This window comes from Phycodurus eques, chromosome 11 (assembly GCF_024500275.1).
Source record: "Phycodurus eques isolate BA_2022a chromosome 11, UOR_Pequ_1.1, whole genome shotgun sequence".
Classification (NCBI taxonomy): domain Eukaryota; kingdom Metazoa; phylum Chordata; class Actinopteri; order Syngnathiformes; family Syngnathidae; genus Phycodurus; species Phycodurus eques.
In genome coordinates, this window is record NC_084535.1 from 15,743,827 (window position 1) to 15,976,430 (window position 232,604).

The window sequence follows — 232,604 nt, forward strand, 5'->3', positions numbered from 1 at the left end:
CGCGCAAGGTCACAGCTGTCAGAAGCATGTCGACACAAATATGACCCCAGCATGCCCAGCAGCACATATCATCATAAAACACACCGAATGCTGCAGCTGATGAGGATTGTTTGAAAATCACACTAATATTTGGCTGAATGCGCTTACTTGCTTTCTTTGGGGTTGATGGCCGCATTTAAACTCATGTCTTCAGACCACTATGCATATGCATCTTACATCCTGCCTCAGTTTGAGTAGCTAAATCCTAAAAATCACAATTCAAGGAGGGTCAGTTTTGTTTGCCATGTAAACGACAAAATCTTTTGGGACTACGGGCTGCGAGCTTAATTGTGTTAACTTTTATGAGCCATTGTATCCATGACTTTTATATTAACAAAGCTGTGTCTTTCCTCTTTGCTGAATGACCATGTAAAGAACATGCCACAAATTTTTCAATTTGTAAAATGCGACAAGTATAGAAATATATATATAAAGTCATTTTCTTTTATACTGTAAATCTTATATGGCTTTACCATGACAGCATGCAGGAAAACATAAGACAAGCCTGACCTTTTTTTCTATTTTCAAACGCAATAATGATAAACAAATTAAAATGATATATACAGTGGAATCTCTCAAAACGTCAACTGAGTCAACGTTTGGGGAAAAATACCCACAGAAGAGGCCCAGTGATGGCAAAGAGGAAATGTCAGGTGAACCAGAAATAAAATTGGGAAAGTGGTAGACTTGTCTCTGCCCTGACTACTAAGCCAATAATACTGTAAATTGATATCAAAATAAAGGAGGAAGATTTGAATGTAAACTGGAAAACGAAGCTGCGTTTAGGCTTAATGTGACAAGAGTCACCGCCTTAGCACAAACATTACGTCACCATGTCTACCACTCGTCATTAAAGGTGAGGGTGACCCATAGGAATTCGAAAATGTTTTGACTCTTGAGCGCATTGATTTAATTTCCAATATTTCCTATGCGAAATATATTCTAATTTCGACCTAAGAGGTTGCACAGTCCATATTTTGGTCAAAACTTAAATATGGACCAAATTTGCTATACTGACATGTATGCTGTAATATCAACAAAGATTTCATCCACAGCTGTTGTAGAATGTATAATAGACCGAAATTTAAATATGACATGGAAAAAAGGCGGCATGGTGTAAAACTGCTTAGCACATCTGCCTCACAGTTCTGAGGACCTGGGTTCAAATCCGCCTCACCTGTGTGGAGTTTGCATGTTCTCGCCGAGCCTGCGTGGGTTTTCTCCGGGCACTCCGGTTTCCTCCCACATCCCAAAAACATGCATGGTAGGTTGATTGAGGACTCTAAATTGCCCGTAGGTGTGAATGTGAGTGCGAATGGTTGTTTGTTTATATGTGCCTTGCAATTGGCTGGGGATAGCCGCCAGTACCCCCGCGACCCTAGTGTAGATAAGTGGTACGGAAGCTGAATGAATGAATGAATGAAAAAAAAACAACATTTTCAATATTCAGATGCTGTTATCTATGTTAATTCTTATTCGGTTGTGAAATGTGCTTTGATCTACAGTGAAAGTACTAGATGTACTAGTATTCAGAGTGAGGCAGATGAGCATAAGGAGAGAGCTAAGACAAGGAAGCAATGTCGTTACAGTGCTATGTGTGTGAATGAAGGTCGTGATGTCTGTGGCCTGAGAGGTTACGGAGCTAAAATGTACCAAGAAAAAACGAGTCTGAGGCTGTTGATTTGCAGTCGGTATGAATCTGTCTCTGACAGGAATATTTTACTGCTACTATTAACGCTATCGCCCCTGCTGCCCACCCCTTCTCTGTCAACCTCCTCTGTGTCTGTATGCGCACAGCAAACATAATTGCGCAGCTTTAAATCACAGATGCCTTGGAAAAGACACTCGCCACCAATAAGGACATTGATCGTGAAGTCTGACAAGGTCGCACAATATACTCTCCAAACATCCTAAGCCATTAATCCTCACCGGCACATTTACTTTGAAATCGGCTGGAAAATCAAGCTCTGGAAGCTTTTGGGTCATCTTTCTCTCTCTTTTGGCGAGAGAGAAAGATGGAGCGAAGGAGGGAGGGAGAGAGAGAGACAGCGAGAGACAGAGCGAGACAGAGACATGAATCTGCAATGATACCTCCCTTGACGAAAACAGCAAATACCCAGAAAAGCGAAATCAATGCAAGTGGGAGAATCCTTCAGGGTTTTGCTTCCCAATTTAGACTAGCCCAGTTTCTTTCAATCTGAATCATTCAGCATATAATGTGCCTGCAATATAAACCCATTTGCCTTCTCATAATCCCCTACCTTACGTCTCATTTATTATTTTTTTAAGTACATTTTCTCAGTACAAAGAGTGATTAATACATTGCAAGTCTTGAATGTTTGTTTTCCTTTCCACACACAGCTGTGAGAAGAGAGAGGGAACATTGGAAGGTACCTCTCTTACCCTTCAAGTTAAAATCTTTGGCCGCAGAAGTGTGTTTGGAGCTGATAAGAGGACCGTTGACTCTCTCAACAAATGGGCTTTCATTCTTTAACCGTGGTCTTTTCTCCACGGTGAGCAAGAGAGAAAAGCAAGATGTCTCTTTGTTGCCTGTTGGTTTAACACATTGTAAGCCCCTCCCAGTGCAGCCTCAACAAATCTGCTACATCATGCTTACAAATTCCTTTCCTGCCAAGATAACGCGTAAAAGAGAAGGTATAGACATGGGGCAAAAATAATGTATGAGATGTATAATGCATAGATTGGTATGTGCTGTATCATCCAGTGATTATCTTAAATGTTAATATCACCACTTATTACTTATTATGGACATTCATATATATATATATATATATATATATATATATATATATATATATATATATATATATATATATGTATATATATATATATATATATATATATATATATATATATATATATATATATACACATACACAATACACACGCACACAAACAATAGTGATTGCGCCGTATGCTTCCCTCTATTCATCTCAGTCTCATAAAAGAGATCATGCAGATTTCATTTTGGGAGTTTGCTGGTTGTCACTCAGCCAGTCATTTACCCTGCTGCTTGATGTCTCTTTATGCTATCAACATCTAATAGTCAAGGATCCCTGTCATCACAGGGGAAATTCAAACTATACAGTCCTGCGCATAGGGGGATAACATGTTGACGTCACAACAGGATTTCTTCCTACTGTGTCTTCTTCATCCTCTACCTGGAGTTACTGGTCTCTGCCAGTCTGTTGTTCATAATGCCCAGGGCACCTACTCCCCCAGAGAAACCGTTATGGCGTGAGCTTCCACAAACCGTCCTGGGATACCCATTGGCCGACTCAGAAAGCTGCTTCTGCATGATGGCCAGTGAAACCTTGTTGGAAGCTGCCAGGTCTTTCATAGAAATCATCTCCCCGGACAGTCTGCGACCCTCAGTGTCACTGTCACACGGTCCATCCTGGCATGGCGGATGGCGAACCTTGGAACCTGGCCGGATGGCATTACGTCTGCCCAGGAAGGTGCTGGCCTTATTGCAACGCTGGCAAAACAAGCAGCTCATCTTCGTCAGCATCCAGTTGAGCACCTGCTTGATTACAATGGAGATGACATTGAAGAGCGAATAGATGCAGCACACCCCTGTTAACATGAAGAGGAAGTTCGCCACCCGGTAAAGGCCTTGGTATTCGTAAGCTGCAGTTTGGCTGCTAACAAAGTCCCCAAAGCCGATGGTACTGAAGGTGACGAAGCAGAAGTACAGTGAATCTAAGTAGGCCCAGCCCTCCACGGGAGTGTACATGGCCGAAGCACAGCAAGAGATAGTGATAGCTGATAAGCCTAGAATCAGCATCACGTGGTAAACGGAGGGTTTCCATCCAGGGAGACAGAAAGCAGAGAAGTCCCGGTGAACCCCCGGTGGGAGAAGGCCGCTGTTTCTGATCCGTCTCTCCCTCACAGCCTTCATGACAACGGCCAGCAGTGTGATTATGCGCTCCAGGAACAGATTAAAGAAGAGGATGGTGGCAGCGCAGCCCAGGAGCCCATAGAAGATCAAAAACACTTTGCCTGCAACCGTCACAGGTGTTGTCATCCCAAAACCTGCAGAGACAGAGGAAATGTTCCACATTAGGATAATTCTGTCTGTGGTTGTAGTCCTGGGAGGTCTTTAGCAGAGTCCAGCCACAACTCAGAATTAGTTTTAAGAGGCTTAAAACTTTCATACCTTTGAGAACAAATATAACAGCAACAGGTAGGTATAAGCACAATGTTGTATATTTCACCATAATAGGACCAGGTTGAAATCCCAATTACAATAATTACTCCTCAGAGAGGTGGGTAGAGTAGACAAATATTGTACTCAAGTATGAGTACTGTTACTTGAAAGTAATATAACTCAAGTAAAAGTAAAAAGGAGGCCACCCAGAAATTACTGAAGAGTAAGAAAGTACTACTTAAGTACTGAGTAAATGGTGAGTAGCTTCTGATTTGTCAGAGCATGAACGTCAAATAAAATACAACTAAAACTAAACTATAACTAAATAAAATTTTAATGTGCAATGTGTGTGTGTGTGTGTGTGTGTGTGTGTGTGGAGTACGCATGTGTTATGGTTACTTATGACCATAAAATAGGGCAAATATGGGCTCATATGCACAGCCAAAACAACAACAAAAACATCTGAAACTTACTGCAAGCTGTTTTCTCAATTTCGAAGTGGGCTGGAATATCCACGTTTGGGCAGACTAGAATTAGACGTCACTAGCGGCTACATTGTATTGGAGCAAACAGCGCCCTATGCATAAGTTGTTGTCGAAACGTTGTTAACATAAATACTCGAGTAAAAGTAAAACGTATGCTGCATTAAAAAATAATCGTCCGTGTGTTGTGTGCCCCTTGGGACAGGGGATTCCTGTGTAATTTAGCGTGAGACATAGGATTATTGTAATGCGGCACCTATGTGGGACATGGGCCTGCCTGCGGAAGGGGAAGTTAGTGTGACGAAGCATGATGACACTATGGTTGTGTACATGTTCCTGTTATCATGCTAAAATGCTTGGCTTTTTGGTATTCCGGCGAGTGCGCAGGTTTTTTAAGCCAATACACTCAGTTTCAAATTTAATTATAATTGTGGTCAATTTGGAAGTTACATTGTACATACTATTTACATTTATCATACAGATTTAGTTCAGCATTTAGTTTCAGACTCCCCCAAGTGTAGATTCATATTCGTGTTAGACTTTACCTGTTTAACAGATGTTTGAGTGCAGAAATGTTCTTTGTAGTCTAAAATCCCAATACATTGCTAATTTGTCTACACGTAAACGGTTGTACACACATTCTAATTTTCAACATCTTAACCGATGTGAGAGACTCCACATATGACGAGGTAAAAATCAGCATGTCTGATCCTGCTCTTATAGTGTGTGGTGTACTCGAGATGCGTAGCGTGTGACATGTGAAGTGGTGCTGTAGGATATCGAGACTGCAAAGAAGAAGAAAGAGTAGATGTAGAAAAAGAAATAGAACAGACAGCTAACTTTGCTTATCCCGTAACTACGTTGCGGTTCCAAACTGTTCTCCCTGTCATTTTTCTTGTGGCCAATGACTTTTGAGACATATTATATTACACAAACACTCAACACAATCAGTTACTCCTGTATTTGTGTCAGGCAACAGCGTGATTCAGGATGTTTCCTAATTGGCTGTTGTTTGTGGGGTTTACCACACATACATTAGGATTTGTGATCGTAATGAAGTGGTTAAACATTTACACTCAGCCCACAGTCACTCTTAACACACTTCATACTGGAAGGAATAACATAAATTACATGCACTTCCACTCCAGTAACCTTACCAACTAGATAGGTGTAAGTTTAATAATAACAAAAAAAGCATCTGCATTTTATACTTAATCTACACACTGACAAAGACACTCACACATACAGTTCACACTCGTATTGAGCCCTACCCACTGAACAGCACACTGTACATTTGTCAACAAATTCACTCATGTTGTGCAATCAACATTTCCTTTATTTCTATCACTTCCGGGCCAAGGTCAAGTGATTTTTCCATGATGGCAATCCTTCATTTGAGTCTCCTGTAGGGCAGTACTTTCTTCCTTTTGGCATCAAGCACCTTTATAACCACCCTTGGCCAATGACATCAATATCGAGACAGTACTTACTTTATGGTACCCAAAATGGCTTTTTCGACCTTATCTTGCTCACTGACAAGCACTCTCGTGAGGGCTGTTGACATGCTGGGTCATTTCGATCAGTACTGATTGACACAGATGGTTTCTAAGATACAACAGGAAATAAAACATCACATAGAACACATGGTTTAAGAGTATGTTTTGCACAAAATGTGTTTTTCTACATGTAGCCTACTGTTTATCCAGTAATTTACATTTGATACAATGTTCTGAAGGTAGAGGGAATCCTGTACAAACCCTCTCGCCTTCATTCCTTTCTTGCACTGTTGTCAAATTGTGCCAAATAAACAAACCAAACCAAACCAAAATCAACAGCTGTGCATCAGTCAGCATTGTGTTAGTGATAAAATAACTAACAGACCACGAGGAAAGGTGGGGGCTAGATATTCGCCGAATTAACTTCTGAGACGAAAACCTTTGCGTTTGATATTTAATTAATTAGCAGCCCAATTCTCTTGTAGTGAAAACTTAGCGTCTTCTTCTAAGTGAGCAGAGACTGTCTTGCGCACCGCATCGTCTCTCATTACCAAGCAAACGACCTAAGAGAGGCAAAGGCACCAGGCATCGATTGAGCGTAGCGTTACAGAGATATTACTCCTGAGCAGAGTGTCAAGACGCATTAGTGACAACAGAACAAGAACAGAACGCAAAGGACAGGCATGCTGCAACCAAAACTGGGCGCTTCAGGATGACTTTATTCACATAGATTCCTGATAAGGTGTGGAAGTCAACAGCACAAACCAACGATGCTTCCGACCTCGGTGACCAACAGCCACAAGGAACTATTTAACTCTGCAGAATCCAATACGAAAAACATCCATCCATCCATCCATCCATTTTCTGAGCCGCTTCTCCCCACTAGGGTTGCAGGAGTGCTGGAGCCTATGCCAGCTATCTTCGGGCAGGAGGCGGGGTACACCCTGAACTGGTTGCCAGCCAATCTCAGGGCACATACAAACAAACAACCTTCCACACTCACATTCACGCCAACAGGCAATTTAGAGTCTTCAATTAACTTACCATGCATGTTTGTGGGAGGAAACCGGAGTGCCCGGAGAAAGCCCACGTAGGCACGGGGAGAACATGCAAACTCCACACAGGCGGGTCCGGGTATTGAACCCCAGTCCTCAGAACTGTGAGGCAGACGCGCTAACCAGTCGTCCACCGTGCCGCCTACGAAAAACATATGTGTGCTAATTCCAACAGAGTGCATAGGAACATATTTATTCATCACCATTAACCATTCTCATCTCCACATGCAAATGATTTTAATAGTTAATGATTCTTGCAAAGGTAATTACACACCAGAATTTCAGGAATGGAGACTGGACCAATTGTACCTATGAATTACCATTTGACAGGTTTAAGAGCAAAAGAAGATGCTGTAATGGTTATCGGGGACACGGAGGTGAAAATGGGATGAAGCGAAATAAAGCACATGACTGAACTATGGTGATTTGGTCATCACATGCATTACATCCACATCATAGCCGCAATTAGAGGCGCAACACAGTTGACAGCAGCTCTCTCTTGCTATAATCAAATGGTATATTGCAGTGAGTCATTAAGTCAAAGCAATACAACAAATCAGTGAGAGGGCCACTAATAGAGGTATTGATGGACTCAATTTATTTTGCCCTGCTTGGACACAATAATCAATCAATCAATTTAAGTTCAAAACAAATACCCTGGGTGAAACACAAATATCGAATTACAGTACGTTTTTAAATATCTGTATAGAATTTTACTATCAGACAATGTTGTACCAGTAAGGAATGCATAATTACGTGAGCATCAGGTGCAAATGGAATAAATCCAAGTGCCCAAATAAAGCTGTTTCATCTGGCAAGTTTGCATCCATTTGCTAACAGGATATACGTATACTCACAAGTACACTTAGTTACACTTGTACAATAAAAGAGTCAAGTGGCTGTAATGGAAGAACCTAGAGTATATCTATACCAGGTGTGCATTTTAATGAAGAGGACTACAAATGGACTGGAAAGGCAGTCCATTGTCATTGTATTTATGACAACTAGCCATAAAGTCTATTTGTGTCCAAATCTGAGCAGAAGAAATGTTCCATATCGAGTGATGTCAAGCAAGGGAATAATCAATAATGTAACTATTTTCTCATATAAATGCATTGAGCTTGCAACTTTAGTGTTTTTATTCGCTCTTTCTTCCATTTATGTTTATTTTCAGAACCAGCAGGGAGCTCTTTAGTCTAAAAATGGCCTTGCAGAACCTGCTGTGTTAACGTTCCATCACCAAATGGCAAAGAAAAAAGCGCAAAACATTAACTGGTGGTGGAGTACTTAGAAGGTAAAAAAACAACAACAGATTTTTCCCTCATGTATAATACCAGAAAGTGGTGTTCATTGCGTCCGCAAGACAAAACAAAAAACATTTTTACATTATGTTTATGAGAAAGTTTCTCAAACACCAAGTTATTTTTGCATTTGGCTTCTGAATGCTAATTTTTGCAGCAAGGGCTATTAACAACATGAAAACATAAATGAGTTTGGGCCTATTCCCAGATGTAAAATGTCCAGAATTTGTTGCCTGATACTGCATTTTACATCCCACATTGCATGTGGTCCTAATGCACATTGAATGAGATGAAAATGTGTCAACCGTATCCAAAATTCTAGCATCACAATGATAGGGGCGTAAGAGAAAGAAAAATAAGGAGGATTCTAATGGTCCATGACTGACAGGGGCCCTTGAAAATAGTGCTTTCAAATTGGAGCATTGAAGTAAGAGGGCCCAAACGTGATATTCCACAAATTCTTGGACGCACCCCTGCACAAAAGAGTAAATGGTCAAAATGTCTTTCAGAATAGTCTGCAGATTTTTCTCCATGCTAATGTAAAGTTGCACATACAAACGACAGAGGACCTTGAAAAAAACATTTGTTAATAAACTTAAAAAAGAAAAGAAAACACGCGACCAAGTTTCAGAGTTGAAGTTTTTTCCAATTCTGTAGGTGGCCGTAATGTGCAGTATAGAGGGGTTGAAAACCACCAAACAACTGAATGAGTGAAATCAAGGGCCCTTTTTTGAGTTTTGATAACATTCCAATGAATGAATGAATAAATGAATGAATGAATAAATGAATAAATGAATAAATGAATAAATGAATATTACTATCACAAAAACCATGCCATGCGCTTGGCTGGAGAGAGTTTAGATTTAAAGTGTAAAGTTTCAATTTATACCGTCAGAATGGTATAGTAAAGTATATATTGAGCAATATGTTAATTATTGTGATTGTATTTGCAATGGTGACAAATACATTTCAGTATGATGCAGTGCAGTCCTACAACAACAAACTACAGTACAACAATCACAAACACGCACTCACTGCTTTATCACGTTGCACTATTTGCATGCTGTTGTTGATTACTACTGGCCACTTATGTGTTTGAGAACTCTCTGCACCATTTGCACAATTGTCACTGTACCAGATACTCACTTTAAATTGCTCTAAATTACGTGAGGGCTCTGCATCATCTGCACAATTGCCACTATATCTGCATCACCATACTAGCAGTAGACTTTCATAGCTCAGTGACTCTCCATATTCTTGTTTTTTTATGTCTTAAATGTATATTTTGTCATAGTGGCTGTTTGTTGTCATACTAGAGTGGCTCCAACTACTGGAGACAAATTACTTGTGTGTCTTGTAAAATACTTGGCCAATAAAGCTGATTCTGATTCTGAACATACCGTTAAATCAATGCCCCAGTGACAGTGTCAATCAGGACTGAACATTATTATCTTTCAAGAAGCATAGTGTTTGAAACAGTTCTTTTCTTGGACCTCATTAGATTGACACCTACAATTGTGGCACCTCAGCGTATTCCTGTGGGATTAAATGACAAATACTTAAGCAATGTTTTAATATATAGACTTTGGTGCTCAAGAACTGATAACATGGTAATCATGAGTGTATTTGGACAGGTTAATAATGCATTGAAAATTTGGTCTCAGATTACTTTTATAAACAACAGAGATAATGTTTGCTAAGAAAAACAAAAATCCTGTATTGATCCTACTAAGTGAAAAATAGCCTTTCGAGAGGAACCAACATTGAGCTGTATGTATGTGTGTATATATATATATATATATATATATATATATATATATATATATATATATATATATATATATATATATATATATATATGTGTATATATGTATATATATATATATATATACAGAAAGTCCTCGATTTACGAACGAGTTACGTTCCTACGCTGGCGACGTGACAGGAATTTCCGCGTAAGTCGGATTTTACGGTTAGTTGAAATTTACGGTGAAATACTTCTGTTACAGGTATTGTCCCACGTGATTGTGACAGCAAGCTCAGTGTGTGTGGGCGTGTGCGTCAGTGTGTGAGTGAGACGGGACTGCGCAGGCGTTGTCCGGCGGGACTGTGAAGGAGGAAGGAGTGCGCGCCGGTGCGATTGTGTACAGTAGCAAGTGTAGTGACAGCGACCGGGGAAGAGTAGCGATTAGCGGAGGACCCGTTGACGTTGAATGTGCAGAGGAGCTAATAAAGCCATTAAAGAAGCAAATCGGTGCTTCGTGCCTTTATTGTTGCCGCCACGCAGCTCAGCTGTGCAACGAGAGAAGGGAGTTAACCCCTGCGTCTCCCGACCACGGTCAAGTGACCGTAGCAGGAAAGGTTAACACTTCGTATAAAGAAACTAAAATACATTAAATTAAAAAAATAAGATGCTATACTTACCATTAGTGCTGAGAGTGTGAAAAACGGAGGGTGAAAAAGGCAAAGATACTCCCGGCGCACAAACACAGACAAGCACTATGCACTAGCTGAGCAGAAACACTATGGCGGACGAGGCACGGGCGTCGTAAAGTCGAAACGTCGTAGGTCGAGTGCGTCGTAACTCGATGACTTCCTGTATATATATCTATATATAGAAAGAGAGAGAGCGAGAGAGAGAGTGAGAGAGAGAGAGAGAGAGAGAGGAGAGAGAAAGAGAGAGAGAGAGAGAGAGTCGAGGAAGCGATGACAGGAGACAGAGCGGCCAAGATTCCTGGCACTGAACTCTATTTAATAAGAACAACATTCACACTACGCATGTGTATTGTTTAATAGGTCACATATAAAGTGACTTTATTTTTTCAATGTAAAAACAGGGGAGTCAATCACAGTCAGTTCCATTGCAAACACACTGTATAATGGGAGAAATGTTTCCGATGTCACAGAAAGTTCTATTTCTGGGTCCTTGGTTATCATCACATTCTTCCTTTTTGCCATCACTTATATGCATCTGTGGTGGCATTACAAAAACACAGGAACACAAGGCAAAACATACTTGTGGAGTGAAATATTTTGGGGCTCACAAGATTTTGTTTTTGAACGCCAAGATTTGTTTGAGTTTTGAGGCCTATTTTCCAAGAAAATTCCGGTTGAAGATTTCACTTTAAATGCTTGAGTACCAACCAACCACTTATCAACTATAAACCATACATACTGGGCCAGGAAAAGTTACAAGTTGTCTGACGAGTTTGTGCGTGTAATTTTATTGTTAGATATTCTACTAAAATCACACAGGCGAATACAAAAATGGGGTGATTCATGATTTAAAAAACACAACTTTTTTTTTTTTTTAAAGGTGCAGCAAATTGCTCATATTCTTCAGCTTTGTTATGCCACGTTTACGCCCCTTTTTGGTACAGAGAATTCTTGGTGCTGCTGAACATCAACATCAGGAATGCACTCAGTCAAAATCAAAATCAAAATCAGACAAACACTAAAGGAATAACCAAAATTGCATAATAACATTCCAGTTCAATTATACAGGTTAATTTTGTGAAGCCCTGCCGTGTAATGAATAGAAAATATCTTAATCAAGGAAAAAGTAACACACCTTTTTTCACCACAGTACTCAGTGCCCCCTTCCTGAAGCAGTTACTAAACTTCACATCTATCTCATGTAGTCCACAGCATTCAGTACATAAAAAATAATGTGCATTTTGTAGGATTAACGATAACTAGCATGCATTCTATTTGCAGTAGCCTAATTTCAAGTAATTAATTAAAGTAATTTTGATTGAAATATGTAGACCCAACTATAAACCTGTCAACTGCAACACAGACAGGTGAAAAAACACACAGCTTTTCATTGTATTGGAATTCACATTTAAATAAATCAAAATGTTTATAAAAGCAGTTGTATCTTTGTGTTATGAAATGATAATGCAAGTGCACTCTGACGATGAAGATATGCGGCTGTCCAGTTACAAATGATGACGTGGATGTGTCCTTTTATGGCACTGAGGAGCCATTTATCCAGATTAATAGCTTCCCTTTGATAGGTTCAATGGCCTTGTTCCTGGCTTTTTCGTGACACTGTAGGTGGCCTCCATGTTTGTAGATGAGCTCACTGACATATAGCTTTCTGTTATTATCCCCCAGAGTAAACACACCTGTCATGATGGAGCCTTTCAAACACTGGCACTCTCAGATCGTACTCAGCAGAAAAGTTGCTGATACAGCATTGCAGTGATGCTACATAGAATGTGAAGAGTTGCAGGAATCTCTTGAACGACATGAAAAATAGGACTGTCAAATCTTGCACATAGACAATGACTGCAAAGTAACTTTAAAACACCTTTAAAATTTATTTTGTGTTGTAACAGTGAAAAATGGCAAGCTGGCTCACTAAGATGATAAGGCAATGCTCAATCACTAGTAATTGATTTTAAGTCTCATCCCTCACTGTGTTTTATTCCCAGTCCGGTAGCCGGAAACTATCCAGTAACAGATTTACTGGCCACAATATTAGATATAGCTGCACAATCTAACCAGAACCAATACAAAAGCTGTATCAAAAATTGTGTCTCTCAATTTTGATTGGCTGCCTCAGGGCTGTTCATTTATTTAACTGTAAATTTGGTGTTATTGTCGTTGTCAGTGGTGAAGAACTGTACTGCACCATACCAAGAGTTTTTTTTTTTTTCAAATATTTTGCCCAGCCATCCATTCATTTTCTATTCTGCTTATTCTGTTCGTGTTCTTGGGGAACTGGAGCCTATCTCAGCTGACATCAGGTTAAAGGAACCTTTTTGCCGTCCTTTATTTGTTATTCAAGTGTTATTCAAATTAACAAACATGCAGGCAAGAGAGAAATTTAAGAGTGCCTGGTAAGCGCTGAGGCGCTGTACTCCTGAGCAGTGTGAGGGTTCGATGCCTCGTTTAAGAGCAACTCAACAGTGCTCAGGAAGCAAACGAGCATATCTCGAATAAACAGCTTCGGTTTTGTATATTTAGTCTTTCTGTCGACAGTTGATTTTGAACCGTCGAATCAAATCCAAGGCCTTAGGAACTGAGCTACCACCACTGTGGTCTTTCACACAGAGACACTGCATCCAGCAATTAGATAATTAGATCCGTGACTACGTCTAATATTGTATATATAGTAGTTAGCACATCTGCCTCACAGTCGAGAGGTCCTGGGTTCAGATCTCAGCTCGAGCCTTTCTTTGTGGAAATTTGCATGTTCCTCAAGTGCTCGCATGGTTATTATCTGTATACGCCGGCTTTCTCCCATAGTCCAAAAATCATGCATGTTACGTTTATTGAACACTTTAAATAGTCTAAAAGTGTAAATGTGAATGGTTGTCTATATATTGCCCGGTCGTTGGCTGGCGACTCTTCTTGGGAGGACCTTGCCGCTCGCCCAAAGTCAGTTGAGACAGCTCCAGTGCCCGAATGACGAAAAGTGCCATAGAAAATGGATAGATGCATGGAAATCTATCATGCGTATCTCTTTGCCTACGCATGTGCTCAAAGGTTTCCAGAAGGAACTGGCGGCAAATACTATACAAACACTTTCCACTGACAATGCTATTATTCAACATACAATAAAAGCAATTATTTTTATTGTAAAAATCATTAAAACATCAAAGGTTCTTCAAGGAGTCCTAATCGACTCGTCTGACGGGATCAAGCAGACTTCTTAATTAAAAAAATTAAAATGCCTTCACTGTGAATCCATTTAGGGTCAAATGCAGAGTGTTAAAGAGTTTAATTAATTTGAATTGTTGTGCTGGATGAATGCTTTAAACTTCTGCTCTTCCAACTGAGCTACACAATGTCAAATTGCAGAGATGCTGTTTGATGCAATCACTCACTTAAAAGATGAATAAATACAGAAATCCCTTATGTTGTTTCTTTTGATGCAAACAATTACAGGCTAAATCGACAGAGCAGCTACACTAATACAGTTGTTTTCCTGAAAGCATTTTCATGTCTAAAATTAAAATGTTAAAACAACTGGCGCAATTGATCTTTGCTCCTCCATAAAAGCAAAAACTAACTACATCATAAAGCAGAATATTGTCGGGAAGCCGCCCCCCCCCCCCCCCCCCCCCCCCCCCCCCCGGCCATTACATTTTAGTGCCGTTTATACGGAACAGTGATCTGGAAAAAAGGAAACTTCCATCTATAACGGACAGTGTAAAAAGCTTTTGATGAGCTATTGTTGTAGATATTCCTATCCATGTCATGATGTTTTAGAATATGATCCACTGCTGTACATAAAACTACTAAAAATAGCCATCTGCGAGGAGAACTCAAGTGAGGCATCAGTTCAAGGCGGCTAAAGGTGACAAGAAAACTGCCCTGCCTAAACTCACACAGATCCTGAGGAAAAGGCTCATCACATTGACGATGGCTGAATGACATCAATGGAAGGGTAATGAAAGGCTATGCAAGCAAGGCGCTTTTATTGGCAACCCTTTCAGCTTTACCAAGAAGCTACTTAGCCCAAAGCGTAGTGGCAACCTTTCCTGTCCTGTAGGAAACCGACCACTTTTTCAGAATCGCAGTCACTGACGCCTCGAGAGACCAAGAACTCGGCCAATGCAAGGCAGTAGTGAGACCTCCAGAACCAGTGACCCTGTTCAACTGTGCTGAGCCCACCCTGACCGAGGTAAAACAAGCAGTTGAAGCTGCAACATCTGGTTTTAGTCCTGGTCCTAGCAGAGTACCTTACAAGGTATACAAGCAGTGTCCACAGCTCCTCAAACACCTCTGGAAGATACTCAAGGTGATCTGTCGAAGAGGGAATGTCGTGTAATTGAGGCACACAGAAGGCATCTGAATTCAGGAAGACAGTTTTGCATCATCTCACTGCTCAGCATGGAGAGCAAGATATTTTTCAGGATCCTTTCCCAATCCCTAGCAGAATTCCTCCTGAATCGACACCTCTGTCCAAAAGGGGACGTTCCAGGAATACCTGCTTGCTCGGAACAACACACTAGCTGGCCGAGACTACCTGTCAAGATACCACATTCCAGTAAAGACCTGTACCCTCATCATGCTTGAGGAAAAAGAGAGGTGTCGACTGATACAGGATGAGATTTGATCAGAAGTGGTGGAAGAACGCAACAGCAAGATGGTTGGCATGTCCAAGCAGGGAGCATGGACCAGGTGGAATCACACACAACAATGAAGCATGACCTGGGCAGACCTGTGGCGAGCTGAACCATTTCCCATTAAGTTCCTCATCCAATCAGTTTATGATGTCCCCCCCCCCCCCCCCCCCCCCAAGCATGGCTATCCTTCACACTTTGAGCTTTTGCAGAAACATCAGAGTCCAAGCTGTGCTGATAGAGGGCCACCATGGAGCACATCCTGAACTGCTGTCCGAAGGCTCAAGGGCAGTATTTTGCAACCTTGATGAAGCCAAGGCACCATTTTACATCAGAAAAATCTCACATCACACCACCAAACATAAATGTCACAATATATACTACTATACATCAATACTAAAATAATGATGAGCTTGTCTCAATATATTCACCAATTTGCTTAGTGTGAACTCTGGGCCCAATTAATTGAACACAAAGCTGAGACACTAGCAGAAAACCGTGAATTATTCTATTTTATGAATGACAAACGGGTGGATACACAGGCTTGTTATACCTTGCCATCTGATGGAAGAACATTTCATTGTTTTACCTGTCACTATATTTCTCTGGCATAGATAAACACAAATATACAGTATTTGTAATTAAAGATAAAGTAATAATTTTCTGATAAGTTAAAAATGAAATTAGTTAATTTACAGCAGCACCATGAATGAGCTCTCATGGAACACTATTGTGCCACGGCACCCTGTTTGGGAATCCCTGCTCTAGGGGACCGGCATTATTGCTGGCAACATGACCAAGTTCTAAGATCTTTGGGCAGATCAGCGATCCAAAACAGCAAGTCTCAAGAAAAGCAATCACTTTTATTAGAGTGGGTGAGAAGCCTGAGCATCAGCCCAGCTCCACAGGAGGAGGGCTTCTCGCCATCACTCCTGACTGCCAGCTCCAAGTTGACCTCAAAAGACAGATCAAGTTCACAGTCAACATCGCAACCACTTCCACCTAGTTACAGTCTTAAAATCGGAGGCAACCAAGCAGGTGGATATGTTGGAACTGACTGTCCAGTGGGAGGACCGGATTGAAGATATGAACAAGCGCAAGTGCATGCATTACACTGGTGTGATTTTGGCCCATTCCTCCACATAGGCAGTATTAAAATCTAGAAGGTTCTGTGGGCTTCTTATATGGACCTTGAGTTTCAGTTCTTTCCATAGATTTTCGATTGGATTCAATTCAGGTGATTGGCTGGGCCATTCCAGCAGCTTTATTTTTTTTTCTTTGAAACCAATTGAGAGTTTCCTTGGCAGTATGTTTGGAATCATTATCCTGCTGAAATGTCCACCCTCGTTTCAGTTTCATCATGTCAAAAAAAAGTTTCATGTCAATAGCCCCTTTGGAAATATATTTAGTGAGAAAAATCGTGACATGTTAAATATTTATTTCAGCCACTCTATTGAGGGTGACAAGAGGAAGCACTTGTGCTCAATGGTCCCAAAATGAGGTACACCTCGAGATCTAATGCTAGAGTTGTATCAAATATAGTAATTATCTGTTTTGACTGACATTTATGTTAATCAAAACTGTCCATTATTGTCTTTTTGTAAAAGCATTTTTTTATGTTTCTCATTTAAAAAAGTGCCAAAGAGTGTATTCTGTCAAGTAATGTTACGTGAGCGCAGATGTTGTGTTAATAAAGAAGTCGACGTGCATCTCAACCGTCCAAATTGTCCTCAAGTATGCAGAGAGTAAATTTGTTTGCTTAGCTGGCAAAAGGTGATGTGTTTAACTGAGCTTTGTTACATGTACTGTATACAATCTATATTGTCAGTGAATAATGAGAAAGATTAATCTTGAACAGCAGAAAAACATTTTAACTTTTTGTCCAAATTAGAATGGATGAGAAACGGGTCAGATGACCGCAGGGTGCAAAGGACGCACAGAGAAGATTGTCTCTTTGCTCTGCTGATTGCAGAAAGCAGAATCAGTGAAACACTCATCATTTCGAAGAGGAGGAAGTTCATAAAAATCTGCTGTGTCCTCTAAACTGTTCTTGGGATCACTTCACTTACATGATTTGAGTCTATGAGTTACAGTATGTAGGTAGGTGGACGCCCTCGCTAGTCAGCACAGATTTATGTCCCGCACTGACGCTGCAGAGGTATGCGCAGATAGGGCTTTATTGTGGAGCGAACGCAAGTATTAATAAGGCCTTTAAGGTGGAGTGTGGGATTTTAATCTAATACATGTGTTGTCAATTTCAACAGATATCTGCCCTCTCGCCTCCCATGTACATTCCTGGTTTTGTAGCTGTGACTCATGGGTCGTCTGACACAGCTCCAACCAATTATCAGCAGAAGCCACATGCTTGTGGACAGTTACCTACCTATTGCTACCTTATTAGAGGAAAGTTGCTGCCTAACAGCGAAAGAAAATTTGAATCTCGGACCTTTCTGTGTGAAATCATAGATGTACTGTAGAAGTAAAATTGTGTTGCAGATGTGAATGTGAGTGTAAATGGTTATTTTTCTCTATATATCACCCCTGTGATTGCAAAGTGATATGTTTTGGGTGTTCCCACCCCATCACCCTAAAGCCTGGTACACACATACGGATTTTTAAAATCTAAAAAAGGTTCTATATTGTAGCTGTGACAGACAGAATCTGGCATTTAATAGTTTGGGTCCTAGTGTGTGGTGTGCTCCAATAATCTCAATCTCAAAATCTCAAGTGCTCACATGCGATCTCTCAAAACCGAAAAAGAGCCACTTCTTGATATGCGGCAATGTTTCCCCAATGTCCATGAAGGTTACCGTAGCCGGGAGCCTTGTAAAATCGCATTGTCCTCAAAAAACGACTTGCTTTGGGAAATTCTTCTTGGTGTCTGGGTAGCCCACTTTTATACAACAAAAAAACCCCACATTGGGTAAAACATGCTTGCTTTTATTTACGGTCTTTTGCTTTTGTTGAGTCAGGGCGCTACTTGATTGGCTATATTCTGTTCCACGTCACAATTCACCGCATCATGCCTCAGGAGAAGTTCACGCTCCCCCACACACATGAAGACTTTTGGTTGTAAATATTGCACATGTTCTGTATTTAAGATTGTCGGCCCAACCTGTTTCGGACCCTTAAGTCGGGATAAATCCTCTCTTAACACACCTCAGACTTCTAGCCAACGTATGATACTCACCGACGTTATCCTTCTGTCTAAATCTATTGCATCTATGTTAGCGCCTGTTAGATGGGCCAGACATACTGTATGTATTAGCTCTAGTTATGCTGCTACAGTTTTGTACTCCTTGCCAATAGAAAAATATTTATTGGTTTTACTTGTTACTGAAATCTATGATGTGTTCATTTGAAATCCTTGTAATCTTTGAAGGTGTACATTAGGTACTGATCCAAATTAGGATTGTTTGTTCTTGGCGGAGCTCCGCACTGCTCCATTGCACTCGCGTTGTATTTTTCCACATATTGCTGATGGTTCACGTTTTTCAAACTTTGAAAATGTTCACATGGCCTTCAAGCACAACTAATGTTTAAGGCCTGCTGTGACCCTTTTATTGGCTTTTCACCGCAGGTCCATGACTATAAGGTGAGTTGGCTTTTGCTGTCATAGTTACTATAATAACTTGCTGACAGAAATGTCACACACAAGCTTCAAAAGTGCACTGTAATCTGCTTTTCTTTTGCTGTCTTTGACTGGTCAAACAAAACCTGACCCACTGTTAGGGATACAAAAAACAGACATTTAGAACTGATTTATTTATTGGATCAAATGGATATCTGAATGGACCTGTTGTATACAGAAAGCTATTAATATTCTGTAATAATGGAAAGCTATTTCAACTTACTCAAACAAAATGACCATATTTGATAATTACAGGTTGTTCCTTTTTTTAAAATAACATTTTTGTTTTTGTTTTAAAGGAAACCCTGGCGACCAGTTCAGAATGTACCCTGCCTCTCGCCCGAAGTCAGCTGGGAAAGGCGCCAGCACACCCACAACCCGAGTGAGGATGAGCGGTTCAGAAAATGGATGGATGGAGACATTCTTGCAAGAACACGTAAAATGATTGTGCTCCCTATTTAATTTGTCTGCCTTGTTTAAACTTCAGTTCAGATAATTCTGCTTTAAAGCATACATTCATTATACTAAACGATGATGACTTCTCCCTTAACTTAGTTCCTGTCCTTCATTGTCTCCTCGATGCCGAAACAATTTTATGCTGAGCTCAGGTCTACACACAATCTAAAGAGACCCCCGGTGTTGTTGCTGTGACTGCAGGTCCTCTGTTGTCCATTTTTAACAGTGACATTTCGTCTGAGTCTGTCAGTTCACAGAGTGGCACGGCACATCTAAAGAAACTAGAGGGCAGAATGATGTGAGCTAATATTATATACTGTGTGTGTGTGTGTGTGTGTATATATATATATATATATATATATATATATATATATATATATATATATATATATATATGTGTGTGTGTGTGTGTGTGAATACTGTACTGAACTATACAGTACTCAACTGTAAAATGTCTTGCACTACTTTAAGGAGTATACAGTATTTGGTTGGATTGTAATGCTGTTCAACATGCATGCACTTATTCGGTTAAAATGAGTGGATTATTTATTTCTGTATGAATTTCAGTGAAAAATCTGAAGTCAAATTCACCTAAGGTCGTACCATTTGAAATTCAAGCAACATTTTCTGGAAAAATACCCCATTGAGAGATGTACAAAACTTCAAGAAAGTCAAGTAAGCCATTTGAATGTAAAACATCGCTGACAATCAGGCTCATATAATCGTGGCTGCCAAAATCGCCATCACGATTAAAATTTTATTAATTGTGCAGCCTTAACTCTAGGTATGTGTTTTGCTTCCTCTGGATTTTTTTTTTATAAAACTTGATTGTGCACTATGAAGACATGAGCATATCACACTTGACCTCAGTCTCCTTCATTTGACCTTTGTTTAGTGAGCATTAAAGGATTTTCCTTTGTTGTTGCTTTTTTTTGCAGCACATAAACTCAACAAGGGGTATTCGGCTAAACTCAACAAGGGGTATTCAGAGAAGGCAAATGTAAAGATACAGGGGGTCTTCGATTGATGGTATTTTGTTCCTATGATGGTGGCTTGCGAGGTAACCCAAATTTGCAGGTAAGTCATAATTACAGTAAATATTTCTATGAAAATCAGTTCTTGGCCATAAATAAAAAAAATATAAAATGAAAAAAACAGTAATTCCAGCATTATTCTAACTCCCCCTACGCAAAGTATAGTTTACTGAGCGCCATTCGTACAGGACCGTCAAAAGGCCACGATCCCCTTTACACCATAAGTTAGTTCAGAAAGCAATAAGATTCTAGCGGTGTCCCCATACTTTTATCGTGCATCACCAGGCGTCGTGACCTGACTTGTTAAGAAAGGTAAGGTGAAAGTGTTTTATATGGGTGTGTTTTACAATATCAACTCTCTTTTGAAAAAAAATGGGTGACAATTTACACAATATGATGTAAATCTCCTTCACATTATGACTTTGTCATTGCCCAAGAGTGTGATTGAATGTTATTGAACTTATTTTTAGACCTCTCTGAAAACATTGGCTGGTCAATTAATTAAGATATGACGATGGACGGGCGGCACGTTGGACGACTGGTTAGAGCGTCTGCCTCACAGTTCTGAGGACCGGGGTCCAAATCCAGGCCCCGCCTGTGTGGAGTTTGCATGTTCTCCCTGTGCCTGCGTGGGTTTTCTCCGGGCACTCCGGTTTCCTCCCACATCCCAAAAACATGCATGGTAGGTTAATTGGCATCTCTAAATTGCCAGTATGTGTGAATATGAGTGCGAATGGTTGTTTGTTTGTATGTTCCCTACGATTGGCTGGCAACCGGTTCAGGGTGTACCCCGTCTCTCGCCCGAAGATAGCTGGGATAGACTCCAGTACCCCCGCGACCCTAGTGAGGAGAAGCGGCTCAGAAAATGGATGGATGGATGGATGACGATGGAAGCAAGTTGACCTTGGATTGGACTATATCTGTTTCCATCATTGGATTGTTTCTGAATCCCAAAAACCCAGAGGTCGACCAGCATCCTGGTACGTAGCTTGAACCAAGTGGTACCACTGTTATTTTATCAGAGATGGATTTTAAGCAAACGGCACAGTAGTCAAGTTGTGAGCATGTCTACTTCACAGTTCTAAATTTCTGGCTTGGAATCTGAGCTCCAGCCTTCCTGTGTGGGATTTGTATGTTCTCCTCGTACTTGCGTGTTTTATCTGGGTCCTCCAGCTTCTTTTCTCATTCTAAAAACATGCTTGTTTGGTTCACTGTCCAGAGGACGAATGAGAATTGTTGTTTGCTAGCGACCGGTCCAGTATGTATTACGCCTATCACCCCAACTCAGCTGGGGTAGGCTCTAGCTAACCCTTGACAATCAAAGAATGAATTGATTTTAGATAAAAAAAGCAGACAGATGGAGGAGCAGATGTACTTGCATGAGGACAATTTAAAGTTATATGGAAATGGTGTCTGGGATTGCAAATTAACCTATCACAAACCACATTATAAAATCACAAACATCAACAGCAATAACCACACAGTTGCTTTATTGTCAACGAGGAAGCACCAAACCATTTAATCATAACAGAACACGAGTCATGATGTGACCTACTAAATTACTTGAATGCCAAAATGCACGTTTCCTCACTTTGAGGACCTCAGAGCACCGTACATCGAACCCATTAAGAGTTTTTTTTTTTTTGCTTTTGGCCCGTGTTATTCAAGCGTGAATTGAGTAATCCAATTCATCGCTTTTAATGAATGTGTATTACATTTCTTATGTGAGCTCTATTGTTGACTCAACTGTGATGTCTCTGCTAAATGAAGGATTATAAATCATATACACATTACATTGGATTTTTATTTTGGCACTATTTCTTAACTTTTACAGTGAAATAGTTGCTCTTTGGCATTATAGTGCAATTATGGCTTCACTCAGAATAGTATGTACTATATCAGATTTTATTTGGCCAGTTATTTTTATTGGTATTATAATTATACTGGGTTAGCACATCTGCCTCACAGTTCTGAGGTTCTTCAAATCCCGGCCCCGCCTGTGTGGAGTTTGCATGTTATCCGCGTACCTGCGTGAGTTTTCTATGGGTACTCCGGTTTCCTCCCACACCCCAAAAACATGAATGGTCGGTTGATTGAAGACTCTAAATTGCCCGGAGGTGTGAATGTGTTTGTTTCTATGTGTCCTGCGATTGGCTGGCGACCAGCTCAGTGTACTCCGCCTATCGCCCGAAGAGAGCTGGGTTAGGCTCCAGCACGCCCGCGACTCTTGTGAGGATAAGCGGTACAGAAAATGGATAGATTGATGATTATACTGTAATATACAGTAAATGATAAGTAGCTTTATTGTACTCTCAAACTATGCCAGAATATCATTTCCTTAAACCGTGTCAAGTTGTTTCAATATCCATCTTTATGAAAGGATCCTCTTAGCGCTTTGTTTGAGGGATGCAATACACGTAATTCTTTGCAGCCCAAGAAACCACAGCAAAGAGTTGAAAGTTACATTTATTTGTCATCGTATGCCACAGTTAAGTAGATATTTCCATTTAGGTATTTGCATGATTTTGCCTTTCAAAGTCAGTACTATAAAAACGCTCCACATCATAATTTACACATCATTATATCAAACGCTATATACTGCGGTTGCGGTATCGTGCGCATGCTGGGTGAACATAAAGTGCACAGTGGGAGCCATTAGCCCGATGAGACCACCTTAATTACTTTATTACAGCATCCACCTGGATTCAGCTGACTGGCATGCTGTGCAACTGGATGGTAGAAAGGCTCCGTCATTATGGTTCAAATCCTAGCCTCGCCTGTGTGGAGTTTGCATTTTCTCCCCGTGCCTGCTTGGGTTTTCTCCGGGTACTCCGGTTTCCTCCCACATCCCAAAAACATGCGTGGTAGGTTGATTGAAGACTCTAAATTGCCCATAGGTGTGACTGTGAGTGCAAATGGGTGTTTGTTTATATGTGCCCTGCAATTGGCTGGCAACAAGTTCCACCTCCCGAAGATAGCTAGAGTAGGCTCCAGCATGCCCGAGACCCTAGTGAGGATAAGCAGTACAGCAAATGGATGGATGGATGGATGCATCGTTATTTAGCATATTTTGGGCCTTCTGATTTGGCTAAATGAAGTGGGAAAATACTTGAAAGACCCCTTAATATGCCGCAGTTACATTCCTAACTACAACCACAAAAGTTGGTGAAAAAGTCTTTGTCACCATTAGATTTGTTGTTTAGCAATGTAATAATGATCATACAGTTGTTAACTACAATGCTACTAAGTAGAGAACCGAAGGCTGAACCACAGATAAAAGTGAAAATAAATTATAGATCTTTGTGTTTCGATTTGTTTGTCCATCTGATTGTTAGTTAGCAGGCTACTTCCTGGTTAATGGAGGATGGAGCACAGAATTACGGTGCCATCCAGGGGGTTGCACAGTTACAATTATACCATCCATCCATTTTCAAAGCCGCTTATCCTGGTTAGGGTCGCTGGGCGCTGGGGTCTATCCCAGCTGACTTCGGGCGAAAGGTGGACTACACCCTGAACTGGTCGCCAGTAAGTCGCAAGGCACATACAGACACAGACAACCATTCGCACTCACATTCACACAGTCAATGAGTGGGAACTGAACCCACGCTGCCCGCACCAAAGTCAGGCCAGTGTACCGCTACACCCTAACCAATCACCAATTATACCATATGGCCATCTTTTCTTACCATACCACCATGGTAAGAAAAAGAAAACAATGCACCCATATCCAGATCATCACCAATATGATTTGAAATACAATAACAATAATCCATCCATTTTCTGAGCCGCTTCTCCTCACTAGGGTCGCGGGCGTGCTGGAGCCTATCCCAGCTGTCATTGGGCAGGAGGCAGGCTACACCCTGAACTGGTTGCCAGCCAATTGCAGGGCACATACAAACAGACAACCATTCGCACTCACATGCATACCTACGGGCACTTTAGAGTCTCCAATTTATGCATGTTTTTGGGATGTGGGAGGAAACCGGAGTGCCCGGAGAAAACCCACGCGGGCACGGGGAGAACATGCAAACTCCACACAGGCGGGTCCGGGGATTGAACCCGGGTCCTCAGAACTGTGAGGCTGACGCTCTAACCAGTCGGCCACCGTGCCGCCATAACAATAATAATAATAATAATAATTATTATTATTATAAATGTAATGTTGGGTCTGTTATGCACCATTCTTCTGCAAAGTTTTGTGGACATTGCTTTTGTATTAATTTGTGTAAACCTACTGTGTTGTATTATGCTTTACCAGTCATAATAACTACAATGAAAAGGGGTCATTATCGAAACAAAGCCAGTGATGACATTTGTTCAGTACTCCGGTTCAATTAATGCCTCTGTGACAGTGTCAATCAAAAGGAAGCATTTTTGATATTCTTGTATGAAATTATGCAGGTGTTAAGTAAGTCTTTCTTTGCTTTTTGAATTGTGCTTCTGTTCTTTGTCTGCACTTGTGACTTCTCTGCGTGGGTGGCTATAACTAGTGTGATGGAGTCTGCAGCGTTAGCAAGCCAGGGGCAAACAAAGGAAGGACAATAATCCAATGTACAAACCTGCCGCTGAATATGATACGGAAAACTACTCTAATTGGCTTTACCCTCTTCATCCCAAGCACACCTGATTCCTACTCTGAGTACTTTTCGACCAAAAAAAAAAGAACATCTCTAGGATGCTACCGAAGCACTAAAATTAGCCAAAATTAGATCTTGAGACCCATACACAGATTTGGAGAGCTGCTCTAATTGGGAGCCATCATCTATCAATCAGTCTCAGGTTATAAATAGCAGATACTGTATAATAATAGAATAATGTTTTTACAGAACACACTTAACAAGCCACTTTAATGAACAGTGAATTGTCTAAGTAATCCAAGGCAGGGCAACACAAATGAGTTGGCTGTAGAATAAACATACCTGTTACTTGAACTTTTATAAGAATAAAAGTCTTTGACTGATTCTCTTAGTTATTTCTCTGCTCTCACATCTCAGATACTGTGTTAAACAAATCCTGCCTTTTCTGACTGAGTATTGTACAAGTAATAGTCAAAGGTTGTCACATTTTCAGCCACACAGACTATGCTACAGCCAGCAGTTGCAATACATGAACAACAAGCAATCTAGCTCCATCGGGCATCCTGCGTGCTACTGATGCATCATTAGTGATTTACCGTGGCCGAATTCATTAGAAACCTGGTCTCCGTTGAATATCGCTCTACATTTGTCAAGAGAGAACCGGGTGAAATTGAAGAAGTATAATTGCTTACATCGAGCTGCTGCCCTGATGTAACTGACAACACGTCTTTATCTTAACTTCTCTGTCAAAGCCAAATCTCACTAGGCCTCGATCGTCATTATTTTTGCAGAATTAGGGGGTGTAATTATTAGTTACTGTTTGGCACCCTGGTGGGCTCCTTAGCTGAGGTTTTTACAGAAAACAAGCAATGTGCTTGCCACGAGGACCAGAGAGAATACCAGTTTTAACTCATCCTAGGGGGAACACCAGATTCACTGCCAATACATTAAATAGTTGTCTCTGCGGAGAATAGTTTCTCATTGGGTGCCATTATTATGTTCTTCATTTCATGGCAATGCAACTAGTATGCTGAATCATTGACTGGAAAGCAATTATGAATCAAAAGAACATCAGGCATGTATTAGTAATTGCAGTTTAGTAAAGCAAATCATCATCTTGTTTTAAGACTGGTCTATTACACTTATTAGATAAAACTCTTTCATTGTAACCAAATGCTTCCTATCTAAATTCAACGTGCCATCAAATAAAAATATAAGCATCTATTATTCCATCACAACTGAGCTGACTAGGTGATAAGATGACACCCAGAGGTGCTCCAGAGTCTTTTCCGGTTTTGCAAGTGTTCATATGCAAAAAAAGTGAGGGGTACACAAAATAATTACTATAATTATCCGAAAATTAACTACATTTGTGAGGTTAATTTGAAACATTTACAATATTTAAGATCCTACTTTAGCATTATGGAAAAATGTTGAGTTTTCTTGAAGTGAGGATCGCAGAGTGACCGATGATTACGACATTTTCACAATAGTTTGTCAATAACGTTTACAATATCACAGTGCAGCGATTATGTGATAGTGGATTAATTGGTAGAAAAGTACCATAAATTTATAATATATTATAATATTATAATATGATATAACCAAATCCAAAAACACACGCTTCTTTCATGATTACCATAATACAATATAGAGTAAGAGATAACATTATGCATCAAAATATGAACAGGGATGTCCCAATCCAACTTTTTCACTTTCGATCCAATATCGATATTGCAGCCTTGAGTTTTGGCCAATACCGATATCGGTCCAATCGGATTTCAGCAGTAATTATACATAATTTACTAATTTTTTAGTGTGGAATGTTAGAAAAGGCTTGATCAAGTGATATTCCTCAAAAAGAGAACAATAATGAGCAACAGTAGTAATTAAGTAGTAGGTAGTAAGTGGTGTAGTAAGTAGTAGGTGTAATTCTTTTGTTATGTCTGTTTAGTTTTACAGTGAACTTCAACTGGAGCGTCAATAAACGACTTTAAACGAGCAACATTCACTCTTACTGCTTGCTACAATGTTAGCAACTTAGCAACCTGTTGTTGTGATCACGTGGGCTCTGCATGACATCCGGGCGCTGCTGGATAGAAGTGCTGGAGTGGGGTACTGTTGTTTCGTTCGCAAACGTTTCGCTCAGAAGAGCAAATCTTTTTAGTGAACGAACTGATCTGAATCAGTTTATGAAATGATTCGTTCTTTTAGCCTGGCCACCGCCCGGCGCCGTGAGACGGGCGAGTCGGCTGGGAGCGGAAACAGAACTGCTGAAGCGTTCTGTCACTCACTTCTGAATCTTCGGCCAATGACCAAGGAGCAGCTAGAGTGCAGGCGGGGGCGGGACTTCATTAAACGTACTGCCATGTGATTTGCGATTCACCAGCGTTGTCACTCACATCGGTGAATGAGCCAGCGTCAAGCAGCGCTGTGCAGGTGGGGGAGGGACTTAAGTGAATTGAGTGATTCGTTCAATGAACTGGTGTACTGGTGTACTGAGGAACTGAAGAACTTCAGAGCGATTCGTTCGTGATCCGTTAGACATGAGTGATTCGTTGGTTGAACTTCTTTGTTTGTGATCTGCTAAGGAGCAATGTACTAGTACAATGAGTGATTTGTTTGTGCAAGGAAGGATGTACTACGCAGTGAACATACTCATGAGTGATTTTAACCGCATGCCCATCATAGCTTGCACTAACAGCCGTTTCTTCTTCATCAGACGGACACCCCTAAATATGAATTCCTTAGCCCACCCCTAGACTTTGTGTTTTAGTTGTCAAACGAAGTGTGGATGGATGACCACAACCATCAATCTATCCATGAATTGTTCCGTTCACCAGTGAATCACAGGGTGAGTGTGAAGAGTGCATTAATACTACCAAACGTTTCAGCGATGCTCATTTCACTGAAAAATATTTGCCCGTATTGTGACAGTTTTTGCAGAAATGGCCTTTCTTCAGCGATTGTGATCTGCGGTATTCCCCCATCTTGGCAAAGAAACTAAGTCCAGCTCGAGTGTAGGCTGACCAAATGTAGGCAAACTTTTATCCTTCACAGCCAGACTGTGTGCCACATGATGCCGAGAATCACTGTGGAACTGAATCCTCTATGACAACAGAGTGGGAGCTGGAAATGCTTGGGAGGATTGTCTAGAGCTGCAGCGGGATGCCACTGTGATAACTAACACCTTGTGTGGGGAGGCCCCATATCCCTTTTTATATCAGCAGCTCATGCCGCACATGAGCCAAAAGGGTGGGGGGTGGTTTGCAGATCAAAGCGAGATGGCAATCCAAACAGAAAACCATGCAAGCGCATGAAACACACTTTGGAGAGAACCTCCGACTCACCCACCCCCCCCCCCCCCCCCCACTGCCAGACAGAGACGGCTGAGTCAGTTTATGGGCATCTGTTTGTCGGGGGGAAGCGTGTGCGACAAATGGAGTACAAAGGATTCTAAGCAGACACACGCAAACAGAAAGACAGCTTCCTTCTCAGTGAGCGGAGTGTATGCACTGCCCTGGAGCTTTCTGTTTGTATTTTATGTAAGAAAAGTAGAAGGTGCATAAGGAGGAGATCAGAGTAAAGTAAATACATCTAATAGGGTTACCTTTTATACTTTTCTCTTCTTGTTTCAAGGGGATCCTTGTGTGTATACTCTAGATCCAGTATAGCGGGCAAGGTCGTTCGGCAACTCTCCTAATCACCTGAGCTCACCTCCTCCATCATTTAACATTATGCTCTGGGTGGGAGAGTGGGCATCAGGTAGTAGCCATCAAACATGCAGGCCATCACCACAGCAGTGGCCTGCGGGATATCCTGGGAGGGACACTTGCTCTTTTCTGACCTATCGCACAAGTAAATGTTACAGGGGGTGGTTAGGGAGGGAATGCAGAAGGGGGCACTCGATGACATTCCAGTTGGTTTGAATGGAAATGTGGCAAAAGACTGCACCCATGGGTGCTGTCCTATTGTATTGGCCTGTCCTATTGCTAGAGATGAGTGTGCTGTTCCAAATGGCAGGCAGAGTCAGATGTCAGGCCCTTGCCAAAGGCCCCTCACAGCCAAAATGTAATACATGATTTGGGGGTAGAAAAAAAAACCAGCAATAGCATGCATGTTATGTTCTGCATGTAAGGCAGTGGAAAGGAGACTATGGGATAGAAGCCCACAGCTGTCAATAACAACATGAATATTGCTGTTGTACTGATATATGGAATATAGTCATTTGTGGCTTGAGTTTTGTGTACGTGTGTGTGCGTGTGCGTGTGTGTGTCCATGACACAGGTTCATTCGACTACAACATGAATGGATAGGAAGGTAGGTAGATAGATAGATAGATAGATAGATAGATAGATAGATAGATAGATAGATAGATAGATAGATAGATAGATAGATAGATAGATAGATAGATAGATAGATAGATAGATTTGTTTTGTTATTCTTATGGTTCTAGTGTGGAGATGGTCTATATATATATATATATATATATATATATATATATATATATTAACACATGCACACAAAGACATCCACTTTTTTTTCTCACTGTCTGACATCAGACTACACTTTTCCTGTTTTAGGTCAGGATTAGGATTACCAAAATTATTTCCATTTGCTAAATACCAGAATAATATATATATATATATATATATATATATATATATATATATATATATATATATATATATATTTATTTTTATTTTTTTAAAGAAAATTTTCATTACTTATTTACAAAGCCAGAAATTTACAGTCAGCAGGATTACTTTGCCATAAAACAATTCGGGGAAACCCAGATGTTGATGACATTTCTTCAGAAGCTTCTGATTGATTCTGATGATTCTGGTTTATTGACATAATTTTAGTTAATTAGAGACACACCCGTGGATTTAATTGAACTAGGGACAACTGAAACCCACTGCTTCTTTGTGTGACATCATGGGGAAAGTCAAAAGAAATCAGGTAGCAGGAAGATAATTGTGAAAAAAGTCTGCTTCACCGTTGGGCGCGATTTCAAGATGCCTGATGGTGCCACATGCATCTGTTCAAACAATTATACACAAGTATATACACCATGAGAATATCCAGCTATCATACCACTCAGGAAGGAGTCCCAGAAATGAATGTGCTTTGGTCCAAAATGTTCAGGTACATATCAACCCAAGAACAAAAGCAAAAGACCTTGTGAAGATAGTGGCTGATAACAGCTTCAGCTCTTGTGGGAAGGCTTTCAACAAGGTTTAGGAGTGGAGTGAGTTTATGGGAATATTTTCCCATTCTTCCAGGATCTTATTTGTGAGGTCACACACTGATGTTGGACAAGAACGCCTGGCTCACTGTCCACTCGAAATCAACCCAAAGGTGTTCTATCGGGTTGAGGGCAGGACTCTGTGAAGGCCAGTCAAGTTCATCCATACCAAATTCTCTCATTCGTGTCTTTATGGACCATGCTTTGTGCACTGGTGCACAGACATGTAGGAAGAGGAAGGGGTAATCCCCAAACTGTTTGACTCTCCAAAATCTCTTGGTATGATGAAGCATTCAGAGTTCCTTTCACTGGGGCTCAGGGGCTAATGTTTTGGACATTTCCAACATTGTGGGAACAGCTTGGAGATGACACCTTCCTGTTCCAACATGATTGCGCATCACTGCACTAATCAAGGTCCATAAAGACTTGGATGAGAGAGTTTGATGTGGATGAAGTTGACTAGCCTGCATAATCCTGACTTCAACCCCATAGAACACTTTTGGGTGAATTACAGTGGAGACTGAGAGCCAGGCCTTCTCGTCCATCATCAGTGTGTGACCTCACAAATGCGCTTCTGGAAAAATTGTCATAAATTCCCAGAAACACACTCCTAAACCTTGTGGAAAGCCTTTCCAGAAGAGTTTTTTTTATTCTTTCCAGAACTCTCACTTCATTTCATTAGTGAAATGAGCATCACTGAAATGTCAATGCACTCTTCACATTATTGCGTTTTCAATAACCCGTAGTTTTTACAGGACCAGGTGATTGGCCTACTGCCCAACCCCAGCACCTGGTTTTCCTATGTGGTCTCCCATCAAAGTACTAGCCAGGACCGACCCTGCTTAGCTTCCGAGATCAGATGAGATCGGGTACTCTCAGGACATTTCCCGGGGTCCAGAAGAGTTTAACACATGGACCGATGTCATATTGAACCCTACGGATTAAGTGGGATGTCAATTAAATTCATATCTTAGTCGAGGCAGGTGAGCGAATACTTTTGGTAATATAGTGTATCTATGTCCTCAGTTGATCTGCAGTATTATGCTCATGCCACAGAGAGGCACTAGGACACATGCCTCTTGCATTTTTGCTTCCTCCTTTGTGTGGCAGTTTGTTCTTTGATTACTGTTGTTGTTGTTGTTGTCCCCCCCCCCCCCCCCCACACACACACACACACACAATAGGCTAATGTGACACAATTCCTTATTAAATATGTCACGGTTTGTTAAGTATACTCATATTCTCCATTGTCCCTGCATCCGAATGCAACGCTAAACTGCAACAACTGAACGTAAACGACTTGATGCTGCAAATAGATTATAAATCATAGATCAAAAAACACCCACCTATCGTTGACACCACAGTTCCAACGAAGTAAAAAGCCCCTGTAAAATCCCATCGTGGTCTGAGACCATCAGCCCGGATCCCAGCGGCGATGGCAGCCTCGTACTCCCGCAGGAAAGAGTTGAGCTCCCCTAGGCTGATGTTGAAGGTGTCGCTGAAGTTGCGGAGCGTCCCGTTCCAGCGGCCGTGGGCCCGCAGCTCGGAGGGCCTCTCGATGGCCGAGAAGACCGCAGCGCCGCACAGCAGGTAGAGGATGATGAGGACTGCGAGCAGCACGAAGCGGCCGTTGTCCTCGTTCAAGTGCATGGAGCGGCAGCCTTGCAGACGCGGGCCAGGCATCATCCAAATTTCAGCACCACTCGCGCGTGGGACAGCAACAAGCTCCACATCGGAGGAGGCATCAAAAGCAGCGGGACGGGAAGGCGCTCACTGCACCGCCGTCACTGCACGTCCCCGGGATGCCTCTCCTTTAAGTACCCCGGCACCCCGTCCCATGGTGGAGTGGGCATCAAAGAGGCTCCGCTTGGGGAAACTCAACACTTTGAACGGACCGAGCGAGGAGCAAGACTTCAAGAGAAAAGACACCGGCGCTGCATAGTGTCATGTTTGATCGCCGCCCGCAATCGTTTCCCAAATCCAAACGAGTAAAAAGAAAAAGAAAAAGAAAACTGAAGCTGAGTATGGAAGAGCTCTCCGCTGCGTGCCTTGCACCAAGAATCTTTCCCACAGTCTCGTGCGTGGGGAGCTGCAGACTGCACACTGGCTCACTGGCGCGCAAATGGCGAGCTTACTCCACGTTACTATCTCTCCACTTGAAGGAGAGTAGACCTAAATTAGTATTTATTATCTTTCACTCGAGAGCTTTGTTGCATGGAGGTCAGAGCACACTTAGCCGCGGGCACACGGGAAAGTGAATCATGTGCCCAATAAGCTGTTTCAAAGTTTTGCAGGAAGCTTGACGCTATTATATGATAGCATTCCCTTTCTCCTGTTCAAAATGGCAAAAATATTTCAAATTTGCATTTATAATACCGCATAATTGTTATTTTTTTCCCCCTGAAAAGTATCAAAACGCTGTGATTTTTCAAAAGCAGGGGCGTGCATGGGGTGGGGCTTTATGTGCCCGGGTACAATACAAGAAACAATATGATCAAGTATGTAGTATGCTTTGTGTGACTGGGGAGAATTTAGGGAGAAAATCACAGGCAATTCAAGTGCAAAGTCTACTTTTGATGTTAAAGGAGTCTCTTTCATAAGGAGAGGACGAGTGCTCAGTCGGGTTGCATATTAGGTGGCTGGATTGATTTAAGTTAATGAATTGGTTTAGAAAAATCAAAACAGATTGTAAAGCAAGAGTGACATACTTGTCTTGGCTGTGCGCCGCCACTTTCTCTATCAATTCAAATAATTGACTTAAAGTACTGATGCTGATGTAGTGAGCCATTTGGTTAGAAATATATTCCATATCAGCAGAACATTTATTTACTCATTTACCTGCTGCATGACTGTTTATGGATTAACGGATACACCAAACATTCACAACACAACATTATTGAAAATAGCATCCCCCTTCATATAAAACGTGAATCTATAAACCCCCAATCCCCACCCTGTCTACCCTCTGTAATTTCTTTTCAGGGTTATGTGGAGGGTCAAACGTGCACCGAGAGGAAGGTCATTCCAGGATTTAATAAATAAACTCAACCCACTCCTTCTAACATTCAGAAGATGAGCGACAACATAAGTGAGAGAAAAATCAATTACATTTTAAAGTTAAATTGTTCCCTGCGATCACTGGCCACTGAAGGGTGTAGCCTGCTTCTCTCCCAAAGTTAGCTGGGATAGGCACCAGCTCACCCTAGTGAGGATAAGCGGCATCAACGATGGATAGAGGTTAAATTGTTTAAAACCAAACTTGTGAAGTATACTTTACATGTACACTTTGACACATTATAAGAAACTTTATTGTAATTGCACAACTAATTGACCATTTTTAAAACTCATCTTATTTGTTGCAGCTGTAGTTGTGTTTTTTTTAAAGTGCTTTATTTAAAAAAGTTGAGTTAAGGGTTGAGTTGATACACAAAATTGGGTAATACTTAAATGTTTTTTTTCAGTTGTTAAGGTTATGAAGATAAGATGTGATACTGAGTGTCCCAAAGTAACTTTTTTTTTGTATTGAAAGAGGCTCCAAGCAGATATCCGTGTTTTGTTTCTAAATACATTAAATATGTTTGAAGTGCTGAAAATATATACAAAGACCTATAAGGTTAGCATTGATGCACTGGAGCTTTCAAACTTATAGTTTACTTTTCTACTAAAACTGTCCCCAAATGCATGTGACAAAAGGAATTAAAATCTAATAATTTTCAAGTGTCTTTTGACAGGGGCTGCCCTTTCCAAAACTCTAAACATTGTCTCTTTTCTACATGATTTTGATGGATCTGGTTATTCGGGTGTTATGTGAAAAAACTATTACTTACGTATTGCTGTTTATTTTTCCAACATATCATAATGTAGTCACACACACCAGAGTGTCCATCAAAGTAACCTGGTATCGAATTAGAATTTTCTTAGCTAAGTAGTTGACTAGTCTCTGCTTCAGGTTTTGATATGTATCAATACTTGTCGAGATGGACCCACTTGCAAGTCGCATCGTTCAGCGAGTGCCGAACACGACAGCTGTTTCAGTGATGTAAACAGCACAAGCACTCGAACCATCATTGCACGCCGTAACCGTCCGATTACAGGAGATACAGAGGACATGTGGGCTAGACAGAGGAGAGGCTCTCCTTCAAAATGCAGCAGCTAGAGCAGCCCCTCCACTGAATAATGATGAGGAGAAAAGGGAGGACACGTAATGCTCTTACACTGAGAAATGAAGCAGCCGAGTGAGTGAGTGAGGGATTTCCTTCCACCCTGCTGGGCGAGAGCAGCCTCGCCGTCATTTAGGACATACGCAAGGTGGAACCGATCCTTTGTCATGCTCGAAACACTCGGGGGAGACAGCAACGTTCATGGGATCTGGAGAGTTCCATGAAGTTCTCCAATGGAAACGTAGGACAAAACGCTTGCTTCGTCACATTAAAATAAATTAGGGTTTATTGATTTAGATCTGCCTTGACACAGCCAATTTAACCAAAACAGTCCTCTGAGTCTTAGGTAGAACCCTACAAGAAGTAATTTGTCACAGAGGTTTGGAAGTCACTTATGTTAAATAGCGGCGAGTAAAAAGGTTAGAAAATCATGTGCATCATTATTTTGCTTCATGTGAATTTTCTAACCTGCAAAAAACATAAAAGTTGCTCTGTAAGTATAAAAACTACGTTAAGAAAAGTGGATCTGGTCCAGTGCACATTTGTTACCCCTTCAAAATGCTTCATGACAATAGCTGCAGTTTTAATGTATTCCGGAGGTAATTTATTCAGCTTATATGGGGAACATCTATCTCACAATTCTCAGGTTTGGGTTAAAATCTTGGCTCCAGCCTCCTCGTGCTTGCGTGCTTGGTTTTTGTCCGTATAATTCTCCCACATTCCATAAACATGCATCAGAACTGTGGGGCACATGTGCTAACCAGTCGTCCACCGTACCGCTGCAAACAAGGTTATTATAGTAAACAACAACGGACGAAAAAACAAACCAGAATTGAAAAAACATTTTCCTCACCAAAATATAATAAAAAATAGAATGTTATTTAAAAAATGTTAACTAACTAAAACGACAGTTTATGTTTTCAAAACTAACTATATTTAAAACGAAAATGTCCTTCATTTTCATCTATGTCAATTCATTTAATACTTTCTGTGTTAGTTTTAAATGTATTTATTTCAGATAAATAAATTGTTACAGAACAGATACAGAAGGAAAGTCGTGCAGTCCTTTGGGAACCGTAGTTCATTTACTGTGTCGCCATCGGGCAGTGCCGTCGTCGTATTGACGGCTCGCCAGACCAAGCGCAAGTTTTGCCGCAAAGCTAACTTTTACATCAAAGCTGTTTTTGTTACTACGTGTTGCTAAGATGCACCGATCTGCATGGCGATCTTCCGTTCCATTCTTCCTTCAATTGAGAAAAAGACCCCGAGATACTGGAACTCCTCCTCTTGGGACAGGATCTCATCTCCGACCTGAAGAGGGCACGCTGTCCATTTTTGGGATGTGGGAGGAAACTGAAGTACCCGGAGAAAAGCCACGCAGGCATGGGAAGAACAAGCAAACTCCACACAGGTGAGGCCGGACTTGAACCCAGGTCCTCAGAACTATGAGGCAGATGTGCTAACCAGTCGATACCGTGCCGCCTTGCTTTGAATCTAATGCAGCTAAATTAAGTTGCAGCTCACGGAAGTTCATCAGCAAAAACTATAACCCATCTATTCATTTTCCGTACCGCTTCTCCTCACTAGGGTCTCGGGCGTGCCGCCTGGGGGAAACCAGATGTCAGTAAATCAAACAAGTTTTTAACATGACAAAAAGGTAATTGATCAAATACATCTTTTGGAATGTGTGAAAAACCTGGGCAGGTAATATGATTTTGGTAAGGAAACCACCCCAGATGGGACTTGAACCCATAATCCCTGGTTAGGGAGACCACTGCCACTGGGGGTTGTTAACCTCTTTTGTCATGAAAGTGTCCGCATCTAATGCTAAAAGTAACGTGAACCAATCTGCCGTAATTGTGATTTGGTACATTTTGAACCAAAGCTACAAATAATTAAGGCACTTTTGATAAATTAGCAAGTGGGTGTCTCTCAAGCATTTTGATTCCCGTTGACTGAAGCAAACAACAGTTTTATCGTACACATTTCCCAATTCTCATGTTTTCTCTTTTCAGATGGCATATCTCTGAGGAAGGACATTTGATCAAAATCCTAATGTTTTGCCTTTTATTTTAAGTCTGTCTTTGGAAAAGTGTAGCCATGTTGAGTACTTTTCTAGCTGTTGACCAAAATGCAAAGGAACAACAGTATTTTGCATAAGAAAAACAGTATTTTTCACAATCACCTCTGTCTCACTTAAAATAAGTGGTGGCACATGCTGCACATTGTACTGTAATAATTTCGCCACAGTGATCACTCATAAGCTTGAAGGCCACCAACACTCAATATACCTATTCTTTCCACTAAACTTTAAATGTAGAGCTTTTAATGGCAAAAGGAAAAAAGGCCAACAATCTAAGAATCCTGTCCTGTTTTGTGGTGTAGTAACACTTAGTTCCTCAAGTAGCAACAGTGATTCATCAGCGTGAAGGAGCTAAGAATGTGTGACTGCATTACTCATGGTTTGTCATCTCTTCCTGGAGCTTCTCACCTATCAGCGAAAATGAAATGAATGTTCCACGTGAGCAAAATTTTGCATTTATATCGATTTACTCACTAATCTATGACTTAATCCAATGTGTATTTTACAGTTTTGTATTAAGTGTGACCACAGTTAGTGAAAACATGGAGGTGGACATTGGACAGTTTGCTGCAGTGTTACATCTTTCAACCACCCACCTTTTCCACAGCTCCCAAGGGTAGCCAGTGGAGCGGAATTATAGAACTAAACATTTCTTAACTTTCCAGGAAGTGAAGAGAGAAGCAGACATAGCGTATACACAATATGTCTAAGGGGAAGTTCAGCATCACTTTCAAAAGTCAGACTGACAAAAGGAGTTGTTGACAATGGATAAGCATAATTTAGAACATTCTCTATTCAACATACATTTAATTATGTTTGTAGTTTGTATATGCGACACAAAGTCACTTTGATGAGGCAGAGCACTCGAGGTACTCTGCAAATTTAAATAAATGCACAGAAAAGAGGGAAAGAAAGCTTAATATGTACCCTGAGATTCTTTTAATTTTGGGAAAAAAGCTGATGGGACAAGTTTACAATCCCCTGGCTGCAGCAGTGGATGCTGTGATTTGCATGAAGCAGCAAAAGTCTCAGTCAAGTAGTTTTAAGTGGCACTTTGCGCAGCCACAACAGTGCAGATCTCCACTGGATCTTTATTTGCCTCCAAATTTAATACTAAGCATCTGTATTATCAACCATTATTGGATGAAGCAGTGGTGTACTGGAAACTGTACTGGGTACACCCACACATCTAGTGGGATCCATTACAAGAGGCATGTAAAAAAATAAATAAATAATAATGCTGAGTTTTGATTGAAACTCTTACAGAGGTCTTAATTTAACTATGTTTATATTTGCACTTGTGGCGGTGTAGAAGTGCATGGCATACTGAAAGCTCTTTCTAATATTTGAGTTACCTTATTTAGCATATGAGCAATATTTCATTGTTAGTTTTCTTATTAATAATATTCCATAGAGTTTTTTAGTCGGTAGATGTAGACCTTTAATAGAGCTCTTATATTGGATCAAATGAGATGGTGCTATTGTATCGAGTTGTGAGTTTTGTTTCCCTCTCACTTCTTTTACACAACGGGGAATCGCCCCCGGGAAAACAAAAATCAATACTGGAACCTATAGATTCTTCATGTTGTGCAAATAGCTCCTATAAGCTTCGACTCGCTTAGCCCACTGAGGTTTTCAGTTGTACAGTGAAGGAAAACTACCTTGCTCCGACGCATTCATCATGCTGACAGACTCCAATAGGTTTCCTCCCTTTTCCTTCCATTGGCTCTATGTCTCTGTGCAAGTTTTCTCATTTAGATTTGCACACGCTGGTATCAGCTATACTCTATTACATGTATAAAACACATAATTCACTGTATTAAAAGGCAGAATTTATAACAGCAAGTCTCAAACTTGGTACTATACGCATACTATATTTTATCAAGAAATAGTATTTTTTTATCTGCTCTGTTTTCTTGCTGTCAATAGAAGATAAAGTTGAAGGAGGTGAATATATATATCTAAGTTGTAAAATATAATAGGATAGAACAGAATAGATTAGAATACTCTATAGCAGTCTTTGTTGCAGATACAATATTGTTGTTTGCAGCATATTATAAAGTACAAGTACAGTATATAAAGTTGTAAAAATTCCATACAATTACAAAACAGCAAACATATTTAGAGCAAGGTGTATGAGTTAGCGCTAATGTCAGAGACCTGCTCTGAGCAAGGGATTTTAAATGCAAAATTCCATGTAAGCAGTGAATAATGGTGCAGTGTATACCTGATAAGAAGAAGAATCACTTTTATTGTCACCAACATGCATGCATGCACACGAAATTTGTTCTCTGCATTTTACCCATCACAGTGAACACATACAAATGTCAGTGGAACAAACTGGAGCAGGTGGCAGCTGAAGCAGCCGGGGAGCATTTGGGGGTATCAGTGTCTTGCTCAAGGACACCACAGCCGTGAGTCCGGAGGATGTTGGTGGATGGTCCAGTCGGGGTCTTGAACCTAGGTCCCCCATAGTGGCAGGTGATGATCTTAATCATTGGGCAATAGCTGTTCCATGTGTAGCCATAGTGTGAAAGTAATGTTCAAACTATACAGTACCTATTTTGAGCAGCAAATGGAAAACTTTTCACAGTAGTGTACATTGTACACTGTACTATGAAATACTGCCGTGTTGTTCAGTGTTACACCGTAGTCATGTTAATGGGTAAAATACAGTATATACTGTATAGTCTGATATGATACAATAATATGACTATAAATATTGAAAAGGCACAGTGGTATGGCTTGGAATGGCTTATCTCTTATAACGTAAATATTAATCTGCAAAAATAGCATGACTATAGAAATAGCAGTATTTACATTTTCATTGCAGATTGTGAGTTTCACGGGAGAATGTTGAAAATGTCGTAAAAGCGGATATTGTCATCTAAATTTGGAAAATGACTGCCAGTCAGCGGCCAGAATGGCTCAGAATCACAAAGTGGATGTTCAGCAGATGTGCAGGGTCCTGAGGAAGTTGAACAGTATGTCGTTGTCATGGCATGGACACTGTGTCTTCATCAGGCGGTTGTGAAAGCTCGCTGCCCGTGGGAGGAAAAAAGGTTTTGACAAAACCGACAGTGGGATCAATTCACTAAGCAATGAGTTGGCATTTTCCACGGATGCTGTGTAACCTGAAAACTCTAAGAGCTCTATTAAGAATTCAGCTTTCACAAAGGTAATAATGTCAGTTGTCTGGTGTTGGAGGCAAGAAGGTGGACGGCTAAATTGCAGAGAAGCAGGGAGGCAAGGCAAGAGTGCAGGAATTTCAAACTTGTATTCAATTAAAAAAAAAAAAAAAAGGCAAACAAGGTGGATGGAATACTCAAAAAACAATTAACAGTTAAACAAACCACGATTCAAAGCAACAAACAAACACTGGGAACACCTCCCCACAAAAGGAAATAAGACATGACCAGGAAACTGACTGAAAACATCAAATGACATATGACAATGAAGCAACAAGGACTGAAAGAAACCAGGGAACTAAATACAAGCAAACCGATAACGAGGAACACGTGGACAAGATATGAGTGGCTGGAGGGAGCTGATAGGTTGACACAAGGTAGAGGGCTGAGGGCTGACGAGAACAGGTGGAGACAATAACCAAATGAGGACACAAGACATGAACAACATGAGACAGAAAAACATGAAACTACACGAAATATAATCTAAAGTAAAACACAGACCACGACAGTAGGTATTAATTTCACAATGTGTTTATTAGTGTAACTGTAGTTTGCAAAGGCGTAGAACTGTATTTTAGACCGACGGTTTCTTTGCCATCTCATGTAGTGTATAAGGTAACCAAAACAGAAACATATCTCAGATTTGGGCTACACCACTGTAAAGTAGCATGATGATGAGGGTGTCCATCAAAATTGATAATTTCCTTTTGCAGCTTTTTTTTTTTTTTTTGGATTGGATGTCATTTGATTGTGCAGGAATATCTGTTGTCATTGTCAGCAAAAACTGTATGGTCAAACTTCGTGCTATATTAGGTTCCAGTGATGAAACTGTAATAGGAACATGTGTATGAAGAGTTTTACAACATTTTTATGTTGATGTAATGTAAATAACAGCAAGAAAACTTCCCATATTAATCTCCAAAAATGCCAACTAACAATAACTTGTATTAGTATTGAATTATACACCTCCAGAGAGTTTGTCATTTAATATTAATTTTAACATAGCACCTTAATTTGCACAACTCCTAGAAGGCCATTTACCGCATAAGCTTTTCTGGGACAAAACAAAACAACTCGTTTGTAAACAGACAGGGGAACAATACAGACAAAAAAAAATATGAAAAAAAATCAGCCACCAGAAAGAAGTATAGTGGGGTCTTGTGATATGAGTTTAATTCGTTTCGTGACCACGCTAGTAACTTAAAACATCGTATATCAAACCTTCTCTCCCTATTGAAATGAACGGAAATAACATTAATCGTTTCAGCCTTCCAAAATAGCAAACACTTGTAATGTGATTTTTAATAAGAAAAATAGCATTCACTAATAGTGTACATAAAAATGGGATCGGACAAGTGCCCCTCTTCCTCTTCAATAGACCCGCTGTCAGTAGAGGGGAGGGGTGGTGATGGTGGTGGTGTGTGGGTGGGTGGGTGGTTGATTCACAATTATCAGCGGTTTTGCTTTTATCCTCCCCCATAAAGAATGACTTTATTACAACTGACATGACAATGAGGGCATAGATAACAACTCTGCACTTCCATTACAAGGCCACATGTGCAGATGTTCTTTCTTTGTTGAAGCCTGTTCAAGGTTGTACTGTAACCAACAGACAGAAAAATAGACAGACAGAAAAACAATAAAGGCATGGAGGTGGTCAGAGTGATGTCTGGCCAACAGACAAGCCTGTATGTTTGGTGGCAGATGCCTTGTCATATCCCCGAACATTGGTGTAAATCTGTTTGGAGATGTGTTCATGTCCTTGTAGAAGCTAATTGGAACTCTCATCCTGGGAAATAAGTACAAGCCTGAGGCCAGCAGCCGTTGTACTACGTTTCTCCCTCCTGTCACACAGTCATTACATATTATGTCTATGTTGTAAAGCTCTGATGACCCAATCTTTACTTATGGTATCTTTACTTATTTAAGACAACAACTCGCATAGGGGAACTTGGTATATTGCGGATCATTAAGTATCATGACACTGTGAACATATCAGCACACTCTTGTTTGCAGACCTGTCACTGACAATTTAAAGACAAATATTGTATCATTCTTCCTGGCCATCCCACACAGAATTCAGCATAATTCAATATTTTCACGACCACAACCATTTACACAGCTGCCCACAGAAAACGAAGTCCCAAAAAAAACTTTCATATTTTGTTTTATAATCTTAAATGTATTTTTTCTTATACTTATTACAAATGATTCTCTCCAAGCCTCATAGATCTTATCAAATGATTCAAAATTATCGAAGCAAAATGGTCAAAAAATGCATAGTACTTTGAAACTGTTATGTGAATTGATTGTGACACCTTCCCTTTAAAATGTTGTTGTGGTATTTTTTCTCAATTTCAGCGGAACCGCTGAAGACAAATACACTTGAAGTACTACAATTTGCAATTCAAACTAAATTTCAGGAATAATATGCCTCTAATGTCTTACAAAACCTCAAAATGCATGTCATTCAATGCCAATTTTTAATATTCTTAAGAATTAAGTTAATTGCTCTTAAACGGGATGTACTTCAATTATTATGTTCTAATATTATTATTATATCAGCAGCATTAAAAAACAACAACATCAATGATACTTTTGTTTATTGTGATAGTTTCTGGGAAAATATATCGTCCTACAAAATGTGTTATTGTGACAGGCCTAGGTGAGTGGGCCATCAGATATAGTGGAAATAGACACATATGATAACATGAAAAGAACAATGGACAACTTCTTCGTGAAGATTATTGAGTTAAGCCCTGATTCGTCCTAAAGTCCTAACTAACGGTTTGACACAGAGCACTTTAAGCAGTGATACTTTTCAGTAAATTACCTTCCAACTGTCTTGTAGAATTGGACCACCTCAAGAACATCACAGGTCCCCTGCTGGACCCCCTGCAGTTTGTCTACCGAGCAAACAGGTCTGCGGATGATGCAGTCAACATGGGACTGCACTTCATCCTAGAACACCTCGACAGTGCAGGGACCTACGCGAGGATCCTGTTCGTGGACTTCAGTTCAGCGTTCACCACCATCATCCCTGAACTCCTTTCCTCCAAGCTTCTCGAGCTCAGCGTCTCACCTGACATCTGCCAGTGGATTTACAGCTTCCTGACGGGCAGGACACAGCAGGTGAGGCTGGGGGAGGCTACCTCATCCACACGCAGCATCAACACTGGGGCGCCCCAAGGTTGTGTCCTCTCTCCGCTGCTCTTCTCTCTCTACGCGAACGACTGCACCTCAACGCACCCGGCTGTCAAACTCCTGAAGTTTGCAGATGACACCACTATCATCGACTTCATCAAGGACGGTGACGAGTCTGCATATCGACAGGAAGTGGAGCGACTGGAACTGTGGAAAGGCCGACACAACCTGGAGCTGAACACGCTCAAGACTGTAGAGATGATCGTGGACTTCAGGCATCCTTCGCCACAGCTGCCCCTCATGCTGTCCACCTGCCTTGTGTCAACTGTCGAGACCTTCAAGTTCCTGGGAATTACAGTCTCTCAGGACCTGAAGTGGACGATCAACATCAACTCCATCCTCAAAAAGGCCCAGCAGAGGATATACTTCCTGCGGCTTCTGAGAAAGCATCGAATCAGTCCTGTGTTCTTCCATCACAGCCTGGTTTGGTGCTGCTACAAAAAAGGACAAACTCCGACTGCAACGGACAATCAAAACTACTGAAAGGATTGCCGGTACCCAAGGAGGACTTGCATGCTCCCAGAACTAAGACAAGAACGTGCAAAATCCTCTCGGACCCTCCGCATCCCGGTCACTGGCTATTCCACCTCCTTTCCTCAGGTAGGCGCTACCGATCAATTCAAACTAGAACTAGCAGACATTCCAACATCTTCTTCCCTCTTGCAATCAACTTCTTAAACACCTAACCTACATTTGCATTGCAACATGCTGGCAATTTTTACAATTTCTTGAGTTTGTTGTCACATTTCTGTTGGGCCAATTATATATTACTTGTGCACTCACTGTAGTAGTCTCGCCACACCGCACTATTTGCATATCTGTTGTTGACCAATACTGGCCATTCATGCCAGAGTAGCATCTGCTCCATTTGCACACTGACTGAGGAGTATCTGCAACATTTACACAATCAACATTGTCCCAGATTATCGTACTACTCGCGTGAAGTCTCAGCGCCCTTTTATGTGTTTTTTGGACATACTTGGCAAATAAAGATGATTCTGATTCTGATCTTCTTTTTTTTGAAGAGTGAACCAGTAAAACTGTGGTGTTGAATGTGATGTAGTCGAAAATTTGCGTGCACCTAACATTTGTACTGGTGCACCCAAGAAAAAAGAACTGGGCGCACCAGTGCAAAACATTAGTCTATGGCCCTGCTCCATGAGGATACTGTATCGTGGTGCAGAATCTAATGCTATGCCCCTGCATGTGACCTCACTCTACTTTCCTTATGGTCAATCCAAGTCCCCATAAAACATTTTCCTGCCCTTCTGAGATCCCCTCTCTTTAATTCGGACACAGATTTTCTCAAATGCTCCCCAGAGCTCAAAAGATGGGAATAACAATTTATGATAGCGGGATGCAACCATCAGAATGTGTGATCTCAGTCTATTTTCCTTATGGTCAATGCCCACACCCAAGAAACTTTATCCTGCCAATCCTACATCCCCTAATCTTCATCTGGACACAAATACTCTCAAATTTTCAGACATGGGCCTTCCATGAAGATGCTGTATGGGGGCCCAGAATCTGGTGCTACGCCCCTGAGTGCATATGTACTATGCTAATGAGTTTGATGGCTGAGAGAGGCGGGGATGAATATGCAGCTTTTATGCACCATGGTTTTCATGCCATCTGGAAATGCCACTGGCTCTGTCCACTGAGGAGGGTGGCAATCCAACTGCTAGAAATGAGTGTATTACTGTGACAAGTGCAGCCTTGTGAGAAATTGATTCCTTCTTTATAAAACATCTTCATTTACCCTTTTCTTACCAAGAAACTGAATGTGGTAGGTTCGCAATGCACATGCACTCATTACCCATCACTCAGAAGCCCAAACAATCACCAGAAAAACTGCATCCTCATATTTTTTCCTTTCTCTTTATAACCCTTTTCTTGCTTTTTTTCCCTTTTTGTTTTGCCATCCAGTGCAATGCACCGAGAAAAGCAAATTGCAGCAGCAAAGTCAGCACAGCCTATAGGTTAGAGGCATCCTTTCTAGCTTCCCGCTGGAATTATAAAGAAAGTCATGCTCCTGATTGATGACACAAAAGGTAGAATCTTAAAAGGTAATTATTTCCTAAGGGAGAAAGAAACTGAATATTGTGTGAATCCCCACTGTGCAAAATTTGCTATTCCATTCCTGGTAAAAGACTTTGATTTATCAGTTCACCATCATATGCTCCTGATTAGTTTTCATGAGCACTTGAGACTGGCAAGTTATCAAGATCAGCAACCATGTGAAGTATTACCTCATAGTGAATGTTGTTTCTTCCCATACTTACTTTCTCTCCAGAGGGAGATCTGCCTGTGAACATTCATTTGAGTTGTCATCAGATGGCGTTAAAGGAACATTAAAGTGTCCCAGTGGCACATGAAGCATGCTCAACAGGACAGCACCCTGAAGCCCAAACAGTGGAAGTCATTATGGGATATAAGACATATAGTTGTGTTACTGCAAAATGTCTCAGTAAAAAAAATTAAATTTTAAAACATCCATTCATGGAAATTTAAAAACTGAATCATACAGTGTAATTGTTGCCTCCTCATACTTTTAACACTATGGGTGTGTTAGAAAAAAGATTTTAATATCAGTACAAACTGTTAAGTCTGACCTGGTTTTCTGTTTCACTTCAGGAAAGTTCACATTTCAATTCAGTTAACAGTTCTGATTATGCTTCTTTCTCCCCCTCATCTCTTCACCTCTATCTCACAGTGGGCATCACATTTTTAGAAAACATGTTTACATGGTCTTCGAGACCAGATGCTATTTAGTGCTATAGTTTCAGGACCCGTCTTGTACACCTTAGCTTTTCTACTGTGACTATTGCAAAATATGCAATCTGCTTCTCTTCCAAACTTCATGGCTTCATGGTGTTGTAAAGGAGCTTTGTTGTTGGTAACATCTGTGATGTCCCAAAATGACAAATTAAAAATGGTTGCAGACACAGTGGAATTGAGCTTGTGTTTTTTGCTGGATAACAATGTTTTTGTGTTTATTTTACAAAACAACAATGGGAGCCAGAACAGTTGTTACACAAATTCTGCTTTGCAATGATAATCGTGCCCAATTTCTTTTATTGTGACAGTGGTTTACAGTGGCATTAAACTGTACTGGATCACACTGAGAGCTGTCTTTGTGTCTATGCTTTGAATCTATCCATCCATCCATCCTCTTTCCTTACCACTTTGCCTCACTAGGGTCGCGCGCATGCTGGATCCGATCCCAGCTATCTACGGACAGGAGGCACGGTACACCCTGAACTGGTTGCCAGCCAATCGCAGGGCACATATAAACAAATAACCATTCATATTCACACCTCCGGGCAATTTAGAGTCTTAAATTAACCTACCACACATGTTTTTGGGATGTGGAAAACGGAGTACCCGGAGAAAACCCACGCAGGCACAGGATAACATACAGGCGAGGCCAGATTTGAACCTGGGTCCTCAGAACTGTAAGCCAGCTGTGCTAACCAGTTGACCATGGTGCCGCCTTGCTCTGAATCTAATGCAGCTAAATTAAGTTGCAACTCACAGACGTTCATCAGCAAAAACTATAACCCATCCATCCATTTTCTGTACTGCTTCTCCTCACTAGGGTCGGGGGCGTGCTGGATCCTATCCCAGCTGATTTCAGGTGAGAGCAGAGTACACCCTGAACTGGTCACCAGCCAATCTCAGCCACACAACAAAAAACAATGTTCAGATAATATACCTCTTTGACAGTAACTATCACAACATTATTACATTTGTAAGGCCAGAATATTTAATTTGGCTATTGGTATTGGATAGCATATACATTTTTGTCATGGTCTGTTTTTGAATCTATTTTTATTTGTCAGCTGTGGACATACACTGTAATGGTCTAGCTTTGTACAACCCCAATTCCAATGAAGTTGGGACTTTGTGTTAAACATAAATAAAAACAGAATACAATAATTTGCAAATCATGTTCAACCGATATTTAATTGAATACACTACAAAGACAAGATATTTAATGTTCAAACTGATCAACTTTATTGTTTTTACCCAATAATCATTTGTTTAGAATTTTATGGCTGGGAGTGGTGGCAAAAAAGACTGAGAAAGTAGAGGAATCCTCATCAAACACTTGTTTGGAACATCCCACAGGTGAACAGGCTAATTGGGAATAGGTGGGTTCCATGATTGGGTATAAAAGGAGCTTCCCTGAATTGCTCAAGTCATTCACAAGCAAAGATGGGGCGAGGTTCACCTCTTTGTGAACAAGTGAGTGAGAAAATAGTCAAACAGTTTAAGGGCAATGTTCCTCAACGTACAATTGCAAGGAATTTAAGGATTTCATCATCTACGGTCCATAATATCATCAAAAGGTTCAGAGAATCTGTAGAGATCACTGCATGTAAGCGGCAAGACTGAAAACCAACATCGAATGCCCGTGACCTTCGATCCCTCAGACGCCACTGCATCAAAAACTGACATCAATGTGTAAAGGATATCACCATGTGGGCTCAGGAACACTTCAGAAAACCAATGTCAGTAAACACAGTTCGGCGCTACATCCGTAAGTGCAACTTGAAACTCTACTATGCAAAGCAAAAGCCATTTATCAACAACACCCAGAAACGCCATCGGCTTCTCTGGGCCCGAGCTCATCTAAGATGGACTGATACAAAGTGGAAAAGTGTTCTGTGGTCCGACAAGTCCACATTTCAAATTGTTTTGGGAAATTGTGGCGGTTGTGTCTTCCGGGCCAAAGAGGAAAAGAACCATCCGGACTGTTATGGACGCAAAGTTCAAAAGCCAGCATGTGTGATGGTATGGGGCTGTGTTAGTGCCAATGGCATGGGTAACTTAGACATCTGTGAAGGCACCATTAATGCTGAAAGGTACAATATGGTAAAATATGATGCCGTCCAAGCAAAGTCTTTTTCATGGACGCCCCTGCTTATTTCAGCAAGACGATACCAAACCACATTCTGCACATGTTCCAACAGCGTGGCTTCATAATAAAAGAGTACGGGTACTCGACTGGCCTGCCTGCACTCCAGACCTGTCTCCCATTGAAAATGTGTGGCGCATTATGAAGCGTAAAATACGACAACGGAGACCCCGGACTGTTGAACAGCCGAAGCTGTAGATCAAGCACGAACGGGAAAGAAGTCCACCTACAAAGCTTCAACAATTAGTGTCCTCAGTTCCCAAGCGTTTATTGAATGTTGTTGAAAGAAAAGGTGATGTAACACAGTGGTAAACATGACCCTGTCCCAGTTTTTTTGGAACGTGTTGCAGCCATAAAATTCTAAGTTAATGATTATTTGCTAAAAACAATAAAGTTTAGCAGTTTGAACATTAAATATCTTGTCTTTGTACTGTATTCAATGAAATATAGGCTGAACATGATTTGCAAATCATTGGATTCTGTTTTTATTTATGTATAACACAACGTCCCCACTTCATTGGAATTGGGGTTGTAGTTAAAATAACAAATACAAAATCATATGCTCATTATAAAGAAAACTAGAAATAGTCCTTGGATTTAGATTAGCTGGCTAAATGATTCATCCAGCGGAAAGACTTGGCATCACCCTGGTAACATTTGGCCTCCATCAGTGATTTCCACTTGGCAAAGGCCACATGAACGTTTATGCTACCTATCATAATTAGTATCTGTCCCCATTTTTTTCGACTTCCTTGGCAATGAGGAGCTAATAAGCAGCCTTGTTTTTACAAGTCGGAGAATAACGTCCTTTGGTTGTCACTACATACTGTCGATTTTTAAAAATACTGTACACACAAATAAGTTGTTTTTTCTCACATCCAGCAGGTATGACACATTCAACCTGCCTTTTCTAGAGGTCATGATTTACATGAGGTCATCCATTTATCCATTCTATAGTTCTTTCTATTATCCTCATTAGGGTTGCCGGTGAACTGGAGCCTGTCCCAGCTAACTTTGGGTGACAGGCAGGGTGCACCCAGACTGGTCGCTTGCCAATCACAGAGCACATATAGACAAAACAAACAAACAAACAAACAAAATACATTAATAAAAATACAACAACAAAAAACATTCTTAAGCCCGGATTCTAATGCCCGTCCTCAGAAGTATGAGGCAGATGTGATAACCAAAAGGTCACAGTGCTGCCTTTCATGAGGTCATAATTTATGACAATGAACCCCAAAAGATGGTCCAAAAGGCACTATCTTTATTTGTACTAAATATTGTTGAAGCCCATAGCAATATTGTGCATAAAACAATCAATCACTCTGTGTATGTTGGGCATGCTAAATGTCATTTTACCCAACACCCTGTACATAACACAGTTCCTTAAATTTCTTGAAGAAAAAATAAATAAATAAATGCTATAGCGTATTAGCCAAGCATGATACCGCCATCTAGTGGACAGCACCCCCCACCCCTCAACAACCAAGTTGCAATATGTTTATTGTTGTAATTAAGAGCAAAACATTATTTTTTTTTAAAGGCAGAATTGTTGATACAGCTCTTGTATTGGATCTCATCCGGATGTTGTTTTCATGCTAGAAACTAACATATGGGACGAATGAACAATTGATGAAACCCTCAGCGTTGGCCTGGATCACAGTAAACAGAAGGCGTTGATGACCGATGATGACGCCATATGAGATATTAAAGAGTTGTTAGTGTATCAGCCCTTGATCACGAAAATAACTTCCAAAACAGTTGGTGTGTAAACCTGAGCAACAGATGTTTGCAATTTATTCCAACCACAAAGAAAAGCATAACACTGCCACATTTGGAAAAAAAAGGAGTTGTTTGTATTTTAACTGCTTGATTGTGTTTTAAGTACACAGATGTTTTGAAATTATATATTTATATATCGATCTCAGCTCAGGCGTTCCTCTGTGAATCAGTTTGCATGTTCTCTCCGAGCTTGCTTGGGTTTTCTCCAGCTACTCCAGATTCCTCCCACATTTTAAAAAAAACATGCATATTAGGCTAATTGAAAACTCTAAATTGTCCATGGAGGCATGATGTGAGTGTGAATGTTGTTTTTCTATAGGTGCCCTGCGATTGACTGGCGTCGCTGGGATAGGCTCTAGCATCGTGACCCTAATAAGGACAACAGGCATAAATGGATGGATATAAAATTTTATATGATAATCAACATTATATCTTGATAAAACCCTCCAACTGCTTATCATTCGGCAAAAGTAGAAAACAAAAGTCATACATCAGACATGAAGCAGATGCATTTTGTATACTTGAGCATGGCACATTAACTGCAGCATGGTGCAGGAGAGCTCATTCACTCAGCCATTAACCACCCATTGTTCATACCCACTGTGCCAAGCTCTCATACATCAAAGTCTTATGTATAGGCACAATATAAGAGTTAAAGGCTTAATGTAATTCCTATAGGGGCCCAAAAATGACTTGCAGTGTCATGTTTTTTCAACACAAAGAAGTCAGACAGTTTCCAGAGGGACATGTTCAAATAAAATCATTTTCTTTGGCACTAACATCTTGGGCCGATTTATTAATATCCAAGGACATGATGACTCAGATGAAGAGGAAAAGTACAAACGTTGTTAAATCTCCGCCCAGGGCGTTTTCTTTTCTTTTTTTTCTTTTCTTCCAGTTTTGCTGGGTGGCGCTGTGGCTCACAAGACAGCCGGGACTTGTCCTTTAAATCTCTGACGTAGCAGTTTTCCTCCACGTTGGCCGCGCATGCGCAGAATGCCTTGTCACCTGCGCGAACAGGGAAGTCAAACAAGAAGCACTGGATGTGACATCAAAACACTTCTCCGAACAATATTCGTCCTTTGCTCGTCAACCTTTTTTTTTTTTTTTTTTTTAGCAACCACGACGAGACAAGATGTTCAAAAAACTCAAGCAGAAGATAAACGAGGAGCAGTCGCCGCAGAGAAACGCGCAGACTCCCCAACAGGGCCAGGTTAGTTGTTGTGCCGTTGGGAGCTAACTAGCGAGGCTAACATCTGTTCACTGTGTGGACTTCTGGCCTTTGCTAGCTATCGAAGGGCAACGTGTTCGTGGCAGAGGGATTTTTATTTTGGTTATCTCCCTTACTAAGCTCCTTAAGACGTAAATGTTTCATCACAAGCAGTATTTTTAGATCCCCTGCTGCTCGTAAGCGTTAGCAGCATGCTAACAACTCTCAAGCTGACTTAGAAGCAGCTCTGAAAGTTATTTTCTAGTTTGGATTGCACCAGGAAAAACCTGTAACTGTTCAGTTTTGCTGTTTTTAAGTTCCTGGCAGTGACTGACGATCGAGAGGATACGGGGCTGGGGCTTATGCGTACATGGGCGTGACTGTGCTGCTGTCAGTGAGCATCAAGTGGATTTCAGATAGCAGCTTTATTTGGCACATTCAAATCCAGTCGGTGCACGACAAATGTCTGCACAAAAGTATGCAATAAGACAAGCGCAAAAACCTCAGTGCATAATATTGACAGTATCAAGGGCGTTGGCAGATGATAATATAAAGTGATATGTAAACACAGCTGCAGAGCTTCTGTTCGTCGGTAGGAAACAGATTTCTTCCAATTGGTTGAACTGTTCATATGTTTCTTAAATTGGTTTGAAAAAGAACAAATCAATTAATTGATTATTAAGTGCAAAGCTGAAGAGACGGAACAACCTGTTTTTTTTCTTTCATTGTTATTATTTTTTAATACCAGATGGGCTCCGGAGAACGTCGGAGCAGCGAAACCCACCCATTTTACCATGACGGTGTTCCCTCTCCCGGTGACAGAGAGGTGAGCATGATGATGATATCTGATAGATGGAGAAAGCTATTTATAATATCTCTCCCGTTTTCTGTGTAAGATCCAATCTGTGTAATGCTCCAATCCCCCTTAATGACAACCCCCCCAGCTAATAAATGTAACCCGGCGCCTCTGCAGTGCTTAAACCTTTCACTGATGCAGCCATTGAATCGTTTCACGACTTATCCTCAATCATTGAAATAGCTCCACAGTATGTTGCTCAGTTAATAGCTTTTCATTATTTTATGTATCACAGCTCTTCATTATTTTAACCTTGATGACAATATTCATAATGACTTCCCGCTGCTGCAGAGCAGGATTTATAGTAATCAAAAGCCAAATGCTTAATAGAGACTCTTATGTTTGACTTTATAAAATGAGACCAATCATAAAAAATATTATTTAACAAAGCTTGCTAATATCAGTGGATGTGCAACATTTTTTTCCATTTGTACCATAACCACCCAGAAGGTTTCTGAATTGGCAGCAGTGGAAAGGATGGTTAAATGATGCAGAACAGACCACCTTTTAGTGTATATTTTTATATTAATAATTAATGCAACCTCAAGTGATTTCTTTCCCTGTTGAGTTGTTGTATTTTCTTTTCTTCCTAGCAGTCTCAGTTTGAGGATACAGACAAGACTGAGGTAGATGATGGTAGAATGTTGCAGCTTCCAGCTAATAAGACCTTTACCTGCAGAACGTTTGCATTAGTCCTGTTTTCATAATAGGTAATCTACACCAAACATTAGATAAGTGACAGTCCCCCTAATAATGATCCGATTCTATTTTCATATATCCTGGGGAAGACAACTGTAGTTTAGGTCCTCCAGCCATCCATTTTAAAGTGTCTCATAATGGCAGCTTCATTTTCACCTTGCAAATCTCAAAGTTTGACTTCTTTGTGAGTGTGTTTTCATCTTTATCTCTGAAGGAAGAATTGGTTGATTCTTGTACTTTTCCTAGAATAATTGCCTATTTGCAGCTCAAGTATGACAACGATCAATATTGTCTTTCTTGCGGCACGGTAGACAACTGGTTAGAGGGTCTGCCTCACAGTTCTGCGGACCGGGGTTCAAATCCCGGCCCCGCCTGTGTGGAGTTTGCATGTTCTCCCCGTGCCTGTGTGGGTTTTCTCCGGGCACTCCGGTTTCCTCCCGCATCCGAAAAACATGCATGGTAGGTTAATTGAAGACTCTAAATTGCTCGTAGGTGTGAATGTGTGCGCGAATGGTTGTTTGTTTATATGCGATTGGCTGGCAACCAGTTCAGGGTGTACCCCGCCTCCTGCCCGTAGATAGCTGGGATAGGCTCCAACACTCCCGCAACCCTTGTGAGGATAAGCGGCTCAGAAAATGGATGGATGGAATATTGTCTTTTCTGCTCAGACTTCAAATGTTTTACTCTAGGCCAAATTAAATAAGGAATTTAAGCAGCTGATTTTTATCCATCTTGAAGACCACACACTTGGATGTTAAACTGTTACTCGTGGCATTAACATTTACAAGTTCATATTCCTGCTTCTGTTTTGTTTTTCTTGCTCTTTCATTCTTGCTTACCATCCCCTCCAAAAGTATTTGAACGGCGATGTCAATTGCTTTGTTTTTTGTTTTTTCTATACTGAAGACATTTGAGTTTCAGATAAAAAAAAAATTAATATGAGACAAAAGTTCAGCATTCTAGCTTTCACTTCATGGTATATACATCTAGATGTGTTAAACAACTCAGGACAGAGCACCTTTTGTTTGAAGCCACCCACTTTTCAAGTGAGCAAAAGTATTGGAACAGACTATTAAATTAACTTAAACATTTTATATTTGGTGACATAACCCTTACTTGCAATAACTGCATCAAGCCTTTTTTACCCCTGACGAAGTCCTTTGTTGTGTTGGCAGTGTGTTTTGGGTCTTTGCCTTGTTGCACGATGAAGCTTGATGATGCATTTTCTGTAAACTGCCAGAGAAAATTGTTTTGTAGACTTCAGAATTCATTCTCCTGCTACCATCATGAGTTACATAATCAATAAAGACGAGTGAACCCGTTCCAGAAGCATCCATGCAAGCCATGACATTACCTCCACCATGCTTCACAGATGAGCTTGTGTGTTTTGGATCATAAGCAGATCCTTTCTTTCTCCATACTTTGGCCTTTCCATCACTTTGGTAGAGGTTAACCTTGGTCTCATCAGTCCAGAAAACCTTGTGTACTTCTTTGCAAAATCCAATCTGCCCTTCTGATTCTTTTTTCTTATGAGTGGTTTGCATCTTGTGGTATTGCCTCTATATTTCTTCTCTTCTTCGAACAGTGGATTGTGATACCTTCACCTCTGCCCTGTGGAGGTTGGCAAACCATTTTGTCTGGCAATTTAAAGGAAAAATGCATCCAAACTAATCATCATGCAACAAGACAATGACTCAAAACACACTGCTAACACAACAAAGGACTTCATCAAGGGTAAAAAGGGGATGGTCTTAGACTGGCCAAGTCCATCACCTGACCTTAACCCAATAGAGCATGTATTTTACCTCGTGAAGAGGAGACTGAAGGGAGAAACCCCCAGAAACAAACAAGAAATGAAAGAGGCTGCACTGAAGTCCTGGAAAGGCATTTCAAATGAAGAATGCAACAGTCTGGTGAAGTCAGTTGGTCGCAGGCTTGATGCAGTTCTTGAAAGTAAGGGTTATGCAACCAAATATTAAATGTTATTCACTTTGTTAATTTAATCATCTGTTCCAATACTTTTGCTCATTTGAAAAGTGAGTGGCTTCAAACAAAAGGTGCTCTGTCCTGAGTTGTTCAACACATCTAGATGTAAATATTATGAAATAAAAGCTGGAATTCTGAACGTTTGTCTCATATTCATCTTTTGATCTGAAACCCAAATGTCTTCAGTATACAACAAAAACAAAGGAATTCACCTTGGCGTTCCAATACTTTTGGAGGGGAATGTATATGGTGGAGCTTCTATGGTCGAACACTGTCCTTTACAAAATGCTGGATGGCTTCCAATTAGTTTCTTTCAAAACAGTTTTTCTCAGAGAAATAAACAAAACAGAAAAAAAATCGGTTCCAGTATCAAACTGTGACCATAACTATCAGTGTAAAATTAACCATACCATAGGCAAGTTCTAAGTGACAATGGGGGGTGGGGGTGGGGGTTAAGCCTTAAAGGTCCCATGCCATCCGATTTTTAAAATTATTTTTGGTAAATTTTGATCTCCTTTTATCGGGTTTGCAATATACACTATATTGGCAAACGTATTCACTCACCTGCCTTGACTCACATGATTTTAAGTGATAACCCATTCTTAAGCCACATGTGAACGAATACTTTTGACAATATCGTGTTAATTTAGGTTGGAAATGCCCTTTTTCAGCTATTCAAGTTGGTCTTCTCTGCCTGGCTGTTGAAACAGCTGGATTTCTCATTAATATGCGACATGTAAAAGCTGTGCTCTGATTGGATCTTCCCTAATTTAAATAGGGAAAATAGCTTGGCTCTGATTGGTCCATATCACGGCGTCTGCTATCGTCTAGAAGACACCTTGGGGCGGCCATACATTGATAGTGATCTCGCATCCTTCGATGAAGCCTCGCGTCCCTCACAAGATGTTTGATCGCGGGGTTATTTATACATACTGAACGCGCATTTGCTTCATTTGCGCCACATTGATATGCTCCTCCCACCTCGGTCCTTTTCAGCAGGTTGAAGGTGTGCTGCGAGCGGGCACAGCCAGCACGACAAAGTCACCCTGGCTGGTTCCTTTTGATATTTCCCCCCCCCCCATTTCTACTCTCCATTCCAGCCCCTCTGCCTCGCAACCCTCGCAGTCAGAGACGAGCCACCACAGCAGCCAGCGGGACGCCCGTCCCTGTTACTATCATTGTGAAGCACAATTCACCATGCGTTGGATTGTTGGCCCACTAATAAGAGATGTGACGTGAAAGGGGACCTGGATGAAAATAAAAAGGGGGGGGGGGATATTTTGAGGTTATGCTTGTCACAACATTGGAATTGAACTTGCCGTGATGATCATCACTGGTGACAATGAATGCAAGCTTCCCTGTTTCATATGAGTGGGTGGGTACCAACCACGAAGTGGGCAAGTTCTTGAATAACGAGTTAACTTTTAACGTCACAAATACATGAAAATCTGTTCTGGTCATTTCCCAAGCCTTATGTGTTTATCATCTTTGGCATTCCATCGACAAACCGCGTAGATGGCAAATTTAAACCATGTCATAGACTAATTTTGACCTATATTATGCATAAAACAGGATTGGATGGGTTCTGATGTCACGGGACCTTTAAAAAGAATAAAATGGTCTTAATTTTATTAAAAACAAATGTATATAAAAAAAAAAAATTATAAAAAAATTATTATAAAAAAAATACATTTTTCAAGAATGCTTAGCACATTTGCCTTTGTTACAGTCACACAAGTTTAAAAGTAAATTTCTGTAAAATGTAAACTGAATAAGAAAAGCAATTTTCTCAGGCTATTCCATCATTTGAAATAAAGAAAGGCAAAGAAGAATTAAATCCCACGCTTGATAATTGCTCAACTGACATCTCATGAGGTTCACTGATGCGCAATATGCTGACATTTCACATGATGGCTGTTTACGCTAAGGCTTGGGTGCGCAAACGATGCAGTCCACTCAGTTCTTTAATCTAGCCCACCAAGCATTTACATGATCAAGAGTCCTGCAGTATTTGTATTATGTAATTTAGCTATTTTTTTCTGAAAACGTGTTAATCTGTATTTATAAATTTATTTTTTATCATTAAATAAAGGGTTAATTGATTTATTATAAACAATTAATGGAAATAAATTTGGAAAATAAATTAGTTATTTATTTTTCAAAACCTTGGATAATTAATTATGATTACAAAATTAAGGTATTATTCCAATTGAGCCCTGGCCCTTCTATCTGTTTTAAAAATCTAATTTGAGCAAGAATGCTTCTGCACCCCTCCTGTAAAGACAAAAAAAAGTCAAATTATTAATTGCACAACTTCAGAGGCATTCGACTGTCGAGGTTTCGCTGTAGCTGTAACCAAATTCCCACTCTCTATCGCTGTCTTTCTCTCACACTCCGCTCAGCGCTGTTCCACTCTCATGGTGTTGTTTTCTCTCATTGCTCTCTGTGTTCCTCTCCTCCCCCCCACCTTTCGGCCCATAACCGCACTGACGGAGTCAGGTGCTGGCCGGGATGATAGCAGAGCCCGCTTTTCTCTCTGAGTATACTATCTTTGCTCTGGACCATTCAAAACGACCCAAAACGGCCCAGGTAGCCAGTGTGGTGAGTTTGTCCTCACGTCCTGCCTCTTCTTCCTCCGCATCGCTCCTCCTCCTCCTCCTCCTGCTCTGGTCCTTCCTCCTGATTCTGTCCCTGTTGGGGAAACTGGTACTGGGTTACCGGCCCATTTAGGGAGGTCTTGTTCCTTGCTGTTCTTTTACCCGTTTCCTTTTGGATTTAGCAACAAGAAGGCATCTCCTGTTAATGCTACCTCTGCATCTGATGAAAGTTATGGTTTATATTGTGGTATAGAAGCCTGTCTGCTTTCTGTTTTATGCCCTTCTGTTACTACCTGTCACAAAATGTGCCCTTTGTCTTTTACACTTTGTTGCCTGCCTTCTTTAGACCCCATTACAGCATCCTCTTTGGTTGCCTGATAGACCTTGACCCCTTCTCATTGCAACTCTGTTTATTGAGAATGGAGAGTTTATATATCATGAGCTTTGCTGTCTGGCTTTTTAAGCAGTAAAATTCTTATTTTCTGTCCATTTTGAAAGTAAATTTTTAGAAGTTAATAAATACAGCAGAGCTTTCTAAATTTTGTTTGTTATTGTTGTTTTACTTTGCTGGAGGTGTTTGTAATATTTTGCCCCTCTCGAGTGGCTAAACAGGCCAACCAAAATAATAAGTCATTACTTAAATTACAAAGTATTTGTGTCTCTAGAAGGTCATTCTGTTGAAATTATGTTCAGACACTGCGGCATTCATAACATTTGTAAGCTATTTGCTTTGTAAACTATTTTCGGATTCTAAATATCCAATTAATTTAAAGTTGCTTACCCATTGTCAGGTGTGAATGACTATTTGGAAACTTAACTATTGTTTATGCTACAAACAGCAACCACAATCAGTTACCTGGCCCTGTGTGAAAAAGTAATTATCCCCCTTGTTAAATCGTGAATTAATTGTCGCTAATCACAATTTTTGGTTAATTTTCACTGATCACACCAAGCCTGATTACCTCCAGACCTGTTCAATCAAGAAATCACTGAAACATAATCTGTCCTGACAAAATCCAGTCGGACAAAAGATCCTTAAAAAGCTTCAACAAAATGACACAGTCGAGAAATAAAATAATTGACATCTATCTGTGTGGAAAGGGTTACAAAACACATTTTCAAAGCTTTAGGATTCCAATGAACCATAGGGAGAGACATTATCCTCACATGGAGAAAACATAGAACGGTGGCGAACCTTCCAAGGAGTGACCAGCCTACTAAGATTAACCCAAGAGAACAGCAGTGACTCATCCAGGAGGCCACATAGGAACACAGGACAGCTTCTTAAGAGCTGCAGGCCTTCCTTGCCTCAGTTTAGGCCAGTGTTCTTGACACAACAATAAGGAAGAGACTGGGCAAAATTGGGATCCATGGCACCATTCCAAAACAAAAACCACTACTGACCAAAAGGAACACAAAGGCTCGTCTTACTTTTGCAAAAAAAACAACAACAAAAAACCTGAATGATTCCCAAGACTTTTGAGAGAATATTATATGGACTGACGAGATGAAAGTTGAGCTTCTTTCAAGGTGTGTGTCTCATTACGTCTGGCGTAAATGTAGCACAGCATTTCAGAAAAAGAACATCATACCAACAGTCAAACATGGTGGTGGTAGTGTCATAGTCTTGGGTTTCTTTGCTCCGTCAAGACCTGGACAACTTGCTGTGATTAATGGAACCATGAATTCTGGTCTTTATCAAAAAATCTTGAAGGAGAATGTTCAGCCACCAGTTTGTGACCTCAGGCTGAAGCACACTTGGGTTATGCAGCTGGATAATTATCCAAAATACACCAGCAAGTCAACTTCTGAATAGCTTAAAAAAAAAACAATGAAGGTTTTGGAGTGGCCTGGTCAAAGTCCAGACTTGAATCCAATTGAAATGCAGTGGCATAACCTTGAAATTGCCATCCATGCTCAGAAACCCTTAACTTTTGCTGAATTCAAACAATTCTGCAAGGCAGAGTGTGCCATAATATCTCCACAGATATGTGAAAGACTAATTTCCAGTTATAGGAAACCCTTGATTTCAGTTGCTGCTAAGCATGGCCCAACCAGTTATCAGGTTTAGTGGGCCATTATTTTTGCACACAGGGCTAGGTAACTTTGGATCGTTTTTTCCCCTTAAAAAATTAACTCACCATTTATAAAAAAAAAAAAAAAAAAAAAAAAAAAAGGATTTTAAGTTCACCTGGGTTTTATTCGTCTTATTTATAAAAATATAAGAATTTGAGAAGGGGGGCCAATACTTTTCACGGCACTATATACAAAACCCAATTGCAATGAAGTTGGGATGTTGTGTAAAACGTAAATACAAATAGAATACAATCGTTTGCAAATTCTTTTCAACTTATATTCAGTTGAATACACTACAAGATATTTAATGTTTAAACTTTGTTTTTTTTGGTGCAAATATTCACTCATTTTGAATTTGATGCCTGCAACACATTCCCAAAAAGTTGGGACAGAGGCATGTTTACAGTTGTGTTCAATCGCCTTTCCTTTTAACAACAATCAGTAAGCATTTGGGAACTGAGGACACTAATTGTTGATTTGTCGGTGGAGGTCTCATTCTTTCTCATTCTTTGTTTGATGTACAACTTTAGATGCTCAACAGTCTGGGGTCTCCATTGTCATATATTGCACTTCATAATGTGCCAAACATTTTTTAATGGGAGACAGGTCTGGACTGCTGGCTGGCCAGTCTAGTACTCAAAACTATTTTACCACAAAGCCACACGTTTGTAACACGTGGAAAATGTGGCTTGGCATTGTCTTGCTGAAATAAGCAGGGGCATCCCTGAAAAGTATGTTCCTTGGCAGGCAGCATACAGGTATGTTGCTCCAAAACTTGTATGTACCTTTCAGCATTAATGTTGCCTTCACAGGTTTGCAATTTACCTATGCCATGGTCACTAACACACCTCCATACCATCACAGATGTTGGCTTTTGAACTTTGCACTGATAATTGAGATTATCCTTTTCGTCTTTTGCCCAAAGTCAAAGATTTCCAAAAACAATTTGAAATGTAGTCTCGTCAGACTGAGTTAGAGCCCAGAGAAACCTGTGGTGTTTCTGGGCTTTATTGATATATGGCTTTGCTTCGCATGGTAGATTTTTAACTTGCATTTGTAGATGCAGCGATGGACTGTGTTAATTAACAATGGCTGAAGTGTTCCTGGCAATTTCCTTTACACAATGATGCCGGTTTTTAATGCAGTGCTGTCTGAGGAATCGAAGGTCACGGGCGTTCACCGTTGTTTTTTGGCTGTGCCGCTTACCTGCAGAGATTTCACCAGATTGTTTGAAGCCTTTGAAGAGCTCATGGACCATAGATGATGAAATTCCTAAATTCCTTGCAATTGTACGCTCCTAAATGTTGAGACATAATTGTGGCAAGGCACAGATCTGGCCAAGGTTACAAAAAAAATTATGCTGCACTTAAGGTTCCTAAGAGCACAATGGAAGACATTTGGGACGACCAGAACCCTCCCTCGAGCTGGCCGTCCCGCCACACTGAGGAATCGGGGGAGAAGAGCCTTGGTGACGGAGGTAAAGAAGAACCCAAAGATCTCTGTGGCTGAGCTCCAGAGATGCAGTCGGGAGATGGGAGAAAGTTGTAGAAAGTTAACCATCACTGCAGCCCTCCACCAGTCGGGGCTTTATGGCAGAGTGGCCCGATGGAAGCCTCTCCTCAGTGCAAGACACAGGAAAGCCCGCATGGAGTTTGCTAAAAAAACACCTGAAGGACTCCAAGATTGTGATAAATAAGATTCTCTGGTCTGATGAGACAAGATAGAACTTTTTGGCCTTAATTCTAACTGGTATGTGTGGAGAAAACCAGGCACTGCTCTTCACCTGTCCAATACAGTCCCAACAGTGACAGTGAATGGTGGTGGCAGCATCATGTTCTGGGGGTGTTTTTCAGCTGCAGAGACAGGACGACTGGTTACAATCGAAGGAACGGTGAATGCGGCCAAGTACAGGGATATCCTGGACGATAACCTTCTCCAGAGTGCTCAGGACCTCAGACTGGGCCTTAGGTTCACCTTCCAACAAGACAATGACCCTAAGCACACAGGTAAAATAACGGCGTGGCTTCAGAACAACTCCATACCTGTTCTTGAATGGCCCGGCCAGAGCCCTGACTTAAACCCAATTGAGCATCTCGGGAGAGACCTGAAAATGGCTGTCCACCAACGTTCACCATCCAACCTGACAGAACTGCGCAGGATCTGCAAGAAGGAATTGCAGAGGATTCCCAAATCCAGGTGATACACTTGTTGCATCATTCCCAAAAAGACTCATGGCTGTATTAGCCCAAAAGGGTGCTTCTACTAAATACTGAGCAAAGAGTCTGAATACTTACAGCTGTGATATTTCAGTTTTTCTTTTTTAAAAATCTGCAAAAATGTCAACAATTCAGTTTTTTTCTGTCCATACGGGGTGCTGTGTGTACATTAATGAGGGGGAAAAAAGGAACTTAAATGATTTCAGCAAATGGCTGCAATATAACAAAGAGTGAAAAATTTAAGGGGGTCTGAATATTTTCCGTGTCCACTGTATAAATACACTCAGGCTCTGTTCCAAAAAATTGCACTTCTACAAATATTAAAATTTGGCACAGAGGTATAAACAGCTATTAATGCCTTAACAGGCAATATACTGCCAATCAAGTTTTCAGTTGGTTAAGAAAAAGTACCAGGTAGCAGCATTAATGACAACACAAGTACGGTAGATCAATCAATCAATCAAAACAATCAAAACTGCTGAAAGGATTGTCGGTAACCCCCTACCCACCATTGAGGACTTGCACGCTGCCAGAACTAAGACAAGGGCGTGCAAAATCCTCTCGGACCGTCTGCACCCCGGTCACCAGCTCTTCCAGCTCCTTCCCTCAGGTAGGCGCTACCGATCAACGCTAACTAGAACTAGTAGACATTCCAACAGCTTCTTCCCTCTTGCGATCAACTTCTTAAACACCTAACCTATAATTCCATTACAACAAGCTGGCAATTTTTTGACTTGAGTTCGTTGTCACATTTCTGTGGGGCCAATTATTTATTACTTGTGCACTCACTGTAGTTGTCTCGCCATGCTGCACTATTTGCATATACTGGCCACTCATGCCAGAGTAGCATCTGCTCCATTTGCACACTGATTGAGGAGTATCTGTAACATTTGCACAACCGACATTGTCCCAGATGATCGCACTACTTGTCACTTTAAACCGCATACACTCCTTGAAGTCTCAGCGCCCTTTGCACAATGGTCATTGCACCGGACTATTGCAATATTAGTCGTTCGAACTGCTCTAAGTGCTAGAGGACTCTGCATCTTTTTGCACAATTGTTTTTTGTCAATGTCTTTATGTCCCCAAAGTGTTCTGTAAATTGACTGTTTGTTGTACTAGAGCGGCTCCAACTACCGGAGACAAATTCCTTGTGTGTTTTGGACATACTTGGCAAATAAAGATGATTCTGATTCTGATTCTGATTCTGATCAAAGCAACCTGTTTTGAATCAAGATGTGTACTGCTTTTTAAAAGTCTGCAGCCTTTCTTTAAATGAGGCATGCGGCATGCTGAATGCTGCTTTGTCAACATGTTCAGTAGCTACATCGCTTTACAATAGTAATGCTATACTGTATGTAATGTGAGCATATGTGCACCATATTCACGTTTGTATTTGCATTGATGGGCAAAGGGCTCCACAATTGCAAGCTGACAGGAAACGAGATGTCTGACTGTGTTTTTTATTCCAGCTGAAGCAATTCGGTCGGACGGTTGTGTTTAAAATAGGTTTTGTCACTTTGAGGTTTTAAGTTGTGTTCTCTTTGTTGCGACTTCAAACAAATTCGACATACCGGCTCCTTGGCAATAGCGCGATGCCCGTTTTCATCTGGCTTGAATCAAAAATGTTCCCACATCGTCACGGCGGCATTGTTAGGCTTTGGAACTAATTCCATTAACTTTGCAGCTACCGGCTCGCTGTCAAAGTTACTGAGCGCCCGGATTGTCAAATGCACGCAGACACGCACACGGCCAATCAGACGGAAGGTCCTCACTCTTCAGTATCTCTGATTGGTTTAGAGACCATGATAAAACCCATCGGGTCTGCTTTCAAGCTTTTTTTTTTTTTTTTTTTTTTGCTGCACCATTCAGTAATTTGGGCACATATGTGACCAAATTAGTCGTACTCCAGAGTCCTGTCTCGTCCCCAAAAAAACTTCAACATCAATATCATCATCATCAAAACATCATACATCAACATCATCGTACTTTAACATCAACATCATCGTACTTTAGGCGTCCCTGGAAATTTTTGTGCGTCTGAGATGCGGGACGCACATCAAACGAGATCCCTGGGACTATTTGTTCACGAAGTGGTGTGAACAACTGAGCCTTTCAAGGATGCTCCTTCTATCCCCAGTCATGACACTCACCTGTTTTCAATTAACCTGTTCACCAGTGTAACGTTTTAACTTATTTTTTGACCATTCCTCAAATTTCCCAGTCTTTTGTTGTCCCTGTCCCAGCTTTTTTGGAACGTGTTGCAGGCATCAAATTCAAAATGAAAGAATATTTGGGGAAAAAACAATAACCTTCATCAATTTGAACATTTAAATATGTTGTTGTATTCAATTGAATTTATGTTGAAAATAATTTTAAAATCATTGTATTCTCTTTTGTTTTACACAACCTCACAACTTCATTGGAATTTGGGTTTTTATATGTTTATGATTTAGTTTTTTATTGGGAGAATGGTTTTGCTTGCATTGTGGGTAAGTGGGAATTTTATTAGGAAGGCTATTGTAGCAGTGGTGTTCAGTGTTTGGCAGGTAATGATAAAGCTATTCCATACAGAGATCCTGCAAAATTGACACATCAAAGCCATAAAATCCTCCTGTGCCATTCATACAGGACAGTGAAGTGGAATATTTCCACAACTGTGTGCTCTTTTTACACAGCGAGACAGAGAAAGGTGCAAAAATGCCGACTTTTCCAGGTGGTGTTAAAGGGGCTAAAGGTTGCAATGGTCGTGGCAATGCTGTGACTTGTTTCTTCATCCATCCATATCTATCGTGTTCCATCGCCGTCTTATCAAAATGTTTTCATTAGCACCACTCAAACTCTGCAACTGTGTGTGTATTTTTTTTTCATTACCTGATCAAAATGTTCTGGATTATGAATACCAATAGGTTTGAATTCCAAAACATAGAGAGGGCCACTCAGATGGAGACTGTAGATGTTGACACGTTAGAACACACACAGTGAAGTAGTGAGTGCAGCTATACATTTTGAATAAATTAAGTTTCTTTGTTCAGTTTATTATTGTAAAAATAGTAAAACTTGTGTTTCAAATTAAATTCACAAAATTCACAACTTCCTGTTAGCAAATAATGTATTCAAGTTAAAAACCTTTGCACATCGCCAGAAAATTGCTGTTCTTGCAGACCTCTGTATCTAGCACAAACATATCTACTGCACCAAATATGTGAAATAGGATTCTAAAATGTGTCCTGAGGCAAGGAAAGCTTGGAGCTGGACAAGTGAGGAGAGATTAGTTTCCTTTGCTAAATCTGCTTCTAACCAGTTGACTAAACCAGCTTAGCTGCTTAATGTTTAACTTGGCCCAGTTATTATCTTGTGCTCTGTTAATACAATTTCGCTCAACACTACTAAGCATCATTAATTCAAAGGCTGACTCTCCGACTTGAATGTAACGTGTCTGTCTGTTCTTACCTCGTGGCTGTTCAGTTGAGTTTTAACCTTTTTGTTTTGTAGAGATGCCTTCGTTTTGTATCTTTAAACTCCTCAATTCCCCCTGCCCGAGTTGCATGAGGGTGCCCAATGCCCCTGCATTGCTCCTAGCAATACTAATATTGCTCCTTCCAGAGTAATCAGGGAGTCATGCGGGATGTGGATGACTAACTGACCCAGGACACCAGTTCACCCGATATACGCTTACCCACCCTCGTTCTAATACACTTTATCTCTGCAGAGTGCATCTAAAGGGCCAACAAGGTCTTCCAGAGGAGGTATCAATGGGGATGAAAGTGTCTCTCCTCATGTGCGTTAACACACTCTTGCCTATCTTAATATACATATTTCCTTTGAATACAGTTGCTTGTGTCTTCTTGACTTTAAAAATATTTGTCATTTGGACCAACTGTCCTCCAGAGAGAAGAACCACAGTCCTTTGCCCAAAAACTACAGCTAAAGGTTCCCTCAATGGAGTCCATAATTCGGGGTGGTGCCAGTCGGGCTGAACATCTCTTCCGCTCTCCCTCTAAAGAAAGCTTGGTCCAGAGCTCATCGCATGAGTCCTTGACACATTTAGGGGAAAACGAAGTCGCTGGTGCCCCTACATACGACCCACCTTCAGATATTGAGAGCGAGGCTGAGGAGGCATCAGGGAATGCTGAGTCTCTCCCCAAAGAGCAGCTGCTGCACCGTTTGGTCAGACTGGAGGCAAGTCTGGGGAAGTATCGTGGGAAATACTCAGAGGTGAGGCACCTTAAGGTAATTCCATTGTCAACCAGTTGACTGGTTTATTTTTTAACTCCATTATTTACCCTGCAGCTCGTTACTGCATATCGTACAGTGCAACGAGATAAAGATAAAACACAGGTAACATCTTGTAAAATCTGTTATGTTTTTCCTTGAGTAAACCTATTATATATACACGTCTGTTTTCCTTGCCCAAGGCTATCCTCAGCCAGTGTCAAGATAAATCTCTGCGCAGAATTGGAGAACTACGAGAGGTTAGGCTGTATTAAAACATTGTCCATATGAGCAATAGGTTTTTGTGTTTTACATTTGGTTGTTTTGTGATAAGTTTTGTCTGGTTCTGTGAAGTTAAACCATAGAATGATTTTTAGGAGTTACAAATGGACCAGCAGGCAAAGAAACACCTTCAGGAGGAGTTTGATGCAGCACTGGAGGAGAAAGACCAGATGATTACTGTCCTGCAAACTCAGGTAACTGCCTAACCATGTGGGTTGTTGGTCTATTAAAAGGGTAAGGGCAGGGGCACAATTAGTTGTTAAATGTCCGTCTGATGTCAAAGTAGGTCTTCATTTCCTTGTTTTGTATTTTGTTATTGGTAGTTAGGGATGTCCCAATCCAACTTTTTCATTTCCGATCCGATACCGATATTGCAGCCTTGAGTTTTGGCCAATACCGATTATCGGTCCGATCCGATTTCAGCAATAATCATACATAATTATTTTGTAGTATGGAGTGTTAGAAAAGGCTTGGTCAAGTAGTAATCAGCAACAGTAGGTATGAGAAAAACTGACCCTTTTTATTATTAACCAATGGGTTATATAAAGTAACTGCTTGACCTCTGAGGGGCAGTGTGGTGCACGCAATGAGATAACACACTTGCAGTGACAAAGAAAATAGAAGTCACAATCGAATGTTGTTATTGCAACTCGTTTTTCACAGTTTGAAGAATATATGCCAGAGTATTGTGTGACTTGTGTGATTTATTATGACTGTTTGAATGTGTTTATACAGCGTTTGTGTACCAATATTCATTATTTTGATAAATATAAGTGCAGTGAGTTCGATGCTAATTTTTGTTAGCCCGTCAGTTGTGTTTTTTATTCATTGTGTGTTAGCTTTGAGCCAGCGATTTTTGTGAACAAAAATGAAGGAAGAAACTAAATCTGTGATTTATTTGAACAGTCAATAGGTGTAATTCTTTCGTTAAGTCTGTTTAGTTGTACAATGAACTTCAACTGGAGTGTCACTAAATGATTTTAAGCAAGCAATATTCACTCTTACCTACTACTAAGTTGGCACCCTAGCAACTTGTTGTGATCATGTGGGCTCTGCATGCCATCTAGACACTGCTTTATCGAAGTGCTGGAGTGGCGCATGGAATGGACTGCTTGCTGTTAGTAAATACCTGGAGTCACTCTCTTTAAAAACCAAAGACCAAGTCCGAAACCTCGGTGTTCTGATAGCTTCCAACCTGACTTTCAACAGTCATATCAAATCAATTACTAAAACAGCCTTCTACCATCTGTAGAACATATCCAGAGTGAAGGATTGCATGTGTCAAGCAGACCAGGAGAAGCTCATCCATGCTTTTACCTCAAGTATACTTGACTATTGTAAAGGTCTTCTGACTGGACTCTCTAAAAAGAGCATTAAACAGCTGCAGCTCATTCAGAATGCTGCAGCTCGGGTTCTGACCAGAACAAAGAAGTCAGAGCATATTACTCCAATTCTAAAGTCTTTACACTGGCTTCCAGTCAGCTTGAGAATAGATTTTAAAGTTCTCCTACTGGTCTATAAATCACTAAATGGTTTAGGTCCTGAATACATGAAATAAATGCTAATGGTATATAAACACAGTAGGGCTCTGAGATCGACAGACTCAGGTCAAATAGTGGAGCACAGAGTCCAAAGCAAACATGGTGAAGCCTCATTTAGCTATTATGCTGCACACAAATGGAATAAGTTGCCAACAGAAGTGACGTCAGCCACATGTGTGCAAGTTTTTAAGTCCAGGTTAAAAACTCTTCTTTTTTCTCCATGCTTTTTAGAGCATTTCCACTTTTAAATGATACTTGTTGCACTGTACGCTGTTTTAATTGTATTTAATTTTTTTCTCTTTTTTTAAAAAATGTTTATAAGCTGTTTTTTTTCTTTCTTTTGAAATGTTAGATTTATTTAAGATGAAATTGCCCATATCTTTGAATGTGAGTGTGAATGGTTGTTTATCTGTGCTCTGGGCTGTGTGATTGACTGGCAACCAGTCCAGGGTGTATCGCGACTCTCACCCCAAATTCATATAGGCACCACCTCTTCCGCGACCCTAATGAGGACACGTGATAGAGAAAACGGGTGGATGGTTGGCATGATAACTGATTGTTGTGATCAACAAATTAATCCTCCATCCACCTTCCGAACTGCTTATCCTCACTAAGGTCGCAGGCATGGTGGAGCCTATCCTAGCTATCTTTGGTCGAGAGGCAGAGTACACCCTGAACTGGTTGCCAGCCAATCGCAGAGCGCATATAAAGAAGCAACCATTCACACTCACATGCATACCTACGAGCAATTTAGTCTTCAATTAACCTAGCATGGATTGTTTTGGGATGTGGGGGGAAACCAGAGTACCCGGAGAAAACCCACCCAGGCACAGGGAGAACATGGAAACTCCACACAGGGGAGGCCAGATCTGAACCGGATCCTAAGAACTGTGAGGCAGATGTGCTAACCAGTCCTCCACCCTCAACAAATTAATATTTTAAACCATCCATCCAGAGATAGCATTGGGCCAACTTAATTTATTAAAACAAGTAAAACTTTTAGTAACAAATTAATGAGTCTCTTTGAAACAGGTTGCTCTGCTAAGGAAACGAGTTCAAGGAGTCGCTGAGGGTGAGCTGCCCATTTCTTCAAATGCAGCACAGACCGAATCCACAAGCCCTTCAAAGGACCATGAAGTGGAGCCTGAAATACCTGAGGGTGTGCATTCCTTTTATCTTTGTGAAATAAATGAACAGTATTCAGTTTGTGTTTAAATATAAACCTTTTAATTGGGGCATTCTATTTTTTGACAGAAGAGGGGGTCAGTGATCCAGCTAAACTAATGGAGGCTTTGCAGAAGAGAGTGAAGAGGCAAGAAAACTTACTGCACAAGTGCAAAGAAATGATACGTATACACAAGGAGCGCAGCGCCCACATTAGTAGTGAGAACGAAACTCTGCAAGAGCAGCTGCAGGAGAGACTGCAAGAACTGGAAAAGATGAAGGTGGTTTACTTGTTTTCGCTTTTCATGAAATGCAGACACGTGTACAGTGTTGTGAAAAAGTATCTCAAATTCTTAGATTTCAGACAAATATAACCCAAGTGAACTTAAAATGCTGTTTTTAAATGGTGATTTAATTTATGTGTGTCCCAATGATCCTAGGAGCTAAGTTGTCTAGGGGTTTATGCCCCTGACACGGTCACCCATAGCAAACAGGTCCTAGGTGAGGGACCAGACAAAGCACAGCTCCAACGACCCCTATGATGATTGAAAACAGGAAAATGTTGCCCGGACACAGGTCAACGGGGCAAGGGTGGGGGGGGTGGGTCCCGACTGTTGTTTGTGCCTATGCACCAAACAGCAGTTCACCTGGTGGTGAGTTGGCTCCGATGGTGGGGGAAGATGCTGGTCCGACCTGGCAGGCCCAAACTTATTGTAACGAACCCGTTGGTGGACACCAACGGTGAGGGATGCCGTCAAGCTGAAGAAGGAGTCCTATCGAGCCTTTTTGACCGAAAGAACAAGATCCCCGGATACAAGCGGCCGAAATGAGTTTCCTCCGCAGGGTGTCCGAGCTCTCCCTTAGAGAGAGAGAGAGTGAGAAGCTCGGTCATCCGCGAGGCACTCGAGTAGAGCCGCTGTGCCGCCACATTGAGAGGAGCCAGATGAGGTGGCTAGGGCATCTGATTAGGATGCCTCCTGGACGCCTCCCTGGTGAGATGTTCCGGGCATGTCCCTCCGGGAGGAGACGCCGGGGAGAGACTATGTGGAGTCTCCCAGCTGGCCCGGGAGTCAGTATGTGGAGTCATAGTCTCTCCAGCTGGAGAGACTATGTCTCCCAGCTGGCCCGGGAACGCCTCGGGATCCCCCGGAAGAACTGGATGAAGTGGCTAGGAAGAGGGAAGTCTGGGCTTCCCTGCTAAAGCTACTGCTCCCGTGAGACGACCTTGGATAAGCGGAAGAAAATTGATTAATGGATGGATTTCATTTATTAAGGAAAAAAATTTAAATATTCAAAGTTACCTTGCCCTGTGTGAAAAAGTAATAGCCCTAAACCTAATAACGGGTTGGGCCATCCTCAGCAGCAACAACTGAAATAAGCGTTTTCTGTAAATGGCAATGAGGCTTTCACATCTCTGTGGAGATATTTTGCAACACTCTTCCTTGCAGAATTGTTTGAATTCAGCAAAAATGAATGGTTTTCGAGCATGAACGGGCTTTTCAAGGCATGCCACTGCATTTCAATTGGATTCCAGTCTGGATTTTGACCAGACCACTCCAAAGCCTTCATTTTGTTTTTTTTTGTAAACCATTCAGAAGTTGACTTGCTGGTGTATTTTGGATCGTTATCCTGCTGCAGAACCCAAGTGCACTTCAGCTTGAGGTCACAAACTGATGGCTGAGCATTCTCCTTCAGGATTTTCTGTTAAAAAGCAGAATTCCTGGTTCCATCAATCACAGCAAGTTGTCCAGGTCCTGAAGGAGCTAAGAAGCCCAAGACCATCACATTACCACCACTATGTCCAACTGTTGGCATGATTTTCTTCTTCTGAAATGCTGTGCTACATTTACATCTGATGTAACGAGAGACACACCTTCCAAAAAGCTCAATTTTCGTCTAGTCAGTCCATATAATATTCTCCCAAAGGTCTCGGGAATCATTCAGATGTTTTTTTGCAAAAGTAAGACAATGAGCCTTTATGTTCTTTTTGGTCAGCAGTGGTTTTCGACTTGGAACTCTGCCATGATGGCATCCATGGCAGAGTTGGCCAGTCTCTTCCTTATTGTTGTGTCAGGAACACTGACCTTAACTGAGGCAAGGGAGGCCTGCAGTTCTTTAGAAGTTGTCCTGAGTTCCTTTGTGGCCTCCTGGATGAGTCATTGCTGTTTTCTTGGGGAAATCTTTGTGAGGATATTGGCTCTCCCTATGGTTCGCTGGAATCCTAAAGCTTTAGAAATGGCTTTTGTAACCCTTTGCAGATTGATAGATGTCAATGACTTTATTTCTGGACTGTTCTGGAATTTCTTTGGATTGTCTCATTTTGTTGCAGCATTTTCAGATCTGTTGTCCGACTTGATTTTGTCCGGACAGATTCTGTTAAGTGATTTCTTGATTGAACAGGTCTGGAGGTAATCAGGCTTAGTTATGATCAATGAAAATGAACCAAATATTGTGATTGGCCACAATTAATTCATGATTTAACAAGGAGGTAATTACTTTTTTACACAGGTTACGTTGAATATTTTTTTTCCTTAATAAATGAAATCACCATTAAAAAACAGCATTTGAAGTTCACTTGGGTTACATTTGTCTGATATTTGTTTGATGATCTTAAACAAGTGGGGTAAATATGCAAAAATATAAGAATTTGAGAAGGGGGCTAATACTTTTTCATGACACTTGTATACATGTACTGTATTCCCATTACCTTTAGTGTATAAAATCAAGCACCTCCTATCCACTCTGGCTTTGCAAACATTTTTGAAAGAATGGGTCACTCTGAATAGCTCATATAGCACATGTCAGAGTTACAATTTAGTTTGTGAAATTTGTTCATTAGCATCCAAAAATATTTCCCCACAAAATATATCTTTCAAGTTTAAGTAAAGCCAATCAATCCAGTAATTTATGGTTTCTTGAAAAGGGATCTCCGAGGTGGGTGCCATTATCTCATTGACACAGTGTGTGTATTGCTGTGTTGCTCAGTCTGAACATCTCTGGGTTCAGCTCCAAGAAGTTTGCTAATGGAATGTTACTGTGACATGTCTGCATCATTGTTTTTCTAAATTTCACAACATTTAGCTTCAGTGGAATGACAGGATTGCTTGGCATTTCTCGGATGTTTCCCAGTGTCTCAAAACAAACAGCAGATGATCTTGCAAGAACTGTGACAAAGGGCAGTTTGACTGCATCATTATAGTATTTTAAAAAAAGATTTCTATCAGTACTCTGCACTATTAGTTTAGGTCTCAATGCTCATAAGCTTGAAGTTAGTATCAGTCCTGTCTGCATCTATATAGTAGCCACTGGTTATGCAGCAGTGGTAGAAATACATTGCTTCTACAAGCCACTACCACTAAACTGGACTGTAATTTGGGTCACCTTGTTGGGTTTAACTGGTCTTTAACAGCAGTTTGGCTTGTGTAATAGGCGTTGTGGATGGTGGAGCAATGTGAGACATATCAGAACAAGATTTATAGTCCAAAGATCAAACGTGAGTGTGAATAATTTGGGTAGCTTTGACAATTAGACTATTTGTTTTTGTACATGATTTGTTTGTAGGAGCTGCACACAACGGAGAAGTCTAAGCTGATCAATCAGTTGCGTGATGTCAAGAACCAAAATGAACAGCTGGAGCAGGACAAGGTGGGTGTGAGGTTATTTTATTCTTAAAGGTGCCATATTTTACCAAACTAACTTTTTCTAGTATTTGAGATTGAATATTGGCTCTATGGTGCCTCAATAAATGTGAAATATTAACTAACATTGTCCACACATTCCTGAGTTCCAGACATTTTTCTGCCAAGAGGTCTGAAATCAGGTCATTCAAATTTCTCGCGCTTATGCACGTCACTAGCGAAGATCTCCGCCTACGTCTCTGCTCCCAAGCCAGCGGTGTCAACAAAACAAAGACGTGGGCTCTTCAGGTAGTGAGGGTTGGGTCTTCTACACGGTCGCAATCAATCAGAGAAAAGGGGGTGGTATTAGCCAAATATAGACAAAGCGGATACAATACTAGGTCAAATAGAAGTAGCTGTCAGAGTGGCCTTTTTGGGATACCAAGGTGTTTTATTTCAAATGAAATTGACACTTTTATACTAAGTCCATGTTAGAGAGTCACTCTATGGGGGTCTAAATGGCCAAAATATGGGACCTTTAAAGATTTAAGTTTAATCTCCAAAGTCCAATACTGTTTATTTAATTCCTGTTTTCTTTCATATATTTTTCCAAACACTAAATTTGAGACAACTCTCTTCAAAGCATTACTGATGTCAATTAAATTTAGGGTATGGTGATTGCTGAGACAAAGCGGCAGATGCATGAGACTCTGGAAATGAAAGAAGAGGAGATTGCACAGCTCCGGTCCAGGCTCCAGCTGGCTCATACCCAGAATGAAGAGCTACAGGACCAGAAGGAAAAGGCTGAGAAATCAGGTGAGACAAATTAGTTCCTGTGATTGCAAACTGTTGGACTGCACTAATAATCTATTCATGTATTTATTATTCATGCATTTATTGTAGCATTTGAAGAGCTTGAAAGGGCATTGGGTTCAGCACATAGAGCTGAGGAAGCAAGAAAGCAGCTGCAGATTCAGATGGAGGAGCAAATGAGTGAAGCGGAAAGAGTCAATGAAGAAGAGAGGAAGAGTTTGCAGCAGGAGCTCACACGGGTCAAACTGGAGGTTGTCACAATCATGAAGGTCAGAGCATGATATCTGCACAATATTGTTCTATACAGTTCCATCCACCCTTCCAATTTCACCTGACTGCACCTCCCTCCACATTTTGATAAAAGCAATTGTAAAAAATGTGAACAGGCTCTATTTTTCTTAACATTAGAAATCATCTGAAGAAAGGGTGGCCAACATGCAACAATCTCATAGTGAAGCCCTGGCTGCCAAAGAAGAGGAGATAAGTGGCAGAATAAGGAAAGCTGTGGTAGGTGCCAATGTTTGTCATTTGCGCAAAATAAATTCCAATGATTCCCAATAGCATGTCAACATGCCATTGGATTGCTGCTTTGGTTTTCAGGAGCAGTATAAAGAGGAGTTTGTTCAGCTAATCAAGGAAAAAGAGCAGCAGGCATCTCTGGCTCTGGAGGATGCAGAGTTACAGAAGACAGCTCTTATTGCAGAGGGCGAGAATAGCGTTAAAGAGATGCTTAAAGAGCTGGAAGTAGCAAAAACTGTGAGTTCTGTTTTTTTGATAGCCCATTTTAAATATTGTGACATGTTAACACTGACCCTTTTAAGCGGGACAAGGCTCAAGTACTCTATATGGATTAAAGCACAGAGGCTCAACTTTTGATTCAGATTAAAATTCTTTGGCCCTCTGTATGTTGCACATATATTGAGGACTGACAATAAAATGCTACCATGCCACGCTACCATAACATACATTTTGGTCGTTCTATGCTTCCAATTTTACAGGAACGCCAGCACCAACATGACTGTTCCCAAGGGTTCGAAGTGACGTCCATTTCAGTATGGTTAGATGATTTAGGGTGGAGGAACTTGACGGGCCCACAAAGAGCCCTAACCTCAACCAGACATGCCCTCTTCTATCTGACTATTAAATGTTTTTTTGTGATGAATGTAAAACAATTGTACAGAGATACTACAGAACCTAGCCCAAAGCCTTTCCAGAAGACTGGAATGTGTAGAGTGTAACAGTGAGATGCCCTAATACATTTGTCCACATAGTGCACATATAGCAGCAGATGCATCTTTAGAGATGCAATAGATGAGACTCACACCAGTCTTTTTTTTGTTCTTCCTCATAAGCCTTTGAGGTATAATAAACACAACATGTTGCAAAGCACAGTGATGTCAGCACAATTATGTGTATATTCAGTGTTGTGATTGATTACCTATAATTGTATTGCATTTAATGAAACGCCCATATGCTTTCAGAGAATAATGGAGTTAGAAAGTTCCCTGGTGAAGATGTCCCAAGAGGAATCAGTCCCGTCCCATGAACAGTCAAGTCTGTTGGACCACCTGAAGAATAACCACAAAGAGCAAATGTTGGCATTACAGAAAGAGCACCAGGCACAGCTGGAAAAGCACAAGGACACCCTATCCCAGCAGCACAGTACTGCTCTGGAAGAGCTCAAGGAAAAACACAGGGTTGAATCGGAGACACTTCTGAAAGAGAGAGACCTGCAAATTCATATGCACACAGAGGAGATGAATCAGAAATTGGATGCAAAGCAAGCTGAGCATCAAGCACTTGAAGCTGAACTTTCCGAAGTTTTGAAGAGTAAACAGCTTTTGGAACAGAAGTTGGTTGAAGTAAAAGATGCACATTGTTTAGCTCTGCAGGATCAGGTGGCAAAACACAGTGCAGAGATTGAAAATGTTAAGCAAGAGCATGAACAGTCTCTTGGAGGAATGGAGAAAATTCTGAAGGAGGAACTTAATGCTTTGAAAATAATTTTGAGGGAAAAGGAAAATGAAATTAAAGACCTCATTCAAGGAGAAAAAATGCTAAAAGAAAAATCACATTCCGCTCTAGAAGAGCTTGACGTCAGAGCAAAGCAACTGGAGGATTTGAAGCAATCTTTATCACATCTCCAGCTGGAAAATTCCAACTTAAAAGAAGGTAAAGAAGCATCAAATAAAATCTCGAACGATCTTGCTCAGTCTAAGAACAACTTGACAGATTTGCAGCATCTGCTTGAAGTAGCAAAAAATGACTGTCAACACAAAGAGTTATTACTCCAAGAATTACAGCAGCAATTACAGCAGAGGCAAAAGCAACTCTCTGAGCAGGAGAAGTCACACAGTGAAGAGCTTAACACTAAAAAGGAAGCGCAAACACATCTTCAGAAACAGTTGGAGGATGAAAAAGCTGCTTGTGAGAAGAAGCTGTACAACACTATAACTGAGATGGAAGCTAAAATTAAAACACAGGAAACAAAGATGGAAAAGTTCAAACAGAAGGCCAAAGAAATGCAAGATCACTTTAAGAAAAAGATCCAGCAGAAAGAAGAATCCATGAAAATTGCACTTGTAAAGAAAGATGCAGAGCTTCAACAAAAAGAGCAGCAAATTCAAGAGAAAATTTTAGAGATGGCTGAAAAAAATTCCCAAGGCTTGAGTAATACAATGTTAGAGCTGCAGGCTAACCATTTGGGGGAAGTGGAGAAACTACGTGATATCCACAGACATGAAATCTTGGAGCTGGAACGCCATTGGCAGGAGAAGTTAGGACAGCAGGAGGAGGAATTAATGGAAAAACACTCGCACATATTGCAGGAAAAGATACAGGAACTGCAAGAATGTTCTTTGAAACTTAACAGGAGCAAAGAAGCTAGTGATCAAGTACTTAATGCAATGAAAGACCTAAAGGAGGAGCTTACAATTAAAGAAACAACTGTGCAAAAGCTGAAAGAAGAACTTCAAGAAGCAGGGGTTAAGCTTGAAGGTTTGTCAACAAGTGACACTTTGCTGAGAGAGCAAATGGAGTTAGTGGAGAGGAACCTCAGCCACGCTATGAATGAGCGAGACTCTCTGCAGGACAAGCTCAACATGACAGAGGAAGAAAGCAGAGAGAAATTAAAAACTTTGTCAGACAAGTTGGAGGACATGGATGAGCAGCTTCAAGCTGTTGAAGGTTCCAGACGAAAGGAATGCGAGGACTTGCAGAATAAATCTGAGGAAGCTGCCATTCAGAGAAAGGCTTTGGAAGCACAGTTCCATCAGCAAGTCAGTATGATCAGCAACCAAATGCAGCATTACTGTAAGGACGTCCAGTGCAAAATGGTGGACGGAGCCTCTGAACTTTGTCAGAAAGTTGACTTTAGAGTCTCTGATTTAAAAGAGAGAATTCTGTGTAGCCAGAAAAATATTTTGCACCTTAAAAATGTTGTCTCTAGAAAAGTAGATAGACTTTGCACTTTAGAGGAGAATCTCTGCCAGAAGAGCGAGGAGAATAACAATCTATGCATTTCATTAGAACAGTTGACTGCTCAGGTAAATGCTCACATGGAGCAAATCAAAGCCTTAACAAATGAAAATGAGAACAATTCTCTTTCTATCAGTGAAAAGGCTCTTAAGATTGAGGAGCTAAATGAATTAAACAGAGTTATATCAATACATTTGAAAGAAAATGAGTTGCAAGTGAATAACTTGGAAAGCATCATCAGTGACTTGAAACATCAACTAGAAGGTAAGGAAGAAGCCATATTTAAGCTGAAGCAGCAGTACGAAGAGGAGAGACAAAAGGCTTTAATTCAAACGGACGAAACCATTCAGAGTTCACAGCAGGAGCGAGATTCACTCTCTAAGCAGGTAAATGCCCTCAAAGCCAGTCTTTCTGAGAATGACAACATTGTAGCGTCTCTGAAGACGAGGCTCGAAGAGCTGGAGCGCGTTGTCTCAGAGAAGAATGAATCTTTGCAAAGGCTGACGGTGAGTTTTGACAATCAGTCCATCAGCAAGTCTGAGCTGGACCAAGTTTTGAGTGAGAAGGAACAGAAGGTGAGCGGGCTAACTGCAGAACTTGAATGCTCAAACCATCGGCTCTGCAAGCTACAGGAGCAGTTGGCCTTAAAGATGAAAGAGTGCGAACAACTCGCATGTGACCTCAAACAGCAGCACAGCATCAGGGAGAATGAGATGGTTGAAAAGCTGCAGCAGAACAGCCACTTGGAGCAAGAGATGGAGGAAAAACTGCACCACCTCGAGGAGGATAACCTAAAGTGCAAAAGCCAACTTCAGACTCAGGAAGATGAATTTGAAAGGCTGAAAGAAGAGATTATGAAAAGAAAAGAGGAGTGTGTGAGGGAAACCGAGGAGAGGTTGACAGCAGAAAGCACTCGGAAAGTTTCAGAGCTAAAGAAGAAAGCAGAGCAGAAAATTGCTCAAATTAAGAAGCAGCTAACTTCACAGCTTGATGAAAAAGATGACATTATCAAGATGCTTGAGGCTAGCTATGAGGAGCTCAAGAAAAATGAGGCCTCCGGTAAAGAATGCATTGACACATTAGAGGAGAAAAACAAATCTCTCGAGGAGGTTCTTGTCAAGCTCAAAGAAGAGCAGGCAAGCCAACTGGAACAGACTCAGGCTGATGAGAGGCGGATGATGCAGAAGTCTTTAGACGAACTGAAGAGCATGCATGAAGAGAAGCTGTCTACACTTCAGCGAGATTCATTACACCAAGCAGAGCTCAAACAAGCAGAAGCACTTGAAATTGAATCTAAGCTTAAAGAGGTAGAGAAGCAGAATGAAGCGTTCCTTGAAGAAGTTATGACTCTGAAAGAAGAAATTAGAAAGAAGATTGTTCAGTGTGATCAACATCAAGTTGCCTTAATGCAGGCCCAAATCTCATTTGAACCTGACAAGAAGATGGAGTGTAGTAGTTTTCAACAAACAAAGAGCATGTTGGAAAATGAGATGAAAAATCACTCTCCCGAACTGGATGAGGATTCTCTTGATTCTCTTAAGAGCAAACTAAATCAGATGAAGAATGAGAAGGAGAAAATCCACAAAGATTTTACCAGGTTACAAAAAGACATCAGACTAATGAGGAAAGAGCATGATCAGGAACTTGAATATGCAAAGAAACAGTTATTGGAGGAGAGTGAAAACAAACTCAAGTAAGTTATGGCTTCAAAATGTCTGTGTGCATTGTCAAACATTTTGTTTTGTGTATATGCATTCACCTTCCATAACATTGTTTTTTTTACACAGTTTATATTGGATCTCAATAGGTTGTGCAGGTGTTCCATGAGTATATACATTATGTACTCTCGCTGTTCCTTTTTGATCCAACAGATTGGAATTAGAAGACATCGAAATGAAGCACAACTCAGCAATCAAGCAGTTAATGAGGGAGTTCCACACACAAATGGCCGTAAAAGAGAAGGAGATAGACACAGCAGTGAAAGAAATCATTGGTAGGATAATTTTCTTTAATTGCGTTTTACTTTTTTCTTACGACATGTCTTAACTACAGAACTAATAGAAGAACTTAATTTTATTGACAACTCTCTGAAACGGGGCTCAAACTTGCACTTAAATGTGAATAGAGCAGTTCTTTAATTAAATAATGTATGCACCAAACATGACTGGTGCCGTCTGAAAGAATCATGCATTGTTAGTTAATTGTCTAAACTATATTTGCAGTTTTTTGTTGATGTTGATTTCTCCTCCGCTGCTAAATAGTGTTGCATAGGGGCTTTAGAGGATGAATGTGGTTGTGACGTGCTGACTCTCCTTTACACATTGCAGGGAAGGCTCAGATTGTGGAGGCAGAGCTTCTCAGTAGTAATCGAGAGGAAACCTTCCACCTGAAGAAGGTGATTGCCCAGAGGGAAGATGAATTGAACAGAACTGTTGAGAAATATGAGCAGGTCATACAGGTACTGAACCAAATTATTCAGTCAGCCCCTGTGTCCATCAATCACAGCCATCATGTAGAAGCTATCCAAGAATGTCTTTCTAATCAGATTTGTACCCCGTGTAAACTCTTGGTTCACCCCCATCGCGTTCCAAATGTGTTCATTTGAACTGATTTTATGCCAGGCGATATTCATGATCAGACTGTCTTAGAGGGTGGAGTTTTGAAATAAGGCAGTGACATGACCAACATTCTTGACTTATGATGCGCTATTGATATATAGGAAATGACGCAGCCATTGTTGTTTTCTTCAGAGTCGAGAGGAGGAGATGGGGACTCGAGTGTGGCAGGTCCAGAAAGAACTGGAGGAACTCCAAGCTAGGAGCCGCAGCACTACTGAGGTACTAAATGTTTGTGACATACTGCAGCTCTTCCGGGGTTGTAAAACATGCAAACAAAAGGCCATTTAAGTGCTGCGCGTCTGTCTTCAAAACTCTCAAAATGCATTTACTGTATGCTAAAAGTTACCAAATAGTTATGATACATTTTCCTTCAAGTTCAGGGACAATTTGCTCTCATAATTCAGTCCGACCAGTTGAGTGGCTGCTCTCCAAAGTGTACCAGAAGATGTGGAGTTAATTTTAATTGCTCAGGAATGTTCTTTTTGGAAAGCAAGAGATTGCGAGGTCGAGGCCAGCCTCTGTCCCTGCTCTTAATTATTATTTTGTGAGGTGACTCAAGGCCTCATTCAGCAACACTATCATGCAAGAAAATGCACACTGGAAAGCAGCCAGGTAGAACAAAAGCACCCCAGGGAGATGGTTGACCCAGGTGATGTTATAATGTGAGCCAAGTGCTGATTCCTCTATCTTTACCACACATGCTAAAATACACAAGATTTATTCTCTCTATGGCATATTTCCCCAGTGAAGTAATAGCTTTTATAGATGCATTGCATGGTTTTTTGCTCAGGGAGGCCTTCCTCTGCAAAGGGCCTCAAAAACCATTCGTCATCTAAAGAGTTGACTTTACAACGATTTGATCGGCCTGATTGGTATCGGCCGATAATTAGCATTTTATGCTGATCGCCTTTGTCATAATTCGCCGATCCGAGCCAATGAATGACGTCATTGATCCACGTCCCCGTTGTGTACAGTACATTCGAATCCAAAAGCTAGTTTATTTTTAGCCTTGACACGTGGCTTTTGACATGATACTGTAAATATCTGACAACCAATAAAGTTTAAAAAAAAACAAAAAAACGTCGGCAGTGTGGGAGACAACACGTCTGAGACAGACAACACGTAATGCCCGGATCAGACTACAAGACAAATTTGGTCTTTCACGATTGCACTGTCAGACTACTGCAATAAAATCTTGTATTCCGATACCACCGCATCCCGTTTTTTTACGATCACCGGGCTTCATCTTGTCAACTCAAACGCGACCGGATACACTCGTTACCATGGTGACGACAACAATAATGGATCGCGCCGTGTTTATAAGAACAAAATGGGGAAAAACATGTTGGTGGTCACCGTTGCTCGGGAGAGGACGTTCGTTTAAGGCTTGCTTGAGGAATGTTCACATTCCTTGAACGCTGGCAACTAGATCTATTCCACACATCCACCATCCACACACACATGTAATTGTGAATATTACTCCGTGGCGGACTAATATGTGAGCGCATTGACCTGAGGTTCCGCCAGTGCACTCGGGACATGTTTTGGATAAGTCACAGGAGTTGACGAGACCAGAAAAAACACTTCCGCCGCTTCTGCTGTTAAGAAGTAACGGTACTTTTACTCCGTTACAATGATCTAAATGTCGCACGCTACTTTTATTTATTTATTATTGCTTACTAATGAACTATTTCGTGCATGAGACTACAACTTAGACTTCCGCATCGGGCCCTGTTTGCACCAATCCAGTTTAAGCGGTATTGACGTTTAAGTCGAGCTCACCAATCAAACGGCACAAGAAAGTCACATGATCTCACAAATCATCTATTGGGCTTTCCGGGCATAGGTATTAACAACAGATAAGCCAGCCCGTCTGATTGTCGTACCTACGTGGCCACCATTTTGTGAAGGTCGTTGTTACCATGAAGGCAACGGCGAGCTACCCGTTTACATTTTGACAAACAAAAACAACAGCGTTCATGTATTGTAGTATTTGTCTGGCACTGTGCCCAAACATGGATATATCAGCTCACTTATAACTTTAGAAGTGAAGTGCATACACACACAGCAATATCAGAATTTGCACATTCACATTTTATTTTGTAATTTTTTTATTGATGTTTATGCTGTGGTTAAAAATAAATAAATCTGAAGGTACTATTTACTCAGTACTTTAATAATTATGTCACTGTGTAATTTTTACTCTTATCTAAATTTTCGGAGGACAACTTTTTACTTATTGTCACATTATTGTCAAGTAACAGTACCATTACTTGAGTACAATATTTGGCTACTCTACCCACCTCTGGAATCATGTTTAAGCAACATTTTTGCTCAACAGATCAGCCCGTTTCGTATTTGTTGCACTGGTCTTTTGTATTTTCCTGTTGCGGTGCTGCGGGTCGTGGCCCAACATCGGCGACGAGTTGATCCGCTAGTACATTTTGTATTAATTAGGAAACGCGTGTCCCTAGAGCCAGCTTATGCAGCCAGGAATCGGATCGCCAAGGCCCTGCCTTCGGCCACCGCCCGGCTCACACTGCACCTGACCCCTATGGCCCCTACCACAGGTGGTGGGCGAATGGTAAGGGGGACCCACGTTACCCTTTCGGGCTGTGCCCGGCCACGCGCCCCCCACGTGCCCCATGGGTGCAGGCGACCAGACGCTTGCCTTCGAGCCCCACCTCCATGCCTGGCTCCAGAAGGGGGCCCCGGTGACCCGCGTCCGGGCAAGGGAAACCTACATCCATTTGTTTTCTTCATCATAGGGGTCTTTTAGCAGTGTTTTGTCTGGTCCCTCACCTAGGACCTGGGTGTCCCTACCAGGAACGTGAAGCTCCAGACAACTTAGCTCCTATGATCGGACAGCTTCGAGGAACTTCTGGTGCCCCATCCGGCGTCTCAGGAGGGGGTAGCAGTGCACCATCAACACTGTGTATCGTGGGGATGGGGCGCTGTTAACTTCAACTAGGTGAAGAGAGTACTTCGAATACCTTCTTAATTCCACCGACACGCCTTCTCATGAGGAAGCAGAGCTGGGGTCTCTGAGGCGGAATCTCCTATCTCTGGGGTTGAGGTCACCGAAGTGGTTAAAAAGCTCCTTCGTGGCAAGGCCCCAGGGGTGGATGAGATTTGCCCAGAGTTCCTAAAGGCTCTGGATCTTGTGAGGCTGTCCTGACACCCCTCTGCAACATCGCGTAGACATCGGGGACAGTGCCTCTGGATTGGCAAACTGGGGTGGTGGTCCATCTTTTTAAGAAGTGGGACCGGAGGGTGAGTTCCAACTACAGGGGGATTACACTCCTCAGCCTCCCCGGTAAAGTCTATTCAGGGGTGCTGGAGAGGAGGGTCCATTGGGAAGTCGAATCTCAGGTTCAGGAGGAGCAGTGTGGTTTTCGTCCTCGCTGTAAAACAGTGGACCAGCTCTACACCCTCAGCAGGGTCCTCGAGGGTGCATGGGAGTTCGCCCAACCAGTCTATATGTGTTTTGTGGACTTAGAGAAGGTGTTCGACCGTGTCCCTTGGGGAGTCCTGTGGGGGTTGCTTCGGGAGTATGGGGTACCGAACCCCCTGATATGGGCTGTTCGGTGCCAGAGTTTGGTCCGCATTGCTGGCAGTAAGTTGGACTCGTTTCCGGTGAGAGTTGGACTCCGCCAAAGCTGCCCTTTGTCACCAATTCTGTTCATTACTTTTATGGACAGAATTTCTAGGCGCAGCCAAGGTGTAGAGGGGGTCTGGTTTGATGGTCTCAGTATTGCATCTCTGGTTTTTGCAGATGATGTGGTTCTGTTGGCTTCAAGCTGTGATCTCCAACTCTCACTGGAGCGGTTCGCAGCCGAGTGTGAAGCGACTAGGATGAAAATCAGCACCTCCAAATCTGAGACCATGGTTCCCAGTCGGAAAAGGGTGGCGTGCTCTCTCTTCAGGTCGGGGATAAGATCCTGCCCCAAGTGGAGAAGTTCAGGTATCAAAAGTTCAGGTGCCAAAAGGTATGGAATGGGAGATCGACAGGCAGATGGGTGCAACGTCTGCAGTGATGCGGACTTTATATCGGTCCGTTGTGGTGAAGAAGGAGCTAAGCCGAAGGGCGAAGCTCTCAATTTACCGGTCGATCTATGTTCCTACCCTCACCTATGGTCGGTCACAAGCTGTGGTCCGTGACGGAAAGAACAAGATCCCGGATACAAGCGGCCAAAATGAGTTTCCTCCGCAGGGTGTCCGGGCTCTCCCTTAGAGAGAGGGTGAGAAGCTCGGTCATCCGGGAGGGGCTCAGAGTAGAGCCGCTGCTCCTCCGCATTGACAGGAGCCAGATGAGGTGGCTTGGGCATTTGATTAGGATGCCTCCTGGACGCCTCCCCGGTTAGGTGTTCCGGGCACATACCACCGGGAGGAGACCCCGGGGATGTCCGAGGACACGCTGGAAAGACTGTATTATCCCGGCTGGCCTGGGAACGCCTCTGGATCCCCCCGGAAGAGCTGGATGAAGTGGCTGGGGAGAGGGAAGTCTGGGCGTCCCTGCTAAAGCTGCTGGCCCTGTGACCCGACCTCGGATAAGCGGTAGAAAATGGATGGTTAGCACATCTGCCTCACAGTTCTGAGGACCGGGGTTCAAATCCCGTCCCCGCCTGTGTGGAGTTTGTATGTTCTCCCCGTGCCTGCTTGGGTTTTCTCCGGGTACTCCGGTTTCCTCCCACATCCCAAAAACATGCATGGTAGGTTAATTGAAAACTCTAAATTGCCCATAGGTGTGAATGTGAGTGTGAATGGTTGTTTGTTTGTATGTGCCCTGCGATTGGCTGGCAACCAGTTCAGGGTGTACCCCGCCTCTCGCCCGAAGATAACTGGGATAGGCTCCAGCACGCCCACGACCCTAGTGAGGTTAAGCGGAACGGAAGATGAATGAATGAATGATGCATTTGGGATTAGCCTTTGAAGTTGGTAATAGTGAAAAATAAAGTGAAACCAGCAATGATTTGTTAATTCCTTTCCAGAATGAGAGTACTTAAAGAGGGTGATGCCATTCATGTGGCACAGGCATCAGGTGCAGGTCGAGATGGGCTGGGCTCAAGTTGGAGGCCAGAACAAAAAAGCAAAGAAATGAGGCAAATTTAAAGCGGTGTCAAGTTTTTCTGCGTGAAGAAAATATATATTTTTTTGCCATATTATACTCTTCAGTTTTCCAGATTGCTTAATTTATGTTAAAATAAAAAAAAACATTCTCTGCGGTGGTCCAGGGGATCCTCCCAGACCCCACTTACAATGTTTTTTTTTTTTTGTTTTTTTTTTGGTCACCTTTTTCATGCCTTTGGTGTTTGCATGTCTGAAATATATCTTAAAATCAACTTCAGTGTTATCACATACATATTCTATTCCATTTGAACAAGCTCAATATTTGCTTTCTTTTGTCTTTGACACAGATGAGCCCTGAGGAACTACAGGTTAGTGTGTGTGTGTGTGTGTGTGTGTGTGTGTGTGTGTGTGTGTGTGTGTGTGTGTGTGTGTGTGTGTGTGTGCGCGCGCGCAAGCTTGAGTGTTTCACGGTGTTAACTAACTTTTTAGACCTCAATTACTATTTTACTTATTGCGCAAAAATAAGGAATATCATTATGCCATTCATTGGACACACATTGTAAATGGCAGCTCTATTTGCATCATCAATAAATGATCTTGGTGGTTCCTAATATCTTTTTTTCTTATTTTAACTGTTAACAGATATATTTTTTCCAATTTCCAACTTCATTGGATTTGATGCTAATTGATATTATTTCCAGTTTTATATGCATCTGAAATATATTGAACTTCTTAACTCAAGTCATTTTAGCAATCTCATTTGTTGTTTTCTTAGCTTAATGCAGCCCCCTAATTGGACCCTTCTGCATTATTTAATATTATCACACGTTGACAGGATTTTTGTCTTGACATGTTTGCTAAGAAAGTGAGAAGCCGCTCACTATATTAGTTAGGGTTAAATAGTTTGTTTCCAGGTAGTAGGAGTATTTTGGCCTTGTAGTGGTTTCCATTGATGAATAAGCATGATTGTAAGAACACACAGTATTGTTTCCTGTTCCAATGTTTCCTTGTTGGTCTCACTGCTTCCCTCCTCTCATTCCTCTGCTATGCAGGCGCAGCTTGCTGAGAAGACAACATTGCTGAGTGAAGCTCGACTGAAGGAGCAAGGCTTTGTTGAGAGGGTGACTATCTGGTCTAGAGTGTGCGCTTTTAGCAGGGACAAGTGAACGGCAAATCTCGTGTAGTGTGTTCCCATGCTTTAGTGGCTTCCAGCAAGCGCTACTGCTCTCCAACTTAATTACTGCACATCTGTTTACATTTGCTGTAAGACCTATAAACAATCAGAGCAACGCCTCCCACAGTTTTGCTCCCATACGTCATCTTTCTCGCAAACATCCCGAGGGATGGTCTACAAAGTGCTTCTCATCTGTGCCACATATCAATTAAACTAATGGAGAGACTTAACCTGCTGGGGTCAAATGACTTTTATGATGATTTCTATGCATGTTTGTAGATTCACTCGCTTGAGGACAAGATTAAATGCTTCCACCGGAACACAGTCATAACTCATCTGGGGAGCACATACAAAGGTAACACTGTGAATCGCTTAGTTCTGCTTCTGGAGTTTCTTTCCCCCTTTTTTTGCTCAGTAACACAAAGCTTTCGAAATTGAACTGCAGCACCTAGGCGAGAGCATATGCATATAAGCTTATCTGTTACTGGCCATGTCTCCTCACGCAGCAGCGGGGACAGGATGTGAAGAGGCAGTATGTGGGGGTGTTGTGGCATATGGCCGTGTGTTCTGGCATAGGTATGCTTTAGAGAACAATATGGCTATGTGTGATTGAGGCCTCAGATGAGCTCTGTGGTTTCATCTAGGCTTTGGTCAAGGTTAACGTTAGGTATTAGGATTTTACATAAAAAGATCTGTGGCTTAACCCTCTGGTATTGTAAATCAGTGCCACATCTTCATGTATACAGTATTATAAACCTATCATGGGCTAAAGTGAATTATCCTCCCCTTTTAAACTATTTCTGTTTCTGTAATAAAGTGAAGCCGCTGTTAGAAGGTGAAATGTGGAGGGGCTGTCTGTGAAGCAGCTATACTCAGATATAATGACTTTTGCAGGTTGGGATTGTAAATTATTATACACAGCACTGTGACTCCATTCTGCCAACCGTTATTTCCTCGACACATATTTTATCTTCTCTGTGTTACCTTTTTGATCACATTATTATTCTCTCACAAGACAATTTTTTTAGGTACACAAATGTAATTTAATGGCATTTTTATTGTATCTATAGTCCTTCCACTACCACAGCTGTTATGAATGCATTTTTGTCTTACATTCAATATAAAGTGCTTAATGTGTAATGTAATATTTTATCTAATGTGTGACAGTAATGCATGTTACTTAACGATGGAATTCTTTCCATATTGAGATCTGCACCAAAACATAATGGTTTCATTACTGACCCATTCAAGAATTTTTTTTTTGCATTAGGTAAGGAGTCTGGAACTTTTACACCATTGAAATTTACATCAGCTTATTGACATATGTGTAATTGGTACCACTCCGACAATGACCTTATTGTGCAGGTCATCCTAATGTTATGGTCATTGTGTCTGAATGCGCCACCAAGTCAGCTGTGTTTTCGGATTGGTTGATAACAAAGTATCGTCTGTCTGGGGCATTATGGGGTCAAAAGGACAAAGGCAATATGGAATTTATTGGTCAGCCATGACTTCATGCCAGCAGATCAAAGACTTGTTTGTTTTATGTTTTCAGTAACATTACTACCAGGTACCATCGTTTAGTTTTTCTTCAATAGATTCTGGAACAGTGAATAGTTGCAGATGGAATTTTCATCATATGTGGAGTTGAATATTGCCAGGCTTAACATGTCCATTCTGCCATAGTGAAATATCGGTTGATATAAAAACTCAGAGACGATCTAAATATATTTGTGAAACAGTGCAGTCAGCTTACTAACTGAATCATGTTGCTACGTGAAGTCCACCTTGTGCTCATTAAATGATGACGTTAGTCAAGGATGTCCGCCCTGTTATCGTCCACCTTGCCAGCAAGCTTACATATTTTACTGCTTACATGTACATTGTTTGTTTGCAGTGACTTGATTAAAAAAAAAGTGTGGGAGCTTGACCAATGCTTTTCTAAGATCATATCTACTTGATACCATAAATATGAAGTCTCAGCTTTTTTCTGGTAAAATGGGGGAGTCCCAAAGGCACATTATGGTGATATTGGCTCCTAAAAAGGCACCATTAGTTACGCAAAGCACACAAGCCTTTATCCAACTCTCTGTCCGTGTCTCCATAAATTTCCTGTGCCGGTGGATGTCTTACATACTTGTAGTTTCACTGAGTCTTGCTATCCAGTTTTTCTTCTTTTTGTTTTCTTTGAGGAGTACTATTTTAGGGGGGTCTACTGAAAGCATTGAACATGTTTCATCAACAGGGCACCTGCAATAGACAAATCCAATGTGGATAAAAACTTTGATAACCACTATTGGCTTAATGGGAACAAATCTCACCAACATATTTCTTCAATTGCTTTTGTAGTATTTTTTTCCCCCTGCCCCTAATTGTAAAAGAGCCTTTGTGGACACCCTGCATGTTACCGTCTCTGTTATTATTTCAGACGGGCACAGAGAAGCGAGTGGCAACTGAAATGTGCTAATGGTTAAATAGTAGTAAAATCTGTGTATGCCAGTAGTAAGTGTTAGCAGCCCTCGCCAACAACGGGCATTCATTGATTTTGAAAGTGTAATGTTATATACCTTTAGGCAAAGAATTAAAATACTCATTCAGCTTCTTCACGCTGAGCCTGGACTCACGAGCCTGCACTTTTATTTAGTGTTTAATTTGCAGCCATGCCACTGTGCAAAGTGGCCCTATTAATTTGCTAGTACCGGGAGGAAGGGGGAGCTCTTAACAAGCTAAATTTGTAACAGTTTGGGGCATGTCATTGGATTATTAGTCTTAGTCACGTACTGTATTATTATTCATTTGACTTTCGCTTGACAGATGCTGCACTGAACAAACCCGAGCCCCTCTCAGAAGCCACTGAGATGGAGTACCTGAAGAAAGTGCTGTTTGAGTACATGATGGGGCGAGAAACAAAAGTACAATTTTCTTTTTTCTTACATAATTGTGCACAAACAATGCAAATTAATGCCTTTTTTTCATCTCTGGAAATTGTTGTTGGCACTGAGTTATTTCCTTTTTTTCTTATTGCTGAAGTATGGTTTGTTATATTTTATTAATCTATTAAAATATTTCAAATAAACCAAAGCGTTCACAACTGTGGAAGCTATAAAATGTGGAGGTTTAAAAAAAAAAAAAAAAAAAAAAAAGAATGAATGCAAACCCCCTCTTCTGGTTCCAGTATTTTTTTATTTATTGCAGTAAGGAAAATTCACATCATGGCGAAAACGGGTAATTCAGCTATTAAACATAAACTTAAGATATTTGTCCTTTTACAGGTTTTTTTATTGACTCAAGCACAAACAAATACATATATATATATTATTATAAAGCAAACAGTTTAAATATTGTCATACATGAGCCAAAACATTAGAAGACCAATCAGTCTGTCTTTACAAATCCATACACAACAGAAAACTAATAGACATAATATATAATACCAAAAACTGAGCATTTGTATCATTGTAAAGAGACAGCTGCTGTACCTTACATAGTGGCCAGTGACTGTAAGTGTTGACCAATCTGTCCTGTTTAGCTAGTTTTGGCTTAATGGGAACATTACCCAATGACACAAGGGTGCCCGATGATGGCCTTCTGCAGCATAGAATATGTGTCCACTTCTAATTGACATTGATCTCTCTCATTACCAGTGCTGTTGATAAGGTCCTAAAGTCAGCGGGATTTTCGCAGCAGCTTCCTGAGAGTCCATCTTAACAGCAGCATGGGAGCGTTCCTTGTGCGCGGGATGTCCTGCAGGCAGACTGCGAGCGCATATGTGTGGCATGACGCACACATTTAAAGACACGCTAGTCCTGTTTATTGTTAGCGGAGCCCTTGGGTTTCTCTGTGTAGCAGCCGTGTTCCTGATTATCCCCGTGTTTATGGTTTAGTGCATGCACCCTGGCAGATAGGCCTGGTGTTGATTATGCACATAAGGTTTTTTCTCTTATTTAATGCACATTTTTTTTCTCTTATGTAATCATCTCTGAAATTTCTTTTTTTTGTTTTTTGATTGGATGAGTGCATCACGTGTGCATTTTAATAATGTGCGTGTGATCTCAAACTACTATTCTACGCTTGATATAAAACAGTTTGATTTGCTGATGACGTCAAACTAAAAATCAATTAAGTTTCAACTTTTATTTTTCTGTTTTGATGTCACTCACAGACGATGGCCAAAGTGATAACGTCCATGCTCAAGTTTCCTCCAGACGAGGCTCAAAAAGTTTTGGACAAAGAGGAGTCCAAAGCAACGGTAGGGCTGTTCTTTTATTTTATGTACTTTATGACCGGTAATCCGTCTAATTTACATAAAATACAAAAGTCAGCTAGAATGGCAATCAGTAGTGCACAGACTTTCGGCAAGTCAGACTAAAATGTATACTACGTCTTACACGTTTGTATACTTCACCTTGTTGTTGTATATCTGACGGTGGTGGGAAGTACAAATACTTTACTATATTTCACATGTGTACTTTACTCCCTAAAAACATGTGTATACTTTCTACTCCTTGTTAAAATAGGCTTGTTACTTTTTTTCCAACCTCTGTGGGTGAAGACACTGTAAAAAACATGTAAATAGAGAGAGTTAAAGTAAACCACGGTTAGATCTTGATTTATTGTGGTCTTGGAGTCCTATTAGGTGGGAAAAAAACAGGGACAACAGCGAAATTGGGGTTGTTGAACCAAGGAGCATTAGCGACGGTGATGCAACAGATTCAGTGTAGCAAAATATTCCAAATCCCTGGCCTTATTTGAGAGAATTTTGATATTTTCAGCTACAACAATGATTCGTGGGGAATGTGTTGTCTTGTACCAGCCTAAGAATAAAAACCACAAGCTTCTGACATCAAACATTCTCTAATCTCTCTCTAGTCTAATCTGATAGAACACACAGGAGTAATGTGTATTTTTCCAATTATCATTAGCTCATTGAGATTTTTTTTGTTTTTTTGTTACTCAGTTCACAACTTTACCCAAGCTACGAGAAAACGTAACAAAGATAACAAAGCAGAACCAACGCAAGCTAGCGCTTAAACAAGATGTGACCCGTAACTTGGTTTTGTTTGTGTGCTTACTCTTTAGCTTACTTTAATTACATATATACACTTAATACTTGAAGCACAGTCTGAGTATCTGATGTGAATTGTGAATGCCCATACATGGCTGTCGACATAGAGTATAGTAGATTTCAAGTGCTTTGTTACAGAATACGATACAAACACTTTACAGACGATTTATGTTTGTCTCTCTGCAGCACTGGTTGAGCGTCTGATGCTTTGCGATGAAAATCATGCAGCCGCTGCTGAAGGGGAAGACTGCCAAGGATTTGATCAAACCCTTCTCTGCATTATCTATTTGTGTATGTATGCGTGTATGAATGGCTACTTGGATTTTATTGTGCTCTGTATAGTTTGCAGTGCGTGTGTAACACTACAAGTATGAGGGAATTCAGACACAGATCTTCCATAAATCTGCATTTTGGTTGAGATTAATTTATGTTTTCGAAGGTATACTTTTTATTCTCTAATGTGTCTATACTGATCGGTGTGCAATAAATGGTACTCTTATCACATATCAAGGCCGACGGTCAGTTGATTTTTAGGTTTTCTTGTTGTGTTGTTGTCTGGTTCACGTCTTCTGCAAACCTGTAAATGCCCTTAAACTCTGGCCTCACTGCACATTTAAATTAGCCGTCTGTTGACCCTTGCCCCCCACCCCCCATCCCCAAGCTTTATTTTCCAACTCTGACCCCAGAAGACACTGTAATTTGTATTAAAAATGGAAACTGTACTAGAGGGCTCTATAGTTATATCTTGCTATACATTTTCTGTATAACAAATTAAATCATATTTACAAAATATCTTTAATGCCTGGCTCGTTTCTTTTGTTTGGCACTTTTGGAGCAAACTCACGAGAAGCGCCATGTTTTCATGCTGTTAAAAAGGTTGCAGATCATCGTTTTCCATCTTAATAGACCTGAAGAAAAACATTTTGGTCATCATTGAGAGAATTTGGCGCTTATTCTCAGCTGCCTTCAATATACGTACAACATACGTACTCGCAACAGATTTACAGCACAATATAAATATACCCATTATACCCAAAGCTTTTATAACAAGTATGCACTGAAAATAATTAGACCCCAAACACCTGTATATAATGCAGGCCTGATTTGACTTTCATGAAACAGAAATGCATGTTTTCCCATGCTTTTTTTTGCGCATTTACGCATTCCACAATATTCCGAACGTAAGTTATAATTGTGGTTTAGGTAAAAACAATTAAATAAATCAATTGTAGAAATGCATCTATTGTAGTGTCGTTATTGGTCTGTTACATCTGGTACTAATGTTCTGCTACATGTAATAGGAGTTAAGGCATGGGTGGGTAAAAGCTACACCGGAGTCAATAAAACTCGAACGTTTTTTTTCCTCAATTGAAACTTCAATTAGTGAATCTATTAAATTATTACACCTTCAGTGTATCACCGTTAGAGGGAGGCAGTGTGTTCTCATTGCAGTGCCAAAAAATGTCGCCCCTCCAAAGCTCACGTGTGAGGCGATATGCTTCTGTGCTCGACAAAGTCCAACTTCCTCGCGTTCTTCTTTCACAGTAAAATCTCCGACCGCGACGAGCTCCTATCGTCCTTTTCACCAAACTCTTTTGCGTTTACTTTGTTGAAGACTTTCACTACTTCCTGTTCCGCCTCTGCTACTGCACGTGAGTTTGATGTTGGCTGACCGCATTAAACTGTGCGTCTTGCTGCCAGAATGCAGCAACTTGATCAGATGGACTGATAATGGAGAGAAGCTGACGCACCGTTATTCTGTCGCCCGTTGACGTTCCTCAGCGAAGCTTTTCCTAATGCCATTACATTTTACATGCTACGATAGAGCGCTCTACATTATTTGGGGAACTTTTTGACCGGCGTACAACAGGCTTATCCTTCTTGTTTCCCCCCCTCATTTGGACACTTTTACTGCGTAATTACGCACGAGATGCAAAAAGGAATGGCTCCTCGTCGAAGACAAAAAGCGGGAGTACAAACTATTTTACACGTGTGTCTCTCTATTTCTGTGGTTTTTTCATACAATATAGACTTGGAACATCCGTTGGTGTTCCGTGGACCTAATTCAAGTTTTTTTGGCTACTCTGTGCTGGAGCATTATCATGACAACACGCGCTGGTAAGTCCCAGTTGATGCCAATGCTGCTGTGACATTAAATTCAATACACCGCCAATGTGAAGACACTTGATTCAAGTGGAAGGGATGATGAACGAAACATAGATTGTAATGGCAGTGTAATGACCACTCCTCATCCTCTTTCCTCTCTTGATGTGTTCAGGGTCATAGTAGGGGCGCCCAGGGCCGACTCTATCTACAGTAGTTCTGTGCAAGCTCCTGGTGCTCTGTTCAAGTGCAGAGTCCACAGCAACCCGGAGCGCCGCTGCACAGAGATGGACTTGGGAAGAGGTCAGTAGAGCTTGCAGCATCCACACCGCAGCCATGTGTTCAGTTGAGACAACAAGCTCCCACACAAGAAAAGTGCTAGACACACAGTCTCAGCTTCCAAAACCTACATAAACTCTCCAAAACATCTGTTTTGTTTTATCAGACTAATACGGCCTTTTACTCGTCTTTTGTTTTTGGTACATAACCTGCAACATTCACATGAGACAAGCGGCTTCTGTGGGCAGAGGTTTTCCCGCTAGTTTCTTGGATAAATATGATTTATTCCCCGGCTAATATTTTCAATGTGTACAAGCCAAAATAGCTGAGCTTCCACAACACACCACCCACTGTGCACCCTCATGCTCTGTTCTTGTGGTGAAGAACACCGGGGTGCGTGCGTGGCTTTGATATAATCAGTGTGCCACCAAAAACACATGCTGAGTTATAGAAAGTATCTTCTTGATCATTTCAGACACCAAAGTGTTGAAAATTGACTAACCTACATCCTGAAGTGTAACATTACTCTAACCAAATTTTCAATATCCTGTATTTAAGAGAAAACATGTTGGACAGACAGTAGAACATTGCAACGATGTAGCTCTGTCACTAATTCTGATTTCCATAAACATCCTGTAAGCTATTTTACAACAAACCTTATATAAACACACATGCCATCATGCTTGAAAAATATCGACTGTCATGCATTCATCTTATCACTACACAATCAAATCTACAAAGTCCAGCAGAAGCCATTCCTGTGATACGGGTTGACTTTCAAGTTGTTCTAATTTCAAAACAATTGTACCCCTCGAAAACCATTGAATTCAGTTAATTTGCTCGATGCTTAAACTGCTGCCATCATAAAAGCTTAAGTAATGCTACAGGAGCTCTTTTAAGTAACATTTTCACATTCTAAACTGTCATATAAATGTAAAGAGAAGTTCGCCACTGCATAAAAAAACTAAAAGTCAAACCTTTTTGAAACTTTCTTTGAAGATGCTTGCAAGACATATGAAGAGTAAAAATGTGTCATTTTTTTGTTGTTGAGCTTCTCTGGTATTGGTAGTCAGTATAAGGCATTTTGCTTATCTTGATGCCATTCACTGTATCTTAGCATCTGTTTGTTAAAATTAGCTTGCGAATGTGATATTTAATTAATTGTATTGCTCATATTATACTGAGCAGCCAGACCCTTTCATATATATATATATATATATATATATATATATATATATATATATATATAGACCATCGTACATTTGTTAATCACTGTTAGCCTTCTGTATGATCACATAAAAAAGAGAGAAAAAAGCAAACCACACTCACGGAGTTGAATGCTTTTGACGATTTACTGCTGTCTTGTGTGACGTTAGACATCACAATAGTTTGGAATCCTGAGTTTTGAGGCCTATTTGTCTTTAAATCTTTGTTTGAACTCCAAATTGTACCATTTTTGGAGGATTTGCCGTGGGAAATTCCACTGTACATGTAGAGTATGCTCTTGGCTTATGGCTGTGCAGCTACCTAGCGACCACATTTAAACAAACAACGTTCCTGTTTATAAAGCGTCAGGATATTGTTTGCCAAACTGACAGGACAGGACCCAGAAGTATGACAATAGCCGACGAGTTTTTTTTCTGTTAGGGATCCTTTGTCCTGTTGTTGTGACGTCTGCCAACTGCTCTCATTGTCCCATCAGGAAGCAAGCCCCGAGAGTCTTGTGGGAAGACGTGCCAAGGGGACAGAGACGATGAGTGGATGGGAGTAAGCCTGGCCCGTCAGAACACAGCCGACGGCAGAGTACTGGTGAGTTGATTAACGAGAACTGGCTTGATTACAACGACATCATTGTTTCAAAAAATAGTCCCAGTATGTGGTTTAACATCACTTCTTGGTATTTTCTCTTTAAGACAACAGTTGCCTTCTGTAAGTTTCTTATGAGATGCCTGGGGCAGTTTCATGTCATTTCAGTTTTATTTTACAGCACCGTTATTCCCAGGGACTTTTTATCATATGTTTTAGCATCCTGTTCCTTAGGCACTGAAGAAACCAAACAACACTTTGACGTGGGAAAAAAAGAGAATTTAGGTTGAGTCAGTACTTGGTTTCCAAACAGAAGGTGGCAGAAAGTACTGCCTAAAAATTGTGGAAATCGGTACTGTGTGTTGGAGAGTTCACTTTTGAGGGGCTCGTGAACAAATCGCTGTGCAGAGTCCCTACCACAAGTCCCCCAGTCTGATGTCCCTCAATTTGTGTCATGGCCGTTGCATGCTAAATGTACATTGGCATTTTCCCCCCTAATGTTTATGGTGGAGTCTTAGAAGGAGAGTGTTATTTAACATAACAGTCTTTATTTATTCTTTCTTCTTTTGGAGAGAAAAAGCCAAAGAAAAAAATAAAACACTATGCCCTCCGAGGTAATCCTATGATGCTCCCTGAGCTCGTCTTGTGCGATGCATTGACATCTTGCATTGTATGACCTCAGTGGCATTCAGCATTAGAGTCTACTGTATTTCTTCTCAACAACATCAAGCCTTTCTAATACACTCACCGAAATACATGAAACTTCTAAATTTCAGTCATTGAGTTTATTATGAGATTTTATCATTACAATTTTACTTGCGTAACTTTTAATTTGCATTAGCACAGTGTTATGTACATCTGCCTCATACTCGTGGTTCAAATCTCCATTGGAAAATCTCTGCGTGGAATATAAATACACACATTATACATGAAAAAAGTGTTTGCCCCCTCCCTGATTTCTTTCTTTTTTTTTTTTTTTTTTTAATAAATATTTGTCGCTTAAATGTTTCCCATCATCAAACACATTTTAATATTAGTCAAAGACAACACAAGTAAAGACAAAATGCAGTTTTTAAATGAAGTCCAAACCTAAATGGCCCTGTGTGAAAAAAAAAAAAGTTTGTTTCAGCTTGAGGTCACGAACAGATGGCCGGACATTCTCTTTCAGGATTTTTTTAGTAGACAGCAAAATTCATGGTTCCATTTGTCACAGCAAGTCTTCCAGGTCCTGAAGGAGTAAAAAGAGCCCCTGACCATCACACTAAAACCACCATATTTTACTGTTGCTATGATGTTCTTTTTCTGAAATGCGATGTTATTTTTACGGCAAATGTAATCGGACACACACCTTCTAAAAAGTTCAAACAGTTCACACAGGGCCATGTAGGTTTGGATTTTTTCCCCTCCCTAAATAATAAAAACCTTCATTTAAAAACTGCATTTTGTGTTTACTTGTGTTGTCTTTGACTAATATTTCAATTTATTTGATGATGGAAAACATTTAAGTGAGACAAACGTGCAAAATAATAGGAAATCAGGAAGGGGGCAAACACTTTTTCACACCACTGGATTTGCTTCATTATTTTTCTACACTCGTTGGCTGGGACAAATTACGCAGTTCAGTTACTAAATGAGCCACTGAGAACTAAAGTGGGCTCACGACCTTTTTTGTCATTTTGCAGGAGAGTGATTTAAACTGTTGTAAAGCGTTTTCAAATCGGACAGTGTGTGGTCTTGTCTAATGTGCACAGGGAGGTCATCCCATAGTTTGGGACCAGAAATAGAAAAAGCTCTTTTCCCTCTGAGCTTCTGCTTATCTGGAAGATCTGAATATAAATCTGAGAGATTTATACCTTGGTGATTTATATGAGAAGGTTACTTCTTCTGGATCCATGTTTTTACTGAAATTATGGTTTTCCTAGAGATTTTAGTTTATTTCAGACATAATCAACTACCGTATTTTCACGACCATAAGGCGCACCGCATTAAAAGGCGGAGTCTCAGTTACGGGGTCTATTTCTGTATTTAACACATACATAAGGCGCACCGTATTATTGTGCGCAGGCATGGTAAAACATACGCTAGCTTAAAACATACGGTAGCATGCATGCACGCTAAAACAATATTTTTAAAAAGGCAGCGAGAGCAAAACTGAGTTCTGTTGTACTTTATTGAAGTATTTAACAATGTACTCATGTTATTTTTTTTTATGAATCCTCATTCATAAATCCATCAAAGTCCTCATCTTCTGTATCCGAAATGAACAGCTGGGCAAGTTTTCAATCAAACACGCCAGGTTCCCTCTCGTACTCGTCGGAGTCAGTCTCGTTGCCGTGCGGCTCCTCAGAAATGATGCCGGCTTTTACGAAAGCTCGAACAACAGTGCAAGCAGACACGTTAGCCCAAGCATCCACAATCCATTCACAAATTGTGGCGTAACTCGCCCGGCGCTGCCTTCTCCCGGATGTTCTTTGCTCATTAATCCATTTCTCGAGTTGGTCTTCCAACTCGAGCCACCTCGCCTCGTTTCCGCGGAAACTCAGCTTCGTCTTCTTGACTTGGCGAAGCTCGTTTTCCTGCTTCCTCCACTTGCGAACCATGGATTCGTTTATCTTGAATTCTCTCGCAGCTGCTCGATTCCCATGTTCCTCCGCGTAATTGATAGCTTGCAGTTTAAACTGTGCTTCGTAAGCGTGTCTCTTCGTAGGTACCATTTTCGGGGGTCCTTAGCCAAACCAATGCACATACCGGAACTATATACCTACTGGGGGCGTGTCTTTAGCCTCCTCTGTCATGCGCACCCTTCCCCCTTTAACGTCCGCATGCTGTCCTCAGTCACGTCCGCCTTTCCTCGAAAAAAGCAGCGTGTCAGCAGGAAATGTCAGTTAAGCGGAGCGCTCATTAAAGTCACACAACAACAGTTACAGATTTTGGAACTTGGTGCACACACACATAAAGCGCGCCGCATTATAAGGCGCCCCGTCCATTTTGGCGAGAATTTAAGACTTTTAAGTGCGCCTTATGGTCGTGCAAATACGGTACTTACTTTCTGAGTCTTCCATCCATTTCTGAAACTCACTTTTTTGGTTGTTTTTGCAGAAAGCAAAGCTTGGCTTCATGGATGCAGCTCTCTTGAAAATGGGAGTCGGTCTAGTTGTAGCACTGATGAATCAGGAAACGTCCTGAGTGCAATAATGTACTGCAACTATATATCAGAATTGGAATGAAACCTTGATTTGGAGAAATGTGTTATCTGAAACATATGCATTTCCTCTAAATATTTCTACACTTAACTAAAGCTAAACTAAAGCTTAAAAAGCCTCATCAGCTTGCATGTACAGTTTGTGTCTTACCAGTTGTATAACTACTAAACATTGTGAGGTTTAAATATTCAAAGTAGTTGAGAGAGGACTGTCAAAAGAAAAAATAATTTAGCATCTACAACAGGTATGTTCACATGATAGATTAGCAGGTTTGTCTAGGATTCAACCCCTCTGAGTTGGATCTTTATTAATCTCGAGGCACCTCTTACAATGGGTTTGCAAGTCAGTCATGCAAGTTTCAAAATCATTGTGAGCGACTCAGATTTACTGTAAATACTCATTGGCTTGAACACCCTTCCGGCTGACTTCCAGCTCAGGGAGGAAAAATTGGAGGAATCTTTCTCTCTCAGAGGATGTCCACGTCCTTCTTCGGCCTGTTCAACCTGTATGAATATATTTTTGTATACACACTGGTGGAATCTGTTGGAATGACTTTGCATCAAGCTATTACCCCTGGCTCCAGTGTCAGGAATGTGAGTGAGAAGTTACACAACCTTTGGCTGCGACGTATTGCGGCTGTCTCGATAGGTATATGATAAAAGAGAGGTGTTGACTTTCCATAGCCCATGTGTTGCTAAACTGCTGTAAAGCCCTTTTTAACATTTGTTTTTCCTCGTCATCTGAATGAGCTCATATTACAACGCATCAGGGGAGAACCGGCTGCTTGGCAGATGTTTCTTCCAAGCCTCTCACTGAACAAGAACATGACAATAGCTGTGGCGCCACTTAAGATTCTTTCTTTCAGGTCATTCTATTGCCACTTAAGTTTATGATGGAGTAGTTACAGGCGAGGTGAATTCAGTCTGAATATGAGTGCAAATGGTTATTTCCCTGTATGTGTAAAGTGATTTACTGGGGAACAGTCAGGATTTACCTGACTTAATCCACCTCTTAAAGGTGCCATATTTTACCATCCCAACTTTTTCTAGCATTTGGGATGTAATATTTGCTCTATGGTGCCTCGGTAAACAGCCATTCATCCATCCATCCATTTTCTGTTCCGCTTACCCTCACTAGGGTCCGCTTATCCTCACGAGGGTCGCGGGCGTGCTGGAGCCTATCCCAGCTATCTTCGGGCGAGAGGCGGGATACACCCTGAACTGGTCGCCAGCCAATCGCAGGTCTCTCAGCAAACGTGAAATATCAATTAAAATCGTCCACGCATTCCTGAATTCCATACGTTTTTCTGCCGAGAGGCCTGAAATCAGGTCATTGGAATTTCTCGAGCTTATCTATGTCACTAGCGAATATCTCTGCCTTCCCTTTCCGCTCCCGAGCCAGTGCTGTCAACATAACAAACAAGTGTGCGCTCACAATTGGGTCTTCTACACGGAGGCAACCAATCAGAGGAAAGGGGGCGGTTTTAGCCAAATATGGACAAAGCAGATACAAAATTGGGTCAAACAGAAGTAGCTATCAGAGGGGCCTTTTCTGGACACTGAATACTTGTGAACCCGGGTCCTCAGAACAGTAAGGCAGACGTCTTACCGGTGCCGCGAGACTAGAATAAATCAATACAATTTCATGGACCATATATTACAATGTAGATGGTAAACGTAGGTCCGTGCTTCTGATGGTGTTCAGGCCAGCAGAAAAGGCCTCGCTGGACCTGACTTTCTGCCATTGGCACTAACATGAGTGGTGTCCTGGCGGGTCCACCAGTATTATAGACCATTAAAGATGACCCAGGGTCATCATAGCAGTGAACGAGACACTATTCTCCCGATTACAAGCCAGTGTACCATACAAATGATTTCAATGTTATTTTAAGGTCAAATTTTTGTTGCTTTAGGCTTTTGTATTCCTTAAATTAGATACAATTCCTCCTCACTGCATGTTGCATGCTGTGAGGGCTGCATCTGAGCTATGCACCCTGCAGAGTGGAACTTCCGCCTCCATTGAAGATGGTTCCACATCCTCCGAGACCCACTGACTCCAGCCCAGCGCGAGAGTGTCTTGAGCAAATACAATGCGGTCGAGGTCAATCTGCTTTCTGTACCCAGATTAAAAAAGTAAAAGTTGTATTTTATTTCCCGCAGGCCTGCGCCCATCGCTGGAAAAACGTCTACTATGACTCGGAACATATCCTCCCGCATGGATACTGCTCCATCATCCCATCAAATCTCCAGGGCAGGACGCAGCCGCTCATCCCATGTTATGAAGGTATCGTGGACCACATGACATGTTATAATTTCAGATGTTGTCTCTTTTACATGGCAGAGGCAGCCCACCTCGTTTTATTTAAAACAACAATTCTTCTCATCTTGCAACATGGAAGCGAGCCCATAACATTGCACCATTATTTTACTCATTAAAAGTAAAAGGCATAGCGTTAAATAAAGTGGACCCTCCAAATGCAAACACGAGTCTTCCAAGTTGTTCCAATTTAAAAACAGTGTTTACTGCATTAATTCTCCCCAGGTCAAACCGTTGCCATGACCTACACACACAAATGCTCCCCTAAATTAATCCCCTAAACTTAGCCTCACACGAACCAGCCAATATTTTACAATATGCATAAACATATATATTGATATATAATTATACATAGTGTACAGAACATCAAGACACAAGATAGAGCATTGTTGGAATGTCAGTCCTAAGTAAATATTTTAACATAATTGATTTATTCTTTCAAACGTTATTATTAATATGTGCAGTTGCAATGCCTTGATTTTAGTGAGGTTAGTACAGAGCCATTGAATGCAATTGTACTAATAATTCCTTAAATTAAAAGGTCTTAAATAATACAGTATGAGATGCTCAATATGAAATAATCACTAAAACTTAACGTATTATAACGTGAATATGTGAGGCCAGTGCAGGTTCTGACAGGGCCGCCGTAACTTGGCTCATGGTGGTCTGATAGGCTTAATGTTGGACCTTGAGCACCGTGATTTTATTGATCACCACAAACACACACACGTTACAACATGTTACATCAAATTAGAATAGTAAAGTCCAGCAGGCCATATCAAATGTTGGGGCTATGACAGGAAAAGCTAGGGAGTTGGTTAACATGATAATTAGAAGAAAGTTAGAAGTGTTGTGTGTCCTGGAGAGCAGGTGCAAAGGCAGTAAGGCTCGTAGAAGCTTAGGGGCAGTGTTCAAATTATGTTACTAATGGGAAGAGAAATTGAGTAGGGGTTATTTTAAAGGAAGAATTAACAAAGAATGTCTTAGAGGTGAAAAGCGTGTCAGATCGAGTGATGAGTCTGAAACTTGAAATTAAGGGTGTTATGTACAATGTAATTAGTGGCTATGCCCCATGTATGTTAGACTCGTACAGGACATGCACGAGGGCAGCAGAACAGTGGTGAGGTGTGCTGTAGACTTTAAATACTTGGGGTCAACAGTCCAGAGCAATGGTGAGTGTGGTAAGGAAGTGAAGAAATGAGTCCAACGGGTGGAGGAAGGTAGCAAGTGTGTTATGTGACAGAAGAGTCTCTGCTAGGATGAAGGGCACATTTTAAAAGACAGTGGGGAGGCCAGCCGTGATGTACGGATTAGAAACAGTTACCCTGAAAAGACAACAGGAAGTAGAGCTGGAAGTGGCAGAAATGAAGATGTTCAGGTTCTCTCTAGGAGTGACCAGGTTGGATAAAATTGAAATTAGGTCATCAGAGGGACAGCCAAGGTTAGATGTTTTGTAGACAAAGTTAGGGAAAGCAGACTTCGATGGTTTGGCTACATCCAGATGTGCCATTTGTAAAGCTGCTCACGCCAAAAATAACATCAAAATTTGGTCACATTTAGCTTCAAAACATGTTTAAAAAATTGGTGTGAATTTTCCAGAGTTACTTTTCAGCACATTTAAAACAATATTTGTCAACTTATAGTTGAATCCAAATATTAAATGGCACACCGAAATCTCAAATTTAAATGTTAAATATATATTTAAATATAAATCTTCAATCAAAATGTCAAATATATATGTAAATGTTAAATATATAGAAAATATTTATATGTAAATTTAAACAATTGTTATATATATATATATATATATATATATATATATATAATGTTAAAATCTATGTCTAAATATAAATCTTAAATTTATATATAATTATTAAAACTAAATGTTAAAATATATTTAAATGTTAAATTCTAAATCTACAGGTTTTCCGTCGAACTAAATATTAGGTAATATACAAGTCTACACTGCCAAGAAATGAAAATACCAAAATAAAAGCTGTGTGTTTTTAGTGTCAAATAACAACATAAAATATATATATATATAAAAAACACATCTTACACGTGGAAAATAGAGAATTGGAAATATATTATCACTCCCTGAAATAACAAAAGTTATGGAAACTTTATTTGACGAGTACTTTGAGTGTTTAGTGTCAGTTTTATGAAGAAGTGTCGCATGGAAGTCGCGGGGCGGGAGCCTGGGAAGCAAGGGGAAGAAAAGAGAACCAGCCAGAGACTGGTGCTTCCCACTGGCCTGCCCGCCTCAGAGTGCTTACTCGCCGTCCGCAAGAAAGCGGACGTCTGCCCTGCAGGTGGATTTGGAAAAGCGGGATGAGGGCAGAAAAAAAGACCTGTTGCTGCTGCTGTGGTTCTTTTATTCGGGCATTTCAGCAGGAAGTGCCCCACCCTTCCCTCCTTCCCTCCCTCCTTGATTTATACTTAAATTTACATTTATGATATATATATATATATATATATATATATATATATATACACACACACACACACACACACACACACACACACACACACACACACACACATATATATATATATATATATATATATATATATATTTTTTTTTTTTTTTAACATTTAAATATACAGTGGGTACGGAAAGTATTCAGACTCCCTTAAAAGTTTCACTCTTTGTTATATTGCAGCAATTTGCTAAAATCATTTAAGTTGATTTTTTCCCCTCATTAATGTACACACAGCACCCCATATTGACAGGAAAAAAACTTAATTGTTGAAACTTTGGGAGATTTATTAAAAAAGAAAAACTGAAATATTACACAGCCATAAGTATTCAGACCCTTTGCTGTGACACTCGGGTGCTGTCCATTTCTTTGATCATCCTTAAGATGGTTCTATACCTTCATTGGAGTCTAGCTATGTTTGATTATACTGATTGGTCTTGATTAGAAAAGCCACACACCTGTCTATATAAGACATTACAGCTCACAGTGTGTGTCAGAGCAAATGAGAATCATAAGGTCCAAGGAACTGCCTGAAGAGCTTAGAGACAGAATTGTGGCAAGGCACAGGTCTGCCCAAGGTTACAAAAAAAATTCTGCTCCACTTAAGGTTCCTAAGAGCACAGTGGCCTCCATAATCCTTAAATGGAAGACATTTGGGACGACCAGAACCCTTCCGAGAGCTGGCGGCCCAGCCAAACTGAGCAATCGGGGGAGAAGAGCCTTGGTGAGAGAGCTAAAGAAGAACCCAAAGATCACTGTGGCTGAGCTCCCAAGATGCAGTCGGGAGATGGGAGAATGTTCTACAAAGTCAACCATCACTGCAGCCCTCCACCAGTCGGGGCTTTACGGCAGAGTGGCCCGACGGAAGCCTCTCCTCAGTGCAAGACACATGAAAGCCCGCATGGAGTTTGCTAAAAAACATCTGAAGGACCCCAAGATGGTGAGAAATAAGATTCTCTGGTCTGATGAGACCAAGATAGAACCTTTTGGCCATAATTATTCTAATCTAATACAGTCCCAACAGTAAAGCATGGTGGTGACAGCATCGTGCTGTGGGGGTGTTTTTCAGCTGCAGGGACAGGGAGACTGGTTGCAATCGAAGAAAAGATGAATACGGCCAAGTACAGGGATATCCTGGACAAAACCTTCTCCAGAGTGCTCAGGACCTCAGACTGGGCCGAAGGTTCACCTTCCAACAAGACAATGACTCGAAGCACACAGCTAAAACAACAAAGGAGTGGCTTCAGAACAACTCCGTGACTGTTCTTGAATGGCCCAGCCACAGCCCTGACTTAAACCCAATTGAGCATCTCTGGAGGGACCTTAAAATTGCTGTCTACCAATGTTCACCATCCAACCTGACAGAACTGGAGAGGATCTGCAAGGAGGAATGGCAGAGGATCCAGGTGTGAAAAACTTGTTGCATCATTCCCAAAAAGACTCCTGGCTGCATTAGCTCAAAAGGGTGCTTCTACTAAATACTGAACAAAGGGTCTGAATACTTATGGCTGTGTGCAGATGTTGTTTCCATGTAGACTTACATGGAAAAAGATGACACGCTGTGGTGACCCCAAATGGGACAAGCCGAAAGGAAAAGAAGTAGTCGTAGTAGACATTGTGTGTTTATTCAACTCACTTATTTTATTATTGTTCACTAACTGTTGGTTTATATATTTAAGCACAGTAAGTGAGTTTTGTGTTCTGATTTATGACCTGCCTCATTGTCGCAAAATTGTGGAATCTAGTGCGTAATGCATGTCATTGCTCTTTGAAGTAAAGAATATCATCATGAAAGCCACAATGCCTCATCATCGTCGTCTGCCCAAAACATGGCAAAGTGACTAGTGGGAGAGGCAATGTGACTAGCCACTGCTGAAATCCACCAGCGTGCACTAGTGGCCGGTGTTTACGTAAACCCTGATAAGGACCCAAGGGCATTTAGATTGTGTTTTTTTCTTAAACCCTCAATCGTGTTGGGGACCAGCTTGTTTACTACCTGTGAGTGTGCGATAACATTTTTGTCATGTGATCTGCGTGCATTGAGCTGTCACAGAGCCACACGTCTCCTTTTGAGCCTCTGAAAATAGGTAGAGTGAAGTGTGATCTCCCTTCTGCAAGTCCAACAAAAGTACACTTTGATTTGATCCATGCCCGCTATTCCAAAAAGATAGAATGCATTTGTACTGCCAGTGTCGTTTACTGAGTCTCACGTCCTTCCTTAACTTACGATTTGCAGCAGTGGCAAAGCAAGACTTGTGATTTGTGATATATTCAACTTACTGTGCACTTTCGGCTGATCCATGTTGAGCTTTTTTTGTAACCTGAGAGCGTCCCCCTCAAAGTGAGTGGTCTGGTTGGATGTTGCACGTCTCCTTTCTGCCTACGCTCTGCTCCCCCAGATTCCTCTTGGATGTGACTAGCTCCTTGACTAGCTCCATATGGAATGACGAGAGAGAAAACTCCAGTAAATGTTGGATCACGCACACAGTGAAATAATTTGTGGTTTGTTTTTTGTGTCCAGATTATAAACAGAAGTATGGGGAAGAGCACGGCTCCTGCCAAGCTGGGATAGCGGGAGTTTTTAGAGAGGTCAGTAACAGTACTTGTTCATCTTCTTAATCTCCCTAACACATACAATGGACAAATGATGTGTATTTAATGTTTTCATAGTGTATACTTAAAATGACTCCTTGCCTAATTGCTCTCCTCAAAGCGTTCTATTTGAACACTGCGAAAGTCAATTTTTGCTCCTTGACTCTGTGGGATCTTGAGAATATATTTCGTGTTTGCTGACTAGGTCTTTTAAGATGTGAAATGAAATGTGGAAATCGAACTTGTAAGATAATAACACATTCATGTTGCCTGATCACTGCCAACTTACAGTATCCAGTTTCCATTGGCTGCAGCAGCCTCTATTCACCTATGGGGTACTTCCAGGAGATAAAACGATGAAGAAAACACACGTTTCCCTTTTTTCAATATAGCGGGGTTGCAATACTGACCGATGACATCATCCACTGTCGCACAATAGCTTTTTGTACAGCACTCCATCCTTAAACAGCCGCAGTGAAGCCCAAGTGAGCAGAACTGATGAGGTCAAACTGCTTCTATCTGTGAAATGTACTGTCGTGTGCATATAAGGTATACATTAAAATGTGACCAACAGAGGCATTAAGTTTTCTATACATTGACAATATAATTCTTTCCTGGTGCTTAGAAGCAGTCAGTCTCGAATTGCAATCACATTCAATTTAGGCAGAGGCGATCATTGACGTCTTCGTTTGAAATAAATGTTACTCCCATAGATGATAAAATGTGATGTTTTAAATCATCTCAATTACTGTACATACTTGTTACTGGTTGAAGCGCGGTACTTACAATTCTTAACAGTCATACACGTGTAAAAATAAGCTCACCAGTTAACTATTAAGATGCTATGGTGAAAACGTATTGCATTGTATGTCATTTAAAAAAATAAAATGGTCAAACAAGTGTAAAAAGAAGCTAACCACTAAAATGTAAACAACAATAATACACTCTGCCTTAGCATTGCTAATTGGCAAAGCATTTTCCCCAAAACTGACGAGATCCAACAAAAAATTCGGAATGGCTGATTCAGTTCCATAGAACACAATATACAGATTAATCAGTGTACATGCAGCATATAGATCGAAATATTTACTGTAGAATATTACACGGATTTCAATAGAAACAGAAATAGATAGATTTTGGATGTAGATGTTGGTATGCCTGAGCCAGTTGTTCTGAAGATGGGTCAAAATTGTTAATATTAACTTCATATTAATATTAAGTGTTATTATTAGTGTTCAATATTAACACATTTATAAGAAAAGCGTGTTTTTCCAATGAGAAATCTGGAAGCAGTAAAAACACAGCTGCCAGTGGAAAGCTGCTTGAGCATTTTTTCGATATCCCTGATATCCAGCTCAAGGTCCGTATACTAGTATGCTGTTTGTCTTCACTTGTAAGACAATTCAGCGCATTAGTAGAACGACTGTGTCTTAAGAGTAAAGGTTTTTCCATTACTGTATGTCATTTCTGCATACTAGTATGACAACCTCGGCATACTAGTAGGACAACTACATGTTACTACATGAGGCAAAACTACTAGTGGGTATTTTGGTGCTACTAGTAAAGTTCAGGAGGCTACTAGTGTGTGACACATGCCTACTAATTGGACGAATAGAATAATAGAAGTGTTATAAATGCAGCACAGTAGTTGACTAGTAAGGTTTTATTGCGTACTCGTAAGCCAAAAGTGGCAGGAATAATGGGAAAAAACAGTTACTAGTATGTTCGATTAGTGCGCCCTATTCTTTCTACTAGTGTGCTGAATTGTCTTACTTATGAGGTCAAAGAGTGTACTAGTACATGGACCTTTAAGCTGTATATCAACTAAACGCTCAAACGGCTTTCCATAGCTATCAAACGTTTTGGCCACAACTGTACAATTTTTGTTTTTATTTTAAATGACTATAGAAAGTGTGGTTTTAAATTATAAAAGCGACATCATCAAACACTTCTATCAACAAAGGATCACTGTTGAGCTGTTAAGGCATTTGAATGACACTCCACCCCCCACCAACAAGCCTTCACTCCTGAAAGAATGTATGGAATTCTTTGAAAAGATGTCCAACTGTTAAATGTTAACCTTGTCTGCACCAAGATCCAGAGGCTCACCGGTCGCCAGATGTTTGGCATCTGTGAATGATTGCTATGACTGTGTGTACCTGTGACTGGGCTACCATAACCTGGTGTCGTTGGTGACACAATAGAGCAGGATGTTTTTTTTTTCTTGTACCTTGTTGAAAGTTTGCGTGGAGCCTAATTGGATAAAAGAAGAGAGACTGTAGAAGCATTTGAAATAAATCATGTGGCCTCTCTTAATTGTCATTTGCCGGTCCCTGCTAGAATGGCATCAAACTGTTACAGCGCAAAGCCGTGACTAAAGAAGTCATCCTTACAGCTGTCAATTTTGCGCGGGCTCCGCATTCCTAGTCACGCTTCTTGGCCTCTGACTGGGTGGTTTTGCAGCAGATAGCGTACAACCGGCTGTGGCCTTCGGTTAACCAAAATTCCACCCTGCAGGACTTTTCAACTTTCGCTGTGCAGATGAGGTAATTCACAGCCACAAACAGAAGTATCTGAATGAACGTGGTGGGGGTTCATTTTCAGGAGCTGGTGGTGATGGGTGCCCCTGGGTCGTACTACTGGACCGGGACAATTAAGGTTTACAACCTGACGTCTGACACCTTCTACAGTCCAAACAAAGATGATGTTGACTCCCACAGATACAGCTACCTTGGTGAGAGGCTGTTAATAAGAATTAGTGTGAATGTAAAAGCCCAACAAACCGAAGACAGCTGACTCTACCTGTGTCTGCAGGCTATGCTGTGACTGCAGGACACTTCTCCTCTCCTAATGTGATTGACATAGCTGCGGGGGCCCCTCAGCACAACGGCAGTGGGAAGGTAGTGACCTCATCTTTCTGCTTTATTTTCAAGCAGGTGCTGTTTGCAACACTGATCATGTTTTTTTTTATTTTATTTTTGCTCAGGTTTACATTTTCAAAATTGATGGTATATCTTTGGTGAAGAGTTTTCAAGCATCAGGGAAAATGGTATGACTTTAAATGTGGTTTAAATGCACTCACTGGTGTTTTAAATTACGATGCAGAGTCTGCCTTAAGGGACTATGATGCTGTTTAGACAATCTAATACTGCTATGTTTAGATCTAAGTGAACGATAACCATTCACCAAATAACTATTCAGGCAAAATTTGGGGATGAATCATTTTGGGCTCAACTGACGTGACATTTTTAAGAAGTCTTTACCTGTATAGTTTTTTTTTTATACATGTTGAGCTATTCCTTTGATATTGATGCACCTTTACAAGGCAACATATTGTACCATCAGTCAGACTGTCTGCATATGTCAATGATGAAATAGAAAAGAAATGTCTGTGATCTGACCCAATGCTCTGTGGCTCGGCTTGGTTCCAGATGGGCTCTTACTTTGGCTCCTCATTGTGTGCAGTTGATCTGAATAAGGACGGCCTGTCAGACCTGCTGGTGGGGGCACCCATGCACAGCCAGCTACGGGATGAGGGCCGCGTATCTGTGTACCTCAGCAAAGGCAATGTAAGTGGGGATCTCGTGGGTCAGCACAGTTATAGCATGTACAGTATGAGCTTCAGATTATGAAACATTATAAACAAGTCAAAAGAAATTGGTTCCACATTAGCGGGACTCTTTCTCAGTATTCACATGCAATTTCTGAAGCTATTCATTTCTAGTTATACTGCTGTTATGCGTGCAGTATTTTTCTATCACCGCATACAAGTTATTTTGTTTCGGAGCTCTGCATGATTCCATCATGAGCTTCCGTTCAACATCATGAGTCTGTGTGTCTTTATTCCTCATCACTTGCCTGCTTTTGTTGTTTCAGGGGGTGATGGAGGAGCAGATTTTTTTGACCGGGGACAATGCTTACAACGCACACTTTGGAGAGTGCATTTCCTCGATTGGAGACATCGATGACGATGGCTATCAAGGTCAGTGTAAAGTAATAGCATCACGCTCCACTTACTCCGTGGCTTTAGGGCCACCATAGGGCAGCACGGCTCAGGTGGTATAGTGGCCATGAAGTAATTGGTACTTGGTACAAAGTCCTATTTCTGACTGTGCAGTTAACTATGCTCATTGGACAATAGCAATGTATGCTCAAGATAATTAAGTTATTTTGTAAACAATTATTGCATTCACAAATAGTGCAGCTGGAAAGTACACAGCCCTATCAACGAAAAGTAATCACTTTACAGTGACTAGTCATTTTTTTCTAGTCTCTTGAGTCAGAAGTAAAATATTAAGTGATCTTGTGTGTACTTATATGTGCAATCAAGGAAGTAATTTCATTAACTTTAAATAACTACCATTGTTGGTCACGCTCATGGCACATGTAGCGTTTTTGAAAGAGTAGCAACCGGTAAGAGGTCAGAAAGTTAATAAAATTGTCCTGTTTTGTTGACTTAAAGGCAATGGCAGGCCATAAATGCAGCTCAAACTGTCATTCTGACATTCCATTAAGATGTACAAATTGTGTATTATCTTGGCTCTTACCTGGCTTTGCTCCCCGGGTTCGACCTGGCACCCTTCTCACGCAACACCATTTTCCTGTTTTGTCCGTCTCTCGGCCTGCAGCCTGGCACAGTGTTAGTGTGTGTGTGAGGGGGAGGGGGAAATGAACGCTAGCAGTTATAAATTATGTTAGAACCTATCATCATTATAAGCCTCATAAATAGAAAAGAAAGAGCCAGACTGACTGATTGACAGGGTTACCATTTAATTTCAAGGAACATCTGTAAAAATTAGATTTTTTTTTAAATAAATGCCTTGTCTAGTCATAATGAGTTAATTATTGTGTTAGCTACTTAAACGCGCCATCCCCTTTTATGATTTCTGCTTTGGTGCATTTCGCTGCATTGACGCTTATGTGGCTTTTTCTGTGGAAATGAGATACAGTATGGTAATGTTCTTTCACTGCTCTTGCCGAAGCTTTATAGTTTTGTTTCCACTCTCTCAGAGGTCGCACAACGTTTTACAGCCACTAACAACACTTAATTGTCTATTAGGAGTCTATAGCTATCTGCTTGTGGGTCTAGTGTGTACTGTCCAGCAGAAAGTAAACACACACTAAAGCCTCCATGCTTCCCAAACACAGCCTGCCGTTGTTGCACTGCATTGGCATATGTTTCCCTGCAGACGTAGCCATAGGAGCACCGAAAGAGGACGACTATGGAGGAGCTGTTTATATCTATCACGGAGATGCCACGGGAATCATCAGCAAATATTCCATGGTAAGACATTGCCATTAATGTGCACAAATGCATGTATAATGTAGGCTGCATACTCGAATTTTAGATAAAAAACATATGGTCACCAACCATGCACGTGTGTCGAATAACAACTCGAGGTAATAAAGAATTGAGAGGAGGATGCGGTCTTGGGAATTAATGCAAGTCCTCCAAAGCTTTTAACTGAGCTATGACTATTTTGACCCACAATGTGTTTCCATGCTGAAAATGACGAGCGTAATGTCCAATTTTAGACCATAATGCTTTAATTGTGACTCTGCTGAATGGTTACAACAATATCTTCACACACAGATGAGAGTGGTGTAATGTATTACAGTAATCATATTCCATCTGTGGATTAGACTGACATTTTTCATTTTGGTGACAGGAACGTGATGATTTCCTGTTTTGGGGGCTAGCATCCTGACCACGATTAGCTTAGCCTAGTGTTATACTAAAAGCGTAGGCTCGTGATATTGCTTTTGTAAGCATCTGCATTGCACGGAAGGCCTGCTCATTAGGACACATTTGTATTTGTAATTTTCTTTGGACAAGTAACACACTGGAGTGATAGGGTTTGGGATTGTCAAGATGTAGCGAACTGGCATGAAAGGTCAAATTTGTTTCATTGCTAATAGGCCAGACCATGGAAAACTAAAAATCTGATTTAAATGATATTTTAAGAGGATCGTGCAATATGAATAAGCAATAGATGGATGCAGCTGTGATGATCATGTGCGAGTGTTAGCTATCATTAACTGCAACAGTTACATTAGCTATTTTGCCTGTGTCTTGCAAGAATATGAAGCTTTATGTTGAGATTACAGTCAGGAACTAAAATATATTCATGTATTATATTGTGTATGTGTGTGTTCTAAGATATGTGTTTAGCTTTCTTCTCAAAAACATGTTTACAATAATAGTGGAGCTGAATTTGTGAAAGGCAACGTTGGGACCCTCCAGTCCATATTTTGACATGCTTTGAAAATTACTCTTTATTAATAACTGCTCTTTGACTTGACCTCAAGTTCTTTTAAATCTGTTACTGTGGAAAAACAAACACAAAGCAAAGTGGAAGTCACTCAGTGTTCATGTTAGCTTTAACTGTGTGTTTTAATGGGTGCTATCTTGTGTTACAGAAAATAACTGGGCGCAGTGTCAATCCTGGTCTCCAGATGTTTGGACAGGCAATATCTGGCAGTGTGGACATGGACGGCAATGGATACACAGGTAGGGTCATATCAGTTGGGATTGAGGTTTGATAGATTTTCCCAACCACATCATAAAATTGAAATGAAAACCTCAACAAGCAAAGAAAAAGAACATTAAATATTTGTCTTTTCAAAGTCACAAGTTTTGACTCTCATTCTCCTGCAAGCGCCTCACTATAGACTCGTGACAGATGCATTTTGTTGACAGCATTCCTCATACATCATTCAATTTGAACCAGAATGGCTCAATGACTCTTCGTTTATCAGTTGGAGGTGTCGCAAATGATGGCATATGTAAATGTCGTATGTTGCTATGATCAATCTTTGTGGCGTGTTCTTGTTGCAGATGTCACAATTGGAGCGTTCATGACGGATAGTGTGGTGCTACTGAGGTGAGGAACTGTTACACTTGAGTTTGTCATAGTCAAATGTGGCAATGTCTTTCTTTGACTTCCACTTATTGATGATCCATGTGGTGCAAGGTCCCGGCCTGTCATTACAGTGGACGTCTCCATCTTCTTGCCTGTGTCCATCAACATTTCTGTACCTCATTGCCACGAGGGCCAGCACATGAATTGCTTCAATATCACGGTCTGCATGCACTTCCATGGAAGACAACTTCCTGGACAAATAGGTGAGGATGAGAGAACACATCAGTAGGTTTCACGCACAGAGTCCATCTCCATCATATTTCCACAAGTGCCTTAACATTTAAAGAAAACTAACTAACTAACTCAGCTACTTGAAACACTTTAGAGTTGTGGCAGCTTGAGATCAACATTTTTGCACCCTGCCCCCTCTCAATTCAGCATGTAATGTGAAAATAATGTTGAAAGCCAAATATCCCATTGGCGTTTACTGGTGCTGTTGCTCAAATAAAATTCTTGCTTCTTGAACTTTTGCTGGTAATTTAAACAGAAGGAACATTTTAAACAAGGATCATGTTGAGCAATTCTGCCTGGACAGGAAGAGAGTCTGTGTGTTTAGCCTTTGCTGAGCGCGTATGGTGGCGTAGAGCGCTGAGGTACTGTCCTGTTTCAGTGTTTGGGTGTGGTCTCTCCCAGCTCCCACCCCAGGGGAGTAAGAGCCGTGTTGCATAATGACTGCGTCCTAGCTTGCCGGAATAAAGCTTTTCTGTTTGGCCTTCTGGCAAAGCGCATGGAAAGTGCTGCGCCATGTGTATGGTGACGTCCACAATGAAAGTGAGCTAATGGCTCTGCCTCGACGAGATGGAGGAAACAGAGGGGTTCGGTCCTACCTGGGTGTGTTTGCCACCCCTCCCAGTGTTTTACCAGTGTAACACCCTGTGAAGCAATTACTATAGACTGAGGCTGATTCATTCACGGTACTGGAATTTGAATGAGAAGAGGCGTGTATATAGTTTTCTCAGAAACACCAGTAACACTTGACTTTACGCTTATGATTCTTCTTCAAAGTACAGTAGTTGTTCATTTTCTCCATCACTAAAGGGGTGGAACCAACAGGGGTGTAATAAAACATACAGTACACTGCTTGACCAGCTGGAGGATTGGTTTCCTTTTTACAATGTTTTTCATCATCTTCTCACCTTAAGCTCCATTATTACACAAAGTTCTGCTTAAGTCATCTCAGAATCAAAATAACTCCTTTTATAAGCCACGTAGGATTTAGCTCCAGTCTGTGGAGATGAGTAACGATCTCAAATCACCACTACTCCGGCAAGGACTGTTGGTTCTTATTGCTCCGCTTTGTCATTGAGCTAACTTAATTAACTAATTTCCACAAAACATTCTGGAGGGTTGGGCCATGGACCAAGGACGACTCCATCAAATTTGGATAAATTCTTTGGTGAATGTTATTTCACATTTGTTCATCTTTACCAGCAAATTTTCAGAATTGTCCTAAATACTATAATTGCAAAGGCAGATAACATCTGCATTACTCGAATCCTCACATAATTGTATTCCCTTTTCCCTTTAATGGTCTATGTGCCACCAAGCTATCTTTCTTTTTATTTTCAGAGTGTAATCCATCTCTGCTTTACACTGTGGTCAAATTGGTAGATCTTCAACTAATATCTGAATTCTATTCACATTTGATCATCTAATTGGGATCTGAGGATATCTGATTCTGGTAGGTTTTTAGGGCCAAATGGGAGAAAAATGGAATTGGGTACCTTGAAGTGTAAATGCAGCCTTAATGGCAGATTTCAAGTGCAGTATGTACAGAAGGAATCTTTAGTCAGATTTTTCAGCCATCGCAGGGCCCTAGAGATCTGGGCTCTACCGATTGCCATTAAGTTTCCCAAATGGCATTCAAAAGTAAACTAAACCATTCAAAGTGTTGCCCATTGGCTTTAATTTACACTGTACATGTGATCCGGTTTAGAGCTGCTCTACAACCTGACGGCTGACGTGGATAAGAGACAAAAGAGCCTGCCTTCACGGGTCTACTTCATTCAAAGCGGCTCTCAGATCAGTCAGAAGAGCCAGCAGCTCAGCCTGGACGTCAACAAGAACGAGTGCCAGCGCTACACTGCCTATGTCAAAGTAAGTTTGGACATGTCTGGTGTTCACGTTGGCTTGTTTTCTTTGCTGCTAACTCCCTCAAATAGTCGCTCAGTTTGTTTCCCACGACGGAAACACTCATCATGCAATGTGACATTGAAACTGTTTCCCTCAGAAGTTTGTTTTTATCTTTATCTGTTTATTTGAGAGGTCAAGTGCACACTTTTCCAGTTAAAATGTTTACACTGTTTAATACAAACAAGAAAAACCCACAATCAAGTAAGCAACATCACAAAATGTGGAGGCTATGAGAATATCGGCAGCCTCTCCACCACCAGTTGCTGAGGTTAATGTTACAGTCATGCGCTTGATGGCTGGTGAAATCATGCTGTCATAGGGCTGTGTTTTCCTAGCTTCAAGTGTTTCAGAAAGAGACAGAAACAAAGTCCCCTTTGTCATCACAGTCCTTCTATTGTGTTCCGCTGTGATTAAACTTTGCAGCCACAGGGAGGGTCCACGTCCTGAGGGCACTGGCCATGCTACACTTCCTTAAACACGGAAGCCCATATTGCATGCTTGTAAATTTCATGACCATTGAGAGAGTGCACACCCGGCACTTTCTCAGTGGGAGGCTTGGCGACCTACCTCTCCTCGGTGACCTACGCTCACAGTAATGAGCATCACATGATGGAGCAAACAGCTCCTTCATCAACCTTTATATACCTTATTTAAATCCATGTTATCGTCAACTCTCTCTTGTTTTATTAAAAAGTGTATTAAAGGGTCAAATTGTGATAACATTGGAAGTTGGACAGCTATAATATCAATATTTTTTTAAAAAGAAGAAAAAAAAGTGGCACCTGGCTATGGTTTTCTGTGGGCAACCACATCAAAAGGAAAAGCAGATATGATTCATATGTACGTAACATATGATTCAAGGTGATCACAAAAAGGGTGTGTGTTCCGCTGAAGGTGAAAATCTTCATTGAGGCCTGGATGGGGAGTCACCTTCAACGAGTGAATCCAAAATGTATCACAATATTGATATGTTGTTCTTTTATTATTATTATTATTATTATTTACTAGGATTACGATATATTGATATGTCGAATAGTAAAAGTGAAAAAGCCAACTACAGTATGTGCATCTTGTGTAGACTCGGCTCTCCCAGCTGACATTTGACATTCCACAACATCTCCAACTGGCAAGCACACCCATTGTGTGTAATGTGAAAATTAGAAAATCTCTGAAAACTTATTGATTTGTCACATGTCACTGAGGCTCAAGGATAGAAGAGATAGTTGGCTGAAATATAATGTGGTGAAGTGTACAATTTGAAATGACACAGTCTTACCTATAGGTCATCCTGCACGGACAATGCCACTTTGGGTGGTGTCTAATCCAGTGTGTGTTGGCGGTATCGGAAATTACAGCACTAGCACAGGCTCAATGTCTTAGAGAAAGGTGAAGGGAAGCACACATCATTACCTGCCATGACTCTTTACTCTTTTCCAGCATGTGTTTGTCCTAAACGTTAAAGAATCCGTATTATCAGAGCGGATCGAGTTGCCCTTTCAAGGAGTCTTCCTGACCAGTGGCATCATTTATCTTTCTCACGTTTTCCCACATCCACCAGCCAGTCCTTCCATTCCCCAGAAGAGGTATGCTAATGGAAAGCATCTGGGTTCCCAGTTGCATCTTTATGGGTAGGTTGTAAGCCTCGGTCGGGAGTCATATTGTATACACTACAGTAGAAGCAAAGAATAGGGGTGAGTGCCTCCGTAGGGTGTAAGACACGTGTTTTTCATGTCAGCTTCACGTCGAAGTTGATTTATTGAGCCATGATGTGTGAGAGTTGCTGGGCATTGACTTTGAGCTATCAAAAGTAAAAAACACATAATTGCAGCTCCTCAGATTGTCTGTCAGCCCTATTTGTTGACCGAATAGATTGGTTTTAAACGCTATTTAAGCGAAACATAATAATACACTTTTTAAGTTGAATTTGTTTTGGAAATTGCACAGGACTGGAACAGACATGCTCAATTTCTACCGTCTGAGTTCGACTGAAAGTCTAGACCGGCAGCTCAGAAAATCACCAAACTTTGAGAAAACATATAACATAACAGCAGGTATGCAGAGGCTTATACTTCAGCACATATTCAGTATTACCTCCTGAAATTATGCAAGTCTTTCATGTTGACCATTTTCAACATGTTTTCGTTGGCATAGACTTGCAGCATACCAGCCGTCCAGATGGTCCATGTTTGGTTATTTTTGACTAAATAAACCGCACACTTGCTTTTGCCCCTGTTGGAGAAAAAAATAGTTTTGCACAATTATGAGTAATTAGGATTTAAATGACCAGAGGTGCTGTGTGCCTATGAGCTATGGCAAACCAAATTCTACAGTGTGATTTGGAATAATTGATATCCTTTTATGGTGTAGTGAGGTTTCAGTGTATTGTGCCATTATAAACACTTCTTGAAGGTTCAGGATATACATTTTTAATTAAAGATACCTGACTTTTTAGGTGACAACATACTGAAGTCCAACATGTTCTTGTAGGAACATTTAGTAGGAAACCCCATGGAAAGCTAAACACTATATTTGTTCAAACTGGACTATTTTCCACTGAAACAGCTTTGTTATGCTTAGTTCCGCGTGCATGCACAAAATGTAAATAACAAAAGCCTTCAATTCCAATAACACCTTGGAAACAAATATGATTCCTAATATAAACTGAAAAAAATGTAATTGATTGTAGAATTATTTGCAGGAATTGGCTAGTAGCTGATCAGAGGTATTTCTGTGCGAGCTGGATGAATGGCACTATCACCACAATGATGTGTTGGTTGTTCAGTGGTTCACATAGCTGTCTTTAATACAGCTGGCGTGGAATCGATTCCAACTCTATGCGCTCTTCACAATTGCAGAATGTTCAATGGAACAACAGGTGCAGTGTTGCATTACTTTGTGATAAACAGGCTGTCTCACTATAGCATTGTTATTATTCACTATGTCTATGCATAGAGGCTACATGGTTTGCATTGCTTTGATTCAGTTGAGTCATAGCTCGTCCTAGTAAACAAACCCTTTTAACTAATCCCTTTTAAAGGTGCTCTGCACTTCTCCTGATCTTTGCCTCTGGTCATATGTCATGCTTATGACTTATTTACGTCTTTTGCAAAATGTCCATCGTCATACGTGTCTTTTCTTCCCCATCAGGCCGTCATCGGGCTCGTGCATGTGTGCCTTGAACTCACAGAAAGAGCATTTGTGGGCATTGGCTGGTGTTTTGTAGCTCAGTTGAAGCATCTCTGTCTCCAAGGAGGAGCTAAAATAGGCCCCTAAAGCCATGCCTCTAACAGTTGTCCGTTTAATTTAGCTTGTAAAGTGTCCTGCTTGCTACATCCCAAACATGTGCACTATACTCTGGCCTATATTCCACTGCCCCACTCACATTTGCTTGGCAACAACACAGTAGTTAGAAGAACATCGTCTTTCGCTGCTGGTCACGGGGAGGATACCTCACCACTTCTCATTTTATTTCATAATCAGCTTTTGAGCAGCTGTTTTCAGGGGAAAAAAGCACTGAAAGACATTTCTGCTCAGCACCACTCAACCTACAATTAGCCAGTAACATCTATTATAAATTACCTAACGAAAAAAGTAAAGGTACATGTAGCAGCTAAAGATCTATATTCAGGATCTAGTTATGGCAAAACAGCTAAATGGGAATTGGCTTTGAACTCGCATTGACCAAGAGAGTTATGTTTCTTAACATTGTTTAAATAACTTTTTCATTTAATCAGAATCAGAATCAGAATCATCTTTATTTGCCAAGTATGTCCAAAACACACAAGGAATTTGTCTCCGGTAGTTGGAGCCGCTCTAGTACAACAGACAGTCAATTTACAGAACACTTTGGAGACATAAAGACATTGACAAAAAACAATTGTGCAAAAAGATGCAGAGTCCTCTAGCACTTAGAGCAGTTCGAATGACTAATATTGCGATAGTCCGGTGCAATGACCATTGTGCAAATTGCGCTGAGACTTCAAGGAGTGTATGGGGTTTAAAGTGACGAGTAGTGCGATCATCTGGGACAATGATGGTTGTGCAAATGTTACAGATACTCCTCAATCAGTGTGCAAATGGAGCAGATGCTACTCTGGCATGAGTGGTGCTCCTACGTTCTTTAAAAACGTTTTTTGTTTGTTTAATCTCCCCACCCCCACCGTCCAAAAGGTGAATGCAGCTTTGATTCATTTTGTAAACAGACTAATGTCTCTCATTTCATTCTCCAAACCAGTAGGCAGCATCATATACTGTAATGTGGTATGAGGTAGTTACTCTTTCTAATGATCTGTGGTCTCCACTACATTTTTTTTCCACAAGCAGGAACATGCTAATTTTCTTCTCCCCCAATCCACTAGTAGATCATATTGCAACAGTCACGTGACAGTGCTGATAAATGAGTTGTCTCCGTAAGGTGACTGCTCTGGTTTACTTCCCCATCATGTCCGGCATCTATGGTATGTGACGCACTGGGACTCCCGTATCGTTCAATTTTCCGCACTGCTGATGAATGAGGGCCTTTGGGAACAGGCGAATGATAAACTCCATTAATAAGGACCTAGCCACTTCTTATTCTCATCGCCTTGACTTATTCTTACTTTGTGATTAACAATGCTACATCACAAAAAAAAGACAGGCCATCATTAGTAAATGATCTCTCAGGTTGAACACAAATCTGCCTCTCATATGTTATGACTTTTAAACCATTTTCACAAAGGAAAAAGTAAATAATCAATTACCGCGTCAAACTGTTGCCATAATATTAATTAATATTAACTGTAAAAGTTATTTACTGTTAATAGTAGAATGTAACCTAACGTACGTATGATGACGCTGGAGTTGTTGGCCCTTAGTTTACTTAATTTGTGTATATTTGTCTTTATTTTTATGATTCGTCTTCACTTAAAACTTATTGACACTGGTCTTGGGAATAGCTGTTATAGAAAAGTCGCAAAAATCAAAAGCAATCTCTAGCGGTTTGAACTTCTGTATTCTGAATTGTTTGAGTTTAGGGGTCTCCTTCCACTGTATGTGCTTTTAGGGCTTGGTCTTTGTTTAACAAAAGCCCAGTCCAGAAGGCATTTTTTTTTAAAAAAATGTTTTTTATATATAAAGTCCAAAGTAATAATTGAATCAGTGTCACTAACCTAAAGATTTACCAGCTACCTGACTGTATGTGGTTATATGTGTTTCTTTTGTTTCTGTTTCTTTCTTGGCCCTTTTTTGTAGTGTGCATTTTTCGTTCAAATCAATCAAATATATTGATGCTTTGAAATCCTCTAATCCACTCCTTTGAGCAAGTTAAAACAAATGTTCCATGTCATTGGCACCTGGCAGCTCTCTCTTGACAGACAAACAGGAAACCCTAGTGAGAGAAAAGCAAACCAGACGTTTCTGTAACAACCTCCCAAAGAGTCCCCCTTGCGGATAAAGTCCCAGAGACGGCATTGTGTGGCACGTGGAAGCCCAGAGTCGGGGCCGCTGTCACACTGCCTGCTTTGTTTGCTGCTTTACAGACAAAGTACAGACTCGCCCAAAACGTGCAGTTCCCTTGATGCCGCCCCCTTGGTTTCATTTACCAAGAGAGCTGATACAGTTAATGTACATAGCGGGAAGGTAATCATATCCAGCTTTCTTTTGTCACACACGGCTGCACGTCAAGCATCATGTCTAAAGAATATAATTGAAATGTGCTGTAACAATATCTAGAGTGGAAAACGTCAATGGCTAATAGTGCTTTGTCCTGAAATGTCTGCTGTTTATATCACAAGGTAGTAAAGATGAATTATTCCAGTTAAATTTAGCCCGGACGAATATTTTCGTCAGGATTTCCCTACATGGTCGTGCCAGAGCGAAAGTGAGACAGTACTTCTTCAGCCTTGTTTTGGGAGTACACAGCCAGCACATTCTCTTACAGTAAAACAAGTAAAACATTTGAAGTTCTCATAAATGTGCAATCAAGTGATTAGTAGTAAGGTGTTGTTTCTACCATGGATCATTATATCAACTCTGTTCTTGCCATCGTAAATCTATCGTTATGTCTGACTGAGCAGAAGTTGCGCTGATTGGATGATTTGTTGACTTTGGCAGCTCAGCACACTGGGCAAAATGGTTCTACAAGATTTTGGCAGTGTCCTTACCACACGATGCCACCACAAGGTATCATTATGGGTGGCCAGGTCTGACCACAATGATGGGAATTCTCTAGCCATGTTTCCCCAGCCTTCACTGTAGAGGAAACACAATTGAGGAAAGGGAGCACAGTGTTGTTATCGTGTAGAGGGGGAAGACAAAAAGCTGCCATTACTTCATCACTTGGCGTCTCCAGGGCACTTCCCTGAGAGACATGGCCGTGACCGTGTTGTCATTTCCCACTTGTCTTTGTTAATGGTTGTTATATTAGATGTCAACATCATCCTCTGCTTCCTGCATTAATAGCCAACGTCTTCAGCAAAGCGAACATAAAAATGTATACGCTAGATATCTGTTTATATCCAACAGAGAGAGCTCTTGAAGGATGAATTTAGCACAATTGGGTTTGTGTGTTGCAGCTTTATCGGGGTTGGGCCCATAAATACTGTAATGTCTCCAATGACAACTGTATAGCAGAAGTGGCCAAAGGCGTTTGCATCGAGTGACGAAATCAGCTGCAGGAAGCATCTGGAGCCTTCTTCCATCACCAGGATGGAACCGTCTCAAACACAAACGCTGCACTTTTTAAGCCGCCCCTCCCTGCTGATTTATCTTGCATTTGAGAGCTGTTAGCTTTTAGATTAGCGCTTCAAAGCAATTTTCAAATACATTTAACAATTGCAACTGTGTCAGTTGAACAGTATTATGGAACCATCCACATCCGGGCAGCTTTAACTGGTTGCGCGAGTGTGGAGATAATTAGAGTCCTGTTTATGGGTGAAAGTTAATCACCATGTTGGAGGAAGTTAATTTCTCAGTCTTCAGAGGGCTCCTTTTGTAAACAACAACAGAATTTTGCCTCACTGAGTGAATTATTTTACAATGAAAGTGCCTGCTTGCATGCAAATGAAAATGTTTATTTGGATAAAATTGTTTAGTTTCCTTTTTTATTAGCTCTATGAGATACTTGCTGCAGTGGCGACCTGACTCTGTTTGATTACCCGTCGTTAAGAACACACATTGCTTCCTTAAAAGGATCCCATCTGGACTCTGCTTTTTTTTTTTTTTTTTTTTTTTTTTTTAAGTTCAATATGAGGTTTTGTTTAGTTTCTTGCACATGACTCCGCACTCATCAGCCAGGTTACTGTAAAAACAACTGAAGGGTTAAAGGTAGTAAACTGATGATGATAATGATGATTACAATGAAGAAGGGTAAGTTGGGTTAAGAATTTAGGGAATTTAGAAGCAGTAAACGTAAACCTTTTGACCAGCCCACCTCTTGGTTCTGCCGCTGTGCTGCTTCATCATTTTCAGAATTAAATCCCGTGATCCTGAATGTTCAATCATAAGGGTGTCCACACATGCACTTGGCACCAGGACACCCTAGGTCGCAGTTCGATGATCGACTTTGTGGTCGTGTCATCGGACTTGCGGCTGCATGTCTCGGACACTCGGGTGAAGAGAGGGCCGGGGCTATTAACTGATCACCTCCTGGTGGTGAGTTGGCTCCGATGGTGGGGGAAGATGCCGGTCCGACGTGGCAGGCCCAAACGTATTGTGAGGCTCTGCTGGGAACGTCTGGTGGAATCCCCTGTCAGAAGGAGTTTCAACTCCCACCTCCGACAGAACTTTGCTCATGTTCCGGGGGAGGCCGGGGACATCGATTCCGAGTGGACCTTTTTCCACGCCTCCATTGCTGAGGCGGCCGACTGGAGCTGTGGCCGTAAGGTGGTTGGTGCTTGTTGTGGCGGCAATCCCCGAACCCGTTGGTGGACACCAACAGTGAGGGATGCCATCAAGCTGAAGAAGGAGTCCTTTCGGGCCTTTTTGGCCTGTGGGACTCCAGAGGCAGCTGATGGATACCGGCTGGCCAAGCGGAATACAGCTTTGGTGGTCGCTGAAGCAAAACCTCTGGCATGGGAGGAGTTTGGTGAGGCCATGGAGAAAGACTTCCGGAAGGCTTCGAGGAAATTCTGGTCCACCATCTGTCGTCTCAGGAGGGGGAAGCAGTGCACCATCAACAATGTGTATAGTGGGGATGGGGCGCTGCTGACCTCAACTCGGGACGTTGTGAGCCGGTGGGGAGAATATTTCGAAGACCTTCTCTATTCCACCGACACGCCTTCCCATGAGAAAGCAGAGTCTGGGTTCTCTGAGGCGGGCTCTCCTATCTCTGGGGTTGCGGTCACCGAGGTCGTTAAAAAACTCCTCGGTGGAAAGGCCCCGGGGGTGGATGAGATTCGCCCGGAGTTCCTCAAGGGTCTGGATGTTGTGTGGCTGTCCTGGTTAACACGCCTCTGCAACATCACGTGGACATCGAGGACAGTGCCTCTGGATTGGCAGACTGGGGTGGTGGTCCCCCTTTTTAAAAAGGGGGACCGGAGGGTGTGTTCCAACTTCAGGGGGATCACACTCCTCAGCCTCCCTGGTAAGGTCTATTCAGGGGTGCTGGAGAGGAGGGTCCGTCGGGAAGTTGAATCTCATATTCAGGAGGAGCAGTGTGGTTTTCGTCCTGGCCGTGGAACAGTGGACCAGCTCTACACCCTTGGCAGGGTCCTCGAGGGTGCATGGGAATTCGCCCAACCAGTCTACATGTGTTTTGTGGACTTGGAGAAGGCGTTCGACCTTGTCCCTCGGGGGGTCCTGTGAGGGGTACTTCGGGAGTATGGGGTACCGGAACCCCCTGATACGGGCTGTTCGGTCCCTGTACGACGGGAGTCAGAGTTTGGTCCGCATATCCGGCAGTAAGTCGGACTCGTTTCCGGTGAGGGTTGGAGTCCGCCAAGGCTGCCCTTTGTCACCGATTCTGTTCATAACTTTTATGGACAGAATTTCTAGACGCAGCTGAGGCGTAGAGGGGGTCCGGTTTGGTGGCCTCAGTATTGCAACTCTGCTTTTTGCAGATGATGTGGTTCTGTTGTCTTCATCAAGCCATGACCTCCAACTCTCACTGGAGCAGTTTGCAGCTGAGTGTGAAGCGGCTGGGATGAGAATCAGCACCTCCAAATCTGAGACCATGGTCCTCAGTTGGAAAGGGTGGCGTGCCCTCTCCAGGTCGGGGATGAGATCCTGCCCCAAGTGGAGGAGTTCAAGTATCTTGTTCACGAGTGAGGGAAGAATGGAACGGGAGATCGACAGGCGGATCGGTGCAGCGTCTGCAGTGACTTTGTATCGATCCGTTGTGGTAAAGAAGGAGTTAAGCTGAAAGGCGAAGCTCTCAATTTACCAGTCGATCTACATTCCTACCCTCACCTATGGTCACGAGCTGTGGGACGTGACCGAAACAACAAGATCCCGGATAGAAGTGGCCGAAATGAGTTTCCTCCGCAGGGTGTCCGGGCTCTACATTAGAGATAGGGTGAGAAGCTCTGTCATCCGGGAGGATCTCAGAGTAGAGCCGCTGCTCCTCCACATCGAGAGGAGCCAGATGAGGTGGCTGGGGCATCTGATTCGGATGCCTCCCGGATGCCTCCCTGGTGAGGTGTTCTGGGCATGTACCACCGGGAGGAGACCCCGGGGACAACCCCGGACACGCTGGAGAGACTACATCCTTCGGCTAGCCTGGGAACGCCTCGGGATCCCCCCGGAAGAGCTGGATGAAGTGGCTGGGGAGAGGGAAGTCTGGGCGTTCCTGCTAAAGCTACTGCCCCCGCGACCTGTCCTCGGATAAGCAGTAGAAAATGGATGGATGGATGGATGATCCTGAAAATAGAACAGAAGCAAATGCCTGATAAGAAATAAAACAATGTGGGACGGTTGAGTGAGTGAGAAAGCTGTGTGCTCGCCTTTCACATTCAGATACTACAGAACACAACTGTGGTAAGCACTGGCATCGAATCAAGTAGCTGTTGATAGAATGTAGTAAAAATAAAAGCGCTGATGATTTTGGTATGTTTGAGCATTAAGCCTATTCCATCTGCCTATTTCCAGCAGGAACACGAGGCACCTATCTCTCCTCTTTTATGAAACCCAGCTGTGGTTTTCACTATCCAAGGGTCAAATGTTGAATGACTTCTTCTTGATGCATATGAGGCTATAAAAGTTGAACGTAATTTTTGTTTACGTGAGTGATCTCTTAAGAAGATGTACATGTAATACATTTTCCAAAGGGTAGATGTATATCTCCTTATCTATACCCCGGGGGACTCTGTTGGCTCAGCTTTGCCAAAACATTGTATGCAAAAAGGTGTGTTTCAGTGGTTGCTTGGAAGGTGAAACACTGACATTAAATTGCAAATTGCAAGTACTTTTGTAAATGTAATAATAATGTAATAATGTACATGCCTGGTATTTCACTTGTGGGTCAGCTTCTTGCATGACAGTGCAGATGGTCTTTGTTTCCTGTCTGTTAAGTGATGGTTGTCTGCTGTGCTAGCTAGGAGGAAATATGTGTTTGCTCGCGGGATGTATTTCAACACAGCCATACAGTATCTACCAGAGCTCTATTTCGCAAAAAGGTTCATTTTTAATTTGCGTTTTCATGGAAAATGGCAGCCAAATAAAGTGCTAAAATTGTTTTGTTCCGTCTAAAATGAACAAAAGCGCAGCTGAACTTTTTTTCTTTTATGTGGTTAGTGCCAAGGAAGCACATATCCACATATCAAACCTTATTTACATGAGACACTAATTATTTAGATCACTGTGATTTAACTGCACAAACATTTCAACTCAAAAAAAGACCATTCCGAGAGAATATACCTCCGCTAAGACTTAAACATTTGTCACAGCGATGACTGTGAACTGTCGTAATTTGCGGTTGATACTGTTCCACTACAGTAGTATGAGGCGGTAATTTGCAAACTTGCAACTGCTAAAAGAAGAAGACAGGTCCGTCATATTCAAGGAAATAGAGTTTCTGTTGTAACAATTAACTATAATAACAAAACTAAACAGGAGGAAGATTAAGGCCAATTCATACTTTTCACATTGCGAGTCTGCAGACCTCTTTGAACTGAACGCGGACCACAGTTGCACACGCAGTTCTATTCATACTACATTTCGAGGTTCACGTCAGTTCGCGGTCCACGCATGCGCGTTGGTTCACGCATCCTCGCTGTACACATGCACATGAATAATCCAAATGATGGGCTGCAAAAGGCGAAAAGAAACCAACCGCTCGTGTTTGTTGTAATGTTTGGGAGAGTTCATGTCAGGAGTTTGGAGCCATCTGTCTATCTTTATATTCCTATAAATTTGAATTTTAAATATGGTGATAACGGCTGATCTCTTCACACAAGCGTGAGGGGAAGCGGGTGCCGTTGTTGCTGTTGTTCGTAGCGCTGTGGGGTGCGTGGTCAGTGCACTTCATATGCGTCCAGTCCATGCAGTCACAAAAATTGGGCTGCGGGCGGTCGACCATGGAGGGATCCACGTGGACCCTCGGACAAAGGGGCGGATGACGATATTTATGGATGTCACATTGACCAGGTATGAATTGGTCTTTATGACTATCGCCCACTTATTCACTCACTTACTGTCCTTTCATCTCTTCAAAAGAAGCTAAAAATTCAGCCTCCAACAAATACCCTGACAAACACAGCCTCATTTGCCCCCGAGGTCGCTCAACAACCATCTTTTACAATTGAATGGAAAATTGACGAGGGAGATTCCACCCTCTGACCACTGTTCGTGGGCAGAGGCCTCTCTGCAAGATATCTTAACGACTTTCGTTTTGCATCCCAAAACAGTAATACCATTTGGGGTTTGGGGCTTCCCTGTAACTTGGAGGATAAAAACACCCAGGCTAGTGCTGTTCTACCTAGCCTTGTGCACGAATTGAGGAAACCTGCTAGGATGAGAAGCGAAGCGTCTTCTTTAAGACGACCAGAACAGTCCAGTTGCAATCGATTCAATGGCCTGAGAATATAGTAACGAATGTTCTTGGTAATTGTTGCATGAGCTTGCAAACAAATGCAATCAAAACCAACCACTGTGGTTTGTTTTGCCTTATCAAATTCAGAACTGACCCACGGTAATAAAGCTTGTACTCTCAAAATAAATTGCCTTGATTAGTTGATTTAATAATACATTGCAGAAGCTCCAACTACTAACAAATTGACTTTTGCAAAAAGGACAATGTGCATTAACCTCTTCCATGCTCTGTTTGTTTGGATTGTGTTAGGTTGACTGTGTTGTGATGGACAGCAGGTTGTGGAGGTTATCAGGTCAATGCCTGAAGCTGGACAAACATCTCTGCCTACTTCAGCCGCTAACATCAGACAGACCGAATGTTTGATCGCGTGTTGGATGTTTGTTGAAGTTTTTCACAGCATACATCTGGTGTGAGCTGTACTTTCAAGCTTTCAAAGTCCAAGTGCATGTTATGCTGGCTTTTAAGCTTTTTTTTTTGTAATCAGACTTGCAATTACAAACGAAGTTGTGCGGTTTTGCAGACATGATTCTTACCCTTGAACCTTGCAAGATGTCATGTGAAAAATAGTCTGCATTGTGTTAACAGCTTTTTTGTAGATTAGTGTCACTTTATAAAGTGCTTTTAAAAAGGAAATGCACTGACCAGACAAAATCTTCACACAGAGGAAGTGGGAAGCTGATGTGGTCACAAACTCATACCTATGTTCTGTACATGTAAAATTGGAGCAATAAAGTGACAAACAATAAGCGGAAAAAGGTCATAAACTGCTTACATTAAACATGTACCCACCCAGTCGCTCTGTCCTTGACTCTGACAGAACAGATCAACTGTTGCATGCAGGTGGCTGCTATTTACTTTGAATGTCAATTCATACATACTGTATTAATGAAACAGATCAGCATGAACGTCTGACTTTACTTGCAGGAGATCGATTCTACTCAATGCCCCATTCAGAATTGCCTTGTGATTAACTAGTGACCAGTGCAGGGTGTAGTCTGGCCATTGTCTTAAGTTAGCCCTTGCTCTGACCCTGAACAGGATGGTGTAGATGGATATCGGACATGTTTATGGAGTGTGTTGGTGCAAGACTCGCCACTTTAGAAAGTGCGTCATTCTAGTGTGACACTTGTATTGCTGTAAAATAGTTAACTTTGATCATACATTAGTGCATGGCTGTTCGATCCATCCCTTTTCCGTACCGCTTTATCCTCACTAGGGTCGTAGGGTTGCTGGAGCCTGTCCCAGCTATCTTCGGGCGAGAGGCGGGGTACACCCCAAACTGGTTGCCAGCAAATCGCAGGGCACATATAAACAAACAACCATTCGAACTCACATTCACACCTACGGGCAATTTAGAGTCTTCAATTAACCTACCATGCATGTTTTTTGGGCTGTGGGAGGAAACCGGAGTACCCGGAGAAAACCCACGCAGGCACGTGGAGAACATGCAAACTCCACACAGGTTGAACCCGAGTCCTCAGAACTGTGAGGCAGATGTGCTAACCAGTCGTCCACCGTGCCGTCTGCTCGACTGTTTTCTACTGAATTCGCATAAGAACAACTTGGCCAGTTAGAAACACAGAGCTTCATACGATGAGAATCATTTTCCTAAGACTACTTCCCATTCTTACTTCACTCCAGTCCATATTTCTCACGTCTTCAAACAGGATTGTGGTTCTTGTGGGACACACCACTTCTCTTCACATTTCTGGACATTGTGCCATTGTACAGTATAAGATGGAAGCATTCTTGCAAGTAATACATGTGTCATCATACACACGTCTCACGCTAACGTTCGACAGGCTGGATTCATTCATCACTTAACTCAAAAGGTTTTTCCATTCGGGCTAAGATTCCCTGGCATTCAGCCCTCCAATGAAAGGGCCTCAAGCTGCAAGTCATCCAAACGTCTATTGACCTAATAAGGAGTAGTGTGTGTGTTTCCCTTGCAAGTTAATAAAGACTTCCCATGAACAGACTCCAACCATATGCTTTTGAGGGTTTGGCTGAGAGAGAGGAGCTCTTGTGCATTTCAGGCAAGCATGAGGCGTTTAAAGATCAGAGCCTCTTGCAGCCTGACGTCACTCCCCCCATAGACTCACTGCGGTGGCGCTACACTATTAACCAAAGGGATACCGGGTTATGGGGATCGGGGGGAACGCTTGGTTTGTCACCATTATGTTGATCAGATTAACATGTATCAGAACCTCTAGAGAAATACGAAGGCAGTGTTTTGCAATGATCTTATAAGCCTTATTCAGTGAACTCTTTTGAGTGTAAACATAGATTATGTTTATGCATGGATGTAGAGGGAGCACATACCAAATGCGTTGGCTCTGAGTGTGAACATAAACAATGAGCGTTGGCTTAAATTTTGTTCCATAGTGAGATGGTGTTGTCGATAAAACTTTGTGCACAAGCTGTTTTCTTTCATAACACATCGGATGGCAGGCATCCTGTGATTTCACGACATGAATACATATATGGAAAGGAAGAGTACTAAAAAGAAAAACACAACTGTAGTAACATGTGCATTTGTCATGTTATATTTGACAATTTACAGTTTCCAAAGGATAGTGTGAAAGAAAATACTTCCCGCTGGGCTGCAGTGTGACTGGAAGCATTAATACGTCATTGGTGAGATGGTGACAGGGGATTACAGTCATCATGCAATAATTTTGCCTTTTTAATGATCTTTTTTTTTTTTTTTTTAATCTCTGTGGCCTGTTTTGGCCTGTTAAAGCCAGGTGTCGATTTTTTTTTTTAGAAACCCCTGGTGATAATATCCACACAGAGACTACACCAGGCGAGAAAATAGTTAAATGCATAACCTTTTTTTATTTTATTACAACAGTGAATCAAACTGGATAACATGTCATGATGTCAAGATAAAAGCTGTATAAAAACATAAAATACAAGGTTAACTTTAGACTAAACTCTATTAAAGAAACAAGTGATATACTATTTGAAACTTTGAATTTCTGATTAACCTAATCGTCAAAATCAGTAAGAATAATGACAGACCAATTAAAATTCGTCTTTAAATAAACAACACAACAATGTAGGGAAGAATGAATGTTAAATTAAGGTTCTTAAAATTCCTCCACATTTGGAGTAATTTATCACCTTTTTATTTTGTTGTGGTACTCCCTTGAGCAAATGTCAAAAAGTCACCAGTATTGTGTCACTGCTTCTGCTCAACAAGCAATTCTTCCTCAAGCAATGGCAGTATCTTGCTTCCTCTCTGTCATGTTTGCATGCTGCTGTGACAGCCAGGGTGTAAATGGTCATCCTATCGACTGAGGTCAAGTACCATGTCAAAGGAGATGTCAGACGATCCAGCAACAAAATACTCCCTGAAAAATTCCGACGCACTACACTTCCTGTGCTAAGATGTTTGAAAATATGTCACATATAATTGTGTCACTACTGAACCCACAGTAACAGACATTATTAGTAACTGAAGCTCATTTAATTCCCTTGGGAAAAAATTCCCAAATGCAGTACAATAATCATGTGGAGAGTATTGCTGTGACTTAACATTTAATGGGCAGCAGTAGCTCATCTGTAAAGACTTCGGCTTTGGAACTGGAGAGTCATAGTTAGCGTCCCAAAGAATGAAATGACAACTAATTGCTGAAGTGATGCTGGTCTGCTTCTTAACTACTGCTGAGGTGCCCTTGAGCAAGGCACTAAACCCTCCAGCGAGTTCAGGAGGTGTAGCATTGTTATTAACTCTTACATCTCTTCTTGTGTGCCTTCATGTGTAAGATCTAGTTCTCTGTGTGGTACATAACAAAATAAAATATATTCATTGAATTTCCCCTGGAGGCATTATAATCACCATGATGATAACAATAATAATAATAATTTTCAAAAACTACCGTAATAAGTCATGTCAGATCAAGAAGAGTAGCCTTTCAGTCTGTTTTTTTTTACATAAAAGTGACTTGTTTTGTTCCCTGTACGTAAATATATTTCATTAATGTCATTTTAAAAGAAGCACATTCCCAGAAATGTTGTCATGTGACCCTTATGGAAGCCTTTGATGCAAGAACCCCCTCTCACAAGCTTTCCCATTGTCAACTGTTTAGTGTCAAACAGTTGTTCAGTTTATTTCCCTAAACTTAACACTATGCGGGTTGCCTTTTCAGTTGGTGCTCAGGAATCTTTGTGCGTGATGTATTAGGGGGGTGTTGGCGTCAGAGGTGTGGTGGCAATTGGGAGCACTGATCAAGGGATAAGTGAAATACAGAAGACCAGTAGAGTATTAATGAAGAGCCTCCAGCACATATGATGTAAGCTTCCTGTGAGCACTGCAAGTTAACAGTCAGCCAGCTTGTGTTTCTTATGTCAAAAGTTCTCTTTTTGCAAAATAGTGGATGTTCTGTTAAACAGAGATGTGTAAATCCCTACAGAGCACAGGCGTTTCATGAAACGATTATGCCTATTTAGTGGTACAACAAAAGTCACTCTTTCAGCATGCAATTTTGCAAAAACACAAGTCATTATGCCCCATTCCCCCCTAAACCCTCAGTTCTCATGTGGCTTGTGAAAACGTGAGCTAAGCAGTGGGACTTTAGGGGCTACAGACCAGAGCAATGAACACCCGGGGGTTTCAGTTCACACAGGGGCCAGTGGACAGGGGCCATTTAAAGCATGCCGGTTTAATGGCTACTGAGGTGGAGACTTTTGCCGGCAAGTCCACCGCCACTTCTCATGTGCTGACTCCAACACTGGTCATGTTACCATCCTCCATCTGAGCAGCAGCACAGCCCGAACAACAACCTCTGTGTGTCCAATGGGGCATGAATCTCAGTCCATTGATGGATAGGAGTCTGACCTCTGTCTCTGACCAGCTGCTTTATTGTTATTGATCAGTACTACTGTGTTAGCGGGCACTGGATAAGTGACATAAAATTAATCGACTTTTGGTCTTTGACTGTCCATCCAAGTAACCAAATGGGACCAAAGCAAATACTGGCAGAAGACAAAAAAAGGCAAAATCCCCTAAGAAAGGTCAGAGCCAGGATTGAAATACATAACCTTAACCTAATCAACATCAGAGACAACCATGCAAGTTGTTACTTGTATACGTATAAATGTAAGTTAACCAGTGTATAATAACACTAAATAAACCAAAATAATTCTCACTTTGATGTAGACACATCAAACAGAGGGAGAGGGTAACTTGCTGAAGGCAGTCGACCTCATGAATCTCACTTTTTATTGTTTTTTTTACAATCTTAACTGCCATTGTTAGTTGCTGTACGGTAAAACTTCACAAATCAGAATCAGAATCAGCAAATCATGCACCGGTACTCACCTTTAACTTTTTGTGGACACAGAGGGAGATTACTGCATGTGCATGGAAGGTCTCTTCACATTTGCACATTTGCTGTGTATATTCCATTCCATTTTTTTCCATTTATTGTGCTTTTGTGTTTCCGTGTTACTTTTAAAGGGTAGTTTCACTAAATTGTATGACGATAGAAGCATTTGACTTTGGAGTTTTCCCTGTACATACAGTACCGTATCATAATAATCAAGTATCGAATTATTTTATGCAGCCTCTTTTTTTTGCACTAGCAACTCAGTGTTGTCGGCAACCAAATAATAAAGTGATATCTCCAAGGCCAGCTCTTTATCTGCGTGCTACACTGCTTCCCAAGCCAGACCCAAATCTTCTGGTTCTGTCTGTTCATGTCCTGCTCTAATGAGCGCTGTTTCCTGCTATTACGCTCTCACTGGTGATGAGCTGGGTGGGTTCACCACTCGTGATGCTCAGTGTGTTCAAAGCCCAGACTGGCTGTGTGCCTGTCTGAGTAAAGGGGATGGGTGGGTGGTCAATGGAAAATGTTGTGAAAGTGGTCAAAAGTGAGTATGTGATGCCCGGAAACAAGGAGTGTTTTCATTGTGGATTTTGGCTCACTGTCGTTAGATTACTGATGAAGCTGTGGGTGGTTATACTGTTGACTTTGAGACAGTGTGACCTGACCTACTCTTTATATATAACGGACAAAGGAGATGAAAAAGTGTTTTTTCCGTATCATTCTGTCATCTAATGAAGATGTCAGAGTTGATCAAATGGAGCGCTATTTTCTTTCTCTCAGCATGTTTCCAAAGCCGATGCCAAATCAAACTGTTCTCCCGTGGTCTTTGATTAAGCTGCTGGATACACAAGGATAGTTCTCCGAGGCACCAGCCATCAGGTTAAAAAAATGTTGCAGGTGTTCGGATTACTCAGAACTTCATCATCTGTGGCCCCTGCTTGCATTACTTTCAGTAAATGAAGTGTCTTGATGAGTTGTGTAAATCAGACAATACAATCAGTTGAGATGATTTTGTTTTGCAAGAATTCAATGCAAGCATTGATATGGATTATAATCCAGATTGCATTTTATTCTACTGCAATCAGTCTGTCTGTCAGCAAAATGTTTCATTGCATCTCCTTGTTGTTGGATCATAATGTGTTGTAATTGTATGTTTTTATATAACTTTTTTTTTTATAAATTCTGAATTTTTGGGGAATACCTTTAACAGTAAACAACACAATTACTCCTTACTCTGCCTTATAATGTATAGGCACACGTGTCTTACGGTTTGGGCAGAAGTACACAGCAACTGCCATTGATGCTTTTTGTTGTTGTTGTTGTTTTTTACAGAAGGATGTGAAAGAGGTGTTCACAGCCATCACGTTTGAGGTGTCGTACAGCCTTGGGAAGCATGTACTAAGTGGAGACCAGGAGCGAGACCTGCCTGCCCTCACCCCAGTGCTACGCTGGAGGAAAGGAAAAAAGATTGCAGTGAGGAATGAGGTATAAGACACTGAAGAACGTAGGCATTCTGAGTCAGTTGTGGGGTGTCCTATCTGATTTACAGTCACGCTAGTGAATTCTCCTTGTAGCTGAAGCAAATTATTATGGTTTCAACTTTAAACTGAATTACAAAACAGTTCAAACGTCAAACCTAAACTAATTTAACATCCATTCTAATTTCATAAAGGTGTCAGCAGGTAGCTCATCATTGTCCTATTTTTTTCAGTAAGTAAACTGTGTACTCATTATATGGCCCATATGTTTTACATTTTAATGTATAGTTGTTTTAAAAAAAGTTTTGAGTGTGTGAAATGGATTAGTGCACTACTTGACTGCAACCAGTAGAGGCATTGTTGCTTCAGCCTCTAAGGAACATCGTGACGCCAGCTCAGGGAAGTAGCGCTAAATCGACGCAGACCTCCACTCTTGCACCTCCTCCGGGCAGCAAAAATCTGGTCAATACAAGAATGGCATCGGAACAGGTGTTCACAACATTCAGACAGATATGCAACTCGGTCAAAATTAATTTAATTTCTCCGGTAGTTGATCTGGAAAAGTGACAAAGGAAACCCATCCTTCAATTGGGCATATGAGTGTAGCGTAAATACATTGAGTTTGTCATCATAAAATTGAATTCCACTCTATAAATTGTAAATCATAGAAGGAATTAAGGAAGGAGTACAAATTAAAATCCCAATGATGTGGTCTTTACCAGTTTATTATTTTCCTTGTTAGATTTCCTTGAGTGGAATCCAAGAGAGAGATTCATTTATTTTCACTGTCACCACCTCTAACCTGGCCCACATGTTTCCAAGATGGGCTGCACTTCTTGCAAAACGGAGGGATTTAAATCTTTCGACAACCACAAATTCCATTTATCTTAAATTCATCAAAAACATCTAGCACAGACTTCTGATCTGCTTGGCTTGAAGCTTCCCTGTATGGATTAGCCTGACCATAGAAAGAGTGATGAAAAGGTTTAAGATATGCAGTAAATAACGTGACCTTCCTATTGATGACAATCCAACATCAACACAACACTGCCCCCTAGACTGAGTAGAAAGTCATTGTGAACTTGTATTTCTTCCTCAGACTTGGTTTGAGAAGAACTGCCTGTCAGACGACTGTGCTGCGGACCTGCGGCTCCATGGAAAGCTGTTGCTTTCTGGGTAAAAACAAAGTTACTACCTCATTGTTCAGACTCAGTCTATGTTTTGGACCTTTTCACAGTGAGAAGACATCAGCCCTGTGGGTGTGGGGCCATGACGCATGCTTGGAGGATATCCATATTTTTTTCCATGCACAGGGAGTGCCCTCTCTTTTTATGGATTATTTCTCTTTGAACACTCACTGTAAGGTCTTTTTGTTAGATTTTTGTTGTTGAGTATATTCTACTGCAGTTTAATGAAACAATGCTGCATTAATAGCATACTCTTGTAGATGATTCTGCCTGTCTTCGATCTCATGCTAACTTCTCTTCAGATGTTCTTTTTTTTTGGTCATTTATATTATTTATGGAGCTGTGGAAATTGTATTCCAATGCTCAGACAGATGTTTTCTTACTTTCATCCTCCCTCGTTAACATAAGTGGAAACCACCTGTTGGCATGCAAGAAAAAAAGATTTGACACCTCTGCAAACGTCTTAGTGTTGTGTGACATAGTTCAAGCAACGTGTGTATTATATTTGGTGGTCCAAAACCTGGCATTGTATTAACTCTATTATAATACGACTAACTCTCAATGGACACAACATTAGGTACACATGTACAGTTTAATGATATCCAATACAACAAGTTCATCAAAAATTCCTTAGAATTGCCTAAGACTGCCTCTCAAAGAGTTTGTTTATTGTAACGGTGTCATTTTTCCATCATACTGAGCGGTGTTTCCAATATTTCTCAATTACGCAAAATAAGAAAAATGACACTGTACACTAACCACAATAAATTAATGTTGAATTATACATAAAACTATTATACCCCTCTGACAGTGCAAATCAGAACTCTTGTACACTCTCACTCTTGTATTGGCTGTCAGTATAGTGCAGGTATACCTAAAACTGTGGCTTTTGAAGAGTAAAGATCCTTTCACAAATCTTCTCCTGTGACATCGCTCAGAGTGGTTTCAGGCAATAGTTTATTCGCTGAGATATATTGTTTACTTATTGTTGCAATCAGGGCACATAGCAAGCCCCATTTGGCCCTGGGAGGAGTAAGGAACGTCTCGTTGAACTTGACCATCTCTAACGCTGGCGACGACGCCTACGACACCAACGTCAATCTCAACTTCTCCCGAGAGGTTTTCTATATCAACTTCTGGCAGAAGGTCAGTTCCTCGCCTGGCACTTGTCTGTATCAGTCATATATTGTATGATGTTTCCCCTTATTCCATTTTCCTCAAAGGTAAAAATCAATACAACAGAGGCAGGTTAAGCAGGAGCAGACAAAAGACAGACCTAATGTATGGCAGATGGCTTTACATGTAGAAGATCCCCCATGTGGGGGCACATGCTTCAAACATCTTTAAAACTCAATGCAATATACTGTATCATTGTGTAATATTGATTAGAGCTATTACTCTTTCATCATGATATCACATTTACAACAAAATTCAACCCACTGCCCATCTCCTATAATGCCTGGGAGAGAGATTTTCTTAAATGCAAATAGATTTCACAATGGAAACGTCTGCCTCTGCACACGTCAGTTGGAAGAGGAGCCAAGCAGGTCTACTCCCAGCTCAGAGATGCCCCATCAGTTCGCTTTGTAGATGCTACGCAGGACCACATCCGGTCGGCAGGCTCACATCAGATTCAAGTGATGGATGAAAGCTCACATCCAATGGTGCAAAAATAACAATCAAGATTAAATTAAATTGAAATACAACCTGAAGTAAGGGAGAGTTTAATTAGAAAAGCAGATTTGGAGTGCCCTAGTTAATTTGATGTCGCCTGTTGACGTCATTTAACGGGTTGCCAGCACTCACAGAGCCTCATTTGGTGCAGGAACCTGATAGTCCGGGTGAACTGTTGCACAGAGGAAATAGGAAGCCAACTTCAGTGACAATCAATCCATTCACCAGATTTAATGCTCTTAGAGACATTTCTAATTACTACCGGAGAAGACCAAAGTGATTATATTTGCTCTATTTTCAAAGCTAAGGCCAACTTTCAGTCCTCCCCAGAGGCAATTTCCTCCAGTAAACCCAGCATGAACTTTCCTGCCCCTCAGATTTAAGAGTGAGGGGTCTTAGCTGGCTGTTGTTCTTGCAAAGAAAGCTGTCAGAAAGCTGTGGAAGCCAATTGCTTGGACAACGCTGCCGGGACTCCTGTAGGGCTGCAGCAGCTTCAGTATTTCTTTTTTTATAAATTCTTATCAGCTGATTATATACAATAAGAAGATTTGGTTTATTGCACCAATAACTCAACGTATTTTTAATCCCTCATCTACTTTTTTTTTAATGATTACAGGCTTCCATCGTTCACCGTCTATGGTGGATAGGTACGTGACGTGACGTCAACTGGAAGAGATGCATTTAAGATTTAAAACTGCCTAGGGAAATGTAGCTTCTGTCGACGCGACCACGTTATGTGATCGCGACAGTAGCTTCTCTACTGAAAAGAGATTGAAAACAGCGGTGTAACAACCACGCGACTGAGAAATGTAGTTTAACTAGTCACACCGATTCCTTCTAACGTTTCTACTGCCCAAAACTGGTATATACGTACTTAGAACACGTTTAGACACCTCTGAATTGCTGTGAAGGAGCAAAATATATAATAACTATATCATTAATTGCTTGCAACCCTCTCCAGGTTCTCTGACTTTCTCCCACATTCTAAAAACAAGCATGTTTGGTTCATTGAGGAATTGTCAAAATTGCCCACAGGTGTGAATGATTGTGAATAGTTGTTTGTATGGCATATGCCCTGTGAATGGCTGGCGACCAGTCCAGGGTGTACCCTGCCTTTCCCCCAGTCACTGGGATAGGCTGTAGCTCACTGTGTCACTCATGAGGATGAGCAACATTCCATAAAAATGGATGGGTGAAATAATAATTACATTATTGCCTTTTTCTACTCTTAAATTGAAATAAAAATAAAATCATTATTAATAATTATATTTATGAGTTAACAGAACACAGTCCTGTCTCAACGACTGATACCAGTATATTTGTCTGATTAAGAAACACAAGACTCACTCAATTTGGAGGTGCATTTTTTGTTGTGCAGCGTTTTAAAAGCGGCATGTGCTCTTTCATTCAAATATTTCTGCAACTTCTGAATCTGACCTAGTTTTTAAAACAAAAAAATAATATGGCTCAAAAATAAAAATAAAACTGACTCCATGCTGGGAACATGAAACGAGTTTAGAAATACAAGAAGCAAGTAAAGCCAAATGTGTACACATACTGAGGCTGAGGCAATGCCCAAAAAGTTAGCAATGTTACCTTTCTATTGTCATCCTGATGTGCTTCCTCCATTAAGAAGGTTGGGATGACATGTCATTAGTGCAGTAAATAACACTAAACAGTTCCAATGACACTTAATGGGCCTGACATTTGTGAGAATTCCTGTCTGTGCATGTGTATGTTTTCATGTGAGACCAGAGAAAGTAAGCCACAGAACGTGGAGAAGTGCTAAACTAACAGACGCTTGTCGTTGTTCTCCCCATGGAGGCACCCCACGCCATATGTCTGTGCTCTGCTCTTGCTCAAGGCTGGCCAGGTGGGTGATGAGTAAATAGGCTGCCTTCCCCAGCGCATTGCATGCGCAGCCCCACGGGAGAGGCGGTGTTTGCACAGAGGAATACAGGAAATAGAGGAAATTCCATTACTGCCAGTTGTGCTCGGGTCCCCCACCCCCCATGAAGACAAAAGTAGTGCTAGTTTAATTAAGTTGAGTTAATGACGAGGAGGTACACTGCCACGCCTTGCTGAATCAGCAGAACCAAAGCAAGATCACACAAATATGTCACCAGTGTCTGTCCTTGCAGCTCATTGCCTTATCATTTTTGGACGTGTGTGCTACAGGCTTGTTAAAAGTTGGCAGTAACCCGTGTATTCACACATTCTCCAAGGCTGACCCCCTGCAGTATGCTCTGGGAGGGCCATTCTTTTTCAGTTGTGTCTCTCTCCCACAATACAGGTTCAGGCAAAATCCTCCCACCGAACCTTTTTTCTAAAAGAATCCTTACTGCTCGCAGGGTCAGGGCCTGAATGTTTACACAGTGCAGCCGGTGGAGCTCCATGTTGTTTAGACAAGCTTCCAAACACACACAGTCTGGAGCTTGGCCAATTTACCCACCCACCAAGATTATATTGTATGTGTGAGCGCGTGCGCGCCATCACTGCTTTGTACATTCTTTGTACACTATAGCGCTTGTATAAAATAAAACAATCCATAAGACTATACACCCACCAGCCACAACATTATGATCACTTGTTCTACATCTCCAATCTCTCAATCAAAACTGAGCATATTATTTTGTAAAGATAAGATATTTCACACAGCTTTTGTGTTGAATATCATTATGCTGTGGAAGAGGTCATACTGTTGTGGTTAGTTGGTAGAGACGGGGGGACTTGAGTCAATTGACTTGACTCTAGTCGACCAGTTTAATGACTTGCGAATGCCTTGCCAAATACTTAAAAGAGCTGACTTTAGACTTAATTGTCAAGAGACTTGACTTGACTTTGACTTGAACTACATGACTTGACAAGTCATCTCGTTTAGAGTAGGAAATCTGCATTTTAAGAAAGACAGTTAATGTGGCTTTTTTTTTTTCACGCCAACCTGGCAACACAGTCTGCATTGTTGTGTACTTGTCAGTGTGAAGTAGCCACCTGCATGAACAATGATGGAAAAAGCTCCAAAGATAATACAATTTGGATTCAATGATTATGTTGTCGATGAATTTTGCAAAAAGAGGATGGCAACATACATGGCTTGCAAGTCACGCATTAAAGACACAACAACAAAGACTTCCAACTTCATCCGCCATTACAAATATCACAACAGGTAGGCTAATTCAACAGTTTAGCTAGCTGGTCAAACATTATGTTCCATAGACTGGTTCGGGATTAAAAATAAAAATGTGATCGTGAACGTTTTAGTACAGCTAAGTAACCTAACTAGGTGTTTGGAACAGTTTATGATAATTATCCGAACCTTTTCGTTTTGGTTCATAGGCACATTGTAGGTCTGCTGTATAGATTCACTTTGCATTACGATCACGGCGATAAACGTTGATGAAAGTGTGTTCCACTATGAGTAAGTGCAGTGCAAATTGTGAGTAGCTACGTGTGAATATGATTTTCGTACTACTAAACTTTATTGAAGTCCATCCATCCATTCATTTTCCGTACCGCTAATTCTCACTAGGGTCGCCACCATTAAAATGTCATCTGTTGTGTCGGTTCTATGATGAAGCTGTCTGCACTGTTTTTAAAACTGAGATCACAGCATATGAAACATAACCTTGAATCTAATGACAATTGTCCAGAGTCAGTGCTTCGAAATGAGATGTAGGTGCAATGAGCAGGTGTCCCAACACTATTGTCTTTATAGTGTACACATGCTGCCACCGGCAAACTTGTCATCAGAAGTGATTGTTCTTTGGATTAAAGTCTTGTCTTTGCAGTGGCTTCCTTTTTACAATTCCCATGTCACCTACTCCGTCTCCATTCCGTCTGGCTTGCCTCCTTACTCCGTCTATCTCTCTTTTTGCAGGAAGAGAAGGGTATTTCCTGTGAACTTGTTGACTTGGACTTCCTCCGATGCAGTGTGGGATTTCCCTTCATGAGAGCACAGACTAAGGTAGCTCTAAGCAAGCTGTGATGAAGTTCTCAGTGTCAGTGTTGAAGTTATCAGTGTCGGTCAGAGGTGGGTAGAGGAGCCAAATATTGTACTCAAGTAAGAGTACTGTTACTTTAGAATAATATGAAAGTAATATAAAAGTAAAAAGTAGTCATCCAAATATTTACTTAAGACTAAGAAGTACACAATGAAAAAAACTACTCAAGTAAAGAGTAACTTGTAACTTCTAATTTAAAAAAAAAATATATATATATATATATATATATGGGGGAGTCGACACACACCGGCCACCTTTTCCATTTTTAAATGCCCAAAAACCAACAACACATGCATTGGGCCCTTCAGAAACATTTGCTTTATTAATTTAAATGACTTCATGAAGAAGCTGTTTGCTGACCAGACTTAGTGATTGTGTGTGCGACACCATAGGATAGGGCTCATGTTGCTATATCCACTGCCAAAACAACAATAGAAACACCTGCAACTTACCACAAGGTGTTTTGTCAAGTTAGAAGTGGGCTGAAATGTCCAAGTTTGGGCAGTCACAATTTAAGAGCTGCATGACAAAGCTGTTGTTTTTTGGAGTCTGTATAGTATACACACTTGCGCGGTTGTTGTTTTTCTTCCCCAAAATGAATCATTTTGATTGGCTCGCAGAGGCTGCGTGCGCGGTCATGTGACTGCCTTGTGCCGTCTGATTGGTGAATTGGAGTCAAATGACATTAGTGCTCACGTTTGATTGGCGCAACGGGCATCCTATGTGGAAATCGAAGGTGGAGTCTAAAAATAGACGCGCACACACAAGTATGGATAAATAAAAGTAATGAACGGCATGTCGATCATTGTAGTGGAGTAAAAGTATCGATCCTTCATCACATAAAATACTCAAGTAAAAGTAGAAAGTACGTTGCATTTAAAGTACTCTGACAAGTACAGTTTATCGAAAATGTTACTTGAGTAAATGTAACGGAGTAACTGTAGTTACTACCCACTTCTGGTGTCAGTCATTTTAATGGTCTACCACTGTATTTTCTATGCTTGTCTTCTTCAGTATCATTTTGCAGTCCTTTTTGACACAAGTCAGATATCTGGCGAAAATGAAACATTGCAGTTCTTGGTGCAAGCAAAGAGGTATGTTCTTCTCAGACATTTCATTTGGTACACCTACACAATCAACCTAATATAAGAGCTATATAAGAATTGTTGCCATTTCAAAGCTAAAAATGATCAGTGTTGAGAGGTATTTATTTAACAATATCTTTATGATAATCATTGCAAAGTATCACACTGAAAATAATTTTTGATATAATCCCTTATTTAGCTCCATGAGAGGGTCAAACTAATAGAAACGCCTTTTAGTATGACACAGTGCAGTTCTAAACTACACCTTAGATAGAAATGCCCTCCAAATTACACATTGTTAGATTGTGTGTGATTGTATCTAATGTTGTGGCCTGTATGCATGTTAGAATGTTTTTTAAAATTATTTAACTGAATAACTCGTTTTTTTGTTGTTGTAGCGCCAATCCGGAGCACAAACTCTCCGACAATGTTGTGGATCTGTCCATCCCGCTGATTCATGAGACTGACACAACAATTACTGGGTAAGAACTATAAAACACACACATACTAATACCGTAAACGTGCGCGGATTGGACATGTGGCTTGAGTGCCTGCTTGCTGGCTCTCAGGAAATGAGGGAGTACTGTTGTCACACATCAACATGAAAGGCCTTATCTGAGAATGTTTTATCACCGTGCGAATGGGAGAGAGATGTAAAACAGCTCAAATCCACCAGAACTTTGACATCTGATAAGGCTGCTGTCTGTAACGCGAAGGGAGGCGTCAGAGCGCATCTGGCTCCTATCTCAACTAGTACAGTATACAGGGATGCTCATATAGAGCTAATACCGCTATAAATCACAAGAAAAAAAAATGTAAACATTACTTCTCCTGTGTTCTACAGTGTGGTGACACCGAGCTCCTTTGTGTATGGAAACTCCATCGACGCCTCACGCTTCGTCCACCTCGAAGACATGGAGTGCAACTTCCAGCCTCTCAATGTCACTTTCCAGGTAACACCAGCACAGTGTACACACGCAGTCGTCTGTATTTAGTTAGTCTTCATGCCTTTTCTTCTCTATCTGTTCCAGGTGATAAATAACGGGCCCAGCCGGCTGCCAGGCTCCACTGTTGATATCAGGATACCCAACCGGCTGGCTGGCAATGGAGCTGATATGTTCCACATTGTTGAGACACAGGTGGATGGCGACAGTGATTGAATTTCCAGACCAAACCATTGTTTGTTTATTCACCTATAGGCAGCCACATCTTTAGTTCATTCATCCAGCTCATTGTCTGTCTGACTTCTTCTGGTGCTGCAGCTGGGTGTGAGGCGAAAAGTCAAACTGTTAATGTTGCTACTGAAGTTAGCCAATCATTTGGTTTCACAACATTTTGCATTTAGATAAAGGAACACAATATTCCCAGATGGTTTGGATATTTTCTTAACCCTTACATTGGCCCTTTCATTGAGGTAGATCATGGGGAGCTCAAGCTGTTAATTGTATTTACTATGAATGTGTGGGCGGGGTGACTATATCCCACCCTCCTTGAGCCCATCTGGAATCACTTTTAAGGGATCAGACAGCTTGCACGGAATGGGAAAGGGACACCTGTGGGGCAGGCTACTGCGCTATAGAATCCCTAGCCTGGGACCACATATCAAAATGCCCTGAAATAGTCACCTGAAGGACACCAGACAGTTGCGCACTTGTATTTTATAGCCATATATTCTTGAATTTTATGTCTTCATTCATTTGTTTTGATTACGACATCCACTTCCTTGGCTCCTGCCACGTGTTCCTAGTTTTCTGTGCAAAATCCCTCAATCTTGCCCATTTGACGTGTGAATACAGTTTTCCGGGGGGGAGAATCGAGCAGGTTTAGGGCCGGTGAATCATCACAGCAGCAATGGCAGGAAGAAGCCAGCGCATGAGAAAGCCCTGTAGTAAAGTGTGCGGTCAGGCGAACTGGGTGGCACCAGAGCGCACAGGATGTTTGAAAAACGGCTCATTCATATATGGCTAATTTTCAGTATCCGCTTACAACACACAGTACATTTATTGTGGTGGGGTTTTACCTAATTTAGATATTATTTGAAAGTTGGATTGCGTAAAGCCTTGAGTGTCTGCTAAATTTATTATTAAGTCCCCTTGAGTTTTCTTGATAAATCATTGAATTGTAGCTGTATGACCCCTGATAATGGGAGCATTTCACCTCCACAGAGCTTCAGGTCAGACTGAAGAGGGGGGAAAATGGGAAGTATTCCCTTGAGGGGGGCTGAGCTGTAAACCAGCTACCTCTAAATCACTCCATATGAGAAACCTTGTGTTTGGGAAAGCTTCCTACCTTCTCCATGGAAACTCATTTATGGGGTCAGATCATTTTAGGTCACAGAAACCTTTGTTGAGTAATTTTTGCACCTATATCATTCATTCTAACTTGTTACTCTCTAAAATGACGTCAATTTGATGTTCTGATGCTCAATAAGGAAACTTTATCCCCATTAATGTATTTTTCCAGGTGGCTGACAACCGAGGAAACTGTACCCCACATAGGAACCCGACACCTTGCACGATCCCCCAGGACCGAGAGAGCATCTTCCACACTATATTTGCCTTTTTCACTAAAACAGGCCGCAAAGTCTTGGTAACTATGCACCATGCTCACGTATTCCTGACAGTCAACTGGTTTGTTTCTTCTTCTGTATGTTCAACATGTTTCCTCTGCTATCTGTATAAGGACTGTGACCGGCCGGGAAGAGCTTGTATGACAATCTCCTGCAGTCTGGGGCCGCAGCTAAAAGAAGAAGCTTTGAATATAGATATAAAAATTTTACTCAACACTGAAATTCTGAAGAGGGTAAGAGATGTTTGACCACCTGAATAGACAGTCGCTTGCAAGTTTTTGTGACCTTCACCATTGACAAAATGCCATTTTGGATTTTCTTCAGGATACTTCCTCTGTGATTCAATTTGTGACACGTGGCCATGTGCAAGTAAATGACAGGACAGTTGAGGTGCCCAAAGGCCTGCCAGAAGACATCTCTGTGAGTGCATATTTAACAATATAACACACCAATCACTTAGGTCTTCTACAAAGACGTAAATAAAACACTCCAAATGGTTATACAGTATAGCAGTTTTGTTAACTTAAAAAGGCTCCTAGATGTAAGATTTTCAGTGTACACATGCACAGTAAAATGAGATCCAAAAGATGATTTCTGTAGATTTGAATAATAAATGAATAACACTGCCAAAGTAGTAGGTTCTGTGTAAAAGGCAACTCAGGATATTTTTGGGTGTGCAGTTGTACATCACTGAAATCGACAACCCGAAATAATAAACAATTGTTCAATGAACACCCCTCTGACAATTTTAATCAAAATTGTCATTATTATATTAGGCAACATTTTCATTTAATGAGATGTTTTTTCTGCATAGCCTGCAAAAGAGGCTGCTGTGACAATGTGTTTGTTTGAACTTCTAATAAGAAGTGTTCACAGTGAGGTTTGTGGCTTTGTACCTCTCTTAAAACCTTCCCGAGAATAAAAATCACTTCATGTTTTGGGAAATGTTTTGAGTGAACTGTCCTTTTAACTAGTGACCAGTCCAGATTGCACCCAGCTCACCTGTGACCCCAATGAGGATGAGCGCTATAGAAAATGAATGGCTGGATAGACCTTTTGAATTGTAATTTTCTAGTCAAAATTAAGAGTTAAAGGGGAGCCTGCTTTATGAGATTTTTTTTTTTTCTTTTTCTGCTGATAAAATCATCCAAATCTGCATCATAATGTGAGCTTTCTGTCAGCCGGTAATGTGTTGAGCCCTGCGGGGAACAGCTGAGGCCCTTGGGTATGCGGTGGCACTTCTACTGTGCCCCCGAGCTGCCTACAAGGGCAGACGCTTGCTGACTGACTGAACGGCTCAGAGGATCAGTCATGATGATTAAATTGAGCACCTAGGATCCTCTAGGTAGCATCTCTCAAATGATTACGTTAGTGACCAAAGAGCAGGCTTTTCTGACCCTTTGCTCCAGACATGCCAACCACCCCCATCCACCACCATTAAGTAGTAAACACACACGCTCCAAAGTCTGATTTGTGGTCCCATTCTGCATTACTTGCAGCTGACCAACAAGCTGGGTTTCTAATTACTCAGCCCATGTAAACACACCAACATAAATCCATGATGTATGAACTTTTCATTCAACCTCACTATTCCCACAATGAGCAGATTGCATGTTGCAAGAAGAGCAATAACCAGGCTATGCTCACCAGTTGCTGAATTCTAGCACTATGAGTGGGGCCAAGGTGTTAATGTGGGGAAGCTATCCAACAGGGAGATTATCTTCATTTTGTGTTCTCTCGCCATCTGACGCCGCATTTGACTTTCAAAGACCAGGCGGCACTTCATAGCCAGGCAGCTGCTCTATGACGTCGGGCCTCTTGTGTAATTGTAGAGTGTCCGTTCATGTCTGGCAAAATTGACGTATTTTGCATTTGTCCAAGATCATTTTTGCATCGATAAATAAATACATCTCGTGATTTTCCATTTGATGCCTACATGCCAACAGAAACACTGGCTGAGAGCTGCGTTAGAAGAATGCTTATTTTTCACTCACACTAATGTAGTGTAAATACATTAAAGCAATCAAAGTAATTATGTTGCTATGTTTTAGCACAGAAATATCAAATTACTTCATTCCCAAAGCAAAAATGCTCATTTCATTGTGGTGGAAACTAAAGTAATCTTGAGAAAATCTAACAAAAATCCAAGCATTGGTAAGTGGTAAATACTGCAAATGCTAATAGAAGCTTTTGTAGTGAAGCGTTGCAGTTTGCATTTATTTAAGAAAACTGGACTTGCTGACAAAGATGGATGATCCAGGAGGTCAATGTAGTGGAAAGTAGCCTAAATCTATGAGCTGTAAAGAAAAAAATGGTTCTGATATATGGAGACTCCATATTTAAAAAGGGAGTGGATGATTTAGAGATATGCTGACCTAATAAGATGAACATTCACTGCCCCTTAACATGTATGAGCATTATAGATGAAATGCAGATAATATGAAGTTACATATTGGAAAACGGTGACCAAAAAACATCTTAATTTAACCCCCAAAAAATGTTATGCAATAGAGCAGCATTTCTAAAATGTTTTTCAGCTCAAGACCTGAATTAGAAATATTGTTCCTCCCCAGGACCCAAAGAATTAATCACTCAAACAATTGAGTGATTAATTCCGTACTATGTAACGCAATGCAATATTTTGAATGCATTTTCATGTGAATTAGCTCTGATGTCATATCACTGGTGTTTGAGAAATCTGAAATGAAATTAATTTCCGAGTATTTCACTGAATATGCATCCATCCATCCATTTTCTGAGCCGCTTCTCCTCACTGGGGTCGCGGGCGTGCTGGAGCCTATCCCAGCTGTCATCGGGCAGGAGGCGAGGTACACCCTGAACTGGTTGCCAGCCAATCGCAGGGCACATAGGAACAAACAACCATTTGCACTCACAGTCATGCCTACAGGCAATTTAGAGTCTCCAATTCATGCATGTTTTTGGGATGTGGGAGGAAACCGGAGTTCCCGGAGAAAACTCACGCAGGCACGGGGAGAACATGCAAACTCCACACAGGCGGGGCCGGGGATTGAACCCGGGTCCTCAGAACTGTGAGGCTGACGCTCTAACCAGTCGGCCACCGTGCCGCCTCACTGAATATCCTAAATGTTATTTAAACGTTGCATCATTGACACACATGACTTTATACAGTACGTACCGTATACATGTCTGTTACAGCTGACCTTCGAGGCATTGCACAGTCAGGAGCCCCGAGGCTATGTGGTGGGCTGGATCATCGCCATCAGTCTGCTGGTGGGGATCCTCATCTTTTTGCTCCTAGCTGTGCTGCTATGGAAGGTAAAACTACTCCTGACTGTACGTTTCGTCAAAGACTGTTATGTGTGTGTGTGTGTTTTGTCACTGGAGTTGTAATTCTAAGTAAGTGAAATCTCAGCCTTGAAAAAAGAAGCCATGAAGCTATGAATGGGTGGGATGGGTGTGGTTCGCATGTCTGCCTCACAGTCAAAGGTTTGTGTTTGAATCTCTGCTTGGGCCTTTCTCCGTGGAGTATGCATGTTCTAGCCATGTTTGCGTAGGTTTTATTTTTGTGTGTGTGTAACTCTGGGTTCCGGAGGTATGAATGTGTGAATGGTTGTTTGTCTCTATGCGCCCTGCAATTGACTGGGGATCAGTTCAGTTCATAGCTCCAGCTCACCCGCGACTCTGAACAAGGATATAAGCGGTACAGAAAATTAATTGATAGAATCTCTCGTGCTCTATAAATTATATGCACTAGTTTATGATATAAAACGGACCAATATACCTAAACTGGATGGAGAAAAAAATCAAACTTGTATTTTCTGCTATAGCACAGCAGAATTTAGTTTATTTATAGCATCATATTATAATTATTGTCATAAGCTAAATTAATGATTTTGAGTTGGTATTTGGTTGGTATTGATTATAAACCGTGTCCACTGCAAACTACAGTAAAACCCCTTAAATCACGCCTGAATTTTACCATCTGCTTTTAGAACCACTTATTACAAAGCTTCAAAAGGTCATCTTGTCTATTTAATGCAATGTATTGCATTACTGCATTGTAATGCTCCTTAAGGCTTATTAAGTCAAATATTTTGCTAATGTATTTTGTTAATACGTACTGTATATGTACTGAGAACACTGTCCAAGGTTAACAATTGTTATTTTTGACAGATGGGCTTCTTCCGTCGGCGGTACCGCGAGATCATCGAGGCCGAGCGGAACAGGAAGGACAGCGACGATAGTTGGGATTGGATGGAAAAGAACCACTGAGACTCACGGTGGTGGCGGTGGGGGTCCCTGTGGAGCGAAAGACCTTTAGGAATTGGTTCAGGACGAATACAATGGCACGGGGCTCCTTTATAGCCTTGCCACCCTGGTGGCACCAGGCCCATCAAGCCTTCCATATGTGGAAGAAGAAGAATATTCTCCATATTTTCTGGAGACTTGATATGTTTCAAGGGTGGGGGTCCGGGAACTTGCGAGGTGACAGCAGTGGCCTGCCAGAGGACGAAGAATTATAATAACTTCCAGCTGCCGGCGTGGAGCTGCCGCTGTAAGGTCCGAATGTGGATACTGGTGGGCAACAAAAACCTCAGGGCTGTGTTACATAGCAACTTTATTTTTATACACTTTAAGCCATATTGTGCAAAAAGTGGTCTTGGAGAGGCGTTAGGGCCATTCTAAACATACTGTCTCTAGTATGTTTTCCTAAAAGCACTGATGTCTGATACGCCTGAACGCCTCAGTTACAGAAATCCTGCCCAGAACAGATTGGACATGTTCCGTATTTTGAGAATGGACAATTCTATCTTCTCATTGATCTTCCTTGAACGCTAATGTTGTCTTTGAGACACACACACGCACACACGCACACACACACACACACACACACACAGTTTTAAACACTGTAGCCTCTGCTGCTGTTGTAGAGTTGGCCCACAAGTGCAGTGAATGTGCTGGCAGAGGTCATTAGCAATATTAACACATTATGGGTCATGCTTTCTTATCATCTATATCAGTGTTTGCCAACATTTATTGAGCCAAGGCACATATTTTACATATACATACAAATATACATCACCAATGAAAAAAAGTCACAGAAATTGGATATGCAGGTTAATTGCCCTCTAGTGGAAGTGCTTGTAATTGCTCTGCCTGTCTCTATATGTCACTGTCATAGATAGGTGAACAAAGATACATTATTTGTAGTAAATACATTTTTTTCCAGACCAATTAAGTGAAAATTGATTATTTTCCTGGAATTGGCTGGCAACCGGTTCAAGGTGTACCCCGCCTCTCGGACCGAGATAGCTGGGATAGACTTCAGCACGCCCGCAACCCTAGTGAGGATAAGCGGTACGGAAAATGGATGGATTATTTCCCGCAGCATATTGGATCTCTCACGGCACACTGGTTGGGAATCACTGATCTATATTAAATGTGAATGTTGAGTCATAAATCTTCCTGCCAGAATCTTGAGATGTGTGGCTTTACTTACGATTCCTTTACTTGTAGTATGCCTATTCAGTTTATAATTTCCAAGGGAAAAAACTTCCTGAAATGGCATCAGTGTTGATGACCAAGTATCTCACGTTTATTTTCTGTGATGTTTCAAAGGAAGGACTACTTTTAAAGTGATATGTGCTAATTATTCTCAAAATCATTGCTCAATATGTAAATTACTGACCCCGAAAATTTGTAAATAACCTCACCTAACACAACATTAGGTACACCTTTACATTCTCATTTCAGCTACTGCAGTGGAACCTCCAAAGTGGAACACAATGTGTTCCATGATACTGGTTGTTCTAATTTTAAAACAAAGAAACAAAAATAAAATAAAGTAAATTAATTCTCTCCATGCTCAAACTAGCATCATTATAAAATCTCAATTTACTGTACAGGCGATGTTTTAATTGGGGATGTTCATGAATATTAACTCTTGAGTACTCACTGATACCGAGTACCACTAGTACTTTTGATACATAAACCTTCAATTAACACAATGAAAGATTATTGTGACCAAAGACCTTTCTTTCGTTCTGACACACAGGATGATTCGCTGATTGGTCAAACCGCCGCAGTGTAGCACCAACTACTGGTGAGGAGGACGTATACTCAATGTCAGATTTTTTTTTTTTTTTACCTAAGTATTGGTGGCTGGTATCGGCAGCTTTCATGAGTACCCGATACATTGAAATAAGGCTGGTATCAGCCCGAGACTGATCGGTACTCACCCGTCCCTTGTTTTAACACACATTTTAACATTCTTGACTGTCATAAAAGTGTAACAAGAAGTTAACCACAAATAAATAAATACAAATGAAATAGTAAAGCTACTCACCTATTGAAGACGCCTGACAGATGGAACGGAGTTGGAACGGGAAGGTGCTGGTCATAGAGCAATACTGTCTGCAATACTATAAGCATTGCTGGAATTAATAAATATGTTAATCAGTGCATTATTGTCTGCTACCTTGTGTATGTAAATAATATTTATGGAATAAAATTGCACATACAGTAGTAATTAGCCACCAAACCCTTTGGCTCTATTTCTGGTCTATGGCTATTATTACACTTTTCCTCTTTTACGATCAGTGTGTGGTGACATTATAAAAAACACAAATAAAAAGCAAAACACTTTTCTATTTATTAAAATTCTCATTAATTTGAAGTGTTGTGAGATTTGCAAGATCTGCAATTTTTCACAAATTCCAAATTGTGTTGACTTTTGAGGCATTCAACTTTGAGGGTTCCGCTGTATTAAAAATTCTTGCCTAATACTTGTTAAAAAAAAAAAAAAAAAAAAACGTTCCACAGTGATATACTAAGAGGTGTTTCTAATATTATGGATACTTAATTTAGTTAAATACGGGCCAAAACATCAACAAACAGCCTGATTAAGCGCAAATTGAACCACAATTTATAAACACAGTTCATTTTGTAAAGGCAGCATTTTTTTTTTGGGATGGATAAAATTAAACTGGTGTGCCTAATGTTGTGTCCTGCACATTCTAATGTCTCATGTTCTAAATTCTCAATATTTTTGACTGGATGTGATTTACAGTATGTGCGAGCTGATCCTGAATTGACGACAGCTGAGCGTATTAAGTTTCACTATGATGTTATAGATTACTACTATATACTTCTAGTACAGTGTAGTCTGGAGTAGGAAACTTGAGCTGCATGCATGGGCCTCTCCAGCCAGATGCAAGAGTGTGATTGGACCCCCTCAACGGGTCTGTAGTGTGAGTCATGCAATAATAATAGACGCAACTAGGCTACACTCCAATCATTACACATAAACAAGCTTTTCGGGGCTCATTGTAAGCCAATGGCCACGTCATGGTAATTGCAGAATACAGTGAAAGGAAATGTATGTACATTGTTGCCCAAAATAGAACATTTTAAAGATTTCTTTCATTTTAAGAGCTCCAAAGCAAACCTGAAGTTGTTACTTTTTTTCCCCCCGAATCAATTATGCTATTTTTCATGTTAATCACTCCGTTTTTAAAACCAAATCAGTCTAATTTGAATTAAATGATTTAGGGAAATGAAAGTTTATTATTAAGCTGTAACTCAGACTTTCTCCAACTGCTGTGTTGAGGCTCACTATTGTTTTTGTTTTTTTTGTTTTTTGTAACTTCCTGTTGTGTTGTATTGATTGGACTTTTCTAGGCTACCAATGAATTCCACTGGCATGACTGCATATACTGTGTACAACTTCCCATCTTCAGTCCACTTCATTGATCGTTTAAACCTGAATGCAGATACAAGCGACACTTGACGTTTTATTGGGGGCTCAATTTGAACTGTGATGGAAATGGAGAGTTTTAGTGGTTTGCTATCACCGTTAGTCACCATTTTGGTGGGGTTGATCTGAATATACTACTGTCACTGAATATCGTTTCCATTATAGAATGTTTTTTTTAATGGTGTTAAAGTTGTATATTTATCGAATGATAAATCATTTTAGAGTGAAAAAGCTTGGTGCTGAATGTTGTTTATAATGAAGTTGATTGGTGTTTGGCGTCCCCTACTGGTTGTTGTACTCCAAACAACCGCGTTGGTCACTTGGAAAAAGAACCACTGTGGACCATATAATTTCATATTTTCTGAAAAACTAACTGAGGCTTATTTAAAGAGGAAGTTCCAAACATTTTTTTTTTCATTAACAGAAAATAGTCTTTGTTGAATTGCTTACTTTTTAAGTTAGGGATTAAAACAACAATATTAAATTGATGAAAAATATAATATGAAATATTAAAATTATAAAGTGACTTAAATATATACAGTATTTTTTAAAGTAATAAAATGTAAAAAGTAAAGATGTATGTGATAGGCTTTTTTATTATACTACTAAATTGTATATTTAAAAAAAAAATGGATCAAAAGAAAAAAAACATCCAGCCAGCTTTGTAAATGAACTTGAAGATCACAAATAGTGTATAAATTTTTGGTACCCCTAAAAAACGAATTGTATCAAAAAAATATTATTTTGCTCAAGAAGCTCACTTTTCAATGAAAATTATAATTCTAAAAATATTTTGCGTGTCTGTTTGGTAATGTGACACCCGTTGCTTAGAAACACTGTCATCGAGCACATGCTGCACTAGGCTCCGCTGAATTATTGACAAACTGCAAAGAACATTCCTCTTTGGTTGGACCAGCCCGAGGCACTCTGTAGGCTATGTCTTCATTACTGGACCGCGGCCTAATGAGGACAGCGGTGGCGGACCAGGTGGTCGCCCCATTTGCATGTCACCTGTGTCACCTGGTGCTGCTGTGTGACAGCGAGGAAGATCCCGAACACTTCAACAAGCTTGAAGAGGCAGCTCGGTCTGTGGCTAAAGCTACTAGCAACATGGCGGCAGTGGCCTCCAGGTGTGCATGTACATTATTTACAGTTGAGGGTTGTTCCTAATATTTTGGGTGCATTAATAGGCTTCCAGAGAAGGACAATGTTTCCGAAACAGCTCTCAGTGTGATTCAGCGCAGTCCAAGACCAATACAATAATATTGTTAAATTACTACTTGTTACACTGTCACTCAATACCTAAGCATTGTTAACTTTGCGTCCATCACAAACTTTATGGAGCCAAGGCACATACACTATTTGACATCTCAATCTCATGGCACACCACACAAGAAAAATCACAAAAAGTGCATAGTGTATGCTGAAATAATGATGATCTTGTTTAAATTTATTCATGTAGCATGTACCACTACACTACCAGTGTGTTGGGAATCACTGGTGGACAGTGTATATTATTACCAATCACCTTAAAATTAACACCTACTTGTCTATTTCCAGGCAAGTCAGTGACACCGATGATGATGTGCTACGTAAGGAGATGGTCTGCCTACTCGAGCCTATCACAGTGTCAGGCTAATGTGCTGCTGGCGGCCCAGAAGCTCAGCATCCACGCTGGCTTGACGGCGCACAAAGATGAACTTCTCACTGCTGCACAAACCGTTTTCCTGGGAGTAGTCAAAGTAAGAATGAATTTACCAAAGTGTAAAGTACACTCATATAGAAATTCTACCTTTACAAAGACAATAATAGGAGTTATAATAGTAGTAAGAACGCAGTGGTATCGAACTGCATCGCTGGGAAGACTCAAACAAAACAAAATTAAAAAACGCATGGGAAAATGTGTTCTGGTCCATTAAAACCAAGGTCGAACTTTGTGGCCATAATTCCAAAAGGTTTGTTTGGTGCAACCATAACACTACTCATCACCATAAGAATACCACACATAGTGAAGCAAAGCGGTGGCAGCATCATGCTTTGCGCCTATTTTTCTGCGGCTGGAACTGAGACCTCAGACAAAGTGGCAGGAATTCTGAACAGTTTGCAAATAGCAGCAGGTGTTGGGTAGGTGGGGGGATTGGGCGTGGGGGCGGTGGTCCGGCGCCCGTGCCCCTCCTTGCGGGACTGGTCGGGGCGCTTTGATTGGGCTGGGGACTGCCTTGGGTCCTGGGGAGTGGGTGGCATCCCCGAGGTTGGGTCCCCCACTGGCCCACCCATCCTCAATGTGCCGGCTCAGCAACTCCGTACACCAGTTGACTAACATGCATGTGATATGATGTTCATACACCAATAAGTTCAATAGACACGCTATAGGCTTTAATTGCTTGTGCTGGCCCCACTAAGAACAACACAGCTTATATTAAAATATCAACTCACAGGTTCTTATAGGTGTTTAGACACTAAAAAGAATCCCACCGGACCACTCATCAGTAGCACTGCCTTGCTCATTTCCCACATCCTGTCATGCCCTTTTCTGTCCTCTCTCATCTTGTTCTCTTGGCAAGTTATTTCATGTCCTCACCGGGTGCCCATACCCTTCCCCCAGCCCCTTCATCCTCAAATAAGAACATGATTTGACTGTTGTAGTGTTACTTATGGTCAAATATCTAGATTGTCTAACTATTCTTCTACTGTGGTTTGCATCTCTACTCCCCTTGTCCACTCTGTCCCTCTGTCTATCCCCTAAAATCCTTTTCTGTCCGGCTGCATTATCAATACACATCAGAATAATTAAAGCATTTAAAAATATGCAGAGGGAGTCTTTCAAACTTCCCCGTTGCACAGCAAAACTGTTCCGGCACAAAGGCATACAGATCCACCATTCTGCAAGGCCATACAGCTGAACAGAACAGGTTAAAAAGAAAAGAAAAATAGATTCAAACTATGCATCCATCCATTTTCTAAACTACATATCCTGCCCAGGGTCACAGGGAGCTGGAGCCTGAAAGCCCTCTCACACTGCATTTCGCGAAGCACAACGTGCCATCAGCCAACCCATTCACTGTGTATATGGTACTGTGGCGCAATGCTACCAAGGATATTTGCGGCGTGCGGGGCTGGCACATGCTGCAGAGACTTTCTTGAGCATCTATTTTTCTTAGTGACTTATTTTGCTTTTCCTCCCTCAGGTTCTGTTAGTGCATGACAACTCTATGGTGAGAGAAGTCCTTGCAGCTGCTGCTCAAGTGCCCGAGCATCTCTCTGAGCTTGCCTCAGAGAGATGCTTGCCTCCTGCTCAGACATCCGGTCCCTGCTCAAAAGTCTTTTCAGGTGTTCTCCGATGCCTTGCTTCTCCTCAGCCGCCTTGCTTCTTCCACAGAGAATGATCTCAGCTTTCTTCAGTCACCACTGAAAGAGTTCATATCCTACGTGAATAGAACGATCCAAGTTGCCAACTTTTTCTCTGCCGCAGCCGATAATGAAAAGAGCCTGGAGAACGTGGAGAACTCCAGAGCGTGTCCTACCAGAGTCCAAGCCCGGATTGCTCCTCTGTCTCTGGAGTTGGCTGACAACTCCATGCAAATGCTTCAAAAGCTTCATGAAATGTTTCCCAAATGGGAAGAAGGGATGAGACAGCTTCAGGATGCACTCAGCGACGTGATGGACATCAGGGAGTTTACGGGTTTAGCCATTAAAGAGATAACGAATGACCGCACTGGTTGTGATGCCGTATACAGACACCAAAGCTACGAGCTCTTTAGTGAACACACGACCAACCTAATGTGTCACATGAAGCTGGTGACGCACTCCCTCAGGAGGCACTTGGACTGCAGCGAGGACCCCATCTACAGGAACGGCCTCCTGGTCCTGCTGAAACAAGCCCACCTTTGTCAAAGCGAAATGGACCAATCGGTCAGTGACATGCTTTTAGGTCGTACACTGAATGTGGAGCACTATTCAACCTTTTCCGACAACGCTTCTGCTACTATTCACCATTTTAAAGTCCTCAAGGAAGGGACTTGATGGCCACCAGCACCCACATTTACTCAGTCCTCTGCAGCAAGGTGCCCATCAGCCTGAATTCTCAGAAGGTAAGTCCAGTGACCTGAATGAGGATCGTGGGCTAAGAAGTTTGGATTCCTCGGTTCTGGAGATGATTGAGACAGACACAAAACGTGCGGAGGAGGAGTTAGATGGAGAATGTGTGGAATTGGAGCTGTCTCCTAAATATGATGATGATTTAGAAATAAACAATGTCTTAAAGGGGCCTAAAATGATCCAGATGCCTTTTGAATTTGAACTTTTACCCCTCCTACGAGAAGTTGTGACTGTGACTAAAGAAAAATATGTTGCAGTCCTCAGTCGGTTGTGCACTGGTGTTCTGGAGCTATCAAACTGCTACTCCCAAGCAACGAGGCAAGCTTTAGCAATTGTGCGTGATGTCGACTGTAAGACTTTGGAATGCTTTCGGGCTGAACAGGCGTCACTGGCTCCTCTGCTGCTCCAGACAGCTCAAGAGATGGCCATGAGCTCCTTACTGTACACGGAGAACGTCTACAGACTATGTATACAGTTTTCTGACCTCATCAACAACATTCGCAAGGTTCTACTGCCAGGAAGCGAACCCTGGTTTCACGTCATTTGCGCCGAGCTGCGGCGAGCTCAGTTGACTGAGGCAGATTTGAAACACCAGCTTGGTGAAATGATGAACTGCTGTGCTGACACTGTGCAACTTCTCACGTCATCACATGTGACACCTCAAAGTGACACTCAGGAGACGCTGACTCTTTTGCACAACAAACTGGACAAAGCCCAGAACAACACAAGATATCTGATAGAGTTTAGGGCCTCATCTGATGGTCAGATAGATCAGCTCGAGGGGCTGTGCATCCTTTGGGGTCTATCCATTCAGATTTTGTTCAATTCTCCGGACAGAATTTTGGGAACGTCAGGCACCGTGGGTTAAAACTCTCCTCAAAAGCAACTTTCCACTTTATCTGAGAGCTCTCAGAGAATCCAGGAGGCTGCGAGGCTCACTAGTCTAACTTGTAAAAGTGCTTTTAAATCAAAAGAGTTGACGGCTTACCAGGGGGAGCTGAAGACTCTGACTGAGCGCTACCTTCAAGCTGCAGAGGAACTCGGTGTAACGCCTAGTATCATGCACCTCGCAAAGCCAGAGCTCCTTCAAAGGAACCTTATAATTAAAATGAAAGAGCTCTCTGGGCTTTTGAGCAAAGCAAATACAAATTATGACACTCCACTCCACAGTATGGTCAACATTGCTCATTTGGCAGCAGCGCAAACTGAGGAGAACAAATCAGAAGAAGCACAGCAAAGACTTGAACATTCCGCCAGTTTATTTTTTTAAAATGTAAACGATGCCACCAAAAAAGCTGAGGAGAGCTTCAACTACATGCGGGATCTCCGTGAACGCGCCGACCTGCGCTCCATCAACACCCATCTGTCTTTTCTGATGTCTGATATAATCAGCCAGGTACGTCTCATGGCACAGACCTGCTCGATTAGTGACACATTCAACCTGGAGGTGAAGATTCAGTGCTGGTCAGCCAAAGCTCACTATGTGGTTGAGGAGATTAGTAAGCAAGATAGGATCCACCAGGAGGTAAAGGAGAACATCAGAGCAGGTCTTCAGGACACGACAACAGACGGGTGTATCCGGAATGTCTACACGACATGCAATGAAAAGAGATATAAAGATACAAATAATGTTTCTTGGCAGGCACACGAAGATGCTGCAGAATCAAAGATGTCAGCGCAGATTAAACATGGATCCACAAGGACAGCGAAGGATGTAAGTATTTAGTTTTCAGGTTAAATTTGATCTAAACTGTAAATTACCTAGCAGCACGGTGGACGACTCGTTAGCACATCTGCCTCACAGTTCTGAGGACCGGGGTTCAAATCCTGGCCCCGTGTGTCTGGAGTTTGCGAGTTCTCCCCGTGCCTGCGTGGGTTTTCTCCAGGCACTCTGGTTTCCTCCCACATCCCAAAAACATGCACGGTGGGTTGATTGAAGACTCTAAATTGCCCGTAGGTGTGAATGTGTGCGCGAGTGGTTGTTTGTTTCTATGTGCCCTGCGATTAGCTGGCGACCAGTTCAGGGTGTACCCCGTCTCTCGCCCGAAGATAGCTGGGATAGACTCCAGTATCCCCGCGACCCTAGTGAGGAGGAGCGGCTCGGATAATGGACGGACGGATGGATGGATGTAAATTACCTCAGAAAAGATTGTATTAGTGTTGCACTGTAGCCTAGTGGTTAGCACATCTGCCTCCGACAGTTCTGAGGTTTGAGATTCGAATCTCCGCTCTGGCCTTCTGTGTGACGTTTGCATAGTCTCCCTGTGTCGGCATTGATTTTCTCCGGGTACTCCAGCTTCCACCCGCAGTCTAAAAACGTGCAATGATTGATTGTCTGGCTGCTTGGCTGTCTCAGTGTACTTTGGCTCCCTCCTGCATTAAAAAAAAAAGGTTAGGTTCATTGAAGACTAAATTATCCAAAGGTGCATGTGAGTGAACGGTTATGTGTCTATATACCTATAGCCTATGCCCTGCATTTGGCTAGCAACCAGTCTAGGGCGTACCCCTGTCAGGGATAGGCTCCAGCTCACCCGCTACCATAATGAGGAGAGGCACTATAGAAAATGAGTGAATGGAAGTGTGTACAGAGGGTCCCGCTAAACGTGGGGGATAGGGATCAAGCCCCACCGCATTTAGGGACTCTGACATAGAGCAACACTTTTCTGAATCAGTGGTTAGAAGCTAAGTTCTAAAGTCCCATCCATCCATTTTCTACCGCTTATCCAAGGTCAGGTCGCGGGGGCAGTAGCTTTAGCAGGGACGTCCAGACTTCCCTCTCCCCAGCCACTTCATCCAGCTCTTCCGGGGGTATCCCGAGGCGTTCCCAGGCCAGCCGTAAGATGTAGTCTCTCCAGCGTGTCCTGGGTCATCCCCGGGGTCTCCTTCCGGTGGGACGTACCCAGAACACCTCACCCGGGAGGCATCCGGATCAGATGCCCAAGCCATCTCATCTGGCTCCTCTCGATGTGCAGGAGCAGCGACTCTACTCTGAGATCCTCCCGGATGAACGAGCTTCTCGCCCTATCTCTAAGGGAGAACCCGGACATCCTGCGGAGGAAACTCATTTTGGCTGATTGTATCCGGGATCTTGTTCTTCTGGTCTCGACCCACAGCTCGTGACAATAGGAGAGGGTAGGAACGTAGATTGAAATAAATTGAGAGCTTCGTCTTTCGGCTTGGCTCCTTCTTTACCACAACGGACCGATACAAAGTCCGCATCTCTGCAGACGCTGCACCGATCCGCCTGTGGATCTCCCGTTCCATTCTTCCCATTCAAGTATCTTGGGGTCTTGTTCTAAAGTCCCAGTTTTCTCAAATGCAGCATACATCTCTGGGAATGCCTTGCTTTTTTGCTTCTCTTCTTTGAACATGCAGGAATAAGTCCAATATTTCTGAATGGATAGTTTTAGACAGTATAGCACAGTGGGTATAAAAAGACTACACCTCCCAGTTCCAATGCCAGGATTTTGTGATACAAAAAAAAAGAAATATCCATCCATCCATCCATCCATTTTCTGAGCCGCTTCTCCTCACTCGGGTCGCGGGTGTGCTGGAGCCTATCCCAGCTATCATCGGGCAGGAGGCGGGGTACACCCTGAACTGGTTGCCAGCCAATCGCAGGGCACATACAAACAAACAACCATTCGCACTCACATTCATTCATTTGTTGTTGTTGATGGAAATGTTAAGATACCCAGAAATTTGTATTCTGTAGGCCTGTTATACCTATTTCATATTTTTCCCATGTCAGGTCAGGGGCTCTGTTCAAGATTCATATCCACATCATTTCTCTGCAGGTTGTTTCTGGTTCCAATGAAGCATCTTCACTGACCACCGGCTCCTTTTTTCTGAAGCAAGAAACTGCAAGCTGGGATCCCAAAGACAACAAGATAGTCTAGGAGACCAGGAAGATGGCAGACACACTGTACAACATGACCCAGTACCTGAGGAACAGAGGCCCATTACTGGTAAGCACCACTAGACTGGGTAAGTTTATTAATTTTGCTTTTAACTATCCATCCATTTATGTACCGCTTATCCTCACTCATGTGTGTTAAATAATCTTTAAGCTTTACTGTGCTTTTCATTAGAACAAAGAGGCGTTTGTGTGTGCAGCCAAAGATGTCATGTCAAAATGCCAGTCGGTGACCAACTTTATTCAAGTCATAGCCAACCACTGCCTGGATGCACAGTGCGCACTGGAACTGTCCCTCATAGTGGAGCAGATTCTCACCATCACAAACCAGCTCAGCATCCTTTCCAGGTCAGAATAAGTGAACACAGGTTGAAAAAAACTTAAGAGGAAAAAAGTGGAACGAGATAATCTTCTGTACTGTAGTGTCAGTTCTGTAACACTTGGCTGTAAAGCATCGGATGAGATCCTGGTGAAGAACACACAGAATCTACTCCACACAGTCCTGAAAGGTGTCCATGCCGCAGAGACTGCCTGCATCACAGTAAATAGGACAGACCTGCATTTATGTAATATGAAATTACATTAAAGGCCTATTAAAGATGTATCATTTCTGTCTTTCAGGGTTTAAAGCAGCCTGAGCCAAACTCGGATGGAGCCGAAGCGACCGCCTTGTGTTTCCAGTGGAAGAGGAACTTGGAGATCCATAGAGCCCAGCAAACCTCCAACCCAAAAACAGATGAGCTGGGCCTGAGGAAGATTTCATTGCACTCCGTCGCACCGAGTCTTGCTTCACCAGTATAAGATGGCTCCAACTTGATGCTTCAAAGGAAAGGTCACAATAGAGTTGTACCAGAATTTCTATCTTGAGGGGAAGTTTCAGAGAGGGAAATCATGTTTACTATTATTAATTGTGGTTGTAGTTTTGAGTCCTGTAGAAATACATAGCTTCATAGTAACAAGGTGTCATTACACTGTCCCTCTTGTGTAGCTATATAACCAACATATTAACTGAAAGAGACTTGCACATGCATGTACTGACGAACATTTTATGTTGCAGGGTAGTGGTTCACATATCCAACTGTCAAGCAGCTGGAGTGAAATCAACTCCCACTCAATCCTATTTTGTCTGTTGTGGTGTAAACATTTAATTCATATTAAGATACAGTATGTACAGTGCACTGTATTTAAAAGCTGATCAAATGTGCACAGAAAACAAAGGTCATCCAGAAATACAAATACAATGAACATGTTATTTCAATGGTTGTCAAAACAATACAAAAAAATTCCAATATGGCTTAAGTTTCAAATATGAACTCATTTTGACGCAACGCGTCTGATATAAAAACATGTAAAACAACTGTTAATTACAAATGCATCTAAATACATTTATCAGTTTAATTTAATAAGGCAAACTCACAGATTCATTAGAAATAGGAAAATATCCTCAAGAAGGCCAATTCCTATGTAATTTCTATATTAAAAATAATTTAGTTTGTTTCTTAAGTAATATTCCAATTTCTTGAAGGTTAATTTTGGGTTTTAGCTGGAAGCTATAATCATCACAATTATAAACCTTTTGGATCTGAACTACAGAACAATATTCTAATTTATTGAGATACACCTATTATGTGTAGTGGTAATTACAAGCTTGTTACTAGAAAATATTTTATGAAATGTTTAATGGGCATTAAAACCTGAACACGTAGACCATATTAACAGAACAATCAGTTTTAACACATTTAAAGACAGTAAATGTAGTAAAAGGACCATCTCACTTTGCAAGTATAACTATACTGTCGGGAAATACAACCCCAATTCCAATGAAGTTGGGACATTGTGTTAAACATAAATAAAAACAGAATACAATGATTTGCAAATCATGTTCAACTTGTATTTAATTGAACACACTACAAAGACAAGCTATTTCATGTTCAAACTGATCAATGTTATTGCTTTTAGCAAATAATCATTAACTTAGAATTTTATGCTGCAACACGTTCCAAAAAAGCTGGGACAGGTGGCAAAAAAGACTGAGAAAGTTGAGGAATGCTCATCAAACACCTGTTTGGAACATCCCACAGGTGAACAGGCTAATTGGGAATAGGTGGGTTCCATGATTGGGTATAAAAGGAGCTTCCCTGAATTGCTCAAGTCATTCACAAGCAGAGATGGGGCGAGGTTAACCTCTTTGCGAACAAGTGTGTGAGAAAATAGTCGAACAGTATAAGGACAATGTTCCTCAACGTACAGTTGCAAGGAATTTAGGGATTTCATCATCTACGGTCTATAATATCATCAAAAGGTTCAGAGAATCTGTAGAAATCACTGCATGTAAGCTGGCAAGGCCGAAAAACAACATCGAATGCCCGTGACCTTCGATCCCTCAGGCGGCACTGCATCAAAAACCGACATCAATGTGTAAAGGATATCACCACATGGGCTCAGGAACACTTTAGAAAACCAATGTCAGTAAATACAGTTCAACGCTACATCCGTAAGTGCAACTTGAAACTACTATGCAAAGCAGAAGCCATTTATCAACAACACCCAGAAACGCCGTCGGCTTCTCTGGGCCCGAGCTCATCTATGATGGACTGATGCAAAGTGGAAAAGTGTTCTGTGGTCCGACGAGTCCACATTTCAAATTGTTTTGGGAAATTGTGGACGTTGTGTCCTCCGGGCCAAAGAGGAAAAGAACCATCCGGACTGTTATGGACGCAAAGTTCAAAAGCCAGCATCTGTAATGGTATGGGGCTGTGTTAGTGCCAATGGCTTGGGTAACTTACACATCTGTGAAGGCACCATTAATGTTGAAAGGTACAAACAGGTTTTGGAGAAACATGTGCTGCTATCCAACCAATGTCTTTTTCATAGACGCCCCTGCTTATTTTAGCAAGACAATGCCAAACCACATTCTGCACGTGTTACAACAGCGTGGCTTCGTAGTAAAAGAGTGCCGGTACTAGACTGGCTTGCCTGCAGTCCAGACCTGTCTCCCATTGAAAATGTGTGCCGCATTATGAAGCGTAAAATACGACAACGGAGACCTCGGACTGTTGAACAGCTGAAGCTGTACATCAAGCAAGAATGGGAAAGAATTCCACCTACAAAGCTTCAACAATTAGTGTCCTCAGTTCCCAAATGTTTATTGAATGTTGTTAAAAGAAAAGGTGATGTAACACAGTGGTAAACATGACCCTTGTCCCAACTTCTTTGGGACGTGTTGCAGCCATGAAATTCCAAGTTAATGATTATATGCTAAAAGCATTAAAGTTGATCAATTTGAACATTAAATATCTTGTCTTTGTAGTGTGTTCAATTAAATACAGGTTGAACATGATTTGCAAATTGTATTCTGTTTTTATTTATTTTTAACACAACGTCCCAACTTCATTGGAATTGGGGTTGTAGAAAGACAAAAGGGATAAGAATTGTTGGAATTTATGTTTCTATCAGCTCATATCTTTCTGACAAATCCACAATCAATCAACTAAACTTAAATAACCACAGATGCTAACATCCTCACATCTATACCATTTTAGTGAGTATAAAGTGAATGTACATAAATAAATAGATTTAAAGCTAAATAGTGATTGGCATGTGCCACCAATATAAAAATTCAATGCAGTTTACTGGGAGAAAGGAGAAGCTGTGGGGTCAAAGGTCTTGAAGACATCTTTGAGCGTCCTGTCTTCAAGCTCCTCCTCGTTCGTCTGCATAGGTTCCTCCACCGGAACTTCTTTCTGTTCTTCCGCATCCTCTTGTACCCCTGCAGAAACTAGTCCTGCCAGTTTGGCCTGTCTGGCGTCAGCATACTGCGGTCTGATCAAGCCTGCCAGAGCCTGGACAGGCAGATTATGCACTGCGTGGGGGGTGAGGATCGGGTCCTGAGGAAGTGGGGATGAACTATCGTGTGCGGTCTGATAGTGATCAGAGGCACCATCTGTGTGTTTTGTCTCCTCCAAAGAGACACGACGTTGACTTGGTGAGGTGGGTAGTGTTGGAGGAGTGTCTTTCTTCACTGGATGTTTGAGAATGCCCACTTTTTTATGTGGGTCTACCTGATCCTTCTGAATTGGCTCGGTCTGATTATGGGGATCATACAGACTGATGCCTCCCAGGATTGTCGTGGGGCTTTCCAGGATCCCCCCAGAAGACGCCAGCCGAGGGGCATAGGGTGGCAGCCTCTCGGAAAGGGAGGCGCTAGTGCTGGTCTTTTGCAACCTGGGTTCCGCAACTCTTGTCTCTGCACAGGCTTCCTTCTGACCAAGCATCTTGGAGTCCAGACTTACTGTACGCTTGAGTCTGGGGTCTAAATTCTTTTGCTGACGTGGATCAACAGGTCTCTCTGTTGAGGATCCAGACGGCAGACGAGTGAGGCGCTCCTTTAAACGAGCAGCCGCCAATCTGGGGTCAGTCGGTGGAGGGCTGGAGGTGGGGGGGTGCTCCGGCACACTTGTTCTGTTCATCTGAGCCTCAGCGATTAGAGGTGGCAGGGGTAAATTGATGGAGTGTTCCTGTTTGGGTATTAGAGATGGGATCAGATCTTCAGGAGCCCAGACCACTGTTTGGGCGAAGGCCGGCCGTTGAAGCAGAATGTCCACCCGAATATGGCTGAACTGCTTTAGCTGGCAGCGGGGGTCCTGCAGCACCACACCCGGACTGGCCTCCAACGGAATGAGGGCCGCTCTCTCTCTCAGTTCCCTCTCCCTTTCATCATCCTCATCTCCAGTGGGCTTTTTTAGGCCAGTTGACTGGTTCTGCTGACGGTCCGAGCTGGACTCCATAGGTCTCGGTTTCCTAGGGTCTCTGGAGAGTCGTGGATCCAAACCTGCATCAGACACCTTGTTCATATCAGGAGGTCTCTGCCGAGGGTCTGCCTTCACACGTGGGTCACTTGGGTGAGTTCTGTCCTTGACAAGTCGAGGGTCGCCCAGGGGTGCTGCAGGGGCTAGTGTTGGGGTCTTGGATTGCTGCATCTCATGATGCCTCTTCAGAGATTTTAGAATGGAAGCAACACTACTCCCACCGTCTTCGTCGCTGGAATACCAGTTTGTTGTTTCATCTGAAGGAAAAAAATAAAACGAGTCGTACCGATCTCTGTGCTTTTTAAGGACCATCTTTTGGATCAGAACAGACACTTGCCTCTGTTAGTATTCTTGTCACCTTGACTATGTGCCCTCTGTGGATTGCTCTCATGTGGCTTTGACTCTGGTTGGTGCTGAGTCAGGTGTAGAATGATGGCTTTCTGCACCGCTGAAGGTAAAGACTGCAACTGGACATCTGGACCTATCTGCTGCTGTAGGTTCTGTACCTGGTTCATCCCAGGTTCCACTAACACAGAACAAAAAGATCCATTGTACTTGAAGTAACTCTAAATTAATACTGGTGGTAACGTGACACAAACCTTGATGGCCCACTGGCTGGTTCTGGAGTAAGTTGCTGAGGAGCTCGAGTGGGTTCTGGCCCAACGATGGAAAAGGGAAGAGGCTCTGCAGCATCTGTAGTTCTGGTACTGCGGGGAATGGAGGCCTCTGCATATTCATCTGACGGTTTATATTTCCGTGAAACACTGGCGGCTGACCAGGTGGAATTGGCTGCTGCATTGGATATCCATGTGGCAGCTGCTGTCCAGGAGGGCTCTGGTCACTTGTGGGTGGTCCTGTTGGGTAACCCACGGTACCTGGTGACCCTAACGAAGGCACTGTGGTAGCATCAGAGCCTGAAGACACCAAAGCTCCACTTGGTGTTTCCTCTGGTCTGCCACTGAACTGGTCAGTGCCTTCATTGGGATCCTGGTAGTTGGACTCACTGGTAATGAGATAAAATGGACAATTAATTTGAGGCTGATTGAAAAAACACCTACCTATGATTTGCCTTACTTTAACCCAATCTTCTGTGCCAGGTTGACTGTAGGTTGAACCTTAATTTCGAAGAGGGAGGGGATCTTCCCTCCCTGAGAAGATTCATCTGTCGGGCTGCTCTGACCTGGCGTGGGGAGCAAGCCCACACCTGGAGGCGGCTTTGGAAGTGGAGCAATGCCCTGTTTTCTCAGGTCCTCCAGCTCCAATTCATCCTCACGGGCAATCTCCTCCTCTGTATTAATGATCTTAGCATGTGTCCAAGAGAAGAAACTCTTAATTAGTTTTGGATTTTTATGAGTTGTGATTTTGTTATGTTTTAAATATATCTCACCTTATCGAGCAACTCTTTCGTCACATCAGTCAGTGCATCATGGGAAAATTTGCAGTTCTCCCCTTGATAGCATTTGGCTCCAGTGTGAAAGAACTTGCATGGATATTCACGTTCAGTCACAAATTAAGGAGCCTCACCACTGAATCGGCAGGTTGCTTTTACAAGGTCATGCATGATTGTCACTGAAGGATATGGTGCATGTAAATGCAATGGTCTCCTTTGCTGCAGTATCCCTGGAGGTAGAACTTACAAAGCTCCTTCTTCTTATCTGGGATGACCAGCTCGTGCTCAAACTTACACTGCTCCCCCTACAGGAAGAGATGATGACTTACCTTTTCAGTGTTGTGTATTTCTTTAAAACCGGACTATTAAATTGAACGCCAGCATACAGGAAGTCCTCGATTTACGAACGAGTTCCGTTCCTACGCTGGCAACATAACCCAAATTTCCGCGTAAGTCGGATTTCACCGTTAAAGTCGAAATGTATGTCGAAATACTTCTGTGGGTATTGTCCCACGTGATTGTGACAGCAAGCTCAGTGTGTGTGGGCGTCGATGTGTGACTGAGATGGACGGGACTGTGCAGGCGTCGTCCGGCGGGACTGTGAAGGAGGAAGGAGTGCGCGCAGGTGCGACTGTGTACAGTGGCAAGTGTAGTGACGGCGACTGGGGAAGAGTAGCGATTAGCGGAGGACCTGTTGACGTTGAATTTGCAGAGGAGCTAATAAAGCCATTAAAGCAGCAAATTGGTGCTTCGTGCCTTTATTCTTGCCGCCACCCAGCTCAGCTGTGCAACGAGAGAGGGGAGTTAACCCCGAGGAGGACAACCTCGGCCCTGGAGAAGGCGTCTCCCGACCACGGTCAGGTGACCATAGCAGGATAGGTTAACACTTCGTATAAAGAAACTAAAATACATTAAAATAAAAAAATAAGATGCTGTACTTACCATTACTGGTGAGAGTGTGAAAAAAGGAGGGCGAAAAAGGCAAAGATACTCCCGGCGCACAAACACAGACAAGCACTAGGCACTAGCTAAGGAGAAACACTATGATGCTGGGGACAAAATGGCGGACGAGGCACGGGCGTCGTAAAGTCGAAACATCTTCGTTCGAGTACGTCGTAACTCGAGGACTTCCTGTATTCAGTTTGGCATGTTCAGACTATTTTGGGGAACCTATCCTCCACTAGTATACTATGAGGAGTGTCACTTAGACATAAGTAGTGCTTTCCCAGAATTTATTGGCAATTACAAACCTAATAAGGGGGCTCACAGATTTTTGGCATTTGCGGCAAGGCTCAGTCCATATCCTTACGAGTAGCGGGGGTTCACTGTACATAATGACACTCAGTAGAGAAGACTCACTGCCTGAATTGTGACCTCTGCTAAGCTCAAAAGCACAATCTGTATTTTTTTGATCGTTGATGTTTGTTGGCAAGTAAAATGATGCAAAAACTGCACCACAAATTTCCATGACACTTTTGAGGAAGAAATGTCGTGACCAAGAAACCATTAGCTTTAGGTGAAGATTTACAAACAATTAATTTTCACTGTCCGCCATTACAGTCTACTTGCATTGGGGCCAAGTGGCAGAGTGCCTCAGTTTATTCAGCAGATAATGCACATAGAGAGCTGGAGTGGAACAAATGGACATCTTGAGGAATGTTTAGCCATAGCAATCCATCCATCCATTTTCTTTATGGCTTGTACTCATTATTCACACATGTTAAACTGTCAAATGAGAGGGAATACAACTCTGGACCTCCTGCATGCCAAATGCCAATGTGAAAGTATCTTTTCTTGTATATTTTAATTCGAAAATCATCCATCCATCCATTTTCTATACCGCTTATCCTCACTAGGGTTCCGGGCGTGCTGGAGCCTATCCCAGCTATCGTCGGGCGAGAGGCGGGATACACCCTGAATTAATCGCCAGCCAATCGCAGAGCACATAGAAAACAAACAACCATTCACATTCACACCTATGGGCAATTTAGAGTCTTCAATTAACCTACTATGCATGTTTTTGGGATGTGGGAGGAAACCGGAGTACCTGGCGAAAACCCACACAGGCACAGGGAGAACATGCAAACTCCACACAGGCAGGGTCGGGATTTGAACCCCGATCCTCAGAACTGTCAGACAGATGTGCTAACCAGTCGTTCACCGTGCTGCCATTAGAAAATAATATTTTATTCCATTATAATAATAATTCTCATTATTTCATTTTTTCTGTTATGTTCACACTTTGTTACAGCTACAGTTGTTATAACAGTGCTCTATATATAAAGTCACTTTGAAATTAGGAATCCCATTGAAATATGCTCAAAAAGGGTACTTAAGTTACAACTTGTATTTGCACCAAATTGCAGTTCTTGGTTGGCCCATGTCTCATCCTTTTACAAAGTTTGTCAGAAAACAGCTAACGAAGCAAACAGAGAAATGGCAATGAAAAGTCCTTTTTGGAGTTAATTAAAACGTGCTTTTTAGAAGTAGTTTACCTTGATGCATCGACCCTCCAGGAAGTACTTGCAAATGTATTTTCCATTGTGTTCTACTGTGTGTTGACTGATGAATTCTTTGCTCATAATCAGGCGCTTCTTCTGAAAACCAGAATTTTTTACTTCCTGTCAAATAAAAGGGAACATGTTAGCCCTCCACAACAATTTGTTGCAGATAAAAGATTTCACGATCATACAGGAGCAATGTCTTCCATGTCCTGGTCACCCCCTCTGCCTCGCCCGCCGCGTCCCATCCAGGGTTTCCCCCCCTTCATTTTCTTGTTCTTGAGCATCACTCGTCCTCTTCCAGGTCCACTCCCTCTGCCTCTTCCTCTCTGCCCAACTGCAGAGAAAAAAATCTGTTTTTTATTGCCAAATTTTTGCCTTTGGGATAAAATATTATTTCATAAGTGGTCTCTCACATTGTTGTTTCATACCCCTCGTGTTTCCCCTCTTCCCCATATGCTCCTTCGCATAGCGGCCTTTTCCCATGCCGGATGTTGTATCTTTAGACTGGAGGTACTCGGACTCATTGTCATAATGATCCTCCTCGTCTTCATAGTCATAGTTGTCATCGCTGTATTTGTCAAAATTGCTGCTTTTGCGAGGCGGGGACTTGTGCAAGTTGCCACGCGACCCTTTCTGGTCTCTTCCATGCTGGAAAATCTAAAGGGACAAGTGACAATCATACCCCGTCTGCATGAATATAAGGGAGGGTGTACAGTCTAAGCTCACCTGAGGGTTCTGGAGGTCACAATCGCGTCCAGATCCATGACTCTGCCGGTTTTTAGGTTTCTCTGGACGGTCGTAGTCGGAGCCATAGCTGTCAGAGGTGGAACTGCTCGAAGATGAGTGATGCTAAACAAAGCGACAAAAACAGCCAATTAAAAATAACAGAACCAATCAAACTCAAATTGTAAGGTCAAGCAGTGACTTACTTTCTGTCTTTCCCGTCTCCTCCTTTTCGACCTTCTCTTCTCTCTGGTCTTTTTGTAGCGTTTCCGTGAGTACCTGTGAGACTTTTCTTCTTTTTCTTTTGTTTTGTCGCGTTCCTTCTCCTTTTGCTTTTCTTTGTCATCAGTCACCTCTGAAGCCTCTTTGTTTTCCTCCTCTATCCCGATTCCCTCATCGTCAATTTCTCCATCTTCCAACTCGCCATCCTCTCTGAAACATTTCATTTAAATCATTAAAATTCATAGGTGAGTGCCATGGTCGCTTATGTCTGAATAAATCAAAATCTGTTGTTTTTAAACATTTGCAGCATTTCAGCTTCTTAATTTCAGTTTCATCAAGCCTTTTCCATATTTAAATCAGTAAATATTTATAGATATTTGATTCATCATTTTAATCACCCTTAAAGTGGTTCCAAGCAACAATCGTATTCATTTAATTTTTTTTAAATTTTCCCGACAGTCGATATGGATCATTTTAGCCTATAAGGAAAAATACAAATACATTTCGCAAAAAATTCACAAAATTTCGATAGCATGCTGTTTTTTTATAGCAGTTTTTATTTACAAATGCTGGAAAAGCCAAGCTAATGTATATGCCAAATCAACATCCATCCCTCTCCTTTTCTATAGTGCTCATCTTCCTTAAGGTCATGTCAGCCAATCACAGGGCACATATAGACGAACAACCCTTCATACTCACATTCACTCATATGTACAATTTTGAGTCTTCAATGATGCTATCATGTTTTTGGAATGTGGGAGGAAGCAACACTACACAGAGAAACCCACGCAAGCACAGGTGGAACATCTACACAGGAAGGCCAGAGCAGAGATTCTTACACCGTGCTGCCTGTGCGTGATTATTTTACTACGGGTGGAATGGTTACAAGGAGGGGATGGTTGGTCACGCCTTATAACAAGTCAGCATACCATCAAATAAATGTGAAATCGAAGTTACAATATTGCTGCTTTAATGCCAACATTGTTTGCATATTTGGCATAGTTTTTGTTGAGAACCACCAGAGCGAGCCAAATTTGATTTTAAATAATTAAGGCTTTTCCTTTTGTCCAGAATAAAACTGAATATATAATATATTTCTGATTAGTTGTTTAAATATAGCACTTTTTGTCAGTTAAAAACAATGATTGTGCTTGTGTAATAATTAAATAAATTAGACGTTAAATGGATCTACCATTTCATTCAACATAACTACATTCTTTACCCTATCAGGAAACTTAACATCCAGTCTCAAGCTGTTTGAGTATTTATTTGATACCCTTGATGTACTAGTACTCTCTTTGAACTCACTAGAATGACAATTCAGTACACTTGTAGAACAACTAGGGTGCACTAGAAGAACATCATCTACTGCATGACATTTCTACACACTGACTGAAAAACCTTGGCAATGTACAACCCCAATTCCAATGAAGTTGGGACGTTGTGTTAAACATAAATAAAAACAGAATACAATGATCTGCAAATCATGTTCAACCTGTATTTAATTGAACACACTACAAAGACAAGATATTTAATGTTCAAACTGATAAACTTTATTGCTTTTAGGAAATAATCATTAATTTAGAATTTTATGGCTGTAACACGTTCCAAAAAAGTTGGGACAGGGTCATGTTTACCATTGTGTTACATCACCTTTTCTTTTAACAACATTCAATAAACGTTTGGGAGCTGAGGAAGCTTTGTATGTGGAATTCTTTCCCATTCTTGCTTGATGTACAGCTTCAGCTGTTCAACAGTCCGGGGTCGCCGTTGTCGTATTTTATGCTTCATAATGCGACACACATTTTCAATGGGACACGGGTCTGGATTGCAGGCAGGCCAGTCCAGTACCTGCACTCTTTGACTACGAAGCCACGCTGATGTAACACGTGCAGAATGTGTTTTGGCATTGTCTTGCTGAAATAAGCAGGGGCGTCCGTGAAAAAGACGTTGCTTGGATGGCAGCATATGTTTATCCAAAACCTGTATGTACCTTTCAGCATTAGTGGGGCCTTCACAGATGTGTAAGTTAGCCATGCCATTGGCACTAACACACCCCCATACTTCACAGATACTGGCTTTTGAACTTTGCCTCCATAACAGTCCGGATGGTTCTTTTCCTCTTTGGCCCGGAGGACACGACGTCCACAATTTCCAAAAACAATTTTAAATGTGGACTCGTCGGACCACAGAACACTTTTTCACTTTTCATCAGTCCATCTTAGATGAGCTCGGGCCCAGAGAAACCGGCGGCGTTTCTGGGTGTTGTTGATAAATGGCTTTTGCTTTGCATAGTAGAGTTTCAAGTTGCACTTGCGAATGTAGCGCCGAAACTGCATTTACTGACATTGGTTTACTGAAGTGTTCCTGAGCCCACGTGGTGATATCCTTTACAAATTGATGTCGGTTTTTGATGCAGTGCCGCCTGAGGGATCGAAGGTCACGGGCATTCAATGTTGCTTTTCGGCCTTGCCGCTTACATGCAGTGATTTCTCCAGATTCTCTGAACCTTTTGATGATATTATGGAGCGTAGATGATGAAATCCCTAAATTCCTTGCAATTGTACATTGAGGAACATTGTCCTTAAACTGTTCGACTATTTTCTCATGCACTTGTTCACAAAGAGGTGAACCTCGCCTCATAGTTGCTTGTGAATGACTGAGCAATTCAGGGAAGCTCCTTTTATATCCAATCATGCTCCTTTTATATCCAATCATGCCACCCACCTGTTGCCAATTAGCCTGTTCACCTGTTGGATGATTCAAACAGGTGTTTGATGAGCATTCCTCAACTTTCTCAGTCTTTTTTGTCACCTGTCCCAGCTTTTTTGGAACGTGTTACAGCCATAAAATTCTAAGTTAATAATTATTTGCTAAAAACAATGAATTTTATCAGTTTAACATTAAATATCTTGTCTTTGTAGTGTGTTAAATTAAATATAGGTTGAACATGATTTGCAAATCATTCTATTCTCTTTTTATTAATGTTTAACACAACGTCCCAACTTCATTGGAATTGGGGTTGTAGTAGGACATTAATAGTGAAGCAAAAGTTTGCACTAGTTGAAATTGGCACGCTACTAATACGACTAAGTGCTAGATGTTAACTAGTAGAATTGTATAATTTCAGTGGTGGTACTTACAGCTAAGTAGCACCCAGTTGTCAACTAGTGTTCTAAAAAGCCAGTTTGAGTAGCAATGTGACAAGTGGCTGCCATTGTTGTTAAATTTAAATGGTTTTTTTTGTTGTTTTTTTTTTTTTTTTTTAAAACATGGATTGAGAACTTCAACCGAATCTAAAATCCTCCATAACAAAATCAGGAAAAAAACAACTGATTGATAAAGTACAGACCTATTCTACTGCCCACACTGCTGTTCTCACCAATAATATTCAATTTGCGGTAGTTCAGTCACCTATTTAGGGCATGTGACGCCGTTTGAAATGTCACGGTCATTTTGATGCGTCGAGATCTTGGAATTTCGGCCCGTTTGAGCAATTGGTGGATATTTTTAACAGAAACTTGACAGCCAATTGGATAAGGGGTTCCCAAAGTAGCAGATAAAACTAAACGGTCAAAGAAATTATGTTTTACTGTGTTTTTCTCTGATTTGAAGGCGTTTTGCAATCATATATTACACAAAAACATTCCCCAAAAAGGCCTTTTTTCCTTCTGACACAAAAAAATCAATTTCTCCAGAACCCATCATCTGATTTTCAGAATTCTTGCTGCGTTGTACTCTGGTTGAAGTGGCCGTTCCAACCAGACTCCACACTTCGACAGACTGTTATTTTTTGGCAAATCTTGTCACTTTGCTCGATATCCTTGAAACCCAGCTTCAGACTCATGTACTAGTTGTATAATATTTGTCCTTAGGACAACTACACAGTATTAGTAAGGTAAATCTTGGAGTGGGCATTTTAGTACTACGAGTTGGGTCCAGGGGGCTACGAGTGTGTGACACATGCCTGCTAGTAGTATTACGAGTGCAGAACAGTAGTTTACGAGAAAGTTTATCGTAGTAGTAGGCCAAACGTGCCACTCAGTGGAAGAACCATTAATAGTAGTAAGTTGTTCTACTAGTGTGGTGAAATGTCTTACTAGTGAGAAGAAAAAGCATACTAGTACATGGACCGTGGGCTGGATATCAACGACATTAAATAGGTGATCTAATGGCTTTTCATACGCATGGCCATCATCATCATCATCATCTCAACTCTGAGTGAACTGTCTCCTGCAGTACCGCTTAGCGGCCAGCAGAGTAAGGCACGTTCCAAAGATGGGCGTGTCGTTACGTCATAGGTCCCTGCAAATGGCAACAATGCAGCCATGGCTTCATCCCACCAACACTACACAAATTCTGATGATGATGTCTGCCATCGCATAGAAATGACCATGAATGAGTCGTTTCAACAGACAAGAAGGCAGAAAAGCTAGAGGCTATACTTCAATGCACCGAAAAGGCATGCAAGGATCGTCAAGGGCCAGGAAATGTAAAACTGCCAAATGTATGATGAGAAGGGTGAAGGGGAGGAGAAAACAAGCATGTTGAGGCACAGCACTGAAACGCACAAATGATTGTGTTAAGAATTACATTAAGATTGTTACTCGACCTTTCGTCCCCTGCCAGCTCAGAGTCTGTCATGTTTTTGTCAAAAACGGGGGCTGGGGGACTGGAAACAAGGCTCACAGAGGCCATTGGAATCAAATCTGCTTCACTTCTCTGTCCAGTACAACAGTGAATTAACTCAAGCAGTTAATGAGACGTTGTGTTGTGGCAGATGCTGGAAGATGTTCAGACTGCAGGAAAAAAATAAACTCACGGTGTTTCATGTCTCGACAGAGACAGTGTACAGACACTCTCCTCTTTCATACCAATGACGTTTTAACTCTGTGAGCACAGCTCGATACCCCGCTTTGCTAATGTCCCGTCGGTTGACAGCTGCCATGGTGAAAGAAGAGAGGAGACGGAGGGAGAAACAATCTGTGTTGTAACCATGTTCGTTGATTTCAGCATCTTCACAGGATTTCTCAACAGCGATATCATCTCAAAATGGCTACTCTGCCCCGCCGCACATATTCCCAAATAGGGTATTCCTCCGCACGTTTATAGCCTAGCGCGGATCTAGTTTAACTGGAGCCGTTTGTGATTGGTCAGATTTCGCCAACGTCATTACAACGGCGCTTGCCATTGGTTCATATTGCTGTCAGTTATTACCCCGTCACATTTCCAAGTGTCTGCGACGCTACAGTTGACTTGCAATTATAGGATTCGTTTATGGAAAAAGTATGTATTTCCGTCAGTTCATTCTACAAATGACGCTTGCTTTTAATTTTCTTTTTTAATTCACATTCACGAAAGTGTGGAACGCGCTCTACATTTAGATGGGTTCGTTTTCAGGTGCTCGTGCTTTTCACTATTCGACCACTAAGTGTCGCTGTTACCCTCCAAACAGCATGAAAAGAATATACAGAAGTCATTTGAAATTTCAAAACCACAGGCAAAAATAAGAATTCATTAGAAACTAATAAAACACTTTTTGTTAGTTTAATTCTTTTTTGAAAAATAATTATTGGGCCAGCAGGGGGTAACACTGTATACCAACTAATTTGTTGGGCTATAATAACATATAATTCGCCATTTCACACCCAAAACAAACAAACTTAACGTTACATTTCCAAAATATATATTATTTACGGACCACTTATAGCGTTATTAACTGATCACAGGAAGCTATTTCCCTGCTGTAAGAATGCTAGAAAGTGGCGATTGTAGCCTACATTGGTGGGAGGGGTTCTTGCAGCAGGAGCCGACGTGTAAAACCCAGAGACCAAACTTTCCTGGAGCACCGAGCCATCTGAGACACCTGATGAGCATCCCACTACAAACATTCCGAACCCACCTGAAGGACACTTGTTAAAATTATTATTAACTTAATTGTGAGGTGGGACAGGGTTTTGCTAAAAGAGGGGGGGGGGGGGGGGGGGAACTGCTTACTGGAGATATGGGGCTGTCTTTTTGGTGCAGGTGTTTGCTTTTACTGTGTTTGACAGCTGTTCATGGCCGCGCCGCAGTTCAGGTAAGAATATGTTCATTATTATGTTTATTAGATGTCTGAAATAATGTTTAGAAGTATTGGTTTAGAGCATCTTTTCTCACGTTTTTGTGTGACAGTTCATTTCTATTCAAGAAACCATCCTAGTGACAGAGGCGAGGAGAAACAAAATTAGTCTTTGCTGCAGCATCTGGAAGGAAAATTGGGAGTCCTTGTGTGTTGTCAGCTGGAGGAATTTCCCCTTAGCCTTGGACATGTAGAAAAGCTCTAGCAATGCACACGTCAAAACTATTTGCATTTTGAGTTTTAATGTCTTGAAGCTAGTTGCAGTTGTAGCAATCCCCCCTCCTTACAAATAGCAGTACAGGAATTCAAGGTATGCCGCCCCTGAGAAATTGCTCCAATGAGCATGTGATTAATAAACCTTGCAGGAAGGATTAAATGCAACTCTGTACTGACTTGGCATCAACATTTGCTCAAGTAACTGATTGTGCCATCCATTCAACTTTGATTTTGGTCATTCAGGTTCATCCAATAACCTTTGACTGTCCTGCTGCCATGCAAAATATACAAAGGAACAGCATTTGGACTCATGTCCTCCAGACATCTGCCAGACAGATTTTGTCTTGCTGTGTTTGGGTTGCACTTAGAAAAGTAATAGGTTGGAGTTGTATATTTTCTATCTGAAAGTAGTGGATCATGTTGAGCACAAGACATTTTAGTGTCAATTACAAACATAATGCACATTTCCTCCAATAACATGGAGCCCCCAAACCCCACCCCCAACCCAACACCACCACCGCCAATATCATCGCTTGTTCTACAGACCTGCTTGGATAAACATCAAGTGGTTGGGGTGCTGCGACAGATGGAGAAGTTTCTAAAAGGCCAGGAGCTTCGATTCACCGAGGGCTTCCGGATCATGAAGTCAAAACTAGCAACGCTTCAGAATTCGGTCTCCAAGTTGCCTCAAGCGGACCAGTCAGCTGGTGAGTGATAAATGGTCACATAATCATCAAATCATCTATGATTGTAGTTGACAAAGGTGTAGACCTGTACTGTAGAATACTTATATTTTGGTTACCTTATCTACATGAAAAATGCAAAATATGAACAAATATAGGGGTACCACAATGCATTAAGGGTCCCTGTTAAACGTTCATAAACATAATGGAAAACATTGACCTGAGTTGTGTGCATCCAAGCCACAAAAAACTTTGCAAATATTTTGCCAAGAGTGTCTTGCCTTATCTGTGCAACTCCACATGAGAAAAGAGGGTGGGAGCTACAATTGCAGTAATGTCAGACTTATGTGATACATCGCAATCATATCAGAGCTTCTAATTGTACAGGTCCACTTTGGTGACCTCAGTATTACGTCTCTGCTTTTGCAGATGATGTGGTTCTGTTGGCTTCATCAAGTTGCAATATTCAACTCTCGCTGGAGCGGTTCACAGCGGAGTGTGAAGCAGTTGTGATGAGCCTCAGTACCTCCAAATATGAGGCCATGGTTCTCAGGCGGAAAAGGGTGGAGTCCCCTCTACAGGTCGAGGAAGAGCTCCTGCCCCATGTGGAGGTGTTTAAGTATCTTGGGGTCTTGTTCATGAGTGAGGGAAGAATGGAGCGGGATATGGACAGGTGGACTGGTGCAGCGTGCAACTCTGTATTGGTCTGTCCTGGAGAACAAGCTGAGCTGAATACCCAGACCCAGACTATGTCTCTCAGCTGGTTTGGGAACGTCAGGGCTTCTCTGCTTATTTTGCTGCCCCTGTGAGCCGATCTCAGATAAACAGAAGAAAATGGATGGATGGATTTTATTGCAGACCGCCGAGCTTCAGCTCGATGACCCTCAGGGGTCCGGGGACCCCAGTTTAAGAAACATTATCAGTGTTTGTTGTGTATAAATAAATACAAATGTAGCTATTAACTTGTTTATCAACAATTTGTAAATGCTTTATCAGGGATCCTTATAACAAAGTGGCTATTCGGTTCGCGTAATCGGATTGTAAATAGTGTAGTAATGCTGTATTATTTTATGAAAAAGTGCCTAATTATACAGAATACACACAATATACTGTGTACATTATTCATTCATCAATCTTTAAACTATGCCTGCTATTGTGGGATTATTTTCACCCAAGAAATTCAAGGTAATCTGTCACTATGGTGACCATTCAAAAGAGGAAGTAGAATTGTGGGATAATTGTGTTATTTGGCTGGTTTGTTAGTGAAAGTACAATCCAAAACTCTCTCTCTTTAACAGAATGCCAAAATATAAAAAGGCAAATAGGTGAATTAAGATGTTTGGATTCAGTCATTCTCGATTTAAAAAAAGCTTCACGCCTTCCATTGTTTATGTGCACACATCTTTCTCATGTGGCGTGATTCCGTCATAAAGTTTATCCTGTTCATCTGGAAAACATTGAACTGCAAAATTGGTCTCAACCCACAAAAGAACAGAACTCTGTTGTTATTAAACACTTTCTCACAATCTTCGTAGGTTGAGGAAGCATAAATGTTTCATAAAAGTCAAACTTGGAGTCCATTTATAATGTTATGTAATGTTAATACTGTATATTACGCAGGCAATCAACTTTCCAGTCTCCTGCTAATGGTGCGTTTTGGATTGCCTAGTGACACGTGTACAGTATATCCCCAGGCAGAGAATGCCAGAGGATGTTAGGAGGCTGGTGTTCTCCACGTGTCATCAGTCTTCTTCTCCCCGCAGCCCCTGCTACTTGCCGGCCCCTGGAAGAACCAGATCACGGGACCAAGTTTGGATCTAAACACCTGGCCGGACATGAGGTGCATTTCGCTTGCTCGCAGGGCTACCACCTTGTGGGATCGGCCACACGTGTGTGCCAGGACAATGGCACCTGGACCGGAGTGGACGGCGTCTGTAAAGGTGAGCCCGACCTGCACTAAACATGCTTCTGCTACTATAGCTACAGGTATGTGAGTCAAGTGGGAGCTGGCTCAAGTGATGCCCAAGGAGACTGGAATGCAATTCCAAATATTGCAAGTCCCGTTCAGTTCCAATTCCAGTCCAAATTCAATTCAGTCAATTAATTTAATTTATCTATCCATCCATTTTCTTCATTTGACAATGCTTGGACCATTTGACAGTCTGATAGAAGGCCTAGTTAAATGTGGCATTCAATGTCTGAGAACACTACAAACCACCTGTATTTCATTCTGCTGTGCGATGGATGCCCCAGCCAGCTTTGTACTTCTCCTGAACATCAGTAGCCTATGTTGGGTGACTGTAAGAGACACTCTCCTCCCACTAGTTCTCCTCCTTTCACTATCTTTTTTGACAGCAGTGTCCTGTTAGATGAGTATGCTAAGTATGCTTTTCATAGCACCATCAGCCGACAGTCACAGCATATTTCATCCTCAAAAATCCCACATTTTGGAACAGATTTATTTACACTCACGCCTAGGGCAACATGAGAAGGCACAACTCTGCAACAGTATTATCTCTGTTTGTGTTTTTTTTTTATACCTGGCATCAGCATTCTAATTTTAGCCATGCTTAACAAACAATATTGACACAGAGTGGAAAAAAACCTTAGTTTAAAAATATCCAGCATAGTGAAGTGGGCTGTTTAATGTTGAGGCAATATGGAGGCCCCTGACAAGCCAAACAAAATATTAAATGAGATGGTTGTCATCCACTATACAGTGACTTCATTGCTCAGTTTTGAACACTCTCAGAATTCGCAGGGCTGCTGACAGTGATACAGTATACAGTATCTTGTTTTGCTACTGGCCCGTTAAACTTTAGGCAGGAAGATTTTCATCCAAGATTGCCCATCAAAATTGAGTTTTTTTCAGCTCGCCAGGTATGTTTATCACCTTTTTGATTTTTAACTGATTGTACATTCCAAAATAAAACTTGCGGGTGAGACGGTGGGCGGGCTGCGACACTGTGAGAGTGTTTACAGTCGACTTCAGTTGCCACCAATCAACAAGGCGCCATTCTCTGTTTAGAAGAGGGCGATGCGTAATCGTAGCAATCCATGTGTGCGTGGAGCATTGGCACTTCTCTAGCCATGGTGTGGTAAACAGACGGTGTGCACGATTACCCTTATTAAATACAGAATTAGCTGGTGATCACGGCTGGCAACTTAAATATGTCCACGGAGCTCAGTATCAGTCTGCTTGCGCCCCGGTCATTCATTTATCTATCTTCCATACTGCTTATCCTCACGAGTGTCGCAGGCGTGCTGGAGCCAATCCCAGGTATCTTCGGGCGAGAGGCAGGGTACACCCTGAACTGGTCGCCAGTTAATCCCACAGCACATATAAACAAACAATCATTCGCACTCACATCTACGGGCAATTTAGAGTCTTCAATTAACCCACCATGCATGTTTTTGGCATGTGGGAGGAAACCGGAGTATCCGGAGAAAACCCACGCAGGCACGGGGAGAACATGTAAACTCCACACAGGTGAGGGCGGATTTGAACCCGGGTCCTCAGAACTGTGAGGCAGATGTGATAACCAGTCGCCCATTCTCGCGCCGCGGCCAGGTCAAATTCAACAAAATTACGTTAGACCAGCGGTCTACCTTGCACCAGGACTGATACATCAGAGCAGGCGTAAATTTAGATTGACTTTCTGGCATCAACTGGTCACTCCGCCAAGTGGATCTCCAAGGACACTCCCTAGCTCTGCAGGGATGCCCAGCTTGGCGCAGACTTGTCTGCCAAATTGGCAAACATGAGCAGTGAGCCTTGCTCTTGCATGAAAATCAGGACACTCCAGCATTTTTGCCCTGCCGTAGATGCGCTCTCTACGAAAATAGAGCCTTTAGTGTTATAGTAACACTCTGATGTAGCATTTGCGGCTAACGTCACAGTATACATTATACAGAGTGAGGGGTGTGGCTTTGGTCAGTGACTTGGTGTGGGGTGGAGGGGGTTTGTGAAGCAAGGGTAGATTCAACTCTTGCTAACAGATTTAAAACTGCAAGCTCCCTGTTTAAGCGTGAAAAAAATCTTGGATTCACAGCATTTACTGTTATTTCACTGCTTGTATTTAAATTCTTATTTTTTAATTGTACAAAGTGCTATTTTTTATTTTGTGCAGGTCTCCACACTGCAAAGATAATATATCATGATGTACATAAAATTAATTATGAAAAACGTATTGCTGGTGATGCTACATAAAGGGTACGATACAAATAAGTCCACATAGAAACAGACTGCCCACAAATATGCTTGATGAGGATATTTGTAATTTGGTTCTTTGTAGTTCATGTCTGTATCTGTATGCATGTACCTATGTGTATTTATTCCCCCTTGATACAAACTTATTGTTATTGAGTAATTTTATTGTCTGCGGTGCTCTAGCAGATGTAGTTTGTGCACATTTAAGGGGAAAGAATCATGTGTAAGGAGAATTCACTACTATGGACGAGTCCATTTGCAGACAGTGATGTGGATATACAATGTTATTGTCAATGCCCAAAGAACTTTCACTTTTAGAGTAACAGTGTAACAACTTCGTCAATATTTCCATATCAAACGTTCACATTTGCTGTTTTCAAGATTTTATTTTGGAATCTTGGACTCACCACTAGTAGTTATGGAATTTAAAGACTTTGTTTTCTTTTTGTTGCTGGACCATAGCTGTCCATCCAATTTTTTTTTTACATTCTATTTCCAGATGACTTACAATCACACCATACTTTACTTTTTACTTTTCGGTTCAGGTGCCCATATTCAAAACCCATAGTATTTAGAACTGATGTACTGTATATTTGTATTTAAAATATTGCAAGTGGAGTCACTAATGGTGTAATGGTTCACGTTGTGACTTCAGTGCAGGCAGCGTGGGTTCAGTTCTCACTCTGTGAAGGTATGAATGTGAGTATAAAGTCTTTATACTGTATGTACTCTTTAATTGACGGGTGACCAGTCCAGGGTGTAGTGCCCCTTTCGCTCGAAGTCAGCTGGGATAGGCTCCAGCAACCCACGACCCTGAACAGGATAAGTAAGCAGTATTGAGAATGGATGGATGGATTGATGTGTCGTTTTTTTTTAAATATTACAACATGACTCACTGTAATTTTCCCTGTTGGGACATTGTTGGTTATCCATCAAGATAGAAAAATACTTTATATTTGTGTTATCTTCTGTCTCTGGTGGCTTCAGACATCGGTGAATGTGCAAGTAACCCCTGTCAAAATGGAGGTACCTGTGTGGAAGGTATTAATCAGTACAAATGCACCTGCTCACAGAGCTGGAGTGGCTCCCGCTGCCAGCACCACACTCAGACCGGTAGGTTGCACTCAATAAATCACACAACTCTTTCTTCGCTTAGCATAAGCCAATGCATATTGTTTTCTTAAATGCAGCTCCTCCTGAGTGGAGCGTAATGAATGACCCTGCATTCAGCCGAAAACCTCGCTGTGCCCAAGTGAACCGGGCCCAACACTGCAGCTGTGATGCGGGCTTTCACATGAGTGGCACCTCTGACAACAGCATCTGCCAGGGTGAGTGACTGTTGACTGTAATGTGTTACTTCATTACTGTCACGACTGTGTTGATAAGACAAGGCCAGCAAAGCAATTATGTCCCAGCTTGAAATTTTTAGCAATTCATTTCCTTTGCTGATCTGAAACTGCACAAGAAAACATCCACTAAATACCTGAATCTTCCACTAGTAATCAGCGGAGGGCAGTCTGTAACAAACAAAATAATCCTCTCGAGAGGTCACGAGCTGATTAGCATCAATGTAGGTCACAGTTCAGGTGCTTTTAGGATGTCATTAAGAGACAAGCATTCACAGTAGCATTGACAAGAATGTTGTTGTAAACAATGCTAAAGGATTTAACAGTGCATTGTAGCATCAACATATTCGCACTTAGTGAAATTCTCGTGGGCGAGACAGTGGACGACTGGTTAGCACATCTGCCTCAGAGTTCTGAGGACGCAGGTTCAAATCCGGCATCGCCTGTGTGGAGTTTGCATGTTGCAGGACGCCCACCACCCTCGTGAGGATACGCGGTATGGGAAATGAATGAATGAATGAACTTCTTGTTCATTGCTCTGAAGTAATCCCTGTGCTGCCCGTAGTCTCTGTGGGGGCATACAGTATTGGCATATTATCTGGGAGTTGCTATGATATGATGTGGCATATTAACAGGAATTGGTGTCCCTTATTTTAGTTCCTAGTCACTGATGGTGTAGTGGTATACTCGCCTGACTTTGGTGTGGGCAGCGTGAGTTCAGTTCCCACTCAGTGACGGTGTGAATGTGAGTGCGAATGGTTGTCCGTGTCTATATGTGCCCTGCGACTGACTGGCGACCGGTTCAGGGTGTAGTCCGCCTTGCGCCCAAAGTAAGATGGGATAGGCTACAGCACCCCGCGACCCTAACCAGGATAAGCGGTGTTGAAAATGGATGGATTTTAGGTCCTATGATTCTGAACGAGGAGGAGGAACAAGTAGTGGTTAGCATGTTTGCCTCCCAGTCCGATCCATCCCACATTCTACAGAACAGGTTAAGTTAGGTTAAAAGAAGACTAAATTGTCCATAGATAAGTTCTAGCTCACCCATGGTCCAAATGAGAAGAAGTGCTCTATAAAATGGCTGGATAGACAGTAATAGAGAACAATTTTATAGTATTTGAACAGCTGAAACAAATGGTAAACAGGATTGAATTGGCTGTATACAGTTGTATGTTTACAGTATGTATTAGGGGTGGGACGATGCAGCTAACCCATGATAGCCTGCAGTCCATACTCTGGTTTTTGGGCCATGGTTCGGTACTTTTTTTGGTACATGTTTTGTGCATACCAAGAACAACTTTTTTTTTCACTCTCAAAATTATGTCTTTGATTTTGCTTGCCATCAAAAACTGCATTTTGTAGTGTAGTCAATAATATAACTTATTTAAAAACAATTTCAAATGATAAACTCTTATTCCTTGCCTAACTTAATACATGTGGCAATACAGCAGTATAAAATATGTATCACAAATTTAAACATACACAATTGTAAACAAAAACTACTTACTCTGCAGGCACGACCACTTGACCCAAGCTTAATGACTTGCATAGTCATAGCGGTTGAGAATTAAAATTAAAGATGAAATACGTACCACAAACAGCGCACAACATAACGTAGGTCGAGCGTTTTCGTTACGTGACCAAATCACACATCTTCATTCACAGAAAAGGGCTGCAAATCTTTAGCATTAAATTCTCCTACTGCACGGGTTATTTTCTTGTGTTTATCTTAATTGGCATGATATGGCTGCTCAAAAGAATTCTATAGTCACTTTCTGTTTTGCTGGTGTTTTGTTACCTTTTCGAGTCGCTCAACTGTCGTGTGTGTACACCAAGCGTTATGCCAGAATACGAACACAGGAGAAGCTTGGTCATATTACTCGTGTTTCCTTAAAAAGTATGGGACATGTTTCAAACAATGTTTTCAGACAGTAAAATTTCTGTTTACAGTGTTTATTCCCTTGTTACTGTATTCAACGGTCAAACCGAAATTAATCCACACAGGAGATTCACATTTTCGTCTCAAATCCTGTGCTCTGTGGTTTTACGTTTTTTTTTTAATTTTACTACGTCCGTGACCTGGACTTGGTCACAAGGTGAACACGTCAACGCAAAGTGAAGTGCAAAACCGAAAGCCACGCGCCATAATGTTGTATTGTCCTGTGCAGAGCATACCATATGGTATGCGCTTTTATCAGATACCGACCCATCCCCAGTATGTATATGGTTAAAGCACTTAAAACAGGATTGTGATAAGTGTAGCATGTTGCACATGCATTCAGTGATACCAGTAATGATGTTTTATTTGGAACATCCTAGCACTTACTAATTATCCAATCAGAATGCTCATACGTCATCCTTTATGGAGCCAAGGCGCATATTTTACAATTAAAAAAATCTCACGGCACACCAACAAACAAAAATGTCACAAAATGTGTATACATTAATTACTGTATGTACTTCCTGCCATCTAATAGAAGAGCATTTATTTGTTCTGTCTGTCACTATGCCTCCCTGGCATAAATAGATGAACAAATATACATTATTCCTTGTAAATAAATATTTTTTGGAGCAATTAAGTAACATTTTATAATTTCCCACAGCACACCTGAAGAGCGCTCACAGCACACTAATGTGCCCAGCACACTGGTTGAGAATCACTGCTCTATACTGCTCACATGCTATGATATGCTGTCCCGTATTTACATGCCTTATTCCTCAGCTGCATTTGGCATTTAAGATTGATTACAGCAATCTGTTACATTATCGCATAATGTAAAGGTATTTGGGAGATCATAGCCCTTCATCACTATTTCAACAAAATACAATTTCTACACATAATACCCAGGCAACCCAGGTTGTCAGAAACAGTCTCATTTTATGTTTGTTCCAGAATGTGATTTTAACATGGCGAATTTCCTCCATCCTAAATATTATATTCCTGTGGTCCTGTGTACAGCAGCCCTGCATGCTCCTGTGATGCCTGCCTTTTCCTGTTTTTCACAGATGTCAACGAGTGTGAAGTCTACCGTCTGGACCAGGGAGGGACGTTATGCATCCATGAATGTGTCAACGTCCCAGGCTCATACCACTGCTCCTGCCCCAGTGGCTACAAGTTGCTCCCAGATGGGCGGAGCTGCGAGGGTGAGTGACAGGAGGGTACAGGAGACAAAGGCGCATTCACAAGGCCTTACCAGCTGCAGATATGACTTGTCTGTTAGACCTATGGGGGTTACCTGTGATTTACAACAGTGCAAAGCTTCCAAACTCTTAGATTCTCCTCGTGACCAATTCTTTTGAGCAAAAGGTTTGGCTTTGGAATGAATGACCTCACCATTTCCCAGCAGAAAGGATCTGTAGGACATGAAGCATTTATGTGAGACTGAACCAAAAAACCAAATAAACAACTGGAGCTCAGCACCGACGCTAAGACTGCGGACGGTCTGGCTGCTGGCCCCTCACTCTACTTACATGCCTCTTCTGTTTTGTCTTCCAGATGTGGACGAATGTTTAAACCAGCAGCACAACTGTAGCCGAGGAACAACATGTATCAACACCGGGGGAGGCTTTCAGTGCGTCAACCCAGACTGTCCCCGTTCCCATGGCAATATCACCTACGTCAAAACATCTCCCCTGTACGAGTACTGTTTTAACTTTTTTGCTACTGTTTTATCATCTTTCATGTTACGGCAGCATTCAATGGGCCTTTCATGTAAGGAGAATGGGTTCCTCAGGGACGTTTTGACTAAAAAAGGCTTCAATTTTGTTAGTTTTGGTCAACATAACCTTTACTAGAAATCACAAAACCTGGGCGCTGGGATGGAGCTGGGGTGTGCAATGCGTGCCTGGATACATCTGTTAATCTTGAAATTAATAATAGGCTGCTGAGATGCTGTATGTGTTTTGCATTTGCATGTGCTACTTTTAAACTCAACATGACAGTTTGTACCATCTGAAAGCTAAGCAAATCACTGGAATGCAAACAGCCCCAATTAAAAATGAAAACACCTTCTTTTTTTTTTACCCCCCCACCCTTTCGTCAGTTTAGGGATAAATGTTAATCAGAATATTACAAACGCTATGGAATGAACACTTTGTAACCAGTACAAACTTCAACAACAATGTATAAACATTTTGTTCAATCAACACTACAAGCATTGAACAGTATCATTTTGGTACAGGCAGAAAATGTGATAAACTTCTAGAAAGGGATATCATTAGCTTGTGCAAGTGTACTGAATGTTGTGACTGGTGAGTGTATTTCATCATTACTAACCTTGGAGTGCAGCTCAAAGGAGGAGGACGAGATGATTGTGCAAGCACACACACAGAAGCCACATGAGAAGCCCAAAACTACAAAAATGAGATTTGTGGTTAAAGCTGTAAAAGAGTGAAGCAAACCATATGTGACAAGAGCATGCATGCTCAGCAGAACTGCATTGCCAAACATTATTTTCTCTTTAATGCTCTCCAATTGCTAAGAAACATTACGTCTCAGTCAAGCCAAGCTGCCTGGTCTGAAGGACTGAAACATAGCACTGTGTGCTCTTACTTAAGCAGCAGTGTGGTTGAACGCTGATGCCAGCGGAGGAGATGACTGAAACTTTTGGCAGACACTAACACGGACTACGAAAAGCATGGCTTAGCACTGTAGCTTAGCCCAATCAGATACTACATTCCAAAACATATGGCCTCACCAGTATCAGAAAGGTATTGATTCAAACATATCTTATAATTATAATTATATCATTGTATTATAATTGTAGTTTGCAGTTTTGTACAGCTGCATTGCATAGAAATGTCTCAGTAAGATGCAGGTTTTTGAGACAGCTCTCATAATGGAGCTCATCAGATGCAGCTGTACCGAATGAAGCGTCCAGGGAGCGTATAATTTAGGTTGGATGTCATTGTTGATTCTTCATAACCGCATGTTCATTTTCCACACATTCCAAGTGATACTGACTGAAGGAAAATATCCTCTTAAAAGGAAATTGCAGATGACACACATTTCCCATAATTTGTTATATTTTGTTCTATTCTGCAAATATTTATAACCACAATATAATAAAAAATGCAGATCTTCATATGTGTGAAACACAAAGAAATGTGAATTCTGCTGTCTTAAAAACACAACCCCCCCCCCCCAAAAAAAATCCTGAATAGTGATGTAATGGAACTGATTTCTGATCTTGATCTTATTTTATGAATATTAGTTTATCAGTTTATACTTGTTCCACTCGCAGATTTAAAAAAACAACTTAAAACAAGACATTCTGTCACTAAAATAAGTACAGTATGAGTTTTCATGAAAAATGAGGTTAAGTTCAGTAGGTAAGATTTTGCGTTTTTGCAGTGTTAGGACACTGAAAGAAAAGTTTGTATACATTAATACACCTTTACACTTTTATATTAAAAGTGTGCTGAAAAATTATACTAAGAAATTTTTCATAGCTTATGAAAGTCTTTGGCTTTCATGATCTTGTAAATAAATGCTGCATGTACTGTACGCATCGCCTCTCCTTAAGGCTTAAAATGTACTCTCCCACATGATTATATTGTGTATGAAACATTCATAAAGTACATAATTGTACCTTGAAGGGAACAGTGGCTTTTCACTGAGGTGATAACCGAGGCTTATGTTCCATGTAAAGGGCCTTCACATATGAAACACCACCACACATGGACTGGAAATCAAACAGCGTTTATCTTCCCTGTGCCTCTAACTTGATGTGTTTCTGTCTTGTGCAGTCAGTGTGAGAGGAATCCCTGCCCCATGGAAAGCCGCTCCTGCCACTTTGCGCCAAAGACCGTCTCTTTCCACTACCTCTCCCTCCCCTCCAACATTCAGACGCCTGCCACTCTTTTCCGTATGGCCACCGCGGGGGCTCCTGGGCGCTCAGGGCCCGATAGCCTGCGCTTTGGCATCGTGGGAGGAAACTCACGGGGTATTTTTGTCATGCAGCGCTCAGACAGACAAACCGGCGAGCTGATACTGGTCCAGCAGCTGCGCGGGCCACAGGAGATCAACGTGGAAGTGGACATGTCGGAATACGCCGACCGCACCTTTCAAGCAAAGCATGTGGCCAGAGTCCACGTTCTGGTGTCACCTTATAACTTCTGAAGAAGTTGAGGAGGAGTAACTGATAGTACTGATCATCGTCATCCCATTTCAGCCGGTCACAGGCCAGAGTGTGCTTCGGTTATAGATTTTAGAGTGAAAGTAAAATGAGTGCAAATATACAATTCATATTACAAATCACAGTACAAATATGACAGCACTATATGTCACTCAGTGGAGCACAGACCTCCACAAGGGCCAAATAACCCTAAATTGAATCAACATCAAATTGTACACCATCAAAGATCCCCATTGTCTTGCCTATTCTGCTCTCTCAAGACGGACGGAAAATTGAAGAACATGTCCTGAATTGGAATGCATCAAATGTAGCGATAGGGTTACAAAGAACCCTCAATTTTCCAGTTCATTTCTAAAAACTTTCTGAACACTTTCCATGGAAAGATAGATTATTAAAAATATTCAGTTGGACGAGAACAACACTTTCCATGGCACTCAATGTGAATTATTGGGTATTAACTGGAAAATTGGGGAATTAACACATGCATGAATATGTATTTGATGAACATTTTGTTCAATCATAAGCAGACATACAGTACATGCAGACTAATAACTACATCAATTATTTTGATTTCTACACAGTAGTTCATCAGTACAGTAGTTTTTTTTTTTTTCAAATTCCCAAATTTGGACTTTATTACCATTAATACCTATTTAATTTCAATGGAAAATATCCAATTTCCTCATCAGAGAACATGACTGTTGAGAATAACTGTTGTGTTACTCCACAAAACCACCACAGTAGCCCTGCCCCCCTGTTCTAACACGTGGGTACCTTATTATATGTTGGATATATTATTGCTGGTTTTTGCATCTTTTATCTTCCATCATATACTGTATATAAGCACACTATTCATTCGTACTAAGGTTATTTTGCTCTTTTAAAGAGTGAATGATCTACAGTAGTGGGACTTTTCATATACTCACACTTCATACATGTATTTTGAGGATAATAACAACTGCACAATCTGAAATATTGTCTCTACATAAATGAAATAAACTCGTGTAACATCTCAGCTTTTGTTAGTTACCTCACTTGATGCTACACAGTGTACCAGCGCTTCTTTTCAAGAGTTAGGCAGTAAAACCAAAGCACAGGGGATTAATAAATCCTGGATAGTGATAAAATCTTCTCAGAATGAATGACAAGGGATGTTTCAACACACTTTCAAAGCAGTTTGGATCTCATCAGAGATACGGAAACTATAAAATATGTAAAAACACATCTCACTTTTTTTTTTAAATAAGACACTAATGTTCAACACGTGTGTCTTCTTACTTCCCTCTGTCCTCTCCCATCTCTAACCAGGGCTTTACATTTGCACTCAAATCAAATCGTACAGTATATTTTTCGAAAGGGGATCGGGGGTGACCATCAAAAATACACAGCACAGAACATCGCAACGTGCCTTATTTATCATATTGGAAGTGCATTTCAGGAAAAATATGTTCTGTGCAAAATCACACGAAAGATCAGCATTTGACCTGGTGTCAAGTATAATGTCACAGGAGAACTCAGAGCGTGTTTTGCTCTTTGTTTGGTTATTTTACACTAATTATTCCAAAAGATGGGCTGCTGTCTTGGATGCTGTCATGCGAGACATCAGCAAATCTTGCTCGACATTGGCGTATACCTCAGAAGAGTAAAAGTAAGTTCAGCAAGCATAGCATTAACTGTGGGCTCCAAAAGATCAAACGATCTCAACAAGGGGTGTCAAGAGAAGGAGAGAATCAGGACAACAGAAATACACACGGGGAGTTAGTGAGCATTTAAGACTGCAACATAACCATACAATTCACCTCTTGTTGAAGTAAATGCAGTGAAAGTTGTATTGTTATTACGTCTTTCAATGGTTAACTTCTTTTGATACTTGTGTGACAAATTATGAGAATATTTGAAAACGATGCACAACATGCATTTACGACATAAAGTAGCTTCGTAGTTTGTCATTAAAGCTGAGCTTTTTTGTCGTGTGACTGAATGGGTATATATCACTACATGTAGGAAGTCCACACACCCCTGAATCTTTTCAAGAGGGGAGGTAAAAACAAACAACTGAGATAGTATGGTTGCAGATGTGTACACATCCTCTTATAACAGGGAATGTGGCTGTTTTCAGAATTAACCAATCACATTCAACTCATGCTACACACCTGCTACCATTTTTAAGATGCCTCTAATTAAAAAGAAATAAAGTTCAGATGTTCTAGTAAGTTTTTCCTGACATTTTGAAGTCATATACACCATGGTCCACAGAGAGCTTCCACGGCATCAGAGGCCTCTCGTTGTTGAAAAGTAAGGAGAAGGGGATTCACATAAAATCTACCACAGTGAATACAATCAAAATCAGGTGGAGAGAATTTGGCACAAGAGTGACATTAGTAAGAACTGGACATCCCTCCAAAATGGATGACCAGACAAGAACAAAACTGGTCAGGGAGGCTGCAAAGAGGTCACCAGCAAAATTGAAGGAGCTGCAGGAATTTGCGAAAAGTACAGGCTATTTAGTACATGCGACAACAATCTCCCGTCTTCTTCATACAGTACATGAAATGTGGAAATCAAGGTTGAATTTTTTTATCCATAATTCAAAAGGTGTTTTTGGAGAAACCACAAGACAGCTGATTACCAAAAGAAGACCATACCTCTACTGTGACGCATGGTGGTGGCAGCATCATCAGCTTTGGGGTGTTTTTCTTCAGCTGGAACTGGGGCCTTATTCAACATGGAGGAAATTATGAACAGTTCCAAATACAGTGTCAATGTTCGCACAAAACGTTCAGGCTTTTGCTAGAAACCGAAAACTGTCAGGAAAAGCCTATCAGAAAAGCCAAACTTTATTTGGAGTTAATCAGAGGCACTTTAAACGATGGCAGGCTTGTGCTGACTCCCATTTAATAAATTGGAATGTGATTGGTTAATTCTGAACACAGCCACAACCTGTGTGCAGCCGCATTATCACAGCTATGTTTACTTCTTCCCCTATTGAAAATATACATATTTTTTGTTGAGTTGTACAGGTTATAGGTCACATTATTGGTGCAGAAGGTTGTTAAATGATTGACCTTGATCTATAGTTTTTTTTATTCCACAAAAGCTGGCATTTGAACAGGGGCGTGTAGACATTTTATACGCACTGTATATGCCCTGAGCTGTGAGAGGCTCTAGCTCACTGGCGACTCATTACAGAAAATGGATGGCTATATTGACAAATCTTTACACTTGTATGACCATTTAGAAAGGTAAAATCTAACTTAAAACCTAACCTGTGCAGTTTGTAAAGGATATATCATAGCAACCGTTTGACGCTCAAACAGATTATTTCCATTTAGAGGGAGCTCTGGGAAAAATTCTATCCAAATTGGAGGTTGATCAGCATCCCATAACGAATTGTGTTCAACCTCATAGGTTCTACTCTACTCGCATTTGTGTGTTTGTTTTCAAGGCTTGTCCTCAGGCACGTTGCATCAATTCCGAGAAGGAAGGATGTTGCCAGAGACAACTGGAGAATGACAGGCTTCCTAATACAAGCCATGAGTGAGTGAGTGAGTGAGTGTGAGTGTGAGAGAGAGACCGAGAGAGAGAGAGAGAGAAAAGAGAGAGAGAGAGAGAGAGAGAGAGAGAGAGAGAGAGAGAGAGAGAACAACGAAGGCCTTGAGGCAAAGCCAGGTTCCAGTGTGTTTTGGCCTGTGGGTTCCAAACCCGTGGTGGTTTGAGTGCTTGCAGCAGGCCAAACACACATGGGAGGACGATAAGTAACAAGCTACTAAAGTCCAAATTGATGTGGTTAACACATTTGAGGAGCACTGCAACTCACTGACCTTTTTCTCACGTTAAAATATGTTAATTACCCAATTAAATATGTATACTTTTGAAAAGCCAAGTCTTATTTTTGTTGACAAGTGTTTCAACAGACGGAATCTTGGCAAGTTTTTTATTTCAGTCCGTAAATCACAAACACGACGAAAGATGTGAACACATCCATCAACATGCTGATGTTAATATTGTGTTAATATTGTGTTGTGTTACAGGCTGGTCACAGTGGCCTAAGGATGGTTTGTCATCTCTCATTGATTTGTCACGCAAAAGGCCCAGTGCTCAGATGTCACTCTTGTAAAACTGTTCAAATCATTACTTTAAATTAGCTCACCTTTAAGAATCATGTTAAGGAACTCCACCACAAGGTTTTCTAATTTTACTGCAGTGCATTATGCAGGAAAAAGAAGACAGCTCCTGTGTGTACCATCTGTGATGCTGATGCGGCATAAATTATATGAGCCGTGGACTATACTGATACTATACTGTAGACAATATATTATTTTCTTGTCCCATGACTTGGCAATGTACAGATACAGCATAGTGAAATGCATTCGAAGACTACAATATTAAGTACAGTGCACCTGTACACTGTATAATTTGATCCAATGCAAGAGTTGTCAAAGAAATATTGCTTTTATAAAGATGAAAATATTCAGTTTTGATTACTAGAGGTATTCATCCCCTACTTGAGCCGTCACCTTATCGTGCTGGTGGGGTTTGTGTATCCCAGTGATCCGAGGAGCTAAGTTGTCTGGGGCTGTACAAACCCCTGGTAGGGTCACCCAGGGCAAACAGGTCCAAGGTGAGGGACCAGACAAAGCACGGCTCCAAAAACCCCTATGACAAACAAAATTAATGGACATAGGTTTCCATTGCCTGGACCCGGGGCGCCCCTCTGGAGCCAGGCCTGGAGGTGGGGCTCGAAGGCGAGCGCTTGGTGGCCGGGCCTGCACCCATGGGGCCCGGCCGGGCACAGCCCAAAAGGGTAATTTGGGTCCCCCTTTCCATGGGCTCACCACCTGTGGGAGGGGCCATAGGGGTCGGGTGCAGTGTGAGCTGGGCGGTGGCCGAAGGCGGGGACCTTGGCGATCCGATCCCCGGCTACAGAAGCTGGGTCTAGGGACATGGAATGTCACCTCTCTGGCAGGGAGGAGCCTGAGCTGGTGTGCGACGTCGAGAAGAGCGCTCCCGCTGGGGACTCCATTGTTCTGCTGGGGACTTCAATGCTCACCTGGGCAATGACAGTGAGACCTAGAAGGGGGTGATTGGGAGGAACAGCCCCCCGATCAGAACCAGATTGGTGTTCTCTTATTGGACTTCTGTGCTCACCACGGATTGTCCATAACGAACACCATGTTCAAGCATAAGGGTGTCCACACGTGCACTTGGCACACTAGGTCGCAGTTCGCATGATCGACTGATCGATTTTGTGGTCGTGTTATCGGACTTGCGGCCGCATGTCTTGGCGTCTCGGGTGAAGACAGGAGCAGAGCTGTCAACCACTTGGTGGTGAGTTGGCTCCAATGGTGGAGGAAGATACTGGTCCGACGTGGCAGGCCCAAACATATTGTGAGGTTCTGCTGGGAACGTCTGGCAGAAGGAGTTTCAATTCCCACCTCCGGCAGAACTTCACCAACGTCTCAGGGGAGGTGGAGGACACTGAGTCCGAGTGGACCATGTTACGCTCCTCCATCGTCGAGGCGGCCGACTGGAGCTGTGGCCGTAAGGTAGTCAGTGCCTGTCGTGGTGCCAATACCCGAACCCGTTGGTGGACACCAGCAGTGTGGGATGCCATCAAGCTGAAGAAGGAGTCCTATTGGGCCTTTTTGGCCTGTGGGATTCCTTGAGGCAACTGGTGGGTACCGGCTGGATAAGCGGAATACAGCTTTGGTGGTCGCTGTGGCAAAAACTCAGACTTGGGAGGAGTTCGGTGAGGTCATGGAGAACGACTTTCAGACGGCTTCGAGGAAATTCTGGTCCACCATCCGGCGTCTCAGGAGGGGGAAGCACTGCACCATCAACGCTGTGTATAGTGCGGATGGGGCGCTGCTGACCTCGACTCGGGACGTTGTGAGTCGGTGGGGAGAATACTTCGAAGACCTCAATTCCACCGACACGCCTTCCCATGAGGAAGCAGAGTCTGGGGTCTCTGAGGCGGGCTCTCCTATCTCTGGGGTTGAGGTCACCAAGGTGGCTGAGATTTGCCCGGAGTTCCTAAAGGCTCTGGATGTAGTGGGGCTGTCCTGGTGGACACGCCTCTGCAACATTGCATGTACATCGGGGACAGTGCCTCTGGCTTGGCAGAGTGGGGTGGTGGTCCCCTTTTTTAGAAAAGGGGGCCTAAGGGTGTGTTCCAACTACATGGGGAATCACACTCCTCAGCCTCCCTGGTAAGGTCTATTCAGGGGTGCTGGAGAGGAGGGTCCGTCGGGAAGTTGAATCTCAGATTCAGCAGGAGCAGTGTGGTTTTCGTCCTGGCCATGGAACAGTGGACCAGCTCTACACCCTCAGTAGGGTCCTAGAGGGTGAATGGGAGTTCGCCCAACCAGTCTACGTGTCTTGTGGACTTGGAGAAGGCGTTCGACCGTGTCCCTTGGGGAGTCCTGTGTGGGGTGGTTCGGGAGTATGGGGTGCTGAACTCCCTGTACGTTCAGTGTCAGAGTTTGGTCCGCATTGCCAGCAGTAAGTCGGACTTGTTTCTGTTGAGGGTTGGACTCCTCCAAGGCTGCACTTTGTCACTGATTCTGTTCATAACATTTATGGACAGAATTTCTAGGCGCAGCCGAGGCGTAGAAAGGGGTCCTGTTTGGTGGCCTCATTATTGCATCTTTGCTTTTTGCAGATGATGTGGTTCTGTTGGCTTCATCAAGCCATGATCTCCAACTCTCACTGGAGCAGTTCGCAGCAGAGTGTGAAGCGGCTGGAATGAGAATCAGCACCTCCAAATCTGAGACCATGGTCCTCAGTCGGAAAAGGGTGGCGTGCTCTCTCCAGGTCAGGGATGAGATCCTGCCCCAAGTGAAGGAGTTCAGGTATCTTGGGGTCTTGTTCACGAGTGAGGGAAGAATGGAACGGGAGATCGACAGGCAGAGCGGTGCAGCGTCTGCAGTGAAGCGGACTTTGTCTCGGTCCGTTGTGATGTAGAAGGAGCCAAGCCAAAAGGCGAAGCTTTCAATTTGAAAGCTTGTGACCAAAAGAACAAGATCCCGGATAGCGGCCGAAATGAGTTTTCTCCGCAGGGTGTCCGGGCTCTCCCTTAGAAATAAGGTGAGAAGCTTGGTCATCCGGGAGTGGCTCAGAGTAGAGCCGCTGCTCCTCCACATTGAGAGGAGCCAGATGAGGTGGCTCGGGCATCTGTTTAGGATGCCTCCTGGACGCCTCCCTGGTGAGGTGTTCCAGCACGTCCCACCGGGAGGAGACCCCGGGGACGACCCAGGCCACACTGGAGAGACTACGTATCTCTGCTTGCCTGGGAACACCTCGGGATCCCCTCAGAAGAGCAGGAGGAAGTGGCTGGGGAAAGGGAAGTCTGAGCTTCGCTGCTAAAGCTACTGCCCCCGCGACCCGAGCTCGGATAAACAGAAGAAAATGGATGGATGGAGGTATTCATCATTTGTTTTATTTTCATCTTCTTATATTATTATTACATTTTGACCCTCTCATGTCACTCTTTTTAAATACATCTTTGAACTGCAGATGTCTGTAGGTACAGGTGTGCCTAATGTTTTTGCCGGTGAGTATACTAGTGTTTGGGTTTGAATATATACAGTATTACATATGCATCTTACAAAAATAGAGAAAGAAAGCAGAAAACACATTGAACTCATAATAACATTATCAACATCAGATCAATATTATGCTTTTCGAATCAGACGAAATTTCAAAGTAACTTCACATTGCTCCACAATTGTTCATGTGTTTTAAATAGCCAATAGTATCATTTATGTAGTCATATGCCAAATAAATTAGATTGAAGTGGCAAGGACTTTTACGGCCCAACTCTTTTCACTATGATCTTCTTTCAAACCCTTCTTCTGTGTTTCATTAACATTTGTCATAATATTGCAGCATTTGTATCTGATTTCTTTTTGAAGCCACTTTAGACAGACATTATGGGATGATGCAACCACTGTAAAATAATTCCTTTTATTGCAGTAAAAACAGACCAAATTATAGTCCAGGAAACCAACATACTCCTGTATATCTTATTTGAACACTTCCCAACATGGAAAACTCAAGTATAGCCACTTATAACTCAGGCATAATTATGGCAAAGAACAAATCAGGCATCTGTACAAATATTCAAGGTGCAGGTGTCTGTAAATCAATCAAACCAATCAACCAATCAAATGACTGCTGGCCATCATAAACACATTCTCTGTTTCTGACAACCCCTGAAAAGGAAACTATTGTGAACATTGACATTACAATATTATAATCCTCTGGAGGTGATCAGCTTGTGCTTTTGCTAACCAATGAAAGCATCACACACAACATGACAACAGTGCTCTTATACTCCAAACTACAATGACAGCACCACCCAGCAGACATTTAAAAAAAAAAAAACAGGAACAAATAAACGAGAATGTTAAGGTGTTTGTGTAAATAAGCACAGAACGCAAACTTGGTCAAGAAAAAAGCAAATTGGCGTTTGCCCAATACAGCTCTGAAGAAGACAGTGTGAACAGAGAAATGGCGAACACAACTTTTAAGTACACTTTCATCATAAATAAATAAGAATGAAGCTACAAAATTCCTTAGACATACAGTATATTGCTCCAAAGACACACAAGTCCACCCGCTCCTTTAATTAACTACTGAACCCGCTTGTGGTTTAATTGTACAAATGATGTAGATTTTCAGTCTTCCCAATCACACACTAACTGACACATCAACACTGAGACTATTGGAATATCAGGCCTCATACAAGAATGACACGTAGGCACAGTTTTGATGGTGAAAGTGCATAGACGCAAAATGTTCTCTTCCAATGTTGTCATCTCAACATCATGTCTCACCAGTACATGAAACATGCATGTTTGCTAAATCCCACTTTAAATCAATGAGATAAAAGTTTAATTCCTGTTGTCTATCTAACTATCCCTATCTTCATAAATAATCTCATTTGAAACACCTCAAAAACACATTGTGTGTCTTTGAGTATGTTCATGCATGAGGCCCTCTGTTCTTACTTGTAGAAAAACACCTGTAAAGTAGACATAACGCAAATAAATACAGCACATAATATAAAATCAATTCATCTCTTTGGAAAGAAAGGCTCAAACTGATTCTGTCAGGGCAAAGATGAACCAGTTGTTGAGAGGGGAAAAAACAGTTTAGATGGTGGAAGGTCATTAGTAGAGCTCCACCATTACCTGCCACCAGTAATAAGATGCAACTGTGCACAGAAGACAACTGCAGAGTCGCGAGTAGGCCCCTCATCCTCCACTGACAGCTTTGAAGGTTTCCCCTCACTCCAGCTTGGACATCTCATACTTGGTCGTCATGCTTTCCTGCACAGTAACAGAAGTAGTGTAAACTGTAGGCAACATTTTATGTTTTAACTCTGGAATTAATTCCTGACATAACATATAGCATAAGAGCATACCTCATCAGAGTCAAGCAAAACAGGAAGGGCTCTGAAAAGTCAAAAAGACACAGTTGGAATCTCACTCAACTCATCAAATCTCATTGATTCAAACCATGTTGCTAAACTGAATACATATCAATGCTAAATGACTTACACATCAGTGAGAGAGCTTGGAATGTTTTCCTCAACCCACTTCAAGTCCTCTTCCTGGATGGAGACAAAAAGAGAGTTAACACTGCCGACTGTAGGACAACACTTATAACTGCAGATCTCTTGTGGCACTATTGCAGGATTCCCCTGACTTTTCCCCCTCAAGACCCAAATCAGAAATTTGCTTTCTCCCCAGGAGCCAAACGTACTATATTACACCATACATTGCCATACTATCACCCTATACTGTACATTAACATTATGATACATTTACTAAAACACTAAAGTCCTTCAACTTGATTGTGTGCGTGCTAGATGATCAATAGCATTTTATTTTTGGGAAACCCTTTTAAAATCGTTGCATTTACATTACTGACCGGGTTTGTTTCTGGAGATGTCACTGCACTATTTGCCTCATTTTTGGTGCCTCTCAGTTTAATGCCATCAGCTGCATTGAGGAAGAAGATGTTAAAACAGGAGAACAAACTGTGCATAACATGATCAAAGCAAGCTCAATGACATTAGCGCACCAATGTTTGCAGAGGCAATAAATTCCTCGATTTCCTCATCATCTGAGTCATCAATGAGAGGTGTGAAAGCGTACCTGTTGGCATTGACATTTGATGAGAAAAAAAATAAAGCGGGGGAAACTGGGCACAGAGTGGTATTGTATAAGAATTTGCCTTTGATTGTTTGCAGACGGTCTCCATAGGAACATTATGACAAGTAGAATGAGAGAGAACAAAAACCTCCAGAAAGCATCTTCCACCCACAGCTCAACCCAATCCTGAGCACAAATTAGGTCCCGGTTAAAATGTAGCTACCATATTATTAAAGACAGCCAGTATAGATATGCCGAGCATACTCACCGACTGGCAATCTGCTAGACGAAATTTCTTTGCTGTCCAACCCATGAAAATGATGGAAGCTGATGTACAGATCATGGATGAAAAACAAGTAATTGTAACATATGGACATCTGATGACAAGTGTTGTGTATTTTACTCACCAATGACTGCAAATATGAGTGTGTTTGTGAAGTGCCTGTAGAGGGATAACTTGACTGGGTTTTTTCTCAGCTTCAGAGTCTTGATGGTTTGAGCCAGGCTGACAAAAATGTAACTGGCAGTCAAGGCAAACACACAACTCAACTAAAATGAACCTCAATGCTTTGTATTAAATAAACATGATCATAGAGTGGACAATTTCAAATGTTTTAGATAATGACATGGAAATAGTGTGTATTCTGGTGGTTTATGCTTTTAAGTCCTTGGAATGAGGTGTAACTAGGGCTGTATCATTATGGCCAAAATAATAATCGTGATTATTTTGATCAATATGGTAATCACAATTATTCCTCGTTACGGAAATGTTTTTATTTTTATTGCACTACTTTTCAACAAACAATATGGAACAGTTTTCAGTGCAAAATGAATCTTTAATAAATAAGAATAAATGATAGATAATAACAATAAATAAATGTACCCCCAAAAAGTATACTTTTACCAAGGGCTACCTGAATGAATATGCTATTACAAAGTGCAATCACAAATTGCAACTTAATGGAATCAAATACTGTTAACGCATAACAACGCAATGCAATAACAGTAGGCTGTAAGCACCGACTTTTCATTTGCAAATCCCTGTCAATATAATGAATTGTCAAGGACACGACAATTGTGATTTCCCTCTCTATGTACTTCTCCCGTTATTTTAACTGCGGTCAGGCCAGTCGAAAAGAAGAAAAAAAAAGAAAGTAAAGAAGGCAGGTGCTACAACGATTGTTAATAGTGTCTTACCGTGACACACCGCCTCTACGCCAACTTCAAAATAAATGTTTCATATATTACTACATTGGACATCAGTGCCATTTTAAGCTTTTATGTTAAAGCTGGCCACGGATCGCGGTGCATTCGCGGCCTAGTGGCTGGCTGACTAGGCTGTGGGTACTACTGCAAATTTTCATATGCAGCAGTTCCCGCCTTTTAAATGTTTTAAAAAAAAAAAAAAAAAAAAAAAAAAAAACATTTAACGTGGCAGCCAAAATAGCGATCACGATTAAAATTAAATTGTGCAGCCCTAGGTGTCGGTGTAACCTTACCAAAATTACTGTACAATTCAACCTCATGAACACACCGGTATATAAGTAAAAAAATAAAATTACCCTTTTTTAATACATAAGCGGGATACATTTAAATACAATTACGAGAGAATTTAACTGCCAACCTGATAATGGGAAATTAACACAAGTGGGAACCGCATAGGCAGCACGGTGAGCGACTGGTTAGCACATCTGCCTCACAGATCTGAGGACCCGGGTTCAAATCCCGACCCCGCATGTGTGGAGTTTGCATGTTCTCCCTGTGCCTGCGTGGGTTTTCTCCGGGCACTCCGGTTTCCTCCTACATCCCAAAAACATGCATGATAAGTTGATTGCATGTGAGTGCGAATGGTTGTTTCTACATTGTGATTGAAAGTAACTCCCTATTTTAAAATACTTATCATTTATTCATATGTTGTAATATTTTTCTCAATTTTTTTGTATATGTTCCATAATGAAAGGAGCAAGTCTATTCTACCCAACCAACGACTTTGGAAGAACTTGAAGGGCGAATACAAGAAGTTATGTCTTCCATCCCACAAGAGTTCCTTGTGAAATCAGTTAATGTGGTTCCCAGGCGGTTTGAGAAGCTGGTGGCTAATGCTGGCACCCATATCGAATTTTAAATAAAAACTCCATGCAATACACTTTCTTCTCATGTTAATTTCTTGTAAGAATTATAGTTCAGAAATAAATTACAAGTACTTAAAAATAGGGAGTTACTTTTCAATCACCCTGTCTGTATGTGCCCTACGATTGGCTGGCGACCGGTTCAGGGAGTCCCCAGCCTCCTGCCCGAAGATAGCTGGGATGGGCTCCAGCAGCCCGCGACCCTAGTGAGGATAAGCGGTAAAGAAAATGGATGGCATGGATGGGAACCGCATAAAGAACCACAAGGGAAACAACTGTTAGTGCCACATTGCGTTTTCAACATGATGAAGGTGTGCTCTTGATCTTAGTAGCGATCCGAATGCTTCAATGTGTACAGCTTCGATTTTAAAACATGACCAATAAGGACTTCAACACAGAGGTCATTGAAAAATTCATGAACAGTAAACATGATTTTGGTGAGTGCAAGAGAAGTTAAGAATAGATGAGAACTTGACATTCCTAGGGTCATTTATAGAGAGCAGCGATACAGAAAAGGAGGTGGATATATCCTGGTTTGAACAGGCAGTGCTTGGGAATGACATTGGCTCATTAGAACTGTAAAACTGCACTCTTCTCTTCTCTATCGCCATGTTTTAAGAAAGCTACATTGGGATGTTTGTATTTTATGAAGTTATCTCTTGGTCCATGAATCTAAAGCCCTCTGGGAACAGTCTGGTGGACGTGGTTTTTAAGTTATGTTATTTTACATCCTCAATCATAAGACATTGTCATTAAAATGGGAAGTCCTTGAGGAGGTATTTTACACTGTATAACTAGATTGTATTTCTTTTATTCATGTTAACTGTTCTGCTTTTATTAACCTTGACTTTGAAATAAACAATACAATTCAATTACCATGTCACTGTTTTTTTTCCCCATTTTCCTCGGTATGATGCAGTACAGTTCTATAACCCCGATAATAAACATAAATGAATACCTCTCTTTGAACATTTGTATGGGCTGGTGTGCCTAATGTTGTGGTCAATGAGGGTAGTGGCATGCAGAATGATTTTAAAGGTTTGAGAAGAATGCATGCGAATCAACTTAGATCAAGAGATGTCATTAGTGGCAACAAGGCAGAAAAAGTGATTTAATTAGAATCCAAGAAAGCGCACTCTGTTTTGTAATATTTGCTGTGATGTCTTATTCAGACATTGCGCATCCACCACTCTTGGTCTAAGCACTCCTAAAGAAAGAGAGCCACAGAAGGAAAGGTATATGTGCATGGAAGGATATCCACCAGCATAGAGAGGAGTCAAGCAGAGCCAGGGGAATGTTGGCCAGCAGGGCCAAGTCAGAGTCTTTTGCCTGGAAAGGACAGGACATGGAGGACACAAGGAGGTGGAATAAATGGAACCGTTCACACAAGTGCATAACGGGAAACAGGTAACCCAACCCATGAGGCCATAGCAATGACAGATTAGCAGAGATGAGTTGACTTTTGAGAATAAAAAACTGAAAGGATATGAACCAGATGATGAATGAGTCTAAAACAGCCAAAACAATTGCTGTAATGAGAGCTGGGCCATTGTCTCGACCCTTAAATGCATTAGCACAAAAACAAACATTTAGATTCTTATTTTAACACTGAACATAAGTACACGACAAACCACAGTGCTGCTCTAGTTCTTACTAGGCTTTGTATGTACAGTATCAAGTCAGAACTCTTAACTTTTACCTGAGGTGGTGGTTGTCATGCACATTGATTAAAAGAACAACTATTTTACATTACAGGGGGCGAAGTCTTACCCCAGTTATCCTCAGTACACCTTCAATTGCAGCAAAGACTAAGTAGAGAACTCCGAGACCAACCACTCTGTGCATTACTGTCCCCAATCGAGGCCTGTGAGGAAGGAGACGCATAGTAAAGTATTCATAATAAATCAGCACCTGTTCACATCGAAATCAGTAGCAATGTTTACACTGTACAGATATGGTGACATACTTTACAATGCCATAGCCTAGGCTGACAATGATGACAAGCAATCGGGCTATAGTTCTCTTGAGGGCCGAGACCAGCTCAGCAAAAATCAGCAGGCATGGAGCTGAAAAACCCAAAGAGCAGGACCATTACCAACAATGTTGGGAAAAGTTTACCTTTTAATAAAGAATGTCAGTGGACACTCACAAGCAGAGCCTACAGCATTGGTGTTTTCATATTCAGCGCAGAAGACCGCCTTCTCCACCATACCTAGGAATATAACGCCGGCAATCCAAAACTGGATTCTCAGTATGTCTTTCCAGTAGCAGGCAGCCCAAGTGAACCACAACAGAGCGAACAGGATGTAGACCACGCACATAACCATGTAAAACTGTGAACAAATCATAGCCATTTTACCACATTAGCAAGACACCAAATGGTAGAAAATGTTTTAAAAGCAACAGACAGATCATAATTCCAAAACGTTGTCTACTCACAATCATGAGAGGGTATTCTGTGATGGAAATGTAGCCATGCCTGCCTTTCATCACCACATTCACTGGAAAGAGAAACTTATTTTTTAATGCAGCTGATATCAGCATTATGTGAGAAAAATGACCTTATGATGACAGATTTTCACTGGTGTGGTGGTGTGTTTCAATTTAATGAATATTACAAATGTTTCCAACAGACACATTAAATCATTTGTTTTCATTTTTATGCATGTGGAACACCACGAAAAATCCCATAATGGCAGTACGATTCATGTAAAGCATTTTTTTTTATACACTCAGTGGCATTACCTTTTCAGCTGCTACATTTGTTTTGAGTTTTGGATTCTTTATTAATAAACCTCTTAAGGTACTTGACTATTTAATGTAAAAAAAAATAATATTAAAAAATCCTCACTAGTTAAATTCCAGTTAACATCTTGTTTACTGGGCACAATTTTCACCACGAGTAGGTAAGGTCCATCAGTCCATGTGGAGGCTATGACATTGTCTTTGACCGTTGTACCGCTGCTTGTCACTGTGTCACTGTCGTACTCTTCAGTAATCCACCCGATGTCACTTTCATCCTGCCGCATTGCAAAGATAAAACACTGATTACAACAAACTGAAACTGCTATTAAACACGTATGGCAGACTTCCCGATTTGACTGACCAACACTTGTCCCTCAACATGTGGACTGACAGGTCGGGGTTCCGCCTTGGCTTTCTGCAGGAAGCAGAGGTGACATGATAAATAAGACCAGGTGACTATGTGACCAACTGTGCTGAGGAAGAGTATGCTAATGATACAAAAACCTACTTTAAATGTTGGAAAGGAGCGCAGTTCACTGTTACACATTATAGGCTTGTGTTTATGCTCGATGTACTCTCCTTGTACAAGGGGATTCGGATCAAGGCTCTGCCCACGACTCAGCGGTGTTCGCTCATACATTTCCTACAGAGAACAAGAACAATTAATTTCATCAAGCAATGTCAAACTCAGGATTTAAATACATTCATACATCCATCCATCAATTTTCTGAGCCGCTTCTTCTCACTAGGGTCGCGGGCGTGCTGGGGCCTATCCCAGCTATCATCGGCCAGGAGGCGGGGTACACCCTGAACTGGTTGCCAGCCAATCGCAGGACACATACAAAAACCATTCGCACTCACATTCACACCTACAGCCAATTTAGAGTTTTCAATCAACCTACCATGCATGTTTTTGGGATGTGGGAGGCAACCGGAGTGCCCGGAGAAAACCCATGCATACTTACTTCAATGTTATTGAAATCATTGTGGCAGGGGTAGTATTTCAAATACCACTGGATGGTGAATGTCACATCCTCAGGACAGCCAAATGACACAACTGAAAGTTAAACAAACAAGCGAGGGTAAACATAAAATGAGTATGCATTACCTGTGAAATCTTCAGACTGCCATTTTTCATGTCTTACCTTTCATTTCAATGTTAGTGTCTTTGAACATGGATTTTCTTAACAGTAGCGGTCTTGAGGTCTGCTGAAGAGCAATTGTTTTATGCATAAGACTACAGCTATTATTACTATTGTTCAAGTAATTACACTTACAATAATCACAGAATGCTGGGGATATTGGACTTCCAGCTGAAATTTCAGGATGCAAAAAAACCTTTACAGATGATCATTTGGACGTCTAAACTTTGAACGCATGTCAAACTGATCAGTGTTGCAGTAGGCTACATTTTGAGGAGTTAATTTGAGCCACTAATATGCCTTATTTTTCCTGGTTCAATTAAAATTATGCTGTTCACATTTTGACATCATGAGACCAAGATGACACCTAACAATTGATCAACAGTACCAAGACGTTGTCAGAGAGAAGAGGTCCCTGAGCTTAGTGTGTTACAATATGTCATCCGCAGGTTGCAACAGAGAGAGACTGAAAGAGTCATAGAAAGGCATGTGGACGTCTTTGGAAAAGCATTGGTCAAACATCTGTTGTGAATTTTGCCGTTCAGCTCATTGTTAGAGAACAACAAGTTGTGCAATAAGCAATGAAACACTGAACAACACAACAAAGGAAATTTACCTGTAGAGGTTAGCGTGCATTTTAGGTTCATCCTGAAATTTCACCCAAATGCTACATGGTTTGTCTAGTTGTTATATGATATGTGGTCGACAGTTCGCCCTTCCAGGCTCATAAATACAGTATAGTGCAACTAGAGACTTCAAGGCACAACTGAAACATCTCTGCATTATAATTATTGAGCTTCATTTGAAAGGACTAAATGAAAAACCTTTATTTAAAACAGAAAATAAAAACATATAGCGATCAAGGTATCTTTTTCAAGGGTGATCTGGCCAAGAAGGCAGAGCACAATTCATGTCATAACAATAACAATAGAATCAATTTTATATACTGAAACATGTGCCAGCTGGAACTGAATTTGAATCATTTATATTTGAATTTCTACACTTGAATAATTGCATTAAAAAAGTGAATTTGAAAAACATAATTTGAATTTGTATTGTTTAATTTGAAACATCCATCCATCCATTTTCTGAGTCGCTTCTCCTCACTAGGGTCGCGGGCGTGCTGGAGCCTATCCCAGCTATCATCGGGCAGGAGGAGGGGTACACCCTGAACTGGTTGCCAACCAATTGCAAGGCACATACAAACAAACATTCGCACTCACATTTCATTAAAAAAACAATTATTTTATATATATATATATATATATATATATATAAAAGATTGTTTGTATATAAGTTTGTATATAAGATTATTTATATATTTATATATAAGATATATATTTATATATAAGATTGCTTATATATAAAAGATTGTTTGTCTCCAGCACGTCCCACCGGGGTCTCCTCCCGGTGGGACGTGCCCGGAACACCTCACCAGGGAGAGGCGTCCGGGAGGCATCCAAATCAGATGCCCCAGCCACCTCATCTGGCTCCTCTCGATGTGAAGGAGCAGCAGCTCTCCTCTGAGATCCTCCCGGATGACCGAGCTTCTCACCCAATCTCTAAGACACGCCCGGACACGCTGCGGAGGAAACTCATTTGGAAGTGAAGTACAATAAACTTGAAAGTAAATTAAATATTTTTTTTTATCCGCAATAAAAATCAAATTAGATATTTTCACATTGAGTTTGATAATTTCAGATTCAGTTTGACAAATTCAATTTCATATTAGCTGTAACAGACATCCGGGGACTGTAAGGAATGGCAATCGATCGGCGAGACACAGATCTGGTCTTCAATTTTTTTTAATCACGTGACATAGGGACTCTTCGGAAAGACAAATCTTCTAACCAGCTACAGTATTTTAACCTTTATACCACCTTTCCTTAGCCTTTGTGGAATGCAGCATACGGTGAGAAAGAGAGAAAAAATGTGCTTCCTTTCGAACATAGTAAAGGACATATCACAGGGACGTGACTAAGTAGTCTTTCCGTTTTTTTCCTAACGTAACGTCATCCAGGCATTGATCTCCATGCATTTGCATTTACTGACATTTAGGGGTAGAAAAAGCACACAACACATCTCGATACAGACAGCAATGTTTCAAATGAATTGACGGGGTTTATGTGAATGAATTGTACTTATGCCTCCCTTGTCCATTTTCTTTTGGACATTCGCAGATAAGCAGCTTGGATTTGCAGAAAAAAATATAATAATAATAATAATAATAATAATAATAATAATAGTTTGGGCGGCACGGTGGCCGACTGGTTAGAGCGTCAGCCTCACAGTTCTGAGGACCCGGGTTCAATCCCCGGCCCCGCCTGTGTGGAGTTTGCATGTTCTCCCCGTGCCTGTGTGGGTTTTCTCCGGGCACTCCGGTTTCCTCCCACATCCCAAAAACATGCATGAATTGGAGACTCTAAATTGCCCGTAGGTGTGAATGTGAGTGCGAATGGTTGTTTGTTTCGATGTGCCCTGCGATTGGCTGGCAACCAGTTCAGGGTGTACCCCGCCTCCTGCCCGATGACAGCTGGGATAGGCTCCAGCACGCCCGCGACCCTAGTGAGGAGAAGCGGCTCAGAAAATGGATGGATGGATAGTTTGGTCTCTGGTTCCGGCGGCCGACTGGTTAGAGCGTCTGCCTCACAGTTCTGAGGACCGGGGTTCAATCCCCGGTGCCGCCTGTGTGGACTTTGCATGTTCTCCCGTGCTTGGATTCATTAAGTATTCATAGGAAAAGCATGATATAACACATCAGGTTTACAGTATATTAAAAAATATATATTTATAATGGGAACCAATCTTGGCATAGAATTGGATAATAGTGTATAGTCAATGTTTATTTTCTATTTCTAATAACTTGGATATTGTTTTTTAAGTTTTAATTGTTCAAAACTGTGTGGCCAAATTTCAGCTCTCTAACCTTTGACTGTAACAGTTTTGTCCTTGGTGGAAAACATCAAAGTCCTAAAAATGTCCAAAAGAAAATGGACAATGGATGCATAAGGGCTGGACTTCAATTCATTCATGTACAGTGGGTATGGAAAGTATTCAGACCCCCTTAAATGTTGCACTCTTTGTTATATTGCAGTCATTTGCTAAAATAATTTAAGTACATACAGCACCCCATATTGACAGAAAAAACAGAATTGTTGAAATTTTTGCAGATTTATTTAAAAAGAAATTTATTAATATATATCACACAGCCATAAGTATTCAGACCCTTTGCTCAGTATTTAGTTGAAGCACCCTTTTTGAGCTAATACAGCCATGAGTCTTTTTGGGAATGATGCAACAAGTTTTTCACACCTGGATTTGGGGATCATCTGCCATTCCTCCTTGCATATCCTCTCCAGTTCTGTCAGGTTGGCGGGTGAACATTGGTAGACAGCCATTTTCAGGTCCCTCCAAAGATGCTCAATTGGGTTTTAGTCAGGGCTCTGGCTGGGCCATTCAAGAACAGTCACGGAGTTGTTCTGAAACCACTCCTTTGTTATTTTACCTGTCTGCTTAGGGTCATTGTCTTGTTGGAAGAAGAACCTTCGGCCCAGTCTGAGGTCCTGAGCACTCTAGAGAATGTTTTCGTCCAGGATATCCCTGTACTTGGCAGCTTTCATCTTTCCTTCTATTACAACCAGTCGTCCTGTCCCTGGAGTTGAAAAACACCCCCACAGCATGATGCTGTCACCACCATGCTTCCCTGTTGTGATTGTATTGGACAGGTGATGAGCAGTGCCTGGTTTTCTCCACACATACCGCTTAGAATTAGGGACAAAATTTCTATACTGGTCTCATCAGACAAGAGTTAAATATATGAGTGTCACAGCAAAGGGTCTGAATACTTATGGCAGTGTGATATTTCAGTTTTTCTTTTTTAATAAATCAGCAAAGAATTCAACGATTATGTTTTTTTTCCTGGCAATATGGGGTGCTGTGTGTACATTAATGAGGAAAAATGAACTTAAATTATTCTAACAAATGGCTGCAATATAACAAATAGTGTAAAATTTAAGGGGGTCTGAATACTTTCAGTACCCACTGCAAACCCTCTAAATTCATTTGAAACATTGCTGTCTGTATCGGGATGTGGTGTGTGCTGTTTTACCCCTAGGTGTCAGTAAAACCGAAGGCATGGGTGCGGAAAGACAACTTCGTCATGTCCCTGTGATATGTCCTTTACTATGTTCGAAAGGAAGCACATTTTTATCGTATGATGCATTCCGCTTAGGAAAGGTGGTATGAAGGTTCTTCGTACATTCACTTTCAAGTTTGTTTGACTTCAGTTCCAAAGTAATAACTTCAATTTAAAATTATACTATTCAGATTCAGTTTTTAAATGCAATGTTTCGAATTAAACAATAAAAATTCAAAGTGTTTTTCAAATTGAGTTTTTAAGAGCAATTATTCACGTGTAGAAATTCAAATATTAATGACTAAAATTCAGTTCCTGCTGGCACGTATTTCAGCCCATACAATATGTACATAAAGAACTTATTATACATAAATGTAAGCATAACGCATAAAACAGTATAAAAAGGCTTCTTTCACATTTCCATGGTGATACAACGCCCAAGGAAATCGATAAAGTAAACATGAAAGCAGACAAATCAATTAAAGTTTCTTCCATTGGTTCAAACAAACCAAAATACCCTGACATACCAATCTGGAGTAAGGTAGCTAGCCAGCGGCGAAAACAACAGCATTTGTCTTTCACGACATAAACAAAATAATGTCCAAATGTTTAAGTTATTTTGTTATGACGTACATCTGTGTATACTTGTGGAAGGTTAAACGACGGACACAATCCTTAAAATGACAGCACGCTAGCATCACACGGCTAACACAGCTAGCCGTGTCATTATTGAGCCACTAACTTCAGATTTTTTTACTTACACTTAAAGCAGTAATTTTCCATAATCCCGTCTCTGGAGCAGCAGCGGCTGTTTCTATAGTAATGAATAAGAGCAAATAAAGAAATATCCAGGTATAGAAACTCTCCGTGGTCAAATATCTCCACGTTCTCATTGGAACAGCTGCCATGTTGTCTAAACGCGTGAAAATTGCCTTTACGAGGTGTCCTGAACGCACCACATGAGAGAGCCTCTGTGTGTGTTAATGCTACGTTCCATTTACCTCGGAAGCTTCACCAAGACTGTGTATGTTCGTCTTTTACAGCTGTATCCAATAACACTGGAGAACACAATTTTTGTTGAGTTTGGTCTGACAGCTGTTTTTAACAAATTTCTGGGTGTGGAATCCAAAACTGATCTCAGTTTTTCTCTATCACGACAGGTTTTTGAAGTATAGATCCACGTTTTCTTAAAAAAAAAATGTGAAAAATACTGTACCTAACAGATATGTGCTTGCTTTATAAAACTTTTCAAATATTGACATACAATGAAATATGAAAGCAACAGGCATGACTGCAATTTTTATTTAACACGATTATGTTTTACAAAGGATATAGCACAAATCCTCTTAATTCATACTATGATAGCTTCCTGTTTGCAGATGTTGATAGTACTACTATTGGGAGCTTCGCACACCTCTCACCGCACTGTCCCAATTGTGACTACACAAACAAGTTGTCACACACACACACAAGACCAAGAATAGAGAACCTGACCGTGCCTGCGTGGGTTTTCCCCGGATACTCCGGTTTCCTCCCACATACCAAAAACATGCATGGTAGGTTGATTGAAGACTCGAAATTGCCCTTTGGTGTGACTGTGAGTGCAAATGGTTGTTTGTTTATATGTTTCTCTGCGATTGGCTGGCGACCAGTTCAAGGTGTACCCGAAGATAGCTGGGATAGGCTCCAGCTCGCCCGCAACCCTAGTGAGGATAAGCGGTACGGAAAAGGAATGAATGATACTCAGTGACATCATCATCATTAGATCATTTGGGCCAATTGTATGGTAGACCAATATAATGAGTAATGTATCAATGCCAAAATATTTTAAATATTCAGTGGATATAAAACGTATACACACACCTATTTAAATGACAGGTTTATGTGATAAAATTAGACCAAGATGAACAATTTCAAAACTTATTTCACGATGAATGTAACTATAACCTGTACATCGCAATTGAAAAATAACTCTTTTTGAGATGGAAAGTAAAAATAAACTGAAATAACAGGTGCTCAAGTGTGTACACCCTCTGATAACTGAAAATGTGGCTGTTGAGAATTAACCAATCACATTCAAACCCATGTTAAATGGGAGTCAGTTTACACCTGTCACCATTTAAAGTGCTTCCGATTAACCCCAAATACAGTTAGACTCGTTTTACGGCTGAAGACGTCATCCACAGAGATCTTCCACAGCATCAGAGTGATCTCATTGTCCAAAGACATCAGTCAGGAGAAGGGTACAAAATAATTTCCAATGCATTAAATATACCATGGGAAACAATGAAGACAGTCAACATCAAGTGGAGAAAATATCAGAATCAGAATCATCTTTATTTGCCAAGTATGTCCAAAAAACACACAAGGAATTTGTCTCAAATATGTCTCAAATATTGGCACAAATATGATACAACACCAGTGATATTACCAAAAACTGGACATCCCTCCAAAATTGATGAAATGACAAGATGAACATTGTTCATGGAGTCTGCCAGAAACAGTCAAAGAGCTGCAGAAATTTCTGGCAAGTACTAGCTATTTAGTACATGTGACAACAATCTCCCATCTTCATATGTCATAGCTGGGGTGGCAAGACGCCAGAAGGCACTCCTTGTCTGGCTACATTTTGCATAAACACACTTGAAATCTCCCAAACGCATGTGGGAATATGTCTAATGGTGCGATAGAACCAACATTAAACCTTTTAGCCAAAAAAGGTATATTTGGCACAAGCATAACACCTCTCATCATCAAAATAACACCACACCTACAGTGAAGCATGGTGGTGGCAGCATAATTTTTATACCATTCAGCGTTATCACAAACCCTTCAGGCTTTTATTAGAAAAGCAAAAGAAATTCCAGATAAAACCTACTGGAATATCTAAACTTTATTTGGGGTAAATCAGAGGAACTTTAAATGATGGCAGGTGCATGCTGACTCCCATTTAGATTAGGTTTGAATGTGATTGGTTAGTTCTGAACACAGCCACATCCCCAGTTAAGTATATAAAGTTGTGCACACTTGTACAACCAAATTATATCAGCTGTTCATATTTACTCCCCGACTCTTTTTTTTCCAACTGAGTTGTAGAGGTTGTAGGTCATATTAATGGTGGAAAAAGTTTCAAAATGTTTTGTCTTGGTCTAATTTTTTTTTTACACCACAAAAACCTGGCATTTGAGCAGGTGTGTGTAGACTTTCAATCCACTGTATGAGTCTATTAATAAAACTTGAATTACATTTATGCATATTATCAGTACAAAGATCCTGGTCCTATTACTATAGTAAAATATTTTGAACCACTACGAAGACCATAATGAGTACAAAGGTCAGAGGAAAATTATTCCTGAAAGAGACAACAATTATTTATTCTTTCAGTATACAATATGCATTTATATAGGTTATTTACATTACAATATTCACACCAACAGCAAAAAAAATTAAATACTAAAGTAAACCATTTCACAGTCTAGTGAATAATAAGCTTATGTGCAAACATGTTTTTGTGTTGACATCAACATTGACATATACTGTGAGCTGATCAAACCATCATTTGCTATGAAACTAAATAACAATACAGGTGCTCCCAGTGCAACAGGGCAACATGTTTAGTACTCAACCACTGCTTGATATTTTATGCAACATAATATATTTAAACTTCTTGGTACCAAACTTTACAGCAGGTGGGAAGGATGACTGGAGTTGTGATCTGTCCATGTACCCTCAGGAACCATGTTGCCATTTGAGCGACTTGAAGATTCACTTGACAAAAGAGGAGTGTCCATTGTTGCAGATCTCAGTGAAGTATCTGGGGAGATAACCACCACGTAACGACCATCGTCATCCTCATCCTCCATGCTCCCGTGAATGTCCACAGTTACTACAGAGTTTTCTGCTTCCTGGCGGCTGCAGGAAGGAGAGTAGCTGAACACCGGATGTTCTGTGGCCTCTCCATCAGGGCTCTCATCCTGGAAGCTGGTGTTAATGTAGATGATATCCTCTTTGCTAAAAGACTCTGGAAACCTTTCAGTGATTTTTTCCAGCATTTCTCGCAGTTGGAAAAAAAGGGGTCTGTCCAGAGGATCTGCCCTCCAACAGCTATACATGATCTCATACCTAGTCACAATGACAGGTGACAGATAGAAAACAACAGAAACACATGTGGTTTCAAATCAAAATTTGTGAATTGAGCAGAAAAACACTCACAGGTCATCCAAACAGTCTGTTGGCTGCTTCAGCCTGTGTCCTTCAAGGAGGTAGTCATAAATTTCATGATTCTGAATGCCGGGATATGGCGTCATTCCTCGTGTCGCGATCTCCCACATGGTTACACCGAATGCCCACTGCAGGATGAAACGGAATGTTCAAGTCAGATTTCATCTATATACGCACAATACCAATGGCAAGTGTTTACAGAGAGTCCCTAAAACATTGAGACACTTGGTCATCACATCCTCAGGAAGAATAAGAAAATATGTAATTGGTCCCCACGTTACGTCTTAATTTCTCTCCATTATGGCTCACAGTCTCTTTTCTAGTTAACCCCACAGGTGTTGGATGGGGTTGTCTACTTCTTCAACACCAAACTGATCCAAGCATGTCCTTATGGACCTTGTCTTTGTACACAGGAATGATGGAAAAGAAAAGGAACTTCCAAAAATTGTTCCCACAAAGTTTAAACTAGAATTGTCTAAAATGAAGAAATAAAATTCAGTGGTGACCAAAGGGGTCGAGTCAAGCACTTTTTATTTTTTTATTTTTTTTTATTTATTTTTTTTTTAACAAAGATTTAGTGTTGATTCAGAATTCGAACAGAATTTCTTGTGATTTAGTGAACATTTTGTGGTGTGCACCAACCCATAGTGTAACTTAAGTTCCCAAGTGACCATTAAATTATTTTAAAAGCTTTTTAAATGATACACTTTTTATCATTTAAAAAAACATTTTACTTCCAAAGATGGTTGCATCAACTTCTAACAGGATGAAAAAGAGGGTTACAAATAGAGTAGAGAGAGAGGGTTAATGACTTGGTAATGATACTCTGCAGTCTCTAAGGGTAGGAATTGTTTTGAACAGCTTATTAACTGGGGTGCTTACCACATCACTTTTGACAGTAAATACTCTGTCTGCCAGACTCTCAACTGCTATCCATTTGACAGGCATTTTGGCAATTCTGCCCTGCCTGTAATAATCTCCACTGTAGATCTTCTTGGATAAGCCAAAGTCGGCGACACATACTGTCATGTCATCTCGCAGCCTGGGGGGGCACAAAAGTACAACATACTGTATGTAATGATAAATAAGTAAATACAGAGGTGGGTAGAGCCAAATATTGTACTCAAGTAAAAGTAAAATGGAGCCCCACAAATATTTACTTGAGTAAGACTAAGAAAATACTCTAACCTACTCAAGAGTAACTCGTGAGTAACGTCTGAGTTTAAAAAAGAAAGAAAGTGCATGAACATAAAATAAAATTGAAAAAAACAATAATATATGGGGCAGCACGTTGGGCGACTGTTTATCACATCTGCCTCCCAGTTCTGAGGACCCGGATTCAAATCCAGCCTTGCCTGTGTGGCGTTTGCATGTTCGCCTCGTGCCTGCGTGAGTTTTCTCCGGGTACTCTGATTTCCTCCCACATCTCAAAAACATGCATGGTAGGTTCATTGAGAACTCTAAATTGCCCGTAGGTGTGAATGTGAGTGCGGCTGGTTGTTTGTCTATATGTGCCCTGCGATTGGCTGGCGACCAGTTCATGGTGTACCCCGCCTTTCGCCTAAAGATAGCTGGGATAGGCTCCAGCTTGCCCGCGACCCTAGTGAGGATAAGCAGTACGGAAAATTAATGAATGAATAATATATGGGAATGCACACACACCTGCTGCTATTTCAATTTTAAACTACCCAAAAAACAAGAACATTATTTGATTTATTCACTTACATGACTTCATGAATATGGGGAGAGATGTCTCAAAATTATTTGTTTTTCAAACATAGCCGCGATTCACACATTCTTCAAATCCACAAATGTATCCGCGATTCACACGTGTTTTGCAAATCAAATGTGTGTGTGTGTGCTTGAGAGAGATCTGCAATTCACCGCAAGGTGTTTTTAGAAGTGGGCTGAAATATCCAAGTTTGGGCAGTCACAGTTTAAGAGCTGCACGATAAAGGTGTTGTTTTTCAGATTCTGTAAGGTAAACACTCGCGCGGCTGTTATTCTTTCTTCTTCTTCCCGAGAATGAGTCACTTTGATCGGCCCACGAAGGTTTTGTGTGCTGTCATGTGACAGCCTTGTCCCACCTGATTGGTAAATTGGTGTCAAATGACACTAGTGATCACATTGGATTGGCTGCAGCGGCGCCCTATGTGGAAGTATCAATTCTTCTTCACATAAATACTCAAGTAAAAGTAAAAAGTATGGTTTATTCAAACTACTCTCAAGTACAATTTCTCCAAAATGTTACTTGAGTAAATGTAACTGAGTAAATGTCGCGCGTTGTTACCCACCTCATGAGTAAATACAGTATTACACATTCTACAAGTGCCACAGCCAAAACAATAACTCACATGCAGTTGCGAGCAGCCAGGTCGCGATGCAGAAAGTTCCGACCGCTGAGATACTCCATACCAGAGGCAATGTCCACCATGAACTTCAAGAGAGTCTGTGTTGGTAAGAACTATGGAATAATAAGTAGGATGGCAGATTTAATATGGTGAGAAGGGCTCACATTATCCAGTATTCCACTGTTAGTCAGATTCCTTACTACTGGATTCTCTTCGAGGCGTGAGCGCAGCAGGAATGTGTGTAGATCTCCGTATTTCATAAAGGGCAGGATGACCATCGGCTTGGGAAAGTGTACGGCCCCCATTTCCAGGCACACGCCTATAGGGGGCGATGATTTCACACACAAGAACACAATAATCAAAATAGTAATGTTTCTTTTTACAATATAAAAAATATGTAATTTGTAAGTCCTCACCAAGCAGCCTGATGACATTAGGATGGTAGAAATCTTTCATGCAGGCCGCCTCATTCAGGAACTCCTCTATTTCTCTCTGGGAAAAGCTATCCACTGTTTCAAAAACACTAAATAATTACCAATTAATATAAATTGTTACAACATGGCTGTAGAAAAAAAAGACTTGCATTTCATTGTTTTCACTGCAACTTTTTCTGAAGTCCCATCTGGTTGTTTTAAATGCCCCTCCACCACTGAGCCAAATTCACCTGGTAGGAAAAAAAAGAATACTGTTAATAGTCTATAATAAAACATTTTGTTGTGGTGGTTTTTCTCTCTCTTTTTTCATTTACCTTCTCCAAGAACCTTTCCTATGGACAGCAGGTTCCTCATGACCATCACATCCTGCAGTTTGGCGTGGAGTTCATCGCTGACGCCAAGGTTTACAACTGCAGACGAAAGTTATGTATGTTTCGATGGTTGTTTGTGGCAAATTTAAATATCAAAAGTCAATGGAATCACTTAAATATGATTTAATATGCTAAAATGCACATAAAAAAATATTTATTTATCCATGTGTTGTACATATATATATATATATATATATATATATATATATATATATATATATATATAAAATATAGCGGTGCACAAATATTTATTTTCTAAAATTATACTGTATTTGTGAACATACGTGTTATTCCAACAGCAGACCGGTTGTAGGATCTCTGAGGTTTGTACTGCACGATTGGCTGTTGCTTTTGTCCACTTCCCAACAACGTCCTGCAGGGGGAAACAATAAAGGAAAAGACTGAGTAACAAATCATCATTCCCCACACTTATTTACGTCATTATGTTGTTGTAGCGCTAGAAACACAGCATGAGATTCAGTACAATAGACAGTCAACACAAGGAATCTCTGAGCTGTTTCCGGGGGTCCGCTGCTGTTTTCCTGAATGTGTGTGGTGACACAATCCTATCTGCATCCTGAGAGGCAAGACTGAGTCACTTACTTTTTGAATGCACAGCTACTTGGTGTGAACCTTTGCAAACCAGCAGCTGCACAGTTACATTCGATTCAGGTGCAAAGAGTAGTGATTAAGAGGAAGCAAAGACAGTTTATGATCAGAAAGAGTCACGTCTCCTGAAGCTCACGATTGTAAAATGATGACTCAGCGCACCTTATGAACTACTGAGCAGCTTCACATGACAAGATGGGAAAGAAAAGCAGAGCCATTTAAAAACAATAAGGTAATCAAATTTACGTTTTTGATTAGACTGACTGAGTGTCAAAATTTCATACACATACCCAAGCCAAGAGTCAGATGTTCTGTTGTGTATACAGATAGCCACCCAGAGGACAAGCATCAAAAGACAGACACCACACACCACACCCAGAACAACACTGACAGAATCTGGAATCTTGGTGCCAGGGCTTGAGGATGGTGATGGACCAGATTCTGGGACAGATAATTAAAAATAATAATAATAATATTAATTTCAAATTCCAGTTTAAAGTTATATAATACATCAATCACTCAAGTCATATTTTAGGGAGGGAACTGTTAAAAGCACTGCATGAAAATACAGTGGAACCTCTGAAGCCAAACAGAATCCATTCAGGGACAATGGTCGGCCTCTCATTTGTTCATATTTAGAATCAGATTTTCAAAGGAAATAATGGCAATTTAATGTCATTGATGGTGTAGCGGTACACTTGCCTGACTTTGGTGCAGGCAGCGTGGGTTCAGTTCCCACGGTGTGACGGTGTGAATGTGAACGCAAATGGTTGTCTCTGTCACTATGTGCCCTGCGACTGACTGGCGACCAGTTCGGGTTGTAGTCCGATTTTCACCCGAAGTCAGGATAGGCTCCAGCGCCCCGCGACCCAGGATAAGCGGTGTTGAAAATGGATCGATGGATGGATAATGGCAATTTAATTTATCAGTTCCAGGGTCAAACTGATGCCATCATATAACATTTAATAACTGCACAGGCAGCAAGTAGCATTTTAACATACATAACATAACATAACATTACATAACATAACATGTCATACAAGTTTACAAAGAAGTTCATCGCTGTAATCCATCCAACCATTTTCTTCACCGCTTATCCACACTAGGGTCGCAGGCTTGCTGGAGCCTACCCCGGCGTTGAGGCGGGGTAAACCCTGAAGCGGTCCCCAGTCAGTCGCCGGGCACAGAGAGACACGGACAACCATTCGCGCTCACATTCACACCATCGCTGCGGTCACCGTGCTGCCGCTGTATAATAAAACTAAACCTGAATATAAAAAGATTCACCATTTGATGACACGACCTACATGTAGCGTACAACAACCAAGGAGAGACCAAGAGAGTGAAGACTTCATACATAAAAATGTTTAAACATCATTAAGTGTCATAAAAGAGTATAAACTGACAACAACTTACTGTCCTCTGGCACAAACAGCCAGACACGTGGGCTGACCATGCCGCTCCCAGCACGTGTGCATGCAGCCACCTCCACACTGTATGTGGTGTTGAAATCGTGCACTGCTACAAAGGCTGTGTTGGTGTAACGGTGGATCTAAACAACACAATGAGATAAATAATGGTGCCTTAAATCACATCATTATAATTTGTTCAGCACTTATCTTTTACAGGTTAATGTGAAGAGATAAGAAGCGGAAAAAATAAGGTCACAGGTTTAATGGTTCAATAAGGCAAGTGGCAAATATAAAAGTGGAACATTTAATGTGACATCTCAAAGCCGTACTGCTGTAATGCCTTACACCTTCCCTTTTTTTTCTCTCTATACATTATGTTTTTTTAACAAGCAAAAACTGCAACCATACAATCTCTCTTGAGGAAGAGCCTCACTTTAAGGAAGAAAGCTCCCTGCCCAAAAAATTCCCCAAAACAGTGTGCGCTGGCTACAAGTAATAATACCCAAAAAAAAGGAAACGTTTTTGACCTGCTGCAATGGGGGTGACCATGTGACATATGGTCTTATATTTCACAACAGTGCATTGTGGTAGCATCTCCGGTTCCTCTATGCTCCCAATATGCTGACTGTCCGACAGGCCATGCAGAACCCATGATTCACACTATCTGTCATATGCGTGGCACCAAGCTGAGCATGTGCTTACGACACTAACAAAGTGTGGTATACATTTATGCACACTCATTTCCAGTCAGTGTTGATATTGAAAAACATTTGTATGTACTGTTGTGACGTCAGCAGCAACGCATAACACAAGGGAGATTGAAGCCTACAATATACATCCTGTTGTATTCATATTCAATTGAACCTGAGATGACTCACAGCTACATTAGAAATGAAGAAAAACACACTGGTTTCCTTAACTTCCACACAGATAGGAAAACCAGGAAATATACCATTGTCTTAGAAATCACTACTGCAACATTTGCATTTACAGACAAACATTGTGGAAAAACATTATCATTTTTATAAACAGGTAATAACAGTTTAATAACTGTTAGAGAGTATATAAAATTGCTTGCATTTTTTTCTCCCCTCTTTACTTAGCTTTTTGATGGCAGAGCTAAATTCGCTGACCTATTGTCTTCATATTAGTCATTATTTTGCCATTTTGTTAGTATGAGAAAGTAACTTTTACAGCTATGTAAGATTGGGATATTTGGTGAAAATGCTAAATTTGGCTAATCATTTGGTGCTGGAGACACCCATAAATGTAGAAACTGTTTTATGGATGGACGTTTCTTGCATACACAAATACATACATAATGTGTAAAATATGTGTAATTAGTAGGAATGAGATTTGACTACATGCAGTAGAATATGGGGAAAGATAATGGTCAATTAATGTACCTCAACTTACCATATGTCTTCAAAACTCAAACAGACTCAGTTGCTTACCTTATTCACTTGCGTCCCATGTCGGACAATAATGTCATAGCCTTGCAGGATACCGTTGATCTTATCATCCGGCGGAGGCTTCCACCTGATTACCAGCCATGTTTCATTCAGGTGCACAGTGACATTTCGAGGATAAACTGATGGCACTGGGAATATTGGATAAAAGAGGGATAGTACTATTACAGTATTGCACTGCATCAAAAACTGACAATATGTAAAGGATATCACCATGTGGGCTCAGGAACACTTCAGAAAATCAATGTCAGTAAATGCAGTTCGGCGCTACATCCGTAAGTGCAACTGGAAACTCTATTATGCAAAGCAAAAGCCATTTATCAACAACACCCAGAAACGCCGCCGGCTTCTCTGGGCCCGAGCTCATCTAAGATGGACTGATGCAAAGTGGAAAAGTGTTCTGTGGTCCGACGAATTAGTTTTTGCAAATTGTGGACGTCGTGTCCTCCGGGCCAAAGAGGAAAAGAACTGTTATGGACGCAAAGTTCAAAAGCCAGAATCTGTGATGGTATGACGCTGTGTTAGTGCCAATGACATGGGTAAATTACACATCTGTGAAGGCACCATGAATGCTGAAAGGTACATACGGGTTTTGGAGAAAACCTGGACTGTTGAACAGCTGAAGCTGTACATCAAGCAAGAATGGGAAAGAATTCCACATACATAGCTTCAACAATTAGTGTCCTCAGTTCCCAAACGATTATTGAATGTTGTTAAAAGAAAAGGTGATGTAACACAGTGGTAAACATGATCCCTGTCCCAACATTTTTGGAACGTGTTGCAGCCATAAAATTCTGAGTTATTGGTTATTTGCTAAAAACAATAAAGGTTATCAGTTTGAACATTAAATATCTTGTCTTTGTAGTGTATTCAATCAAATATAGGTTGAACATGATTTGCAAATCATTGTATTCTGTTTTTATTTATGTTTAACACAACATTCCAACTTCATTGGAATTGGAGTTGTAACATGACAGCATAATACTGTACCTTTTATGGGGAAAAAGACAATTATATAAAGAATGTCCTGTTTAAACTTTGATAACAGTTTGGTATGTGGTCCTTTCCGGGCTAAATATTCCCCACTGTGGCCCTTGCAGGGAAACTCGACCCTGTTGGAACCCTTTCAGTGAGACCGCTCCTATTTCCTCAATGTCTCCATAGGAAAACAAGAGGAACTTGCCAAAGGGAAACCAGGTAGTATGTTCCAGTCCCCACATGCAGTGGAGACAGTGATTAAATTTAACATACTTTAGGAGAAATGATATTAGCATAAGTACTCATTATTGGCTGCTGTCAACATAATCGAGTCAACGTAAATGGCTGAGTCGAAGAATGTGTGGTCCAAATTGAAAACTTGCTTCATATGAATAGTATTATCAGGTATCTTTTGCTGTGGATCGAAGCAATACAAATAAAATGATACAGTATCGAACACTATGGATGCCATGTTCCTTAAAACAATGGCCGACGACGCAGATAACATTCACCCTGGACTGAAATTATATTTCCTTGTAAATAGATGGATGGTTCCTTAAATAGTCACACACCTCCCTCTGTTGTGTTGCTCTGGATCCAAGGGGAGACCGGTGAAGCCCCCACCTCATTGCTACAGGAAACGCTCATGTTGTAAGATGTAATGGCTTGCAGCCCAGGGACTTCACACTGGAACGGCGGCACCGTTACGTTGATGAACCTGGTTATTGTCACCTCTCCTATCCTGCGGCTCACTTCTTTCAACTTGGATGGCACAGAGAACATGCAATGATCTGTTTGAAGGTAATTAAAACATCTACGAGCAGATGTGACACTCACCCTAATGTGGCACTTGACCAACTGAGAGAAGCCGTCATGTCCGGGCACCCAGCTCACCATCAACTTACTGGACTCTCTCGCAATTACAGTCATGTTCGACACAGTACTGGGAAGCACTACAAAACACAAATCTATTTTCAACATTGGCAAAAGCATAATACAGCTCAAGATTAAAACACACACGCACAATAGAGCTCAAAATTAACACACACACACCTTCCAATTAGAAACTAAAAGTGTTTTAAAGTGGAGAAATGTCACCAAAACGAGACTGTGACAGTGGTTGTACACGCATCATACATAACATCGTTTTACTAAGCTGAAGTCTCATTTTTCTCTGATTAGCGGACGCCCTGCGAGATATGTTGGTAAGAGTATATAATGAGAGTTTGATATTTAAGTTTTTGTGTAACTTCTGAGGCATATTTATTTTTCAGAACAGTTCCAGAAAATGTCGGTTTAACTTGCAATTTTATGACTTAAGAGGCATTTCAGGAGGTTCCACTGTGTATAACATAGCATACAGTACAGTAAAAGCACTGAACCACTGAATGCCATGTGGACATCATGTGATTGGGGAATTAATATCATTAGCATTCGCACACCATATGTTTACCTTTAATGTTGATGTTTGCCTCTCTGGATGTACTGACCCCCTTCAAATTGTAAGCTTCGCAGCTGAACTGAGTATACTTGTTGACACCTGCAGCAGACACATTAGAAAGGATGGGTTATGGTCAGTGTCAAAGTCAGTATGCACTGATTATTTGGGGGAAATATAAATGCCAAATAAAGACAACTATTATCTGTTTCAGAGGACAAAAGGTGTGAAATAATACATTAGAGGAGAGTTCCTTCTTCATTATACTCCAAGGTTAAAAAAAACTTTTCTGCTGTGTTATCCTGGCTTTTTATCTCAAACTTTGCTCCGTTAGCAAAGGACTGGAACACGTGTCCCTTTTGTGCTCCGTTTCGGAAGCCAAGCTAGCCACAACACAGCCGGAGACAAATTGACCTTCTGTGGAGAACCAGTGTAAGCAATGCCATACTTTTTACACAAACACTAACTGCACCACATTTCTGCTTTTAACTTTAAATGACAATGATTCTCAAAGTCTGATGTGCAATTAACTGAGGAGTTACACAATTCAGCAAAGCTTTGGGGAGTAAAGTGCAAATACCTTAGGGAATTTCTAGTCTAGTTGTAAAAATGCCATGACTGCATGCGTCACTCTTAAAGTACGCAGCCAACAGATGTTGGGAGCAAAGTGGGAAGTGAGCAGGTTCGACTCGAGAACACTATGTGAACAAGTCATTCTTGTTAAATGAGAAAAGACAAAAAGGGAAACTTCATTCATGACTGATTTTCAGGGAAGGGAGTCTGACACAAAGATCTCTGCTTTATATATAACACACATAAGATTCCTAAAATTAGGCTCTTTACGAAACTATTTTCATCATGCAAATAGTTGTTTAAAGTTTCTGATTTATTAAATGATAATTGTATGATGCTGCAGCATTAGTTTAATGAACTGCTGCTCTGCCCGACACAGGAAACCAGTTCCTCCTCTTGATTTGTACATACTGTATGGGTAGATAGTTGTCAAAAAGAAATGGCTGAAAAAAATATATATTTTGAAGTAAAAGGAAATAAAGATCATGCATATGTATTCTGGTTTTACAGTAAATTAACTAAAACAGCAATAGTAGGTTGGTGATAGCGATGGAAACGACCAATTCGGAGTAACAAGTGGTTGGCTGGGAGTAAGAAAAGAAGTCTTAGCTCTAGCAACCTATAATTATGACGTTTTTGGAAGCTGCCTGAAACATTACGTTTCCATTTATAAAGTAAAGTACTGACAAATAGAGAGAGACGTTATTTTCCTACTGTGTACCACCCCGTTTCAGTGAACCCAACTTCATCTTGCTTCATGTGAGGTAAACTGCAAGATCAATTTACGATGCATTATGTTGCCATTACGTAGACTCTCTTGTTGATTAAAATTGCAAACTCGGCCATACATTTTAAGTCATTCAATAGGACAAATAGAACGTCTCATTAGAAAATTCGTGTCCATCACTACAGTATAGCTCAGTTCAGTGAGCATCAAAGGTTTGACTGAGTGAGCATCTGTTTTGGTTTAGTTTTTTTTATTTCTTTTTGTGGCTTTTTGCAGCCTTTACTCCAAAAGAAGGACTAAATACGTATAGGGTTTTAAGAGAATAAGATGATAAGAAGAGATGATAAGAGAAGAATATACTGTACTAAGGTATATTGAACATTACATACACTGATACATATTCAAAGATGTAAATAACTCCAGTGTCAGTGAGACCGACCTTGGTGGTACAAATCTCTTTGTATCAGCACAGTGGAGATGCTAAGGCAGCGGAGATAAAGCAGAATAGAAACGACTAATGGACCAATCCAGTCAGAGTACACAAAAGCTCGTGAAAGTGGCCAGCTGCAATATGTGTCATCACAAAATGTTTTACCATTATTGTTTTTTTTTTACAATTACTGTATGTAACCATTGATGTTAAGAAATGCTGTAAGATGTGTGTGGTGAAGCTGTGACTTTTATTACTCCCTCCTATTTTAATCTTTGTGTTTAAATCTTGCAATTGACTTTCTTTGCTTACATTTTTATGGCCATTTAGAAAGTGAAATGTTAATGTCGGAAATGATTCAAAAATTATTTGAATCATTTCCGATGAGAAAAATACATTATAGCTTTAAATTCAAAACAAATAGGTCAGCCATCATCCCAAAACAGATTGTGTATGTTCTTTATGGCCGATTTATGACATTTGACATGAATATTTATAGAAGCCTTCGGAGGAAATAGTAGCACTTATTGCATAAGACAAGTGCAATGTGTGCAATGAAAGTATTGAGCTGTGGTAGCCTGTAGCCCCTAGCCCCTCCCTCCCCGACGAGTAGGCTGTCCTGTGAATGAAGTCTTTGTCTCCGGAGCCAAGCCCTGGACAGAATGCCTGTATAACCCCCACTTCAGCCCCATCCTGCCTCGGCCCTCGCACACACTGGACCAAAGCACAAATCTGAACCTTTAACCCATTCCACTACTGGCTATGTCACCCCACAGTGGGAGCGTTTAGTCTGAAGGACACACTGAGCCTAGAGGCTATCCTTATCATAGCAAATGTTTTTTCAGCAACGAGGCACCATTTAATACAATATGAAACTCATGTTCCCAAATAGGTGCTTTTTAAACTAAAAATATTAAAATCAATTTGGGTTTTGCCATGTCAGTATGTCCACCTCAGAATTGTTGAAAGCCTTTGGTTTTCCATTTTCTCAAGCCAAATAGCCTGAATAAAATAAAGGAAATAAGGGCCAAAATAAGAGCCCTCTAACAGATAATTTGTTGGGTCTAGAAAATAACTAACCTTGCAAAAATGGCTGCTGTTAAATGCTCAGGGACACTAATGATAGCCTCAATAACACCAACAGGGGTGGTAAGAATCTCTTTGTATAAGCACAGCAGAGATGCTGAGGTAGCAGAATAGAAACCACCAACAGGCCAATGCAACCTAAGTAAACGCAAGCTCACTTTGTCTCCACAAGTAGTACATTTCTGCTGATGATTGCTTCATTCATTAGACCACGAAATTATACTGGTTTAATAATACTGTTGAGTTTCTACAGTGAGCTACTTTTGCAATGTTGCATTGGTCCAAGACTCATAGCAAAGCAAAGCAAATTTATTTATATAGCAATGTGCTTTACCTGATTAAACGCATTTAAAAACAAAGAAAAACACAGCTGATAAACATTTAAAACAAAGAGAAAAAAATAAAATAAAAGTACAAATAAAACAGCATACAGTGCAAGAAATATTTAAAAGTGGAAGTGCTCCAAAAAGCATGAGGAAAAAAAAGAATGGTTTCTAACCTGGACTTAAAAACATTCACACTTGGGGCTGACGTCACTTCTGTTGGCAAGTTATTCCATTTGTGTGCAGCATAATGGCTAAATGCTGCTTCACCATGTTTGCTTTGGACTCTGTGCTCCACTATTTGACCTGAGTCTGTCAATCTCAGAGCCCTACTGGGTTTATATTGCTTTAGCATTTCTTTCATGTATTCAGGATTTAAACCATTTTGTGATTTATAGACCAGTAGAAGAACTTTAAAATCTATTCTAAAGCTGACTGGCAGCCAGTGTAAAGACTTTAGAATTGGAGTAATATGCTCTGACCTCTTTGTTCTGGTCAGAACCCGAGCTTCAGCCTTCTGAATGAGCTGCAGCTGTTTCATGCTCTTTTTGGAGAGTCCAGTCAGAAGACCATTAAAAGAGCAGAGTCTACTTTAGATAAAAGCATGGATGAGCTTCTCCTAGTCTGCTTGGCACATGCAAGCCTTCACTCTGGATATGTTCTTGAGATGGTAGAAGGCACTTTTAGTAATTGATTTGATATGACTGTTGAAAGTCAGGTCAGAATCTATCAGTACACCAAGGTTTCAGACTTGGTCTTTGGTTTTTAAAGAGAGTGACTCCAGGTATATACTAACAGCAATCCTCTTCTTTATTGCCAAAACCAATTATCTCAGTTGAGTTGTGGTTTGTAAAGTTTGCAAAAGTAATGTTGTGAATTTCAAAATAAGAGCAAGTAAATAAAAAAAGTATTACATGTTCAAATAAAGTGCTTAATGTCATTATAATTATTTGAAAAAAATACTTTATGTTTTGATCATATGGGTAGAAGCAAAATCATGCATTGTAAAAATGCATGATACAAAGGTAGAAGGGTTTTCCAGATTTTTTAGGTCAACTTTGGGGGGGCGCATTATACATGGGTGCGCATTATACACGAGAAATTACGGTATTTGCTGCAAATCAGCTAGCTCAGACTTCACAATACCTTTGGGGGGGGGAAAAATCAGACGGTATTGAGTGAAGACAGCTCGATGGTTTCAGCTGCTGAACCATTTTCTCTACAGTTTTTTGGTCAACTGTATCAAATTCTGACATGGTAATAGAGTTTTTCCTGGGTGGTTTCAGATGTAGTATCATACAATACAGTATCATACAGTAATCTTTACTCAAAAGGCTTTATATTGTATCTCCAATTTCTTCTAAACACAGACTAATTAACAGACAGCCTCTTTGGAGTGTGTATTTGGTGTTAAACCTCACAATATATATCTGAAGCCAAAGTGCCTGAGCCTCAAGGACACAGTGTATATTCTGAAGAATACAGTGATACAAATAAATAGCAGCGATAAATAAGAATCAACACAAACTTGAGCGTATAGCCACACAACCAATTAAATAAAAGTACAATACTCAATAATATCCATCCATCCATTTTCTGAGCCACTTCTCCTCACTAGGGTTGCGGGCGCATTGGAGCCTATCCCAGCTATCATCGGGTAGGAGGCGGGGTACACCCTGAACTGGTTGCCAGCCAATCGCAGGGAACATATAAACAAACAACTATTCGCACTCACATTCACACCTATGGACAATTTAGAGTCGTCAATCAACCTACCATGCATGTCTTTGGGATGTAGGAGGAAACCGGAGTGCCCGGAGAAAACCCACGCAGGCACGGGGAGAACATGCAAACTCCACACAGGCGTGGCCGGGGATTGAACACCAGACCTCAGAACTGTGAGGCAGACGCTCTAACCAGTCGTCCAACGTACCGCCTCATTAATAATATGTTGTACAAAAACTACAATGTTTTTAAGTAAAACACTTGCACCTGGAGAAACTACTTCATCACTAATATTTCTTTAAAATAATATAGTATAAAGTTTAAGTTTTCTATGTGCAGAAATAATGACAACAAAATATTTGGTTTGATGTTTAAAAACTGTTTTGCTTTGCATTGTATTTTTTTTTTTTTGCCATTATTACCTTCAAATGGCAACAAAATTAAGATTTTGGCTCACCTTCCACATTGTAATTGCTGGGGGATTTATAGTAGGCACCATCAGGTATTCCATCACGCAACCAGCGAATGTTAACGGGGTCTGGAGGTCCTACCGCCTCACATGATAGAGTAAAAGGAGTGTCCTTTGTTATGTTTCTATCCTCAGGTTGCTGGATAAATGTCGGAAGACCTACAAAGAAAATTCATGATTGTGATAAATGAGGATCTCTAAACAAGTCCCAATGCCTTTGGAATTACCTTCTACTCTGATGCTGATAGGCTGAGACTCCACCATCATGTTGCCGATGCTGAGCCTGCAGCGGTACTCGCCAGCATCAGCCCTCTGCACCTGGGTAATCCTGTAACAGATTTTAAGACGTTACTTTCATAAAACTGTTTCATGAAAAAACTGTGATGCCAAAGAAACAACAGCGGATCCTGGAAATTTAAGCAGTTAAATTCAACCTAAAATTTTAAGTAAAATGTAGTCCAAAAGCCATACAAATATCCAGAAAGAAATCCAGATCCTAAACAAGGTCTTCCCTCACTCCCTCACTTCCTAGTCTGGATTTTACAGTGTTGCCTTTTTTATGTGTATACCCTTTCACAATAGTATCAGTGATGATAAGTCAAAGAGGAAAACAACAATGACAACAATAGAACACTTATACCTAAAGTCAAGCCAGCCTTCTTTTTGAAAAACAAGACAGCTCCCACTTTGATTTACAGTATGGTTAAAATCACAGCAAAAGCAATATAAAAGCAAAAGCAAGTATTCTTGAATCGTCATTTTAAAGAAAGTTATTTTCATGACTTCACTTTGTACTTTCATAACATTTCACTATCCTTATATGCTACTTAAAACGATATATATATAGTGTAGAGTTTTGTTTTTAAGACAAAACTTTTCTTTTTTAACCATTTTTGCAAACTATTCCAAACAAATTTAGGTTGAGCAGTTTCCTGAAATGGACTTTGTTTGAGTTCAGGGGGTCCGTTCTATCACGACACCACACAAAAAGCAAATATGGCCCAAATAGCCAGTGAGTAGAATAACGATGTTATCAGAGTAATCTGATGGGATGTCAGTCAATAATACAATTAAGTGATTCCTCAGTCTTCTTTGCTGTTCTGTCCATGATCTAATCTTTGAGCATGCAGAGAAAAATACAATAGTTCTGAAGAAAAGTGTTTGGAATAAAATATACACCTCCCATTCCAAACTAGCTGTCTTATTTTTTTTGGTCTTTCCTTTCATTTAAGAGAGTAAATCATTAAAGCAGAAGAAGGCCAAAAAGAAATCCTGGGCCACATACCTGACAGTGGAGAGGAGCGTCGTTGCTCTGTCCGTGATGGTCTGCAGTTCATTGATCAGCATCTGCATGTTAGTAGCCAGGTCCTGGCCGTTCTTCATCCACAATATGGTAGGCTCCAGTTGGGTATCAGGAATATCAATGGAGCAGCTGAACTTGGCCTCATGTCCTTCTGATAACTGGATGGACTCTGTGGTCTTGAAATGGAGCTGTCTGAGCTCATCCGGACTGAGGTACACCTTTGAAGCATGGCTCTGCACAACCAGGGGCTCAGAGGTCCTGACAGGCCATTGGAGAGGCTTGCTGGCTTCCTGGGCTATTTACACAGTCACATTAGGTTTTAGATTTTAATTAAACTGGCTATGACTGTATTGTTTCATATATATTTGTCTAAAAACAATCACTCTCTCACTACTCTGGCATTTAACAAATAGCAATAATTTTGGTCTTCCTAATTGACCTAACACAGGAAAAGTTTAGTCTGATTTCATGTCAGACAGTCTAGAAAAAAAGCCGCCTTTTTATACAGCAGGCGTGTGTATGTATGTATGTGTGTGTATATATATATATATATATATATATATATATATGTGTGTGTGTGTGTGTGTGTACGTATATATATATATATATATATATATGTATGTATATATATATATATATATATATATATATATATATATATATATATATATATATATATATATGTGTGTGTATATATATATATATATATATATAGTGTGTGTGTGTGTATGTATATATATGTGTGTGTGTGTATGTATATATATATATATATATATATATATATATATATATATAGAGAGAGAGAGAGAGAGAGAGAGAGAGAGAAAATATAGACATACAAGGGTTAGAAAAATCAATGAAATAAAAACACTAAATAGGGTTAAAATAAAATAGAAAACCATATTTACATATCAAAAGGCTGTTGAGTTATACTATTTGTTTGATTCAAACACTGGAAAGTAAGAGATACTCTTGATAAAGAGTCCAAGATCCAAAATTATAGTTTGAACAAACAAATGTACCGACACCAATTCCCATCAGTTTACCTGGAGCAATAATTCCATAAATATATATATATTTTATGAATCACGTAAAAAAAACAAAAAACTGAATACTTAGAAAGAAATTACCCGGTAAGTGTGCAATCTTGCTTTTAAGCAACTTGAATAAGACAAGTTTAAAATGATCATCAGTACACTACACTAACACATAAAGCTATAATAATATTTGTTATAATTAAGTTCAACAAAAAAAAACCGCAATATTTCACTTTAAGTATTTAATCAATATGTTTACGTTCATCCTCACGAGTCAGTCAAAATGAAAACTAATTTTCCAATTTTGTTTCACTTTCACACATAAATTTTTTTTTAAAAACGCAGATTTTACGACAATAGGGAGATGTAGCACAGAAAAACAAACAAACATTAAAGTAGGTTTTGCTCGTCAGGTCCTTAAAGTGCTCCACGGATTGGCACTTGCAAAGGTTTTTAAATTTGTCCCTGATGCATTCCTGTCACGTCCAAACACTCTTGGATCGAGTAAAATCTGCTTGTGTGGAGGCGTGAAAAAAATAAAAGACCTCAAGTAGACAAACACATTACCGCTGATGGAATTCCACACAGTCAGTGCCATGGTTGCAGTGGAGAGTATAGATCCAAACCAGCCTGATGGAGTCAACTTCTTTGCCATTTTTCCTCTATAAGTTCTGCGTCCAAGCGGGCGAAAAACTACAAATTGAATAATTATACCAAAGTAGACTCGACTGTACGACGACTGACCTACATCACACGAGTAGAGCTTTGACGCAGTTAGTTGCGGAGACTTGTTGATACAAAATCACGTTTGCCTCTGGGAAGAAAAAGTTTACTCTAGGCGACGTCATAAGCGGGATACCATGGAGGCGGGACAGATCAAATGGGAGGAACGCATCGAAATACTGAAGAAAAACACCAAAACGCCCATTCGTATTTTAAATATATAGAAGCCAATTTCCATCGAAATAGGCAATTTGCGTAATAATAATAATATTAATAAAACATCTTTGAAAAAAAATTTCCTCTTGCTTTTCGAGACAAAATTAGGCCTGCGCATGTTACATTAAGTCTGTACGGATTTGAAATTAATCATCAAGCTTAATTTCTTAATATTTGTTCCTATTTTTTTTTTACTATAAAAACAGCTCTTTTTTAACAAACACATTGAGAGGGGAAAAAAACAAAATGTCCTCATGCGCAACTCTGTCACCGTGTGGTCAATTTTAGCTACTGCTGTATTAACTCTAAATTTAATTAGATAGATAATAATAATTATAATAATAATAATAGGGTTACATTTCCTTGCATTTGTGGCAGATGCCTCGAAGTACAATTACAGCATGAAATATTTTGATTTTTTTAATCAACTTTTCAAAATCCAAATTAGTCTCAAAGTGACTGATTTATATATATATATATATATATATATATATATATATATATATATATATATATATATATATATATTATATATATATATATACACAATGTATATAGTACATATCTGACGGTGCATATACATAATTTATCTAAGTATTCAGACCCCCTTAAAATTTTCACTTTTTTTTATATTGCAGCCATTTGCTAAAAAGTATTTTTTTCACACATTAATGTATACACAGCACCCCATATTGACAGAAAAAAACTGAATTGTTGACATTTTTGCAGATTTATTGAAAAAGAAAAACTGAAATATCACACAGCCATAAGTATTCAGACCCTTTGCTCAGTATTTAGTCAAAGCACCTTTCGAGCTAATACAGCCATGATTTTTGGGAATGATGCAACAAGTTTTTCACACCTGGCTTTGGGGATCATCTGCCATTCCTCCTTGCAGATCCTCTCCAGTTCTGTCAGGTTGGATGGTGAACGTTGGTGGACAGCCATTTTCAGGTCTTTCTAGAGAAGCTCAATTGGGTTTAAGTCAGCGCTCTGGCTGGGCCAGTCAAAAACAGTCACGGAGTTGTTCTGAAACCACTCCTTCGGTATTTTAGCTGTGTGCTTCGGGTCATTGTCTTTTTTTAAGGTGAACCTGCGGCCCTTCTGAGGTTCTGAGTACTCTGGAGAAGGTTTTCATTCAGGATATCCCTGTACTTCGCCACATTCATCGTTTCTTCGATTGCAACCAGTCGTATTGTCCCTACAGCTGAAAAACACACCCACACCCACACATACCACTTAGAATTAAGGCAAACAATTTCTATCTTGGTCTCGTCAGACCAGAGAATCCTATTTCTCACCATTTTGGACTCCTTCAGGTGTTTTTTTTTTTTTTTAGCAAACTCCAGGTGGGCTTTCATGTGTCTTGCACTGAGGAGAGGCTTCCATGGGGCCACTCTGCCATAAAGTCCCGACTGGTGGAGGGCTGCAGTGATGGTTGACTTTCTAGAACCTTCTCCCATCTCCCGACTGCATCTCTGGAGCTCAGCCACAGTGATCTTTGGGTTCTTCTTTAGCTCTCTCACCAAGGCTCTTCTCCCCCAATTGCTCAGTTTGGCCAGAGGGCCAGCTCTGGGAAGGGTTCTGGTCATCCCAAACGTCTTCCATTTCAGAATTATGGAGGCCACTGTGCTCTTAGGAACCTTAAGTGCAGCAGAAATGTTTTTGTAACCTTGACTAAATCTGTGCCTTGCCAGAATTTTGTCTCTGAGCTCTTCAGGCAGTTCCTTTGACCTCATGATTCTCATTTGCTCTGACATGCACTGTGAGCTGTAAGGTCTTATATACACAGGTCTGTAGCTTTCCTAATCAAGTCCAATCAGTATAACCAAACACAGTTGGACTCCAATGAAGGTGTAGAACCATTTTAAGGATGATCAGAAGAAATGGACAGCACCCGACTTAAATATATGAGTGTCACAGCAAAGGGTCTGAATAATTATGGCTGTGCGATATTTCAGTTTTTATTTTTTAATAAATCAGCAAAAGTTTCAACAATTACGTTTTTTTTCCTGTCAATATGGGGTGCTGTGTGTACATTAATGAGGAAAAACATGAACTTAAATGATTTTAACAAATGGCTGCAATATAACAAAGAGTGAAAATTTTAAGGGGGTCTGAAAACTTTCCGTATCCACTGTATGTACGTACGTACGTACGTACGTACGTATGTACGTATGTACGTATGTACGTATGTACGTATGTATGTATGTATGTATGTATGAACGAACTCAAGTGTTTTCACAATAAATAGTTCTGTTGCCAAGAAAACCTCAGCAATACTATTTTAAATGTAGATACATGAATCACATTCAGTTCCTTCATGTTGGATTTTGTCAAAAAATTAATTTTGCATATCAGTAAATGTGCATGCAATGTGAAATGAGAATAAAGATTCTAATTCTAATTAGTTTTTTTAAATTTGTTTTTTAATAATTACTCGACGGTCATGAAATGCCAGTGCATTTTAAATTGTGCCGCCACCTTTGTACATTAGGGGGAGACAAAATAAAGGCTAACACAAGCAGAAAGTG

The 232,604-nt window shown here is 41.1% G+C and overlaps 8 protein-coding genes and 1 pseudogene across 17 annotated transcripts; 4 read left to right on the forward strand and 5 right to left on the reverse strand.

Annotated features, from left to right (window-relative positions):
* Positions 1–2,941: 2,941 nt before the first annotated feature.
* On the reverse strand, positions 2,942–32,255 carry kcnk12 (potassium channel, subfamily K, member 12). Its single transcript, XM_061690525.1, has 2 exons — positions 31,916–32,255; positions 2,942–4,095 (listed from the first exon to the last, which is right to left on the reverse strand). Exons 1-2 carry the CDS (start codon positions 32,253–32,255, stop codon positions 3,218–3,220), a joined length of 1,218 nt encoding a protein of 405 aa, XP_061546509.1. The 3' UTR covers positions 2,942–3,217.
* LOC133410226 (5S ribosomal RNA) lies at positions 31,348–31,464 on the reverse strand (annotated as a pseudogene).
* An 18,657-nt stretch (positions 32,256–50,912) lies between the features above and the next one.
* Positions 50,913–91,341, forward strand: golga4 (golgin A4). 6 transcript variants are annotated; one of them, XM_061691016.1, is made up of 26 exons: positions 50,913–51,123; positions 51,869–51,946; positions 52,570–52,602; positions 57,161–57,262; positions 65,263–65,331; positions 65,442–65,768; positions 65,844–65,891; positions 65,969–66,025; positions 66,143–66,241; positions 68,621–68,747; positions 68,843–69,033; positions 72,314–72,397; positions 73,038–73,185; positions 73,273–73,451; positions 73,591–73,689; positions 73,783–73,938; positions 74,664–78,352; positions 78,531–78,652; positions 78,987–79,117; positions 79,410–79,496; positions 84,695–84,715; positions 85,400–85,468; positions 85,801–85,876; positions 88,336–88,433; positions 89,684–89,770; positions 90,773–91,341. In XM_061691016.1, exons 1-26 carry the CDS (start codon positions 51,046–51,048, stop codon positions 90,788–90,790), a joined length of 6,273 nt encoding a protein of 2,090 aa, XP_061547000.1. In that variant the 5' UTR covers positions 50,913–51,045; the 3' UTR covers positions 90,791–91,341. The 6 variants fall into 6 exon arrangements, with proteins under 6 accessions (XP_061547000.1, XP_061547001.1, XP_061547003.1 ...); XM_061691017.1 differs by having other exon boundaries at positions 68,846–69,033; XM_061691019.1 differs by lacking the exon at positions 57,161–57,262.
* An 897-nt stretch (positions 91,342–92,238) lies between these two features.
* itga9 (integrin, alpha 9) lies at positions 92,239–151,707 on the forward strand. Its single transcript, XM_061690683.1, has 28 exons — positions 92,239–92,704; positions 92,865–92,992; positions 94,671–94,777; positions 100,137–100,260; positions 105,295–105,362; positions 107,970–108,099; positions 108,180–108,265; positions 108,352–108,414; positions 108,797–108,934; positions 109,242–109,347; positions 110,555–110,649; positions 111,786–111,876; positions 112,204–112,249; positions 112,340–112,491; positions 114,225–114,385; positions 133,091–133,243; positions 134,336–134,412; positions 135,422–135,569; positions 139,975–140,061; positions 141,113–141,192; positions 141,582–141,665; positions 142,028–142,136; positions 142,215–142,322; positions 143,647–143,772; positions 143,866–143,985; positions 144,077–144,172; positions 146,930–147,049; positions 147,908–151,707. The coding sequence occupies exons 1-28, from the start codon at positions 92,517–92,519 to the stop codon at positions 148,004–148,006; spliced, it is 3,090 nt and encodes a 1,029-aa protein (XP_061546667.1). The 5' UTR covers positions 92,239–92,516; the 3' UTR covers positions 148,007–151,707.
* A 4,999-nt stretch (positions 151,708–156,706) lies between these two features.
* LOC133409764 (catenin alpha-1) lies at positions 156,707–161,386 on the forward strand. 3 transcript variants are annotated; one of them, XR_009769457.1, is made up of 6 exons: positions 156,707–156,984; positions 157,231–157,302; positions 159,386–159,575; positions 159,680–159,852; positions 159,928–160,045; positions 160,126–161,386. XR_009769457.1 is itself a non-coding variant. In XM_061690208.1 (6 exons), the coding sequence occupies exons 3-6, from the start codon at positions 159,500–159,502 to the stop codon at positions 160,303–160,305; spliced, it is 528 nt and encodes a 175-aa protein (XP_061546192.1). In that variant the 5' UTR covers positions 156,707–156,984; positions 157,231–157,302; positions 159,386–159,499; the 3' UTR covers positions 160,306–161,386. The 3 variants fall into 3 exon arrangements, 2 of the variants coding, with proteins under 2 accessions (XP_061546192.1, XP_061546194.1); XM_061690208.1 differs by having other exon boundaries at positions 159,386–159,556; XM_061690210.1 differs by having other exon boundaries at positions 159,386–159,556; positions 159,928–160,013.
* Positions 161,387–162,546: 1,160 nt separating this feature from the next.
* On the reverse strand, positions 162,547–174,236 carry LOC133409763 (zinc finger CCCH domain-containing protein 6). 3 transcript variants are annotated; one of them, XM_061690205.1, is made up of 13 exons: positions 173,974–174,236; positions 173,764–173,873; positions 169,136–169,361; positions 168,933–169,055; positions 168,620–168,863; positions 168,395–168,540; positions 168,198–168,323; positions 165,893–166,007; positions 165,700–165,809; positions 165,387–165,613; positions 164,912–165,315; positions 164,650–164,838; positions 162,547–164,569 (listed from the first exon to the last, which is right to left on the reverse strand). In XM_061690205.1, the coding sequence occupies exons 2-13, from the start codon at positions 173,847–173,849 to the stop codon at positions 163,134–163,136; spliced, it is 3,432 nt and encodes a 1,143-aa protein (XP_061546189.1). In that variant the 5' UTR covers positions 173,850–173,873; positions 173,974–174,236; the 3' UTR covers positions 162,547–163,133. The 3 variants fall into 3 exon arrangements, with proteins under 3 accessions (XP_061546189.1, XP_061546191.1, XP_061546190.1); XM_061690207.1 differs by lacking the exon at positions 173,764–173,873; XM_061690206.1 differs by having other exon boundaries at positions 168,620–168,854; positions 173,764–174,236.
* Positions 174,237–175,145: 909 nt separating this feature from the next.
* LOC133410151 (fibulin-7) lies at positions 175,146–189,628 on the forward strand. The gene is made up of 8 exons (XM_061690939.1): positions 175,146–175,230; positions 176,033–176,195; positions 177,935–178,111; positions 181,369–181,494; positions 181,572–181,709; positions 184,734–184,871; positions 185,224–185,362; positions 187,476–189,628. The coding sequence occupies exons 1-8, from the start codon at positions 175,156–175,158 to the stop codon at positions 187,846–187,848; spliced, it is 1,329 nt and encodes a 442-aa protein (XP_061546923.1). The 5' UTR covers positions 175,146–175,155; the 3' UTR covers positions 187,849–189,628.
* Positions 189,629–195,815: 6,187 nt separating this feature from the next.
* Positions 195,816–209,140, reverse strand: tmem87b (transmembrane protein 87B). Its single transcript, XM_061690644.1, has 19 exons — positions 208,937–209,140; positions 204,044–204,104; positions 203,864–203,955; positions 203,407–203,541; positions 203,260–203,313; positions 203,005–203,173; positions 202,593–202,654; positions 202,303–202,486; positions 202,120–202,219; positions 201,924–202,017; positions 201,411–201,482; positions 198,432–198,540; positions 198,293–198,351; positions 198,107–198,210; positions 197,954–198,027; positions 197,801–197,871; positions 197,428–197,480; positions 197,292–197,322; positions 195,816–197,196 (listed from the first exon to the last, which is right to left on the reverse strand). The coding sequence occupies exons 1-19, from the start codon at positions 209,081–209,083 to the stop codon at positions 197,155–197,157; spliced, it is 1,713 nt and encodes a 570-aa protein (XP_061546628.1). The 5' UTR covers positions 209,084–209,140; the 3' UTR covers positions 195,816–197,154.
* A 1,463-nt stretch (positions 209,141–210,603) lies between these two features.
* On the reverse strand, positions 210,604–229,938 carry mertka (c-mer proto-oncogene tyrosine kinase a). The gene is made up of 20 exons (XM_061690579.1): positions 229,880–229,938; positions 229,699–229,824; positions 228,077–228,389; positions 227,019–227,119; positions 226,780–226,950; positions 221,474–221,560; positions 220,858–220,973; positions 220,593–220,782; positions 219,028–219,173; positions 217,578–217,713; positions 216,452–216,602; positions 215,837–215,925; positions 215,496–215,591; positions 215,331–215,411; positions 215,164–215,256; positions 214,948–215,066; positions 214,751–214,860; positions 213,279–213,438; positions 212,388–212,524; positions 210,604–212,297 (listed from the first exon to the last, which is right to left on the reverse strand). Exons 2-20 carry the CDS (start codon positions 229,784–229,786, stop codon positions 211,856–211,858), a joined length of 2,826 nt encoding a protein of 941 aa, XP_061546563.1. The 5' UTR covers positions 229,787–229,824; positions 229,880–229,938; the 3' UTR covers positions 210,604–211,855.
* Between the last annotated feature and the right edge of the window lie 2,666 nt (positions 229,939–232,604).

What these genes read in the sequence shown, in the direction of transcription:
- kcnk12 (XM_061690525.1), bottom strand. Translation starts at nt 32,255, where the DNA reads ATGATGCCTGGCCCGCGTCTGCAAGGCTGCCGCTCCATGCACTTGAAC. An exon ending in AACTGTGGTGTCAACGATAG is followed by an intron (nt 4,096 to 31,915) that starts GTGGGTGTTTTT and finishes CTGTCTCTGCAG; the next exon opens with GTTTTGGGATGACAACACCT.
- golga4 (XM_061691016.1), top strand. Translation starts at nt 51,046, where the DNA reads ATGTTCAAAAAACTCAAGCAGAAGATAAACGAGGAGCAGTCGCCGCAG. An exon ending in ATGAAAGTGTCTCTCCTCAT is followed by an intron (nt 65,332 to 65,441) that starts GTGCGTTAACAC and finishes ACTGTCCTCCAG; the next exon opens with AGAGAAGAACCACAGTCCTT. An exon ending in AGCAAGGCTTTGTTGAGAGG is followed by an intron (nt 85,469 to 85,800) that starts GTGACTATCTGG and finishes GCATGTTTGTAG; the next exon opens with ATTCACTCGCTTGAGGACAA.
- itga9 (XM_061690683.1), top strand. Translation starts at nt 92,517, where the DNA reads ATGCAAAAAGGAATGGCTCCTCGTCGAAGACAAAAAGCGGGAGTACAA. An exon ending in TATCATGACAACACGCGCTG is followed by an intron (nt 92,705 to 92,864) that starts GTAAGTCCCAGT and finishes TGATGTGTTCAG; the next exon opens with GGTCATAGTAGGGGCGCCCA. An exon ending in TTCAAGCATCAGGGAAAATG is followed by an intron (nt 108,415 to 108,796) that starts GTATGACTTTAA and finishes GCTTGGTTCCAG; the next exon opens with ATGGGCTCTTACTTTGGCTC.
- LOC133409764 (XM_061690208.1), top strand. Translation starts at nt 159,500, where the DNA reads ATGGCAGACACACTGTACAACATGACCCAGTACCTGAGGAACAGAGGC. An exon ending in GGAACAGAGGCCCATTACTG is followed by an intron (nt 159,557 to 159,679) that starts GTAAGCACCACT and finishes GCTTTTCATTAG; the next exon opens with AACAAAGAGGCGTTTGTGTG. An exon ending in CAGCTCAGCATCCTTTCCAG is followed by an intron (nt 159,853 to 159,927) that starts GTCAGAATAAGT and finishes TCTGTACTGTAG; the next exon opens with TGTCAGTTCTGTAACACTTG.
- LOC133409763 (XM_061690205.1), bottom strand. Translation starts at nt 173,849, where the DNA reads ATGGCCTCTGTGAGCCTTGTTTCCAGTCCCCCAGCCCCCGTTTTTGAC. An exon ending in TGGAGGGTCGATGCATCAAG is followed by an intron (nt 166,008 to 168,197) that starts GTAAACTACTTC and finishes CTCTTCCTGTAG; the next exon opens with GGGGAGCAGTGTAAGTTTGA. An exon ending in TGACAAGAATACTAACAGAG is followed by an intron (nt 164,570 to 164,649) that starts GCAAGTGTCTGT and finishes TTTTTCCTTCAG; the next exon opens with ATGAAACAACAAACTGGTAT.
- LOC133410151 (XM_061690939.1), top strand. Translation starts at nt 175,156, where the DNA reads ATGGGGCTGTCTTTTTGGTGCAGGTGTTTGCTTTTACTGTGTTTGACA. An exon ending in ATGGCCGCGCCGCAGTTCAG is followed by an intron (nt 175,231 to 176,032) that starts GTAAGAATATGT and finishes CTTGTTCTACAG; the next exon opens with ACCTGCTTGGATAAACATCA. An exon ending in AGTGGACGGCGTCTGTAAAG is followed by an intron (nt 178,112 to 181,368) that starts GTGAGCCCGACC and finishes TGGTGGCTTCAG; the next exon opens with ACATCGGTGAATGTGCAAGT.
- tmem87b (XM_061690644.1), bottom strand. Translation starts at nt 209,083, where the DNA reads ATGGCAGCTGTTCCAATGAGAACGTGGAGATATTTGACCACGGAGAGT. An exon ending in CAATGCTGTAGGCTCTGCTT is followed by an intron (nt 202,220 to 202,302) that starts GTGAGTGTCCAC and finishes TGGGTTTTTCAG; the next exon opens with CTCCATGCCTGCTGATTTTT. An exon ending in GTCTAGCAGATTGCCAGTCG is followed by an intron (nt 198,211 to 198,292) that starts GTGAGTATGCTC and finishes ATTTGTGCTCAG; the next exon opens with GATTGGGTTGAGCTGTGGGT.
- mertka (XM_061690579.1), bottom strand. Translation starts at nt 229,786, where the DNA reads ATGGCAAAGAAGTTGACTCCATCAGGCTGGTTTGGATCTATACTCTCC. An exon ending in TGGTCAAGTGCCACATTAGG is followed by an intron (nt 220,783 to 220,857) that starts GTGAGTGTCACA and finishes GTGCCATCCAAG; the next exon opens with TTGAAAGAAGTGAGCCGCAG. An exon ending in GCTGTTTGTGCCAGAGGACA is followed by an intron (nt 216,603 to 217,577) that starts GTAAGTTGTTGT and finishes TATCTGTCCCAG; the next exon opens with AATCTGGTCCATCACCATCC.